Source organism: Pituophis catenifer, unplaced genomic scaffold (assembly GCF_029215685.1).
Source record: "Pituophis catenifer annectens isolate HBS135680 unplaced genomic scaffold, rPitCat1.0.hap2 SCAF_1, whole genome shotgun sequence".
NCBI classification, from domain to species: Eukaryota; Metazoa; Chordata; class Lepidosauria; order Squamata; family Colubridae; genus Pituophis; species Pituophis catenifer.
The window spans coordinates 275,450,537-275,684,051 of record NW_027256881.1 but is presented as its reverse complement, the minus strand read 5'-3'; the positions used below and the strand labels follow the sequence as shown (position 1 = coordinate 275,684,051).

Sequence of the window (233,515 nt, the reverse complement as noted above, 5' to 3'; positions counted from 1 at the left end):
TCTATAAATGGCTTGTCTGGAATGTGAGAATGACTAGGGTACTGGACAGATTGAGCACTGCTTGTCAATCTTAGACTGTTCCTTGATTCTTTGAGGAGCTTTGTGAGATGAAATGAGTGAATAGGTACATGAGAAATGGTTCTAACTAGACATATATAGAGCTTAAATTAGAGATTTTTATCTATATCTATGGTGGTAAAGGTGGCTCTGTGGGAATATTTTTCAGTCCTCATTGTATTTGCAGATAGTTAGCTTGATGTACTCATTAGTATGTTTCAAACCCTTCTTGGCTGGCAAACTCTATTGATATATGTTCTAATTGTCTGACCAAACATTGTATGGTTACAATAACTCATATTAATTCTGAATAAAAAGTTGGGTGCATAGAATCCAGAGAAGTGACAGAATGATGTTTGCAATGTTATTTGAAAGTTTTAGAGCCTGTAGATCTCAAAAAGTAAAAACATATGGGCTAAACTTCATCCCATCTAGTTAACTAAATTTTGAAATAGCTGACATAAAGGAACTAAACTTGGTACCCCATGAGCATCACAGCTTAATGGAGATTTGAATACTAGTCTTCCCAGTCCCAATTGAGTTGTCAAAGCTTGCTCTATTGTTTAAGTGTTGCAGATGTATAATATATCTCCAATGTCTTTTTCCTTCCTTCCTTCCTTCCCTCCCTTTCTGCAGACTTCACATATAATTTGTCTTCTCAGCCTGAACTGTTAAGGATGGCCAACTTCACCAATGGCAATTTCACCAAGGAAAACATCGCTAAGTATAAAATTGTGGAAATGATTTTCATAGCTACCGTAACTGGGTCACTTAGTCTTGTCACTGTGGTTGGAAATATCTTGGTCATGCTGTCCATCAAAGTGAACCGCCAACTTCAGACTGTCAACAACTATTTCCTCTTTAGCTTGGCCTGTGCTGACTTGATAATTGGCATCTTCTCAATGAATCTCTACACTGTGTATATAGTTAAGGGCTATTGGCCACTTGGGGCTGTAGTATGTGACCTCTGGCTGGCGCTGGACTATGTAGTGAGTAATGCCTCTGTCATGAACTTACTCATCATCAGTTTTGACCGCTATTTCTGCGTTACCAAACCACTGACCTACCCAGCTAGGCGGACAACCAAAATGGCAGGACTGATGATTGCAGTTGCTTGGATATTATCCTTTATCCTCTGGGCACCTGCCATATTGTTTTGGCAGTTCATTGTCGGAGAGAGGACAGTACCAGAAGGACAGTGTTACATTCAGTTCCTCTCCAATCCGGCTGTAACCTTTGGCACAGCCATTGCTGCTTTCTACCTCCCAGTGGTTATCATGACTGTGCTGTACATCCACATCTCATTGGCCAGCCGGAGCCGTGTGAGAAGGCACAAACCAGAGAGTAAGAAAGAGAAGCGGACTAAGCCACTCAGTTTTCTGAAAAGTCCTCTGGTCAAGCAGAATAACAACAATTCTCCCAAGAAAGTGGTGGAGGTGAAGGAGGAAGCAAAAAATGGGAAAGTAGAAGAGCAGCCGTTGCAACCATCTGAAACTACTGGCCACCAAGAGGAGAAAGAAACCTCTAATGAATCCAGCACAGTAAGTATCACCCAGACGAATAAAGAGAAACAGGGGCTGGAGATTGTACCAGCTGATACAGGTGAGAGCCCTGCCCATCCTCGGATCAACCCTGGCTCTAAGTGGTCCAAAATTAAGATAGTCACTAAACAAACTGGGACTGAATGTGTCACTGCCATTGAGATTGTCGCAGAGAAAGAAGCCCGTTCCACCCCAATTACCTTATCAAACAGCCGTCCAGCTAACGTTGCCAGGAAATTTGCCAGCATTGCCAGGAGTCAGGTTAGGAAGAAGCGACAAATGGCAGCTCGAGAGAAGAAAGTCACCAGAACCATTTTTGCCATCTTGTTGGCTTTCATTTTGACATGGACACCTTACAATGTGATGGTTCTCATTAATACTTTCTGTGATTATTGTGTTCCTGAAACAGTCTGGTCCATTGGGTACTGGTTGTGTTATGTCAACAGCACCATCAACCCAGCTTGTTATGCCCTTTGCAATGCTACCTTCAAGAAAACCTTTAAGCATCTTCTTATGTGTCAGTACAGGAATATTGGTACCGCAAGATAATCTGGATTTGGGGGAAGACTCAGCAATGGGGTCGTGTGTGGAGATTTGTTATTCTCCAACCAGATAACTCTATTATTCTTAGTCATACCATTCATTACTAGATGGAGCCTTTCACCAAATGCAGAATCAGAACTAGTGAAAACATATGATTTCAACATACTTGGCTCTTAAATATTCACCAAGAAATAGGCAGATCTTCCACCCAGATAATCCTCTTGACTGTGCTTCTTCAGAAAACAAAGAAGAAGAAGGAAGCTAGGGATTAGATGTGGTGAAGCCTCACAGTATCACCGACAGACAGACGTAACAGACCATGCTCTTTTGCCCTGCTGCTCTTGAAATAATATAAACTTTCATGATCTTCTAATTTCTGTCTGACTAAACTAGGATGCCTCTATTGGTGGCTAGGTGGTATATTAGAAAGAAATGCAACAAAAAAGATCCTTCTTTCCTTGGATGCATTGCTGGCTTTAAACTTGTGTGCACCTATGAGACAGAAAGAGTAGCAAGGGACAACAGGGTTAATTAATTAAACAGTGAAAATGAAAACAAAAATATATTGTTTCAGCACCAATCATCAAGCTGTATCAATTTCTATTTGTAGGCTCTAGGATTTTGTCTAGTTGAATTTCCAGTGTCCCAGATGCAAGGGACTTGTTCCTCTCAGGGAATATATCAGCTGCTGGATAGACCTGTCCGCTTCATAGGCTTCTCAAGGACCTTACCAAATCTGCCTCAACTTCATTTCTCCATGGCAGGCTGTTGGGCCAAACAGATTTCTTTCAGGAAGGGTTGAATGCCATCTCAGATTGTTTTGAAAAAACAAAAAACAGGAATATCACATGGATACTCAAAGTCAGTTCTACAACATTTTGGGTCATGTGCCAAAGTTGTCTAAAGTTATTAATCTCAAAGGTAAGCATGGTGTCCTTGAAGCAGTGGAAGCTCAATTGCAGCTCCAAGAAGAACAGCAAACCAGGCAACAATGATGGTGGAAGAAGAGCTCTACGCTGGCAAGTCTTTCTAAGAGTCTTTAAAGCCCTTCGTTTTTGTTCCTTTTAAAATTATGTCACCATGCATACCAAGTCCCCCTTGCTCTACACATATTTGCTTAAGTATCATTTCTTTTTATGTACTTATTTTTTATAAAAAAAATTGATACTAGGTTCTGAAGAAGGCTGTGGCGGAGAAAAACAATAAGTGGCTGCCCCACTTGTTTCTGCATTATGAATTTGAGGGCACACTAAGAAGATACTCATGAGCTTTGTAAATGAGCATTGCTTTCCTTCTAGTCAGTGTTGTCATAGATCCCTCAGCATGTGGGTTCCAGTGTACATATGCAGCCTAAATCCCAGAATACTCATGTTCCATGTAAACCCATTAAATTGCTCAGTGTCTCTGGCACCCTTAGGAACATATTAGAGCAGAGTATAATCAGTGATCCAATGTTTCCTGGGTTGGTCGGAGTGACCATGGCTATAGACCTCTCTATTTCATGGCTAAGGGCTCTCAGTTTAAGAGATGCCCTTACATTTGGCCAAAGGCTCCTGCTTCATGTGGCTGTAGAGGCAGCTAGGCTGCCACTGCCTTTCACATAATTTGCATAATGTTGCCCAAAATGCCTTGCAGTGTTTTTTAAAAATTAATTTATTAATTTATTTGTTACAACTACAGTGGGAACCACTTAAACAAATAAAAGAATTGAACTACATATAGAACACCTTTGGGTCAATCTTTTTTCAACGAGTTGCAAATATTCTTCTCCTCCACAGAGCATCATTTAAGATATTAGGGATTAAACTTGAAACTCTCTCAAGATTTTGTGAATTAAGAGGTCTCATGAAAAAATTCAAGATGAACTAGGGAGTGTTCCCCAATCTAGTGACCTCTGGATCTGTTGGCCAGAATTCCTAGCCAATTCAATGTATTCCAAGGGAATCAAATTGGAAAACTTCCAATTTAGAATATTTTAAATAACGGTTAGGATGATATAATAGATCTTTTGTAAATTTAATCAAGTTGTAAAGCTATATAACATGTAAAATAAAGTTATGGTAATCTAGAATAAGAAATAGTTATTGGTTAAGATGCTTAAAGATTACTTGCTCAGAATTAACTTATCCTAAAATACCATTTTGGAACTAGAATGACTTAATAGGAAATTAAGAGTGGACTGTCACATAGCCGTATTCCCACAATAAACTAAAATAATTTGACAGGCCTAGCACCTCATTGGAATCTGGATTATAGGTTAAATTGTGGTTAAGCAGTACATTAACAATTTTAACAATGTTTTGTTAACCTTCTTTCCTTGTGTTTTCTGGACCTATACATCAAGATTAACTGCTTGTAAACTTTGGTTCTGGACTCCACACTCTAAGAGGTGACTAGAATGGTTGCAAAATGGGACTGCACAAGTTGCATCCGCAATAGTTAAAGCAAACATTTCAACTGGTTAGACACTGTCCAGGTAATTATGATATCTTTTATAGCAATAGCACTTAGGCTTATATATTGCTACATAGATCTTTATAGTACTCTCTAAGTGGTTTACAAATGTCAGAGACTTCCCCAGACTCCAGGACTGGCCCATGTTCCTCCCCAACCTTCTCACAGTCCGAATCTGCTGCCAGCTCCACTGGCTGCTGGCGGGCCACAGGTTGATCTCCTTCTAATGCGTTTCCACCCATTGCTTCATGTCCTGCCCTCAGGTGCAACAGAGAATAAATGGATGCTGTCTTCCCTGTGACAGCCCTTCAAGTATTGGAATTCTGTATCATGTCTCCCCTAAGCCTTTTCTTCGTTAGACTAAACATACCTATTTCCCTTAGCTATTCACCATACAATTTAGCCTTCAAACCTCTTATCCCCTTTGGCTGTGCAGGTTTTTTCTGAAAACCACTTTTATTCCTTGATACCTGCTGCCATATGCTATGAAAATGTTCCAAAGCCCTTGAAAATGTAATTACTGGAATAAGTAAGTGGAATTATATAAAAACATGCATCCAATAGGACACAGAAGCTGAAACTTATATAGTGGAAAACCAGGAGGAAAAGCTTATTCCAGTTTGGATTATTATTATTATTATTATTATTATTATTATTATTATTGTTGCAATGTAGATGAGAAAAAGACTCATTTTACTGTAATTCCACATGATGACTACAAATGTGATGAGTTGCTGAGATTCATATTTTGAAGCAAGAAATTGCTTAAATGTGATAGCTGCCCTCAACCTTTGGAACTTCCTGCCAAGGGAGATCAGGCCAGCTCCTTTTAAAAAGGTAGGGGGAAAAAACATTTTTTTAAAAAAATACTCAAAACAAACCTTTGATGGTATTTTAGATTGCTGAGTTGAGTTTTGAACAACGTCTTGAAACAATTTTTTTTAGAATAGTATTTTCACTAAAATACAATTTAACAAGGGTTCTTACAAGAATTGGGTTTTTGTTTGATTTAAAAACTTTTTAAACTGGCTCAGATATCATTCTTTAAAGGAAAAGAACGTTATCATTCAAATAATTAAACAATCAGTCAAATGGGGTGAATCCTAAATGCTGAACAGAACCTATAAGGTATAATCACATGGTTAATTGTAAATTGCCATCTGGAACAAAAATTTCCCTTCTTGACCCCCATGTCAGTGGTGGCTTGCTATCGGTTCCCCCCAGATTGGGCAAACCAGTAGCGGCTGTGGCAGGAGGCGCCGCCCACCCGCCTGGATGCATGCGCAGAAGTGTCTCACACACGCACAAACTGGTAGCAAACTAAATTGAAACCCACTACTGCCCCAGGTGGCTGTCTTAAAAAGAAGCAATGAGCTTAAATAGATGCATCCCTTGAGGTTGTTTTTCTGTTATTTAAAAGTAAGGTAAATCTATAGCCCTGCAGACTTTTATTATTCTGATAACCAGGTCTGGGAGGTCAAATTGTTGCATCCTGGAAAGTCCCTGGAGGACTCAATTGAAAGGTAGCTTTAATCAGGAAGGGCTACAAGCATTGCTAAGCAGTGATAACTACAGAGCAAATGAATGAGTTTTCTTTCCTGGGCCAACAGGGACTTCTGATGGATGAAGCAATAAAGAACAGAGCAGCAGCAAGCTTTTGCAGTGTCCTGCAAAATCAAGCTCTGAAATTCTAGGTCTGAATGCTAAGCATAGAGGTAAAAAACGTAGAGCCTTGAAACAAGAAAGCTGCTTGCAGACAAAGAGACCTCAGTATATATCTTGGTTTAACGTGGGGATAGGTTGGAGGTGCCAGGTAAGTTAAGAAAAGTGTGTGACTCCATGGCATTCAAAATAGTTGTTTTCTTTTATTCAAGTTGGAATTATTACAAAAATAAAGCTTGATGACAGCACTGTACTTTCATTGGCATTAATTAACCTAATTAACATCAAGCATTCAAAGGTTCACTAAAATGTTTCCTGCAAGTTTAAAAGCAAAATGCCAGGCCTTGCACCAACAGAACTTAATTGAAAGCCACATTCCTGTTTCTTGCCTTAGTCATCTAAGAGGTGGTTTCCCACCCCCACCCCCACAACATTCATATGCTATATAACAAAGTTCTCAAGTTGATTTACAATTTAAAAGGGTCTCTGTTTATTGGATGAGGAATTGGAATGGGACTCCTCAAGACTCTAATATTCTGAGAAAGACATATGGAAGAAAATGATCTTTCTAATAACCTGGTTCAAAGCTATTTGTAGCTTTAAGGAACTTCAGATCAACCTTATTAAACAAGAACCAGAAGCAGATCAGGACCAAAGCAGCTGGGGAAGCACCAGCATAATAAGATTGAAATGTCCTGTTCTCAGTGTCATTGTGACCTCTGTTTTGGATTAACAGAATTGCATACAAAGGGAATTGTATCCACAATTCATTGTCACAGGACATGTTACTAAAGCATGCAAACATGGCCAAGCTATTTTTATTTGGATACGAGCAAATCAGCCAAAGGTATTAAAAGATTTATTTATTTCCCAGCTTATTATTTTTATAAATAACTTAAGGCAGCGAACACACACAATACTCCTATTTTCCTGACAACCACCACTCTGTGAGGTAAGTAGGATTTCCCACTAACCTGCTAAGAAAATTGTTAGCTCAATGACTAAAACCGGTATTTCAATGATATTGAACTCCAACCAAGACAAAATGGAAACATTTTCTTTGCTAGAGAAGCTGCCAATCAATAATATTTCCATCTTGTGTGGACTAACACAGGATCCTCAGCAGTAATATATATTCCAAATATTGCTGTCTTGAAATAAGAGTTCAGAGGATAGAATGTACATCGTGTTAATGATGACTGGGTAATTCTAGATGTTTTAAATCACAGATGGGATCTTGCATAAGTTTTAGGGCACATCTATGTAAAAGATATGTGCCATTTCTGATCCTCCTTGGAATTATCGGATTGCCTGATGTTGGCTGGCTTTCATTGTTAAATTAATTTGTTTTCCTAGTTCTTATAGTCAGGGGTGAGCTTCAAAAATTTTAGCAAGGGGTTCTCTGCTGGGTTGCTGGGTGGGCGTGGCCATGGTGGGCGTGGCCTAGTCGGCCTCCTGCACCATGGTGGGGAGGCGTTTTTGCCCTCCCCAGGCTCCGGAAGCTATCCTTGAGCCTCTGGGAGGGCGAAAATGGCCTCCCCAGGCTCCGGAGGCCCTCTGGAAGCCGAACGTCCAGTAGGCCTGTTTTTCACCCCCCCCCCACGAGCCTCCCAGAGCCTCTGCGCGCACCCTGCACTTACCTGCATCCAAAACGGGCTGCATGGGGACTCCTGGGAGAGGCGGGGCCAGCCAGGAGTGGGATGCAAAAAATATATATAATTTCAGAGGACAAAATATTGGGGATTCTAGAACCTTATTTAGTACAAAATGTAGCTTGAATGGATATTTAGCATATTTAATAAAGAAGTTCATAGCATTTGAAGACTACAATGCAGAGAGGCCCACCAGCACCTCAGAGGAAATTACCTCTTATTTTTGTTCTTATTGTATTAAATGTTCAACATAACCTGGAGGTTATCCACACTGTTGGGCTGAAGAAGAGATTTGATTTTTAAGAGATATAAGAGAGTTATAAAAGGTCTCTGAATACATAGTGCAAAGAAAACATTGATTTTCTATGTTTACACCCTGAGGAGGCAGGTCATCTTTTACAATCTATCAACAAAATGGGTGATGCTTAGGCTTTTGAAACAGACTTGCTATCACAAGCAGTTTTATCTTAATGGATTTTTATTTTATTATTATTTTTTTTAAAAAACACTATTCAATTAAAGATATGAAACTATGTAGAACCAAGGAAAGAAAAAATTTTACAGGAGAGAAAAGGGAGAAGAGCAGACTGCACATGATCCTGGCATTAGAGGACTATGTGTCTCATTTGGCATACTGAAGAATCTGGTATGGTGTTCTAATCTACTTTGGGTGCAAAGCCAGGTTTTGCTTGGCACTTGGCCTGCGACAGAGTTCCCGAAGGAAGGATTTTTTGGGGGGGCAGGAGGGGACCAGGATAATTAAGTATTGCCCCATTAGAAAATGTCCCCTGCCTTTGAGTCTGCTTCCAATCATCCTGTGACATTTCTAGTCCTGCTTTGGTTACGAAGATGACAGCTCAGTCAGACTTAGATAGGTGAAGAACATAAGAGGTTTCAGCTTGGACCATTGATCCAGCTCAGTCAGGATTCCCCAGCTTTACCAAAATAGGTTGTGGCAGCAACTCTCCCATCTTCTCTAGAAGGAAGATAAATTGCACAAACCCAGACTCTGCGGCTTCAAGTAAGGGTCTTACCCCTTCTTAACAACAGATGCCGGGACCTGAAACTTGATCAAAACAAGGGTTGCACTGAGTTATAGTCTTTTCTTTTTCAGCCATTAAAAAAATAGAAAATGGGCCAAAGCAGAAGCTGCCTAAGAGAAAACTAGGCCAGTTCCAAAGGCCAAAATAATTATAACAAAAGTATCTCAATATTTACATGATTGTAATCATGTGATTACAACGGTTACATGAACTGGGCATGGCTAGTCTAGTGAAGAGAAGGACCAGGGGAGACATGATAGCCATCTTCCAATATTTGAGGGGCTGCCACAGAGAAGGGGGTCAAGCTGTTTTCCAAAGCACCTGAAGGCCAGACAAGGAATAATGGATGGAAATTGACCAAGGAGAGATTCAACCTAGAAATGAGGAGGAACTTTCTGACAGTGAGAAGAACAATCAACCAATGGAACAGCCTGCCTTCAGAAGTTGTGGGAACTTCATCACTTGAGACTTTCAAGAAAAGATTGGACTGCCATTTGTCAGAAATGGTGTAGGGTCTCCTGCTTGAGCAGGGGGTTGGACTAGATGACCTATAAGGTCCCTTCCAACTCTGTTAATCTGTTATGTATGTTCTCTCATTATCCAACAGAATTTCAAACCCCCGGCTTCTTTTAAACTGCTGTCCTCCAGATAGATAGGGTTTCTAGAATTTAGATACACTGAGAATTCTTGAAATTGCCATCTCCACCTTTCTGGAGGTAGGAGAGGGCTCTTGGTAGGATAGATGGTCCTATGTACACAGACCCCAGTGTTTGCCAGGGATTTGATTCAGTGGGAGCAAAAAACAGCCCCTACCCTCCAGTCAAAGGGCAGAGGATTCAAGGTTTTGGCACTGGAGGGGGAAAATGCCTCTTCCAGCAACCTTCAGCAATACTACCATAAATTAATCAACACTTTGTTACCCCTTTGTTCCATTCAGCATCAGTGATCCTAAGGATAGCTGCTTCATCCCGTATTTAAACATTAAGTTCCCAATAATGAAAAGAGAACCCCTTTTGAAACAACATGAAGGAATTTGTTTTCCCCTCCTCTCTTCCATGTAGAACAACGCAGAAGTGGAGTCAAATATTTTCCCTAAATCTAGTTTTATTTTTGGCTTCCGTGCAAAAAGGAACAGAATACTATAAAGGCTACCAATGAGTCTATATGTGCATGCATGTGCAGAAACCCACATATGAAAGTATTTTTAGAAAAAAAGGCAGCAAAAACCTCATTAAGTGTTTGCCAACTTTCTCCTCTCCTTCTGACTGACAGTAAGAACAAGAAAATGTCAGGAATGGGCTGAAGGAATCCAAGGAGCAGCTGGTAGAATATTAGTGGCATTTTCACCATGGTTTTTCTAAAATGGTTGTGGTCCAGTGGTTGAGATTTAAGATATGCAATAATTAGCTCCAAATCCATCAGCACTGATCAACAGCAATGAATCTTATTGGAATGGGGAGAGGAGCTGGGTTTGTCCAATGATGCCCCCAATGTGGCAAATGGGCAAGGATATTGGAAGATGCATTTCAACCTCTCCATTCCTAAAGAATCATTAAAATAGGAACTTTGTTCTACCAGGAACAAGGCAAGGAAGACGTAAAACAGAAAAACAAAGTTTAGGGAAGGAGTGGAAATAAATAGGCAGGATAATAGAAGGGGTGATGGGAGGCTGTTGAAAAAGTAAAATGCTTTAACATCTTCATCTTTTGATCTCACTTCCCCTCCCCAAAAGGATGCCCCCTGTAAATGGGCCACATATACGTAACAAACAGGCTTACAAACTGAAACTGGGAGAATGTTGCACTGTTGAACACAATGGCAGAGATTAAAATGCCAGAGATTAACCATCCTGGATAATCAACACATAATTGATTTGTTGAAAGGTGATTCTGCCATGAGATGCGAGGCATGCTACAGAAATCCTATGTGCACAAGCTTCCAGTCTCTAAAAGTCCAAAGAAGTCATAATCACTGACCTGTCCAAAGATCCCTACTTTTCTGTAGTGGACCATTGTATCTGAAGCAATTAAATATCATCACCGGTTGCCTAGATCATTTTTTTTCCAGCCCATTTTTTAATAAATGTATTAGGGTTACAATTCCCGGAACCGTGAGGCATATTTAGAACTGTGGCTATACTATACATTCTCACTTCATTGTATTCTTAAAGGAATTTAATTAAGAAAAAATACCTGATCTAGCCAGGTAGAGAATAAACTATTAACAAATGAAGGTGATTCTAGATGAGCAAAGCTCGACATGGCTATACACAATGGCAGTAAAGGGAGATATAGTATGCATCATATTGCACAAATGTGAAATATTTTTCCAAACTGCCATTTTTTTGCTCTCAAGACTAGATCGGTTTCCAAACAGGAACACAGAGGAAGCAAAACCATGGCACACCTCCAGCCCTGTTTATAGAGCTAGGATCCTCTTCTTTCAATTCTCTTTATTATGCTTTGTCCCTACTCCAAGGACAAGTCTGAGGAGTTGTTGAAAGGTGCGAGACCTCTGCAGTCACCTGTTCCCTGACAGTGGCTCTGGAAAAGTGGCAACTATGTGGATCTCAACATCATCTTACTCTAGATGCTCATGACATACAAACCTTAAATTTATCCTTAACTTACCTAAAATGATATATTTTTGATACAAATAGTCCTTGGGTTATGGCCACTCATTTAACAACTGTCCTTTGATCAGTCTTTGAAGTTGCCCCCATTTCAGTATCCATGCCGTCATGTGATCACAATTCAGGTGCTTGGCAACCAGCTTGCAATTACAATTGTTGCAGCATCCTGGGATCATGTCAATGCCAGCTTCTCACAAGCAAAGTCAATGGGGAAGCCAACAGGAGGTTGCAAGTTGCTTCCATAAAACCCTCCAACTCCTATGGCTTTTTTGTCCCAAGGAGCCCCCAGGCACAGAGCTCAAAACTCTATAATTCCCACTGCCCATACTCCATGGCGACCCAGTGGCACCCACCCATTCACAACCTGTAGTGCCCGATACCTGCACATCCAGTTCTCTGTAGCACCTGCCCACACTCCATTGTGCCAGCCCACAGACAGCACCCATCCACCCACCAGCCTGTCTGATATGTGGTTTCAACACCCCTTCCCCCTTTACCATCATGTCCTTACTTAATGACCCACATAGTCCTTGATAACAGGGACTGCTGAAATTGTTATTGCTAATTGATGTCATGACAAAACCACACACTTTATGACTGAGCAACAAAAATTCTGGTCCCAATTGCCATCATAACCCAAGGACTACCTATGTTGATAAGTATACCTCACTCCATCTGCTTAAAAAACGCCCCAAAGAAATCTGCGTAGACAGCAAGGTCCTTCTGTCCCTCCAAACTGTCTGCCAGGCAGTTTCTGGGCTGTTCAGTGTTGTCAAATTTAGACAAGACATTCCTTCAGTGATACTGAACAATGCCTTTATATATGCACCTACACCAATTACATCCACCATTTTCTATCTGCTGCTACTTTTGTATACAGCCAGTCCTTCCTTTGTTCAAACTAGCAACTGTACAAACAGGACCCAAAGGGGAAACAGACTCTTTTTGTAAAAAGATCTTTATTGGAAAAAAAAAGTGGGGGGGGGACTGTGAAAAGCAGAGAGGGCTTACCCAGCACCAGTAGAGGAAGGAAAGGCCACAGCATCCCAGCAGGAGGACAGACAAAGGGGACTGAGATAGGGAACCAGCTTCATTGGCTCTGAGGGATCCTTTCCTGATGCCGAAAGGAAGGCAAAGCATGTCTTGTGGGCAGAGAGAGCAAGCAAGCACAGCTCAGTGAGGTTAACCAGCTGTGCTGCTCCTCAGATGGGAAGGCTGTCTATCAAGAAACATATGTGCATTAGAGATGGGGGAAGGGAAAGGTGTGCATATGCCAGGAAGTAGGCACTTCTTCCGTGGGAAAGGGAGTGCAAAGCGATACCAAAGAGGCCTGCATTTTCCTACAGTGCTTCTTTTAGGAAGGTAAGGCAGATAAGATTCCTCATCCCATTTCTACTGTAGTTTCTCTCACACCTTCTCTCATTCCCTGAAAGGGTTTCCTCGGGTGCCTTAAAGAAAGGTTTATGACTGGATGAAGCTACATGGACCAACCACAGGCAATGCTAAGATTGCGAGACGCTGCCAAAAAGTCATTTGGCTTGGACAAAGAACCCCAGAGGTGAAGAGCTTTAGCAAGAGCTTGTTGCAGCTGAGCCCATTTCCAAACATTGTGCTGCATTCAGGGAAGCAAACCAGAGCAAAGGATATTGGAACACACAGAGAGAGGAGAGGACACAAGAGGTAGAAGAGAAGAAGTTAAGGGAAAGGCAAGCAACACCTTCTTTAGGAAAAGGTGGGCTTGCTCGCTATAAAACTAATGATTAGAAATGGTATTGCAGTTAAAGATAAGGCTGTGCAGGCTGAAGAATAATGGGGTTTGGCAAAGTATTGCCAAGCTGGGAGAGGCCAAGCTGCAGCTTCAAGTGGCGTGTGTCCAAGTGGGTTCAGGCACCATGCCCTGAAGACGGTGGACTGTATCCATCATACTAGTCTTTCCCCTTTCCTTTTCTGGCTGTATGAAACAATTAAGGAGGAAGAACATTAAGCACAACATATTACATGAAGACTATATTCCTGCAACACACCAACCCATGATTTGCATAAAAATCAGATATTGAATAAAACACACTTTGCTGGATCTGTCCAACACAAGAAACCATAAATAATAATTTCAAGTTATCTTGACAGGGTTCACATAATCTACACCAAAACCAACGAAACCATAATTTATTTGTGTTGGCAGGTTTAATATTACTGCAACAGCTGCTTTCCCAAAGTTGCCAACTGATTACAAATCACCTGACCCATTCTGGCTATCCTGGCATGTAAACAAGGTCACACTTGTTTTTGGGCTCCTGTACTCCCAATCTCTGTGGGAGAAATTTAAGATGTTTGGATTCCTTTACAATTCCCCCCACTGATGCCCACTAAATATGGAGAATCTACAATTACCAGAATGCCAGTTGGGAATTCTGGGCATTGGAACAGGACTAGTGATGCTGCTTGCCTTATCTTTTCCCGCTCTCACTATGCCCCCAGGAGACCCTACAGAGAGAAGAAATGAGGATTGTGAGTATCCTCAAGCCCTTTGGGCACAATATGGGCTCATCCATATTTTTTTTTTAAACTTTTATTTGCCAAATAAAATATAATTGCAAAAGAACGTGGGGAAAGTAACATCATAAACAGTTGGCTACCAGAAGCCTTGGCTGAGAGGAATTACAGCCTTCTCCTCTAATAGTTACAGCTCTTAAAAAAAATTTAGAAACCTGAAAAGTAATGTGTGAGGAGCCATCCCTTAAACAATATAAGGTCAAATTACTAGTATTGGATCCAGAGATATCTGTTTCTAGGAGAGACAGTAATTTAGTCCTGCCTGCGTTATACATATACAGTATAAAAAAACATGCTCCACAGTTTCAACCTCAACTCTATCACAGGAGCATAACCGCTCACTTATCAGGAGCCTCTTAAATCGTCCGTCCACTAATGCTGAGGGCAAGACGTTGAAACGAGCAAGGGAGAAGACTCTTCTATACTTAGGGATGGTTAAAGTATAAAAATATGAGGCCATCCTCAGTCCAGAATTGTTAAATTGGCTGAAGATCAGAGGGGAGGAGGTTTTATTAGCTCTAGCTCTTAGATATTGCAAGTCTATGTCCACAAGCCGTTGGGCTCATCCATATTGCTTTCTTAGCAACAACGGTTGTAGTAGTTTGCCTACAACTGGTGTGCACTCTCTGCCACGGGCACTCTCCTCAGTATCCATAAATCCCTGGCCAAGTTTGTTTATAATGTACTTTGAAGAGCTATTTTGTAGCTCTTCAAAGTACATTGCAGCTCGTCAAAGTACATTATAAACAAACTTGGCCAGGGGCGTTTATGGACACTAAGGAGAGTGCAAAACAGACCAGAAGCTTTTTGGGCAGAAGGAACCCTAAGAAATTACAGGAATAACTATGCCTGGCAACCAGGATAGCCACCCGTGAATTCCTAGCCTTCTAAATGCTCCATTTCCATTTTTGTATCACTTGGCAGGCATGCAAAATAGGGCACCAAAATGGTCTTCTACAAATAAGACTGACCTTTGGATTTTGACTTGGTCTTGGGAGAGCAGGGCTTAGTCACTTGAATAGTTTCCTGGCACTCGGCATTGTAAAGAGCTTTCTTCAGAGTACCTGAACGGGCCTTCACGCCTGTTGCAGGGTCACAGCCACCCCAGTTCTCAAACTTGTACTTGCAATCAGCTAGGGGTGGGGGTGGGTGGAGAAGAGAGTAAGAACAGTTAGATACATGCAGGATCCACAAGAGCTTGACTTCCCCTCACCATCAGTTTTTCTAAAATAAGAAACAACCCAGATGCCCAGGAAATGAGCACACATTTCACAAACTCATATGAACCACTGCCATCCACCGCAGAGCTATCAGGACTGCTTGGCTAATGTGACAAAGGGAAGCTTCTTATATACTTAAATGGTAAAAGAACTGCAGCTGCCAGAAATTACAAATAATTTCTTTCCGAAAAGACCAGTTGGCCTCAGAAGCCAGAGAATATGATTAAAATGCTTTTAATATGAAAGCGTAACAAGAAGCAATGGAAGAAGCCAATTAACAGAGCCAACCAAGGCAAAAGAATACTGCATAGAAGTAAGCAATGGCTGACATACAATGCAGGTATTAATTGTTTGGGTTTATTCTCTCACATTTAAACTTGAAAGAGCCAAGGTGGCGCAGTCGTTAGAGTGCAGTACTGCAGCTATTTCAGCTGACTGCTAGTTCAGCAGATCAAATCTCACCGGCTCAAGGTTGACTCAGCCTTCCATCCTTCCGAGGTGGGTAAAATGAAGACCCAGATTGTTGGGGGCAATATGCTAATGCTAATGCAATATGCTAATATGCAATATGCTATATGCTAACTTTGTAAACCGCTTAGAGAAGGCTGTAAAGCACTATGGAGCGGTATAGAAGTCTAAATTAAAAAAAAAACCCTACTTGGCCGGCTTCCTGAGACTCTGATAAGTTTGTTGCATCATTTCCCGAGTCTTCCTCTAAACCAGATGAATGCTCACCTCCAAACTCCTTCTTCCAGTTGCATGGGATCTTGCATTTGAGCTTCTTTGTCTCATCATGACAAGTTCCCTCACGGAAGCCCACACCACAGTCCTTGCTGTTGGGGATACATGGGCCCCAGCGCCATTCCTCACAATCGGAACCATTTTTCTTGACCTTGTCTGCACAAAAAAACAGGCAGTCATTTCAGACTCACAAGAATTAGCCTTCTCTTTTCTTATAATCTATTCTGAACCATTAAAGCAGCCTGTCTTTCTTCACCTAAAATAGGATGGAGGGCTCTTTTGGGCCTTCAAGTTAGTACCAGCTCCACTGACTGCATGGCAGGTGTTTTTGGGGAACCCTTTGCAGTTGCCTTCTTGCTAGGACTGAGAGCGAATGAGCCCAAAGGCACCCAGCTGGCTTCTTGCCTATGGCAGAACTAGAACTTACCATCTCCTGGTTATTAGCCTAGTTCCCAGAAGCAAAATGTTGCTGTCTGTACTTTTTAGTCCACTTCTGAAAGCTCCACTGAAAGATATTTTCTGAAAATAGCCAACTGTAAATAGGAATTTACCAATCACAAATCTGACACTCACCCTTCTTATTCTTGCCTGCTTCTGAAGATACAGCCAGAAGGATAAAAACCAGAAGGAGAAAGAGTCCACGGGCCTGCATTCTGTAAGAGGAAAAACACTGAAATCACTGTTGGCATAAATATATATTCTAATCCCAAGAAAAGAGCTAGTAAGATGGAGGAATGTGACAAAGGGGAGGGAAATGATTTTCTGCTGACATGGTTCCTGAGTCTTGTGTAGCCTGGAATGTAAACATGCAACAGGTTAAGCTCCCTTCATCACTTCTTTGCCACAGCAGGAAACACATCAAATGCTACAAATCAGTAATTCAAGCAGTAATTAAATTCAGAGAAAAAAGACATTTTTAAAAAAACAAAAACAAAAAACCTGCCATTTCAAGTTCATCCAATTTCCTTAAGGCTCTGATTTGCTAGTGAATTCTTAGCATTTTAAACCTTGCACTGGGATAATCTGTTTAGCTTTTTTCATTCAAGGGAACACATGCAGATGCTTAAGATGAGAGAAGTTTCCTTCTCAAAATAAACAAAGAAAATACCTCTACTGAAACATCACTACTTCTTGCATAAATTTACATAATTCTAAAAACCAATTTAGGCAAATGAGTAATTATGTCCTCCCCTTTGATAAGTAGTGCGGATGATATTATTGGTAAATAATGGGGAATTTTAATTGCTATCTAATGAAAAATATTAGCTGTTGGTGACTCTATATATATTTCTTCAGGTTGTTGTTTTTTTTGCAACAATCTGTAAGAGGTTTTTTTTTAATTACACTCCTTTGTATTTGTTTTACTTTAATCTAGTTTAAAAGAGTAAAATGTCCTCCATTTGAGCTTGACCCTGGTGATTGTATCCATACAGTTTTCTTAGCAGTATTTGCCACTGTTTCCTCTGGAATATTTTTACCTTCCCAGTTCAGCTACAACTTGGATTTCCAAGTAGTCACCTATAATCCAAGTACTGCAGCCCTGGCTTAACTTTTTCAAGATCAGCCAAGGTCAATTAGATGCTGCCATCCGCTCTATAGATATTAATCTACATAGATTTCCTCAAAATCCTGTAGAATCATTTATCTGTTTATAATATGTGCCTCTGACTTTAGTAGACAAAGCAGAAGTCCATTAAGTACAGGAATTAAATCTATTCTTACTAATCATATTATCCTAGCATGTACCCAAACTAGTTCTTATTATAAGTTGCTGTCTATAGAACATCTTTACTAAGTCGCTGCAAAAAACAGTGGTAAATTACTTAGCACTATATAATGGTTCCTGGTTGAGCTATCTGCTTACATCACAATGCTATTAGTTATTAGTTTCTTTATCTCCTGCCCTTGCTCTGTTTTGCTCAGTTGGGCTTCCTTTTTGGTATGTGTTGTCCTAGGGAAGCCTCACAAGACACTACACCTTCACACACCACTCTTAGGGGGACACCCGTCAATGGAAACACCTTTCACTATGACAAATTGTGTCTTAAAAGATCCAGGTAAGGGGCCTTTCCAATGCCGCTTTCCAAGCAGAGGACAGAAACCAGATAAGGTTCATACCCCCAATTTCCAAATAGCACTCCCTCTCTGGCCCTCCTAGACTTTAAATATGGCTCAACCAAGTGGAAAACTGGGAAAAACAAACCTGCCAAAGGGATTTATACTGCCCCTACTTTTGGAAAGCTGGGTGGGGTCTGGTGGCTGGCCATAGCGAGGCCTTACTCCCCACTTCTCTCCATGGCTGCTACCGTCCCCCGATTTCCCCCAGTGTCTCTTTTATCTAGCGCTCAGCAGGCTACCTCGTCTCTGCCAAAGCTCCTGAGGCTGGGGAGATCTCTGCTGCCATGGAGCCTTTATGTATCTCAAAAAGAATCCAGAGTGGGAAAAGAAACCCTGACAGGCAGTTTTGAGAATTAAAACAGAAGATTAAAAATAAAAGCTCATCACAATCAGATCTCGTGGGGAGCTTTAGAAGGCAGGCTGCTCCCCCTGCTGGTTCACTTAATGTCAACCTATTACCATATCCCAACAAAGAGTCTATGGAAACAAGCGTCGCACCAAATTGTGTATGTGCACACACATCTCATGAAGAAGAGGAATGGCACACATGCACAAAGCTATGGTGCACAGGCTGTTTTTGCTCCATCACTGCTACTTTCCATTTTCCTCCCAACTCCTCCATTACTTATTTCAGCAAACAGGGTTTAGTCATTCTTCTTTTAACAGATTTAACTCCACAATGGTGATTCAATTTATGGGTGCAGATAGAATTCTTATTTACCCAGGACAGCCAACAGCAGATCGAAGAATAAAATATAAAAGGAAAAGTAAAATGTTTCGGTTGGGTCTCCCACACAAACAGAAAATGTGTGGATAAATGAGGAAATTAAACTCTTTGTTTAGTTGCACAGAAGTTGTAACAGCCACAGCATTCTTTCCCAAGGTTTCTCAGGGGCATGAAAATGACCAATATATGACGTGAAGCCTTTTAATTTGCTTCCTGAATGCAGAAACATGGCCATTAAGGTTTTGCTTGATTAAGCCAATTACAGTAACTCTGCCGTCCTTTGCTACAAATGGCTAATTTCAATTCCAGATTCAGAGGCTTCAATGTGGTAAAAAATAACTACTGAAAAAAGAGGGCAATACTCTGTCAAATAAAGTTTTCAAGTTCTCCACTTAGTATTCTAAAATACAAACTCCATGAATCAGCAAAAAGCAAAGTAGAAGTTTAATAAAATAATGAATAATATGCACAACTGCATCCTTTTGCTTAGTTGCTTTAAGCGCTATTAGAAAAAAAGGCTATTATGACAAACTGAGCGGATGCTTTCTGAGCTCAGCTTTTCCTGGGGCTTGTGTCCTCCAGCAATACAGCTGGAAGCTGAAGAGGGCAACCCAGGAACATCTGGAGAGCACCAGATGGAGGCTACAGCTCTAGCCCACGAGACCAAGAAGGGTGAATTGTGTTTTGTTTTTAAAATAACATACCCAATCCATTTGTTCACTTGGCATACACAACTACTAAATCCAGAGTGCTGGATAGATGCTAATTATGAAACTGATTTCAGGCAAGGGTTAAATGGTGGGCTTGGCCAAGAAGTCTGCTTGAAACTCTATCCAAACTTCTGGTAAAGTGCGGAGAAGGATGAGGGCTTTCTGGGCCCACTTGGCCAGGCCCACCATTTTTTTTTTGCATCAGGTTACTTCATATTTCCTTTCAAGGCTCCCAACTATTCTAGAGGTATCCAGTAAGCTGGAAAATCTAACCAGCGTATGTCTTTCATTATATGCACTCACAGGATATTTAATCGGTGTTCCTCCCCATCCCAAGCAATGAAGTGGAGAGGGTGGGGAAGGGTAGAGAAAGTAGGGGATAGTGGACCCTAAATGGCGTTTCAGACAAAGTAAGTTGGAAGTGTGTTCACAGCCATGCTGGAGAGTCTTTGGCCCCCGTTTCCACCATTGGTGAGACCGGGCTGAAGCCTGCTGTGCTCAGTGGAGGGGAAAGAGAGGTGGCTAAAAAGGAAAGAAAGACACAATCAGCACTTTTGCTCCCTCCTCAACAATACCCCCCCCCCAGGCAGGCCCTGCAGAGAGCAGGTCACCTCATTACTGAGGCTCCATTGGCTGCACCTGATGCTGAGAAGTTGTCAGATTCCCTCTGAATTGACCTGTCACAGAGAATTACACAGGCTGAAGGCAGACACCCCCCACCTCCCATTCAGCTTTCAGCTGAGAAACATCCCCTGAGGGAGAGCAAAGTGCCTGTTAGGACACAGCTCAGGCAAACTCTCTTCAAAGCCCCCTTCAAGCAAGGGCAGCAGATCAGCCTTAAGAGCAGCCCGAATCTGAACTCGGCTCTGATTGCAACATCCAACAATAGACACACTAGAGGCTGGGTCTGCTGACTTCTTTCTTAGATGCAATAAGCCATGAAAGGCTGCGATCCGGGGAGCTTACAAGGTACTGAACAAGCTGGCCTCATTGTTTCTTCTGGATACCAGCCCATCTTTAAAATAAAAGAGGGGTGACCTCTTAGCCCCAGGGCCACATGCAGCCAAACAAAGGCTTGGAACGCCCATGGCCTTTCCAAAGGTTGTTTTCAAATTGTGACTTTTATTCCTAAATACCACAGGGAGCAATTCAATCCACAAAAATCACATTTTGTTATTGCCCTCGATTTGCTCTAGCTCCATGAATTTTGTCACTTAATGCTTTGTGCCCCCAAACACCACATGCCCTACACAGAGTTTGTCTTCTGATATATATTTCTTTCAGGAGAAATGTTGAAATCTTGCAAAAAACAAACAAACAAACAACCTGGCGAACACAGTAAGTCTGGGTGAATGTATTATCCGGATTGTTTAATTGGAGGAACAGTCCCTTTTGACTAATTCTCACATTAGTTTTGCAATGCAGGTATGACAGTGCTTCTGAACTGGAGTATCGATGGGGGAGGGTGAGTGTTTGTTTAAAACAACAAGATGGTCCTTAGAGCTGCAGCCACCATCTTAATGTTTTTAACACTCCCTGAAGATGCCCTGATTCTGAGCATCATGTATGTACCCCACAAGAAGATATTAATCTTTCCATAGTTGTTTTTGTTTAAATAATTTTCACTATGAAAAATTATTGGAAAATTGCTTTTTCAGGTTCTCCAGATAAAGGAGTTTGATGCCCTCTGTGGGATTCTTCACAAACACACACACGGGGGGGGGGGGGGGAGGAGAAGGAGGAGGAGAAGGAGGTATGATGGCAACTAGACAAGGAAGGAGGAAAATAATAATCTAAAAAGGAAACTGTACCTATGTCCTTGATTTGGAATGTTTTAACTAGTTGTCACAAGATCAAACAAGAAAATTCATGAGATGCCATCCGATTTTCTTTAGCTTGTTAAAAACCATGCGCAGTTGATATATGCTCTTCCTCCTGCATAAAAAGCTTATTCTGATAATTTACCATAAGCAGGGAAACAGTTTATTTTCAGTTAATATTTCATCACTCAGATTTCTCCATACCAAACTTACAAAGAGAAGGAATAAAAAATGGAATTCTGGGTTTCCATTTTTGACACACCTACTTGGCATCACAATATCATCTTCCATTAAAGGCAAAATTTCTTAAAACCAAATTGAGGAAAATGGTTTAATGTCCATTAGGATGCCAGGGATTTAGCCTTGGATTAGAATAAATCTTGGCTTATTTTGCCATTTTTTTAATGGACATTCTACTCAAATTATTTGGTATGGATATAAGAAGGAACTTCTGAATACAAGTCATGCTTAATGTATTGAAAACTGATTAAGGAGCAGAGGGGAACATGAGTGATTAACGTTACATGTTCATAGTATCATGGTTTATGAAGATTTTTGATGAATGTCTGAACTTGGCTTGTATTTTAAATGATAATAAGCCCAGCACCATCAGGAGTATAACTAGTTTTATACCATCATCTTGATTTTTTCTCACCTTCCAATTACCACCTCACTCTTGTTTATTAAATGTTCCAATGGCGCTTCAGTGGCTTATGGTACTGTGCTTTCCTGAACTCTTTTTTCTGGAGACAGGCAAGAAATACTTCAACCTGAATCTTTCTTTGACCATGTCAAATTCCAGAAAAGAACCACTTTTCCTGCTCCCATACTCTCCATGAACATACTTATTTATTTATTTATTATATTTCTATACCGCCTTTCTCCCGTAGGACTCAAGGCGGTGTACAGTCAAGAAAAATACTTAATCTTACATGACTTTTATTTCTGCCTGCAAAAAAACCCCCTTCTCTTCAGATTCAGCAATGTGTCTCTTCTGCTTTCATTAATTATTTCGGAAACAAGATTGATCTCCCAGCTATATGAAAACAGGATGTAGGATTGTTTAATCATAAACAAAACAAATCTAAGTAATATGTAAATGTACATACTAGGTGGCAGGTGAAACCATGCAAGGAAAATACATTTTATTTTACTTATTTATGGGATTTGTTTACTGCCTGAAACCAGACTTAAGGCAAGACCAATTTATTTGAACTAAGTTATTTAACTGTAGAAGGTATGCTAAAGATAAGCATATTATGGGCAGAGAAGTACAAGAATTCAGTTATTTTGCAGAGAGGAATGATTGCCTAGGCAATCTTTAAAAGCACTGTTTTCATTCCAGAATGTTGAAATTCATCATGCATCCTTCAAATGCAGGCTATCAGGTCAAGGTTCATGTCTTCTGAACTTTGGGGGGATGTGACATCAGGTTCGCATTACCTTTACTGTTCTAATTGATCAAACTGGCAACAAATTCAAGATAACATTTTCTACATTATATTTCAATAATTTTAAATAAAGAATGGACTCAAGGTACTATGAATTCATCAGAAGTGAAGAGAAAGAGAAAAGAAACATCAATAATCAAGAACCATAAGAAATTAGTTTTTTTCTTAAAATATTACTGAGCTTACATTCACAAATTTCACCTTGTGTTCCGTGAAAGGAAAAAGGGTACAGATACAAAAAACAATCTTTATCCTCCTTTATAGTTTCACTTTTAAAGGCAAGGTTTTTTCTTCTTCATTTCTGTAATTATTACAATAAAATTATCCATTTTTACACCAGGAAAATAAAATATTGGCAGTTATTCTGATGCATTCTGAAATATAAACTATATATACAGATCAATACAGCCAAATAAAATCATTTGAAAGGATTAATATTAACAACAATCTAATGTATTGGCTATCACCCATTTTCTTTTCCTTCAAAGCTTACTATTTTTTAAATAAAAAGTGTCTTTGGGACTACCCTTTTCCAAATGACTCAATATTTTCCTTCATCAAACTTTTAGTATAATTACATCTTAGAGCATACTTAATTCCAACTAGCCTTTTCAGCTTTACTTGCCGAGATGAAGCCGAAAGTTGAGACATACTTTGGCAACATTTAGGATTGCTAAAGATGTGAGTAACCCTGGACTTCGTCCACAGAAAACCTTTGAGTGTTGTTGGAATGGGGTTACAGGTGCCAAGCACAATAACAAAGAGCTTAGCTTGGACTTTCTCTGCCCAGTCAAGTTTGGCAAGCAAGATCTGCTCCAGGTGCTACTTCAAACACAACTATAGTTGCTTCACCATTTCTTCTTAATCAGATGAATTCTTAGGCATGCAATGAATTCTTTCATATGGGCTCTATAGACTTTGGCTGCAACTCTTGTATTAAATTTAATAAATTCACTTCTGACTAAATCATCACAGATCTGGGCTGCAAAACTAGAGAGTAAAGTTAACAGCTTTTAAAGTCCTTTGAGCCAACAGACTTGTCTTCTTGACAAGTGTTTAATTGAGTGATTAATTTCTCCCAACGTATGGAGAGATCATCAGCAATGCCTTCTTGGAGAACATAAGTTCTTCACTGGTTGCAAAAATCATACAGCCTGAAGAAATCAATATCAGATTCAGAAATTGGTGGGAAGAAAAGACAACATCCTTCTTAATGGGACACCCATTGCTGATCTCAAAAAGAGAGAGAGAAAGAGACAGAGAGAGTGTGTGTGTGTGTGTGAGAGAGAGAGATTTGTAGAAGTTGAATCTAAATTTCCCAAAAATGGAATATTTTTTTCAATCAAGTTCCAATAAATCAATTGTTCTGAATGTTATTATTTATTTTCTCAGTACACTTGTTTACTACTGAACCTGGAGCAATGTGTGTTGACTCAGGCTTCCATCCTTCCAAGGTCGGTAAAATGAAGACTCAAATTGTTGGGGGCAATATGCTGACATTATAAACTGCTCAGAAGTGTTATAAAACACTGTGGAGGGGTATGTAACTCTAAGTGCTACTGATATTGTAGAATCACTTGTATACTTCGGTGAACCATTTTTCAGCCACTGATCCATTTTTCTGAATGGCTGACTGGTAGTATATATGAGGAAGCAGAGACTGAAACACAAACAAATTTTTGGTCTAGGCAGCTGGCTGGCAGGAAATGCAGGAAGGTTGCTGGAGACCATGGACCACAGTTTGGGAATCATTTAGACTATGTGTGTTTCTACTCCCAGAATTCGAATAGTTTGTCCAAAACAGCTAGGAATTTGGGGAGTCCCAACACATTCTGAAGATGGTAGATTGCAGAAGGTTGATCTACAAGCATGTAAAAATATAATCCTGAAAAGTAAGCTGTTAAATATGGACATGTTTTTACGTATGTTTTATTTATCATCAGTCTAGATTAAACATGGTGGCTTTTAAGGACTAGTATGAATATGAAGTGAAAGCTTTAACATCCCAAACTAACACATTAATCCTGCTTTTGAGACTCGTGCACATTTGAATTTTGGAAACATGATGTAAAGCTCCAACAAAATTGCTGCTGAACAAATTCATTTATTTCAGGAGCGTCTGCCATCAGGGGCAAATACAGCAAGATATAAATGCTGCTTTATTAGAATAAGATCTCTGTAATGCTTCTAGGACATTCTGTAGAACCTATCTAATTTAGCTCTTTTTGGACAGGTTCAGTTTAGTTGAACTTTGGGTAATATATAGTTTGTTACTGGAGCTCCAGATTTTTTTTCCGCTCTGCAACTAAGGAATTGACATATCCAACTGGAACTAGAGCCACTGTTATTGTGTCAACACCTGCAGCTATCATTTGATTACTTATTTATGCTATTGTTCTTTCCTAGTTCACTAACATCTCTGTGAAATTTTTGTGTTTTTACATAGAGTAAAACTATAAGGACAGTTTGATGATATGTATTTAATACAACTAGTTCTTAAAGAGTCTATGTTTTACCTAGTGTTCTATTTGGTAGAGCTTATATTTCTAGGTTTTTTTTTAAAAAAGGAAACTTGTAAGTGTAACATTTACCCTTTCCCCCAAATAATCCAATTTGCCATGGTGAATATATAGCAAAAATGGTAGGGAAGGGAAAAAAATCCAAATTCTGTTGATCCAGGGTGGGGAAAAAGAACAATTCATTTTCACAACTATATACCGGTATTTACCTTTTCTTGTATTCAGATATATTGACAGAATATTTTAGAATCAACAAATACTTTGGAGACTTTTCTAAATTAGGGGACATATTATATTTGTTCAGAATCTTTTAACAATTTGTAATAAAAATAGGCAAACTCCAGGACAATTTTCTTAAAATATATGGGCGCACACTTGGCAGCTACAGGAAATCTAAAGGATAGGTGTTTTCCCTAATTGTTCAGGCTTCTTTGGGATATTTTTTTCTCCTACTCCATTTTGAGAACAACTGCATCTTTTTCCCCAGTCCTGTCTTACCTGTTTCTCTTTGTGTGTCTCTCCTCCATCCTGGCCCCCACCCCCAATAATTAGCTACTCGTTCTCTTTAGTGAAACACATGCAAAATTGCCCATTTCCCCACTCTTTGCTTGCAGCCTTCTCAAATTTCTGGAGCCCAGAACAACTCAATAATGTGCAGTGTTCTTCCATTTTCCCACTCCTGATCTCCCTCTCCCCTGGAGGTCTCTTGAGATGTTTCAGTCTGCCTTTCCTACCACTTTCTCCTACCATTCTTCCTTCTCAGCCCTTTCCTTTTCTTCACTTCTGTTCTTTCAAAGATACACAATCATTCAAAATAAGGCCCTGTCGGACACCTCAAATCTCCTCTAGTCTGTGCAGTCACCAGGAATTAAGCTCCACTTGAGAGTTTCTCCTTTTTATATAATCGTTGGGTTGCAGTGATCTCACAAAGCTAAATCCTCATAAATTATTTCACTACCATCAAATGAATTTCCACTAGCCTGAAAAAGGAGAGAGCTGGAAATTTGAAAATGCATTCAATTGAAGTTAATGGGACTTACTTCTAAAGATGCACAATGTTGCATTTTTCTTAGGAAAAGCACTAAACTTTGCTGCATCTAGTTTCCATAACTAAACTTTCTACCATATGTGTTCATTCCCTCCAATTCCATGCCCACCACTTAGCACATAAAAAGTGGCATCCAACAGTTTTTGCATTTCTCTCTGATAAGCTGAACCAACACTCTTCACATGAATTCAGTAAATTAGCCATTGCCATTTCAACAACCCATAAGACAATCAAAACTCCAGACAGCAATGGGTTACGCAATGAAAATAATATAGGTAATACTCCATTTCTGATGCACAGATCTGAAGAAAAATAATTATTACTGCACAATGAGCCTTGGAAGTTAAGTGGGTTTGTTAGCAGGCCTCCTCAAGCTGGCTGAGAATACTGGGAACTGCTGTACCAAGCCAACACATCTGGGGTATACAGGATTGGAGAAGGCCTTGATAGCGTATTGTGATTGGACTGCTCAGACCCATCTTTTTGATCAGTGAGAATATTGCCTAGCCCTAGACACATTACCCAGGAAAATAATATGATGGAATATTTTCTGATGTATCGATTTATTAATCAAATTTGAAAAAAAGAGTAAAAAGTGACTCTGGGCGGCATACAACAATCAGATAAAACCACAGATACAATAACCACTGGTATAAAAATATAAAAATCTACGTTAAAAAAGAAACAACACAAAAAGCAAATATACAAACCCCTAGGCGAAGAGAAATGGAAGCGGCCACCACAATGGAGACGTCTAAGTATATCTCCAGTTCCCTGGGAGCCCTTGCCCTAGGCTCAACCAAGTCTTGAGGGCCTTCCAGAATGTCAAAAGGGATGGAGCTAATCTAATTTTGTACTTTTTGCTTCCTCCACACACAATCAAGAGGCAAGTGGAACCCTGAAACTGTGCATTATCAAAGAACAGTCTGGGGAAGTACATGAAAGCATATTATTAAGATATGATTTCAAAGATAGGTGAGGCAAAAGATAAACAACCAAACATCTCAATACTATCATGGTTTGTAAACAAATGGCATGCCTTCCCTTGCCCATGTTAATTAAACCTAAGCTTAGGTAAGGACCTGAAGTTAAGCAAACTGTGATTGGGTCTTCTACGGAATGATACAGCCACCCTCTTTCTTTTCCATAATAAGAACACTCCATTTGGGTATTCTTGTGGGACAAGGTGTGAGGATACTTTCTTCCTGGGACCTGCCATGGGGTGAAATACATCCAACTCACATGCTTCTCTGCATTGAAAATGATATACAAGAATTTGTAAATTTTTTAGCCCAGCTAAAAAGAAGGACTTTCTTCCAAAGTGTTTGGATTCTCAAATTCTAGCAGTCCCGTGGTGAGTCAGGGCTCCTTTTCTTTTGAGTTAAGCAACCAGATTTTAGGAGGCCTATCCTGGAGAAATGCCAGCAATCCTTGAAATTTCTCCTTGCTGCATAAAATATTTTGAGTTTGTCTAAGCGAAAGTTCATAGCTTAAATTGATTTAGAACTGCTAAATCTGGAAGGAATGTGAAATACAAATGTCCAAAGCAACTCAAAATTACACCAAAATGACAACATATTCATAGTAATGTTAATTACTATGTTAATTACCTAATTGCTTTATGATTGATGTAAGTATATGAATGAGATTTGTACCCTGATGTCACAAAACACATGTTGTTACTTGTCTCCCCTTGTTCTTCTGTGAGCATCCCACTTCTTGCAAATGCTTACACCCCAATATCTATGCTTATTACTGACTGGAAACCTTTATGGACTTTTCATGTAAAAAGTGATTTATGGTTTTGATAATTAATAGGAGAGATTATAAAAATAAAATAAGTATAACCATAGAATAAGAGGTAAACTTATGATTGTGCTTATAAACTGCTGTAAAAAAGATTAAAAGTTTTTTTACTTTTACTCCTTCCTTACACATTTGACTTTCTCTTTAATGTCTTTTTCTTATTTTATATTATGTTGTATTAGTTTTTATCTTCCTTTAAAAAAAATCTTAAATAAAAATTATTCTAAAAAAGTTACCAGGAGCACCCCCTCTCCCTCCCATATACACTCTCCACTCTTAAGTACCATTTACAGCATTAGCCCAAATAATTAGCAGTAACAAAAGCAGAAGAATTCAGATGTAGTACTTCAGAAGTGGATGTAAAAGGCACTTAACACAGATTTAAACACAAAAGCTTTAAAATCCATTCACAGTCATAGTTCTTAAGGACCAGGTCTGTCAAGAGCTATTCATCTTGAAGGCTCACTTTTATCGCTGAACTGGGGGTAGCAAGTACCAATTGTAGGGGAACAATGTTGGCAAAGGGTACATATTTATTTCTTGTTGGGGAGCTGACTGGCCACTGGAAAAAACAAAATGCTAGGGCTAAGGCCATGCTGCAAAAATGTTCTTATACAGTAGACTTTACCACCCTTGTGACAGTGGTGAATATTTGTAGCTCAAGTGTAGAAGGAGGGTGAAGAGGTTTGTCCTCCAAACTTGTGGGTTGGTTTTTGAACGTTTTCGTTACCGGCGAAATCTTCAGCGGAATTTAAAGGCTAAACTCCACTGAAGATGTTACCTAGCCTGGTAACGAAATGTTTGCAAACCAACCCACAAGTTCAGACAACGGAACCTCCAGCAGTGGTTCTCAACCTTCCTAATGCCGCGACCCTTTAATACAGTTCCTCATGTTGTACTGACCCCCAACCATAAAATTATTCCTAAAACCATTGAAAATATGTGTTTTCCGATGGTCTTAGGCAACCCGTGAAAGGGTCGTTTGACCCCCAAAGGGGTCGCGACCCACAGGTTGAGAACCACTGCTTTAGGGTATGTCCAGGCACATACCCCCCCGCCCTTTAGCCAAAGATCTTTCTGATTAACTAGTTGCAAAGGTCCAAGGAAACGAACGATGTTCCTTGTTGGCTCAAGTCAAGTTGGCACAGAGGAGAAAAGCGACCAGTAAGGAAAATACATCAGGACGCAGAGGTTGGGGAACAATGACTCAACTGGACCCAGCAAATGGATGTTTTTATTCCAACCCTTTTCTCACACACCCTCCCACACAGCCGATTTTTTATTTTTTTTTTAGAGGTAGTTGGGATGCTCAGTCTCCCGTTGGGGTGCTTTAGTTAGGCCGATTCGGGACATCCGGCAGAGCTCCTCAGATGGCTTCCTGAGAGAGTCTTCAAATACCCCACGCAAAGAAAGCTCTGCCTGGGAACAAGTTTTGGCCCGCAAAAAAAGTTGCCCACCCGCGCGCGCCACTACACCCCCCTACCATAAACGCTAACGGAAGGCCGAGAGGAACAAAACAAAAAACAAAACAACCCGAGGAGGACAGTGGGGGGGGCAAATCCCGAGGGGGGGATTCGGCGTCGAAATCCAACAGGTCGCTCCCAACTCCCCCTCCCCCCCGCCCTCCACCTTCGCTCCGAGGAAGGGACTTCCCGGCTAACGGAGCATCATGTGCCGCAGAGACTCTTGGCGGGTGCAGAGAAACTTAGGCGGGGGGGGCGGGGGAAGGCGCCCCCTCCCACCCCTCAACTTTGTGGCGCCTCCCGGACACCCCTTCCAACCCAGGTCATCCTCTTTGGAGAGCCTGCAATGGAAGCCGAGCTGGAAAGAGGAGTCCTAAGGCGGACGGACCTTCGTCCGGGGGGGGCTGCAGTTTCAAGGGACGCCCTTGAAACGTGGGCACCAACAGGACGAAAACGCAGCCCGGCCTGCCCTTTCGGGGGGGGGGGGTTTCCATTCAGAACAGAGTGGAACTATTCTCCTGCTTCCGACACTACATTTCTACTGCTGCAGCCGATAATTGCATTGGCTCTTTTTAGTAAGCCTATCGTGTACCTTTAGAAGCTGAGGGATAGTTGCCTCCATTCCCCCCCACCCCAAACTAGGAAAGTGAAAGATGTATCCTTTTAAAGATATCCAGGATGATAAAAGGCAATTTTATCATTATGAAAAGCATGTAGGCTAATCAAGTCCAACTCCCTACTAGGTATAGGTGTGGGGGGGGGGCGCTGCTCTTTTCACGGAGCGAAGGCTCGGAGGCGCCGCCTGCCTCCTTTTTTTCCCCCCTTTTGCCCCCTCCTCCCCTCCCCTCCCCGGCCAACCCGAAGTTTTGCGCGCGGGAACTCGCCCGCCGAACTTGCCTGGATGGATGGATGGATGGATGGATGGATGGATGGATGGACGAGATGCTTGAGGGCTGAAGTGGCGCGCGGTCCTGGGTCGGTCTCTCCCCGGAAGGCTGCCTCGTGCTTCCCGGCCGCTCGGCTGCCTCCGCTCCACCGCCTGCCCGGCTATCTTGCTCCCTTATCTCCCTCTCTTTTCCCTTTGTGTCTTCCAAACTAGTTTCAGCTGGTCACATGTGGACACCAACCTTGCCTGGCGCGGCGGCGGCCTCTGACGTCACGCCCAGCTGACAACAAAAGGTGCTTTGGGGAGGGGGGGCGGAGAGCCCAAAGTTACTGTGGAGGCTCCGCCTCCCTCGTGGAGAAGCTCCAGAGACAAAAGGGGCGAAGCGGCCGGAGGGCGAGGCGAAGCTGGGTCCGGTGGCTGAAGAGCCCCCCCCCTCCAAGCTATGACCCGACCTCAATTCCCGCCCTGCCTTCTCTTTCGTGTGGTAACAATTCCTGAGAGTCTGGAAATTGCCCCCCCCCCTCCCCGGGGCTTCTTCCGGCAGACCCCAAAAGTGCGATATTTTTTTCTCTCTCCCAAAGTGCGATGTATCGTTTTAGCTGTTGGGTATCTTTTGAACGCTTTTGTCTTCTTTACCGTCTGAAGAAGGCAGGAAGCTGCGAACATCGCACCGAGAAATGTTTTCCCTGGCTTCTTTTTTTTTCCCCCATTTTTTTTCAAATGACCTGCAGAAAAGTTTTGTACAACTTTCTTTTAAATTGAAAAAAAGAAGTTGATTGTTCCCTAAGGTTCCGGAACTGCGATTGTTAATTAATTTGCTTTAGGGATACTGTATCAAACGTTCCTCCTGTGCAAAACATTAATATATGTTTGATTTAAAATGCCTCTTCCCCGGTTTTCCCTGGCAGAAAAGTAGAAGTCAAATGTGGGAGACTGCTCTATGGTAGCTAAGAATTTTCAGTATCTTTTTGCTGCCATCTAAGAAATATCTGGATTTTTACACTCCAGATCTGGTAGTTCTAACAAAGCAACCTAGAGGAGCATAGGTACAAATAGTAGAAAAGTTGCCAACAAGCATCTTCACATCTGATTTACTAGCCCTCAGTTTTAGGAAGGAATTTGCATCTTACTCTGGCAGTTCATGGCAAATCTTCAAACGTATGAGAATTCTTGCATAGAATAACATAGAATAACCGGGTGGGGGGGGGTTAGGGTTGTAGGTCATCTAGTCCAACCCCCTGCTCAAGCAGAAGACCCTATACCATTTCTGACAGATGACTGTCCAGTCTCTTCTTGAAAGCTTCCAGTGATGAAGCTCCCACAACTTCTGAAGGCAAGCTGTTCCATTGGTTGATCGTTCTCTTTTTTGTAATTGAATTATAATTTAAGTGATCTTATTACTTGGTGGTGTTGTAAGCAAAACCTTGAGCCTGATGTGAACTACATTTCTCCATTATACTGTTCATATATGGATTATTCTTGAGATTATAAAACTGTACAACAATTTACATTCCTGCATCTACATGATTTGTATGCATCACTTATTCAGTTTAAATAGTTAAACTATCTTCTCTTTATGGCTTTCACTAGGTTTCCTGCAGAACTACATTTCCCCTCTAGAGTCGGCCCAAACAGTTTCAGTCACGCTGAGAGAAGCAACTGATTTTCCAAGGTTTTGATAGGTTGGAGGGGGTCAAAGCTGGAAAGTGTTATTTTTCTGTTATGGGACCAGCCCATTGGAATGTCTTCCCATTGAAAGGTCATTTGTCTCCGATTTTATCTGAAACAGATAAAATTGTTATATTACCCTTCTGGAAAAAGTTGAAAACATAGCCTTGGGATCTGATGCCCTGTATAAGTGATCCTCAATTAATGACTTCAGCGCTGTTCAGCGACTGTTCAAAATTCTAAAAAAAGTAACTTTATGACTTGAACTTGAACATATGACCATCACAATATCCCTGTGATCATGCAATCAGTATTTGGATGCTTCACAACTAATGTGATTTATGATCATTGTAGCATCCCCACAGTCATACGATCACCATTTGCAAACTTCACAACTGGCTTCCAACAAGCTAATGGAGAAATTGCTAGTAAAATTAGAGTCTGGTCATGTGCTGTCCCACTTAATGACTGGGTGATTCACTTAACAATTGCAGTGGCCCTGATGTAAGTTTCACATGGTTACATGATTTGTCACTTCAGTACCTCTCCTAACATTGGCATTGCTGTTTCCAATTGTGGTTAAGAGAGGACTACCTGTACTATGATCTTCTAATGTACTACATTGTGCTTCATAGTATTGCTCCTTTTTATATATTTATTAAATTTATATAGCTGCCCATCTCATAGTGACTCTGAGTGGCTTTCAGCATTAAAAAGCCACAATATAAAACTCCTAATCTCTCCTGCTCCCCCCCCCCAGCAACAAGCACAAACAAACCAGTCACTTGATTGGCTCCGAATCAATATGGGGTCCCCAGGATCACTAACAGAACCACATCTTCAGGGTGTTCCAGGAAAGTATCAAGGTGAGTGCCAATCTTATCTCCAGGGGAATGACATTCCATTGGGAGGGTGCCATCATAGGCCTTTGTTTTTAGTCCCAAAAGATCAGGAGTGTCAAAGTTGCGTCATCACATGACGCATCACAACTTTCCCCCCCTTTGCTAAACTGGGGGTGGGCATGGCCAGTGCGTGATGTGTTTGGCCTGTGGGCTGTGAGTTTGACACCTCTGCTTTAGAGAGTAGCTAAGACAGTTCCTTTCCAGGTGTTATTTGGCTTGCTGGGATAAATGTTTTTTTTAACTGATTTGTTTTTGCAGAAGGGTAACTATGTTATTCTGCTAAAGCAAAAACACTTCCAACAAGTGTTTACTCTCAGAGGTTTAGTCTTTCAAACTTTTGGATCGTACTGGAACCCTTCCTCAGAGAATTTCTCTCTACAGAATGTGACATATTCTGTATACATTAAGTGGATAGAAATTGCCTAAAAATAACAATAGTTATATTTAGTGATCTGAATTCATATTTTCCCAATCCTATACTGATAATCTACTCACTCTACAAACACCTTTTGTTTCTTTTCATCATAAAACTAAGGAAAATTGAGAGGAATTCAGGAAGATTGGCGCTTTGTGATTATTAATATTTTTTACATTTGATCTGATGATTACTGTCTTGCTTCTTTCCATCTTTTTTATTTCACTGACCTGAGAAAGATTTGGGGGAATGATCCATTTGTTTTTCTCTGGCCCTGAAGGAATCATGGCTCTCATTCGCCTGCTGAGCTTCCAGGAGAGTGCGGGAATCATGCCATACCACAGAAATGGCTTAATGGTGAGAAATGAGACCATTTTTTTCCACCATCTACTCTGGAAGGTTGTGCAGAAAAGGCTAAAACGATTAAGAAGTACGTGAGATGCTTCACACTGGAAATGTTTTGTCTAGCCATATCTGTTTTTAATTCTCATGGTACTATTTTCCCATCTCTTCAGCTCAGTGACTGGTTTGTGTCTGTGCATGTATACTCACTAGGTATGTCCATACACACATCAAAAGTCCTTTGATTCAGTTGTATATAAAGCTTCAGCTGATCCATTCTCTATCATTCTCTATCTAAAAACCCTCTATCATTCAATATAAGTGGGAATTGATAAAACGTTTAATGCTGCCAATTCAAATATCATATTCGACTATATTTTGTGCTAATTCAGTTTAGAACATAATCTTTCAGTTATAAAGACCAGCCATGGTTTAGGAGCTATTTATTTTTAGAGACTTAAAATGGGAAGTATTTAGAAGGCTGAATTTTGAACGTTTATCAATTCCCACTTATATTGAATGATAGAGGGTTTTTAGATAGAGAATGATAGAGAATGGATCAGCTGAAGCTTTATATACAACTGAATCAAAGGACTTTTGATGTGTGTATGGACATACCTAGTGAGTATACATGCACAGACACAAACCAGTCACTGAGCTGAAGAAATGGGAAAATTAGTACCATGAGAATTAAAAACAGATATGGCTTGACAAAACATTTCCAGTGTGAAGCATCTCACGTACTTCTTAATCATTTTAGCCTTTTCTGCACAACCTTCCAGAGTAGATGGTGGAAAAAAATGGTCTAATTTCTCACCATTAAGCCATTTCTATGGTATGGCATGATTTAGGTCACTGATAAAAATTATTACCTAGCTTTGGGTCTTTGGGCCATAAACAATATTACCAAGAGAAGAAGTTGATACTATACTATACCCAACTTGAGAATGACTCTTTCTCATTTTCCTCTCTCTATGCTTGTAAGATTGGCATCACCATCAAAACAGAAATAGCTTTTAGAATAGGACATACTAGATGACTGAAAAAGTTTTTATATAGAACACTTGGACAATGAGAGTGTCAAAACAGTATGATCATGTAGGAGTGGATAACTTCCAAGCTCAGCACAAGACCAAGGGAAAACAATTGTATGACAAAATGAGAGAATGGATAATGAGATTGTGATTTTTTTTGGGTGTGTGTCAGTGGTGGGTTCCTCCCGGTTTGGTCCGGTTCGGTCGAGCCGGTAGCGGTGACGATATGACATCATCAAATTGGTTCTCCCTCCCCGCCCTCCCACTCCCCCACCCCCCACGTTATTCTTACCTTTTATTTGGTCCCACCCCCAATCTATTGCTGTCTCCTGAGTCCCAGCTGATGACTAGAGGGAAAAAAACTATTTAAACTCTTGCCGCGGGGCTTCAAAGGGCCATCCTACAGCTGATCAGTGTTAAAAGCAAACAAATGAGTCGGGTCGTAAGTGCGAGGACCTTCCAGAAATGACTGACCAGCTAGCCACGCCCACCTAGTCACATGACCTCCAAGCCACACCCACAAAATAAGCCACACCCACAGAACCGGTAGTAAAAAAAATTTAGACCCCACCCCTGGTGTGTGTGTTTGTGAGAGAGAGAGAGCATTTTCACATCCTTTAAATCATTACTCTTGCAGTGAAAAATCAAACATCATAAACATTTAGCACAAAATTATCAAATCTCCTGGGGAATTCTGGAAGTTGAAGTCTACACAACTTAAAGTTCACAAGATACGCTAATAGACTCAGTATACTGTATACTGTGAGCTGAATAATTTAATGTTGGAAGGTGGGAGGGATTCCTAATCACTCTACAGTATAGCTAAGCTAGTTTTAACTAGGTTTCTGTGGAGCCCCTGGATCCAGTAAGATGTTGAGATGAATAAAACATGGTATTTTTTATCTTTGCACACCATATAATACTAGCACTTGCAGTTTTGCCATTGTTATAAACATTGTCAAATTGTTAGAAGTACATTGCACTGTAAATATTTTTTCCATTTCATGCAGAAATTTCCTTGATCTGAAAATGATTACAAAGGTTCTTCTAGGATAAAAAAAACTTGAAAAGGATTGATCTGAACCATGCACAATTTTATTGGCAGACATTTTGTTAGATTAGACCAAAGAACCTTAACAATAGAAGGGAGTACTTTGGCACTGAGACTGTTTACTTATGAATGAAATATGTAAAGGTTCTGATTTATGTAAGATCTTTTTTCTCATCTTCATGTTGAAAATTTACCTTTTGAACTTTTCAATTGTATATTTGGAAAGGAGCATGTAGGCTAATCAAGTCCAACTCCCTACTAGGTAGGGATAGGACTCCAAACAGCTAACTCGATTTGAATATGTCCAGTGAAGTGGATATGTTTATTTCTTATAGTACTTGGTTCTGCTTCCAAACTGCTTAACTAACATTCAACCTGAATCTGCCTTCCTAATGTTTCAATCATTTTTAAGGTCCTGAGCAAAAAACAGATGAAGTCTGTTTTTTTTATATGTGGATTTATTTTTTTTAAATATATCCTGTCTATTTTATACAACTCAAAGAGAGTATACATAATGATTCCACCTTCTATTTTTCCAACAACAACCTGTCTGTGAGGTGGTTTGGGCTGAGAGCAAGTGACTGGCCCAAAGTCACTATTGTCTTTAATGCCTAAAGGAAGGATGGAAGGATTAGAACTTGCAATTTTCTGATTTCCAACCCAGCACCATTCCCAGCTGCTGCATTAAACCAGCTCTTTAATCTTATCTTCACAGGACTTGAAAACTGCTCTGTTTTCCCTCAGTTGTCTTTCTGGAGGGTAAACATACCCTGTTGCATCACTCTTGATAAGTTTTTGTTTCTTGTCCCTCAAGCATTGTTGTTCCTCTGCTTTGCAGCTGTTCTAATTAAACTTTTCATAAATGTGCCCAGAATTGGACATAATAACCAAGGTGGAGTCTGAACCATTCAGAACAGAGTGGAACTATTCTCCTGATTCCGAAACTACATTTCTACTGCTGCAGCCGATAATTGCATTGGCTCTTTTTAGTAAGCCTATTGTGTACCTTTAGAAGCTGAGGGATAGTTGCCTCCATTCCCCCCACCCCAAACTAGGAAAGTGAAAGATATATCCTTTTAAAGATATCCAGGATGATAAAAGGCAATTTTATCATTATGAAAAAGAAACACTGGAAAGTGTTTCAAGACTTGGGAAAACCACCTTTATAGCTTCATTGTGTGAAAGAAGAGACATTCAGGACTGATGACAGGAATGTTGAAATAGGATACTTTTTGGCTCTGCTAGAATGGTAGATAGACCTAAGGAGAGGGGCTTTAAAAAAAAACCAATCTGGAGTTAAATCCTGCAAAGTTTAAAGAAAATAGGATACATACTAACAATATGTCTTACTTTTTAAATAACATCTGTACAGATGTGCTATTTGTTCAGTGCAATAATTATAGTGAGCTTTGGTTTCTGTATCCTGGATATGAAAAAGGAGAGCTCTGATCTCTGTTTCTCTCCCAAGCCTATTGTGCCATTCGTTTACGGTAACTTTTCCAGCCTTAATAAAGCCGCTGGCAAGCTGCCCTTCTGTGCTGATTAGCTTGGGTTGGGTGGTTCCATCTCTCTCCCTTCAATACTAATTTATTCACCATCCCCCTCCCTTTAGTTTTGCCCTAAACCTCAAAAGTCTCCCTGGCACAATTTCACAAACCCTGCGGTAAGCCTTAGAGACGCAATGTCATTTTTGAAGACTGATACAATTTTCCCTAGAGAATGTTTGCTATCATCCTATGAGAACAGAATTCCATCCTCCCAGTAAATTGACCACAGAGAAAATAGAAAACCTGATGGCAATTTGGACATCTTCACTTAGTTAAAGTGGTTTCCCCCTTAGTATTACAATATTTAGTTCACTCATAGCACACAATGCACTCTTCCTTTCTTTGCCTGTAGCTAAACAGTGGTTTAGAATTAGATTCCTTTATGATGATGTTGCTTGCAATAAATCTTGGGCTGCTGAGTTCCATGTATACTTGGTTACAAGAGATGGAGCAAAAAGGAACCTCTTCTGGCTAGATAGCAGGGATAGTAAGACTTCTTCCTGCTCCTTGCAGTATACCTGTTTATTCATTCTAATCAAAGTAATAATTTCCCACTGGGTTCATTTTGGGAACCAGGAAGGATGAGTCCCCTGAATCCTGTGCATAGATTGATTAGCATATCAGCAGGAGGCAGGAGCTTAGAGGCTTTGAGAGCAACCCAAGAAATGAAGGAAGAATCCAGTGACACCTGCAGAGGTGGTAGAGCTTGGAAAAACTTAAGTGACGGCACTGGCTTTGAACCCCTCCATAATGTAGCAGCATTGAAGTCCATTCAGAAACCCTCCCTCCTCAGTAGACTAGGCACGCAGTGCCAACTGCTGGGGTTCTCTGGCAATGTGAAAGAAGACCCTTCCCAATAGGAAGGAATGCTGGAAGACAGCCTGGAAAGCAAGTTCTCACAGTCACAGGCAAACAACCCAATACCAAATCGGCCTGTTATCCTAACTAGAAACAAATAGAAATGATTGATTTTTGCTCCATCCCCACCAAAATGGCTTCTAGCTGTTATGTTGGAGGAAAAGGCACAAGAATTCGAAGCTTGATTTCTGTTTAAAATAGGCTTGCATTTCAAATTCTTTCATAATGGCTTCCTTCGCTCTATTACGATAAATCTACTCATTAGAAGCCCCTGAAAGTTTGATGGAGCTGATTAGGGGGCCAGTTACTGTCAAAGCAAGCAAAGAATACAGGAAAAGGTAGTAAGATTGTTGGTTTCCAGAATCTTTCTCTCCCCATGACAGGCGAGACATTTTAGAACTGTATGATTTGGGGAGGGGGCACAAGAATGCTTCAGACACTGAAAGGGATGAGGTCAGGGGTGGGTTCTACTGACCTTTTATTACCGGTTCGCAGTGGGGTGCGTGCACGTGCTTGCTTTGCTCACTCTTCTGCGCATGCGCAGAAGCGTTTTGATGACGTCAGGGTCGGTGGGCAGAGCCTCCCACTGGTTTTACTGCCGGTTCTATAGAACCGGTGCGAACCAGGGGCAACCCCCCCACTGGATGAGGTACAGTAACCACACCACCCCTGGTTACTTTGGACACCCGGTGACATTACCTGAAGTACTGAGGTTGTAAGAGACATCCAAGAAATTCCTAGCACATGCATTTCCAGGGTTTAGGGAAGAACAAATCTAGTCGTGGGACAAGGAACAAGTTACATGGACTTTTCTGCCAGCCCTTACTAGTTAGTAAATGAGCACCAACTTCCATCTGTTCTTTAGGAGCCAATATTCTTTTTTCAAATATGATTGGTCCCTGACACCTACAGTGTTACACACATCGTAACATCAAACGGTAAAGGTTGAACAAAATATCAATGAAAAATATGTGCTGTCTTTCAGCTTCCCCAGATTGTTGAATGTGTATTGATACAATGGCACATTCTAAAATGTCTATTAAGCATATGTAACGTCAGTAGCATGTGCAAACTTTCTAGCACTTCAGAATCTCCCCCCCCCCCCGCCCCCCAATGCTAAACTGAGTGCAAGACTGGAGAAGGGGAAAGGGGGAGGGGTCAGGGTGGCAGATCTTTAAAGCCACAGCATCTGTATTTGATCAGACTTTTAAGATGGAATGTGCAGCTATGGAAAAGCAAGCCTTTTGATGAGATAGCCATGTCTAGCACGCTGCTTTAAAGGGACACCTCAAATTAACATCAGGAGTTTTTCTCAGACCAGTCATTTGCATATGGATTTCAGAGTATTTATCTGCCTACAAAGAGGAAAATCAAGAGGAAACAATGTATCACTCCCCTCCCTATTATGAGTCAGCAAGCAAATGGAATACTATGGAATTAAAAGCAGACCTCAACTTTGAAGTCACCAATTCTTTAGTAGATAGGAACAGGCGGTTTATGGACACTGTAGGGCAAATGCCCAAAAGGGTTGCTTTAGGGTTTCCAAAAGAAACATTGCTGATTAAAAATTCCAAGATATATTATGAACAAGTATGAAGTCTGTGATGAATGAAAAGGAAAGCCTGGTTTATAAATGCAAGGCTCTTTTTGAGGCCTGCACCCCTGCCAGAATAAAATTGATGTTATAGCCTTCTGGGAGTTTCTAGGCACAGAACTAATCACCTCAGTTAAAAAGAGACTGACCCCCTCTCTGTTTCGAGCATTGAACTGCAGTTGTAATCTGAAGTAAATTTATACGGAAATAAGTGCTACTGAACCACACATGATTTATTCAAGGAAAAAAAAATGGTTAGGACTTGTATGTATAGGATGCAAGTATTGGACGCAAGCAGATATATTCCAAGATGTCAACAAGATTGAAGATTTTAAAGATATTTTTAAAATGCAATCTTGATCGTAGAAAAACAAATCTTGGTGGAACTTTTTCCGTGCTGAAGGGAAAACATTTTAAATGTTTTAAAACGTTTGTTCTTTCTCTTTGTTAGATAACATCTAACAAAGGGAGGGCATTGCACAAGCCATTCTAGCACCCCAAATCAGGTGGCAAAAAAGTAATTGGCAGGGTAATTTGAGGCACAGCACAACTGATTTTGTTCATTTTACACCAGCTTTTATTAATTGTCCACAAAACTGGAAAAGAGGCTAGGAAATTCCAGTTTTCCTGCTGAATATACCACCACATTACTCAAACCAACCCCTGTAACCTTTAGAGAACGAAATAATAATAAAAAAATAATGTATTTCACTAATTAAAAAAAAGGAGTGGGGCGGTGTCTGTCTGACCCTGACCATATGCCAACACCTATCTGTGAGGATGGCAACACTGAAAAGGGAATGCTTTCAGGCTGATGGTCTGTTCCTAACAGCAACTGTATTTTTGCATAAATAGGAATCCAAACAGATTGCTGGGTCAGATGAGAGAGAGATGTGTGCATATATACCAGTTATTTAAAGAAAAACTGAAAATTTGATTTGAATAATTATACATGACTTTTATGTATATGAATGAAGTTTTTAGGGCAGAAAATGAGCAGAGGTTGTAAACCTGCATTTCTGAGTCTGGTTAAATAAATGGTGTTATAAAATCTCCCTTTATGACCGAGGGGGAGTTACTTCAACTGAAAAGGTTTTCCATTCCCAGTTCTTGAAATCCAGTTCAGTGTTTATATGACAGTTCTTCAGAATCCCAGGTCTACCTGAAGGTCACGAAATACCCCTGCCTCTGTTGAGTTAGTACAAAACTCCATGTCACAATATATTAGTTTTCAAAGATACACCAACACAGTTGCATTTCCTGAAACATCTGAAGATGACTCTTTTTCCTTCAGGAAGTCTTCTTGAAGTTCTACTATTCAGTATGTTAAATAACCAAGCACGCATACATTTTAATGTTGGATTATTTGTTGGAACAGCTAGCTACCAGCACCTGTAATTCAGCACTGGTGCTGGAATGGAAGCAAGCAAGCAAACAAACAAACAAACAAACAAACAAAGTCACTGTCATGTCACTTTGTTTTCTTTTTACACTAATTGAAACATTAGCAAAAAAAAAATACCTGCTAAGAGCCCATTTCATCCATCTTTTGTGAAGGCAAAAATTGAGTAGACAGGCAGCTAAGTTCGTTCTGTGGTTTTCATCTATGCTTAAAAGTCACTTCCAACACATAAGAATTGCAAAATGGGATTAGCTACTCCTTTTTAAGGGAATAAAGGATTTTTTTATTATAAACACCATGTATGAGAAAGGGATGTGCTTTGAAAAAAAAAATAAGAGAGGGGAAGTAAAATGTTCATCCTTCTATTTTAATGGCAAAACTCAACAAAACATTTAAACTGTCAAAGAGAAAGTCAGAAGCACAAGCTTCCAATGTAGTTACATTAAAAAAAAAACAAACCAAACCAAAAACAATCAAACCAAAAACAATCAAACCAAAAGTGTCCTACTAGTCTGAATCTAGGAAATGGGAATCAGGTATTGCACAGGGGGAAAAACACTCTCAAACACACTCCTTCCCCCTTGGAGTAGAACAAGCCAAGGTTTGAATTGCACAGCAACTCAGCTTAGGACACACACATGCACAAACAAACATTTAGAGATGAGGAAACAGTGTGCTTTTGAACTACCTGTACAAAGTTTAAGAAGACATATAAAAGGGAGGAAGAGAAGATAGCAGACCTATGGGGCTATAAAACACATTTAGGGAGCCAGCTTGTATATAGAGAGGAATGTTTACAATTTTAAAAATCCAGAGCATGAGTCCTCCTAGTTTAGAGCAAAGCAATGAGGCATTCTCTTCAGTTGACCTACAATATAGCCATGTCATGCAGGATGGGAAGTCGCCATTATTGGCACAGCAGTGGGCTGTACAAGGCCAAAGACCTAGCTGATCCAACCACTTGGACTTGATATGGTGCAGCTGTGAGTCAGCACCACCCTCAGATGCCCAAATGTTTTGGCTGTTCTACCACATCTGTGGAGAGGAAAGGAGGGGTGATGTCAAAGAGATGACAAGTGTTTCTGATTTAGAACAATTAACATCTTGCCTGGGACCTGTGCTCAGAGTGCAGTCTGCTTTGTGGTATTATCCTTTGCTTAGTGCCATGTTTAAAAGACAGGGACACAACCAGAGGAAAAAGCCAGCTCCCAGAGTGGGCTCAAATGGACACTTGGCCATTGTTTCAAGTCTCAGGCGCTATCAGAGATATTTAGCATCTCAATCTTAAAAGCATTAGATACAGAAGGCAGGCAAGCTCAGCCTTGAAAGAGGACAAGCTTCCAGTCAGATATAGTCTTACATTTCTGAGTGATATGTAAGAAATTCTTGACTCTAATCTCATTAAGCCTCCTAAAATTAGGAGAATCATGACTTTAAAGCCTGTTCTTTCTAAATACAAACTCTTGCATCTATGGAAGATAATCCCTGGTAAATTACTGCTGATTTCACCAGCAGTTTGCTTCTCCTGCTCTTTTAAGATGCCCGGTTTAAACATATTTTGTGCACAAAACTGTCTTCTATGGGTCCTTACATTTGTGATCCAGTGTCCTCAGAAAGCCATCTATTTTTCAACAGTTTCACAACAGAACCCATAGCCTCAATGAGATTTAAGAATTCTTGCCCACACTGGAGATGTAAATTATTAAAAAAAAAACCTTTGGTCCAGTTTCAGTCCACTCTTCTTGGCCAAGTAGAGCATTGAAATTATTTAATCTGAACTGTTCAGGTAGAATAGTATGTTTATATGCTTGTAAACTCATTTGCATGACAGCTAGATTTCATATAGTCCCTGTTTTAGCAAATCAGTTGGGTATCAATTCAATCTACATGCAGGTTGACTATATATCATATTCTCTGAACATTAAGTGCTGGGAAGTTTTGGGTTGCTTTGCTTTAGAAAACCCCCCAAAACGGGACAGGTAGTGATGGGAGACTTGGGTAAACAAAACATCTCAGGATGACAATTAGGATCTGCCTCCAATTGTGCCCATAGGACTTGCACATTGTTAAGTCTGTGCACCAAAATATTATAAATTGATGTGGGTAGCCTGTGTCTATGCATGAGTCTAGGAACCAATTCCAGGGACCATTCTTTTTTAGGCAAGAAATCAGATGACTGTACAGGAACTTTTCCATTCATTACTACTACTGTCAGTACAAGTCCCTGGGTAAAAATGTGCCATTAACGCTAGCTGATAGGAATAGTTCCCTTTATATTGATGCGTTTTATAGTTACTCCTATCTCCTTAAAATGAAAAGGTAATTTCCGTACTGATAATGCTTTGTCCTTAGGTATGGTAAGTGCCAATGGCCTTTTTGGATGAGATTTCTCTCCCCTTTTCAGCAAACTTCAAGCTTTCCAAACATATTTCGAATATGCTTACAACTGGCTGCTATTTCCTAAATCGGTGAATGCAAAAAGCAGAAAAAGGTAATATATGAGAACAGAAAGAGAGAGAAAAGATGGGGGGGAAAGAAACCTGGAGAGGAGGCACTTTGCTCAAAACATTTAGTGCGGCAGTCTCAAAACTCAGCTTGCAGCAGCTTAAATTGAAAGGAGTGGGATTTGACCTGGTGTTCCCCGTTTTTGCAAGATATATAAACACCCTCTACAGCATGGGGTTTGCAATACAGGGTCAACATAGTAAAGGGAATAAAAGAAAGGGAGGAAGAGGGATATATTGTGCTGAGAGAATGCAAACCAAGCCCATAGCTTGCTTTGGATACTTGGATTGCTTGCCAATGTGACTGTCACCCAGAGTTTACACAAGTAATTGAATACTACAGTGCCTGAATAACAAGAAAGGGCTATAGCAAATAAACACAGGTCTCTTCTGTATGCCTTCTCAAAAATTGTGCTAGTAAATTTCCAGTACAGAATATACCACGACAAATGGGCATTGCTACCGTATTGAGAAAGACAATACCCACTGCTGGGAAATCAGCAGAATCAGTGGAATGAAGCTTCAGAGGATCTAAAAGGGGTTGCAGATGCTGCCTTTAGGGAGATAACACAAAGTTGCACAATGGTGGCATGGGGATGGAGCAGATATCTGAAATGGAGCTCCACCAATAGCTAGAAGGGAGTATTTTTCCTGCTTTGAGAGCAGCAGCGACGAGGGTCAAAAAAAACTTAGAAGCAGATAGGAACGAAATATCAGGCAAAGGTATCCATCCATGGAATGTGATGGCGGTGAGGGATGTGGCAGTCAGCATTGTTCAATACCCACTACATAAATAAATAACAGCACCGTGGCCAAGCCTAAACAGAAAACTCTGGATCCTCTGTGTGGTGGACATTCAAGAAAAGGCTAGCCAGGTTCCCATGCTACTCGGCTTCTCTGCCCCCCAGGAAACGATGAAGGCATGCTGAGTGCTACACGGCTGTTTCCTGATCCTCCCGCTGGATCATCTGATAGTGCTGTCGATTTTCGAGGTAGGCAGCCAGGTCGGGATCGTTTGCCTTCTCAGCTCTGTGCTTGGGTGTGTCTCCCTGTGAGAAGATAAAACAAAAAGGGAGACTGGAGCCCAAAACTCTTTGATACCACAGAATTTCTCTCCCCTCTTCATTTTTGAATTCCTCAGCTATGTTGTGATCCATTAGATGTTTGGCCCCTCTAATGGTTGGCAATTTGAGGGGTTAACAGTCTCATCTAGGATTTTAAAACAAACACATTTGGGTACGAAAATGTATTCTTAAAAAACCATTGATTTGTAAATCGTATTTACATAGCTGTAGGCATTACATCATTTATAAACGTGTCCAAGAACCTTATAATTTAATTTTAATTTCGGGCTCCATGTAACTCCCACAGACAGAAATATCAGATCATTTGGCTGTTGCTAGGTCTTGCTTTGTCTCATAAACAAATAAATAGATAAGTGCACGCGCACACACACACACACGCACACACACACACACACTATTTGTACACTGGGGCAAGAGACAAATGAATGCAAAAAAGGTATATTTCTCCCCCTTTTTGTATTACAGATGTACATGTACAAGGACAAAAAATAATAATGCCTCTGTGACCTTCACATCAACTTTGAACTCTGTGAACTGTGCATACTATTTCCCATAAATAAGGCTATCTATATTAAATGCACCTACTAGTTATCCTAAGTAATCTGTATTCACATGCAGTCCTGGAAAGAAAAGGGCCCCAAATGTAGGGCTGTAGCTACATACACAGATTCCAGTCTTGCCTCAAGAGATGTGGGAAAAAGCCGTAAGACTGGAAGAGCTTGCCTGGATGGGAAGCTTTGGGGTTTCTGGAAGATTAGCAACTGACAGCTAAATAAGTCCTCAAGGGCCTGTTTGTATACCCACTCTGTTCCCCTTACTGGATATTAGGAGGGGGAGCCTGTGTTTCCATATTCTCACACTGCAAGAGTGTAAACAGGGAAAGTGAAAAATTTTGACATAAGCTTGTGTTTCTTAACTTCATTGCTTGTCTACTCATTCTGAGAAAGTAAGGAGTGTGGGGGTGCTGGCTGGGTGAGGTATATGCCTGGGGAGGGCCCTGAAATATCATCCTCACAGCCTTACTAGTTCTCCTGAATCCCCAAGGAAGCTCATATTTCACGAACGTACTGCAGCCATCTGGACTGTGTCCGCTAATGAACTCCTGCACTCCATAAAAACTAAATCTGTTAACAGTTTTCAGCCATGACTCCTCTTTCTTCCCCCATAGCACAAACTCTCCCTCCCTCTCATTCACAACCCCCACACTTCACCAGTACTGAACAAACACACTCCTGAGAAAGGCCAAGGAAAACTGGGTAGCTGCCGCCTGTACTGAAAGTGGGAGAGAATAAATCTCCCACTGTGGCCCTCACCTCCTAGCAGAAAGCAAGCAAGCAAGCAAGCAAGCAAGCAAGGAAGGGAGGAAGGAAGGAAGGAAGGAAGGAAGGAAGGAAGGAAGGAAGGAAGGAAGGAAGGAAGGAAGGAATCCAATTAATCAAAATTATTTTCAGAGATAATGGCTAGTTGCATCTCAGTGGAGTATACTGGGCTACAGATATGCAGGGCCTCCTTTACAAGCAGCCACAGATAGATATAGCTATATATAGATATAGATATAGATGAGATAAAGGATAAGGAATAATGGATGGAAACTGACCAAGGAGAGATTCAACCTAGAAATGAGGAGGAACTTTCTGACAGTGAGAACAATCAACCAATGGAACAGCTTGCCTTCGGAAGTTGTGGGAGCTTCATCACTTAAGACTTTCAAGACTGCCATTTGTCAGAGGTGGTGTAGGGTCTCCTGCTTGGGCGGGGGGTTGGACTGGATAACCTATAAGGTCCCTTCCAACTCTGTTAATCTGATCTGATTAATCTGATTAAGTTCTTAGCTTCACTTTTCTCCCCTTATTTGCAGAATAAGAGTTCGAAGGGACCTTGAAAGTCTTTTACAGGCAGTCTTCGACTACAACACCCAGCAGGAGACCCTATACCATTTCAGACAAATGGCTTTCCAATCTCTTCTTAGAAACCTCCAGAGCTCCAAGCAAGTCATTCCACTGATTAATTGTTCTGACTGTCAAGAAAGTACTCCCTATTTGTAGGTTGGATCTCTCCTTGATCAGTTGGCACCCATTGCTTCTTGTCCTGCCTTCAGGTGCTTTGGAGAATAGACTGACCCCTTGCAAATTCCTATCCAAGTGAAAGACAAAGCTAGAAGCAAAGCACACGCATGAAGTCATATACCCATGATGGCAAACCTGTGGCATACATAGCCATATCAGTGGGCATGCGAGCTCAACTCTGCTGTGCACTGATTTTCAGGCCTTTGGAGTAGGGAAACAGGCTGTGTCTTGCCTCCAGAGGGCTTGGGGGGGTGGTGGGGAAGGCCCATTTTTCTCTTCTCACCTGGCTCCAGAGCCTCTCTGGGGAGGGCAAAAACGGCCTTCCCCATTCCCCCAGGAGGCCCTCGGGAGACCAGAAACAGCGTTTCCCAACTTCTGGTTGGACAGGAAGTGATGTTTTTTGATGTCCCCAGCTTCCAGAGCCTCTCTAGGAGTCTCTGGAGGCTGGGGATAGCACAAAAATCACTTCCTGTCCAACCAGAAGTTGGGAAACGGGCCATTTCTGGCCTCCGGAGGGCTTCCGGGGGTGGGGAAGGCTGTTTTTGACCTCCCCAGACTCATAAGAGGCTCTGGAGCCAGGTGAGAGAGAAAAACGGGCCTACCAGGCCATTGCGTGCCAGGAGCGGGGGGGAAGGGGGGGTCGCACGCACATGCACGGGGTCGGGGCGCATAAAATTATGGGTGTGGGCATGTGCATGTGTGACACCCCCACTCCTGGCATGCGATGGCAAAAAGATTAGCCATCACTGTCATATAGTTTCCACACACAAGTACAACCCAGAGGCTGCTCCTTCACAATCGCATTATTTAGCATCTTTAATCACTACACATTTTGTTCCATTCAACTGCCTATTTTCTCTTGCAACAAGAATAGCAGCAGAGAGATCCCCCCCACCCTTAAATGCACAGAAACTGAACCTGAAATTAAGCTTCCAAGGCATCTTCCCCAGCTGCTGGAGATTGTGATTCAGAATGTTTCATCCAGTTCACTATTTTGTTTAAGGAACAGGGAACAAATTGTATTTGATGCATGCTGGCATTTAGTCAGAAAGAAGGTTTGTACACTCTCATAGCACAGTTTACTTTCTCCCTGCACGGGTAACATTAAACCATGTTACAGCATGAGCACTCAACAATTGGCAGAAAGTTAGGAAGACACATTGAAATGTATGGAACATTGGCTCTAGCTGTGTTGCCCTCAGGTCTTGTTCCAAATGCAGAAAGCTATATTAAGAAAATCACAGATTCAGTAGTGTCTCCTGTCAGGAACTCAAGCCCCCTTCAGTGCAGGCACCAAGGTAGGGCATTTACAACTGTGAGGAAGAAAAGGGACAATCTTACTTTGCAAACTTTTTTGCGTAGCGCAATCTTACATGGACCCTTTTTCATTTAAAATGGTTGCCCATTCCAACTCCAACTCCGGCAACTGTTGTTTGGTCACATTATAATGTCCATGTCACTGATGAAAGGTTAGAGCTGCCAGAACTGGCTACAAAAATCTACATGCAGTTGGCAAAATGTATTATTGCTTGTTTGAAATGCTCGGATGCTTTTATAGTCCACTAGGATCTATTCTAGCTAAATGAACTCATGGGTTCCGAGAAACTTTGCAAAAATGAGACACTTTGCGTTTTCATTGGGTACGACTACTATTCAGCTTCAAATCACAACTACCGTCGGTCATAAAGACAATTCATCAGAAAATACATATGATAGGTCAGCCACTAGGAGTTTCGGTGCCAAAGAATATCTTCAATTATTTCTTTAAGTCCCTCCCCTTAGGTATTAAAATAGAGCTATGACTGTGGATCTCTATATTTGAAGATTCTGCAGCTCTCTGATATTAAAAGTGATTACATTTTTTAGCAACAGCTTTACAATGCTGATGAGAGTCAGAAAAGGTTACAGTGAGGCAATTTTGCAACGAAGTTAGGAAAAGGAAAAGGGGGAATGAGGTGTTCTGGATTTACATTTAGAGAAAGAAACACCCTGCAACATTGGCAGCTTAAGAGATCAGACAAAACCATTTGCCAAGCAGCAAATGGAGCAGACCACTTCCAGATCTATCTTTATCTAATACACAGTCTACTTTTCCTACTGAGTATAATTCATTTCCTTCCTGGCCAGCACCTTTTCAAGATCCATTTGATCTATTCAATCTGGTATAACTCCCAAGTGGTCATGGGAATTACAGGTTCCAGAATTCTCATCTAACATGAATTCCAGTTCTGACTTTGGGTCTGGTTTATACATTTAATACAATTCTCAAGTGTTGGTAACAGTGTGTTAGCGGCACGCTTACAATTCCCCAGCCTGAAAAATTAATCAGCTAGCGGGATAGGAAATTACCTAGAGTCATCCTTCCTTGTGGATACACTACTCTGCCACATAAAAAGATTTGTTATTGATTCTGAACTCAGAAATGGAACACAGACATTTCACTCCCCTTCACGTATTCCCAATGCTCCATTGGGAAGAAGAAATTCTTACCTGCAAATCTGTTTTCATCAGTGAAGCTCCAGCCTCCACTATGTAATGGCAGATGGTCCGCTGATGAAGTGCTGCAGCCTGATGCAAACTCGTCTCGCCACTAACAGGAAGATCAAAATGGAGAACTGGGATCAAAAGTACATATCCTCCTCTGCTATGTTCCAAAAGGTAAACAATACATAAAGGTCCAACCCAGCCTTGGCTGGAACCAGGTTCTTGTATGTTAATGTTTGCATGGCCTTAGTAAGACATGGGGATCAGTTCTTACATCACCTAGGAAGAAAGGCTGAAGGACAGACAACAAAGAGGGAAAGTTCTCCCTAACAAGTCAGACTTTTTTTTTAAAAAAATGCTACTTGGAGAAAACAGCAACTTGAGGGTGAATGTGGCATCAAGAAAGAAAGTTATGCAGGAACAACTGACTCTGGAGATTTCTGGTCTACTGAAGTTCTTCTGTAATTCCCTTGCACCAGGATTCTCTGATGACCTGCAGGCTGCCCACCTTTTCTACAAGTGGAGCTGCTGGCAGGAAAATAAAGCTTCCACTGCCTCTGCAAATAGATCCACAGACACAAATCCTCTTTCAAAGTCAGTACTAAGCAGCAGAGAAAGCTGGAATTCTAGAGGACAGGGATGAGGAAAAAGAGTAACCTTCTACTTGTTTTTTTTTTTAAAGACGTAAGAATTTATGCTTACAGCACAATCTATTCAGTATGACAGCTCTCAAAGCCATGATCCCAAAGGACAGACTGCAAGGTTGAAGTATCCTTCCCCACATCCAAGACTGTCTAGAGTCAATTGTTGGGATGGGTGGCCGTACAAATTTGAATGAATGAATAAATGAACGAACACATGAATACATGAATACACATGCGCCTATATATAGAGAGTTGGGTCAACTGGGAAAAAAACCCCCAGTGTACAAGTTCCCTTGTGATTTTCTGCCACCGTAACTTAGAATGGACTTACTTCTCTTCTTCTGCCAAATCCAAAATTTCTGCAGGAGCTGGAATAGAGAAAGAGAGAGAGAGAGAAAATAAGATCAATCTGCATATGATCCACTGTGCTACTATTTTCCCCTTCTATTATAGATGGACAATGTATTTTCTTCCCACTATAGAGAAAGTGGGATAAGCATTTCTCATAAATACTGAAACCATTCTGTGAAATGCACAATATTCACCTTCCAATACTTAGTATTCTAAATCTGCTTTATACTGTATATTTTTATTTATTTAATTATATCCCACCTTTACTACTTTTGTAAGTAACCCAACGTACCTAATACACATTCTTCCTTCTATTTTCCTCCAAGCTGACTTGGGCTGAGAGAGAGTGACTGCTCCAAAGTCACCCATCTGGCTTTTGTGCCTAAGGCAGGACCAGACCTCGCTATGTCCTGCTTTCTAGCCTGATGCTTTAATCACTAGACTGGCTCTTTTCACAAAATCTATGGTTCTCATATTGCCATATTGATTTACACAGGTTGACTGATTCTCTCACAAAACAAAAATATCAGAAAGCTGCTTTGTTTGCCTATCTGCTCAGAGGAAAAGATAACAATCAACTGGAATAGTGAAGGGCACTGGATAAATCTACAGGTAACTGGGCAGTGACATTACTAGTTGGCTTTCTGATAGACAAGTGTTTTGTGACTGGGCAGGTAACCAGTTTCTAAGTGACATGCCTCAATTAATGTTTGAAAAGTATCTGTAATATGCTCTCAAGGCTGAAGTTAGGATAGCGTTACGCACAGCCATACAACACAGTAAGAATCCAAAATAAAAATAGTATGTTTAAATCTATTGCTCTTGTTAATTAGTGTCTTACACTGATGACTGATTAAAACAATCACAGCTAAGAAGGTCATCCATTTTTCTGACCTGACTTACCGTTTTCAATTATGTATTTCACAATCTCCTTACTCCCTGATTTGACAGCATGGTGAAGGACAGTTTGGCCTGTGGGATCACGCATCATCAAGTCTTTGCCAGCCCGGTGCAATTCTTTGAACTAGAGCAGACACAGAATCACTTGAAATCAGCCACAATACAGACATTATTGAGGTAAGCCTCAATCAAAGCAATTTACACAAAAGTTTAAAACAAGCAGCAACAAAAAGAGATTACTGGAAAAAGAAGTTAACAGTTAATCACTTGGATTGTGGTATGAGCCAGAAGCAATTAAAAAGGCCTTTCCAGCAAAAGGATGTTTCAGTCTCCCATTCAAAAGAGAGTATTACTGGATGTAATCAGAGGCAGCTGATCTGATATATTTAGAGAATCTGTGAGATCGTGTTCTTCTCTGCATTCACTGTTTCACATAAAAGAGTACATTTGCAGCCAAATCCTATTTCTGTGCTGGTAACAGTGAAGGACATCTGGCAGGTGGACTTAACCAGGTGCTACATCATCCATATCAAAGGCATTGCTTTATCATCCAAGAGAGTCAAACGGCCAGGTCTCTTCTGCACTATTCGCTGGTTGCTAAATCTGGGTTAACTAAAAACAATTTTCTTTCACATACTATGCTAGGACGAACAATATTATGGTGAAATGCCTTAGTTATACACCATGCTAAGATAATGGCTGCCATCCTGTAACACACTGAACCACCATCTAACTCACTTCACCCTGAAATAAGGTAGTATGCAAGCCCAATCATAATAATAGGATTGATCCTGATGCACCAGAACTACAAAGCCCTATTCTGAACAATAAAAAGAATATTACCAAAATGGAATGTGAAAAATATTGTTGCAGAGCATAAAAAGCACAGACGTTCATCCATGTGATGAACTGAACATCCTACTCATAAATTATAAGGGTCCAAAGAGTTAATGCTCTATAAATAGTAATTACTCAGTTTCATCACAATTCTTCCTGTCTTCTTATCCTCTATCTTCTTAGAGGATAAGAACACAATTAAGAGACATTAATGGAGTAATCTGATGGGCTTTTATGTCTCTTTGTTGTAGCAAGCACTGTCTTAACTTATAGTTGGCTCAAGGAACACATCCTAAATCTCCCTGTAATACAATGTAAGAAAGGCTGTATTATAACTACTTCTGACACTGAATATAAAACACTGTGCCAAATTGCCCTGAATTCTGAAAAAATAGATACAAAGAGGACATCCAACATATGATTTCTAGCAGAGATCATTATGGACAAGTAGCTGGAATTAGGATTTCTATCTGAATTCAGCAGGATTAGTTAGTACTGCTGAAGTAGCTTGGTCTAGTGGTTAAGGCAGCAGGCTAGAAAACAGGGGACTGTGAGTTCTAGTCTTGCCTTAAACATAAAACTAGCTGAATAACCTTGGATCAGTCACCCTTGCTTAGCCCTAGGAAGCAGGAAATGGCAAACCAGTTCCAAAATCTTGCCAAGAACATTGTAGGGACTTGTCCATGAAGTTGCCAGGAGTCAAAACTAACACGAAAGCATACCCATCCACACATGAAGTAGAAAATGCTGTGTTCTGACACTCTTAATTGTACTGTAAATGAATACTGGACAGGTATGATGGATCCATACAACTGGAATTCATTCGAGGTGTTAGAAGTCTGTCATCCTAACTGAAAGTTTTAAGTTGTAACTTGTCTAAATACCTTTACTGGAAAATTAATCGCAATTCTCTTCATACCTTCTAGGTGTCACAATACAGCTCTGACAGAAACAGGAGGCCCTCAGTGAGCCTATGAGGAATTCACTGGATGAAAGGGCCACCTGGCTTAAAGGAAATCTGCACTGCAGGTGAAGGATAACAAGCAAGCTGAAATCAACAAGTCAAGTGGCACCACTAAGAGATTGGGAAGAGATTGAGAAGTAACGCAAATAGAACTGTTACATACAACCCTAAATGAAACCACTATGGATGATCTTGCTGTGGCATAGGCACTATATTCTTTTCAACATTGCAGCTTGATTTTAGCCCATCAGAGCTGTTACCTTGGAGAAATCGTTATTCTTGGCAGCATCTATCAAAGCATCATCTGTAAAAGAAGAGACAGCAGAGTGCAAAATGAAGTAGTTAACAAAAAGATGGCAAGACATGTGAGGAAGACAAACGCCAAAGAAACAGCAACTGGAGGTGGGGAGGGGGCTGACAATAATTCTGCTTAGGGACAGAAATTGGCTAATGAACACAGAGATAATTACCCAGAGAACCTCATAAAATTGCTTGTGACTTTTGCGTACTGCTATGTTCATTAGGATAACTCTTACTTCCATCAATATCAGACAAGTTGCAACCCAAAACGTCTATAGAGTTTTTAATCAGGAGGGGGAAGCCTGCGATTGTTATTCTTATTCAGAAGTAAGAAGAGAATCCTAGTGTGAAAAGGGAGAGAAAAGGCACAGCTTTTTTCTTCTTGTGTGGATATTCTGAATTGGATCCCTCACTCTTCTTGCAATATATATATATATTTAATATACATACATATATATGTATGTGTGTGTGTAATATATATATATATATTACACACACACACCAATTAAGTGAGTGGGAGCTTCATTCCTATGGAAACTTATAGACAGAGGATTTGCTCACAGCAGGAAGAAGAAAGTGACGGGAATCCTTGTTTTAGGGTCCCCAATTTACATGTTAAAAATAATCAACAAAATTTGGTTTTATGCATGTAAACTTTTCTGACATGGAATGTAAGCTCCATCAGTGTGTCTGGAAGAGATAAGGCCCCCGAAACTTAGATGCAAAATATATGTTGCTGTGGAGGCAAGATAATTTATTCAAATTTACCATTTCCTGAGTAAATGTTCTATTGTTTACATTTCAATAGAAGATGATGGCTTGAACTGTAGAGTCCTTGGTGCTCTCTGAGCTTGTTTGTTTGCTTGCAGATCCTGTTTATTACACAACTACAGTGGTAATGACAGTTCCTTGACTAGGATATTGTTTTCTACTTGAAATAGTGGGGAGAAAACAGCACCCCCACCAACACTGGCAGGGTAAGTTACTGTATATAAACAGGGAGCAAACCCCACATTCACTAGCACTGATGATGTTACCTCCTCAGATAATGGAATGTCTGTAAACAAAACAACCAAGCTCAGAGAGCACCAAGGGCTTCACTGTTTACACTTCACTGCTCTTAACTACTCCTTTTTATAGACATAGATATAGTATACAGGATGATGCATGAAACTTGTGAAATTGGTTGATCTTCACAGGTTGCTGGTGTTCTGTTTTCTTTTTCCTGCAACTCCAAATCTCACACCTAATGTACGGCTCAGATGTAGAGACCTTAATCCTGCCGCTTTTCTTTGCATCCCATGCTGCTACAGGTGGAAGATTAACTTTGTGTCGCTGTGACATTTTCTCCCAAATGTTGTGAGTTGAGGAAGGCAGTTTGCAAAGCCAATGCTTCTTGCCTTGAAAACAATCATCCAAGCAGAATTCCCCAAGTAGGGTTCCACCCACTTTACATTCCTGTTGTAGCAGGGATGATTAAAACTTTAATTTTCCTGCATTAGGACACATTGCACAGTGCTCTACCCTGGCTCCTGCTTGTATCTTTGTAGTTCTGTATATCTAAATATCACCTACAGATGCTCAAAGTAAAACTCCACTGCAAGCTGCACTAAAACACTAAAACATTTTTCAAATCTGGACATGTCCCAATGTGAGATTTCACCTTCACGTGCAAGCACATTGGTGATCAAATTTCTTTTCCTAAGTGTGAATATTAAGTAAATATAACTGGACCAGTGGTGGGTTGCTACGGGTTCGCCCCAGTTCGGGCGAACTGGTAGCAGCAGCGGCAGGAGGCTCCACCCACCTGCCTGGACGTCATTAAATACGATCTGCGCATGCGCAGAAGCTTCTGCACAGAAGTGACACAGAAGCGGTGCTCGGGCAAGCGAAGCATACCAGTAGCAAAGGTAAGTGAAACCCACCCCTGAACTGAACACAGCACTGATGCTTCTCACTTCCGAAGTTTGTATCAGTTATGCTAAAAAAAGTTAGAAACAAATTATACTGCAAGGCCATAAAGTGAACCCAAGGTCTCACCTTTAAGGGTCTGGCTGCTGTCCACTGCTGAGCTGGAAGAATAAAACAAGAAAGATTCAAAGCTAAAAAACAAGTCCATCCTATTCAAATCCCTCCCTTCCATAAGAATTCCTAGTCTATTTGCCTAGAATCAAAGACACTGAATAGAAAGATCCTACAGATTAGTAATTCTGATTTTAGTGCTATCAAAAGAATACTTCATTTGAAGTATGAAGTAGCTGATCCAAGACGTTTTTAGGAATTCACATCCTCTCATCCTGGCTTTGTTCAGCCAGTTTGAACCACTGTGCCATTCTGTTAAAATTAAAATAGATTATCCAATATTCCAATTATTGAGGCTATGGGTATATGACATTGACACAGGTGTTGTTGCCCAGGCAAAAGGGACTAATGTACTTTTTAAAGTCCAGAACATTCAGATAACCTTTGGAAGTGGCTCAGGCTGATACTTCTGTTATTCACTGAACTACAAGAATGAGGAGGAGGAAGTACAGCACAACTAGACTTGCAAAATGTTGTTGGTACAGTCAATCTCAATAGAAGTTGTTGGAGCCATCCTGTGGAGTTGATTTCATGGCCTGGTATTTTTAATGGAGCTGACAAATAAATCCTCCTATCCCAATTCAAAGATTCATTCCCCATTTTGTATAAAACCTTAAGCTATTTTTCCTTGGGGTCCTTCCCTTAATCTAGCCTGGTCTTTCTTACCTCTAGTCCCCAAGCAGACAGCCTCACCTGGAGACTGGTGTAGATGGTGGTGAAATTGGGAGAGGAAGGTGTTGCTTTGTAGGTGTTGAGGGAACATCAACAAGATCAGGCATGGCAGATGTGCCCACTGTTTGAGTGCGCACCAGTTCTGGGTCTAACACAAACAACTCATCCTGGGAGATCTCTGTTACATAATTAAGATGTTCCTGGAAATATACATATAAATTATTTTAGGGACAGAATTAATTTTTCTACTGTTATTAATTAGTGAGGACCCCAATCAATATCATTCGATAATATGCAGCAAACCACTGCAATTGTTTCTTTCTATATAAATACATCAAAAATAAACAGAAAAACATCTAGCTGCAGATAATAACTTTCTGAAAAAGAATTCATTCAGTTAGTCCTGTAGTACTGAATATTTTAAAAACAAATAAAAATGAAGATGTATGCCAAAAATCATATGTTATTCCATAAAATGCATGAAAATATACTTTTTATTTTTTTATTTATTGGAGAAGCTCATTGTCCACTGTCTTTGAACAACAAAGTAAAGCTTACCTGGGCACGGTCTATTCTATAAAAACGATCTGCTGTGGTTGCTGTAAAAGAAATACATAAGTTACTTGGTATTTTATACAGAATCCCAGCAAGCTATTCAGTGATTTCATTCATTTTCTCAATAATTTAACTGACATTGTCTACCTATTTCCAGATATACCTGCATAGCTGCAAGCCCTGGAATTTGCCTTTCCAAAGAGACAATTGGAAGATGTTGAATTCTGAGCCGAAGACTGTATTCCATAATTAAATGCTGAACACAATAAGCCTGACATATAGCCTTGGCAATGTTAGTCACTTTGATAAAATATGATTTACTGCATTAAGGTAAACAGATTAAATCATTCTTTTATTTTTAGTCATGCTTGAGTACAAATAAAAAACCCAGCTTCATTAAAATGTGCTTTCTTTTTCCTTGATGCATGTTTGCGTATGCTGAATACAGTGAGTTTTGACAAAATCTCTCTCATTCATTTAAAAGTATACTCGGTGTGACACATGTGCGTGTCACGCTGAATATATTGTTAAAACTCACTTTCATATCTTGACATTTAAACTGATAGGTTATTAACGTCACTATCTGCTAATCAATGAAAGAATAATTAAAATTAAATGAAATCCATCAAGTGCCAGGGATTCATGTTAGCAGGAGGTACTCCCATCTTTGACAGCTTAAGTGACAAAAAAAATTCCATGAGGAATAAAGCAAGAACAGGCTGCTCCTAAATGCTTTATCATACTATGTTATTCTCCACCAAGATCAGCGGATGCATACCCCTCACCCAGTGGTGAAATCCAATTTTTTTTACTACACGTTCTGTGGGCGTGGCAGGGGAAGGATACTGCAAAATCTCCATTCCCACCCCACTCTGGGGCCAGCCAGAGGTGGAATATGCCGGTTGTCCGAACTGCTCAAAATTTCTGCTACTGGTTCTCCAGAACCTGTCAGAACCTGCTGGATTTCACCCCTGCCCCCACCCCCCGTTAGGATGATGTAAGGGAACTCAGGCAAGCATTTTGTGCTTTTTTGTATAGGCTTTCGGAATATGACTGCAACTAGGTAAATAATTTGCTGGAGTCTAATTTAAAAAGTCTATGATTTTCCAATTCTTTTCCAGAAGATTCCTGACTCATTTCACCTATTCCCAAAGGCTAAGGTAGATTAGCAAGTAGATAGGATACAAGCCATGATACTAAGACAATTCCTTTTCTGACAATGCTTCTGGGACATGTTAGAAAGCTTCTCTTCTGCCTTCCAACAACAGGGGAATTTGCTGTCTGCTACTCAAAAGGCATGGCTGAGTTATAAAGAAAATATAGAGATATCCAGTTTCCCAGTTTGGGGCCTTCTGATATATTGAACTTCCAATGCATCCAAAGACCAGAAGGAAGTGGCTGAGCTGTATGGAAGTGGAGGGGAAGCAGGGATGAAATTCACCCGGTTCTATTCGGCTTGGGCAAACCGGTAGCGGCAGCTGCGGGAGACTCCGCCCATCTGTGCGGTCATCATGACATCGCTTTTTTGCAACGATTTTAAGCCTCTGTACATTTGCGAAGCGGTAGGGAAGGTAAGTGAATTTCACTCCTGAGGAAGTGCTGACACCCAACAGATCAGAATCACTAATCCTCTTGTCTTGCACACATAGCTCTGTACCAAGGCTCCAGGCATAAGAGAGCGTTCAGCTAGGGAACTATAGCCCAAGTGACTAAATTTTGTGGACTTAAAGATCTTTCCTTACCACTTTTGGATTTTCAGAATTCTGTGGACAAGGGGAGGTTGCTATGGCTGGACCCTAGAAAGACTGGGGAATTCTCTTTGGGAATAGAGCAGAAGTGATGGGGAAGGGAGGGGAACTCATGACACAAGCCAAAGCAGATTAGAAGAGTGAAAGAGACTCGTTTATCCTGTCCTGGGGAGAGATTTACAGTCGCAGAGCTGTTGATGAAGGCCAGTAATTCAACCATTTTAATGAGCCTGTGTTGCCCCTGAATACCACTCCAGCTTTTTTTTTCCATTGACACATTTTCCTCTATTTGGAACATGCTGCTGGGAAACTGGCAGAAAAAGAGAAAACAATCTGCAGCAACAATATCTGGGAACAGGATCCTAATATAGGGGCACAAAAGAGATGGCCTTTTCTCACTGGGATCCCATAATCAAATGTGTCCATGTGCCTGTATGTTGCGCATCAGGGTTGGAGATTTCATTTCTTTATTTGGGAACAAGATTACACAATGATGTACATTTGGAAGAACTATTTTCTCTACTCCTTGTGAATAAGGGATGGATTGCAGTGAACAAGAGGCTAATAACTGAGCTACTGACACTGATAGGACATTAGTATCCTACAGTTCCTTGAGGGAGTAGAAATAGAGAAAAGATTTTAAAAACCCAGAGAAAAGGGATGGGAGGGAGATGGACAGTTAAGAAGTATGAAAAACACACAAACAAATAAATGGAATCAGGAGGAAAGCAGATGAACTCAGCGAAATGAATTACTCTCTCTTTCTCTCTTACACACCTTGATTAGAAGGAAGAATACAGAATAAAGTTCAATCTACCAGCATTATATAAAGAGAGAGGAGAGAAAAAGAGAGAAAGGAGAGGAGTAGGAGAAAGGGAAGGAGAGGAGAGGAGGAGAGAGGAGAGGAAAAGGGAGGAGGGGGAAGCAGAGAGGGAAGAGGAGAAGGAAAGAGGAAAGGAGAGGGAAGCGGAGGGGAGAAGAAGGAAAGACGGAATGAGGTGGACTGTTGTACAACTGAAAATGTGATGTATGTATTATAAAGGAAAATGTACAATAAAAACACTTTTTAAAAAAGAAAAGAACCTGCAGTGACATGAATCTCTCCCAGTGTCCTACTCAGTCTTGATTGTGGCCTGTCCGTTTTTACTTTCTGCACTCCCCACTATCTATCCTGGTTAAATCTCACTGACTCTCTCATGTTGTCCACATCTATTAGATCTCTTAAGAGCTTTGTTCAATTGCCTACTATAACCTTACTGAAGGGAGGCCCAGAGGGACCTGCTGCATCAACAGACTCCAAAGACCATGCAAGCTGCTCCCTGTGTGTTTGGGAACTTATTCCGGCTTTGCTACAGGGGGACAAAAGCTCCTATTGTCTGAGCCTGTGGGAGAGTCTCAGAGTCTTGCTTAAACTAAAACCTTAAAAAGAGCTGAAGCGTGCTACTAAAAGTGAAAAGTGCAGCTGAAAGCTTTAGGAAGGCCTTCAGGTAGGGGGCAAATTGCAGCTGGGAAAGAAGTTGGAACAAAACTGTGTTTGTAAACAAGTTTCTGCTGCCCTGCGGAGCACTTGGGAATTTTTGCAAAACACAGCTGGTTGGGTCACAGGCCCAGCAAGGGGGGAAAAAAATAATGAAAACAATTGTTATTACTTTGCCTTCTCTTGTTACTCCCCCCCCCCCGCCCCCCAAAAAGCTATAATTGAATTTGATGCACAAAAGGTAAATTTCAATGCAGCATATTCATTGGTATTCACTGTTTCTGGGAACCCTTAGATAAATTGTGGTGAGACTGCTTTATCTTCCTCAACCTTTTCCTGTAGAGCCATCTGCTGGCCAAGGAGAAAATCTAATTCAGGCATCATCATTCCGTCCAACAGGGACAAATGGCAACCGATGCCAATGGTATAAACTCCACCCTAAAATTCTGGATAAGTCAAAAAGGTTCTGTAATTGGATAAAAGTGAAGCTTGTTCAAGACATTTCCTTGAAGTCAAGGTTCTATTTTTCTGAAACACAAAAAGCCTTCTTATATATGCTCTTAATCCATCTAAATGGACCCCAATATTTATATTGTAAAATAACACTGTTGTATAATGACTGCTATTAATTCTTTCGTTCAGGCATAAGTGTGCTCTCTCTAATCTAGAGATGTCAAGAACTGAACCAAGAACATTCTACAAACAAAGCACAGGTTCTATTGCCTTTCCCTAACTTGGAGTTTAAATGAATGGCTTTATTCCAACCTAGTGATCTAGAACTCAAATGATTTAAGTGAATTGCAATGACAGAGTACAGTGAATTATGGCTTCTGTCTAATGACAGCAATGAGCTAGAAAACTTACGGGGCCAAACATAATAGTACCCTGTTTCCCTGAAAATAAGACCCAACTGGAAAATAAGTCCTAGCATGATTTTTCAGGATGCTCGTAATATAAACCCTACCCCCCAAATAAACCCCAAATAAATAAGATTGTCAGCCAGATGGGTGCATTTAGTACCGTATTTCCCCCCAAATTAGACCTAAACAGAAAATAAGCCCTAATGCGTCTTTTGGAGCAAAAATTAATATAAGATCCGGTCTTATTTTCAGGGAAACGCGGTTGATTATTTTATGTTTGTAGATATCTAAGTATTTTACAGAATACTTATAAAGAGATTTTGAAGCTGCCTCCTGCTTTGATGGTGCTACTTTACTGTCCATTGGAGGGAAAGAGAGGTGGGGAAAGGGTGAGTGGATCCAGAATATCTATTAAGCACCTGTTCATGTTTCATGTTGCTCTCTAATCAATTAAGCCAAATTCAGGGCTACCATATCTGAACTGCAAAAATCAAGAACACTTGATTGTTTCAGAGATAAAGTTTGCTGTATGTTCTTGTCACCACTATGGATTATTGCATAGTCCAAATGTAGGAGCTATGTTATCACTAAAAACAAACGTTAAATTTAACTACACTTATTCCTCCACCAGCATGGGAAGGGCTTAGAAGGAGAAACAAAATTAGGCAGGATACCTAATACCATAAAAAGACATAAATAAAATCTATAATCTCTTGCTAGTGAAAGAGGCTAAATTGAATTTAGCAGAGAAAAGTGAAACATTACTTGCTTAAAAGTATAAAAAGCACTATGAGTATACTGTAATTGTACTTTTGTTTTCTACTCATGCAAAAGAATTTGGAATAGTATTATGCTGCAAACCAAAGAAGAGTCAGCATGGTGATGTTTCTGCAAAAAAATAACCAAGGCAGTTTTAAGTTGATCAAACAGAAATGAATACCCAAGTCATGGGACATAATTATTCAGAGAGGATGATAAAGATGATCAGAAGACAAGAAACAGATTGAAAATGTGGTTCGATTTAACCTTAAAACCAGACAATGGAGGGATATATGATAGGACATCACATGGAAGTCAAAACCAGCTTTCTCTCCTGCCAGAGTTTAGGACATGGAATGAGAAATTTAAGTTACAGTAAGAAAGATTGAGTTATCAGGTTAAAAAAAAATCAGAAAGACTCCCCTTTAAAAATTCAGTTCCAGCAGAGGACAGTCAGCTGTTTGCCTCGGATGATTTATTTTTGATTCTTGCAGGAGTATTGCACTTAATACTCCTGCAAGAATCAAAAATTAAATTATCCCAGGCACTCAATAACTAACATGCCCCCCTCCAACTCAAATGTTTCAGTGATCCCTGCATTAAATTCTAAAGAGGTCCTTTTATCTTGTGTGTATTCAAGAATAGCAAAAAAAAAAAAAAAAAAGGACAGGAAAGGCAATGAAGAACAAAAGAAATTTCCAAAGGTGCAGCAGAATGCTATTATAATTTCCATGTGAAAGAAAATAAAATCCTATTATAGAAACATTTTCTACCACAGCACCAGTGTTAGCGGTAAGACTTTCCCAAGATGGTAACATGGGAAATCTTTGATGCAACAGTTCCCACATATCGATTCTAAAGTTTACGGACACTGAAATAACCACAGACATATATACTCACAGTCTAAGAAGCACCATTTGGGGGAGAGCTTCTGGCATGACAATGTCTTTGGTTTGGCTCCATCTCCCTCCTGGATCAAAATAAATGAACAATAAAAAAAATCAATTGCCCTGTGTTCCTATTTCATCTAGGCTTACTGTCTCTTCTGTTTTCTTTGTCTTATCTATCTAACCCAGGTAGACTCAGTGCATGTATGTTAACAAATAGTACTAGCATACATACTAGAGCATAAAGTTGTACAGCTCAATAAACTTGCCCCAAATATCACTGAACAGGTACTGATGCAAGCTAATCACACATTATGGAAGCAACAGAAGGAAAAAAAGGACTCACAGATAAGAAGAGAGAAAAAGATACACACCTGAGGAAATAGATTCTGAATAGTGGAAGTGCAAGAAGGGAAGTCCTGTGGAGAGGGAAGGAGCTGAGTTACCATGACAGTAATGAAGAACTTCATTAGATATCCAGTTTTGTGTAGTGGTTAAGGTACCAAATTAGAAACCGGGAGACTTTTGAGTTCTAGTCCCATCTTAGGCACAAAACCAGCTGGGTGACTTTGAACCAGTCACACCCTCTCAGCCCTAGGAAGGAGGCAATGACAAAACACTTCTGAAATGTTGACGGCACCCCCCAAATCCCCCCTCCCCATAGACTCTCACTGAGATTTGCAGGTGTATGTCATACCTATGATGAACCTCTGTGGATCGACTGCCTCAAATCATAAGGAGACTTTGAAGACAGGAACTGACAGTAGAACTCAAAGTGCTCAAAAATACCATCCCAGTAATTCAAGGACTACACTATCAGCCTCTATCATATGTTGCCACTAAATGAACCAATTTCATAACTCTTCCTTTCTATAATAGTCCCAACTATCTGAAGAAACTGAGAGATCTAAGGTTTCAGGACTCTTCTAATCTAAACATCTGCATTCTTCATTATCTGGTTGATACTCAAGTACTAGACAAAGAATGAATCCAGAATGTAAGAAAGAGAGAGCAGAAAGGAAAGGGGTTAGAAGTAAACAAATAGCCATTTTATTTTATATTAAATCTAGTTTCAGGAACAACCTTCCAGTGTCCCAGATGAATGGCAATTAGTTGAGGTAGATAGGAAAATTACTTGAAGCCACCAAGTAAGAGAAAGCTGCTCTTTCTAGAAAGGGAGGCTCTACCATATTTTCAAGCTGTAAACTAAAAGAGGAAAACAGCAGAATGATTCTGTTGAAAGAGAATTTGGAATATTGCTTATAAATATTTTCTGATTTTAAATTCAAGCTTCTCTTAGACATAAAGGCAGGTCTATGATGGATTTTGTAGATTAGGGCAGAATAAAGAAGACAAATTAACATTCTGAAATCTCTCCCAACTGAAGTTCTCTCTAGAGTTCAGAATTTACTCATTGTGGAAAGCATTTGACTCAAGTAGGATTACAACTTCATTTGGAATGTTTTTTGAGGATATTAAATGATATGAGAATAAATATACTTATTTTCCCCTATCCATCCTCTTGAGTAGTTAGCTCTCTAGATTATAATAGGATTATAATTTAGATTATCCCTAGATTATCTCTTTATTGATAATGGATATTTACATATCTCCTATCAATTAAGTTCTTTGGGTAGTTCAGATGGATTAAATTATTATGCTGCATGCCCTAGCTGGATTGCTTTCTTTCTTTTACATATAATTCTTATTAAGGATTTTGATCACGATAGTTAAAACTAATGCAAACTAAGCTTAAAGGAAGAAAATAATAACAAAGAATGAAAAGTACAAGGAAAAAATAAGGAGAAGAAAAATACAAAGAAGTGACTTCCACCCTTTACTACAATATAGACAACTTAACCCCCCTATAAGGTTACAGGTACTTATCTCTTCATCCCATATCTCATCCCTTACTTATAAGCAAATGCATATAAATATCAACTTTTCAATGTTGGTGATGGCAAAAAGTCTGTAAAGGGTTGCCAGAATTTTGCAAATAAATGTCTTATTTTAACTTTGAACAAATACACCAACTTTAAATCCCCCCATTTAATTCTAACAGTCTTATTCTTGAATTCATTCAAAGGATTCTATTTCTCTTTCTAATTCTTTATTCCATTGCACAGACTTCTTCAAGGATTTAACAAACTTCTTTTGTAGATCCAGTAAGAAAACATTTTCCAGGTATTTATCTTGGTTGTTATTTGTATTTTCCCTTTAATTAAAAAAAAAATTGCTGTTCTGTGGTCTCCTTGTAAGAAGCTGCCATCTGGAACACATGTGAGTGATCTCTTGTCCTCTCCTTGTCTGGGGAGGTTCTGAAAAACTGGTCTACTACCCTCATGAAGCCTTTCAATGGTTCTTTGATTTCTATCATGGTGTTCAGCTCTGTTATTCCAAAGGATTTTCAGTTTGCCATGCCTCTCCCAGAAATCAGTGACCTCATCTCTATTTGTTTTGTTTACATATTTCCTTTATACAAATGGTATTTTTACAGCTCAGTCTGAATTCTTTGCCAGAGCGTGTGAGGAAGAATTCTGAATTTAAACAAAAATAATGCTCTTCCTTTTTCCTCTATGTGCAGTGAACTGGCAACAAGAGTATCTCCTTATGTATTTTTTGCTTTTAACTTCAAAACAAGAAAATCATTATCATTATAGAAGTACAGATAACTACTGAAGTAAGTATATGACTGAGGTATGCTGTCTGACAAGTCATAAATGCAGCAAGATTGAACTTTTTTCTTAAAATAGTTTTTCTGGCAACTTACCTCTTGAAGCCTTTCAATGTGGGTCCGGCATAATTCCAAATCACTGTCTCCTGGAACCACGATAATTCCTAAAGGCACGGCTGTAAAATAAAAAAAAAATGCAATTACTTTTGCCTGCTAACCATATTTGTTATGATTGCTCAGTATGCCAAGTATTTTACTTTGGTTTATAAACCCCTGAGAAATTGCTAGCTCATCAGCACTTCTGAGGGGAAAAAACTTCTCTATGTGGGAAAATTTTCAGGGATTTACACTGTGGACTAAACGCTTTTTCTCAAAGTGTGCCATTCCTCACATTCTGATGCAAGGCCTTTTTAATATCTATCTTATTCAGTATTACAATGTATCACAAAGGCCAAAAGAGGTTTTATTTTAACATGAGTCACTTGCCAGATATTGAGAGAAAGTGGGTACAATAATAAATAAACAGCTGCAGATTCCAGATTTCCTGTAGGGTGCTTGGCCTTTCTATTTAAACAAATCCCCCAATTACTTACAAGCTTCTTTGAGTTTCTCCTTGTCATAATGAAGTGCCTCATAGTCATGCATGCCAATTCGGCTTACACGGATTCTTAACCGTTCTGGAACTGGTTGTTGACTGAAAAAAAGGAAGCATGTATGTTTGAAAAATTAGGGAGGATAACACTATTGTGTGCAAAAAAAGGAGGAGATGCTACTGACTGAGGTGACAGGCGATATTTTCTAACAATAGCACGTTTCCAACAATGTGTCATGTTTCTAACAAACTTCTCTTAGTTGTGAACAAGCATGCTCAACAGCTTCATGTTGCACATGTAGTTCCACCCCGAGAGAAATGTTCAATAGCTACTGAAGAAAAACTCATCTGGACAAGATAATCTCTACTGCCTATCTATTGCAGATAGGCAATAGAGCTGGGTACATTTGTATCTACTGGGATAAGGCTAAATAGGAAGAGTAATATTGACAATCTATTACTGTAATTTCAAACGGGGAGCAGGGGAATGAAAGGTATCACATGTTATACTCTGACAATAAAGGTTTGAATTGAATTGAAGTAGAGAATAGTTACTGAATATAATTCTCTTTGATTTCATAACGCCTTATACAGCCTTCACCTAATAATGTTTTCCAACTTGCCATAAGAACTTATTTAAAATAAAGTAATTTTTTAGATTGTGCTGAGATGGACAAATTAACAAAGGAAATTAAAGAAAAGGAAGATACAGAATAGTATGCAGTATGGAACAAATGGTACAACTGGCTGGACATTAGGAATAGTGGACAAAAATGATTGGGAAAAAATTTCAAATGGAAAATGTTTGTAGGATAATGTATAAAATTAATATTATGTGTGAAGGAAGTTACAGAGTACTAAGGGATAATGGGATAGGAAGGATATATATATTATAAGGAGAATTAGGGGGAAATGTAAACAATAGAAGATTACCATTACGAAACTGTTGTAAAAAGGGAATATATGTTTTGTGTTTGTCATTTTATGTTGTTTTATAAATAAATAAAATAGAAAAAATAATGAATACTCAAAATTAAATTTAAAATAATTGGCTAAAATTTCAGAGAGCTATAAAACTGTCTTATAGCTTTAGAACCTTCCTTGACATTGAGCCTTAGAGTTTGGGATATGATCGAAATCCAACAGAAACTGTAGCAAAGCTGAATACTGTGAACTTCTTTCTCGCTTGTACCAAAGCTTTGGAGATCCTCCCTATGGTACATACTCATTCAATAGAGGCATGGAGTTTCTCCTCTTGGTCTTCTGCACCATGTTTGCTTGGTTGCGCAGTGAAATGCGTATGCAGGAAGCTCCCAATTTACAAGGTTCCCCATCCACCTGCATGGGGATGGCTTTGGATGTGGTAAGTTCCACCTCCCGGCACTGGTGCAGCCGCTCTCCATGGCCACCCACTTGCAGTGCTGCCTAGAGAACAAAGAAGAAGGTGAAGTAAATGGATTATATATACTTCTTGCTAATAGGTAACATATAAACTACAGCTGGGTCTCAAAATGGGTTTCAGTTCAAACTATTCTGAAGAACCCTTGTATATGCATAGAGAGAGTAGCATGGTCCAATCTGTGGCCTGAGATACTCTTCCATAAAATGTAATGCAGGAGACATGAAATTTGTCATAGAGTTATACATAGAGTTTTACATTCCTTGGAAAAGAATGTAAAATGACATATAGCCTAATCCCCTTGCTCTTTTGGACATAACAAATCACCTGCTTTGAGACAATAATTTATTGGGGCTTAGCTCACTCCATCAGAAAGTTTCTCTGAAAGCTTCTCAGAGAGCTTGGCTTGCCTGCAGTTTCCACCCCATGATCCAAATTGCTGCAGCTGACTCCCAATGGTATATGGAGCAGTGGTGGGTTTCAAATTTTTTTACTACCGGTTCTGTGGGTGTGGCTTGGTGGGCGTCACATGGCTTGGTGGGCGTGGCTTGGTGGGCATGGGAGGGGAAGGATACTGTAAAATCTCCATTCCCTCTCCAATCCAGAGGAAGGATACTGCAAAATCCTCATTTCCTCCCGATCAGCTGGGACTCGAGAGGCAGATAATAGATGGGGGCGGGGCCAGTCAGAATTTTTACTACCGGTTCTCCGAACTACTCAAAATTTCCGCTACTGGTTCTCCAGAACTGGTCAGAACCTGCTGAAACCCACCTCTGATATGGAGTTGTAATATACTGTAACAGTGATGCTCAAAAGTCTTAGGTGCATTTCTTAGCCTTACATCCCCAGACATACCATTTGCAAACTCATACACTTAGGATCTAACTATAAAGGTGTTCTGCATCCTTATCAGGTTTATTAGGTTTTAACCCTTTGATCTTTGCTGAATTTTGATACAAATTAAGTCCTAGCATTCATATTTTGCACAATTGCAATGGCACATCTTCACACAACATAAATTGCTAGCACATGTGGTTAATATCGATTGAGCTTTAATCTAAGTGGATTCCATACATGTGGATCTAATTTGGTCTGGGCAGTCCTGACAATTTCCATTGCAAAATGAAGTACAGTTGAAATGAATGGAACCTGTTTTAGCCACTCAAAATGAAAGTGGTGAATGCCCAGTTCAGGTCTGGAATACAGCAAGGGACAAAAAGTTACAACCTTTTATGCCCCATAGAAATAGGTCCCAAATCAACAATTGCAGAAGCCAAATGTTCCATTGTTTACTCCTAAGCAGGATGTTGTCTGCTCAACAAATAAAGGGTTGATACTGCTTTTACCTATTAATTGTATTTTGTGATTACTTAATTCATCTCAGCTATTCTGGGTGCAATCTGAAATGTACAATACAATAAATTTCTATTGTGCCTGTCAGTAATGCTTTGATGCTCCCAAAGAGTACAAAGGAAATTTATTAATGAATGCACTTCAACAATATGGCTCCTTAGGCAGACGGGAGTGAAAATAGGATAGGATAGGATAGGATAGGATAGGATAGGATAGGATAGGATAGGATAGGATAGGATAGGATAGGATAGAAGTCAGAATAGCTGGGTTTACTCACCAGGGAGGTCATGGTGAAGGCAATGACTTCAAGGCAGCCGTCATCATGGCGCTGGGGTTCAAAGTCATGATGCTCTCCAGGGTTGCCCCAAGGCATAGTGCCTGCACAGTACCTATGTAGAGGAAGGGAGAAAAATGAACTGCTACAACTGAAAACACAGGGAAGGGTTTAGAAAATTGGGAATGCAGCATAAAAGCAACGACTTTTTTTTTTTTTTTTTGGCAGTGAATGTAACAGCCCACCTTGGAATGTTTAGGAAGACGAGGCATTGAGGCTTAAGATCTTGGATCTTGGGAGTCAGATCTGTTCCATCACACTGTTGTTGTTGTTGTTGTTGTTGTTGTTGTTGTGTTTTTTTTTAAAAAAAGAGAATGTTAGTATCAAAGACAAGAAGCAACAAGCCAAATCCTATCTGCTTTATGGGACAGCCAAATTTTTCTTGTCTGAGACTTGGCCTGGGAATAATTTATTCTCCCAATATTTTCCATAATAGCCAACTTCATCATCAGACCACACTTATTATTCAAGCCAATAACCTTGTTTTTCCAATAAACGGAAATAACCCATCCGTAACGCAATATACTCTGTGGCAGCACCTGCCCTCTGGAACGACTTGCCCCCGAAGATACGCATGATACCAGATCTCTGGGCTTTTCGACGTGCCCTAAAAACTTTTCTTTTCCACCAAGCAGGGCTGGCGTAAACCCCCGCCCCCCTTTCTGAGATGTTAGATTTTAATTGTCTATGGGTTTTAGTTGGGATGTTTTAAATTTTGGGCCAAAATGTGTAATTCTTTTAATAAATTTTAAATTTTGTATTGGGATGTTTTTTATTTTGGCTGTGCACCGCCCTGAGTCCAGCAGGAGAAGAGCGGTATACAAATTTAATAAAATAAAATAAAAAAATAAATAATACTCACCACCACTTTGATGTGTTTCGCTAAGTCTTTAGAGCTCCCCATGAGAAAATCAGAGAATGCTGTCTACAAATAGAAGAAAAATGGAAACAGTTCACAGAGTTGCCTACCTGGTTTTGAACAGAAAGGGAAGTTGAGGGGGCAAATTTCAGCAAATTACCTCATTTTATATCTCAGTGAAAATGGCAGGGTAGGATATCTGTTTAAGTAGGAATGTTGCACATTCAATTATCCAACACCACCATCTTTCATTCTGTTCTCTACTTCACAGATGGTACCTAGTCCCTATTATACATGATTTGGGTAAATTTCTAAGGGCATAATCAAGTCCCATCCCACTATCCTCCCTCCCTGGCTGAAGCTAGTACTGAGCTACATTGCACAATGTGTCCCACTTTCTCTTCTACTCAAATTCTGGTAATGTCAATCAAGTTGAACCAATACAGATTTTCCAATATAGATTAAGTATTTTTTCCTACATCCATTCCAAAGGAAACCAATAGTACCTTTTCCCAACTCAGAATGCCTTCACATGTATGAAGAGTGGGACTCCTGGTATTTCTAGGGAAATGAGATTCCAACACATCTGGAAGATGCCAACTTGGGAAAGGTTGCTATCAATAATAAGTATTTTGTGGGGGGCGGGGAATACATATCAAGAGAAAGTGCAGACTGGGGCATGCATCCTGATGAACTCACCCCAGCATAGAACATTTTATTCCGAAATCGACTGTTAAATTTCTCTGGCTTGGCCTCTGGAGAAAGAAGTTAGTTATCTGTTATTATGAGTCACTGGTTCTCAGGAAGCCGAGTCCCTCCCACTAACTTTACAAACAATATGTGTCTTTACTCCTGGAAAGGCATTAATTATTTTTCTGAGCCCATTGCTTCCAATTCTTAATCACTTTCTTTTCCCTCCCTCCCTGGTCTTATAAATTAAATTACAACCTTTCTGACTTTAGCTCCTCCATAGTCAAAGTTGTATGCATTACTCAAGCAATCAGCCCAGCCCTAACATAATCTGCAAAGCATAAACTTTGACATTTACCTCGAGATTCATGGAATTCCAGTGTCACTCGAGCATCAAAACCAAGGCTGAAATAATTGTTGAAGACATCAAGAGGGAGCTGAAATAGACAAACAGAACAGTTAACCCAGGACTGAAAGACAGAATGAGTTTTTTTATACTCATTTTTGGTATACAGATATATGTATGGAATAAAAAAAGCAGTTTAGAACTGTGAATATAAACCCTCACCTCCTTCATCTATTAAAGTCTCTTCTGATATTGATTGCATGAAAATGAAATTCTGAATGCAGAAACTTCTCTATGAGAATACCATATAGAGATAGTCCTCAATTTACAACAGTTTGTTTGGTGGCCATTCGAAGTTACAATGGTTCTGAAAAAAGTGACTTATGACCATTTTTCACACTTACGATCGGTGCAGCATCCCCATGGTCACATGATTTACATTCAGATGCTTGACAACTGGTTCATATTTATGACGGTTGCAGTGTCATGGGGTCTTGAGATCATCTTTTGTGACCTTCTGACAAGCAAAGTCAATGGGGAAGCCAGATTCACTTAACAACTGGATTACTAATTTAACAACTGTAGTGATTCACTTAACAAATATGGCAAGAAAGATTGTAAAATGGGGCAAAACTCACTTAACAAATGTTTCACTTAGCAACAAAAATTCTGGGCTCAATTGTGGTCATAAGTTGAGGACTACTTGTAATACCAAATCATGTGTTCCTGAGATTCTCACAAAAGCTGTTTTAGCTGAGACTCTGAGGCTCTTAAATCACAGTAATTCTAAACAATGAGAAGAAATTCTTAGGTAGGTAAGAAATTCTTGTAGGTATTCCCACATATTCATGTTTAAGTCATGCTTCGAAAGGAGAATAGTTTTGTTTTTTTACTCCAACCTACCTTTTTTCCCAAATTCTAAGGATGCGTTTGGAATCTGAAACTCCAGAGAATGGGAAGTTCTTTGCAAGGCCAAATTGGAGCAAAAGTAATGAAGAACTGGCAATAGCTTAAAGCATTTCCTCCTCTCACACACGTACGGTTTTTCACAATAGCATTCAGGAGAATGGGTGGAGCTTTAAACTGGGGAGAGGGCAGGGCATTCACAGTGACTCCAGCCCCTTCTCTCTCACATCAAACCTTCCGCCCAGGAATAGAAGGAAAGTTGTCCTTTTGTATACCTAGATGCAAGTACAGCTGCTGACTGTGAAATCTGGAAATCCACTTTATTAAGGCTCTATATTACATGGAGATCTTTATTTCAACAAAAGCATTCCTAGTATGCTGCCTTTCTGACTTTTCAATTTAGTCAGGGAGAGTGAGGGACAACCTTACTCTCTTCTTGATAAAAAGGTGCTACGATCTGTTATCCCAACCTTGAAAACCAGAAACATTTAGTTCCAGAAGCACACCAGATTGCATCGTAATGAATTTCTGTACTTTTTCTGACAACAGTTTCAATTTATTATCCTTTACCTACTCTATTTGTGTTAATAGCAGCTATTCAGTGGAGATATATTATTACCTGACACTGTTTCGCAGAAAAAGATTTGGGTATCATCAGTAATTCCCTGTAAGCCGCCTAGGGTGAAATGGGCGGCAAACAAGTTTGATAAATAAATGAATAAATAAACAAACAGGCAGCATCAAATAAAATTTATACATGGTAAATGTGTTATCATTTTGACTGCTTACACCTGATCTAACTAGGAAATGACAGTTAGCCTTCCTATAGCTGAACACAGAACTGAAAATTCTATTCTTCTATTGTACTTGTGATGAATTATGACAGTAAGCAACTCTGCTTAAGTGTAATCATTGCACATTAGATGCACAAAGGCAGATTTTAGAGAATATTATCTATTTTATTGGATTTAGATTATGTTTATTGATCCTTTTCCCACCCATTTTTAGAATTTATTTCTTCCTGTTGCCTCACTTACACAATTCATTAAACTTAGCTAGGGAGCAAGGTATATTTTCTATGATGTCACAGAATATTTCTCATTATATTTAACTCATATCTAATTATACTTGACCATTATGAAATAAATTATAAAGTACAACATGTTGGGTGTGAGAGTGAGCAGCTGATCTATCTGGATATGACATTACTATTAACTTAGTGATGATAGCTCTGGGGCTCACCTTATCTGTGGCTGTTTCATCCTTCTCTTCTGGATTTCCCTCAGGTTTGGGGTCTACCTGTAGATTCCAGCGATCAAGTTGCACAATTTCCCCCTCTTCTACATGAGACAGGATTTTTGACAATGGTTCATCAGTATATCCCTGTGGGTTGACATGTTCTCTGTGAGAACTGAGACAAGGTAATGGAAACAAATAACTTCCCTTCAATCTACTTAGCGCCGTTCATAGTGCTGACTTGGAATATAGACAAATACTAAACTTGTAATGAATTGGCAAATTCTTACCCCGCCCCAGTTCAGTGTTCTTGCTAGGTCATTTCCTGTCCCCAAAGGAAGAATGGCCACAGGAGGTGGAGGGTTCAGGCGTAACTGGTCCAAAATTGACAGGATCCATCCCACCTACTCAGCCAGGAAAGACATAACAGATTCAGACAGAATTTTGGCCGGAATTTCCTATATCTGCTCAGTTGCTTCAGCTATTTATTGCATTTTTTATATACTTCCACAGGAGCCAGCCCAGTAAGTATAAAAAGAAGAGTTACGAAAGATGGCAGGCTTTCTCAGGGGCTATGCTATTTACCAATTAACCCAACAACTAACCAAAATCAATTAAAAACAATATTTGTTACAATTGTTGGTTTACAATTTAGACAGGACTACAATTTAGACAGGCCTGCAGGGCCACAGCATATCGAAATAGTATATGCTCCAGAGGTAAAAAAGTAGTAGGCCAAGAACTAATATAAACCAACCAGACAGTGCTCATAGAAATGCCCTTCTCTAATACATTGCTGCATTAGTGCTTTAGGTAAAATGTAAACAGCTCTGTATCCTTGAACAGGTAGCCCTGAATGCATATGTCTGTATTAAGAAATTTGGTGGACAATTCTTCACACGTAACTCAATGCAACAGAACTATCTGGATACTGACCCAAGTTCTGCTACTGATGCATATGTACCTTATCACAGCTTATCACACAGGAAAGGGGACATAGCTACTTACTGTACCATCTCCTCCACATGCCAGAATCCGTAAGTTGTGTACTTTACGATACAACTCCAACCTGCACAAAACCCAGAGTGAGCATCACTTATTTTTATGTATTGAACCTCATTCCTCCTAAAAAAATAAATATCAGGGGGAAGTACACATTTCCATAGGCTATTTTTAGAAATGAAGTTTAGTTCAAGTAAAAAATAATTTTAAAAAATGTATCTTTAGAATAATTCTTCAGCTTTGTCTCCATAGCTGAAAGAAGCTGCATACCCAAGTTATGAAAAGTGAGTGACAGGGAGTAAAGGTTTGTGGTTTGAACTGTGCATGTTCTCTCTCTGGCTGTTAGCTTAATGGAATAAGATTTTCCTTCTTCCAAGGAGCAGAAAGGGGCATGGGTAGAAAATGTATTGAAGTAGCTTATTTCAGTACCGTGCTTAGTACTCCACTTCAGAGCACCATCTAGAGCAGGCAAGGGGGAAGCTCCAGTGCAAAAGCCAGATGTAATTTATAGAATAGCTGCTTCTAATCTTCAGAGACCCTGGTAAAAGTCTACCTTATTATTTTTTTTTACCAACCCTGCTCCTCTCTCCACAAGGGCATGTGCATGCAAGATATGACAGGAAACAATTGTTCCTTGTCTCTTCCTGTACATAATAGATTTCTTGGCAGCAGCAATGATAAGGAATGATTTATTCTTTATCTGTTCCTTTGCAGACTGTCTTTCTCATTGGAGCAGAAAGCAGTAATTCTACGCTTTCTCCTTTATATAATGAAGCAGCTCTTCCTCCTTACCTAAAGGAAAAAATGAGCCTCCTTTCCATGTAGCAATAGCAATAGCACTTAGACTTATATACCACTTCACTGTGCTTTTACAGCCCTCCCTAAGTGGTTTACAGAGCCAGCATATTGCCCCCAACGATCTGGGTCCTCATGATAACAGGGAATACAGGCTTGGTCCAAGAAGAAGGGATTCAGGGGTTTTCCTCCTTATTCACTGGACTAAGCCTATACATTCCCAAATTCTCTTGAAGAGATCAAATTCATTCCTACAATATTGTAGAATGGAAAACCTGGACAACTGAAAATTCAGCCACAATGCTTGTTTGTTCCCCTGGGAGAATTGAAACTCTTTTAGCTTAACTAAAAGTAACCCACAGGATTGGTTACTTCTTCTTCTCCCCTTTATACCAGCATTTCCCCTTTTATTGGGCACTCTTCAGTAGCTAGGAGATAGCATGAATGACAATGGATGAAAATCTCAATTTAAACAGTTGAAAATAACTTGTATGGGGATCTCAGCTGCATGGCCTTGAGATCTACATTTAGAAGTTCAACAATGTCACCTCATCAAGTACTCTTTAAGATCATTCACTCTTCTAATTCTAAAGTGCCACTCTGCCTATTTTAGAAGGCAAATATAAAAAATATTTTTCCAATGATTTCAGGTCTGTTTGTGTCAGTTGGAAATGAAGAATGTACTTGTGTGAGGTTCAGACTCTTAATTGTTACTCACGCTTCTTTGGGACCTCCCTGGCTGAGATCAAAAACTTGCCGAGGGTTGAGATACCACATAAAAGATTGGAATATCTTTGTTCCCTAAAAGAATGGAAGAAAACATGCTGAAGAAGGCTAACAGAGAGCCCATATGGCATTTGAGAAATAATATTGGATAAGTAATTTTACCTGATTCCCACCACTCTTGGGGTTCACAAACACAAGCAGCGGCTTCATGAGAGGTGCTGGGATGGGCTTGATAACAAAAGGTTTCCATCTTCCTTCCTAAAAAAGATGAATTACAGAATGACAAATGAAGAAATCAGGTTTTTCCCATGGGATTTACATTGCCCACATGATGTTATAGTCACTAAATTCCTTGTACTTTTTTGACAACCCAAAAATGGAACAAATGCAAGTGCTAGGTTTGACTAGGAATATGAACAATAATTGGGTTTTATTTTTGTAGAAAAGAAGACCTTTCTTGCCTTTTATGTCAAGGTCTATAAAAACAAGAACAAAAATCATGGAAGTGATGGAGATCTAACTACTGTAAAGCCAGCCAGGCATCTACATTTCATCAGAAAAACTGTTTTTAGCTTTTCTTCCCTTTTGGGCTTCAATTCTCATTTTTTCTAAGCAATAAACAATCTCCTTTTGGATTACCTGCTGTGAAAGAGCAAAATATCCATAGACCTTTATATCTGAGCGGAGCTAAAAATATTTAAAGAAATACAACAACTCTGCTGGATAAATTAGGTCTTACCCAGTTCAGCTTTCTATGTCTAATTAGTCAATTAGACATTGTAGGATGCCCATAAGTAAAACATAAGTGCAGTGATATCCCCCCGTTCTCCAGCAATCAGTATTCTGAAGTTCTGAGGGAACAACATCTAGCCTTTGTAATCAATAACTATAAGTAATCCTCGTTTCTATGAAAACATTTGGAATCAAGACACTATTAATCAGCTTCCTTTGTTGTTTTTAATACATATTTAATAAGGAATGACTATTTTTTATCACTATCTGTAAGCAGGATAATGCAGTTTTACTGCAAGTTTAGAGAAAGATATGTCCAAGGGTGAAATCCAGCAGGTTCTGACAGGTTCTGGAGAACTGGTAGCGGAAATTTTGAGTAATTTGGAGAACCGGCAAATGCCACCTCTGGCTGGCCCCAGAGTGGGGTGGGAATGGAGATTTTGCAATATCCTTCCCCTAGGAGTGGGGAGGGAATGGAGATTTTGCAGTATCCTTCCCCTGAAGTGGGGTGGGAATGGAGATTTTGCAGTATCCTTCCCCTGCCATGTCCACCAAGCCCAGCCCACAGAACCGGTAGAAAAAAAATTGAATTTCATCACTGGATATGTCCACTTTTAATATTTATATTTATCATAATAACCAAGGGGTGGTAACAGGACTCTGCTATGGCTCTCAGAAGTCTCATCCCAGCATGGCCACTGATAGAGGCTACTGGGATGATAGTCCAGTAATATCTGGAGAGCCACACATTATTCACCTCTATGCTAAATGGCATTGTCCAATTTGCTTCAGTTCTGTTGGACTATTTTTCCTTAGTCTTTAGGAAAAGTTACTGGTCTGCAAATATTTTATTAGGGTCTGGCTGGGAGAAAACAGAAGGCAGTTCTTTGCCTGAAGGGCTTCCAGACAGCCTCCTAGATGGACTTACGGCCCAGGAATACCAAAGAGGCAATTTTGTAAACTAAAATGAATGTAACACTTCAGTATTAAAAAAAGGGGCATTTTTCCCACTTCTGTCTAGCAAATTAATGCACAAACATACAAAAGCATTAGCCAATTTCCTAGGATTTTTTTTTATCCTATTGTTTCTTTGGGACTGCCCGCTCATCATTTTGTTCTTTGTATTCTTTCAACTTCTCAGTTTTAATCTCTGACCTCAGGTCCCTTCTTGCTGGATTTCCGTTTGAAGGAAGTCCTTTTTTTCTTCTTACTTGACTTCAGAGGGTTCTAGAGAGAGAAGAGGGAGGGGGACAGAAAGAGCAAACCATGTAAATCAGGAGTTAATTTAAAGTACCTCCTCCACATTCCAGAAGTGTTAGGACTACCATTCCCTGAATTCTGTTGGGAACTTTTGAGCATTGCTCTTAACACATATGGTAAGTAAGGATAAATGGATTTAGGGGAGAAATTTGCACAGGGATAAAGAAAACCTAAAACTGCAACATACTTGGGGATGACGGACACGCAAAATCCAGGTGGGAGGGATGACAACAGCAGCATGTGCCCCCAGTGAACAGGGCTCTTCAATGTGCTGCAGCATGAAGCATGAAACTTTACTGTGGTACTGAAAAGAAGCAAAAGAACACAACTGATTAAGAACAATCGCTGCCTCTATGAGCCTGTTCCCAATATTGGACTAGTGTACTCCTGTAAGCAGAAAGGTTTGGAAATCAGATTTAAGTGCTAGGTTTTATCATCCTAAATTCGGATTCTGGGGACTTCATGACTTAGCACAATTCCTGGGCCTGACTTGGATGAAAACTCTCAGATGTAGCTCAACTAGATTAGAATATTTAGAACAGACAGTAATAAAGCTATAACACAATAGTCTATTATCCATTGCTATGCAAAGGGGAAAAAAAATAGACTTCAGGAATTTTAACTTGAAGTTTCTTCCTCCTGCCCTACTGAATAACCAGAAACTTGGCTCAGTGCTTAATGGCCTTGAAGTTTTTGAAAGTCACTGTACATTTGTCCTGGTCTGAGAACTTATAGTTCCTGTTTTGTCTGCCTGAACCTTTACAGGAAGACTGCTGAGATGGTGGGAAAGATGATACTATTTCAGGATGTTAGGGAATTTCTTTTATATTTCCCTGTGCAGGAGTTCTGCATTCTGCATTTCTAAATACACTCCTATGTCAGAATATTAATATAGAAAAGAGCAATTAGCTTTGCATCTCTCTCTCTCCCTCCCTTCACACAAAAAAAATACTACATTCTTGTAATACTACATTCAGATTTTTTTTACTAGCAGTCAAGCCAACAATACTCTTGGGAAATATATAAGAAAGTAAAAAGTGAGTGACTAGTTTTTGCACCTCAGATACTATAGGTAATCCTCGCTTACTAACTATAGTATCTTAATTTAATAACTGTTCAAAGTTACAATGATTGAAAAAAAAAGCTTTGTGACCAATCTTCACATTTAGAACCATTACAACATCCCATGGTCATGTAATTGCCATTTGTGTGCTTCACAATCGACTTTCAAGAAGCAGAATTAAAAGAGAACGTAGAAGTGAAATTAGAAATTGCCATCATACGATATCCCAATTAATGACTGTGGTGATTTGCTTAACAATGGAAGCAGAAGTGAGTTTTTATCTTGTGCAGTCACACGATTTTTCACTTAGAAGCTGTGGTGCTTAGTGACCAGAGTAGCTGGTCCCAGGTGTCATTGGTAAGCAAGAATGACCTGTATTTTAATTCCTAATTTTCCCCATTCTGAACAGATCTGTTCTCAACATTATTTTCCCTCCACTTTTCTCCTTGAAGAAGAAATATTGCAGCCAAGAATTTACAATGATAAAACCATATACTTTTACATACACAAGTAAAATCATGATGCAAAAACTAATTTAAAAAACCTTCAATAAATAGCACATCATTTTCTGGGGCAAATGGAAGTAGAGAAAAAGAGAATAGTATCTTGGTAAACAAATGCACGCTGTACTCACTGCCTGCTTACACCAGGAACAGCTGATGGCTACAATTTCCTTGCTGTGGAAGGCAAATTTCTGCTGGAAACCCTGGACAGACGAAGGAAAAAAAAACATTATTAATGTTTCCTTTTTCATTTTGCATTACAGTGAAAAGTAGAAAGCCTACTAAATAATCATATTTTTGTATGTTGCAACAGATATACACTTATAAATTTAGTACACAAATGTCCTTCAATTACATGATTCTGGAACTTTCTGAAGGTTAACTTCTGGAAACCCAACAAATCACCAATGAATTAGCAGTACGATCCAGTTAAACGGTATGTGGAAAAAAACTTATCAAAGTCTGAAAGATAATAGTTCATAAAAATCAATCACACTGTATAGCATCTTTTTTATTTTTATTTGGTAGAATAAAGAATATTATGCGAAGATGCAAGTCCAATATAGTTTCTCACCAGTTCCACTCTAAGTTCGGCTCCTCTTAAACCCCGCCCCCCCTTTCTCTGTATAACTTGATAAGATCTTGATACATATATGGACTGTTTTCTTCACCTTTCCACATTGTCGACATTTCCCTTCCTGGCGTCTCCGGTGTACCCAATGATGCCGCACAACAGTAGGCTACAAAGAAAGAGGAGAGTGAGTTCAGGAAAAAAGAAACAAAGGAACAGGAAGGAACACAACAGCTTTCAGTGCTGCTACATATTAAGCTGTTGGGTGTTCCGGTAAGAGCTGGCAAATGAAGACATGCATTAGATACCATTCACAGTTTGTTCTTGTTGGGAGGTAGGGGAAATGTTACATAAGTGACCTTAGGAATTAGTTCAGGGAGATTACTTTTGTTCTTCATCCAAGTTTAAAGACAAGCACTGCCTTTCTTATCAATAATAGATGCGGCCTCGGGTTTTTCTATCTTGTACTTTCAAGACCGTTACTTATACTACACAGGCTGCACAAAATGCTGGTCACATTTCCCCAAATGGCATGTAGACCCATTTCTCTTCAAGAAGGAAGGTACAATATGGTTTCTGTAGGCTTTAAACACCATCCATCAAATACAGAACCATGCAAAGATTCTGTCAATATTGTTGATGAAACATATTATATAGCTTGGGAGCTAACACCCTGGAATAAGTTTAAGAAACAGAGTTAATGCAGATGAATAAACACTATCTAATGACTGGAAAAAGTCAACTGTTTTTGTAGCAAAGTTGGATTTACTTTCAGAGTCACTATTCTTATAAAAATTCACAGGTTACACTAGTAAAATTTCAAGTATAAGATTAATGAAATGTTATATTGATAAACAAGTTCATTAATACAGATTCAGTGTATGAGTACCATAAGTAATAGTTCTAAAAATGAACAATTGTAATGACTAACCAGATAGCATGCATTTATTCATTTATTCCTATAATAATATCTTATTATTTTCTTTAAGAAAATCTATCCATGACTACTACATATGCAATTTTTGAACCAGAGAGACTGCTTAGCGCAAAATTTATTACTTCTCACTATACGAATATATATACTGCTCAAAAAAATAAAGGGAACACAAGCAGAAGACATCCGAGATCTGAATGAATGAAATAGCCTTATTAAATACTTTGTTCTTTACATACAGTAGTTTATACACTGCTCAAACAACTAAAGGGAACACAAAACTACTGTATGTAACAAACAAAGTATTTAATAAGGCTATTTCATTCATTCAGATCTCGGATATCTTCTGCTTGTGTTCCCTTTATTTTTTTGAGCAGTGTAGATTCTCGAAGATAAAAAGGCATGCATCATAGTAGCCTTCTATTCCAAAAACATATTTATATTTTATGTTCATGGAAAAGTACAGCTTTAGACTTGGCTACAATTTTCTGCTACAAATTTACGCCAAATATTTTAAACGCATTGGGATGAAGCTGCATATTTTTAAAAATCCCCCACTTTTAACAAAATCCTAACTAGTTCATGCAGTTCTTACCTCCCGGATATTCCTTGATCCAGATTCCCTAAAGGAAGGCTTGCATCGGAAATTAATCTGAGGATTTAATAGGAGGAGGATTTAATTCTATGAATAACAGTCTATTTTGATATTTTTCTTCTGTCATTCCTCCCTCTAAATAGCTTCAATGAAAAAGTATAGAAGAAGAATATATGAAACTACAGGATATGCAATTTGAATTTGTCTAGCTCACTACAATCTTCTCTAAATAGCAGTAATACAGGATACCTCCCAGTTCTCCAACCAGGATTATTTAACTGGTAATGTCTGGATTGAAATAAATTTAGATTTAACTGAATCTAGGGCCTTCAGAATACTAAGCTAGGATCAAAGAATTAAAAACAAAAGAATTATGAATTTATCCTATTAGGTAAGTATTTTTCAGATTTTGGTTGTGGCAAGATGGAATCAAATACAGCAGAGCCTTTTTCATGATGGTCTACTCACTTTTTCTAATTGTTCTATGCAGGGTGTGTGGACTACAATTTTGCAGGCTGCACATTTGCGCTTGGACATAGGTTTTTGCTGCAACAAAGGAAACATAATATTTATACAATCAACCAGTGCCTGAGAAGATTGCAAATTATCCAGAAAAATGATTCGATGGAATAAATTCCAACATATAAAAAACCTTGCAGATCAAAGCCATTTTTTTTAGTCTGCATATTTCCATCCTTATATAAATGTCAGGCAAGGAAGGCATCTCAAGGTGACTTGAGATATGGAGCACAATGTCTTCCCCCATTGCTTGATCATAATGAATCAAGTAGAATTCAGAAGAGGCAACCAAATCTGAATTAGATTGTAATCCCCCAGGTTTAATAAAGAGATGTCTTAAAATATATTTTTATACATCTCCGCTGTGAATTGTCCAGAGATGTGTTTTAAGAGAGGTGGCCATAAAAGTCTTTTTGATAAATAAATACATTCATAATTCTGTTAACTTGGATGTCACTTTTCAAGCATCACGGAATAAATGAATAAATTGCAAACTAATTAAAACATTTAAATGCATCAAATGAAGACTGTCAGTCAAATATCAGGCTTCTAACTACTTTCTTTCATGTTTTTCTTTGTTAGGATATCTTTCTTTTCACGAATGTTCACTTTTTAAAAATTACAAATGCATAGTACATATTTATTTTGTTTTGTATATGAACATGCATACAATATTTAGAATAAATTATTTGATTGAGAGAGATTAAGATCAAGATTGTGCAATAGTAGGGAACTGCAAAAATTTGCTTCTGCTTTTGAAGAAAAATTCTGGGACAGAAAAAAATGTCTTCAAATATTCAACAGAAAGCACAGTGAGATTTTGAAAGGGAAATAAACACTCAGAATTATCAACAACATCTACAATTATCAACAATATAGGATTATCAACAATTTTACAGACTCATTCAGCAAATGTTGGATGCCACAAACAAAATTTTAGTTTGGTCTCCATTTCTAATAATGGATAGATTGTTGTTTTGATGCAGCTGGGACAACTGATGTAATTAGGCAGATAATGCAAAGTAGATCAATTGTCTAAATTCATATTTAATGGACATTTGTCTACAACAGGCACTATTTCTTGCAAATGATTTGTAAAATTGAGGTTTTACTGTACACATTTATATTGATTCAGACAGGTGGGCTGGTATATACCGTAGAAACTCATCTAATCTTTAATGGGCAGCAGTTCCACCTTTAATCTTATTTATTTATTCAAGCTTGTTATAGCTACTCAACTCCAAAAGACTCTGGATAGCATACAAAACAAAAACAAAAACAATCTATAAAAACAGATAAAACATAACAAAACAACTCAGACTGAAATCATCTCACAAGCAATACAAATCAAACAAAACAGGCTCCAGAAAATACAATAATACATTAACTCCAGGCCTGGGACCAAAGCCAGGTTTTAAGAGCTTTCTGTAACCCTAGCAGAGAGGGTGCTGTCCTTCCTAGAAGACTAATATATACTTCTTCCATATATAAGCAACTACTTTATACTGGAGTAGGCCTTTTTGGTTGCTATCTGGAGCTACATATCATTATTACAATCACCATCATTTAAAAAAACCAAGAATTTTTCAAGGGCTACAGAGATTTAGCATGACACTAGACAGGCAGATCTGAAATTTCTGGTCTGCTGTGAAGGAGAGCTGAGACTTGAAATAAATTCAGATCAGATCACATGCTATTCTGGATTCTGAGTTGTCTTTGGCATTGCTCAGACATAATTCACCATTCTCTTGGCTCCTAGCAAGCACACTCATGTTCCATCTCCCTGATGATATGCTGAAAAAGATCATTGGAGCATCTGTGACTCTATGGTCTGGGATCTTAGCCTGGCCTGCATATGCTACCTTTTACATTCCCTAAGCATATAAGATATTGTTTTTATTGTTAAAAAAAGGGGGGAAAGATTGCTAAAATTATAATTGGGCTGTCAATTTTGATTGGGGGGGGAAGAGTGCTACTTTGGGGGTAGGACAACATTCCCCATGAATCGACTTCTGGTTGGTGCTGTGGCAAATGGACGGGGAAATAGCGGCACTCCTTGGAGCCCCACGAAAACCCCGTCTACTAAGCCACCACCGGCAGGTCTACGGACCTACCCTATCCTGGAGGGACGAGGATTAGAGAGGGACCCCTCAGACGGCCGAGAGGAACAGGCAGGATCCTCGGGGCCGGAGGATTGCCCTCTACGTCGGCAGTGGCAAGAGCGGCAGCTTCGGCAACCGGGACAAGCAAAGTGCAGGAGGAGATGCAGGAGCAAGGTGTTTGAATGCTGGGTGAGTAATATTAGCCCAGGCGGAAACAGCCTTCAAATAATTGAGTACTAACAATGCCCTGGCCTTAACAGCGGCTAAGAACTACTTGGACAAAGGATTTAAAGCAATTAACAAAGAGAAGACCCATATTATTGACTGCTTTTAGAATTAATTTTCCTTTGGATGGATTTATAATTTGATATTTTTCTGATCTTTAATGAGAATGGATTATTTTTGAAGAGGGAGAAGGAGAAGAGAAAATAAGTAGAATGTCTTTTTAAAGCTATGAGAAATAACAAGCAGAGGAAGTGAAAATGGCTCCCTGCTGAGAAATGAAAGTGGAAACTGCAAACTGTGAACTGCTTGCTATTTAAAGAAGAAACTTTGTATCTTGTTTCCCAAATTGGATTACTTCGAGGAAAAACTAAGGAGACTTGATTTTAGATGTACTTAATCTGTTTTTGGACTACTTATGGATAGTTGGAAAGAAGAAATTAATTCAAACACTAAAAACTGCTGATTAATGGCATTCCAACAAAAGGGAAGGGCGGAGCAACAGAAGAAGACATGATGGTATCATATGTGGAATACAAAAGAACTAAATCCTTTAGTTTTTATAAACTTATTGATATTGGAGCTGAAAGGAAAAAGTACGGACAGATTGGAGAAAGGAAAAAACTGGAATATACTGGGTAGCAAGATGAGAAAAGTACTACAGTTTGATTAAAATGGATGTAATGTTTTCTATGTAATTGATGTCCAAACAATGTAAGGAGGAGACTTCTTCTTTCTTCTCTCCTCTCTCTCTTATTTTCTTTCTCCTTTCTTTATTATTCTCTTGTTTTATTCCTCTCTTTTTCTTTCTTTCTTTCTTTGAATCTTTCCTTTTGATTTCTTTTGCTATACTTTTATTCCTTTTTTCTTCTCCCTTTCTCTTTCCTTTTTTGACTTTTCATTATTATTATTGAGAGAAGTGATTTTCAAGGTGGAGAAAACATGATAATAGGAAAACTATAAGAAATATGAAGATTATGAATGAATTTTTGATTACTAATAAGAATTCTTGATGGATTTAACGAATACAGAAAATTGTTTCTTTAAAATGCTTTAAAATATTGTCCTTTATAGAAAATAAGAAAATGTGAATGAAGCTTTGAATATTAACAGGAATTGTTTATAGATTTTATGATTATTTTTAAAGCGGGAAATGTCACTATAGAAAAACTATAAAAATGTGAAGATTTTGAAAGAAATTTTTAAAATATTAATAAGAGTTCTAATGGTTACAGAAAATTGATTTGAAAGTGGTTTAAAATGTTGTTTTTTCATAGTAAATAAGAGAATGGAAATGAATTTTTGAATATTAATAAGATTTGTTTTTAGATTTTATAATTATGGTAAATTGGTGTTTCAAAATGGATTAAAATGTTGCTTTATATAGAAAAAACAAGAAACAAATACGAAATGGGAGAAACTTAAATAAAATTAATAGTTTAGGACAGAATGGGAGAGAAGATATACATTAAAATGCATTATTATTTTAAATTGGTAAGGAAGTATTATTTTGATGATCAGATGTTTAAAGCTAAATTGTGAATTAGTTAAATATTAGGAGTGGAGGAAAGCATCCCTGGAGAACAGCTGATTAGGCTGTGAACCAGCCAAAAATAAGCTTAGGAGGAGCAGAGGAGATAAATGCTGGAGAGCAGTTAGAGCCAAACTGTGAACCAGTTAAATATAAGGTAAGGAGTGGAGGAAAGCACCACTGGAAAACAGATAACTAAGCTGTGAACCGGCCAAAAATTAACCTAGGAGGAGTGGAGGAGACAATGCTGGGGACCAGTTAAAATCAACTGTGAACCAGTTAAATATAAGGTGAGGGGTGGAGGAAAGCATCCCTGGAAAACAGCTAAATATGCTGTGAACCAGCCAAAAATAAATTTAGGAGGAGAGGAGGAGACAATACTGGGGAGCAGTCAAAGCTAAACTGTGAACCAGCGAAATATAGGTTAGGAGAGGAGGGAAGCATCCCTGGAAAACAGCTGAAAAGTCGTTATCCAGCTAAAAATAAACCTTAGGAGGAGTGAAGGAGAAAATGTTGGAAAGCAGTTAAAACCAAACTGTGTCCAGCCAACAAATAAGGTTAGGAGTGGAGGAAAGCATCCCTGGAAACCAGCTAATTAAGCTGCAATCCAGCCAAAAATAAACCTTGGAGGAGTGAAGGAGATATCTTTGAAGAATAGTTATTGATTTTGAAATGTTTTTAAGAGAGAAATAAAATATTTTATGTTGATTATTAGATGTGATTTAAAAGAAACATTGACTTGATTTGGGTCTTTGAAGTAAGGAGAATATATGAAATACTGATAGTTAAAATGATAAATGAATATTATAAAGAGCTGTTTAGAGTTGAAGTTTAAGATTTAGGGTGATTACATAATAGAATGTTAAATATTAGAATAAGATGTTAGATTGAATGACAAAAATTGGGTTTAGATTTGTTCTGCTTTTTTTTCCCATTAAGATGTTAATTGATGAAATTTGGAATTTATACTTATTTTATACTGCTCTAAAAAGATGATGTTTTATGTTTTATGTCAAAAATAAGTTTAAAAAAATTCAAAAAAAACAACACATTCCCCATGAATCCATAATTAGACGTACTCCTAGATTTTGGCAAAATTCTCTCCATGCCATTTCCCACTGAGGTAAAACTCCTCTTCCCTTGAGAGTTTTGCAGAAAAGGCTGTGAAACTTCCTATGCAACTAAGATGGCTCAAAATAACATAAATTCACAACTCATATAGAAAAAGGGAATTAAAACTGAAGATTTTACCAAAACTGTTCTGCATGGGGCTTTTATAAAGAAGTATTAATACCGGTCAGTCCTAGAGGAGATCATCCCTGACTGCTCTTTAGAAGGCCAGATCCTGAAGATGAAACTCAAATACTTTGGCCACCTAATGAGAAGGAAGGACTCACTGGAGAAGAGCCTAATGCTGGGAATGATTGAGGGCAAAAGAAGGGGATGACAGAGAATGAGGTGGCTGGATGGAGTCACTGAAGCAGTAGGCGTGAGCTTAAATGGACTCCAGAGGATGGTAGAGGACAGGAAGGCATGGAGAAACGTTGTCCATGGGGTTGCAATGGGTCGGACACGACTTCGCAACTAACAACAACAATTAATACTAGCGTCACTGGAGGAATCCTTTACAGTTTAGAGCAAGATGTCCGCAATATGCTGGCAATTCTCAGTTTTATGTTTCCTTTCCTACTTATTATAAAGACTGCAAAAATAGGCTGCAGCGAAGTTCAGAAAAGATAGCTCATTCCATGGATTTACTTCAAGATTCAGAAGGATGCACGTTTCCTTAAGAAGCAGGCTTGCAAAATGAAAGACTTATTGGTCCCAGCACTGATCCTAAATGGCTGCATATCAGCCGGATGCATCTTACTTTACATGACTGAAGTCCAAGCTTCCTACAGAAACAAATATTCTATTCAGGCCTCTGTGCACTTTGCCACCCATTTGGCAAGTCTTGCCACAAGAACATTTGACACCAGTAAGGAATTTAGCTTTTTTTTTGGGATGGGGCTCACATTGTAGAACAAAGTGCTACTAGGGCTGAAGGGGGCTCTTCTTTGCTAGCACATAGGAAGCAGCTTAAAATTACTTATTCATCCAGAGTGTTTAATATTATTATTATAATTTTGGAATTTTTATTCATATGATATTTTAGTAACTGTTAAAATAATGTTTTGTTGAATTGTTATAAACCTTTCTAAGTCATGAGAGGTGTGTACAACATATAAAGCGTAAATCAATTCAGTAAAATAAGCATATTTCCTTTTTTTCATGCGTCAGTCTGAACGCACCAAACATATTTCTATGCTCTTTTAATAATTTCAGGTGTCTGATTTCTCCACTAGCTGGTGCTATAATCTCACATACTCTTGACGTTTATCAGACAGTGGCAATTTTCTTACAAAACTTACCAGCATTTTTGACACACAGTTTTGTTCCCCCACATAGCAGAAGTCCCCAGAGACATTGGTTTCAAACCAGATGTGCTCCCCATAAACTGCAGTTTCCTGAAAAACAGAGGCAATTTAGAACTCCAGGCAAAATTACGCTTAGTTTAGAATCTGCCCAGTTTTCCATCATGGTCTACTCTGGTTCAAAGACTTACTTATTTCTTAAGTTCAGCCTCATAATGAACTGGAAAGAGGCTCATTATCTTAGTCATACCAGGGATGCATCCTTCTGGTGATGCGTTATTGCAACAGGGAAATGGGAATACACATGAACCACATGATGGGACATCATCATGCTTCCACTTCTCTATGTTGCTTCCACTTTCATCAGGAGCCCTGGTGGCACAGTGGTTAGAATGCAGTATTTTCTATGGACTAACTTTGTTCACAGTCTGAAGTTCAATCCTGACAGGCTCAAGATTGACTCAGCCTTCCATCCTTCCAAGGCTTGTAAAATGAGGACCCAGATTGTTGGGGGCTATATGCTGACTCTGTAAATTGCTTAGAGAGGACTGTAAAGTACTATGAAGCGGTATATAAGTCTAAGTCCTTTCGTTATCCCAAGCAATCTGATTGTGACGCACACTGTGGTCAAAGATACTCTCTGCTTCTACCCTTAAAAGCCAACAGTGTGGGGACTTGATAGTTGCAGCCAAGCTAATGATAGAGAAACAACCTGTTCTTCTTTCTTTCACCCAAGACAGAAACTTACACTCCAATCAACAGAATTACGAATCTCCCTCTCTGAGTCACTTCTTAAGGCGAATGTGGGGGTTGGCTGGGCTACCATGTGCTGGAGTCCCGACTTGGCAATGGCTTTTCTGAAAGACAAGAAGAGTGGCTGTAAGGGCATTTTGTTCACACAAAATAGATCGTATAGTATTATATTTAAAACCTTGATGCTAAATAAGGGCTTTTTTAAAAAAAGAAGAGTGCTCCACAGTCATGTATACCCAAACTGTTTAATTCAGTCAACATACTTTTGCTACTGGTTCAAAAGTCAGTACTTGGGGGAACAGAGAGCCCCCCTCCTTCTTCTAATAAATGCCTAGCAATGTCATGCATTCTTGTGTCAGGAGAGTAACAGTGTGACTTTACTAGCCCCATTCTCACTGCCAGGCAAGCAGCTATTGGCTTCATTGGTGCTACAACCAACTAGTATTAGAAAGTTTTCATTGGGTGCTGCAGCCAATCCATACAAGAAAGGCTTGTTCTGTGGGTGCTAGGAACATCCATGGCTGGAGAACCTTGCTTTATCAGCTCCTTTTTCTTGAATGACTGACTAGGCAGTTTAAAAACTATTCCACATTTGTCTGAGTTACAGTATTTGCACAAGAATGGGTTGTTTGCGGTAAAAGCTAATTCTATTTCTCAACTGCTGTCTGAGCTATGGGGTTTCCACCATACACTTACTTTGTCCTTAATCAATTATAATAAGTGTGTTCTGTGAGCCCAATCCCAAGAAAAATTACTCCTGGGATAGAGGAAAATCTTTCTCAAAAGGCTAGAGGGGGAAAAAAAATCCTAATATATGCAATTACACAGGCTATAAGAACCTTGAGAAGATGAGCCAGAGTCCAATTTCCTATTGTTTCTCAAGCGCAATTATTTAAAGTTGTTGAGGGGGGATGAACATAGTTTAAAAGCTAAAAACAATAGTTAACATTGCATGTGACTTTTAATTTCTAATTTGATTTTTTTTTCTACCCTTGTAGTTTTTCTACCCTTGTCTAGTCTATAACACCCAGCTAGCAGTCAATACTCATGCAACTCTGGGAATTGCAGTCCCAAAACACCTGAAACTATTTACCAGAACAAGAAAATATTATGTAAAGCAAGGATAAAGGCAGCTAGTAAAATGCTAGTCTCAGGAATGTCAGATTCAGATACTTATTTTATTGTGATTGGTCAGTTTAGTCTCTCATTAATGCACTCAACTCAAATTCTTTGGAAACAGAATTCAGTCTCCAACAGTAATGAATCTGATTGAGCATTCCTGCTGCCACAGCTTCTCCTCCCTACTCCCCTCCCCACCCCCCTCATCACCTCCAGCCAAATGATTTTAAAACCACCTATAAGCCATACATACGTCAAAAGGGCATTGCAGCCTTCAGAGGAGTCACTGCCACAGCTGCTGAGGGCAGGATCCACTCCCAAGCATTTATGGGTACTCAGTGGCAGCCAACTGGTTCCGACAGGCACCTTCCACCTCCTGGCAGCCCTTTCAAAACTGCATGGCTGAAGTAAAGCACTTGGCTTGGGCGTTTCACCTGAGCATCGCCGCTGGTTGAAGTATCTGTAGCGGCCTTGAAGCCCGTAGGCTGCTCTGCTGTGCACAAATTCTGCAGGAAGGAGGTGGGAGGATCTGCGGCGCAGGTAATAAGGGTCTCGTAGGAAAGGTCTTAAATCGGGAACGTGTTGGATTGGGGGAATGGGATATAGTGAGCACTCAGTCTGCAGTTCCTTCTTTTCAAACTCTGCTCCTTCAGATCCTGAGGAGAGTGCTTCCTCACTCCAGTCACTGTCCACCATCCCATCTTTAGGGGACCCTGAGCTGGAGCTTTCAGTACAATGTGACTGTCTCCTTTCTTCTTCTTTGTACACTTGGATGAGACTGGCTAGCAGCAAAGAGGGCCCTATGAGATGAGTATCTATGGTGTGCACATGGCCCCCACGCTTCTTCTGGACAGAGAATCTAGGACTCATGCAAGGGGTGGTGGTACTAGATCGCCTCCGGGAACACAACCTACGCTTGTGTGAGGAGCCCAAGCAAGACATCTCTTGCAGCTGAGCACTGGATCTGCGCCGGCGTTCCACAAGTATGGTAGAGGGCTGACCTACCACAGAACGCCGCCTTGCTCTGCTCGCAGGCAAGGCCACCACACTGGTGCGTTGGGGCCCTGATGATGCAATCTTCCTCCTGAAGTGCTTTTTGAAAAAGGATTCCATGGAGATTAGGGGCTGTTAACAAAAAAGTATATGTTTTAAATGTGGGGTTCACTCTTTCCATCTAACTCCCTAAAGTACTCCTGAATGTCTAATAATAGACACTTCCAGGCCTTCGGCTACAGCTCTTTAATGGTTACAAGCATTAATCAAATGTTTAAAGCCATATACAGCTCTGTGTCAAAGAGCCAGTCACCTGGAGTTCTAAAACTCTCCGAACTGTGCAATACCAAGACACTGAGGCAACTAAACCATCCAGTTCACCATAAACACTAAGGGTGAAAGAAGCTGATTACCGAAAGAGCTCTGAGAAAAGGAAACTTAGTGGATACTGAAAATGAGAGAACTGTTCCATGCATGCTAATAACATTCAGATCATCTACATGTGGTTTTTTTTAGAATTTAGTGAGCAGATAAGCAGGAGGTTGAGGTGTCGGTAATTCTCATAGTGACAGATATGCTCATGTACCACAAATTTGGTCGTCCACTTTACACATAAAAAACAAAACAGATCCATATAAAATACAGTCTCTTGACCTTGCATCTAAACATATAACGAAAGCAGCAAAGTAACCTTCTCAACAGGAAAGCTGACTGGATTACATCCCTAACCCTAATTTCTAAAATTTCTACATTACCCATCTAAGTGACTCTAAGTGCTTTATAAACAACATCATAAAATAAAAACATGACTGAGCACAGTTGAAAAATAAAAGTCAAAGTTAAGAAGGCTAAAAAGTTAACAAGGCGGAAAGAGCACCTTCAACCATTCCCACGGTTGTGTGGCACTCTTAGACACACACCCCGCTACGCTATTTGGCAGAGCAAAGTCTTAATACTCTTCTGGAAGGCCAGGAGAGTGAGGGCTCACCTCACCCCTGGGAGTAAGATGATCCAAAGGGCAGAAGCAATGGCAGAGAGGCTTTCTTCCTAGATCCCATCAATCAAACCATCTAACTGGGTGTCTATGGAGATTTTCAGTCATCCAGATCATGGTTGTCCCAAAGACACTTTTTCAAGAGGCAACTGGACCTTCTGGTTTTTCTTTGAAGATGTTTTACTTCTCATCCAAGAGCTGAAGAAGCACCTTTGGGATGATCTGACGGGATGGGATGGATCAGTTTAACAGAGTTGGAAGGGATCTTGTAGATCATCTAGTCCAACCCCCTGCCCAAGCAGAAGACCCTACATCCTTTCTGACAAATGGCAGTCCAATATCTTCTTGAAAGCCTCCAGTGATGAAGCTCCCACAACTTCTGAAGGCAAGCTGTTCCATTGGTTGATTGTTCTGTCAATCAACAATAATAATTAATAATTTCTCCTTATTTCTAGGTTGAATCTCTCCTTGATCAGTTTCCATCCATTATTCCTTGTCTGATCTTCAGGTCCTTGGAAAATAGCTTGACTCCTTCCTCTCTGTGGTGGCCCCTCAAATATTAGAACACTACTATCATGTCTCCCCTGGTCCTTCTCTTCACTTGACTAGCCATGCTCAGTTCCCGTAACTGTTCTTCTTATGTTTTACTCTCCAGTCCCCTAATCATCCTGGTTGCTCTTCTCTGCACTTTTTCTAGAGTCTCAACATATTCTTTATTGTATGGTGACCAAAACTGGATGCAGTATTCTGGGTGTGGTCTTACTAGGGCTTTATAGAGTGGTATTAGTATCTCACTTAATCTTGATTGTATCCCTCTTAATGCAATTTCGGATTGCATTGGCTTTTTTGGCTGCCACCGCACACTGCTGGCTCATATTTAACTGGTTGTCTACTAAGACTCCAATTTATCTGTCGACATATTTAGGATGAGATGGTTCCTTAGGTAACCTGGTCCCATGCCACAAAGGGCTTTAAAGATGATCATCAATATTTTGAATTGGACCCAGAAGCAAACTGACACCCATTGCATTTGTGTAGTTTGTTTTTTTTTTAATTTCCCTTCTCTTTTTTATTTTTTAATACCTTGGGCGAAATGGACAGAAATATATCAGCTGAATCAGTTTTATGCCTTTCAGCTGTCCAAGGAAAACCCAAATGTTTTCTGTTTAATGAAAAATAAAGCTCATTTTACAATGTTGATATAACTGAAGTAATCTGAGACAAACTGGAAATGGGGCAAAGCTGTAGCATGGGAAATCCGAGAAGCAACTGCCAAGATCCCTTGACAGTAAGGAAAGGAATAACAAGAATTCCAAACATTCAGACATATTCAATTATATAAATAGCTATTCCACAATGTATTAGAACATCACATTGTGGTCAAAATGGATGATTGTTCCTTCAGATTTCATGCATTTCTAAGTTTGAAAAATAGTACAAGTAGCAATTGGAGAATTCTCCAAGTGTATAAGCTTCTATTTTCAGAGGAATGCCTGTATGGAAAAAGGCAATTACTTTTCCATACTCCATACTTTATATTCCAAGTTTAAAAAGTTGTTTACCCACCTTTTATGTGCGTTAAAACTGCCACTTACACATTTTGAACTGAAAATGTGGACTATACATGACTATTTAGTCATGGAAAAAAAAATTATTATCCTTTGTTATTTGTACAATAGTTAATGTATATAGAAAGTGTTCTTCTATCTACAGCTATGTTAGTAGACAATTTCTATTTCTGTTGTTCTCTGGTTTAAATCTAGTTGAGTATGTTTACCAGTAGTCCTTGTTTGGTGACTGCCTTATAGAGTAACCTTTCACAGTTATGATGGTGAAAAACCAATGGCATTTCACTCAATTCTAACTTTGTGATCAGTCCTCACATTTATGACCCTTATTTCAGCTTATGAAATAAGATCATAAGCATAGCTGTGGTTTCATTAATTACTACTTCACTTAATGACCGAGTTGCCAGTACCAGTTGTGGTTGCTCAACATGAACTATCTAGTGTTTGGAAATTTAGAATCACTGCATTTGAGAGCACCTGCTTTTATCTAAATTCTGGTAACTGTATACAAAACAAACTCCTAATATGTACAAAATGACACCTATATTTTCCTATTCTTGCTAATGATCAATACATGTGTTATGGAATAATAATGCTAGAATGCAATCTATCCAGCTTCAAAACAGACGATAATCCACAAAAGTTTAAACCACAATAAACATTCAGTCTTTCAGAAAGTACAATATTATTAATTGGTTTTATGGCAACACAGCTGTTTTCCTTGTTCACAAAACTGGTGATTAAAACTAACATTAAAAAAATATAAACTTGGAAGTAGAAATTTCCTTGTTGATTTTGTGCAAGTGTCCAGCTGATATTAACGAAACTGTAAAAAAATGATAATCAAAACTCAGTTTAAAAATAAGCAATTTTAATAGGAAAAATGTTATCTATTTACCTTAAAAATAAAATTGATGCCTGGAATGCATAAAAATAAAATAAAATTTCTGGGAATGCATAAAGCATGAGTTGAGATTGAGCATTAAAAAATAAAAATGAGTTTTAAAATGTCCAACGATAATTTCAGCAATCTCACTCTTGAGAACTGACAAAAGTTTGGCAATGTTCTGGAAGATATCAGGTATTAGACATTTTTATTAAAATTAAAAAATATATATTTTGTGGTTTTATGGAATTATGTAAGGGCATTTTGGGCAACTTAGTACCTTAGATACTAAATTGTCCACTCATGGTTTGGAGTGTTTGGTATACATTTTTTAAAAAATAATCAGTAAATTAGAATGGGCAAAACTTTGAAGTTTAATTAGTATCCCCACAGTCATGTGATCAAAATTTGGGCACTTGAAAACCAGCATGTATTTATGATTGCATCATATTTATAATGGGGTCACGTGATCCCCATTTGTGTTTCAATGGGATAAGTGGATTCAAGTAACAACCATGGCAACCAGGGTCATAAAATTGGGTACAATTCACTTAACAACTACTTTGCTTATGAGTGGAAATTCTGGCCTTAACTGCAGTTGTAAATAGAGGACTTCCTGTGCCAGAAAAGAAAATTGGTCATTTTTATCTTCAGTTTTAAAAGGCAAATCAACATAACGTAGAGCTATGAAATACTTTGCTGGCCAGCTATTAGTTCTAAAGGGCCGAAGAAAAAAACAACATGTTTCTGGCCTCCGAGGGTCTCCAGGGGGGACGACGACAATGACGGTGAAGGCTATTTTCACCCTCCCCAGGCTCCAAGAAAGCTTCTGGAGCCTGGGGAGGGAGAAAAATGGGCCTTCCGGGCCCACCGGAAGTCGGGAAATGGGCTGTTTGCAAAACTGTAAACACAAATATATACTAAATATCAGCAATATCCTTAACATACCAGACCTACACATCATAGAAAAGTGGAACATGAATGTGTCCATAAAATCAGCAACAATGGGCATGACTTGAACTACCTTATTTAATCTGCCTGCTGGTTTTAACAGCAACATTCCAGATTGCATGAAAAGTGGGATACAGATAATGTTTATGCATTATACAATCAATCAAAATATACACACACACTGGTCTTATTTTCTTTTGGGCTTGAAAATAAGCTTATTTTCAGGCTTATTTTCGGGAAGGTCTTTTTTTTTTTTTTTTGACGTGCTTCTCATTTACAAACTGTATACCCATTTCTCTTATAAATGAGAATAAGGATGATTTTAATAAAATAAAAACTAAGATCTAGATAGCTAACTTTTTATGTAGACAACAGAAAGCAAAGCTGGAATGTCAACTAAACATAGTAGTTCAAAGATAAAACCATACTCTCTCTTTACTCTGGAATATTTATAATGCATACAAATCCACATTCATACGTCAATGGCAAATATATGGCCTTATTTACATGACGAATAAACAAGTGAAAAGTTTTCAGTGTGGGTGCTGGAATTAATGAGTGAAAGCCTTACGAAAAACAAGCAAGTCTTCCGTGTCAGCTTCCCATGAACAAGAGTTAGAATTCTTACCAAATTTTGCTACATCTGGTTGGCACAAAAAGAAAACAAACAAAAGGGCAAAACCCAAGCGTATCTATAATTAACTTTCCATATGAAAAAGAGTTCTTGTTATGCTTTGCCTGTCTACAGAATTAATGTGACAGAATGATAACCTTCATATATCTGAAACTGCAGTTATCATGAATATTCGTTTGCATGAAAAGAAGCCATTATGTGGCAGCTGTCATTTCCTCACCAAAAATAGCCTCCTCTCACATATACTGATAATACAGCTAATCCGTAGGGCAAGTTTTTCAGCAGAAATAAGAATATTTTATCACATTCATTTTGGAACACCTGAATGAATCACATGTAAAAAATGCTTCCAGTCACAGACGCCTCTAAAGGCTCTTGTCTCTGTTTTCTAGTGTTGCATTTGAAACCAGAGAGCCTTTCATCTGCTAATCGTATGGTGATAAGCTTTATTAGTTGGACATGTTTTCTTGACAGAAGGATCTAGCACTGGTCAGTTCATTTTAAAAAAAAGTTCCTTCCTTTTAGGGCGTTCTAACAGGAAACGTTTCTGCAGCAATAGACTTCTTCAGATTCCAGTATCTGTTCCTTATTTATGGAAGGCTGAAGGAGGCCTGTCCCAACTGAGAAAGCTATAGTTCTGAAGCATATAAAGACCTGCAAACAAGAATATTCCACATTGAACAAGAGTTATAGCCAAAGCCCTGATCTATCCAATACTTTCCTGTGAATACACACTGGACTCTAGTAACCCCAACTCTGGAACTGGGTACAAGTCATCCAAGCAATTTTTGCAAAGGCTGCACCCAGAGATGCCTGCTGTGGTGCCAGGAAGAATCATGAAAAATATTGTACATACTGTAGGAGCTCCTCTTTATTGTTTAATCTACAGTAAAGCACACACTTCTATTTTTGGCTTAGATTAAGAGAGGCTAAAGGAGAGTCCATTCCTCACTCTTGCACATTTATTTCTCTGAAATGAGGCTTCATAGCACAGTGGTGCAAAGGAGGAGCCTAAAGTTTATTTTATTCTATAATATCAATTATAATATTCCCGGGATCCAGAAATTGCTAAAAGTACAGAACTATTAATAATTGCTACTGTTGACACAAGGGTATTACAGGCTTCCTTCACTATCACTGCCATCAGAATGCTAAAGAGGCCAACTCAGAGGCTTGGGAAGCGTATCCAGGGATTTCACTCCAAGTTTTACACTGTTCACATGCAGAACTTTTTCGTTAGCTCATGTTTTCACAAAAGTACTCACTCCTATACCCTTCTGACATCTCAATATGTCTTTTCTTATAGATGCAGCTGCATCTCTCTCCCTTCTCCATAAATACCTTTTTATTTTAACTCAGCTGATTTTAATGTTAATGGCAGCTTTTGATGTTATTCAGACAGTAAAGTATACTATATTTAACAATGTTCCATTAACCAAAAGCACTGGGAAAGCTGGAGGGCTCCCTTGCTACAACTGCTAGGTCTTATCAAATGCAGCACAACAGACTAAATAGACTGCTTATGTGATTACGGGTAGGTAAACCTGTATCACTCTGAGACATAGTGGCTTGGGAAGAAGTATATACACACTATTCACAGGGAATTTCCCTAAGTCTTAAAATAATTTGTCACCTACTTCCCCTATTATTTGATCTATGAGTCATAAACCACATGCATCTACCTGGCATGAGAACATGAAGCCATACATAATGCAACATAAAGACTCCTGAAGCATTGATAGGGGCATTTGACTATCATTCAGATTTGGAACTCTTAAGTAGCTAACCAAAAAACCTCCAGTTTGAGTGTGTGGTCAATCAACATGCATGTAACAGCCTTATGGGAAGTGATAAGAAAACTCTGCAGTGGCAGCCACCACTTTTTAAGGTACTGCTGAACTGAAAATGCATGAACATGAAAGTCAGCGTGAAATTCAGGCATATCTGTTCAAATTCAAATTTACTATCCAAGTAACCAAGAAGCAGGGTGGCTCAAATAGTTGGAACGCTGGGCAGGAGGTTAGCATGCCCGCATTTAAGACCCAAGAGCTGCCTTGAGGCAGGGTTGTGCTCTCGTCCTTCACTCCAGCTCCTGCTGGGGACATGAAAGGAACCCCCAACTGGGTGTCCTCGGGGCAATGGCGATGCCACTGGCTAATCCCTTCAACATGGAAGCGTTGTTGTATGTGTGTGTGTCCAAGTAACTCCCAAGAATTGCTGGGAGTCAGGCAGATGATTTAATTTAATTTAATTTAATTTAATTTAATTTAATTAATTCAATTTATATGCCGCCCCTCTCCGAAGTCTCAGGGCGGCTATGATGATGATGATGATGCGATCCATTCAGTTGTGTCCAACTCTCGGTGATTCTATGGCCCAGGTCTTTCCACATCTTCTGATCTTAGACTGCTTCTCTGAGTTTTTAGGCAGTATATACGTTTAATTAATTTTAATGCTGTTTGTAGATACACTGTTAATTATTTATACACACTCTTTCTGGATGCTATACTGTATTTCTACCTTTCAGCTAAGAGAAATTGATCCCAGTAGAGCAGCAATGAAAAAAACCTAAGAAATAATTCTATACCATGGATGAAATACCAAACAGTGCCAGTAAACGCATCCATTGGTGATTTACTGGTGGTCTGCTCCAGTGGCTTTTTCTGATAAAAAAAAACACCAATTATTTTATTTTTAAAAGATGAGCACCTGTTATTTTACCAAACAAAGCACTGGCTACAGCATACTCTTTATTTCCAATAATGTTCCTGCAACCTATATGTGTTCCATAAACTTTCTTATAAAATAAAAAGAATGACAGCTATTTTCAACTGCTTTGTTTGGTAGCGTGCCCACAAAGAGAAAAAAAACCCACACATACCAACACTGGCAGATCAAGCTACTCTACATAAGCGAGGAGCAAGCCCCACACTCACACATACTGACAATATTACCTAATTTGAGTAATGAAACATCTGCAAGCTAACAACCACACTCAGAGAGCACCAAAGTTACCACTTCTAACTATATCCCTAGCCAGAGTTTAAAAGAGTTAGTAAAACTAAGATGGCAACTGTAACCTAAGTATTTGAATGGATGAGGTGAAAAATAGATTTAATGACAACAGGGCAAAGAATTCGTTCATCTGAGAAGCAGATATTCAGAAGATGACTTAATTATCCTTTTAAACAGAAAAAACTATCTAGTCCCAATCTCTGCAATTAGGGATAACAGCTGATTAGATGCTGTTAGAAGAGGCAAACCAATGTTACTCTTCCAGGTCTATGTTAACATACACTTACATTCAATCAGTATGAAATTTGTTAAGGTGAGACTAGTACAAGTAGCTAGGCACATTGGGCAGTATATCATGGGATGGAAATGGTACAGCCTGGTACAGGTTGTGGTACTGTTAACAAGATGGTAGAAATACAGAGAGTTTCAAATGACACAATTAACTTTGTGGCCAAAATGTCCAATACTGTTGATCCGAATTTAAAATTGGACGACCTATTTCCCGGTTGTTATGTTGCCTGCATTTATGACAAAAAATGATGGGTAGGCAACGTTGTGGAAATTTCGATTGAACAAAATGATGCATTGGTAACATTTATGCATCCGCGAGCCCCTGCTCATTCATTTTATTGGCCTGAAAGACAAGATGTTTGTTGGGTTCCAGAATCACATCTTATTTGTGTGCTTCCAGTGCCTTCAGTTACATCGTCAGGTCGACAGTATCAATTCCCAGAAGCGATGCTAAAAAACGTGGCGTATAAATTCAATAATACATAAGCAATCATTAGAATTTGGCAGTTCATACGAACAGTATGGACTTCGGCTTGGAAACCATATAAAATACCCACTTTAGGCTTGGGAACCTAGGATAAGCTGCCCAACTGGCAGCTTGGGAACCAGACAGATACCCACACAAGGCTTTGGAACCTCAAGGAAGAAACCAAACTACAGGTTTGGGATCCTGAACCAAGAAACCCACCCATGGCTGGTATTGCATGGCTATCAGGTGTGCCCACTATGCCGATGGGGTTGTTGGGTAAAATGCCTGAACTGGTAGTGATAACATCACCATGGGTGACCATGGGTGACCACGCAATATGATAGTAGTAATGATGTCTATATAAAACAAACAAGACAAAACAATAATAGAATGGATGTGATGTTGTCATACAACGTCCTCCACTTTGTCCATATTTTAGGGCTTTATACGTCAGCGATGAAACACTAACTCTACTTTTTTAGGGGGTTTGAAACATGCTCTTTCTAATGAGAATTAGAAACAGAGTTTCCAGAAGATCTTTTTTTGTAAAAGCGGGCTGAAAATACCCTATTTTTGGCATTTTTACAAAAACCGTCAAATTTACACTCAATTTGTGAACTATTGAAAAGCAGTAGGAGAATGAAATTTTATATTCGACAACCTTGTGTTGCTAAGTTATTATGCACAGTTTCACGTTTCTCATAGCTTTCCTTCCAGAGGTATAAGAAGCCAAACTTTACCCTTTTTTCGCGCCACAATCATTTTCGGCCAACTTTGCTCCCAATTATCTAAATGGAGATCGCTCATGAGAAAGTTTTTATTATTTTGTTTAATAGAGCACAACAAGTTGTACAAGATGGCTAAGTTTTGTTTCTTTCAACAAAATATTGCCGGAGATATTATGTCTCAAAGTTGCTGAAATCTCAGTCTCATACTGTCGAAGGCTGCGGTATGGGGTCATACAAATGACTATATCTCCACAAGTATTGCATTGGCAAACATAACACTTTATCAATGTTAATTGGGGATGTGTGTGCATGTTCACACCAAATTTCATCAAAATCTGTGCTGGTCGACCTGGGCACTTTCCTGAAATCAGACCATTTGACATGGAATGACCCAACTTCTAAGCTTTTTGCATTCTCATATACAATCTCTATGTGCTCTGAATGTTGAAGCCATCAAATAATCTTCTCTCAAAATCTGGCAAACAGTTCTTAATATAATTCTTTGCTTCTTGCTCAATAATCATAGATTTCTTCAGTCTAACTATTTTACTGATGCTGATCTGCAACCACAGAATATTAATACACTTTTGTTCTGCATAGCTAGAGCATTGTGGGACTCACTGATGATCAGATTCAACTGTCAAAACAAAATGGAAAGTATGGAATAACTGCCAGTTCTGCAATTTCATTCCTTACTGATATACCATGAATATTATATTAGACTAGCACAAAGTCTTAACTTTGATACATATCGTTTGGCAGAACAGAAACATTCTTCACATTCATGCACATTCAAATATCTCATTGGGAACTATTTACAGTCCTCAAAACATGCTTTAAATGTATCCAGTGACGTATTTTAAACAATGCTATTTATATTGTCCCTCCACCAAATAAGCCCACGGTACTGCAAGAACTGATCAATTAAGCTATATTGCATAGAGTGGAAGATGCATGACTAAAAACGCAAATCTCTGGCATAGTGTTCAATAGCAGCACAGAATAATAATAGCAATAATAAAGGAGAATTCCTATCAACAGGGAGCATATCCATAAAGACAGCACAACTAGGAGATGGGCTCTGTTACACACCCAGGTCCTGGGCTTAGGCACGGACCCGGGTTTTCAAACTCTTCTGAAAAGTCAGAAGGTTGGGGCTGATCTGATTTCGAGAGGATCTATAATATAATAGATATAATTTCATTTTATATCTAGGTGCTCTAATAAAGAAGCCTTAGCTTAATTATGAAATTTTGTCACTGGTAGTACTAACACTAATTATTTTGGGGCTTGAGTAAGTTGTCAGAGTCAGGTACCCATATATCATCATGAGGATTAAAACTGTCAGATATTCAGGTTGAATCAAATGTTGGTCTATCACTGGGACACTTCATTTTGTTCTTTAGAAAACCTTTACATTTAAAACACGAATGGTCTTGTTGGGACAAAATACAGACCAAACACAGGTATTCTAGAGACTAAGCACATGATTATGGTTATAGAGGCCACTTAAGTGATTCTACATGCTGAAGTGCCACACCCATGTGGTAAACTGTAATCATCTTCAAATTCACTGTAATTTTGAGTTTCCTGGATCATGGAAAAAAGTTGCTTGATCCATGGCACGGAGAAAACTTCAGGATAAAACTTCATGATACAAAGAATAGTTAATGGCAGGACGTGTAGCTTGTCAGAACCTATGATTTAAACATTTAAATCATAATGTTTAAAACATTTAAACAGCTGTCAAAGACAATTCTGAGCTATCTTACTGGCAGAAAGTATCCAGGTTTTACCACAAAGCCAACCTCTTCTTAGTGTAACTTTGGAAAGACTGAAATATTTTTCAGATACTGTACCTAAAGTGGAACTTGAAAAATGTAAGACAGGTTAAAAAGAGGAGGCAGGCTGTCTAGAAATCGTGGCAGCAATCTCAAGCAGGCGCACAAAGAATTTAACCTGAAGTTTAAATATTAAAAACATTTCTGTATTTCTGGTTTCTGCCTTAGGAATATACACCTCATCTCACAGTAAAAATTAGACATTCTCTGTCTAATCTTTCTGATGTGTGGAATTTGATATGACAGAGGAAAAGATGTTTTTGAGGGTTCTTAAAGAATTCCGATCACAGAATCTAGAGAGCTTGCAGGAAAGAAATGCTAGGGTTGCAATCGCAGGTCAGCAAATTCACAGTACAAATTAAGAAAAAGATACAAACAAGTTTTGCTAACCTTGGGTTACCAAGGTTAAATTAGACTTTATCCTGAAAAACTGTTCCTGAGCCAAAGAGGATATTAATGCATTCTCTTCCTTACTGATATTATCTAAAGATTTAAAACCTAATCAGGATGCATAACAAGCCCTGTTGTCAGCATACTAGATTTTGCCTCACAAATAATTTTTCGGTTTGGTGAAGCATGCTAAAAATGCAGCAAGCATTTTAAAAAGCCACAATGAACTGGCTGATGATAAACTAAAGTCTTCCAATGTGGATATAGGTACAAACAAACCCCTTACAATGTATGTAACTTGAAAAGCAACCACAGTAATCTGTTATTAACTTTAGTCTCCCTACATCTTAGGACATTGTGACACGCTTAACAGGTTTGCTATATACAACAATAGTGACACCAGTTGCACACCACTTCACTGTCATGCTTCATCAGCACTGGAAAGTCTTTTCAGAAGGCCAGGTAAAGAACCAGACAAACAAAATACAGAATACTCTTTCCTTCCCAAATGCAACAAGCAGCAGACACCTCTAACCAATGGGCACAGGCACAGTACTACTCTTCAGTAGTTAACACACCCTTTCCTGAAACTTTGTTAAACCAGCATTGTTTACCCCTAAGGATAATCTCTTCCTTGCTCTCAGATCACGGCTAAATTCCCTTGCCCCAGGTTCCCCTGCAGGGAAGGAAGTGAAGCTGCTTATACTTCCTCACCCTTGAATGGCAAACCTAGCAAATAATTTTAAGCGGGGAAGGAGGAAGAAGGAAGGACCGGCAGAGCCTTTATGACCTGATCCGAAGCTGAAGGAGAAATCCTGCAGGTGAAGAGTGTGGGCCACTGGAAGAGGACAGGCTGCCAGCCTGTGGAGATTCAGTCCTAGTTTGGAAAGAGAGGTCTCTGTTTATCCAGCTGCCTCCTCCCCATGCTGCAAATCATGACAGCTCTTTTTTAAAACAACCAAGAGCACTTCCTCTTACAAGAGCTACTAGTGAGGGAGGCTACCGCTAGAAGGGGCGGGAATGGAAAGCCGGAGACGTGCAAGCTTACTGATCTTGGCTAAGCTGGGGCAAACTGTCTGCTGAATAAAGACTACATGCAAGAGCTATGCTAATGTAAGATCAGATTAGTGATATTTTGTCCGCTTCTGCTTAATACAGAAACGTAAACATAGAGGAAGGGAGAGAGGATAATGCCACATATACCCCCAGAAACATGTCATAATAAACTCTGCAGATACTGCACATTACATAGGAAAAACCTTCATTCCCAGGACTGCATATTGTAAGATTTTGCTTCCATGCTTTTGGGGTGCTTTCATCTTCCTGGTTTTGAAAGATTATACCGGAAAGCCAAAGGTGTGTGTGTGCATACAAGATATCTGGAAGTGAAAAAAAAAACTATCAAAAACTGTAAAGACAGAAATGAAGTCCCCCATAGCCAATTCTTCTGTTGAATATCCGCTTTTCCTCCTTGTAAATAGTGCTGTATCTTGACCTGATTTTGCTTCAGTAAAAGGTCATCCTCCTGCTTCATTTCCGCTCCTCTGTGAGCAATTCTTCCATTTAAACAGACCCTGTTCTCAATGACAGCAGCTACTAGCAAGCAAGGCTACTGCTATAAGAGGCAGGAATGGAAAGCTTATCAGTGATGCCTCTTTATCTTGAAAATGAGCAGGCTGATAAATTATTCTATTTGGGGAAAACAAACCCAAATAGCAACACACCCTAATACATTATTTCTTGGTTCTAAATACACTGCGCTAATATTTTATTTTCTATTATCAGAATAAGTGATAGAAATGAACTAAGTCTAAACCACTGCAGCAGCAACCCCTCCAATTCCAAAATGCCATGGAAGAACATAGATTTCCCTGAAGGCCTGGGGTATTTATCTCTTTCTTCTCTCGTCTGATGTTTCAACTCATTTTGCAGGTTATTTGGGGCATACTTTTCGCTCAACAATGAAAACAGTATGAGCCAGCATATTCTAGGTGGAAAAAGGTTAAAGGATAATTTGTAATAGATTTCTATAGAGAAACTCATCTTATTTGACAATGGTCACATTCTTAAAGATAGACATATTATCACAAAAGCTTTCTTGAATTATCATCCACTTCATCATTCAAATATTTATATGGTTGGATTTTTAAATATATGGATACATGCATATTCTTTAAACATATCAAAGACTGTCACAAATTAATTTTGTATGAGTTTTATTTAGTAAAATGTGCACAATAATGTTCTCAAATAAGGTTTATTTCCCCTTTTTTCCAACTTTTTGCTTCTTTCTTCTTCATCAATATGTTTATTTTATCAGTGTTCTTCTCAAGTTACCCTCTTTATTAAATAAATATAAAAACATTTGTATTCTTTGATAAGGAAAAAAAACTACATGGGCCTCTCCGCACATGTATTACTTTTTATGTACAGTGCTGAACAATCTTATATTTTTCAAAATCAGATGAATAATCTGTAGTGCAGTATCTAAATATTAAAGTGTCCTACTGATTACCCCATATAATTTTTTCAGCCTTGTAAGAGAAAACAATTGGAAACATTCTTCATGCTGTAAGTGTATTTGCTTTGCATGTTGCAGCATTACAGTAATATATCCTATTAACATATGCATGAAGTACAAGAGGGACTTGCAAGAAAATGCTAAAATGTATCTCCCCCCCCCCAAAAAAAAAGATTCTGAGTATGTTCTCTCTTCTCCCCATACTGCTTTCAGAAAGGCACAATTTTGCATCTGCTCTTAACTATTAAGTGTAAATCTGGGGTGTCACATGGCAACATTATTCATCTTACTATTTCTGTTCCGTTTCAAATCCAATCCACTGAATTTGCTAATGGAGGAGGCAGTGGTCACATGCATGTGAAAGTATCTTTACATGATGTGGGGGTGAAGCACTGGATGTTATCACAGATATGTGGTGTTAAATTCTGAGTAACCCTGAAGTATGTGCTGCAATCACATTTGTTCCAAGAAACATTCAACTGCCCTTTTGCAGAACAATCTAGCAAACAGAAGTTGAGTGGTTGGAGACAAATTATTACTCAGATTTTAAACATTTCATAATGCCAGAGACATTCATTTGGGAAAAAAGACTGCTATAAAGTAACAAAGGTTTATTCAATTTTGCTATTCATTTTAACAGACTAAGCACAGAATAATTTATACTAATGTAACTTACTATTTAAGAAAGGGGGGAAAGAGGGGGCGCTCATAAATAAGCTATGTTTAAAAAAAGCCACCATGCAATGTTAGCTAGATTAGTTAAGTAGATAATAATACCTGATAAACCTATCAAGACTGGACAGCGTAAATTCTCATTCTCCTCCTGCCCTACCAAATACAAGAGGGAGAAAATGTTAGCTACTCAAGCAATTACAATGGTCATGTTCCACTGGTGAGCCCGGTAAAGAGAATCATTAACCTAAGTAGAGAGATGGATCCAGCTCTAGAGCAGTTATCATTATACAGGAATAAACAATACCAGGTGAAGATATATGGTGCTACGGTAGTAAAAAGCCAAAAGCCATTTTCAAATCCTTTAATGAAGGCTGCCAGTGCAGGATGCAAACAATTTTTCATATCCCAGCTAACACAGTTTCAGGAACATAATATTTTTGCTTATTAAAAAAAGGAAGTGTAAAAAAGATATATTCTACAGATTTCTAAATTCCTCTATTCTATTTAAAAAAATTATATACTTTTTCTTATATTTCTTTCCCTGTTACACCTTTAATTCTTCTTCCTCTCCTGGTTTTTTTCAAGAAATGTTTTTTTTTTCCCCATTATTTTGTATTTTAAAAGTTTTTGAAAATTCGGTAAAGTTATGTTTAAAAAAGGAAGTATGCTACAAGCCAGAGAAACAGCAGACGGAAATGGTCTATTAATTTATTTAAATCATTTTATACTGCCTTTTATAGGTCAGTTCACAATGGGTCTTAAAAAAACAATAAACAATTCTTAGAGCTTAAAAAAATGTAAAATAATAAAAAGTTGTTGATAATATCAACACCAACACCAACAATAAGAACCATCATGGCAAAATTAAATAAGAATTAAAACTCTTGTAAGTAAACATATTGTCAGCTAGTATCATTTGTAGAGTATTTCAAATGACAATACCACAGTAAGAGTGCCCTTTCCTTGTAGCCAATCCATCTCATCTTAGATAGACTTCAAGAAAAAAAATGGACTTCTAAATGTAATACAGCAGGTTAATATGGGGATAGATTTAATTAAGATAGCAAATCTAAAATGATCCACATGAATCAGTTTAGTGAAAAGAAAATACATCAAGCGAAATGTTAGTTGGATACAGGTCCTTTCTTGATGTTCATAAAAAATTGGAGCAGTGTAATTATCTCATTCCCAATTCAGACAAAGCCATTTTTCAGATTCCTTTTTCAAATTCTGAGATAAGGAAATAAAATAGAAGATACTGGAATTCTGAGCAGACTTCTTATTGTCACTGGGACAGTTGTCTTGTGAGAAAAAAATGCAGTTCGAAAAAAATTATCCCTGCTTGCTGCAGACTCTTGTCCTGGGCACTGGTGACAATGAAGCTTTCCTGTGTAACCTACTTCAATCACAATTGAAATAACAGGAATAAAGATATATTAAAAATGGGACGTTATTTTCATTTTCTTTCTGTCTCCTTTCCCATCTGTGGCATGTCGTTTTAGACAGAAAGCCTGAGAACAGGAAATGCCTGTCTTTTATTATTAGATAACCTGCTATGGAATGTTTTTAAAGACATTTAAATATATCAAACAGATAAATTTTCTTAAATTTTCTAAGCCGATTCTGTAACTCATACTACTTTTGCTTAAGGTCTTGAGGAGCACAGAGGGGGGAAAAAAAAGAATCGGATAGGCGAAAGCAAATTACTATATCTCATCTTTCTTCATCTCAGTGTCCTCATGATGTGTTGGCTGTGCCAGCTGGGAATTCTGGGAACTGCAGCTCAAAACATCTGGAGAACTTTACAACAAGTCCTAACAACCCACAGAATTATAAAATGGACGGTTTCCATGCAGATTTCCCTGAGCATCTGGGAAGAAGAAAAGGTTTGTGGACCTGGTGAGCAACGTGACTCCCAAAGCTGGAATAAGCAAGCTTTCACTTGACCTTTTCAGAGCCTCCACCCTCCTTTCCCCAAATGAAAGATAATTTTGCTGGGTAAACAGATCTGTGGTTGACTCATCAACATGCAAATTTCAAAAAGAGGTTTCTTGAGTAAAATAAAAGAACAGGACTTTTTTTTTAAAAGGTCTAATAAAATTCAAAAAGTGATACTAGAATTTTTTTTTTCTGGTTAAAATGAATTGTAGCAAGGACAATAGAGGAGAGAATGTGCATCCCAGCCATCAAAATTTTTAACCCATAAAACACTAATTGAATTCATGATATCCATAACATTTTTAGTGTACTCGGAGAATACTGCTAGTTCTATTCCAGATCAGTGCAATAAAGCGAATATTGCAATAAAGTGAGTCATACTTTTGTTTGTTTCCCAGTTCATATAAAAATTATGTTTACTCTATATTGCAGTCTATCGAATGTGTAATAGCATTATTCTAAAAAACAATCTACATACCTTAATTAAAAATACTTTGTTGCTAAACATTGCAAATCACCATCTGAACCTTCACTGAGTTGTAATCTGTTTGCTGGTGGTGAACTATACTTTCAAAAATTCAATAAAGCAAAGCACAATAAAATAAGATAGGCCTTTACAGGAACGTCCTAAAGCAGTAGAATATGCAACTTTTTCAGTATCAAGAGGAGTACTTGGCCTTTAAGCACTGTAACTAAAGGAGCACACTCCAAAATTTGGAGGGATTAAGACAAAAACTATAATTTAATTTGATTTTATTATAATTAAACAGTTAGTAGAATTGCTCTCATATGTGGCATTTAATCATTTTCTTATGTCATGTTACAAATTACTGTAAAGAGCTTAGGAGTCCTTGGGGGCTTTTCCAAGACTTCTCCAGGCTCCATGTGACTCTGGGGCCTTAAGCTATGCACCTAAAGAAGGAACTGATAGATTACCACAAAATTAATTCATGAGTTTATAATTAACGTTTTTGAGAAATAATTAATGTTTAAATCCTTGTTAACAAACAGAAGCAAGAAATCGGACGTTGTCTTACCTGAACGTCCCTTTTCTGGGCGCTGCTCCTACAATTCATAGCTGGGTTGTTTCCTCATTTTCCTGATTCGACTGGGTGACATTTTTTTCCACCTTCTTCGTGCTGTGGCCACGCCCACAGATCCCATAATGCACCAGTCTTTCACGAAGGCGCGACCACCTACACCAACAATGTGTAACAATGGGAAAAAAATGGTAACAAGGCACAACAGAGTCAACAAAACTGGAGCAGGAAGCCCTAAGAAGGCAAAAACAGGGTGGGAATGGATTGTAGTCGCCCAGAAAAGGGACGTTCAGGTAAGACAATGTCCGTTTTCCAGTGCGCTGCTCCTACAATCCATAGCTGGGAAATACCCAAGCTTAAACCCCCAGGGTGGGAGGCTGACTACTCCCGGAGTCCTGGTCGACATGAACACTTTGAAGTACCCTTCGACCAAAGGAGGCCTCAGCCGAGGTGTAGGTGTCAATCCTATAGTGTCTAATGAAGGGTGTAACCGAAGACCAGGTGGCGGCCCTGCAAATGTCAGAGACTGATGCCTGTGTGGCCCAAGCGGCTGTGGTTGCAGCACTGCATGTCAAATGAGGCAGAATCCTGTCCGGGAGAGGCTGCGTTTTCTGTTCATAAGCTGTCGAAATACATGCCTTGATCCACCTGCCAACAGTAGAAGGTGATACCTTCTGACCCATGGATGCCGGATGGAACGAAACTAGAGGGCCTCCGTTCATCTGAAAGACGCTGTACGGCGATGATAATGATGGAGGGCCCTGTGAATGTCAGGTATGCCAGTCCTTCTCATGCCGATGTTGCGGGGAGGGACAAAAATCCAGCAATATAAGCTCCTGGGCCCGATGGAACCAGTTTACCTTCGGGAGGAACGGGGGGTCCGGACGGAGGACAACGGTGTTCGCATGAAAAATGCAGAGGTCCTTCCTAATAGATAAAACGGAAAGTTCAGAGATTCTCCTGGCGGAGGTGATCGCTAGAAGGAAGGCCACCTTGTAGGACAAGAATTTAAGCGGGACAGAACCCAGAGACTCGAACGGAGGGGACACGAGTGCCTGCAGGACAGGCGAAAGATCCGTCGGGTAGCGATGAGCCCCATGCAGAAACCCTCTGATCAGTGGATGGTGCGCCAACGAAACATATGGTGGACATCTAATCATTGTGGACAAAGCCGCTGTCTGACGTCGCAAAGTTGACGGAGACAAACCTTTGTCCAAGCCAGATTGAAGAAAGTCCAGAATGTCCAAAATCTGTGCCATTGTAGGGTCCACATGGCTGCTGGAACACCAAGCGCAGAAGGCCCTCCAAGAAGCTTCATAAATTCGTGACGTAGATGGCCGACGGAAAGCCTGAATCGTGCTAATGACAGCGTCGGAGAGACAGTCCTTTCTCAGGATGACCCTCTCAAATGCTAGGTGGCCAATTTGAGCCACTGAGGCTCTGGGTGGCTTATGGCCCCCTGGCATAAGGAGAGTCGCTGTGGAGGAATCACCCACGGCTGGGCGACGGACAGCACCACCAGATCAGTGTACCACGGGCGATGAGGCCAGTCCGGTGCCACCAATAAGATCTCGGCCCTCTCGTCTAAGAGTTTCCGAATTACTCGCAGAATCAGTGGGTTTGGAGGAAATGCGTACAAGAGCCTGGGGGGCCACTGGCACCAGAGCGCGTTGTGGGCCTCCAACGACGGGCACGGATATCGAGTCACATAGCGAGGGAGTTGGGCGTTCACGCGACTGGCGAAGAGATCTACAACCGGCATCCTGAACCGAAGCGTCGCCTCCCGGAACAGTCTGGGATGAAGCTGCCCTCCACTGGGTCGATCAGCTCCCTGCTGAGCCAATCCGCCCAAACATTGTCGACTCCGGAGATATGGTCTGCTGTCAACGAGAGGACATGCCGCTCTGCCCAGGACAAAAGATGCTCCGCCTCCAACATCAGGGCCCTGGACCTTGTGCCCCCTTCCTTGTTCATCTGGGCCTTGGCTGAGACATTGTCCGTGAGGACCAGGATGTGCTGACCTTCTAGATGGGACTGGAAGTGCCGTAGCGCAAGTCGAATGGTTCTCCGCTCCAGCAGGTTGATGCAGTGACGCTGTTCCGATGGAGACCAATGGCCTTGCACCACTAGGCTGCGGAAATGTGCCCCCCAACCTAGCACACTGGCATCCAACGTCAGAGTTAGGTGGACTGGTTCTAGAAAGAAGGAACTTCGTCCCAAGGCCGGACTCGTCCACCAGCACAGCGAGAGACGTATCTGGGGAGGCACAGACACCTTGTGGAGTGAGTTGCTGCGGCTGGCCCGTTGGAAGGGGAGGAGGAACCATTGCAACGGTCTTGAGTGACGCCGAGCCCAAGGTACAATCGAGAAGCATGAGACCATCTTCCCCAACAGTTGTGAGAGATGGAGAAGAGGTACGGACCGGTGGGCCAGGACCTGGTGGATCAAGCCGGAGATACTCTGGGCGCGGTCTGGTGACAAGAAGACCTGCCCCTGTACAGAATCTATTACTGCCCCGAGATGTTGAAGCCGGGTAGACAGAGTCAAGTGGCTCTTTGGAAAATTTATCGAGAACCTGTGATTCTGGAAGACCTTGATTACCAGATCCAGATCCCGCTGGGCTTGTTCTCTGGAAGACGACAGGACCAGGATGTCGTCCAGGTAACACACGACCCTCACCGGCACCGTCTTGAGAGTCGCTGCTACGACCGCTACCAGCTTGGTGAAAGGAAGCTGGTAGCCCAGGAAAGCCCAAAGGGCATGGCACAATACTGATAATGGTCGTCCCCATACTGGAACCGTAGATACCGCCGGTGTGCTGGATCCACCGGGACATGGAAGTACGCTTCCCTGAGGTTGACAGATTGAAGGAGGTCCCCCCGTCGTACACTCCCAAGAAAGGAATGGAGAGAGTGCATCTTGAATCTGTGGTAGCGTACCAACAGATTCAGATGCTTCAAGTTCAAAATGCCTCTCCAGCCCCCCAAATTCTTGGGAACCAAAAATCGGACTGAATAGAAGCCTGTGCCACGCTGGTCCAACGGCACCGGCTCTATCGCTTTGATGGATAGAGAATGACGGATCTCCTCTCTCAGGAACCGATCCTTCTCGAACGAAAAGGAAGCAGGGCAACACACATTGAGATGGTGGGTGGTCGACAAACTCGATGGTGAGGCCGGCGGTGATGGTATGGCGAACCCAAGCGTCCGTGGTCGACTGCTTCCATTGGCAGAATAGTTGCAGCTGGCCGCCAATGGGGCCTTGTGACCCGTAGTCACTTTCCCCTGCGAAAGGACTTGTAGCCTGCCACAGAAGGGACGTTTGGAGGCGGAAGGGTTCCTGCTCCTGTCATGAAAATGCTGCCGATCAGAGGAGCGGTCGGCCGTTTGGAAGAAAGGGTGCTGCGTATAGGACCCCCCAGGTCCTGAGGGGCCCCGAAAGGGCTGATGTTGCGAATAGGAGGTGTAGCGCCACTCCCGTCTGTGGAATGAAGTCGGAAGCACTTTCCGCTTATCTTTATCTTCCACAAGCACCAGATCGAGGGCGGATCCAAACAGATTCGGGGCCTTGTATGGGGCTGCAACCAGCTTCCATTTGGCCTTGGCATCGGCCCTCCAGTTCTTTAGCCAAAAAAGGCGACGTGAAGTCACAATGGTGGCCAAGCCTCATGAAGTGAATTTTACCGAATTGAGGGATGCATCCGCTGAGTATTCGGTGGCTGCCACAATTTTCTTTATATCCTGATGTAAGCATGTCTCCTCCGGAGGCAGCCTCTCCTGGAGTTGACGTAGCCAAATCAGCGACGCCCGATTGAAGGACGTTGCCGTTGCGGTCTTTATAGCCCAAGCCATGGCCTGGTGCGTTTTACGAAAGGTGAGCTCCGTCTTTCTGTCCTCAGACTTGAGAGCGTCCAAAGAATCAGTGGAAAGCACTGAAGAGGAAGAAAGACTCGCAACGGGCGAGTCAACTAACGGCAAGGTCAACAGTCCATCCAACTCTGGAGCTGCACAATACAATCTCTTGTCCAGACTACTGGGGGCCATTAGGGAGCCTGGCTGAGACCAAGGAGACTGTAGGACATCAGAGAAAAGTTGAGGGCACGGAATAAAGTCTTTGCCTGGTTTGGAAGACGAGAAGAGGGCATCGTGAGGCCCTGACGAAGTAGAAGGCTCAGTAGGCAATGCCTCCGGAATACCAATGTTAGTCATCTGGCGCGCTTTATGCAAGAGCGACTTGAACAAGGACGGTTGGAACAATCCGGAGAAAGCAGGGGCATCCGGCAGCAGGCCCTTGTCCTGAGAAAAGTCGATGTCCTCCGGAGCCGCCTCACCATGATCGGAATCATCCGAAGAGGCCGACTCCGCCTGGGCAGGAGACCTTGAACGATGGTGGCCTGCAGCACGAGAAACCGGCTGAGCCAACTGGCCCTGGGATGACTGAAGAGAGGTTTGTTGGGGGCCAGCTGACAGCAAGGAGGACAGCGCCGTAGACAATAATGTCTGAAAGTCAACCTGAGAAGCCGGAAGTTGAGCCTCAGGTGCGCGAAGGTCCGCAGCTGTTGGTGTAAAAGTTGCCTCTGGTTGGCACAGCTGAGATGGAGCAGGCTCCACCAAACCCACCGCCGAAACATCCGGCAAGGAGAGGGAAGCCCTCTTGGAGAGGCCCAGAGGCCAGCCGTAAGGACCGACAGCAGCAGATGATAAGTCACTAAGGGTCGTAGTCGGAAGGTGGGTGCCAGAAGCCTCTACAGGAACCTGACGGGAAGGCACAGAAGCAGAAGATGAAGCCTGCTTGGCCTTATCGCACTGATGCTCAAGCACCTTGTGGCGTCGTAGCGCATCCTTTTCCACTGCCATAGATGATTTGGGCTGGCGGGAGGCGTGGGAGGATCTTGAACGTGCTTGAGGCACGGCCTTATGCTTGGCCTGAGACCTTGGTGGGCTGACCTCCTGTTCAAGGTCGGAAGATGACAAAGAATCCGCTATCCGTAACGATTAATTAATTATTTTTTTAAAGGCAATGTACTATATACACGTGATTAGAGGTCCTAGCTATGTCAGCAGGCCGCAGGACCGTTGCGTGACCCTTCCAGATGAGACCTAAGGAAGGTCAACTATGGCCCAAGTCAGCAAAAAGGTGTCTCGCCTAGCGGTACACCGGAAACAGCCAGTCCTCCAAATAGTCAAAGGCTATGGGCCCAGGAATGGCCGGTATAAGCCACAAGTAGCTGGTAATGGCGGTTGGGCAGGCTAGTTGAAGGCCCTGATGGAAGCCAAGGAAGGAGTCTAAAAGCCCCAACAAATTGGCTGCCTTTGCCACCAAGCAAAATGGAGTCCGCAGCAGTATTGGGCCCAAACTAAAATGGCGGGCGCTGCCCACAGTAAGGATGGCGGCCTAAGCAGTCACGGGCCCCACCGAAGATGGCAGCTGTTGCCCTCGCAAATAAGGCGCCCACTGCAGTCCCGGGGCACCTAAAATGGCGGGCGGGCGAAACGTGGGAAAAGAAAATTTCAAAATGGCGGCCGGGTGGTTGAACCGCGGCAAATTAAGACGGCGGCTGCAATACCAGTGATGGTTTCTGAAGCTTCTCACCACTGAGTGGGGAAGAATCGGCAGCCTACGATCGATCCACGGCCCCAAAACCAATCCACTCGTTCCCGCTCGACTGCACCAGAAATAGCGCTCCGCAATAACGCTGCACAACTGACTCCAATAAGTGGCAGTGAGAGCCCCCACAGATCCACAGCGATGACAGGCACAACAATTCACCTCAGAGGCTGCAGGGCGAACCGTGCAGAGCACTCTGGAGCCGCCGCTAAGGAGAGCCAATCAAAAAAATAAATGTAGAGGTGTGGATGGATATGCCAGCAGACCAGGAACCCAACACGCACACCAGCGGCTAACAGCCTAAGAAGGGAACCGCTTTGAGGAGTCAGTATCCCCCAGCTGCCTTCCGATAACGAAGGAAGGATTGGGCGTGGGGCGGCCTGGAGCCCCAGACATGTCACACACACCCCGCAGCAGGCAATCCAACAGCTCTCACCGAAAAGAATCCTAATGAAAAATAAAGTAAAAAAGGCCTAATCGCTCTAAAACCTACAGCAAAAGGCACGAAGGCAGAAAAACACACCAGTCTTCTCAGCGACTGAGTGAAAGACTGGTGCGTTATGGGATCTGTGGGCGTGGCCACAGCACGAAGAAGGTGGAAAAAAATGTCACCCAGTCGAATCAGGAAAATGAGGAAACAACCCAGCTATGGATTGTAGGAGCAGCACACTGAAAAACAATATATATAATGCATACTGAAAAGGATTGAATTTTTCTTTAAAAATTTATAAATGTATTAACCAGTGGAAAATAGGTATATTGTCAACATTTTTATTAGCACATGTTTTATTCAACTTGCCCCAGATTTTCAATTAATTCAGATGAAATTCAGATGAAATCTGCAGTAATTATTCACAATTACATTTATTTGCATATTGACATTATTAGGATCATAGGGACTGTGCTTATCACAGTTTGCACAATAGTTTAATTGCAATAACCATAATTATATTCCAGTAGTAAAGTAATTCAGTGTTTCCTGACTTCCTATGCAGGGGTGGGTTCTAAATTTTTTTACTACCGGTTCTGTGGGCGTGGCTTATTTTGTGGGTGTGACTTGGGGGTTAATGTGACTGGGTGGGCATGGCCAGCTTTTTTTTTTTTTTTTTTTTACTTTTAAAAGCATTTTTTCTACTACCTTAAGAGGTTGCAGAAAAAAAGGCTTTTAGAAGCCTCTGACAATCAGGCAAGTCAGCTGGGATCGCCAGAGGCTCTTAAAGGAATTTTTTCTCTACAACCTCTTCGGCTGAAGAGGTTGTAGAAAAAATGCTTTTTAAAGCCTCTGAGATCCCAGCTGAGCCGCGCGATCATCAGAGGCTTTTTTTTTACTTTTAAAAGCATTTTTTCAGCCAAAGAGGTTGTAGAAAAAAATGCTTTTAAAAGTTAAAAAAAAAAAAAAAAGAGCCTCTGATGAGCTGGGCAGGGTAAGCAAGTGGCGACCGAGCCAGGGACTGGTTCAGGGGCGTGGCCAGCCAATGTTATTACCGGTTCGCCAAACTACTAAACATTTTTACAACCGGTTCTTGCGAACCGGTGCGAATCAGGAGCAACCCACCACTGTTCCTATGTATATGCTAGACTTCAAGAATTTATTATGGTCTTACAAACATGCTATTATTAATATCCAATACACCACAAATTAAGGAAGCATAGTTCATGCATACATATATTACTGTACTTTCAATTTAGCCCTGTAATAAATACTCCCGCTACTAGAGAAGGACAAAATAGAAATGATTTGCAAAGGTTGATGTATCAACCCACTTTCCTTTCAGAAAGAATTGTATTTGTTATATTTTTATCCCATCTTTCTCCAAAAAGCTCAAGGTGACATACATACAGTAACACCTCCTCCTCCAATTTCTTTCCACTAAAAGAAAAGATTCTCCCCAGGATTTACCTCCCAGGATTACTATTGTATATGCATTGAAAGGAAAGGAAGGAGAAAAAGGTGGGAAGAATAACAGTTCCACAGAATAAGAATTCCCAGATTACAGCATTGTGAAAAGAAAACAGTATAGTGGATATCTTTTTACTTGGTGCTACCATAGAGCGTATTCATTCAGCTCTGGAAGGCAAGTATCACAGCATAGCACCAAACCTGAGAGATAATAAATATTAAATATTAAAACAAGTGATTGTTTTTTTTTTTCTTATCTGAACACTTTCCCTTAAATATCCATTAATTCTTCAATTGCTCCTTAACCTTATTTAGACTGGAGGTAAATTTAAAGTTAGTTCTTTTCCTTAAAAAAACATTCATAGGTTGGATAGAGACTGACACTATATTTTCATCTCTTAAATCAGTTGTACATGTTGGAGAAGAAAAAAAAATTCCACAGGACTTAAGAAATCATTCCCTAAATAAATGCAAATTGGAAACAACTTCCCAGATATGAAGGCCAAGATGTCATTCTCAAAAAATGCATGGGTCCCACCCCAGAACAACCAGATATTGATAGAGTACAGTAACTACACTCTTTTAGACAAAGGTAAAACTGTCATATATTCATTTGCATCTGATCTCCTACAGTCAAAGATGCTGCAGTTATTTTTGCCACGGTCCACATGCAAGTAACTACACTGCTAATTTCATGAAAGAACTGGCCTTATTTTAGAGCATAAATAAGTGCAAGACAATAGCTTTAAACAAGGTTGGCTCAAAGGAATTGTACTTTTTATATAATATAGCTTTTAAAAAAGATTTAATATGCACATTCAACAAATATATTTTAATTATATGTAGCAGATGGAGAGGATTGTTCTGTGCTATTTTTATTAGCATACAGGATATGGCATAGCCAGTCACAGGCTGTCTCTTTTTAATCCTATCTCTTTAGTTTTTAAAAGCTGCCCTACAAACTGAATTTATTCTGAACATTTGGGATATGTTCAAAGACACATTTAAGCATTCAAGTTACACTGTGCAACATATTATCTGTTCCATTGAAAATTTTCTGTTTTGGAAATCATTACAAGTGATAATGCAAATAAGCAAATAAAAATCTAAGGCAGCAATTCCATGCATGCTGATTTGAGAGTTAAGACCAGTGGTGGGTTGCTCCCGGTTCGCAAGAACTGGTAGTAAAAATTTGTAGTAGTTCGGAGAACCGGTAATAACATTGGCTGGCTACGCCCCGGAACCGGTCCCCGGCCCGATCACTGCTCGCTTACCCTGCCCACCTCATCAGAGGCTTTTTTTTTTCTTTTAAAAGCATTTTTTCTACAACCTCTTCGGCCGAAAAAATGTTTTTAAAAGTTTTTTAAAAAGCCTCTGAAGATTGCATGTCTCAGCTGTGATCGTCAGAGGCTTTTAAAAGCATTTTTTTCTGCAACCTCTTAAGGTTGTAGGAAAAATGCTTTTAAAAGTAAAAAAAAAAAAAAAGTTGGCCACGCCCAGACATTACCCCACCACCACCAAGCCATGCCCACAAAATAAGCCACACCCACAAAACTGGTAGTAAAAAAATTTAGAACCCGCCCCTGGTTAAGACTGGTTCTTATTCCATTCTTTAATTCTCTGAACATTATTAAAATTAGACTTTAATAGTGTACATCCGAATCAAGTGATGATACTCAGTGTCCAAATATAAAGAAACCTGGTTGTTACAAACTCCTTTGAATGTTCCATGTCATGTTCTTTCCTTTGGTTCTAACAAGCAGCAAGAAAAAAAGAGTTCCAAACAGTTAACCTAAGTATAGATCAAATACAATACATTTAAATGATTTCATCACTTGAATTAAAGACTTCTGGCCTGATTAACAAGCAAATAAACCTTAAGACTATTTGAACAAGTTTTTATAGTATAAATACTTGGAAAACTTGTAATGGTTAAATATTTTAAACACCTTGAGAGTCATCTTCTGTTGGAGTGGGGGGAAATAGAGGCCCATATATACATTCTCTAAAAATCAAGTACCATTAAGTTTCTTGCTTTAGAATTACTATTGTTATTCATATGCAACTTTAGTCAACAGATGAAGACTCGTTCAACTAATCAGTTTAATCATTTATTTGAGAAATGTATGAATTGGTAATTCTTGCAAATTCATTTGGTTTGTATAAAACAACATATAGCTTTGAATAGAAAACAAAAGTTTTTGCTCACTCTTGGTCAAAGTGATCCCTCCAGATTTGTTGGACTACAACTTATTGTTTTCAGCTATCTTGAGTACCGTATTTTTCAGACTATAAGACGCATCGGACTATAAGACACCTAGATTTAGAGGAGGAAAACAAGGCCTCTGTGCATCCTGTTTTTGCCCTCCCCGCACCCCAGGGCACCTGAACCCTCAGCGTGTCCCGTTTTCACCAAAATCATGTCCATTTTTGGCCTGCAGAGTACTTCTGGGGGCCAGGGAGGGTGAAAACGCAACACGTGGATGGTTAGGGAGGCCAAAACAGGCCCTGTCTATTAGACGCACCAAAATTTTCACCCACTTTTTGTGGGGAGGGGGAAGTGCATTTTATACAGTGAAAAATACGGTAAGTTCATTCCATCTTTGCAATATAATGTCACCCCCATAAAATATATTTAAAACAAGTGAGAAACCTTTCCTCCTAAGACAAGCCTGGCTTGGTTCAACAGCACAACTGGATCATGTGCTGGTCTCTGAACTATTAAGCTAGATCAATGCTTTTCACTCTTGCACATCAAAGGCAGCTTTTCCTCAATACATTCATTTTTTGTCCAAGATGATGCTGCCAGTACTGCAATGAAGAGGAACCAAGCAAAGAAATAGGACCACATCACACCTATGTGCATTTGGTGTGTGTGTGTGTGTGTGTGTGTGTGTGTGTGTGTGTGTGTAAACCGAAGCAAAAATTCTCTGAGGGATTGTAGGAAGTTAGCACCTGCCCCTCTCCTAGAAGAATGAAATATTCTAGGAAATATTAAAAAGGCAGAAGATTAGATGATTAGATTAGATTAGATTAGATTAGATTAGATTAGATTAGATTAGATTAGATTAGATTAGATTATATATATAATCATCCAGGGAAATATTATATTTCCCTGGATGAGAAATGGAGAAACATGTTTTTTTTGGCAGGAAGCAGACTCACTCTTAATAGCCCCCACCCTCCTCAATAGCCCACAGCTGATGTCAGCACTTAAGAGATAGAGAGATGGCTAGGTCTATTCATAAGCAAATACCCTCACCCAAGATCCAACAAAGCAGTGGTAGGTTCTAACCGGTGTTACTACTGGTTCTCTTCGCGCACGCGCTTTGCATTAGGTTTCTGGCCAGCTGAGGTGCGGCAATCCACTCTCCTGCGCCTATCAGCTGGGCTAAAAACCAAAAAATAAAGGTAGGAATAAAGGGGGGCGGGCAGGAGGGCGCAGCTCCTAGTCACAGAGAACCGTTTTGGTGACGTCACATTGTCACCGCTACCGGCTCGGCCGAACCGGTACTCGGCCGAACCCACCACTGCAACAAAGGTAGGATTAGCCCTCAGCCATAATAGGAATTGCCCAAAGCCCCTTCATTGCATCACCCAGCACAGTTCAACCAAGCTTGACTCAGAAAACCTACAAGGTTAGCTATGACCCCTACAGTAGCCAATAGCTTGCCACAGGAACAGGAAGCTAAAATTCAAAGCCCAAGAAAGGGTATCAGGACCTCAAACCATGTGGTCCTGTCCACCATTAAGCCATCTTTCCAAACAGCTTCCATGTTTCCAGTGTCTTTCTCCTCACTTGGAACTGAACCCAGATGGACATTTCTTCCAACAGGATGATGAAGTATATTCCAGCAACAGAAAGAGAGTATAGACTCTCTCCCACTGATTGAAAAGAATTTCCCCCTTCCCCAAACCAAACTTGGAATATAATGTCTTTCTAGCTTCAGCAAAATCCTGACTAGCTAATAGCTGCCACTAGTGCAGGTGCTACAGGGTTAACTGTATTGACCCTAATAACAGGGAGCTCCCAGGAGGGAAGCAGGCAAGTTCTCATTAATGGCTTCCCTTTTTAAACGAACTTCCCCTGAGAGCAAGCAAGGCTGAGTGTCACCGTAGAGGCTAATGAATAAATGCTATAGAAGGTGCTGTGCTCTACAAAGGAATTCAACAGTATCCTCCTCTCTTCCCAGGGAGGCATCTGCAGGGATTTTCCCTCATAGGAATCATTCTGACAATGACCTGACTCTATTAAGTGAAGAAAGAACAAAGAAAGGTGTGATTAGCTATGAATACTTGAAAGGAAACAATGATTAATGAAGTGAAATTATGTAATGTAATGCGTATGATCTCTCTCTCTCTCTGTGTCTCTCTCTCTTCTATCTCATAGCCAAACTGGTTAGGTAAAAACACTGCTTACCAGAACACTATATTGTTGAAGACAATAACAACATCGCTTTTGATATTAAAAACTAACCTCTCAAAAAGATCCATATAGTTGAAAAGGATCATTCTCCCTCTAGTGTTTAAAATTCAGCATTACACCTCCCAACATTATTTCTCACGGCCCAAATAAGAGTTGATAACTCTTAAGTCTTTCACAACCTGATATCCTCCAGATGTATTGGGACTGCAAATTTCAACATCTCATTAGAGCTCTGTAGTATTGATTTTATTTTCTGTTCTACACGCTGATGAAATTGCAACTCAAGCTTTCCTATAAATTTTCCCCAGCAGCTTTGTAATACAATAAAGAGGTAGGGCATAGAACTAAAACAAGCAGCATCATATAATCCAAAGATCATTAAAACGGGGCCTCGATTGAGTTGCTACGGTCAGAAAGCACAGAATTATGTTATCAGAGAAAAGGTGTTCTAGAGAGATTTATGATTTATGGCATTAAAAAAAAATCCAACAAGATGCAGATGAAATACTCCCCCGTGTCCATTTCCTGGCATAAACACAGAGTTGTTTCCATCCTGGATCTTGTTTGGAAAGCAGATTGGAACAGATCTAAAGCACTGGTTTCCTTCGAGGCTGCCAGAAGCTGAGATACTAATTCTTTTTCCGTCATCATGCTCAAAGAAATGAACATTTGACATTGGCAGTAGATATCTTCACCATAAAGTGAAGATATCTTCACCAGTACAGATTTTAGCACTGGATTTTAAAACAGCAAGACTTACTGTTTTTATGAGCCAAGAAAGTTTTGAGAAATATACCCTGCATAATTTACACAAACTGAAAGATATCTAAAGCAATGTATCCACATCATGTTTAATCTGCATCCATTCTTTGGCTTGATTGCACAATGGCATATCCAAATGAATGTGATTTAACCTAAAAAATACAATGTACACTGGTTATAGCGGACTTTCTAAGATTCCGTCAATATATTACCTGAGCAACTATGAAAAGATCTTAATTGCTATCCTTGGTTATTAGCATTCTGCTGATACTAGGATAGCAAAAAAGGAAGATAGAGTTGCTACTGTCTTATCCACAGAAAAAAGTATTTTAATAATACTACACCACTGTTTGGTTTCGCTTATCACAAAATTTCTATCATACCCTAGAACTGTGACGGCGAACCTATGGCACGTGTGCCACAGGTGGCATGCAGCACCCTCTCTGTGGGCATGTGAGCTGGCGCCCCAGTTCAGCTCTGCCGCTCATGCGCGCACGCCTCCTGCCAGCCAGCTGGTCATCGGGTCTCTGACACACGTGTGGGTGTGGGGCGCATGCCGGGAGCCGCACATGCATGGCATTTTGGGGGTTCGGGCGCATACGCGCTTTGGGCACTCAGTCTGGAAAAGGTTAGTCAACACTGCCCTAGAAATTGACCTAGCTGTTTTACTGCCACACCTCTCCAAAATACTAGGGAATGTATGTGATTCCATAATGGGTTGAAAAATGTTTGGATTTATTTATTTATTCATCACATGTGACTCTGGGTTGACAACAAAATTATTGTAATATAAAACATAAATAAGAACAAAATTAAAATAGAATAAAAATATTGCAATAAAGACATTAAAATATCTTTTAATATTTATTAAAAGTTATTAAAAGTTAAAGAATGAAAAACGTAAAAAGGAAAACATCCCCATGACCCCAACCATCACCAGGGTTTTATAGCATTCTCCGAGCTCCCATGCCAATTGGCAGAACCAGGTCTTCATACTCTTTCTGAAGGCTAGAAGGCCGGGGGGGTGGGGGGGCTGCTTCCCCTCTGGGAGTAAGTTGTTCCAAAGGACACATCTTACAATGGCAGAGAAGGCTATCTTCCTGGACTCTGCCAGTCAAAATTCTATAACTGATGGGGGATCCATAACAAACTCCCCCTGCCTGACATGGTGGAATGAATTGATATAATTGGGACGAGACAAGTCTATCAAGTAACCTGGTACCATGCAATGAAGGGCTTTAAAGGTGATAACCATCACCATGAATTGGGCCCAGAAGCAAACTGACACCCAATGCAGCTTGACTAGCAGAGGTCTCAGATGTGCAACCCTAGAGGCACCCAAAACTGCTCAAGCCAATATATTCTGAACCAGTTGCAGTGTTTTGATATTCTTCAAGTGCAATGCACTCTACGTACAATGCATACATACATAGAGTGCATTGCAATAATCCATATGGGAGTTGAGCAGGGTATGAGAGACTGAAAGAAGGGCCTCTTGATCCAGGAAATGGTGTAACTACAGTAAAAGGTGACAATGAGCAAAAAGCCTCCTTGCCACAAATGCCACCTGCTGTTTGAGCAGGAATTGTGAATACAGGTGATGCACCAGATCTGTCTCACGGAGTGTAATCTCATCCAGAACCAAAGATGGTTAACCCCAGGTAGAGAGGATCCCCCTACCCAAAGCTCCTCTGTTTTATCTAGATGGAGAACAACAGGTTTAATTGAAGCCTATTGTTTGCCATTTAGACTCCCATAGTCTCCCTGTGACATTCTTTGGACTTCCACTGACAGGCAAGTCAATGGAAGGTTGAGATGGAAGGAATGAAACAATCCAGTCAAAACGTCTCCTTGACTAACTGAAGTCCTGAAACATGATCATTCTGGTTCAATTAAACCCTAGCCATTTTTCAGCATCATTAGCAGCATGAAAAACTTGCTCATCACAAGATACTGTGCCTCTTTGACCTCCTCTAAGTCACTCCAAGAAACATCAACTTGAATGTAAGAAAAAAGTCCTAAATAATAAAGCTCACTGTATTTCAGTAAAGCCAACATAAAACTTAATGACTATTAATTAACTTAATGAGGGGTGCTTTCTGAGCTTGGTTATTTTCTTGCAGATGTTTCATTACCCAAACTAGGTAACATCAAGCCCAGAGAGCACCAAGGAGCCCTCATTTCAACCCTGAACGACTAATTCTCCTTTATTGATTAAAGAATTTAATGAACAATATCCATTTAAACATTAACCGAATGAATTAAGCATCTTCCAATAAAATATCCTTAACAATCAATTAATCAGGAATGCAAACATAATTCCACAATAAAAAAAATGTACATACATAAAGCACACACACTTCAAATCTGCACGTTTAACTCTGGCGCCGAATACTGTGGTCTGACCCAAAAGCCAGCAAGACATGCAGAGTCCATAAAGCGTCTTTGGATCCAAGCCCCCAATTAGTGCAAGGTTCTAGAGGGGTGCAGAGCTTTGTTCAGCAGTAGTTGGAACTACAGATAGCAGCATTACAAAGCTTGGGCAAGCTAGTAAAAATACCACATACTTATATATTGCTGGCCTGTGCTTTATCCTGTGGACTCCCCAATGACCAGGTTGGTTGCCCTGAGGACAAGACAGGACATCCCTGTGAGACAGGTGGAGTCTGGGAATACAAAGAGATAAGTCAGCATAGCCAAGTCATGTCCCTTAATATGACACACTGTTTTCTTTCTTTGAGCACATGCATGTACACACACACACACACACAAAATACAGAAGGAGTACAAATCAGCAGACAATTCTCTTTTTCTGTTCTGAATTAAGAGTAGTTGTTCCCTACTCCAAATACTCCCAAATAAGCACTCCTAAACTAAAGGTGACCAACACCAGAAACGGTAGGACTACATCTTCAATTGCTAATTTTCTGAAGTGTTAAAAGAGGCCATCTGCTAACATAACATACATTCTTTTAATTTTGTTGCACTGAGACTTCAGGATGAGAAAGGGAGGAGGAAGGCCCATCTGGTAATTATCCTGGTATGTCAGAGGCCATCTGGTACATTATCTTGTGAGGCTAGGCCAGGGGGGTAGTGAGAAGCTACATGTGGCTGGGGGCTGCCAACTTTTTTGAAATTAGTTCAGATATTCAAAGGATAACAGAACCTCCACGCGGACTGAAGGCAAAGAAGAGCAGAATGGTTAAGGAAAACAAAGGAAAAAGGTGATTCATAGCTAGTTCTATCTCACCCACTGTTGACATCAGTCCCATACACCAGTAGTCCCCAAACTTTATGACATGGAGGCCCGGCTGGGGCAGGGGGAGGGAAACCAGGCTACATGAGCGGTGGGCCTGTGCGCATGTGTGTGTACTTACACTCAAGCAAGTGGTGGGATGGCACGCATTCAAATGTGCACCAACCTGCGACTCTTGCAAGAGGAGTTGCATGCACATGTGCATGCCGGCCCACCACTCATGGGATGCAGTTTCAGGGCCCAGGGGTTGGGGACCCCTCCCATACACAGCCTCCAATGGATTATTCCCACAAAGATATATGGCTGATATAAAAAGATTCCTCCTCCCTACTTTATCTAGTCAATGGTTTGTTTTATAGTGGCCAACCATGATATCTCTGAACCCACAACTGATAATCTTATCCTGCATGAATTTTAAAAATATGTAAGCTAATGGTAACCACTGGAAGCAGTTTTCCTATGCACTCTTAAGAAATGCTGCCTTTTATCTATATCAGTGTTTTGTTTTTGATTTATTTTTGTTTTTGCTACATGACCATACAGGCAAGACTCTAATGGAAGTATTCATAGCAAAACACTAATAAATATCCAGAACTACTATGCAATTCAATGGGATTGGTTTTAAATTTATATATAGTAGGATTACAAACTACCCATCGCAAATCTGGGGTTGAAGAAAACTTTAGATTAATTAATCATTCCCGAACATTTTATTCCCAATGATGTACTGAAACTTGTATTTTCAAAAACTGGACAAAAAGTACTTAATGAGAAATGGTATCTTCTCCTGCTACACAAAGAATATTTTCTTCTTCTAAACTGTTGTCCAAACCCAACACAGAATGCAGCAGCAGTTAATAAAGTCAATAGGAAGAAATGGAAAACGCTTTTCTCGCCACCAGATGGAGGCAGTTCCCCGCTGAACTGATCTTGCTGAAAAAGTAACATCTACCAGCGGCTCTGTTGACACATTTGAAACCTCTTTTAATCTGGGCATGTGACCTAGATAGAAAAGAGCCCACAGAGGAATCAGGTGGCCACTCTAATAGGAGATGGTAAACTCCACCCCCCCCACCCCCAATCATTACACCAGCTCCAACTTCTGCTGGTTATCATCCGTGCCATTGATATTGATTTGTACTGTAATTCGAATACACTGGGACAAGCTCTCAGACCTCCCACTGTATGAAGTGACCCTGAAACATTGCCTAACCAGAGCTTGTACAAACAAAACCAAACTAGTGAGACTGCTTTTGATCAACAAAAAAAGTTCCATCTCTAACATATATAGAATTCTAGTTAAGACAACAGATTTTAATCCCAATGTTGCACTAAAACTTCAATTTGACTGAACTATTTTAACTAAAGCCAGATGAAGACTAATAAATTAATAAAATTCTCTGTCATAACTATCTTTATTTCCTCAAAGGGGAGGAATATCATCTATTTACCAGGTAGAGAGTAAGAAAAGTGTCGGTGACAAAAAATTTGCAAGAATCATTACCACGACAAAAAGAGCTAAAGCATTTTTTAAACCCTGAGAATCAAGATAATATTTGGAGGCAGCTCAGGAAGGGACCTTCCTGATTCAGTGGAATATGAGAAAGAAAGGAGGTAAATGTGCAATCTGACTTTTCAAAATTCTGTTATAACCAAACTCAATAAAGTATAATTCTGCTGTTCCCATGGAGTTGATTTTCTGGTCTGATCTATCTAGTGGGGAACTGACAGTTCATGGTTCTTAAGAATAATTTTCATTTAGAGATTAAAAGGCAACCTTTGCAAATTAAGAACTGGGCTTATAGATAAGAGAAGGAAATGTATTGTTTTGCAAAATGTTGTGACTTACTAGCATCAGGTTGGCCAGTCATCAGTGGAAGAACCAGCTCTAAGGAACTTTATTGGTCTCTCCCAAATTCGCTGGATACTCTTGGTTGCCTAAAGGGAGAATGTTATGGCACTCACAGTTAACCAGTGCATAATGGATGCTACCAAAGCATTCTTCATAGAAAGTGGCATGAGATGGTAAATTCTTTTAGCTACCATCTCTTTTTATGGCTCTTACAGATGGTCTAATATTATGTTGCAATCCTACATTTTTCTGCTGATTAACTATCGTTATTGTCATTGTTATAAAATCCATAAGACCTTTGCATACAATCTGCATTACTTAAAGCAATAATACAGAGATGGTCAAATATGTAGTGTACCCACTTCTGTGATATTATGCTAGCACTACCCTGTCTCCCTGTAGTAAGTGATGATTTTATTTTTATGCGTAGCCTCCAGGACAAAAAGATTGCCTACCAAGGGGAGACTTATGTTTACTGTCATTTGCTCATTACTTCTGCAAAGAATAATCTCAAAATCCAATTAGCCAATTTTCAAAGATATTCAATTTCACGAAAGAAGACAAATTGCATATATATTCAATTTCCCTGAAAAACAAATCCTGGGCTGAGAATTTCTCCATGGAGGTGCCATCTGCACTGAAAGTAAACAGGTGGAACTCCAAAGTATTTCTCTCATTGAGCTAACAAATATATCACACTGCAACTACCAAGTTTCATTAAATCAAAAAGGAAAAAACAAACTTTAGCAAAAGAAAGATTCTAAGATAAGACAATCTTTAATGAGCTGAAAAATCGATAGATATAAAAAGGATTTGAGTGTCTGTAGTCTCCCCGGACTCTGGAGCAGAATTGAGCTATTTGAACTCTCAGGAAACAAAATCGATAAATGAATGAAACAAGAAGCATAATGAACTCTAAGTCTGTCAAATAGTTTCATCTATAATTTTAAAATAAGGTAATGGGGCAATGGTCTCAATAATAGCCAATTATGCTCTATACCAGGGGTGTCAAACTCATTTTCATCCAGGGCCACATCAGGATTGGGTTTGACCTTGGAGAGCCGGGTGGGGGTGGGTGGGGGCATGGCCATGGTGGGTGTAGCCATGGTGGGCATGACACAGGACCGCACCTCCGCAGACATGGTTTTATAAACTTATAAAAATAGGGAGGCATACATTTCTGTGATTTCGTTTTTTTAATACTTACTTGATCTACTTGATCACCTTATGAGAGACAGACCAGATCAAGAAACTGACATAGGCTAGTAGCAGAATCCTGCAAGCCTGAAAGGTAAAATATTACTTATTAATATTTACTTTTCCTCCCTTTTATAACCTTCTGATTCAAGGACGGCCTTGAATCACTCTAGAGGCCCCGTTTTGGCCTGGAAAGCCTCCTGGACCACTCCAGAGGCCCCATTTTGGGCCTGGAAGGCCTCCTGGACCAATTGGGAGGCCTCATTTTGGGCCTGGAAGGCCTCCTGGGCCACTCCAGAGGCCAAAAGTGGTTGCAGAGGGAGCGTGTGCGCCCTGCCTGTGCCCCATTTTCGCTAGCAGAGGCACCAGTCCTTTGCTAGTTCCAGACCGGCCCCGCAGGCCAGATCTAAGCACCCCATGGGTCAGATCCAGCCTGCGGGCCTTGAGTTTGACACCCCTGCTCCATACAGAACCATTCTGGATTAAGTTTCACACATACAGAATGGTTGTATTAACCAAATCAGTGATAACCTTGGCTGAGATTTTTTTAATGTGTATAGTTTTCTTTGTGTCTGTGGCTTAGCTTATAGTTAATATTTCAATGTACTGCACAAATTGGGAAAGTCTGTTAATCCAGAATCCAGAACAAGCTTGTTACATGAACACAGTCCCTATGGATTTCTTTATTTTTCTCATTTTGTGAGAAAGAAAGAAAATAATTTAGATGTCTTTCTTCAAAGTAACTCTCAAACAGAACTGCCCTAATAGTTTCCAGTACTTTAAACTACAATAATCTATCAACCTCAAAAGTATTTTCTGCCATATGTGAGAAAAGTAATTATTTCCAGTGCAGAACACAGCTATCAAACATCACACAAAAGACTAGTGTGGAGTGAGAGATCCCACCTGCGCCACACTTTCTTTTCAATAAATCTGAATACTTTAAAGTAATAAATACTCAAAGGTTCACAGAGATCTAAAAACACTAACTGTGTGAGGTCATTCTGTGCACTGAAAAGATACTATTTGATACAAGGCTGAGGAATAAATTTAATATTCTGACACGCTCATGTTGATTGTGCAGAGGAGAGCCAATGTATATTATTTTGTGGAGAGCAATAATTCTGAATTTAGTTTGTCTAACAGGGTGATGAAAAGGAAGGAGGAAAAATAGACACACTTAACACGCTTCAAAATCCTACCATTTGTGTTCCAGTGAAGGCCATAACCAATACTGGCTATTTCAAAACAGCTTTGTATTTTATCAGACAAATATTCTTTGAAAAGTTAAAATCCTGGACAATATTGCTACCTTTTAATTGAATCCTGGACCCTCTACTCATAACTAACAATAAATGTTCATTTTAGAGATGAACAACCAAGGCAAAACATGGTACACTGGGAAAAAAAGTTTTCTGTAGAGATCACCAATTACCCAGAAGTCTTTCTCTTTATGCAGTCTGCATTTGCTCTATGCTAGTAAAACATTATTAATTTAGTGCTCCTTGTTTTGCCTTGATTGTTCATCCCTAAAATGTGCATTTTGGCTTATGTTCCAAAAGGAAACATCGTGAGACATCATGGCGCAGTGGTTAAAGTACAGTACTGCTGGCTACTTCTGCTGACTACTGGTTGACTGCAATTTGGCAGTTGAAATCTCACCAGGCTCAAGATTGACTCAGCCTTCTATCCTTTTGAGGTGGGTAAAATGAGGACCCAGATTGTTGGGGGCAATAAACTGGCTCTGTAAACTGCTTAGAGAGGGCTGTAAAGCACTGTAAAGTAGTATATAAGTCTAAATGCTATTGCTATTGCTTAAAGTATTGGAAACCAAAGAAACCAACATTCAGGCCTACTCCAGCTATAAAAACTCACTGGGCCACCCTTTCTTTGTTCAACTCATATCACAGAATTGTTGTTATAGAGAAAAATAGGAAGAGATACTGTATGCTTAATACTCTAGAGCCGTGATGGCGAACCTATGGCACGTGTGCCACAGGTGGCACGTGGAGCCATATCTGTGGGCACATGAGCGTTGCCCTGTTCAGCTCCAGCGCACATGCACACGCTGATCAACTGATTTTCTAGCCTTCCAGGCCCACCGGAAATCGAGAAACTAGCCGTTTCTAGCCTCCAGAGGGCCTCCAAAGGGGTGGGGAAGGCTGTTTCCCACCCCTCTAGGCTCCAAGAAAGCCTCTGGAGCCTAGGGAGGGAGAAAAATGGGCCTACTGGGCCCACCATGCCATTGAATGCCAAAAGCAGGGGGAGTGTGGGGGATCACACTTGCGTGCGCAGGAGGCGAGGCACATTGAATTATGGGTGTGGGCACGTGCACGTGCGACCCCCGCACTTCCCCCGCTTTTGGCATGCGATGGCAAAAAAGTTAGCCATCACTGCTCTAGAGGTAATAATGAAGAATATTCGTAGCTCAGGGTTGACATGGGGTGCTCTCTGAGCTTGCTTGTGTTTTTGTAGACATTTCATTACCCAAACTAGGTAACATCATCAGAGGTAATCCTCTAGATGTAATCCTTGCTTAAAGGCCAGTCACTGGGCAACAATTTGAGCTTATGAAGTTATGAAGGACTTATGAAGTACCTAAAAGGTACTTAAAACTTCCCATGACTGCCCCATCATGTGATTACCTTTAGGGTGCTCGGCACCTAGCTGCATCAACAGAGGGATAGTATCAAGGTCACATGAAGTGTTAGTACCACATACTGCTTTGGTAAGCACACACTTGGAATACTGCATCCATTTTGGTTGCCACAATATAAAACATATGTTGAGACTCTAGAAAGAGTGCAGAGAGGAACAACAAAGATGATTAGGGAGCCGGAGGTTACAACATATGAAGAATGGTGGCAGGAATTGGGTATGTCTAGTCTGATGGAGAGAAGGACTAAGGGTGACATGAAAGATCCAATATTTGAGGGATCGTCACAGCGAGGAAGGGTTCAACCTATTCTCCAAAGTACTGGAGGGCAGGACAAGAAAAAACAACTTCTGGCTTGCCTCCAGAAGTTGTGGGTGCTCCATCACTGGAGGTTTTTAAGAAGAGACTGAACAGTCATTTATCTGTAATGACGTAGGGTCCCTTGCTTGAGCACAGGGTAGACTAGAAGATCTCCAAGCTTCCTTCTGACTCTGTTATTCTGCATTCACGGCCATTTGCAGAGTCCTGTAATCACATGACTTCACAATGTACAACTTTTCTTGCCAGAAAACAGCATTTACTTCCTGTTTCCCAAAAAAAAAAAAAAAAAAGGCTATTGCAAACAATGGAGTCATTTAATAACTGGCATTTGCTTAACAACCAGATGTTTGTTTAACAATTGACACAAAATTATATCGTCAAATCAGGCTAGTCATGTGCTGACCCACTTAACGACTGGCAGGATTTAGAACAGTAATTTCAGGCTAAATTAAAGTCATAAATCAGGGATTAACTGTACTTTGAGTTCTTGAACAAAGCTGGGATACACAACAATTAAAAAAAAAAAATCCCTTAAAAACAATTGTGCAATTTTATAGCCTTCAATTAAACAAATCATTTAATATTCTGCTAGACATATATTAAAACCTGCATTTATATCAGGGGTGAAATGCTACCGGTTCGAGCCGGTTCGCTCGAACCTGTAGTTAAAAAATGCCTAAAAAGTAAAAAAGAAAAGTTCTGATGATCAGCTGAGCGATGCGCAATCGTCAGAATTTTTTTTTTTACTATCGGTTCAGGTGAATAAGTAGTAAAAAATGCTTTAAAAAAGTAAAAAAAGAGGCTCCGATGATCACAGCTGTGCTGCGCGATTGCCGGAGCCTTTTTTTTTTACTTTTTAAAAGCATTTTTTACTACCTATTCGCCTGAGCCGGTAGTAAAAAATGCTTTTAAAAAGTTTTTAAAAAGGTTCCCATGCTTGCCACAGATGATCACACACACCCCCGCACTGTTCTATTTACCTTCCCAAGTCTCCTTTTGGCACGCACTGAGTGCGCAGCTTGCATTTGGTGTGCACTGTGCATGCGTGCGCACAGCACACTTTTGGCGCATGGGACACATGCGCGGCCAGCGAACCAGTGGTAAACCGGTTCAGATTTTACCATTGATTTATATAAAATCAGAATTGCTACAAATTTTAATATAAACATCAATCCATTGTACTATATATTCATTTATTCTGTTTTTTTAAAAATACACTCCCATAATTCTACGAATAATTCATTACAAGTACTTTTCCTAAGAATTCTTCTGCAAATTCACATAAGACCAATTTCTAGTAAAGGAATTTATGTAGGCTCTGTACCCTTGACAGGTTTTTCAGGGGGAAAAGGGGCATGTGAAATTATTGTTCCTCTAATGCAGGGGTGGGGAACCACTGCTCTTTTATGACTTGTGGACTTCAATTCCCAGAATTCCTGAGCCAAATATGCTGGCTCGGGAATTCTGGGAGTTGGAGTCCACAAGTCATAAAGGGGCCATGGTTCCCCACCTCTACTCTAGTGGAGGAAAAGCAGCATTTCATTCCCATGAGTCATCAAGGACAGTAGATTTTCTGGAAAAAAAAATTCTGAAAGTTTTATAGCCTCTTTCTGGAATGTGATTGCATGGAGCTGATTCACAACAGCTGAGATATACAAACAACTGGTGGCAGCAGCTTTTCTTTGGGAAAGACTCAATTATATTCCACCTGTTTTTCCAGGACAACTGGAATAATGTAGGTCCACAATAGATTTTGGATTGGAAAATACTGAGTATGTAGAAGATTATGTTAGCAGTAAAAGTTTAATGACAATAGGTAAATCAATAGCCCAAATAGTCACACTGTACTAAAGAAACTGTTTATTCACACTGACGTACATTAAATAAAGAGATGTTCCTTCTTCATATTTCATTTTATTTCCAATTTAGAATCTTGAGACAAAACATGAACAAGGTGAAGGAGATAAGAGTATGGACTTGAGTTATTCAGAGTACTAAACTCCAGTACTGTACTTTTAAATCTGTTTCACATTACCTCTGATTTTTGATGATTCACTAGACACTGCCTGTTTTATTTTGCAGCATATGGACTAGAACCATTACTGTAAAATGAAAGTTGACATCTTCAGCAGATGCATTCATTCTGAATCATTTTGCAGGTAGACAGCTCCAATTTTGTACAAATATATACACAAAGCCTGCATCTTTTGTCTTGGGAATTAATCCAATACAGTTAAAATTAAACTGTACCTAAGAGGAATGCATTCATCTTCCTTAGCTTAACTGCATTACAGAACATTTTACAACTAGAAATCCTTGAATAAGTTATTTGCTGAATAAAAGCCTTGGTAGTACAGTGGTCTAGGGCACCCTGTTATTAACACAGCTGCCTGCAATTACTGCAGGTTCGAATCTCGCCAAGGCTCAAGGTTGACTCAGCCTTCCATCCTTTCTAAGGTAGGTAAATTGAGGACCCAGTTGTGGGGGCAATAAGCTGACTTTGTATAAATATACAAAAAGGATGAAGGCTATTGCTGAGCACCTTGTAAGCCACCCTGAGTCTCCGGAGAAGGGCGGCATATAAATCAAATTAAAAAATAAATAAATAAATAAATAAATAAATAAATAAATAAATAAATAAATAAATAAATAAATAAATAAATAAATAAATAAATAAAACAAAACAGATTTTTCCCAGACTTTGATTTATGTATCTACACCTATGCAAATTGAGCCTCAAATATTCATCACAATATGAAATTAAAAAGGACAAAACTGAGCTAGATGTTTCTTGATAGCATGTTCTTAAAGAAAAAAAAACTGTATAAGAAGAAAAAATGAAAGCACAGGGGAAAACCGCATGTGTTGAAGAAAAGGGAATGGCTCTCACTTGCTTTAAATAAAATTATGAAAAGCAATTACGTTACCGGAATTTATACAATCAATCAAAAGATGCAAAAGAAATGCAAAATAACCCATGGCAAAATAAAAATACATTCAAATTGCATATGTTTTCCCTTTCTGTAAGTGCAGTCCTTGATTTAAAACAGTTCATTTATTGTCTGTTTCAAGTTACGACACTGAAAATAATGACTTATGACAGTTTTTCTGTCATAGCATTTCTGTCACAGCATCCCCATGGTCACATGATCAAAATTCAGATGCCTGGCTACTGTCTCATATTTATGACGGTTGCCATGTCCTGAGGTCATGTTATCACCTTTTGTGACCTTCTGACAAGCAAAGTCAATTTGGAAGCCAGATTACTTAACAACCATGTTACTAATTTAACAGCTGCAGTGATTCACATAACAACTGTGACAAGTAAGGTGGTAAAATGGGGGAAAACTCGCTTAACAAATGTCTCACTTAGCACAGAAATTTTGGGCTCAGTTGCGGTTGTAAGTTGAGGACTACCTGTAATAGCACAGAAAATGGAAGTCACATGTCTGGTGGCGCAGCAGACTAAAGCACTGTTATTAACATCAGCTGCCTGCAATTACTGCAAGTTCAAATCTCACCAGGCTCAAGCTTGACTCAGCCTTCCATCCTTTCTAAGGTAGGTAAAATGAGTACTCGGATTGTGGGGGCAATAAGCTGACTTTGCATAAATATACAAAAGTATGAAGACTATTGCTTAACGCATTGTAAGCCGCCCTGAGTCTCCGGAGAAGGGCAGCATATAAATCAAATAAAAATAAAAATAAAAATAAATATCCTCTTTGGCTAAAATGCTTACCAATGACAGGCAGACGTAATAGTTCAGACTATTTGAACCTCTGAACAATCTCACTGGAAGAAATTCTGGGGGGGAAAGGGGGGCTCTCTAGACTCGTGCTCTTTGTGCTCTGGTAAAGGCCTCAGCATATGATTTATCAGACTGCACTCGGCCAGGTTTGTGGCCATATTTATATTATGACTAAAGTTTGCCATTAGCTGGCACTGCCAGGAATAGCTTTAGAAGAAGTGCATTTACCGCTCATCAGTGACCATTAGCAATGGCAGCAGATAGCCCATAGGGCATATAGAAAGGATTTTAAAAAGTCTGCAGCAAGAGAGTGCAGATATGAATACAAATGGTCGGTTTTAAAAGTGGAATGCCCGATTATATGTGAATTTAACACACGTTTGCTTTAGCAACGGTCTTTGATCCTGATTATTACTATAGTTACTTTGGATGAAGCAGAGATTTGCCCCTACTGTTTAGGAAAACAGCTCCTAAAGGATATGGCAATGAAAGCCATTCAGTAAACAGGAAGGATCCCATAAAATAGATGCAGAATTTTTAAAAAGATATTCCACACCTGAAAATGAGGTATCTGTTCCAGAGCAAACTGGATAGTAAAATCACTGGAAATAGCATGTTCTGCAAGGTGATATTTTCCATATCAGCCAGAAAATACTGAAGATGGAGAAAACAAAAAAAATTACCTACTGAGTAATTCTAGGCACGCTAGAAAGACTCACCAAACTATATTAACAACAGGTGGTACTAATAGACTACATAACCAGTCTCTGCCTTTTACAGAAAATGGCAAACAGTACTGTCCTAACAGATTAATGAGGGGCAAATTAAGCAGCAGCAATTAGTGGATTTCCCTGAAATTTTAGGGAAATTTCATGAAATTGTTCTAAAGGCAAATTTTGATAGAGGTCTAAAACAGCAAGTCAGACCCTTTAAATCTAAACCTTTAAATTGCTCCAGCAATATTGGCACAACCTTCTTGTCAGAACCATGCAGGAAAATACCCAATGACACAAAAAGCTTCTACTACCTTCTCTAGTGATTGTGATACCACTTGCGTCACAGCAGGTAGACCAAGGCACTCTTTATAGTGACCTAACAACTAACACATTTGTAGTTACAAGGGTCTGACAGGCAGGTTGCAATGAAATTATCGTCCAATGATGATTGTTATAATTATGGCCACCCAAGCTATATAATGATCCTAGGCAGTTCATAACAACTGCTAAAACAAGAACCACCCTTCCCATTAGGCACCAGATCAACCAGACTATTAGCCTCCTGACTCAACCCCATCCTAGCCCAGCACTTGTGGGAAAAGCCAGGTTTTAATGGCCTTCTGGGAGGCCAAAAGGGTGGAGATTGAATCTCAAGCAGGAGCTATTCCAGTGAAGCACCAATATTGTCAGAGAAAGCAAAATACAAGCCACCTTTGAAAATATAATTTACTTTATAGTTTATTTTTAGTCTGGATGTACAACTTTCTGCAGCAAACTTGCTGCTGCTGCTGCTGCTGCTGCTCTGCTGCTTCTGATGCCATGTCAGTCTAACAACACAAACCAAATTGAAAATGAAGAGAAGTCATAGCAGTGAACTGGAGGGATAGGGCATGGGGAGATGCCTGTAATTGAAAGCAACCAATGAGTGCTGCAATGGGCTGATTCCAGTCCTTCCCATTCTATTACCCCAGTCATAAGCAGTGTCATGCAGACATATCCTTAGAAATGCTTTATGGTGCCTGTTAGCTGGTGTTTTGAAGGAACATATATATGTCCCTCAAAAACTTTTTCACTCAATTCTTTATGAGAGAACGAGAGTGCAACAATTTTGACCACACCACAATATACCAAAGAGATGAAATATCTTATTATTCACATCTTAACAGTGGCACGTATAGCGTATGCTCAAAACTGGAAATCTGAACTATTACCAACAGAAGAAAAAATAATTGTGAAAATAACAGAATGTGCAGAAATGGACAGACTTACAAAAGAATTGCAAGAGAAAGACGATACCGATTACTATTTAGTCTGGCAAAGATGGTACTCCTGGTTAGAGGGAAAGATAGGACCAACAAATCATACTTTTTGTGAATCCAACCAAGAAACACAGACAATTATGCAGGAGGCAGGATAGAATGGTTGTGTAGACAAACACTTAGAAGGATTTCTAGAAAGTTATATAAAAGTAATTGATATTTTCATAAAGAAGAAAACTTGGATATGTACAAATGTCTAAATAAGTAAATATGTAAAATAGACATGTATAGATAAAAATAGACGAAATAGAAAACAACCACCGATGCAACAGCTTTCAGAAGTCAGTCAGTGGACTGAGTTCGTGTTGGTTTGTTTTTTCTTTTGTATTGTCTTAATGTATTCATGTTTGTGTGTATTTTTGTTTTGTGTTCTTGTTTAACTTATAAAACCTTAATAAAAAAGAAGAAGAAGGAACATGTATATGTCCCTCAAAAACTTTTTCACTCAATTCTTTATGAGAGAACGAGAGTGCAACAATTTTAACAATATACTGTGGCTACAAATAAGAATTGTATGATGGTTCAGATTTCAAATACATGCACATACATATGAGAAAGATGAATAGAAAAAGTTATTTCTGTGCTGGGTATATATTTATTGCAGTGCTTTGGCAACTTTAGGTGTGTGGACTTCAACTCCCAGAATTCTCCAGTCAGCAAGGGATCTTTCTTTGCTTGTATTGCATGCTTAGGCAATGCAACCAAAATAATTGCAGTATTTTATTACTTTTACCAACCATAAGAGATAAAGGCTTGATGGAGCCCATTGACAGAATTCTGCCCAGGATGTCCATGAAGGATGTCCATTTCTCTACATTTAACATTTTCCACTGCTCTTAAGCCTAGGAAAGTTTTTTGCTTCACAGTACAAGTAATAAGATAAGAACATGTCACTGGCCAGTCTGAAAATATCACAGGAAGCAGAATGAGAACAAGTTAGCAGATATTAATGACCTTTTGGAAGGGGATACTTTATTCTATAATAAAAACAATGTTTGAATCCAATATAATGTAGAGAAGAAAAAAGCACCATCCTAGCACATCAACCTGCTTTACTATAAAATACATTTTATATTGTCCCATACAACTACGTAGGTAAAACCAGGATTTTGTTCTACTTCTATTTCTTTTAACACAAAAATACTTGCACTTCAACTAATGATTTACAATGGAGTTATTTTAAGTGACTTGAAAACATATACAAGATACGCCTTTGATATGTCTGTGCTTGTTTTGATAGGATAATTATGAATTTTGCATAACAAGTGTATTCAGACAAGCACTCTACAATGAGAGACACTTATCAATGAAACCTCCTCAAAAGTACACTGCAAAACCTAACCCTTCATTAAAACAAAAAAGAAAAATACACACCAAGAAATGGAAAAACATTCTTTGGGTAAGTAAACTACACAGCACCTTCTATTCCAAAAAACCATGGTTAGATTTACAGCAGCCATCCAGAATTTATAAGCAATTGTAGCTCTATTTGAAAGCAATTCGGTGAGTAGAAAAAGACAAAAGGATCACAAAACTACAGGGATTTATTTATAGCTCTCGCTATATGGTATTTATTTTCCTATAAATACAGGAAGAGCAGGGGTGAAATCCAGCAGGTTCTGGAGAACCAGTAGCGGAAATTTTGAGCAGTTCAGAGAACCGGCAAATACCACCTCTGGCTGGTCCCGGAGTGGGGTGGGAATGGAAATTTTGCAATATCCTTCCCCCAGGAGTGGGGAGGGAATGGGGATTTTGCAGTATCCTTCCCCTGGTGTGGGGTGGGAATGGAGATTTTGCAGTTTCCTTACCCTGCCACGCCCACCAAGCCATACCACGCCCACCAAGCCACGCCCACAGAACCAGTAGTAAAAAAAATTGGATTTCACCACTGAGGAAGAACCTTTTCTGTCATGGCATCCCACCCCTGGAATATCATTCCTCCAGAGATCAAACTGGCCTTATTCCTGTTGACCACCCTTGAAGACGTGGCTCTGTGCTCTGGGAGTGGAATGGAGCCCACTGCTTAGTTATGTTGAATGCTGGATTGTGGATTTGTACCTTTTTCCAGCTGCCATGGATTTTATACTTTTATATATTGTATATTTTTATTATTTTTTATATTAGGAGCTGCCAAGAATCACCTTTGTGGGATGGGTAGCCATATAAATCCAATAAGTAAATAAATATAGCAGGAATAACAACAGTTGAGAGACAATTGAGAGAACTAATGGGATTTACTCAGTGTTAGATAAAAACTTCTCATGTACACTGATACACAGACAGCATAAACAAGAATCTATTGATACTTTTCTATGTCAAAAATGGTTTAATATCCAATGAATACCAAAATGAACCTATTCCAATACATTTAATAATAGATCAAATTCATTACAATATAAGTTCAGCCAGAAAATATACCACAGGTCAGGAGTTATATCAGACATCCAGGAGAGGACTAGCAGAGTTAACAACAGTTCAGGAAATTGTTTACAAAAAAAGCATTTCCTTAAAAAAAAAACCCAGCTAACTTGTTCAAATGAAGAAAACAAAAAGGAACACAAAATTGAATTTAAAAATAATATACAAAATAAAAGATGCAATGAAGATTACCACCACCAACAAAATTGAATATATAAAAGCAGAGAATCAGCTAAGATGATGATTAGATAAAATAAAATCATAAAGCAAAATGGACAAGTTTTGCAGAAGAAAAATCCGCATGGCTTTTGCAAGGATTAAGTAACGATTCTTTCCTGAAAAGGTCAGCAAGCCTGCGTACAAGAACAATCCAATAATAATTTTACATGATCTTTCAGAAGATTTTTGACAATACCTCTCAGTGCTGCCAAAGATTCTGGAACTAGTTTAGCAATCTGTTATGAATTGATAACAGATTAAAAAACACAAATGCAAGTGGTATATTCTTGAAGGTTATAAACAATAGGTATCCAAGGATCTGAAATAAGGACTGCATTATTTCTTTATTTACAAATAATTTGGTTTTAGGGTTGAGCATTAAAGTGGATTGGATATGGTAATTTAATGAGATTAAAACAAAGGGATGGCAAAAAGCCCCAAAAGGATTATGTATTATAAAGCAAATAAAATTCCGTATAAGCAAATAATATAAAAGGATCTATTCCTCTTTCTATTTTTCCCTGTAACAACCAATTTGGGAACTTAGAAAATGGACAGAAACAGGCAGTCAAGTGATCAAGAACCTAAATTAATTATTTTATGATGAAATGTAAGTATGCTAGGAAGCATTAAGTATAAAAAGAGGTACAATACTAGAATCATGGATTGTTTAGTCTTTAGTGCAATAGTGGAACGTTTAGTATAGATACATAGAAATAACTTCACAGAGTACATAAGCAAAAAATAAAATTGCTATTAAGGGATATATAGTGCTAAGTATAATTTTATTTGACTTTAAAAGAGCTTACATTCATTTATGAATGTATAGTAAAGCTCTCAAGGAATATGTATCGTAATGGTTACAAATGATAATTAGTAAGTATATATTACATCTAGGAAGTAATGTATTACCTCTAAAAGAACAACATAATAGGCCAGCTAGAATGATCTGCTGAGATTTCTTCCTGGGTGCTTTTTGATAAATACAGGTAGTCCTCGATTTACAACCAAAATTGGGACCTGAAAATTCATTGTTAAGCAGGGCAATCATTAAGTGAGACATCATGACAGCACCTAATTTTACAACTTTTTTTTTGCCATGGCCATTAAGCAAGGCATCGTGTGACTTGACTTGCAATCTCCTGCTGGCTTCCGTATTGACTTGGCTTGTTGAAAACCAGCTGGGAAGGTTGCAAACAGCAATAATGTGACCATGAGATGTTGCAACCATCACAAATACCTGCTAGCTGCCAAGTGCCTGAATTGTGATCAGATGATCACCAGGGACACTGCAGTGATCAGTGAGAATCAATTTTTTAAGTCACTTTTTTCCCTGCCGTTCTGTAGCTTCAAACAGTTGCTAAAGGAAGTTGGAGATTATTTATAAATCTATGCAATCCGAAGGATACTGTAAGATTAATTGTTGTTCAAGAAAAGGTACTTTCTACAGAGCAATTTTACACTAAGGAAAATGTTGTTGTTCATTCCTCGAAGTCTGAGAGTCAAATGACAAAAATGGTTTTGTCCTGTTTCCAAATCATTATCAGATTTCCTACATCTCCCCAAACAGTGGTTATTTACATATACTGTGTAAAAGACAGCAGTATTGGGACCACCACTTTATTTTTAACTACAGTTCATATAATCACTGACCTTGCTTGCTGGAACATAGAAGAAGTGGCGCAGGCTTTCATGAAATAAATGGCCATTCACACATAATAGACAGGGCAAAATCAAAGACCCAAACCATCAAATTTTAGTTGAGCAACTGGGGCAGATAAAGCATGCATGATGCTGCCTGAGACAATGACTTTCACCCAAAGCTAATCTGATAATATTCAAAGCAGCAACCTTTAGGAAGGGCAGAACTCCAGCTTCGCTTACAGCCCAAGCGAAGGCGCACAAATTTGAGTTTAGTAATAGATCATACAGTCACCTGGGAACACAAACAAAAAGAAATTGGAGCTCCAGAAGAGGATAGCTGAAAGCTAAATATAGAACTCTCCTTAGAAACTGTGCTCCTGTACATGAGACCCAGTGAATTAAAAAAAGGAAGCCCATACATGGTATTTCTCCTCTAAGATTGTACCTGCTGCTAATGATTTCTTTTGGCTCAACCTTCCCAGCAAGGGCATGCTGAGCAATCTTCATATTCTGCAGAAAATATATTACCATGTGCAAAATTTAGTATAACAATCCCCAACTGTATGCACCCACAAACACACTTTTGCATTTTTAATGTGTCAAATAATATACTGGCTGACAAATGTTAGTTGATATTGTGCCCTAATAGCTAACATTCACATACAGCTCAATTACTTATCTGGATAACATAAATCACACTTTCTCTTGTATATCCGTAACACTTTGTAAACATGATTACTGCACATTTGAATTAAATTGTGTACAATATGTCACCTTCTGCACCCCCTTATGTTTGTTTTGCCCAATATTTTTATTTCTGTCCCAGCTACAAAAACTTATTAAATTCCTTTTAAGCCCAACGTTGGGATTAAAAGTAAAAGATGAGGATTAAGATGAAGATGATGTGCTGTGATAAATAATTAAAGATGATTATGTTGTGACTACTTGTAACAAGGATGACTTGCTGTGAGTGATAGTTAAGATATTGTTTATGATAATAGTAATGATTTATATTTTTAAGATACACTCATCTAAATAAAAAAAAAGATAATGAAATGATATTGAGTTAGGGTTTAAAGATTTAAGTAACGGGTTCTTGGATAATGGTATTATAAAATAGAATTTAGGGAAACTATTGTGTAAAACATTAAGTTATGTTATTTGGAAATTAAGATTTGAGGTGAAATAATAGAAAGATAATTGTTTTGAGCGAGTTATTGTGTTTTTTTTTCTGTTTTTTTTTTTAATTATTTTTATAAGATGATGATTAGTGGAGATGAGTCATTGTTAAAGATGAATTTGTGATTGTACCAATTTATGACCGGATCAATGCTTCATTCTAAAAAGATGTATTTTATGTTTATGTTTCAAAAAATAAAAAAAAACTTTTTACAAAGAAAAACTTATTAAATTCCTGTTCTGAATGCAGGATTCTCAGAATACAAAGTTTTTAAAAACTTATTTTTCATTCTTAAACAACATTTTATGTATGCCATGACTGTCACAGAAACTTGAATCTCTATTTTATTAGGAAATTTAGCACTTCCACCCATCAAAAAGTAAAGATTTCCCCTGACCAGTCATGTCTGCTCATCTCTGTTTCCTAGCCGAGGGAGTCAGCTTTATGCAAAGACATTTCGGTGGTCATGTAGCTGATAAGACAATACGCTAAGGCTCACAGAATGCTGCTACCTTCTCACTAAAGTGGTACCTATTTATCTATTTGCATTTGCATGATTTCGAAGCCCTAGGTTGGCAGGAGCTGGGGCAAAAATGGGAGCTCACCCCATCACACGGAGCTTGGGTTTCAAACTGCCAACAAGTCCAGTGTCTTACCCATAGTCCTCCCTCAATAAATATTCTAACTATAGCAGGTTCTACATACTTTGTCCACACCCAAGACTAAACTGCACCAAAGCTCATCCTAGAATCTGCTTTTAAAGATCAAAAAGTCCCTTTTTGTTTTTTGCATGTCCAAAAATAAAGGTCATTTCAGGCACCTCACAAACTTTTCCCTCTTTTCCACCTTTCTCCTCCAACATGACTTCTCTATATACTGTCGCTAGCAAGGACAAACCACTACAAATTCATTTTAAGAAGATATATGTTTTTGATGCATTACTCTTGGAAAACAAATTAGGCTTCTTGGATTCACAAGCTTAAAACTTCTATCAATGAGGTCTAGAGGATTCACAAAAAAAATATAAGCTTTAGATAGTATAGTGTAGTGTAGTGTAGCTTAGCGTAGTATAGCATAGTATAGTAACAAATTACACAAAATAAACAGATGAATTAAGAAATTACATTGAGGAATTCTGTAGAATTTAGCTTGATATACAATTTCATTTAAAAAAACTACAAAATACAATCATGTACATGCTCTGCTTCCCAGAGTTATCCAGTCTAGAGCATGAGTGTTGTTCAAGTGAATAAATGTCCAAATGACTCATAGGTCGTGTGAATTCAGATGCTGCACTATTTATAAACATCATATTGTGAAGTCCTTGGCGCTTTATGAATTTCATAATGTTTTCTCCTTGTCAATATGGCCTATCAGTTGCAACATATAATACAGTAGAGATGTGGATAGATGTCTCCTGACAGTTAACACTCAAATAGTTTGAATGCTAGTTCAGAAGGAAACTAAGCTATATTTACTTGTGGTACTTTTCAGACTCTGCAGAAAGTATAAGCAATATTAAATCACGGACAATATAGATGCCAATATAATCCTGCTAGAAAAATCTAAATGTGGGGTTTTAGACTGAAATATATCACAACACAGAGAAACCTGTTAATCAGCTCTGAACACAAAAAGCAGTTCTCAGTCCATCAATTTAATCATGTTGTTTTTCGTAAGCATAATGCATCAATTAGAAGATTCCTAAAAGAAGTTTTTTAAAAAAACTTTAAAAAAAATGTTTCAGGTGTCATTAAAGCATTCTACACCTCCTCTTCAACTATTCTCCACCCCCATGTAACTACATTTTAGAACAAGCAGGAATTACTGGAATTTCCCTTTTTTCGCAAGTCTGCACAGTTAACTCCAGTTTCATTTGATCATTGATGAACAATATCTATAAACTTCAGTTCAGTTCATAGATCACTACAAGAGTCTGATGGCATTTGGCATCTTCTAATGGGTGTTGAGAACGGAAACTTCTTTGGGAGGGTCTCTTTTTTTTAACCACCATTGATTTCTCACAGCTCTTATTTATTTCCCTTGCAAGAGTCTTAATTTGTAACAACCGATGTCATACAAAGCTAATTCAGAACTTAGAAACTATAATAAGATGAGGGCAAGAAAGAAAAGTCCAGGTGTTTTGATTTATTTCATTTTTATTCTTGTCCTGTTCTCAAAGCCAGATAATAAGCTTGCAGATTAGGCTGAGAGTTTAATTTATTCAAGGCTGCTTAAGAGTTTTATGGCAGAGAGCTGCACTAGGGCTCCCTATATCTTACAATACCATCTGCTTTGAAGACATGAGGACAGATATATCATATCTTAGCCTCCCTTAACCTATATGCTAACCATATCTGGAGGTTAACTCCCAATATTTTCAATTAGTATGGCCACTATTGAGAAACCCAGGATTTGCATGTGAAGACTCTTCAGGTCAGAAAAGACTGCTATATTCTATTTTTTTTTTATTTCATACAAAAGATAAAATCTTGAGATGGAATACTGTTGAAAACACAACAGCTTGATCTGATTTCTAGTGTGTTTCACCTGTATTAAGAATCTGAGAGATGTTCTTAGATCTGCAGAAGCATCGTCTATCCTGTCATTAATGGTTGTAAAAGTTTCATAGTTTTATATCTTCATTGCCTTTCAATGCAAATGAAAAATCAGTCCCTGAATTTCTCTTTTGGAAACTAATTTCCTTTTTTCCTCACCTCCAGTATAACTGCAAAACTCGAAAGGCAATTTTATCCTCACTACTTGCAACTGCACAATTAGAAGCATTACTAAGTAATAACCCAGAGAGACATGTACTATGCATTTCCTTCAATCAGCACTGCAGCCAATTATTCTAACTTCCCTTCAGATAATTATAAGGTACAAAAATAGGCTTGTTGTCAAAATGATGGAATCCAACTTACAGCAGCTCTGACTTCAGAGGAAGCTGCCTTTTCCTTTTTCCCATCTCCGTCTCTAGGGCAGAAAAAGAACAAATGATTTCCTGAACACTACATTGTAGAAGGCTTGTTTTTTGTTGGTACCCTAGCTCTGGAAACTCATTGGAAGCTCTCTGTATTGGAGCAAAATGTTCTTGTGGCAATAAACTATATATGACTGGTCAGGGATTAAAAGGCTTCTGGTTTAAAAACAGTCAAAATCCTTTCCCTTCAATGTTTCTGTGTCTACCCTCTGTCCTTGTATCCATTCTGTACTGGCAATATTCTATGCATACTCCAGAATCTCATCTAGACAACATATATGTATTATTTATTATTATTTATTTATTTATTTATTTATTTATTAAATTTATATACCGCCCTATTCCCGAGGGACTCAGGGCGGTGAAAAGCGAAAGATAAAAATACATGTAATACAAACGTTAAAAAACCAATTAAAATATACTAAACACTCTGGTCCTAGATAATTCAAGACATCCCAGTTTAAAACAAAATCAGAAGCAATATAAAGGGAAAGTTAGGCCAGGCCGGCCTGCTGAAACAGGAATGTTTTGAGGGCACGGCGGAAAGTGCGCAGATCCGGGATCTTCTGTATCTCTGGGGGGAGCTCGTTCCAGATGGTGGGTGCCCTCACAGAAAAGGCTCTCCCCCTGGGGGCCGCCAATCGACACTGTTTGGCTGACGGCACCCTGAGAAGCCCCTCTCTATGGGAGCGTACTGGGCAGTGAGAGGCTATTGGTGGCAGAAGGCGGTCTCGTAAGTACCCTGGTCCTAAGCCATGGAGCGCTCTAAAGGTGGTAACCAAGACCTTGAAGCGCACCCGGAAGACCACCGGGAGCCAGTGCAGCTCGCACAGGAGGGGAGCCACATGGGAGCGCCATGCTGCTCCCATAACTACCCGCGTGGCCGCATTCTGGACCAGCTGGAGCCTCCGGGTGCTCCTCAAGGGGAGCCCCATGTAGAGAGTATTACAGTAGTCCAGGCGTGAACTGATGAGGGCATGAGTGACCGTATTTAACGAGTCCCGATCCAGAAAGGGACGCAACTGGCGAATCAGGCGAACCTGATAAAAAAACCTCCCGGCCACAGCCGTCAAGTGCTCTTCTAAAGACAGCCGTGAGTCCAAGAGGACGCCTAAGTTGCGAACCTTCTCCGTGGGGGGCAATGACTCATCCCCAATAGTCAGTGATGGCACCAACTGACTATATCGGGACGTCGGAAACCACAGCCACTCAGTCTTGGATGGGTTGAGCCTGAGTCTGTTTCTCCCCATCCAGATCCGTACAGCCTCCAGGCACCGGGACATCACTTTAAGGGCATCATTGGGGTGGTCCGGGGTGGGGATGTATAGCTGAGTATCATCAGCATACTGATGATACTTCACCCCAAAACCACGGATGATCTCACCCAGCGGCTTCACATAAATGTTGAACAGAAGGGGCGAGAGAACCGATCCCTGTGGCACCCCACATACAAGGGGCCTCGGGGTCGACCTCTGCCCCCATCAACACGGACTGCGACTGATCAGAGAGAAAGGAGGAGAACCACCGCAACACGGTGCCCCCCACCCCTAGCTCTTCCAACCCGTGCAGCATGATACCATGGTCGATGGTATCAAAAGCCGCTGAGAGGTCTAATAGGACCAGGATAGAGGAGCAACCCCTGTCCCGGGCCCTCCAGAGATCATCTACCAATGTGACCAATGCCGTTTCCGTGCTGTATCCAGGCCTGAAGCCCGACTGGAACGGATCTAGATAAGCCAATTCATCCAAGTACTGAGAAAGCTGTCGCGCTACCACACTCTCAACAACCTTCGCAACGAAGCGAAGGTTGGAGACTGGACGGTAATTAGCCAACACTGCTGGGTCCAGGGAAGGCTTCTTGAGGAGAGGCTTCACCACCGCCTCTTTCAAGGCGGCGGGGAAGGCACCCTCCCTCAAGGAAGCATTTATAATCCCCTGGAGCCAGCCTCGTGTAACCTCCCGAGAGGCCAGCACCAGCCAGGAGGGACACGGGTCCAATAAACAAGTGGCCGCGCTCAGTCTGCCCAGTATCTTGTCCACGTTTTCCGGAGTCACAGAATCAAATTCTTCCCAGGTAATATTCTCAAGACTTGCCTCCATCCTCCATCCTGAATCTACCCAGTCAGAGTCCAAATTTTCCCAAATCTGAGCGATTTTATCATACAGATATTGTACAAAATCCTCGGCTCTACCCTCCAAGGGGGTCCTCCCGCGCTTCCTGGTGGAGCAGGGAGCGGGTCACCCTAAACAGGGCGGCCGGGCGATTATCTGATGATGCAATAAGAGCGGAAAAATAGTTACATTTTGCCGCTTTTATTGCCACCAGGTAGGTCTTAATATGAGACCTTACCAGTGTTCGGTCAGATTCAGAATATTAGAATTACCTGAGGTTTAAATAATGTTTCAGTCTGCCCAGTAACAGACTGTTCTTAATATAGCAATAAAACCTATTATATTACTTACTTTAGACTTATAAATAGATATATGGACTCATCTTCTAATTTGATACTCTGTATGGGGGTTAATAAAATCAAATATTAAAAAGTATTCTGGTAAAAGTTTTTTTTAGTTATCACAGAGAAAACCTCTATTGGTGTATTTATACTCGTATCTTTATCTTGATTAAAAGAAAAAAGGAATAGTTCTCAGGTAAACCCACACAATTCCTGTGCATCAAAACCAATGCAATGTTTTCTCCAGCCACGTTCACTGAGTTTAGTATGCAATACACACCATAGTAGCTCACACAGAATTGATACACATTGAGAATTGTGTAACAAGGTAAAATTATGTTTTAACTACCAGTAATACAAACACACAGTTCAGGATATAGGAACTTATTTTGTCGGTTAGCAAGCAACAACAGTTTTTTTGGTAAGAACTGAATGGGATAAATGTTTCTTTAACATTAAATGTTATAAAAAATAATTATAAGAAGAACTGGAACATTACAAACCTGTGTAGTTAAGTAAGCCCTTGTAGACTTCCTGTCACAGACAAAGAGGTTTTGTAATTTTTACAAGCCTATGGCAAACAAGGTTTTTCCCCACAAGAAAGACCAAACGAAAGATACAAAAGAGACATGAGAAGGCAAAGGATTTCATGCCCATAAGTCACTTAAAAAACATAGTAGGCAAAGTAGATTACAAGACCTGGTACAGTATAAGAGCATGAAAATTGAAGAAAGACATAGAGGGGTTAACTTTGACTGCACAAGACCAAGCCTTAAGAAAAAATGCATAGGAAGACTGAATGGAAAAGACAGCAACAGATAATAAATGCCACATCTGCAAAGAAGCTGAAGAAACACCTAGTTAGCCGCTGCAAGAAAATTGTGCAGACTGACTACAAACAACAGCACGACAAAGTAGCAACAAAGATGCATTGGAAGATCTGCAAGAAATAGCATTTGCCTGCCAGCAAGAAGTGATGGGACTAATATACAAATAAACAAAGCAACTGAAAATTAAGAAGCTAAAATACTCTGGGACTCTAGAATTCAAAATGACAAGCACCTGCCACATAACACCCCAGACTTAACAACTGTTGATAATAAAAACAAAATGTCTGGGTAGTGAATGTGGCAGAACCTGGAGACAGCAGAATAGAAGAGAAAGAACTGGAGAAAATAACAAATACAAAGACCTGCAAATAGATTATGATTATGACAAAAGAAAGCAAAGATACTCGACTTACAACAGTTCATTTAGTGACTGTTCAAAGTTACAACAGCACTGAAAAAAGTGACTTTATGACTGTTTTTCACACTTACAACCGTTGAAGCATCCCTGTGGCAACGTGATCAAAATTCAGACACTTTGGCAATTGACTCATATTTATGATGGTTGCAGTGCCTTGGGGGGGGTCATGTGATCTGCTTCTGACAAGCAAAGTCAATAGGGGAACCAGATTCACTTAACAACCGTTTTCCTAACTTAACAACTGCAGTGATTCACTTAACAACTGTGGCAAGAAAAGTCATAAAATGGGGCAAAACTCACTTAACAAAGGTCTCACTTAACAACAGAAATTCTGGGCTCAATTGTGGTCGTAAGTCGAGGACCACCTGTAGTAGCAACAGTAATAGATGCCTTGGATGCAATCCCAAAATAACTGGAGCACCACTTGAACACCATCAGCATTGACAAAATTACCATCAGTCAATTGCGAAAGGCAACTTTACTTGGAACAACTTGCAACAACACCTTTAATACCAGAAAACAACATTTGCCTATGCCATTATGCCACCCAACTCTCAGCGACTCTAGGCATTACATCCGCTATTTGCAGATGCAGCAGCTCTAACTATCTACAGCACTTATTAGTTGGAAAAAAGACACTGTTAATAGGAAAAGACTCCTAAATCTCTACTTTGGAGATGCCTCAGAGTTCTACTCCCTGTGCCTTTGCAGAGTGTCTCAGGGAACTACTCTGCTCCTGATTTTGCTTAATATCTATTCGAAACCAGTAGGTAAAGTCATTAACCAGCACAGGGTGAAATGATCATATACAGAGTTATGTATCTCTGTCCCAAGCCAACCAGGTAATGTGGTCAAGATTCTTTCCTAGTGTCTGCAGGCCTGAATGGGGAAGAACAGGCTTACAAATCAATTTTAGCAAGACTTAATGGCTGGGGGTTTGATGCACTGCTGAAACTGGAACTGTAGATATTCCACAACTGGTTTTGAAGATGATTGCAAACCCACACCTTCAGAACTGGTGAACAATTTGGTGGGGGGATGTCTCTTGCTCTCAGTTACTGCTTGAGGAGCAGATGGTAGCTGTGGCCAGAAGGGCCTTTGCACAATCCATCCCAGGATTAGGAGATCATTTATGAATAGCCCTTAGACTTATATACTGTCCCACAGTGCTTACCACACTCTCAGTGTGGTTTACAATAATGTCAGCATATTGTCCCCAACTATGTGGGTCCTCATTTTACCACCTCGGAAGGATAGAAGGCTGAGCCAGACTTGAGCCCCATCAGGATTAAACTCCATGCTGTGGGCAGAGTTTTCCTGCAATACTTTCTAACAACTGCGCCACCAGGACGCTTCACTTGCACCATAGTCATCCTCTAATTAGACTACTACAACATAAGGTTGTCCTTGAAGACCATCTGGAAACTGCAACTGGTCCAGAATGCTATGGATTAGATAATTATAGGAGCACCTTATAACACCATCACTTCTGACTGGCTCCCAATAGGCTTCTGTGTGTAATTCTAGGTATAGATTACCATCTACATATTATTTGTGGCACAATCTGTCTCCATCCCACACTTTCTCACAAGATCCTCTCTGAGGTTATCTCATCTGATTGGACCTAGGAAGTATGCCTTTTCGGTTGTTGAACTTGGGTCATTGGAAGAATCCCCACCCCTACCCTACCCAAATATTTCGGTGAGCCCTGACCCTGTTAGAGTTCAAGAAAGCTTTACAAACCTGTCTTTTCCTCTGGGCAAATTGGGTTAAGATGATACAAATAGTGACTGCTGGCTGCATGTTCCTAAATATGTCAGTTTATAATTTTTTTTGTTAATATTGAATGGTTTTTAAAATTTCCATATTGTTGATGGGGGGAAGTTATTTAATGTACACTATCCAAATTTGTGATTATGTCAGTTGGGTGGCAGATTTAGCTGAAAGCATAAATCAGGCAAGGTAAAATCTAAACCTAACTAAATTCCCACACAGACTTAAACTTCAGTAGATAACACTAAAATAATCTGCTTTTATTACTAGCTTGCCTACTTACTGTTAATGCTTTTCTCCAATCATAATTAAACCTATGACATGAAAGTAGTAATTGTTACTGTTGTTATTATTATTAGCTTAAATCAATCCACTGCAAGATGAAGGATTCTTCAGGTTGAAGGTTATGGACCATAACCTACCATGCTGGTCCAGAGCAGATTGGTAGATAGATTTATTTTCCAACTTTCCAGTCTAGGGCTAAGATAGAATGACTGGTCCAAAGAATTGGCTTCCGTGATGAAGGGAGGACTACAACCTGTATCTCCTCATCTCTAGTCCGGCATTTTAGCACTAGAATACACTGGTTGTCTTATGACTAAAAGGATACAGTTGTAATTCCAGATCAGTTTCTAAATCAAATTTAAGAATTTTGGCTGGGTATCATTCTTATACTGCCACAAAATTGTCCTATAACCAAAGCCTGTCACTTTCACATATCAGTTAAACGTTGCCTAATCAAGGCTGGCCACAGCTAATTCCATACATATACTAAGGTGGACTCACAGTCATCTGTGGGAGGTTGAGGTGCAGCCTGTGCTTTGAATGGCGAATGACTATAAAGGCTTCTTTAGATAACCACTGGAAATCAAGTGAACTTGCATATCATTGCTTAGAAAGGGTGAAGCTCATAAAGATAAGAAAGTTAGAAGAATGTAGAAGTGTACAAAATAGAAGAGGAGTAGTTACATTTCCCAACTGTGGATATTGGAGATATTTGCTGACAAGCAAACAGGTTTGTTGCATATTCTATTTTAGTGATTCAATCCAACTCAATCTGAAAAGTGGAATTACTGAATTGACAGATAGTTCCACTGGAAATTCCCCAAGTCTGCCTTGTAAGATGCAGTAGTGCCTACCAACCCAGTTGCCCATGTACAATAAATGAACATGAAAATGAACGAGATCAATTTTGTTATTTTAAATACAGCTCCCACATTTGCATACCCTGCCTACACACACTTATTCTTTTCTCTTCTTTTTTTCTTCTTCCTCTTCTCCCACCCCCCTTTTTTTCTTTTTCTTTTTCTTTTTGCCTTTGAGCCAATGTTTCAATACCTGGGGACTGCCTGTAGAAACCCTTGCAGTTTTCTTGGCAAGACTTCAGAAGTGGTTTGCCACTGCCTGCTTCCTAGGGCTCAGAGAAAAGAGAATGTCCCAAGATCATACAGCTGGTTTTGGGCCTAAGGTGGAACTAGAATTCATTGTCTCCTGGTTTCTAGCCTGATGCCTTAACCACTACTGCAAACTAGCTATCCTTTATTCTTGGCATTTAATTCTGGATATTGGTTTAAATAAAAGTACATCAATCCTCAAGTGAACATCCATCATCATTACAATTATTTTCTATCATTTCTTCTTTCTATCCTTTACTAAATGATATTAGTGTTTAGGATATTACTAAAAACTCAGTAATAACCAATAATTAAGAAGTAAAAGCAATTTATAAAATAGTACTTAGGCCAGAATAAGACACAATTGGGCCTTAAAACAGAAAAAACAAAATAAAATAATACAGGGAAGTGAAAGACAATGAATGTTCAAGCGTTACTAGTGACAATACAATAAAAACATGGGAAATGTAACTCCTACATATCTAATCTTTGAACAGCAACTCTGAAATGCAGATGTAAGCTATTTGCATATGAACAACTGTCTAACACTCTCCTTTTATGGCATTTACTCACAGCTTCTACCATTCTCACCCCCGTATATGAAACAGCATAATTAATTTTTTCCTTATACATCAAATCATAGTATTTGTAGCAAGTACACCTAGATACGGTAGCTGCTAGGTTTACCACATCAATGAAGCCTCCAGATGCTACATCTAGACTGCTCATCTCAAGTAAGAACAGCCATCGTCCAGACAATAGTGATCCTGATGAAAAGATTACAATCCAGAAACACAGAAGGCATGGCACACAGCCCTGCAATAAAACTCCTGAAATTGGTTCCAGAGATTTGCAGGAGGAAGGATGTTCAATGACCGATCTGTTAGAAGAAAGGCAAGCAACATTTCTGGCTTAGGAACACAGCCCCTCCGAAGAAACGGTTGGGGTCATTTTGTGTGTAAGGCTGTATCTAGTCACTGGAGGGGTTGGAAGCTTGGTTTGTTATTTGTTCTGTATTGCAAAGATATGTTCTTATATTTAAGATTAAAATGAAGTTGTTGTTTTTTGAGTGACTACAGAATGCAAGTTGTCTCTTTTTCTCATTCTCGAAGAATATGTCTAGAACTACAAAAAGAAACCATACCTTAACCATCTTTGCTTAAATTAGATTTATTGTAAAACAACTAAAATCGATGGCACAGTCATAAGAATTAATTTAATACTTGTTAATTCCAATGGGGCCTCCAAGGAATTTAATCTGAATGCTACTTAATCCGAATGCTACCTATCTATTCTAAAAGCAAATTTGCTGTAAGGCATTTATTAAATAAATAAATGGAACACAGTGCAGCATATTCTAACAAATTTCTGATATGGATCATGTTATTAACATTTACAACAGTTTCTTATTTTGGAACTCTTTAGATAGCAAACCAAGTGGGAGGACTGGCATCTCTTCTCTCTCACACATCCTGTTCTCATCTCACCAGAGAGCTGAACTCATCTCTTGCAGAGTTTGAAATTAGACTGAAGATCACAAGGGACTCACCCCTACATTAAAGAATCTTAATTGATCAATTGCATTTTACTCAAATAAATCTTCTGAGAACCATATATAACTTGCTGAGACAAGTTACTTCACATTTGTCTGATTTATTAGAGCAAATGTTCACTTTATAAGAAATAAAATAAAATAAAATGCAATATAGTACATTGCTCTTCTCTAAACGTTCCTTTTCTGAAAGGACTCAAATATTTATAAGGACATTACTGTATTTCCAGCATTGCATTCTATTGGAAGCAACATTTCAAGAGAAGGAAGTGATGAATGATGACTCCCACTGTGTACATCAGGGAAACAGAAACAGAAACCATTGGCTTCCATTTTCTAGCTCAGATCCTGACAAACAGTCACAAAGTAGGTTGAAATGACTTTGATTTTCCTTCGACTCAAGAGATCAAAATGAAATAAAAGAGCAAATACGGATTACTCTGAATGCAGCTTGTGCTTCTCTGAGTTACTATCAGGGTGTGAAAATTAATAATTATCCTGACAGGTATATAGCTTCTCAAAGGGGGTGGGGGTGAGGAGAGATGATGCATGGAACTCTTAGTAAATTTACAGTAATGCAGAAAAAAGAGCCAGTTTGGTGTCCTGGTTAAGGCATCAGACTAGAAATCAGGAGACCATGAGTTCTAGTCCCACATCCCACATAAATTTAAATGTAAGGTCCCCTCTCACCAAATTATGGTAAGTTGCTAATAAATTCATTAGACAGCAACATGCAGCTAGTACAATAAGTCTGGATGAAGGTTCAGGTAGGTTATTCTAAAGTAAAATGGGAAGTAAAGAGGCTAAACCATCCTTCCTCTAATTCAAACGCAAGGCCACAACAAAAAAGTTACATGGCATAATGCAAAAGTAAATCTTCCAAATGCAGCTTTTAATAGTTCCTGGCAGTATTTTATTCATTCGAGTTGGGGTTGCACCAAACCCAACATTTCCTAGGAATAAAATATGACAAGATTGAATCACCCACAGGGGTTTGATTAAAGAATCACTATTCCTTCTTTAAAGGTAAACCCTTATTATGCTTTTTCTTACTACTAATTATTTTTATGAACTTTAATCATATAATCTACAGCAATACAGAATAAAGACAATGCGCACATGTACCCTTTCAGGACATCACACATACGTCCGCATCTTTCACAAGCACCTTTGGATTTTTTAGGGCCTACTATATATGTAACCAAGGGAACTCTAGGACCAATGAAAAGGCAAATTAACCAAATACCACAATCCACTGAAGACTCCTGGCTTCAGCCACCCACAAATATATTTATACAACTGCATTTTTAATGTTTTCATATGTCACAATGGCAAGTTCACCACAGCCTTTCTTTAAATACCTGCTAATATGGTTACATATCAAAGTTGGCCAACAGCCATCATGACTTTTATTCAAGCCCAGTCGTTTGCCATAATATATCGTTGACAGGCTAATCAGATACCAGAGCACTGTTTTCTGGGTTCTAATTACAACCCTCAAGGCTGAAATTACAGCTCACTTCTAATCTACAGCAATAACTTCCCACACTGAGGTCTTCCGTCAGTGTAGTGAAATGGTACTGAAATTAAAGAAGCAACACCACAATAATCTTAGAATACCTTATGTCTGCTTTCCATGTGCATTGCCACAAACATCCTAGCTGAATATTACTTGCTGAAGAATTTTAAGATGCATCGAATTTTGCAAATAGAAAATACATTCACAGTATCTGCTGGAATGAATAATACAAAGGTTCTTTTTTACATGAATGCAAGATTGGAAAGTATAAGATGAAAAGGATAGTCACAGGAAACAATATCCATCTTTTCATTAGGATATCACTTATCCTATTCTTAGCTAAAAGGCCAAAAAGATAGATTTTTGTCTTTACTGGTTGATTAGCCATTGTCCTTTTCACCTAGAATTCTTATTTTTCCACATGTTTCTCTCAAGCCATTTACACTCTTATTTTGTATTCTCATTTTGTCACCTATGCAGATGAAGTGAGAAACAAAAGTGTTGTCTCCAAATTCATAGTGGATATGGGAGCTACATATGAATCTGGTTTGTCCATTTTGAGATGCTGAAATACTGTATCTTCAGTCTTCAGTTCTCTGTTTTGTCACCACCTCAGGTGTCAGGGTGTAAAGCATGAGTTCTCTTTTTAGTCCTTAGGGCTAACACCGTCTCAAAACTTTGCAATCCACAGTCTTCAGCTTTCCAAATAGCCTATCTCAGCTGCAGAAATGTTTATCAAGGAGAACAGAAGTGACCTTGGGATCAGTCTCACAATCCTAGTCATTGTGAAATAGAATGTGCACTAAGATCTTCCAAGGCCTGTGAGATTGAAGGATAAAACCAGAAACAAATGATTAAAACAGCCTGCTCCACATTTGTCTTAACCCCCAGTTTATCAAATATATTTTCAGGGTATCTTTTAAAGAAGCTGCAATGGATTTCCACAATATCTTAGGATAAGAGCATTTCTCATAGTCTTTTAGGACAATTTGTTATAACCATTGCAGCATCCCTTTGATCACATGATCACACTTGGCAGCCCACCCACACTTATGACCAGGGTGGATAAAAATCAATGATTTTTTTTAAAAAAATTGTAAAAAAAGGATTTTTAAAATTTAAATCGTTTTTTATTTTTTATTTTTATCAATTTTATTTTAATAAAATGCTTTTGGAGTAAAAATCTATCTAAATATAGTTTTCTATTTAAGATACATTAATAATTTAATTTATTCAGCATGAAATGGAGCTTAGTTATGTAGCATGAGGCTGTATATTCTGCAATATTGAGACTGTCGGTAAGTCGACAGCGGGTTAGAGGAGGAGCTGCTGCGGGACAGAGATGACACTTGCTCTTTAAAAATTATGATTTAAATTGAGTTGATTTAAATCAAGCCTTTTTACTAGTGATAGAAATCGTGATTTAAATGGACTTGACTTACATAAAATCCACTCTGCTTATGACCACAGGAACATTTCAGTCCTCCTACCTGCCTATCTCTCCCCATCTCTGCCTTTTTGGCCACTCTGCACTAAGCTCCCCTCAGTCCAAATTGAGGTGAGGCCTTCTCATGAGGCTTTGGAAGGCATTGTTTAGATAAGGGCACATGTGGCCTGAGGAAAAAAGTCTAGGATGGCCAACTTCGTGAAGGGCCATGCTGGGCGTGCCTTGTCAGCAATGGGAGGAAAACAATGGCAAAGCTGGGGGACAGGGCTGGTAGGGATAGTGGAGGTGATAGAATGCAGGATGACCAGAAGGGCAAAGATGGGTGGGGGTGGGGGGAAGAAAGATAGATGGGTGGGAGGAACTGAAGAGAAAGCAGCCCCTTACCTTACCATAACTCAAAACTGGGAACAGGGAATGGTTTGGATTAGGATGGGCCAGGATGGCATGGCTTGGATCGGGGTGGGCCCTCATCTAACAACTAGGTGGGATCCAGTTTATGATGGCAACTGGGATTACTGTTGCTGACTAATATGGCCATGAGCTTTTACAGCCGCACTGCTTACCAAAGGAAGTTCCAGTCCAAATTACCATTGTTAACCAAGGAATACATGTATTTATTTCATGTAGTATTAATTTGGGGATCTCATTAGATGCCCCTCTATTAGCTGGTTATTTTCAACTGTCATACATTGTGGAGTATGGCAGAGTGAGGATGGGAAAGGAAGGGAAAAAGGACAAAGACTTATAATTCTGTTAGACAGGCATCTCCTAGAAGCAAAAGGATGAGAGACTTTCTTGTATGAACAAAGTAACTTATATTCAGTTAATAGATAGTGAGTCAAAAATTGATTGCTAGTTGATTCTGGCAACAGTTGGAGTCTGCACCTATTCACATCCTAACTCTTACACAGTGTTCATATATTCTCCTATCTTTTATTAATAGGTGAAACATTGAGGCAAGAACCAGCCATCTGGTCCTAGAAACAGTTGGGTGTGGCTACAGGCTGTGCAGACTCTGGTGTGAATTTGACATGCAAGGGATGTATGCAAGATGGGCATCCAGACCCTTGTTCGGCTACAGAAAACAGCAACCAGTCAACCTTCTATCCCAATCTCTCCACTTTTACACTAAACCAAAACTAATGTTTTCTGTTGCATTTAATAAAAGTTGTAACAGTCTTCAATATCAAAGTTCTCTTTATCAAGTACCAGCTTTCTCAAATAAGAAAGCATAATTGGCTTTAAGCCTTGGCACAATTCAAGCTTTAGGAACAGAAGACCTAATTAGCCTTGTTCTAATTATACCAGAAAGGATCATAAAGGAAACATCTCTGTTCATTATCTTAACAGGCAATACTCCTAACTAGGACATACAGGGTATAACACCAGAACAGCAGCAGTCCCAGTCAGAAATAATTCATCAAGGACTCTTTTTGTATCTGAGTCAATACGGGTGCCCTGGTTATTTTCAGTCCCTACACAACTAGCAAAGCAATTACTGGGATAGGAAGGAAAAGTCTCATTCTTTAAGAATTAGAGGTGGGACATGAAAGACCTGTTAGGAATTTAAATTCTCCTAACTATTCTCCACCGATCCATCAGTATAGGACTGGTTTTACTAGATTTGACAAATTATGCTTACTATGTTTCTCAGGTCATCTACTCAGTCTTTACCTACCCAAACGCCTAATCTTCAATCCATTTCCACAAGTAAAGCTATTTCCTAAATTTCCTAAATGGGCTCTGGATGAGAATGAACAGTGAGCTCAGGGTCAGATGAACCAGATTCACTCCCTCAGAATGTTTCTAAAGTTTAGACTAAGCAAGTTTTGTAACAGTATTTAATACAAAAATAGCTGTTTATCATTGTCACATATTTCTATTTGAATAGAAATGCCTTTAGTATAAGCCAAAGAATCAAGCCTGCCATGCTTTTCTTATTTCAAAAACAACATGCTCTTTTTAAAAAATGGCTGGAACAAATAGCATTTAGCGCCTAGGTTTGAACAATTGATTACCTAGCAAAGCTCTCAGAAATTACAAAACAATGGCTTCTTTTGGAAGGAAAAACTGTAATTCATGCATCATTTCCTTTTTAAAAGATCATTGATGGGAGAACATGGCTAGCACCATATTCTATCCATCTGAGATCTACTTTGACAGTTGGGAACAATATGAGCCTTTACTTCGCTTCTATCTAGTGCTGATTTATTTTGCACGAATGTGCCTTCAGTGGGCATGGGCACCCAGGTAATACTGGGCAAGGGAACTTCTATAAATGTGTACATATATGCATTCCAATGATTTACATGCACAAGAAAAGAGAAAGAGAATTTGAGTGAGATCAGTCCAGATCGTCAATTCTAACAGAGACAGCAAAACTTTCCTGCCTGCACTCATCTGTTAAGGCTTTGAGACTAGGATGTTTGGTGAGCCCTGTTAGCTAATTTGTTTAGTTCCAGTCTCTGGATTGGAAATGAAATTATTTTTAGACATCCTATACATTACCTATGTTTGGAGTTGTAGATGGAAGCCCTAAACTTAATGGTAATTTTTGCCAAATGATAGCAGCCTCTAAAAGAGCGGGGACCAAGTTGTAATGCCAACTCCTCCACATTTTCATGCTTCTGTGCATGTGTTGCTGGGTGTTATGTCAGACCTGCATAAAAAACTTGACTTTTTAAAATAGTAAATTTATAACCACTGCCACTCCAAAATACACACTGTCAAGCACCTCCAAGCCTTGCTGCCATGCTCAGTTCTAGTGCTTCCTCTACTCTGCTAGCTGCTGATCGGCCCTCCAGGTATTTCTTTGCTGCTCACAAGGATTTTCAATTTTTCCATATGGCCTCTTCCCCTCAACAAATTGTGCAGGCCTGGTGTATGTGACACATAAATAAATTCTTGTACCCTTCTCACTGTCTTTGCTTGAATTTTATATTGGTTCCCATCTGTATATTCTGTCCTAACAAGCTTGGCTCAATTTCTTAATCAGTGTAGCCGGTATGTGTTCTGAGTTCACCAAATGTTCTAAGCTTCAGGAATCCCCTTCTGTAAAATGGAAAGCCACTTCCTACTGTGACTTCTTCCATAATTCCAAATACATATGCACTGTGTGATAGAATACGCAGATTAATTATACTATATAAATTATAACAATAATTACAATATAAACTTTGGTTACACACATTTCTATTACATTAAGTACTGGTTCTTTATATAAATAAAAAATGTCATTTCCATAACATTTGGATTAGTACAGCTGATCTTTCATAAAACGTCCTATCATATTCAGCTAACACTGTACTTGTCTGTATTTGCAAAAATGCTATCAATGAAAGAGTGCTTTAGTTCCCTTCTCTGACAAAGTTTATATAATTACTGTAGCTAACAAACCACAATGTTTTGGTTTTAAAAAAATTCAAAAGCCTATCACTTTTGGCCGAAAAGCCAAAAAAAATTCAACTTTATTTATTTTGAACCAAGACCAACATAATATTTCAAACTAAAGAATTATGAATTCCTTCAAACATTACTCTCCCTGTATAAAGCAAAATAATTTTGATATTAAATGCCACACATTAATATTAAATGTGTAGCACAGAACTCCAAGAAGCTACCAAAAGATTACATACCAAATGCCTGATTGCCGGAAAGGTGGTTATAATGTTTAAAGATATACAACAGCATGGTCAAAGGACAGCGCAAACAAAATGCAAATGCCTCAGTAATATATCTGGACACTGCTATATTTCCTTGTGCTACAGAGAAACAGACACAAACCTAATTCACCATTTCCAAATTAAGCACTAACAAAACATTTTGTTCTAGAATTTATACCTAACTTTTGTTATTGGATTATTCAGTCATCTCCAATTTATATTTTCCATGATGAATGTAAATGATGGGAGCTGCTGATCAATCTGTCAAAGGGCCCTCAGGTTGGGGAACACCTGTATTTATAAACACATCTTAATTCAACAATAAATTGGGTAAAGAGGAAGATGAGTAAATGAGGTAGGGGAAAGGAAAGGCAGATCCTAATCCCACTGAAAGCTATTAACTAATTACAAAAATACCCAGCCCATGTTCTTACCAAAAGAAAAATAGCATTATTTGTTGAGATCAGAGACTAAACCTCAGTCCAATGAGGCAAAATGAATTGGGAGGGGAAGGGTGAAAAGGAAGAATGACATTCTCATCACTACAGCTGACAATCAAAATTTTACATTCCTGAATAACACAGGATTAAGGGTTTTTTGTTTTTACACCAAAGATAAAAGTGCTGTTTCTCTCAAACTGAACCATTACCTTCTTTACTGGTGATACCTATTAATTACATTCAAAAACGTAGCAGGGACAAGAATCTCTATTTCATATCTAAGCAAATATAGGCGGGTCTCTGTATGCGTGTTTTGGGGTACATCGAAGTAACCCATGCCTTGTCAACTGAGCTTCATCACCTGCCTCAGATTGGAAACCTCCGCGCGCGTCACAACAACCTCTACTCCCACTACTCAAAGACAGCAACTTTTGCACAACACACTGAGCCACAAACTAGCCAAAGCATTTTATTCCACTACCTGAACGTATTTTTTTGTGATTTGCTGTGTGGTTGAAGAACCATGAGTTAGTGTGCCATGCTATCCCATTACTCTTTCATACTGGGTCGCGCCTCTCGCTCACCTGCGCCCAAAGATCTTGAGCCCAAACCTCTTTTTGCTGTGCCTTCGTCCCAGAGTGGAGATCTTGTCCGACTCCGGGCACACGGACGTCTCCGAACTAGCCGTGGAAGGCGAACTGGAGCCAACGGAGGAGGAGGCGGCAGCAGCAGCGGCGCCCCCGCCATTCGAGCCCTTTTCGTTGACCTCGTGCAGCTCCATAACCCCGCTGGTCGTGCTTCTCCCCTCACCTGCTCGGGAGAGGGCCAGTCATATTCGCGCGGGCGAGTAGCCAGCGATTAAGCCCCGAAGACAGTGTCGGTCTCTCGCTCAAGCGCGGGAGTCATTGCTCTGCCAAGGCAGGCGGGCGGAAGAAGGGAAAGTGCTGCCCTCGCTCCTTCTGCCAGGGGCTTATCCGGGACGCCTCCCCTCAAAGCAGCCGCAGAAACGAGAGTGCCAAAGACTAGCGTAGCCCCGAGACGGGTGGTGCATGCTCGGCTTCCAGCTACTCGCTCCCCAGCGCGCCTCGCCGAGAAATTAGAGCCGTGCAGGAAGTATCAATACAAAGCAAGGTAAAGCGCCTAAGGACCCCAGATAGCTGCCCGGGAAGCTGCCTCCTTGTTGCTCTGAGGGAAAAGGCGTGATAGTGGCTCCATCTGCCGCTTCCTCGAACGCATTGCAATACTCGGGCCCGGCCGCCTTCGTGCAACCGTTGGCTGAGGCGACCAGATAAATAGAGCCACAGAAGACGTGCCAGAGAAATGGAGCGTTAGCAACAGTTTTCCAGATTTCCCTTGAGAGGCTTAGGAGCGAATTGACATCAAGAGTTGGAAGAGATGCCAGGCAAACATAACCTTGACTGACCCTGCAGCCAATTCCTATCCTTTGCTTTGGTTGGTGCTGTCCTAAATTATGGTGTGCCACTCTGATAGGTAAGGAGATAGCATGCTTCTATTGCTGCCCTCCTTTAAAATGTGGAGGAACATTAATCGGTTGTCGCAAAGCCAGGGGATTGGGGATCTTGATGACTTCAGGTTATCTGGCTCCCATAAACTGGCTTGTCTGTCTTTCTGCCCATTTTCCAAGTTCAAACAAGATGAAATGCAGTGAAATGGGAAGGTGCCATAGCTAGAATAGGTCCAGAGAAAAGCAGGGCAGATTGTGCCATAATTTTGCAACTAGAGTAGGAGAACAAGTACCCACTATCTTATTGAAAGAAGAAATAGTCTGGTAGCACCTTTTCAAACTAATACAGGTTATTACTGTAAAAGGCAATAAGCTTCATCAAATGCATTGGAGTGACTGGACTGATGTAGGATTTAAATTGGGTTGGGAGAAATGTTCCTATTTCAGATTACTAATTCCTACCTAATAGGGTCTGGGGCTACCAGACTCCTCCTCGTTTTTGATGACTATAGATTAATATGCTTTTGTTTGTAGTCACTAGCTGCCGAGTAACCATTCCTTTACTTGAAGTGTAAGTAATAAACCATGAAATACCAGTTCAACATCCCTCCTGATTTTTCAATACTGCAGTGAGAGAAAAATGGGGCTGTTATACTGTATCTTGTAGTACAGATATATTTTAAAATACTGTTAACGTGGATCAGCATAAACATATACACCATTTTTCCTCGAATGAAAATATAGAGACCTGCTCTCCTCTCTTTGCTCTTATTGGAAGAGAGAGAAGCTGGTATCAAAAAGAGAGAACAAGAGGAAGCACAGATATGAAAGGGACTCAGGAAATAAAGTGCTAATGGAAAGTGCAAACAGAAAGAAATAATTGCAACAGAGGATAGGTGATAACCACAAAAGAAGAGTCAGGCCATATTTCCCAACACACCTTGGAACATATCTATATGTAACATGTATAATAGGTAGCAAATGAAATACGTTTTACACATCCTGAGTCAGTGTTAGAATAAAGGCATTGGGGAATACTTTTATATTAATATAGTTTATAAATTATATAGTAGTTGAGAAGGTAAGATAAGACCAACTTTGTGAAGTAAGAAGGAAAAATTGGTATTGTTAAAGCTGATTGTGCCATTGTTAGATGAGCACACAAGTCTATATCACAGGAAAGGAAACAGTATCGAGCATTTTGAGTGTCTGCAGACCAGTGCTGTCAGATTAGAGGTATAAGCCTCTAATCTGGTCACTGCAACAGGGTACATTAAATGGATTTGTCATATAGTGGGAGTGGATGCCTGGCTGTTGAATAATTTTTATGGATTATATTGTACATTCTGGTTTCTACATTTCTCAACAAGTAGAATGTTGAAAATGGTCTGCTATAGCAGAGAATCACTGCCTGCAGAGAATAAATAAAAGGAAATTAAAAAGGAATTCTGTGTAACCACAAAGCTTTTCAAAAACATCTAGATATTACGTAAATGTAGACGCATTCTCAGCATATCAAGCAATATCACTTGAAATTACAACACCCTCTCAAAGAAGTTATTTTAAGATTCCACAGCTAGAATCAGATGTGTTTCATTTTAAAGTAGAACATTATGTAATTCTTAACACTATTATGCAAGATGTCATTGACATACTCTAAATTTCAGAATGAACATAGATTCCAGACAGAAATCCTTGTTAGAGATTTTGCTTATCACCATACTTTCATTCTGGATATTTTACTTTTTCAAAATAGATTAAACAAAATGTCACACTGTAATCCTGATTTCTCAACAAGAATGCTGTTTTAATGACCAACCAGGGTATCAGAGATTTTCTATTTTTTAAAAAAATAACACTTGAGCTGGATAGTAGCATTAGGAGTGTGCAGCTTGGAAACAGATGTAACTGCAGTAATGGGTCACAGGTACTCCATTTAAGCTTTTAACACCTCTTCCAAATCACTGCAGTCCTATAGAATATGTTTAAAACTCACCAGATTGTTTTGAGTAGTTGTTCCCTTATTTTGATTTCGATTTATTTTGGTTTATTTTACTATTATTTCTGCAAACCTTAAGAATCTTGATCTAATTGTGTTGGTATTTCCCTCTGGGTTTTTGTTTGTTTGTTTAGATTTTTATTTCACCTTTTTTTTCATATAAAGTAGTCCTCTACTACAGTTGAGCCCAACATTTCTGTTGCTATGTAAGATGTTTGTTAAGTCAATTTTGCCCCATTTTATGACCTTGCTTGCTACAGTGGTTAAATGAATCACTGCAGTTGCTAAGTTAGTAACATGGTTGTTAAGTGAATCTAGATTTCCCCATTGACTTTACTTGTCAGGAAGTCTCAAAAGGGGATCACATAACTCCAGGACACTGCAACCATCATAAATATGAGTCAGTTGCCCAGCATCTGAATTTTGATTATATAACCATGGGCATGTGGCAATGGTCGTAAGTGTTGAAAAATGGTTATAAGTCACTTATTTCAATGGCGTTGTAACTTTGAACAATCACTAAATGAACTGTTGTAAATTGAGGACTACCTTTACAACTCAAAGTGGCAAGCCTACTTAATTCTCCTTTCTCTTCCTATTTTCCTCACAACAACCATCTTGTGAAGTGAGTTGGGTTGAGAGAAAATGGCTGTCCCAAGTCACCCAGTTGGTTTTTTATGCCTAAAATGGGACTAGAATTCAGTCTCCTGGTTTCTAGGCCAGCACCTTAACCACTATACCAAACTGGTTCTAGTTTGTTGAGGTCTCACTTTTAGATCCATTTTTACAAGGCGTTACCAGTTGATTTTAATATTTGAAGAATATTTGTTTTTATTGCTTTAATCAATAGGTCAGTGGGAAAAAAATATATAGTAGAACTGAGGGCTACTTTCCCTATTCCTGCAGTATAATGCCTCCTGATAATAATCAGAAAGGAATACATGTTGTTTATAATGTTCTGCTGTTATCATTTTTTGTTTTATTATTACATTTTAGAATACCATTATTTTGACCATCCATTCCAGTAATGACTAATGAGTGTTCATTACACATAGTCTGCCAAGGCATTTCTCTTTTTAGACGTAATTCTTCCATCTCAATTGATAAATATTTATATCAATGCTTCCAGATTATTTGACAGATTTGATCAGACCAATGTGTTCAAGGTAATCCTGATGGTCATACAATAAAAATACAATACTCTTTTAACCTGACCAAGGTCATTCTGTAGGCTTTGAAATATGCATCATTCATAACTGCTTCTAGATTTTTGACTGCATGCAAGATAATAGTTATGACTGAATTATTAGCAAAATGCCTTCCATAAATAATATAGAGAATATTAAATAGCATAAAGCAGTGGTCTGACTTGATATAAGGCAGATCTTTACATCTCTTTACATCTCTAAAGCTGGCAATCAGCAGGAATATCTTCAGTACCCAGTTCTTTCTCTGGGCTATGAAGGCTGAGCCTGATTAGTACTTGGATGACAGATCATTGGGGAATTCCATGTCTAGATTTAGGCTAGAATAAGAAGTAAAAAAAAACCCAAAGATGAAGATAATAGGATTACACTTCTGTTCTATTGACAAAAATACCCCTAGCATGAATATTGAGGTAATAACCAGGAATCATTTCGAGGGAATCTTTATCTTTTATTATTGGACTCATATCTTTTCAAATTACGATTCACAAAGAATGAGTGGATATTACTTTCCAAAAGGCACTCATCTCAATGTGATAAAACTGGAAGGAACAAATCTCTACAGTCCATTCTCTTGAAAAATGTCCATGTTGGGAAATCAATTTAAGAGTACAGATACCACATCTGTGTTACTTTGTCTTAGTGGAAGTGAAGAATCTTGCTGTTTTCTGCAAACAATAATTGGCTATCAAGCCCAACCAGCAGTTATAAATAAGATATAGAATATTGAAAGTTTCTGCCATCTAGTGGGGAAAGTATAAGTTTACTAAAATAAGAAAAATGCTGCAAACGGTATTATATTTAAAAACCACAAATTTTATCTTAAATTTAGATGAGCGTGAGCATGTATGAAATGGGCATTACCTTACATTTCAGTTAAGCAGTCATTAATAACTGGTGAAGTAGTACCATTCTGTTTACCTCTCTATGATTTTGAAAACATAAGAGGCTAATCCATGTACAGTAAGTACTGTATGCTGCTTGAGAGATTTTAAGACACATGAGACATAGCTGAAGTTGCGAAAATAATGTGGTTGATTTAGGAGAATAGAACATAATGTGTCTCATCAGACTATTGTACAAACATTCATGGCTGGCACCAGCTTCAGATTATGATTTTTAAAAACCCTCTAATCACTGACTTCAAGTATACAGGTAGTCCTCAACTTAAGACCGTAATTGTGCCTGGAAATTACTGTCATAAATTATGATAATCGTAAAATAGACTTGTAAGCAGCTGGACCTATTTTTACAACTTTTGTAGCAGTCATTAGGGGAACATGGCAATCGTAAAGCAAATGCCATGGTTATTAAGCGAATGCCATGAATTAAATGAACACCATGGTCATTAAGCAAATCCGTTGTTCGCTACAAGATGTTTTTTTCTGGAAACCAAAAGTAGATGCTGGTTTATGGCAAAATATTGTATATTACAATTACCTGACCATTGGACATTGCAAATAGCTGTAAATGTGGGCTGCTGGCTAAGCGCCTAAAATGTGGTCGCATCACAGGGCAGCCGTCGGAACTTTAGAATTGGATTGTAAGTACTTTTTTGGGGGGGGGTTGTTGTTGTAATTTCAAATGCTTGCTAAGCTGCCAGGTGTACTGTAAGTCGAGGACAACCCATACTCTGGCTCTAAAATGAGAACATTACAAAATCTCCTTGTCAAACCCTTAGGTACTCCAAAGACAAATACTCCAAATTTATTTACTCAGGACAAAACATTGCACATAGGAAGAAAGAGGAGTACAAAAAAGTACAAAATCTTTCTATGTCTCCTTCATATGGCTTTGCTCCTTGGGAATAGAGTGGTTGGGTTCACACATTGTGCCAATCATTAACGGTGGGTAAAAAAACCCCATACTAGCTAGGATCATACAATGTGCTAAGTCAGAACCAAACAAACCATATGATAGCTTAGGACTTCTATCCTGCTATTACTGTAATAACATTTCCTCTACAACAAATTAAGTTTCCCAAATGCCTATATGTATGTATAGGCAAATACATACATACAGGTAAACTATCTATCAGAAAACACCAGACACTTTCTCCTAATCATTGGTGATGTTGATTGAGCATTCATGACTGCAGGATCCTAATCTAAATGTACAGTGCAGAAATTATTGCCATATTTAAATAAATTCTGCAACAACATCCAAGGGGGAAATAGGTTCACAGCCAAAGTGGTCTCCTACTTCCACCATAAAAGGAAAGGGTAGATAATAAACAAAATAAGAGCACTCAGAAACAGCATGTACCCTATTCTTAAGGTAAGGAAATTACCATGACAGAAAGATGCAACCTAAGCAAAAGGGACTGAAACATTTTTTTAAGTCCTCAGAAAAGAAGTAATATTTGGAAGTAGTTCTACCTCCCTGATTCACTGGAATATGAGAAAGAGGAGAAGGGCGCAAAGTCAGACTTGCAAGTTTCTATTATTGTAGTAATAACCAATCTCAACAGCGGTAGTTCTAGTCTTTCTGTGAAGTTGATTTCCTGATCTGATCCACCTAGTGGTGCTGACAATACCTGTATTTGTGCTGCTAATCATCCCCTCATGACCAAAGGCTGCTTCCCCACGGGACTCATCCTATTTTTTGTTTCACTGAAACCATAATAGAAGTGTAGCCCATGTGGGTTACTAAAAGTAGTCCTCGACTTACAATTATTCATTTAGAGTGACTGTTTGAGGTTACAGTGGCGCTGGGAAAAAAACTTTTGACCATTTTTCATTCTTGCAACATCCCCATGGTCAGGTGATCAAAATGTGGATGCTTGGCAACTGGCGTGTATTTATGATCATTGCAGTAACCCGGAGTCATGTGATTACCTTTTGCGACCTTCTGACGAGCAAAATCAATGGGGAAGCCAGATTCACTTAACAAGCCATGTTAGTAACTTAACAACTGCAGGGATTCACTTAACTGTGGCAAGAAAGGTTGTAAAATGGGGCAAAATTCCTTAACAAATGTCTCACTTAGCAATGGAAATTTTGGGCTCATTAGTCATAAATTGAGGACTACCTGTATAGAATATCATTTAAAAAATGAATGTTTTTCAGCCATCTGGTCATGAACTGGATTTTGCAGTCCTCTTGAAGAATAGTTTGTCCCACAAGGAAAGGATAATTCCCATTCTGAAAGCTCATAAAACCTGACTATTTCAGATGATCTTTGGGACTTGAGTTGCATAGATTTCCTAGTGCCAAAAATGATACAATGTTTTTTTCTGTGATTAATTAAAATTATCAACTGTAATTACATAGCACATTTGTTTTGTTGCATGCTATTGTTACTGTTGCATTAGTTATAGCTTTTATTCACCACTTAGAGTCAGATGACTTAAAGTGGTCTAGAAGCTCATTCATTCAATAATGTATGTTGAGAATTAGATTCAAAGGCAGGTACATAAGAGAGACACCTGAAAGAGAAAGAACAAGAAGGTATACTAGAGTATGGTTAGACAAAATAGCAGGAAGAAACTTATGTAAACCACCGGGAATAGATAAACGAAAAGGATTTATTGGCCCTTGCAGAAATTAACCTCTGATGATTGATTCAAATACTCCTACATGTATCTCCTTAATCTCCTTAAAAAAGAGCAACAAAGAGGAAGTTCCAGAACAGAAAGTCTTCCTTCACGTTTCATTTAGTGTGGTCATCTAATACCAGAATGAGGAAATGCGTCTCCTGAGGACAAATTTGCAAAGTTATTTGAATATGCTGTTTTATAATTGTAGTTCACCTCTTAAGGCTCTTGGCCTACAATATACTAAGATACAATATCCTTGAAAAATTCAAAATCAAACTGTAAAAATCCAATCAAATTAGAATTAGGGCTGAATTAATGCCTTGTATAGTACTTTGCAGTTTACTTAACAGTGGATTTATCTCTATTTAAGTATTTATACAGATGTTTAAAATATGGAGTGAAATTGAATGAAAACTACAGCCTGATATAACTGAAAAAACGGCTTTGTTTTCTCCTATTAAGCTTTTGTTATTTCAATCCTAAAATATTTCATTAGGCTCAACTAAATGACTTATTCTTATTGTACTTGTACTTGCCCAGACTATCTGGGATTCTCTCAAAGCCCTCCACCAATTCATAACTATTTTTGGATCATGTTAAGAGAGAAATGAGACTACTGTATTTGTGGTTGGCAATTGAAAAACGCTGAACATTTTGCTATTTTTGAAGTGGGAGACTGTTTTATTTTTCTTTTCTTTTTTTTTTTTTCATTGGAGTCCAGGACTATGTATCGGTTTGTGGTTTTCAAAAATGGAAACTATACGCACATCACTTTGTCCTCTTATTCAACATCCCCACTATCTTCACTCTCCAAGAGCACCTAGGAAACTCAACACCTGTTTCTTGGAGATGACAGCAGTTTCTGCAAAGCAAAAGTGTTTGAGAACTGGCTCCTTCCCCTTCATTACCCCGCAGAGGACACAGAGAAGGGAAATTTGCTTCGTGAGGAAGAAGGCTGGTGCCCACAGTACCATTCTCTACAGATAGTGTATAAGGATGCTCTTTTGTCACTTCAGCCTGGAAGGAATCCTTAAGAAGGACAATACTCCAGACTTTCCTGTCTTCCCTCCCTCGGAGAGAGTTTCTCCCACTTCTCCCAACACTCCACATTCCCACTATGCTTCCATGTGCTAAAGCCCTTCCTGTCTCCAGAGGAACAGATTGCCTGCTTGCCAGCCTGGCCACCCACTCTATGTGTCCCGGCTGAACAGGCCTACCTTCCTACACGCAGCCGGCGAACGGCCCCAAAGGAAGAGGAAGGGAGGTGGGAGGGGGGGGGGATATGGCAAGGCAAAGGGCCTTACAATAGCAGGATGTAAACAACAGCCCTCCCGTGCGAGAGCAGACCAGGGCGTCAGCCCAGACGGCAAAAGGAAACCAGCCGAGGCCATTCCCCGCTTAAAAGTACCTGGCAGCGGCGCTTTTCCCTGGGGGGCTCCGCGGAACATCCCAAGACCGATGCCACCACATCTGCCCTCTTCGGCAGGTCCTCTTCAGAAGGACGAGGCCCCCCTGGTCCCTCTCGCGTTCCTCTTCTTCCCGCCCCAGCGGATGGGCTCCGGAGTCATCGCCGGCCGTGCAGAGCCTCGCCAACACCCGGCCATCGGTCCTGCAGTTCGGGCCAGCGGCTTTGTTCCCACTCTCTCCCCGCCCGGTTCCTCTTTTTATGCGCTTCCTGAAAGGTAGCAGCTACTATAGTAAGTAGCCCAAAAAGACGGCCGCGGCCCCACGCCGTGGAAAATATAGGCGCGCGCGCACACCCCGCACAATTACAGCCCCGAGACTCTCGGAGGGAAGCCTCTGCACAAGCCCGGGCGAGTGAGAACAAGTTCCCGCCGTTACGAAGGCTCCGGGATGAGGGACGGAATCCTCGCCGCAGGACAGTCAAGCCCCGTCCGTCAGAGGCTCCCTCGCCCTCAGAGAGAGGAAGGCAGGAAGGAAAGGCCAGTTGGGAGAGGGGCTTTGGTCCTGCGCTCTCGCCACACTATAGAACTAAGCGAAGTCTTGTCCAACCTGGCGCCCTCCCAAGGCACGGCCAGCCCACAGGTCCCATGATCCACAGTTGGTGGGGCTGGTCACGATGCTACTCTGTTTTGTTTTGTTGTTTAAATCCCAGCTTTCTTCCTGGAGCTCAAGGCGGTATAGACCATCATTTTCATTTTCTCGCCAGTCCTAAACCAACAATTTAAACAATTTCCTATTGGGAAGGCAAGCTTTCCTCCATCTGGGTCACTCCAGACCTTCTTGTTTACACGTGTCTCTAGTGCAGTGTTTCTCAATCTTGGAAGCTTGAAGAGGGGTGGACTTCAACTCCCAGAATCCCCCAGCCAGCAGCGCTGGCTGGGGGATTCTAGGAGTTGAAGTCCACCCCTCTTCAAGCTTCCAAGGTTGAGAAACACTGTTCTAGTGGATTAACAATTTGGGATGAACACCCTTTGAATGGTGTGGGAGTAGGAATGGATTTCCAGAAGGACAAAATTGCAGACTATAGGAACTCAGGTGATCCTGAGGACACAGATAAACCTCCAAGTGCTTCAACTACCCTAAAGGATGAAGATTACCAGCTGTCTGCAAGGAATATAAATCCCATTCCCCACCATCCGATCAGAGCTTCTTGGATGAGAAGTCAACCGCCTTCAAAAGAAAAAACAAGGAAGTCCAGTTGCCTCCTGAAAAAAAGCACCTTTGTGACAACTATGACCATTGATGACAGTATCGCTACAGACTTTTAGTGGGCTAACACTTTTATTTACTTACCCCGCAGTTTGAATCTATAAGTCAAATTACAGACTTCCTTGCAATAGTTTCTAAAGGAACAGAACTGTCTAGCAATTGCAGGGAAACTGCAATTCTTAGAGACCAACAGAACAAATGTTTGTTCTGTGAGCAGCAATCATTTTGTGAATGGCTATACTGTTAATACTGTGACTGTCATTGTCTATGCATACAGTACTACTTTTGAAGTTTTCTTTGACGTCAGTCACTGTTTGCCATTTCCCACCCCCACCCACATTCTTCATTACATTTTTGCATTTCAGCAAAAGAAAGTTTCCCATAAAGACCTGAGTCGTAAAAACTTTTTTGTGATAATTAAGGGTGTTTGCTCTCTTAAGAGCATGGAAGGCGGACCTCTTATTCTACCAATTTTATAAATAGGGAAACTGAATTGAAGAGATGGCCAACTCAAACTCATTCAATAATTGTGGCTGTCTCCCCATCTTCCAATATCAACATCAGCCAAAAACAATAGCCAAAACCAACCCACTCAAATGCTATTATTCCCTCAGAGCTACTGTATATTTTCTAACTTCAGAAGAAGAAGTAACCAACCCACTCAAAATGCTATTATTCCCTCAGAGCTACTGTACATTTTCTAACCAGAAAAAAGATGTGGAAAAGCTAAAGGATAAATTTAGCTGTGTATTTTTAAATTAATACATAACTTCAGGGAAGGGAGAACTGGATGATGATATGCAGAAGCTGAAAAGGCATTCACCCTTTATTCACATGGTACAAAACCAATTTTGAGGAAACCACCACAGTAATACAACATCTATGCTAGAACACTTATCCTCTGTGCAAGTTATTTCTGGAAAATGGCCAAACAAATTTCAATGGTTGCAAAATGCAGCAATTAGAATTCAGCTAGGAACTAGTTCTACTTATCACATCAATTTCACAATATAGCACTTTGGTTAGCTCACAATTTCTTTCTGAATTAAATGTTACTTGCTCTTTTTTCCCCTCTTCGAATGCTTTATTCCCCCCCCCCCATCCACTTTATTAATGTTAGGGACCTGGATATTTGAAAGGTTGCCTTCATTCAATTAAATTGATGAAATAAATAAATAATATGTAGACTGCTTGTACATTTCATTTTCCAGTGCTCAGATGGGCCCTTGTTCTATGTCTTAATAACAATTATTCAGAGTAATATCAGGTTATGGAATTTTTGTCTCCAAACAATTCCTTATTTAGAAGAAGCAGTTCATTTCTATGCTTTTCTGTTTGTCACAATTGCTACCCATTGGTTTGGTTTCTGGTTATTTTATGATTTTATTACTGTTTTGTTGATTTTTATTGCCTTTGGAATATGCCATTCTTTGAGAGCTCTGTACTCGACTCAAAAATGGGAAATATACATGAAGGTAAAGCTTAAAAGCTTCCGCTGATTTTATTTTGCAACCTTCACATAATGAAAATAAATTAAAGTGACATATGTAGTAGGTTGTGACCCCTATAGTGAGTGCATCTCCAAGATTTCATTGGATGTTAGGTATACAGAAGAAAAATAGCATGTGCGGGAATCGTGATATGCCAAAAATTCCAGGAGGAATTGAAAACCATACAGGAAAGAGATCAGGAAAAGCACAAGGAGAAGTAATGGGAGGAAAAAATACACTGGCTGCTTCCAGATAACATAAGCTGAATGTCAAACCACAGAATTTTATAACCTGCATGTTCTTTCATTGGCAATGGGAAAATAGTAACAGCTATTTTCATGCCCAGAAAATGTTCAGGCCTTTTACAGCCCTTCTTCAGACTTCATCAGCATAAACAAAATGGTCAGCAATAAATACCTGCTGATAGTCAGGCAATCTTTTGAGAAGATGATACTTATTTTTATCTCTGGAATCCCCAGACATAAGATTCACATACCGGTATATAAAACTTGAAAAGCTATTGTTTTTTTTTTTATGTTCCTGGATGTTATATACAAAAGACCTGTTATGTATGTATCCATTTTGTGTGGGAGATTTGAATGGTAGAATGATTGGTTAACGGTTATTTCAGAACTGTATATAAGGAGGGCTGTTGCCTGGGTTCTTTCGCTGAAGTCTCACCCTGAATTAAAGAGCTGTTGTCACTAGCTTGCTTGTGCTTCTCGTTATTCCCGCGCTACAACATTGGCAACAAGGGTGAGATAGAGGCCACAAGAAGCAAAGCAAAAAGAGCTTGGAGTTTCAGCCAGGGTGACGAGCGGACTACGGAGACATACTGCAATGTCTGCCTACGTTCCGCCAAAACTCTTCGACCTGACCCAAGAAAAATGGGGGTCGTAGCTAACCAGGTTCGAGTGTTCCCTGGAAGCAAGTGAGATGCAAGGTCTCTCGGCAAATTGGAAAAGAGCTCTCTTCCTGAGCCACTGTGGGCCAGACGTTTTCGAGATGGCCGAATCCCTCTGCGAACCTACACCGGTTCAGATCGTCCCCTGGGATGTCCTGCAAGCAAATCTGAGAGCCCACTACGCTCCCGTTCCTTCAAAGTTTGTACAACGCTATGAACTCCGGCAATGAGTACAAAAAGAAGGAGAACCAGTCAGCGCATACGTGGCTGCCCTTCAAAAAATCGCCACGCATTGCAACTACTGGGATCTTGAAGACGCACTCCTTGAACAACTGATTTCTGGCGTTAGAGACACTCGTTTACAGAGGCATCTGCTCGCAAAGTCAGACTTGACATTAGCTGGCACGCTTGATGAAGCAAGAGCGCACGAAGCGTCCACTAAGGCTTCTGAAGCGCTACGACGTCCACAGTCGGGTAAAGACGCCCCAAAGTCAACATCTGTTCATCGAGAGGAGGCGTGGACCAGTACGGAAGAAGAGTCAGACGAGGACGTTTTCCACACTGACAAAAAGAAAGGTGAGCAAAATCATCGCCAAGAAAACTGCTCGAGTTGCGGTGGAGCTCACGAGAGACAGTCCTGCAAATATCGAGACGCCGTTTGCAGGCAATGTGAAAAAGAAAGGCCATTTGGCTAGAGTCTGTAGAGCTCAATTTCTGAGAAATAACAAGTCACGTGACTACAACGACCAATCAGAACCGACACGTTCAAATCAGCCAACCAAAGATGGCAGCGCAAGAAAACGGCGCGAGAATCAAAAGCGAGACACCTACAGCACGAGAATCGGCCAAGCCAGCACATCTGTAGAGGAAAAGGACTACACCAGAATAGAGATTGAAGGGAGACCATGCGACATGGAGATCGATACCAGGTCTGCCCGGTCAATCATGTCCAGGGCAATGCTTAAGTCACTTCTACCGAAGTTCCAGAGGAACCAGCTTTCACAGCAATGAGTTCGCCTCCTCGATTACCAAGGAAACCGAGTTCCTGTGGAAGGCGTGGGCACTTTCCGGGTCACCTACGGTGATTTCCAAAAGGAGCTTCCCTTGACGATCGTCAGCAAGTCGCTACCAAGCCTCCTGGGCTAGGTTGGTTTCGAGCCCTCAGCATGGGTTTCACGGGAGTCCGCAGCCTCGGCGGACCGTCTCTAAAGGACAGCCTCCGGCACGAGTTCCAGGACATTTTTGGAGAGATGCTAGCTATCTCAAGCCCAAGTAAGCCGGATTACTTATCAGGTAAGCCTGGGCTCCAGCGCCGCCCCAGCGAGTCGACACTCCCAGCCGGGGATGACCATGCCTCTGGAGAAATCCAGGAGGTTCCATTGGCGGAGCCAGGAGAGACGGGAGGTCCCTCTGACCAGCTCGACGCCTCACCAACAACTGAACTGCGCAGGTCTACCAGAGTGAAGTCACGCCCTGGTCACCTGCGTGATTTTGTATGTAAAAATGTAAATAGATAGAATAAGTGCCTTCTGGGAATGGAGGGGTGTTATGTATGTATCCATTTTGTGCGGGAGATTTGAATGGTAGAATGTTTGTGATTGGTTAACGGTTATTTCAGAACTGTATATAAGGAGGGCTGTTGCCTGGGTTCTTTCGCTGAAGTCTCACCCTGAATTGTTGTCACTAGCTTGCTTGTGCCTCTCGTTATTCCCGCGCTACAACAAGACCCTTGTCAAAATTTTCTGTCAAATGAATCTCCATACCCCCACAAAAATAAATCCAAGCTCTCTAGGTTTCTGGTAGGTACAGAATAGGATATAAAGAAGCAATGTTTTTCTGATCTTTCCACCATAATATACAGCCATCACATCAACAATATCCCAAATAAGAATGAATAATCTGGGTGTTTACCCAAAGCTAAATTATAATTACACCAAATCTTCCATTCAAAACCCTCATGAGTATCAGCAGGAAAAATAGTGGGGAATAAATTACAAAATGTTGTTGGAGATGTGATCAGATAAATGTGATGATTTACAGGTAATTCTCAACTTCCGACCATAATGGACTCTGCCCATCACAGTTGCAAGCCATGATGATTGTTGAACAAGGTGCCCATGTGATCGGCTCACTTAAGAACCTTCATTTCCCCAATGTGGTCATTAAGCAACCATGTGGGTCATTAAGCAGAGCATGGGGTGTGTCTGGAATGGGGGAGACCCTGATAGGCCTCAAGTCCATACTGTAACAGCTGTCCAGTTCTCACATAACCTGTGGGAGACATGGCATCAGGCAGCCTCTGGGGCTCCAGAGATCATTTGGAGAAAGAGAGCAGACCATTCTGCCCCTCATCTTCCCTATACAGTGGAGGCTGCATTCCAGATGTGGACACAATTTAGGAAGTGGCCCAAATTAACTGTGGCTGTTCTGAAATGGCATCTGCTTCAGTGATGAGGCTGTACAGTTTCCTTTGTGTCAGAAGGTTGTGCAGCAAAACACCTGCTTCCAGAAGGAATTCTATAATATTGAAAAGGTAAGTGACCAATTGGTGACGGGATGGGGAGGAGGGGGTAGGATTCTTTTTTTTTTTATTGCAAAAGTTTTACAATTACATTTTCACCCCTTTCCCCCCCCAACCCACCCCAAACTTCCCAACCTCCCTAACCCTCCCTAACCCTCCCCACCCCCCGGACTTCCACACAATATACTCATATCAGGTAAAAAACCCCCCTTAGTATAAAACTTATATAAAACTTGAACCCCTCCCTCCCCCTTATAATTTTTTATCTTCATTACATTGAAATATTTCTATCTTGATATATCATTTTCAAATAAAAGAGTGGGGGGTAGGATTCTTGGGCATGGGAGGCAAATCAGGACTTACAGGGTGCTGCAGCAGTCATAACATAGGGTACAAGTCAGGAGTGGGTTCTACTTACCTTTACTGCCAGTTCACAACAGAGCCCTGCGTGCGCTCTTCTGTGCAAGTGCAGAAGCATTTTGATGACATCAGTGTAGATGGGTGGAGCCTCCCGCTGGTTTTACTACTGGTTCTATAGAACTGGTGAGAACCAGGGGCAACCCACCACTGGTATAAGTTCTAAGTTCATTCAGCTATCACAATTTCAAACAAGCAGTCATTAAGTCATGAATTACCTTCATATACTTGCATCAGACATATAGCAACATACTTGTCATGATGTCACCATATACGTGTTATTTTTACAGCAGCATAGCAGTTTTCTAAGGATATCACTGATCAGAAACAGAACTTCTGTAATATTCTGCAATGGCTACTGGCGTACAAGACTGTTTCAGGCTTGGTATCTCATGTCAGTTATATCTAATGATTTTTTAAAAAGCTATTGACAGTATGTAGTGAAACAGAATTTGAGATTCTTACACCTAACTCTCCAGAGAAGTGATAATTACAAAACATCATGGTATCACACTGTCCCATTTTAAAAAATTTGACATATTCAAATATTGTTCCTTCTTTCAATTATATTAAGCGGTCTGTGGTTGTATCCTTGAGAGACAGGAGGAGGAAAAGCAGCAGCTAAGGCAATGGTCAGATAAGAGGTATTTCAGCTCACAGAAGGAATGGTGGTATGAAAAGCATCTCAGAGGGACCTTCCTAGCTCCCTGGAAAGTAAAGGCAAGTGGAGAGAGATGCTTTTTCAGGTTTGCAAGATTATTGTTGTAACATTACAATTAAGATAGTATTAGGTTAGTATTCACGGTATCAGTTCACTACTTTGAAGGGCTGGGCTGGTATACATACATACATAGAAAGAGAGTGTGTGTAAATGGCTGGGTGTCCAAAACATTATAGTTTAAGATTAAATAGAATTGTGTAATTTTGAAGTTTAATGCATTTGGGGAACTCTTTGTACCTTGTAGGAACCAAACAAGCCTATGTGGGGGGTTTTTCGTACAAACCAAGCCATCATGTGGTCTTGGTTTGATTGGATATAGCATATTATATGAGTCCAGTAATTATGCTTTGTTAATCTGGTTTAAATGTTCTATGAATCCAGTTGTTTTGTATTAAAAATGGTAAGTCTACCTTGCAGCCAAAGCTTTGAGCATAATATAGCTAACATATACTGGTATATCAATAATATATAATAATATATCTAACAGCATTACAGCATTATTCCTAGGTCAGAGGGATGGAGTGAAAGATTCTGTAATTATGACATCTCATGCTAATCATATCCTTGATTAAAAGATAATAAGGGAGTACATATACTCCAAACTAAGCTTTGGATCACTCTAGTGAACCTGGAAAAATGTGTTCTCTGTATGATGTGACAGTTTTGCTTCTAATCCAGCCAGGTGTCAGCAACCTGCTGCTCTGGAGCCGCATGTGGCTCTTTCACCCCTCTGCTGCGGCTCCCTGTCACTCAAAATATGCATCACAACTGCCAATGTGCGACACCTGCTGGCACACAATTTATTGAGCTTTTCAACCCTCAGTAGGCTAACCATAGATAAATCTTCTTAAAGAAAAGTTTCAGAAGAAAACAGAATGTTTAATTCAACTACATATGCTAGTTTTGTGGCCGCTCAAGAAATAGTCAGGCACGGGAAGGGTTTTGTGGCTCCTGGTGTTTTCTTTTCTGTAGGAAATGGGTCCAAATGGCTCTTTGAGTGTTTAAGGTTGCAGACCCCTGTTTTAGCCCAATGCTTTATTTGTAAGACACGTCATTTTTAGACTTCAAGGGAAGTAAAAGTGGACTGAAGATGAATCCGTAAGAGTGGAGCTGAGGACTGCAGAGGAATGAGGAGCTGGGAAATGGATCAGCACCTTGGAATTCCTTTCTAGTGTAAGGAGAGGACCATGATTACCTATAAGTGCTCCATACAACAGCTCTCCATTAGGATACCATAAGACAATGATCTCTGGTGGATTTTAGAGTGCTGTCAGCCAAGAGATCATTTTCGTTACCAATGCTGCAGTTCAGAGCCATTAGGGGCACAGGTTCACATGTTTTCTTTTTTAATCTCTTCTGGAAATTTTTTGTTAATGACTTTTTGGATATTAAGAAAGGCAAATTTTGTTATAGCAGGTAGGTTTCCTTCTATCTTTGACAAAAGAAGTCTAAGAACTTGAAAAAATATTTTTTCAAAAAATAAACAGCAAAACTATAACATTGGTTATGAAAAGTTATAAATGGATTCAAGAAACAGACAAGCTTAAATATTATAATAGGAAGGAAAAAAGACTCATTAATACAGAATGAAATAAAAATATCTGACTTTGGAAGAATGCAAGGATATTTGGAAACAATGTGCTCAGAAATTACTCTTCAGATTATCTGCTATTATAAAAATGGATTTAGAGGAGGTTATAGAAGAGGAACAGATTTTACCAAACAAAACAGAGGCTGATTTGAATATGAATCTAAAAGTGTATTTAAAAATGTTAAGTTGCAAGAATGATATGGAAAAAGATGCTACATGGATTTACAAATGAAACTGATTGATCTTTATAGAGGACACAGAAATAATACATAAGAAGACTGACTTGGATATCTTAGTTTGGATTTACAAAAGAGATATGCTAAATTTATGAAGGACTTTCTGAGAAGAGATAAAGAGAATAGTTTTTTGCTCTATTTTTAAACAAAGTGATAAATTACTATGTTAAAATTAAAATAAAGGAATAAAAATTGAATTATTTGATTAAGATTAAAATATATGTGTTATTTCTGGTAACTCTTAATGGACTTTTGCTGATTAGAATTGAATGATGAGGCTTTACAATGTGTTTATTGATAAGAGATATATGTGAAGAAGAGAGCTATTGTTAAAATATCAAGGAAGTAAATAAATGATTGAAGTCTTGATGGAAGGGGAAATCACAAGTGTGTGCGTGCATGAGTGTATTCTTTACTATTTTTCTCTATGTCAATTTTATCAAAAGGCAAACAGAAAAATATCAGACATTTTGGGCTATCCCGAACCATTCACACAAGCTATATTGATGTGTTCTAGTAATGTGTCAGCTTTAGCATTTCATTTGGGCATAAGCTGATTTTAACTATGAAGGAATAAGTTATGATCTCACTCTTTGTACAGTAAGTATTAAACTGTGTTCTTATAAGTGAATTAAAGGGCAGGATTTCCATTTCTAACTATAACAACCAATAGTTAAAAGACTGTAGCACTCTGAAATGTTTTGAAGTACCCCATGTTATCCCAGCAATTACTGATATGAAAACTGCAACTCCAGGTTTTCCTTAGAGAATAGGAAAAAGTTGAACATTGACGCATCCTGGAAGAACTTTGGCTGATGAGACCATATGGTCGTCCATATGGTCATCCATTCATCAAGGAATGAATGCAAAATGCCAATGCCTGAATCAACACTGCTAAGATTATTAAAACAGAAGGTTTCTGCCTTTATTAAAACTGGCATGTTCCATTTTTGATTTATTAAACAATAATAAAATTATTGTTTATCTGTATTTTTTTTAAAGACTGGATATTCATATCAGCCTAAAATCTTTGAACTTGGAGTCTTAAAGCTGGATCATTTCAACACAGGACTAAAAGCAGGCATCCTAGCAATTTATTTTTTGGAAATGCATGCTGTAGGACACTTTGGAGATTTCAGTTTTTTCTGTAGCCATCATACACAGTGATCATTTCTGAGAAAATAAATTCTTTTCTAATCCAGCCCTCTCTCAAGCCATCTTTCAAACAAACTCATTTAGGCTTCATGGGATTTGCAAATAGCCAGGCGGCAGTTACCTTATTCAAATAATTTAACAACCGGTTCTCTCCCCTAATGATCTCTTCCAACAGCCAGTTCACCAAACTGCTCAGAAAGTTAACAACCGGTTCTCCTGAAGTGGTGCGAACTGGCTGAATCCCACCACTTCTTATTACAGGTTATGTGATGTGACCGTGTACATCACAGAATCCAAGTCATCTAGTCCAGACAGCCAAGTGAGCAGGCACATACTTCAGAATGTGTCATATCATTTCACCCAGGCAATCTTGTAGATATTTGTACCAAGCCTCCCTGATCAACACAGCATCAAGTTACAGCCAGTGGTTAAAATGTAATAGCCAGATTGTTCCTTTGTTCAGTTATATACCTTCAAATGCTGCGTGGAAGAAGCCGTGCCCACCAGCTTGGAGGAGGAAGCACAGCCATATGCAGGGTAAGAGAGCATACTAATAAGCAAAGGGCAACTAGCTGAATGAAGAGGTGGAATTGGCAGGAAGAGAGCAGAACAGAGATGTGCACCATGTGTTGGTCCCTGCATGTGTTCAGTCTCTTCAAAAAGTCTCATCCAGCCAAAGGAAGAAGGAAGCATTAGCAAGTGAAAACCATCTGTCAGAGGAGAAGATGAAAAACATGGGGGCGACTACCTCAAATTATTCAGCAAACAAAAGTGTCTGCAAGTGGGCTTAGGAAAGCTTCCTGGCAGAACTGCGTTGGCCCTACCGTGAAGAAGGGTGAGAGAGTTGCCTCACACAACAGATGAAGGCAAGTGTAGATGGGGCAGCAGAAGCTGCCACCTGGCCTTTCAGCTCTCTTGAAGGTCAGAACTACGTGTTCCATGTGGGCTGCTCTGCATCTGGTTTAAATAGCCTGGCTCTCTCCGTTTTCAAGTAAGAGAACACCGTCTTGTGCTTTGTGTCAGGCAGTGTGATATACTAGGGCGGTTCTCCTGCATATACTGTACACATGGGGTGGGCAACACTTTGGAATCATGTGCTAAAAGATGCTTCAAGTGTGCAGGATCATGACTCTAGTACAGTCTGAAACTTATTAAAGAGATTCTGTGTAATCCCAGGAAAAGATGCATTTTGTTTAAGGAGTTGTAGACAAGCACTAAATATGTGATCTCACACCCTACAAAAAATGGTTTGATTTCAAATCCAAAGTGTTACACTGTAAGGTAAAGATAAAGGTTTCCTTTGCACATATGTGCTAGTTGTTCCCGACTCTAGGGGGTGGTGCTCATCTCCGTTTCAAAGTCAAAGAGCCAGTGCTGTCCGAAGACGTCTCCGTGGTCATGTGGCTGGCATGACTAAACGCCAAAGGCACATGGAAAGCTGTTACCTTCCCACCAAAGATGAGCTCTATTTTTCTACTTGCATTTCTTACGTGCTTTCGAACTGCTAGGTTGGCAGAAGCTGGGACAAGTAACGGGAGCTTACTCTGTTATGCGGCACTAGGGATTCGAACCACTGAACTGCTGACCTTTCAATCGACAAGCTCAGCATCTTAGCCACTGATCTCCTTGGATCATACTTACTTTTCACCTCCCACCAAAAGTAAATCTCACTGTTTGGAAAGCACCAATAAGTACCAGCTAGGATGGGAATGCCCCCCCCCCATTGGAAACATTTTAATTAAACAGTATTTGGTTTGTTTGTTTGTCTGCTGTTTTATGTTCTCTTTACAGGTATGTACAGCAAAACCAATCTCTACTACCACATCCATTCCATTGAGCCTGGTGATCAAATGTACCTTAAATCCTGGAACAATGACCCCCTGCAACCTAAGTTGGGGGGCTCCTACCAAGTGTTGCTCATTACCCACACAATGTTGCAACTTGATGGGACCAAGCCATGGATCCACTATACCCAAGGTGAAGAAAACTACTACCCCAGAAGAATTCCACCCACCATCCACCCACCACAGGGTGTTATCCAGGACTGGACTATTCTATAGAAGGTATGATGTTTTTATTTAAACAAACAAAAACAAAAAAAGATCAAAATATAAAGGTTCTACGGAAAGCCTCTGGATAAAGTTGGCAATATTAACAACCATAGGGACTTCAATGTAGACTTTAAATTTAGGAGCCTGGAGGGAAACAATTACTTCAGAACTGTTGAGGAAATGGCAAAGGTGACTAACAATACTGATTTTGGATATGTGTACATCTTTCATCAGAATCCAGAAAAGGCATGGTTTTAGAAGGTATATCCCTTGATAAAGAATGGGAAAACATTCACTTAACGATTAGGAATGGCTCATATTTATACAGGATTACCAAAGAACTATACCCAAAACGCCACTTGCATAGAAAAGCTGCCCTGAGGCAACTATTACAACCAAGTTGTATTAGCTCTGGGGACTCGTTGGGTAACTAAAGCAGGATTATGCTTTTCTCACCCAAAAAAGTGATTTAGCAACCAAAAGGCCCACCTATGTTGGAATTTATTCAAGGTGTTCCTTAACAGGTAACATCACCTTAAAAGAAATATAACATTGTTCATGTTTCTTGCCCCATGTGGAATAAACTGTACTAAACTGACTTATGCAGCATATATCATGTTTTTACATTGTGAATTAGCCCATCAAGCAGTCCAAACTGACATCATTTAAAAGCCAGAGCCCCTTTTCTGGGACTTGGTTATCCAGGACTGTGGTTCTTGGGTAGGTGACAAGCCTTAAAAATTCTACCTCCCGATTGGTATGGCAAATGCACTTGGGGTTTTGTGGTACCAAGTGTCACACTGATACCTGATATTATCATAATACCTCCAGGAAGTATAGGGATCAAAGACTGATTTCAGAAGAAACAGCCCCAAAGAAACCCCAAGAAATTCCAGATGCCTTTTGGAAAATCACCTTGGGGACAATCATGACCTCGATGATTGAGAATCTCCATAGACATTTTTCCCTAATAAACTCATCTCATTGTATCGAAATAGGAAAAACCATTGGCCGAGGACTAATACCCTCTATGGATGTCACATTAAATTACAGAAATATTTTAGCATTAGGAAACATATTTAACACGTTCAACAGAACCATCACAGCACTAATGGATCTAAATGAGGAGCAGGCACGAATTTATCAGATGGTACTTCCGAATAGGCAAGCTTTAGACATTGTTTTCGCTGCTAAGGGGCAGTATGTGCCATTCTGGATACTCACTATTGCACATATATTAATAACTCTCTGGCTGACATCAACAGAACCATATATGAAATGGAGGAGTTGATGAAAAATAACTCAGTATCTGGGACATCTGGCTCATCAGATGTTTACTTTTAGAATTGACTGACATCTTGGCTTCCTAGCTTTGACTGGCTAAAATCCTTATTTTCCTTTCTAGTTTTCATTGTATGCTTTGGGATAGCTAGCTGCTGTGGTATTTAATATTCATCTTTGATAACCACCAGCTTGAAGTCCTGTCTGCTTCAGAAGACAGAAGCTAGAGTAATGGTACTGAACTCTTTCACTACTAAACATGATCCAAACTACTTTCTGGCCTTATCATCTGGACAATCATTACCAGGGGTTGCCACAAAAAAGAGGGAGTCAACTTATTTTCCAAAGCATCTGAAGGCAGGACAAGAAGCATTGGATGGAAACTAATCAAGAAGAGAAGCTACCCAAAACTAAGGAGAAATTTCCTGACAGTTAGAACAATTCATCAGTGGAACAACTTGCCTCCAGAAGTTGTGGATGCTCCAACACTGAAGGTTTTTAAAAAGAGATTGGACAAACCATTTGTCTGAAATGGTATATAGGGTATCCTATAGAGGCAAAGTTAAAGGTACAGGCCTGCCTTGACTGCACTGATTGGAAAGTATCTCTTCAGACTTAGATGAACTCACAGATACTGTAACATCATATGTCAGTTTCTGTGAAGACCTATGTGTACCAGCCAGGAACTTGCAAATATACAGTAACAACAAACCTTGGTTCACAGCTAAACTTAAGCAGCTACATCGTTCCAAAGAGGAAGCCTACAGAAAAGGTGATAAAATGCTGTACAATCAGGCCAGAAATGTATTAACAAGGGAGATCAGAGCAGCAAAAAGAAGCTACTCTGAAAACCTAAAGAATCAATTCTCAACAAATGAACCAGCAAACATGTGGAAAACTCTTAAAAATATCACTGGTTATGGCAAACCTCCTTCCCAGGCTGAAGGAAATCAACAACTGGCAGATGACCTGAACATGTTTTACTGCAGGTTTGAAAGGAAACAACAGCCACCTATCTCCACAACGCCCATCTCAGACACACCAACTACAGCCAAACCTCCTACAACTGACCCCATCCCATTGGGTTCACAACTCCTAGTGATCACAGAAAAGGAAGTGCAAGACCTATTTCACAGATAAAAGCCAGGAAAAGCTCCAGGCCCAGACAAGATAACTCCTTCTTGCTAAAAGTCTGTGCTGACCAATTGGCCCCCATCTTCATCCAAATCTTCAATAAATCGCTAGAGATGTGCTATGTTCCTTCTTGCTTCAAATGCTCTACTATGATCCCAGTGCCGAAGAAGCCCACCATCAAGGAACTGAATGACTACAGACCAGTTACTCTGACATCTGTAGTTATGAAAACCTTTGAAAGGCTAGTGCTGTCTCACTTGAAAACCATCATGGATCTGCTGTTAGACCCCCTGCAATTTGCATACCGAGCAAATAGATCAACAGGTGATGCTGTTAATTTGGCTCTGCACTACATCCTACAACATCTTGAATCCAGTGGTGGGTTTCAACATTTTTTACTACCGGTTCTGTGGGTGTGGCTTGGTGGGCATGGCTTGGTAGGTGTGGCAGGGGAAGGATACTATAAAATCTCCATTCCCACCCCACTCCGGGGGAAGGATACTGCAAAATCTCCATTTCCTCCCAATCAGCTGGGACCTGGGAGGCAGAGAATAGATGAGGGTGGGGCCAATCAGAATTTTTACTACCGGTTCTCCGAACTACTCAAAATTTCCACTACCGGTTCTCCAGAACTGGTCAGAACCTGCTGAAACCCACCTCTGCTTGAATCTCCAAAGACCTACGCAAGGGTCCTCTTCGTAGACTTTAGTTCAGCATTCAACACCATCATTGCAGATATTCTTCTAACTAAGCTAAACCAGCTAGCAGTACCTGAACACACTTGTAAATGGATCATAAGCTTCCTAACAGACAGGAAGCAGCAGATGAAGCTAAGCAGAATCACATCAGATATCTGTACAATTAGCACAGGGCCCCCACATGGCTGTGTGCTCTCTCCACTTCTCTCTCTATACCAATCACTGCATCTCAAACGATCCATCTGTTAAACTACTGAAGTTCGCAGATGACACAACAGTGATCGGTCTCATTCGAGACAATGATGAATCCTCATACAGAGGGGAGGTTGGCCTCGTGGTGTGACCAGAACAATCTGGAACTGAACACACTCAAAACCGTAGAAATGGTGGTGGACTTTAGGAGAAATCCTCCCATATTACCACCACTTACAATACTAGACAACACCGTATCAACAGTAGAGACCTTCAAATTTCTAGGTTCTACCATATCTCAAGACCTAAAATGGACACCTAACATCAAAAACATCATCAAAAAAGCATAACAGAGTATGTTCTTTCTGCACCAACTCAGAAAGCTCAAACTGCCCAAGGAGCTGCTGATTACAGTTCTACAGAGGAATTATTGAGTCTATCATCTGCACCTCTATAACTGTCTGGTTTGATTCTGCAACCCAACAAGACAGACACAGACTTCAGAGTATATTTAGAACTGCAGAAAAAACAATTACTATCAACCTGCCTTCCATTGAGGCCCTGTATACTGCATGAATCAAAAAGAGGGCTGTGAAAATATTTACAGACCACTCACATCCTGGACATAAACTGTTTTAACTCCTACCCTCAAAACGATGCTATAGAGCACTGCACACCAGAACAACTAGACACAAGAACAGTTTTTTCTCGAACGCCATCACTCTGCTAAACAAATAATTCCCTCAACACTGTCAAACTAGTTACTACGTCTGCATTACTAATAATCTTCTCATTGTTCCTATCATTCTTTCCACTTATGACTGTATATCTGTAACCTTGTTGCTGGTATCCTTAAGATTTATATTGACTGTTTCCTTATGACTATCATTAAGTGTTGTACCTTATGATTCTTGATGCATGTATCTCTTCTTTTATGTACACCAAGAGCGTATGCACCAAGACAAATTCCTTGTGTGTCCAATCACACTTGGCCAATAAAGAATTCTATTCTATTCTGCCCGAGCAGGTGGTTGGACTACAAGACCTCCAAGGTCCTTCCAACTCTGTTATTCTGTTTTGTTATCACCTGAGATGTATGACTCCATGGCCAATGATAAGATAGCCTATTTGCCTACATTTAAGACAGGATATTTCCTCAAGTTTGATACAGCCAGCTTGCCAGAAAGAAAGGAAGGGGAGAGCACACAAATCTCAGGGTAACAACAACAAATTGTAGATTAGTTATAAAATGTGGGGTTTTTTTTCTTTTTATGACCCTGTGATCCTTGTATCGTGATGGAGTCAGAAGAGAGACTGAACAGAGCTGAGTGTTTACTGGCTGGATGCCCTTCCTGTCAGCTACACAGAGTTCACCGCAGATATTTTCTCTTTGCGCCCTGATAGAGAAACATCTGTCTGCTGCTTTGGACTGAACTCTCAACCTTCCGAGTGGGAGGTGAGCATCTTCCCTCAGAGTTATAAAAGGTGATAAGTAGTAAAAAATAAATGAAAATAAAAATTGCAAGGAAACTGTTAAACCAACAGGACATGAAACCTGAGAAAACTGTCAGGATAATGGGACATTTTCCATGGATCGAAGTAAACAGAAAACAAGGTAATTGCAGATCCCTATCAACTACTATGGTGGGAGTGGAAAGGCAGTAAGAGATCTAATGATTTATGACTGTATGTTCCTTTAAGGGAATTTCTTCTGTATTGTATAAAAGGAACTCAGATTTTAGCGGGCAACATGCTTGATTTGGAATGTATTCCCAAGTATCAATTATTCTGTACAGAATAAAGCTTCACAAAGATTTTTATGTTTGGTGTAACTCAGTTGGGCAGAGCACACCAGGCTAAGAACTTCCAGCATTCCTGGGACAGCACTAGGAAGCCTGATTAAAATGATTTAAAGGGCTGATAGATTCAGAAGAAAGGATGAGCTAGAAAAACTATTTATCAACTTATACCCATAAAGCATCTACTATGCTCTGCTAGGCTACCCATCTGGGACCCAGACAATGTGCTTTTGCAGCTCATCTCTCAATCCATAAATAAAATGCCATAAATTTCACTGTGATCAAAATGGGACTCCGGAAGGACACAAAGAGCGCCTATGGGGTAGCAGCAAAGTTTGGTCCCAGCAGAAGCACCACATCCTGGTCATACCTATACAAAAAATATGCTGAACCAATCAATAACAGAAAAGTACAGATACATATAACAGCATCAACACAGCCTAAGAACTAATAAGCACAACAATAAAAAGAAAATGCTTCCTTGTAGTCTCTCCATCTTATCTCTTTGTCATACATAGGTTATTGTTAGCATACCATCCTCGGAGAATTTAAAAATCTGTAAGCCATTGAATATGAAAGAGAGCACAATGTGATAGCAAACAATGTCCAAAATGAGAAAGGAAACAGAAGTACATTGTGGTTTGTAAATATAGTTACTTCCCATTTAATACAGTTGGCAGAGTTTTCTGAGTTTGAAGTAAGAGTTTTATTTTGATTTGGTTTTGGAGCGTGGAAGATTTTTTTTTGCCCAGTTTTCAGAAATTTTATCTGGCTAAACCTGTGGTCTTTCTTGTAAATTAGGACAGCATTTTCCCATTCTCAAAAAAGAAGAAATGCACTGGCAAAACAAAAAAAGTGATCAAAAGAAACCATATATTTTGATATACACAATATGCATGTGTTAATTTATACCTAGCTGAAATAGGGGGATCTTCACAGCAAATTATTGACAGATAAATTGAATGTGTAAGATTAGATCTGGGTTTGTCAACCTTGGCAACTTTAAGCTGTGTGAATTTCAACTTCCAGAATTCCCCAGCCAGCATGTCCACACACCTTAAAGCAGTCTAAGTTGAAAAACACTGGATTGGAATGTGAGTAATATCTCATTTCATCACATAGTATTCCCTTCTATTCCTTAATAAATGTTTCTTCGTTGTTTTGCTTTTTCCATGTCATCAAGATTGCAGTCCTAAATAAGATTTTTTTTTCACTGAATTCAAGAAAATGTATTCAGGATCATATTGTAACAGAGATGCATAGCTAACAGATGCTAAAATGAAGTAGCAAGCTGTCTGCACTGGAAAAACACCAGCTTTGGATAATAACTGAATCCTAAACATTTCCATAAGTCTGGAAAAGGAATTGGACTCAGTAAGAATGGATTCCAGATGGTTCAGGGAGGGCTTGTTGCCAGTTTGAGAGAAACTGAGGCAGCGTTGGTGGTAGAGTTGCTGGAGTCCAAAAAACACAAATGGGATTCTGTGGCTATGCAGGTTTTGGGGAACTAAGGAGCTGCTCTGGTTGCACAAGTGAACTTTCTAGTATATAAATAAGATTAATATAGGGATGTGTCAGGGATGAAATCTACTTACCTTCCTTACCGGTTTGGAAGCACCCTAACCTGCGCATGTGCAAAACCTTCTGCGCATGCACAGAAGGTAAAAAAACATCACTTCCTCTCATCCAGGAAGTGATGAGACCCAGGTGGTGATTGCTACTGGATTGCCGAACCACAGGGAAAAACACTACCGGATCAGGCGATCTGGTGTGATCTGGGAGCATTTCACCCCTGGGATTTATTGAGAGCAGTGGTGGGTTTCAAATTTTTTTTATTACCAGTTCTGTGGCCATGGCTTGGTAGGCATGGCATGGCTTGGTGGGTGTGGCTTGGTGGGCATGGCAGGGGAAGGATACTGTAAAATCTCCATTCCCTCCCCTATCCAGGGGAAGGTTACTGCAAAATCCCCATTTCCTCCCGATCAGCTGGGTCTCAGGAGGCAGAGAATAGATGGGGGCGGGGCCAGTCAGAATTTTTACTACCGGTTCTCCAAACTACTCAAAATTTCTGCTACCGGTTCTCCAGAACTGGTCAGAACCTGCTGAAACCCAACACTGGTTGAGAGGGGCGAGTATTATCTTTATGATCTTTCAGGAAGGAAACAAGGACTCCAAATAATTCCTAACAGTCAAAGTGTTGGAGAGAGTTTTACAAATCACATAAAGACCAGCCCACTGTAGGAAATATAGAGACAAAGCAGTGCTTGCAACAGATAGCTATTCCATCTTTGCTTGAAAATTTCTAGCCAGGGAGAACTCACTCTACCTCTAAGAAATTGGTTCTCTTATTCTATGGTTGTAACATGAATTTGATTGGTCAAATGATTGATTGAATGATTGAGCTGCTCTTGCCATCTATATGTATAGCCTCTTATAGATGTAATCCTGTCTTGCAGAACTGCAGTAAATAAGTCATTGCCTTCTTTTACATGATGGATTTGGAGTTATATTAAGTGCTGAAAATGTAGTTGAAATGAGAAGAGAAAAATCTTCTTACTGTTTCCTGACCGGTTGCTAAATATAACAACAACAACAACACCCAGATATCACGGTTGTCGAGGGCCAAAGCATACAATTTATTGATATCGCTGTACCAGGAGACGCCAAAGTTGAAGAAAAAGAACTGGAAAAAATCATGAAATATCGTGACCTGGCCATTGAAACTACACGGTTATAGATGAAACATATAACAGTGATACCCATTGTCATTGGGGCACTTGGTACCATATACATCAATTGCAGCTACCTGTTCCCATTGGAACTGCAAAAAACTGCACTATTTGGAACATTGTATATTTTAAGAAGATACTTGGTTGATACGTAGGACGCTGGCAGCAATCCATATCAACCAGTGGCACCAGTCAATGTATTTATGATACATTTTTAAATGTTCAGTGAGACTGAGTTACATGTTTAATGAATAAAAGAGATAATAATAATAATAATAATAATAATAATAATAATAATAATAATAATAATAATAAGTAAATAAAGGAGACTTTTTAAAGACAACTAAAACAAAAGCAGAATATAAGAAAGAAGTAATTGAGCAGCGAGCTGAAAATTGGAAAAGCAAAGCTCTGCATGGCAAATATTTAAAAAGTATTGAAGGCAAAGCTGACCAGAAACTAACTTGGAACTGGTTAAGATCAGGAGTACTGAAAAAAGAAACAGAAAGCTTTATTTTGGCAGCTCAAGAACAAGCCCTAGCCACAAACTGCATGAAGGCAAAAATTCAACATGTTACCACCAACAGCAAATGCCGCCTCTGAAATGAGAAAGATGAGACAGTCGGTGATCAGTGGGTGCAACAAAATTTCACAAACTGACTACCTACAATGCCATGACCGTGTTGCTAAGATCATTCACTGGAAATTGTGCCAGAAGTTTGGATTTGAGTACAGCAAAAACCACTGGGAACATCAGGTTGAGAAAGTTTTAGAGAATGAGAAACTTAAGATCTTGTGGGACTTTAGGATTCAGACTGACAGGCGCTTGGTCCACAACACACCTGACATAACAATAGTTGAAAAGAAAAAAGTATGGTTCATTGACATTGCAATACCTGGTGATGCACAGATTGAAGATAAGCAGCAAGAAAAAATCACAAAGTACCGGGACTTGCAAATTGAAGTTGAGCGACTGTGGAAAAAGAAATTGTGTGTTGTCCCGATTGTAATTGGAGCCCTTGGAGCAATACCCAAAGAGCTACCCCGCTATTTAGAAATTCTAAATTTGCCAGACTTGAACATTTTGACTCTACAAAAAACCACCTTACTCGGAACAGCTTACATCCTCCAACGATACCTTAACAGTTCCTAGGTCCTTGGTTAGGACTTGAGCTGCTGAGCTATTAACCAGCCTCAAAGGCTGTGAATCTCACTAAAGATTAACTAATAATAATAATAATAGTAATAATAATAATAATAATAATAATAATTTTTCAATGTTCAGTTGATTGAGCTTCATGTTTAATGAATAAAAGAGATAATAATAATAATAATAATAATAATAATAATAATAATAATAATAATAATAATAAATGATATTTTGAAGGATGCTTCCAAGCACACAATTACACTTTATATTGTCCATTCTGCCCATAGAACACTAAAGTTTAAGAAGAATGATTGCTCCTGGCTATGATTATTCGGTGATCTGGAAAAGGCACCATACATTGGCTTACAATGTATTCTTCTGTTTATTTCTACTTCATGTTCTTCAGAGCTAAGGGCCAAACCACGTTTTACATCTAGCGATTTTCCCTGCTGTTTTTGTTTTTTTATTTTAAATGAAAGCAGTCTTCTGAGACTACAAATTTAACACTTTTTCTCCCAGGCTATTAAACTTCTTTTCTATGCACAGAAAAGTAGAAGGGGAGATTTTGAGAAGACCAAAGTGCAGAAAATATTCTCTCTTGTCACCATTATTTCACCTTGTGAATGGTAGGCATGTGTGTGTTTAACTCAAAAGTGAGTTTCAAGCAACTGATGTTCAGGAGCATTTAGTTTTGAAGATGGTATATAGAGTGATGATCTGGAAACCATTGATTCAAGAGAAAGGGAGATGGAGAATAAGGCAAGGCAAGGCAAGGCAAGGCAAGGCAGGAAGAAAGGAAAGAAGGAAAGAGAAGGGAAGAAAAAGAAAAGAAATAGGGTAGGGTAAAAAGAGAAAGGAAAAGGAAAGAAAAGGAAGATGGATAGGAAAAGGAAAACAACTCAAAGAAATGGAGAATAAAATGATGAGTATAAATGACAAGGAACAAGGAATAAAAAGTAAAAAGTTTTTTTCTAAAAAAACCTTGTGTTAAAAAAGAAGAAAACTGCAGAAAAATTAAGGAAAGATGAAGAATGAGTTGGAAAAGAATAACATTAGGCACAGTAAGACAGTTGGTTTTGCATGTCACAGAATAAATAATTTATTATGAATTATTGCTATTATTATTGAGATATTCTCTTATACTGTAATAAAAATTTCATTAGCATGGAACACTGTGTCTTGACTGATGGGAAAGAATGCCTACCTTAGACAGCAAAATGTCTTATGTGACCGACCCTAAATATAAACGAAGTTTACAAAAGGATAAGGAAAGGGTTTTAGTTTTACATCTTGGAGATGTAGATGCAACGTACATATGATGAAAGGGAGAAATCTGTTCATTTGGGACGTTTGTGGGTTCAGCTTACATACTGCCAGGGGAGGTTTGTAACTTATTTACACAGAATATCTCCTTTTACAAGATTATTCCTTTATTTCAGTTTTTAGCTGCCAAGCCCTTATAAGACAGCTTTCACTGTAGGAACATAAAATTACAAAAAATAACAAATCAGCAAAAAGCATAAAAATGTATGATAGGCAGGGTAAACATAGCTGTAAAATTTATTAAAGGATAATAAAATAATAAAGTGGGAGCAGAACAGCAAGTATCCTACTCCAACAATGTCATAAAACAGAAAAAAATAACACAAGTTAACAGCACAGTCCTATGATTTTTATTAAAAGGTAAAATCATATTATTCAGTTGGTCTTTAGGTGTAGAAGTGTAGCTTGTTTTGAGGTTATGCACTTTGACTCTGATACATGGCATTTCAAAATTGTTGGACCAGCTCCAACCTGATAGCCACTAGATATGTTGAACTATTTCATATAATTCTCAGTTCAAGGTCTTTTAGGAATACAATTTTAGGAATTGTAAACTGAGACAGCTGGAAAGTTTGCAGTTGCAAAAGACAATTATGTGACATTATTGTCTTTCCTGGATACTATTGATGTGCTGCCCACCATTATATGGAGAAAATCTTACCAAATGAATTAAGAAGAGGAAAACAAGAGAATATCTCAATTAAATCTGTTTTTGCTCCCTAATATATCTAATTTTAGATCAATCTTTGAGCTGGCATAATAAAAAAAATAAGAGGTCAGGCCTTGCCATAATTGAATCTCAGTTCAACTTTTTGTAGTTTTATGAAATCCATCCACTGCAACCCCTACTCTATGCTTCTAATTTTGTAATGTGCAGATAAATGACAATCCTGTAATTTGTCATTTATCTGCACATTACAAAGAGGCCTTGAGAAAGCTTTGTTTCAAAAGAATGGCAAATATTTTTTAAAAGTGTACTATAAAGGAACACGGCATTGGACTGAGAAGCCTTAGTCCGGATTTATTTTTGAACTACCTTCCACAAGATAGTTCTGGAACTTCTGGAACCAGGAACACAAACATGAAACTTTCTTCATTCCAAACACAGCAGTTTCTGCAAAGGTTGATGCCAATAAACCTTGTAAATCCACTCTTACTAAGAGCTTTGGCTCTGGAAGTGCTAAATATAACCTGGTGCATTCAACCCACACTCCACCCGCCTGAGACACCTCCACACACCACAGTCTGTCTATTTCTGGAAGAAACATTTAATTCCACCAACTTTATGTATCAAAGGTGTTCTTTTTAAAGCCTTTATGTAAAAAGCTTATGCCATCCACCCCTTTTTGCTAGCTGCTGATGCAGAACAGGAATACATGAAGGTGAAACAGACAGAGGCTCAACAAGTATCGTCCTTTCTTCTAAATAAAGCTCTTCTTAAATTGTTCTCTCTCAGTCATAGCATTTGATAGGAAACCCAAAGGCACAGTGGAGTGGAGTGCAGTGCAGTGGAGGTGTAGGGGGCAATGCAAGGTGATGGGATGGCAGGGGTGGCAGAGGGCAGAGATGGGGAAGATAGCACCCTACATTGACATGTATCCTGGAGTTGTCAATATGGATGGGTTGCCCAAATATTGACATCATGCAACAGCTGTAACTTCAGGTACTTTACCTAAATACCATTCATTCAGTGGACTCTCTAAATGAATGGTCATTAAAGAAGCATTACTTGTTAACTTGTAGATAACTATATCTATAGTTATAGTTGTGCCTGTGAACATATTAATGAACGCCACAGACATTAAGTGAACCAATGGTTTGCTATGGGGGTGATTTTGCCGAAAATCAGAAATAAATGCCAGCTTTTGGCCATCGTAAAATGTGGTAATGTGACCATAGAACACTGCAAAACGCTATAATTGTTGCCAGGCACCCAACGTGTGATGATGTAATGTTGGGGGCAATAATCAGAACTTCAAATCCAGGTCATAAGTACTCCCCAGGTAGGTCTGTTGGAACTTCAAATGGCCATTAAGCAACCAGTCATAAGTCAAGGACTACCTGTAATGTTTGTAAGAAATCCATTCCTTGATCTAAACATTTCAAAATACATTGAACTAATCATAGAATAATCCAACCCAGAATAGTTTAACCCAGGGAGAGTAAAGTCGAGTGCATATCCTTTCAACTTTTACAAAGAACAATCTAACTAAAAAGTTATCTGGTCCAATCCTTGCTTAATTATATAGTGAGGGGCCTTGGAGTCGCTCATTAAGATGTATCAACTGTATTGCAAAAAGAGCAAGTGTACGATCAGTTGGCGAGAGGCATTGTTGTAGCAGCCTGATAATTGAATCTTATTGCTACATTTCTGTTTGGAGTAATTATTTCTAAATTTGTATCTCTTAATGTATGTTTGTAAAATGTGTATATATGTGAGCTTGTGAGGTAATCCAGACAGAAAGCATGCCCAGATGATCTAATCAGAAAAGTTTGCCATGCCTACATTTCTTCTCTAAGCTAAGATGCCTCATATCCTACCTTTCCCTGGCTGTGGCTCTTTTCCCGACTCCAAGGTCATTCCTACATTTCATTATAGAATATATACAGTAAATGTTCAGCTGATGAGTAAATAACTATTGAACAGGGAGGACTGAGGGCGTCCTAATAAGAACCAGTCAAGAATCCGATGATGGTTGTATTCAGGGATGGGACCACAGCAATATACTTAGGTTCAGGTGTGGGTTGTTTCTGAATAATAAGAGTTGTTGAACTTGAAGTTTATTAATCTTTACTTTTCCTGTGCTCAACATTAAGTCTAGAGAGGCTACATGAAAAATGAAGCTGTGTTGTTTTTTTCACTTCCTTTAGCCATATGAGAAGGAGGGTAAAATGTGAACAGAAATTAGTCTGAATTGGCCAAAATCCCTCTCACCCCATCCCACCCGACCCCCAATTTGCCCATGATATGGTAGCCAATTGTCCTTCTATGAATGTTTTCTGGACTGGATTGGAATAATAATAATAATATGGATCAGGAAGTGATAGCCTGCCTGGAGTGGCCTGGAGAACTCTAAATATGGTCTCCTACTATGCAGAGTAATGTGTGTGTCTACTCAATGGAACTCAAATGAAGATTCCAGCATATTGTAATTTGTCGCCATTCTGCATATATTTTTGATGGAACCTGATTTTTCTGACAGCTGCACAGAGGAAGTACACCAAAAGTCTAGCTCACAGACAGCTGTTCAACATCTTGTCTTTTGTCTCTGTTTCATTGTCCTCATCTGATTGTAGGTCAGATGTTGACAAAAATGCTAAGCTTTCCTATATTCTGATTTGAAAGGTGATTGTTTCCCATGTATTAACATGTGTTAATAATAGATACCCCACCATGGACCAACGCATTGTATTCTTAGAGTATTATAAATGGGGCTTAGCGCCCCCAGATATTGTGCGTCTTTTTTGCATTATAGAAAAAAACTGTTTGTATCTATTCTTAATTGCTTAAGAAACAAAGTTTGAACATTTTGTCCTGACTGACAACTCAGTGAGTCACTCTCAACAGCTATCGCTGCATTAATTATAACTAGGAATGGCAAGGCATGGAGGATATCAGCGTGTTAGATGTTTTCTGGGTTAGAAGCAGACACACATAAAGTCTGTTACCGATCCAGATCAGAGCAAACCAAGGGTGCAATGTTGTGGGCAGAGGAACTTTAAAAAAATCTTTGGCCATAGAAGAAAAAAAGAAGAGGAAGCCAGTGTCCAACAATACAAATAAGAGTCAGGAACCAATCCTATAGTTTGTATTGCACTGCACCTCTCTTCCAGAGAATTTTGAATCATAATCATCAGCTGATGTACTCAGAATATGACAATGCTATGAAAAATAAGCCTACTCTCTTTTCGTATTAATCCTTGATCATCTATTATTCTGCATAATAGTCAGGCTAGAATGCCTTTACAGCTTTAGAGTCTCAGTGAGCAATTTTCTTATGGGCAGGATTTTATGGCATTTCATCTCTCCCTGGTTTTAAAATATTTCCCTCTGTGCAACTGCATATTCCAAAAAGGTTGTTTCAGGCTGATTAATGAGGGTTAATGACCAGGGAATCTGTCCCAGATTTCTACGAACTATCACAGCTCTCTTCTTCTTTTGCTTCTTTTAATCTTAGCCTCTTAAACCAGCGCTTAGGATAGCAATTCTTTTAGGGGCCCCAATACAGACACGGGGAGCCTGGCTGAAGCTTCTCAACACTCTTTGCACAACTGGCATGTTTCTGAGTGTAACATGGCTCAAATGTATTTATTGATAGAATATAAATTCATGTTGTCTTGTATTTTCTGTTATGGATTGCATCAGTAAAGGTTAAACCAATTTCGTTGTATACATGATGTACAATGACAATAAAGGCTATTATTATTATTAAATCTTAGCTGGACAGCAACATTCAAAGCAAAGTAATCAGTGTTTAAACAATCTAAACAATTAAAAACCATTCCCTCCCCCCCCAACTGAAACAGGGCAGCAGATAATTAAAATAGCAAGTTAATAAAAAGCCCGGCTGAACAAATGGCTTTTGCTTAACATCCTGAAAATCAGAAAGCAGTTTTCAAGAATGCCTGATCAAACGCCTCAGTTACCTTAGCATTCATCCTACCTATAGAAAAGGCTCAGGCTGGTCTCGGGTCTAAGTGCAGCTCTGCAGAAAATCAGATCCGAATTCAAAATGCATGTGCATTTTGCTAAATGAAGGAAATAAGGAAAATCTGGTCCGCAGGAGATTCCAATGTCAGTATAGCAACCTTATTTTCTGTGTAAAACGTACAACCAGACCAGATTTTCAGAACAGAGAATCGCTCTCTCTGTATCAATCTCCCCAGCCGAATTGGAAGTTATTAATAGCTAAAATAGCTATATGATAATAACCACAGAGAGTTGGTAGCGCAATGCAAGATGAAAAAAAAATACTGTACCACTCTTTCTGAAGTAGATTTAAGTTGTTTAAATATAAGTATGTGTGGATATTTTTTTTTAATCACATTAAAGCAAAGAAGCTTGGCGTTCTTTTTAGCTTTTCTGATGTGGAATACAGAGACACTCAAAAAGTGTTTACATTTTCACCTGCAGAAACTCAAGATGCAGCTTTGTAAGTCACATGAAAAGATTGCTTCATATCAGGAGAAATGAGGCTGTTTCATTTCTCCAGACTTCACACTTTGGGCTCTTCTCACCTGATCACTCCAATTCACTATGCTGGTATAAAATGTGCAGGTGGGTTTTCTACAGTATGTGCTTCCTTGTCCTTCATACAATATAAGTGCATATTAGTATTGTCAACGTTTTACATAAAAAGTGTAAACGCATAAAGAGTTCCCTATCCTGAGCGCCAAGAAATAAAGTGCTTTGCTGGAGATGAGACAAATATGAGCGCACGGCAATCCCTGGCTCAGACACAAATCAGTGCCAGCAGCCTTATCACAGCAGACTCTATCATAGAGTCAAAAACTCTATGTAATAGAGCTATTTTACACACATATATATCAGCTGTATGTAAATCCAGATTGGACACGAATGGCTGCAGGTAGTTTTTGCTTGTTCAGTCAACATCCCTCCTCCCTACCTCATTGTATTCCCCCCCTTTCCTATTTACTAAACTCCAGAAGTTTTACTATCCTTTTTTATGACTTAAGTGTGGAAGAGATGCTTGACACCAAACTAAGGAACAGATTGTATGGCTGGAGGCTATTATCTTGGATTTAGCCAACCAGTAGAATTTATGAGCTACTCTTAAATCTAGTGTATTCACCAAGCCCTGTTATGATAGAAGGTTCTCACTTAACCTGTGTGTGTGTGTGTGCCTGTGTGTGTAAGATTAAATGGCAGCGGAGCTATATGAGGTCAGCGGGATATATTTCAGGAAAAGCCCAAGAGTATTGAGATGTAAACCCTTCAAAGGAAGGAAGGAAAGGAAGGAAGGAAAGGAAGGAAGGAAGGAAGGAAGGAAGGAAGGAAGGAAGGAAGGAGGGTCTGTTTTAAAGTTAGGACTGACCCAGTTCATTGTGTAGCAGCTTACCTGTAGGAGACCTGCTTCCTGATAGCTAAATGGAGGAATTGGTCGTCCATCCCCGAGGCCGGACCTGCTGCAGCTTCGGAAGGTTTCAAGGTGGGCCCCAGACTTGACGGCAGAGATTTCCCTGCTCCCAGGACCCTCCATTCGTCTCTGGCTAGCCTGCGCAGGGGTGTTTTTATCTCTCTGGCCGCCGCCGCTGCACCGGCTTCAGAAACATCCCAGCTGCTCCGATTCCGGGGCGCTTCAGCCATTCTCTGCCAGCGGCTCTTTTTGCGCTGGTTTCTACCGCCCCCCGACGACTCGCTCGGGGGCTCCGGTTGATCTCGGACGCTTTGGGGCAGGTGGATGGGATTTTTTTTTTCCCTTCAGGAGGGAAGCAAGCAGCCTTTCTGGGGAGGGGGGAGCTCAGAACCTCGTCTTCGGCTCCACTCGACGCTGAGCTTGTCGATCAGAAAAGCAGTTCGGCAGTTCGGCGGTTCGAATCCCTAGTACAGGTCTCCTGCGTGAGCAGGGGGTTGGACTAGATGACCTCCAAGGTCCCTTCCAACTCTGTTACTGTTACTGTTTACTTTGGGGAATCCAAGCTGCGGGGGTGAAATCCCAAAAACTTAGTTAAGATGGAATAAGCGCCCAGGTAGGGCGTCTCTGGCGCTCTGGAAGAAGGAACGTAAACGAGCCCTTTAGGGAAGGCTGAAGTTTTAGTCCGGGAAGGATTCGGGATGGGAGGCGCGGAGAAGAAGACCCGATCTTCCGAAGCGGGAAAAGCGGTTGCGTCTCCTCTGCCGGCGGTGGGGCAAGAGGCGAATGCAGGTGGCTTGGCGGCTCCGGTCCAAACGCTCGGCTCCCAAATCCGGAGCTTCCAGGTAATTACCCTCAGCAAGAAGAGCCAAAGCGGAATAAGCGAAGCGCCGGATCCTGCAGCTCCGGAGACCAGAAGAGGCAGGCGAGAGAGAGAGAGAGAGAGAGGTGGGGGGGGGGGGCGTCGCTGTGTTCACGCTACCCAAGATTGCAGTGTCACCTTAGAGACACGCGGAAACGGGTTCTTAACCCTTGCCCGACTAGCAATAGGAGAAGGGAAGCCTGGAAGAAAGAAAGTTTGGGGCTCAAGAGATAACCCCCCCCCCACCCGATCCAGGACAAAATCAGAACAGGTCGGGCAACGGTTTTGCCGGCTGCAGTCTATGGAAGTCTGTAGAGATTCTCAGTCATCCAGGAGATGGTTGTCCCAAAGGGGCTTCTTCAGAAGGTAAGTGGACTTCCTTTTGAAGACGTTTCGCTTTTTATCCGAGAGGTTTCTTCAGCTCCGAAGAAGCTTCTTGCTGAAGACGAGCTGAAGAAGCTTCTGGGATGAGAAGCGAAACGTCTTCAAAAGAAAAAAACCCAAGAAAGTCCAGTTGCCTCCTGAAAAAAGCACCTTTGGGACACTCTATGGAAGCAAAAGTTTGTCTGTTTGTTTGTTGGTTGGTTGGTTGGTTGGTTGGTTTATCCATTCATTCATTCATTCATTTATTCAATTTATATACCACCTTTCTCCAGAGACTCAGGGCAGCTTACAATGCATAAAAAAAACCATTATAAAAACATTTTAAAATTAAAACATTAAAACCCATTCACACCATTCATGGCCGGATCTCACAAGATCGCAACAGCGAGATCAACAGCCCCAGGCCTGCTGGAAAATCCAGGTCTTCACTGCTTTTCAGAAGGCCAATAGGGTGGGGATGGTCCGAACATCAGGAGGTAACTGGTTCCAGAGAGCTGGGGCAGCCACAGAGAAGGCCCTCCCCCACGGCATTGTTTAGCTGACGGGACCCAGAGGAGACCAACTCTGTGGGATCTTACCGGTCGTTGGGAACTATGTGGTAGTTGGACTTGGAAGAAGCAGGACAGAAAGAGTATGGGCTCTTTTGAATGTTGAAGACCTCTGAAAATACCACGCCCAGCCAAGGAAGCCAAATGATGGATCGTGGAGCAAATCAAGCCATAGTTTTCACTTGAGGCACAAATAACCAAGCGGAAATTAATGTACTTTGGACATCCCAAAGGTGCTTTTTTCAAGAGGCAACTGGACTTTCCGGTTTTTCTTTGAAGACATTTTGCTTCTCATCCAAGAAGCTTCTTCAGCTCTGACTGGATGGTGGGGAATGGAAGGATTTATACTCCTTGAAGGCAGCTGGTCATTTGCATTCTTTTAGAGAGTGGAGTGGTTAAGAGGCCATCCATGTCAAAATTGAACAGCCCTCTCTCAACAGGGGAGGAGGAATACAACAACATCTATCTCCAGTCTATAACACAGTCCTTTCAGCAGTTCCAAGAAGACTATACACCCATTTACAACACTCTGGTGACCCTTATGACACAGATAAACCTCCTTAATGACTCACTAAAAGAATGCAAATGATCAGCTGTTTGCAAGGAGTATAAATCCTTCTATTCCCCATCATCCAGTCAGAGCTGAAGAAGCTTCTTGGATGAGAACTGAAACATCCTCAAATAAGAAAAACCAGAAAGTCCAGTTGCCTCTTGAAAAAGCACTTTTGGGACAACCATGACCTGGATGATTGAGAATCTCCATAGACATCAACTTTGGACATATTATGTGAGCACCTAACTCTCTGGAGAAGGTTGTAATGCTAGAAAGCGTATAAGGAAAGAGAAGAGGATAATTAGCTGCAAGGCGAATGAACTAAATTACAATAGCAATAGATGCACCATTGGAAATCTCTGACGAGCCAGGCTGGGGACAAATTGTCTTGGGGAAAATCTGTCTACATGGTCCCTAAAAGTCACTAAACACCTGATGGCACATCAGCCAGTCAGACACGAAATCCAGTTGCCCAGCAACATGGTGCAAAACACAGCTGTTGAATGTATTGGATCTAAGAAGAGGAATTGCTTGGAGGACCAGGACTAATGGCTGAGAGTGGGTGGTCATTTGATTTTCATAATTGCTACCAAACAGAGACTTCCAAAACTTTGTCTTGTTCTTCTCCCACGGAATTACCAGCAGACATTTTATTTCTACTATTGTCACATCTTTGACAGATGTTATATCTTTCACATTAATCTCCCAATCTGGAAAGGTGGAGAAGACAAAAATGACAGTTCCACTATTGATCTGGAATGGTTTGCCCCCCCCCCCCCATTTGCTCATTCTCAAGGGAGGACATTCAACACTCCCATTTATTCTACCAGAAGGTTAAATCTACAAACCAAACTTTAAGAGCCATACAGCTCATGTCTCAACTGTTAATACACAAACCCTCCTGTTCCACTTGCGCCTCCTGGAAGTGGAGAAGAATATCTAAGCTAGAATATCTGACCTGAGTTCCACATCTTGGGAAATTGTCATTAGCGTAATCATGGTCTATGAACAAGCCACAATTGGTTGGAGTCACACAAATGGCTAAGGATAAACAAACAAAACACATCATGGCATAGTGTTAAATATGAACATAGCAACTCTCTGAAATACCAGAGAAAATGAGTTACAAAGGAATTTCAGTTATTCTCCAGCCATAGGTAAATCACTATCAGCCCTACAAGGTAGACCAGATCAGGGAACCAACTCCATAGAAAGATTAGAGCTATACTTTATTATGACATGCTATAGTAATGAAATCTTGCAAGCCTGATTGTTCTTTACCTCCCCTCCCCCTATGAATTGGAGAGGAGTGTGTTTGAACTCTTCTGAATGCTATCTTGTTTCTCAGACTTAAGAAATGTTTCAGCCCTCTTTGCCTATTTCCCTCAAGGGCCTTTTCCGGACTCTCTTCAAATACTATAATGTAATCTCAAATCTTCATCTGTAAGACTGGAATAATATTAAGTCTATTTGGACAAGGACATTCAAAGAAATTAAAAAAAGAATCCAAAGGTTCTTTCATTCAAAAGAAGAAATAGACCTTGGTAGGATATTGTTGATAATGAAATTTCAAATAGCACACTGCTATTATCAAAATAAGGAAAAAGGAAAGCTGGGATTTGCAAGGCTTCTTCTTCTGCAAAACAAATGATCTTCCTTCCTTCCTTCCTTCCTTCCTTCCTTCCTTCCTTCCTTCCTTCCTTCCTTCCTTCCTTCCTTCCTCCCCTCCCCTCCCCTCCCCTCCCCTCCCCTCCCCTCCCCTCCCCTCCCCTCCCCTCCCTTCCCCTCCTTGGAAAAATATATTTTTCTTGATCGTCTTGCTCTGAAATCCAATTTTTCCTTGACTGCAAGAGCAATTCAGTATTGCTTGCTAAATGTAATTCTCTCCAGAGCTAATAACCCAGTTTTTTCTGAGATTGCAGTGTGTAATATAGCAGTGTGTCAGGGGTACTTATTGTCATGAAGATGGTGCCCATGGAGTCACTGATAATCACCCATAGTTTTTTTTTTAAAAAAGCCACATATCAACCCCATACGCAAACACACTTCTGAGTAATTTCAGTCCTAATTTGTTCTTGTCTCTTCCACCTCCTTGTCCATGTACTTTCATTTTCTAACACCAAGGAGCAAATGTTCAATTATTTTGCTTGATTATTTGAGGGAGCAAACAGATTTAAAAAAAAAAATAACTCACTACAATTTAATGTGTCCTGTAAGAAAGCTATTTACCTCCATTCTTTTTACAAAGCTGCAATTACTCTGTTATAGGACAGGGATTAGTTTAAGTGTAATTGCTCAAAAATCTTTCATATAAACCCTCTGATTTTGGATCAAAGGAATTATGGAGTACTATATAATTTATCTTAAACCCAGTAGAGGTTTGCTGCATAACCTTCTCTATCATTACTCTGTTTCCTTTCTCATGGAGTCTTTCCACACTGGTGAGATGAAATCTTCCCCACCCATTTTTGAATTCACAGAAAATATGACATTGCCGCATGACATTGCCAAATCCTACCAATCAATTACTGCCTCTGTTCCCAGTTACTGTCATCACCTCACTTCCTTCAAATGACCAAACCTAACGGATTTATGCACCTGTCTAAGGCTGCCTTAGACAGTCAGAAGAAAGGGGAAATAGTTACATAATGATGTATGTCTTGCCATCCATATAGTATTAACTCTTTGGCTGAGGTAAAATATTTTCCACAAGGGAGGCATAGTCTTTACTGTCAATATAACCAATGTGATCATGGTACCTTTTTTTTTAAAGCACAGATTCGTATTTATGCAACCCAGGGTTGTTGTTTTTTTTACATCTTAAATTACCTTAAATTATTGAGTTATATTTATCTGAATTCAGCATTAATCAAATTCACATTTTGGGCTGAAACTGAGCCACGTTGAACAAACCACATTTGACTAGGTTCACATCAGTGGTGGGTTTCAAAATTTTTTACTACCGGTTTTGTGGGTGTGGCTTGATGGGCATGGCATGGCTTGGTGGATGTGGCTTGGTGGGCATGGCAGAGGAAGGATACTGCAAAATCCCCATTCCCACCCCACTCCAGAGGAAGGATACTGTAAAATCTCCATTCCCACCCCACTCCCGGAGAAGGATATTGCAAAATCCCCATTTCCTCCCAATCAGCTGGGACTTGGGAGGCAGAAAATAGATGGGGGTGGGGCCAGTCAGAATTTTTACTATCGGTTCTCCGAACTATTCAAAATTTCCACCATCGGTTTTCCAGAATTGGTCAGAACCTGCTGAAACCCACCTCTGGTTCACATGCTGCACTAAGTTCTAAACTATGATTTATAAAGCACAGTGACTGGAGGTGCTCAGTATTACCTGGTTAATACTTAGGTGGAAAAAAATAGCAGGAAATCCACTCATACCAAGGTTAAAGGCCAGACTGAAAAGTTTAAAGAAAAAACCGAGGAGAAGATAATGGTAAATCATGATTACAAATGACCTCTGGCATGGTATGATTGTCCCTTCTTTGCATTTGGGGGAGTGGGGCTCCTGGCAGGCCTGCAGTTTATGATACATAGTGTAATTCATTGGGTATCACTTAATTAGAACTGCATAGAGCAGGGGTGTCAAACTCAATTTCGTTGAGGGCTGCATCAGTGTTGTGTTTGACCTCGGGGGACCAGGGTGGGTGTGGCCAGGGTGGATTTGGCCAGCTTGACATCACTCGTGTCAGGGGTGCCTGTGGTGGCCTGAGTACTCTGCCAGTGAAAACAGGCTCCCAATCGGCTGGGACAGCCTCCTGCAACCCTCTGCCAGCAAAAATGGAGCTCAGGAGGATCGCATATGGCCCTCCCAATCTCTGTTTTCGCTGGCAGAAGGTTACAGGAGGCCATCCCAGCCGAAAACGGAGATTGGGAGCCCAATTTTGCTGGCAGAGGCACCGCGGGCCACTCCTTCGCTATTTCCAGGGCAGCCCCACGGGCCAGATCTAAGCACCCGCAGGCCAAATCTGGCCCACTGGCCTTGAGTTTGACACCCCTGGCATAGACAATTCTTGACCACTAAGTTCTCCTATGACTTAGTAGTACTGTGACTTTCGTTCCTAGCATTCCTTCTCATCTAAATTAATTTCACTTCTGCTTGTAAGCTTCTCTTTACTGCGGAAATGCAGCAAATTTTCTTCTGCCAGCTTTCACTTTCTTTATTCTTCTCATGAAGCTCAGTTGCCCATCTCTATAAGGGAGTTAGTTACTCTGTGCCTCCTGCAGCAGACACGCACAGATTTCTCTTACCATATGTTCAGAGTTTTGCAAAAGAGGGCCTTTTTTGTACAGTCCCTCAAGGAAATCTTGCAAAGAAGAGCAAGGATTTCATATAAAAATAACTTCTTTTTTATATTTAAATAAAACTCTGTCTTGTGATAGTTCATTGCTTTTTCTGATTTTCTCCAGGGTTTTGCCCATCATTCACCTGATATTTCTAACCCCACACACAATCTTCCCACGTCTCCCTCCTGTCTTGTCGTGACTTATCATTCAGCCAAATTCTAAGCTTTCAATTCCTCCCATGACTCAGTCCCACCAACCCCCAGATAACATTAATATATTGCCAGGTCTGGGTTGCAAAAATCCATACACCCACTAGATGGCAACAAAGTGATACAGAACATTCTATTGGTGTGTTCATTTTCCCTGTTTTTATGCCCCTCCAATGAGAGTTGACCCTGAGCAGTGTAGGTATCTAATACAGCCCAGTAATCAGATTAAAAGCAAAATACTTTAGAAAAATGTAATCTAATGCACTAGGCCCATTAGAAAAAACACAGGAAGAACTAAAAACACTGTCTCAGTTCCCAAAGGCCAGTTGCTGTTCAAGCATTCAGGTAACGGGCTGATATGAGATCTGGGAGAATTTATTTATTTGTTTATATCCTGCCTTTATTATTTTTTTTACAAATAACTCAAAGTAGCAAATATATACAACACACCTTCCTCCTCCTATTTTCTCCACAACAAAACACCTGTAAGATGGGTTGGGCTGAGAGAGAGCAACTGTCCCAGGGTCACCCAACTGGCTTTCATGGCAAAAGTAGGCCTTGAATTCATGGTCTTCTGTTTTCTAGCTTGGTGTCTTAAAGCACTAGACCAAACTGACTATTCCAGAGGAGGCCATACTAAAGAAGACCCTGCTTCATGGCCATGCAAATAACACTCCCCAAGGAAGGCTCCAGCAGGGAACCTTCTTTTCCAGATATTAATGGATAGGGAGAAACTCCCTGGAGAAGATGGACCCAAAGATATCCAGGTCCTGAGCAGCGGTGAAATGCACTTACTTTCGCTACTGGTTTGGGAATGTAAGAGAGAGTGCAAGCGCGAGCGTAGCGCATGCACAGAGCCTTCTGCGCATGCACAGAGCCTTCTGCACATGCGCAGAGGGTAAAAAATGGGATGTAATGACGTCCCGGCAAGTGGGCGGAGCCTCCTGCTGCCGCCGCTACCGGTTCATGCGAGCCGGATAGATCCGGCCGGATTTCACCACTGATCCTGAGTCATGAAGGGTTTACAACCAACACCTTGATGTACACCCAGATGTACAACCAGTGCTACTCACACAGTTTATTTAATTCATTCATCAGTGGCAGGTTGGGTGTGCGCTTGCACAGCTGGCGCATGGAACAGGATGGTGATGGCAGTGGTACATTCAAGAAGGGGAGCGGCTCTGGTAACTTTCGCTTGCAAGAAGCCTGCAGCCGCTGCATCTTTTGGCGCTTGCCTTCCCTGGCAGCCAGCCGTGGGAGGAAGGTAAGGACATGCCGCGTGGCAAAGGGAGAGCAGGCGGCGGCTCTGGGGCAAGGCCGGAGTCGGGGAATGGTGCATTCCCTGACCCGGTCGAAGTGGGCAGCAAGCGGGTGGTGGCTCCAGGGCCCCAGGGAATGGCATGTTCCTGGGCCCCAGTCCCGACCCAAAGCGAAGGGAGAGCGGGTGGTGAGCGGGCGGCGGCTCCGGGGAAAGGCCACATTGAAGAAGGGGAGCAGCTCCGGTAACTTTTGCTTGCAAGAAGCCTGCAGCTGCTGCATCTTTCAGTCTTCCCTGCTGCCTTGAAAGAGGCGGTGGTGAGGCCTCTCCTCAAGAAGCCTTCCCTGGACCCGGCAGTGTTGGCAAATTATCGTCCAGTCTCCAACCTTCGCTTCGTTGTGAAGGTTGTTGAGAGTGTGGTAGCACGACAGCTCCCCCAGTACCTGGATGAATCGTCGTATCTGGATCCGTTCCAGTCGGGCTTCAGGCCTGGGTACAGCACGGAAACGGCATTGGTCGCGTTGGTTGATGATCTGTGGAGGGCTCGGGACAGGGGTTGTTCCTCTGTCCTGGTCCTATTAGACCTCTCAGCGGCTTTTGATACCATCAACCATGGTATCATGCTGCACCGGCTAGAGGAGTTAGGGGTGGGGGGCAACGTCCTACGGTGGTTCTCCTCCTTTCTCTCTAACCGGTCGCAGTCCGTGTTGACGGGGGCAGAGGTCGACCCCGAGGCCCCTTGTATGTGGGGTGCCACAAGGGTCGGTCCTCTCGCCCCTTCTGTTCAACATTTATGTGAAGCCGCTGGGTGAGATCATCCGTGGTTTCGGGGTGAAGTACCATCAGTACGCTGATGATACTCAGCTGTACATCTCCACCCCGGACCACTCCAACGATGCCCTTGAAGTGATGTCCCGGTGCCTGGAGGCCGTGCGGATCTGGATGCGTAGAAACAGACTCAGGCTCAACCCATCCAAGACCGATTGGCTGTGGTTTCCGACATCCCGATATAGTCAGTTGGTGCCATCACTGACTATTGGGGGCGTGTCATTGGCCCCCATGGAGAGGGTTCGCAACTTGGGTGTCCTCCTGGACTCACGGCTGTCTTTAGAAGAGCACATGACGGCCGTGGCCAGGGGGACTTTTTATCAGGTCCGCCTGATTCGCCAGTTGCGTCCCTTTCTGGATCGGGACTCATTAAATACGGTCACTCATGCTCTTGTTACTTCCCGCTTGGACTACTGCAATGCTCTCTACATGGGGCTCCCCTTGAGAAGCACCCGGAGGCTCCAGCTGGTCCAGAATGCTGCCGCGCGGGTGGTTATGGGAGCGACGTGGCGCTCCCATGTGACCCCCCTCCTGCGCGAGCTGCACTGGCTCCAGGTGGTCTTCCGGGTGCACTTCAAGGTTTTGGTTACCACCTTTAGAGCGCTCCATGGCATCGGACCGGGGTATTTACGAGACCGCCTTCTGCTACCAATAGCCTCTCACCGACCAGTACGCTCCCATAGAGAGGGGCTCCTCAGGGTGCCATCGGCCAAACAGTGTCGACTGGCGGCCCCCAGGGGGAGAGCCTTCTCTGTGGGGGCACCTACCATCTGGAACGAGCTCCCCTCAGAGATACGGAGGATCCCGTACCTGCGCACGTTTCGCCGTGCTCTCAAAACTTTTCTATTTCAGCAGGCTGGCCTGGCCTAACTCTCCTCTTTTAAATTTTTTAATTCGTGATTTTATAAATTGGGTGTTTTAATTTGTGTTTTGGCCAAAATATTTAATAATTTTAAGGGACTTTTTAATATTTGTATTATCTGTATTTTATCTTGGCTGTTCACCGCCCTGAGTCCTTCGGGAGTAGGGCGGTATAGAAATTTGATTAATAAATAATAAATAAATAAATAAATCCAGGCACACCGAAAAAAAGAGAGGCTGCAGCTGCAGGCATCTCGCAAAAAGGGAAAAGGCAGAATAGAAATTTAAAAAGCTTTCCTACCAGGTTCTGTAAATTTTTAGATTTCACCCCTGCTTATGACCATTGCAGCATCGCCATGGTTACATGAGTTACATTCAGATGCGTGACAATTAGTTCATAGTTATGATGCTTGCAGTGTCCCGGGATCATGTGATCATATTTTGCGATCTTCTGACAAGCAAAGTCAATGGGGAAGACAGATTCACTTAACAACCATGTTACTAATTTAACAACAGCAGTGATTCACCTAACAAATGTAGCAAGAAAAATCGTAAAATGGGGCAAAACTCACTGTTGCAATATTTTCAGGATCAGACTCAATAAAGATAATAGAAGTTATAGGTTTAAATATAATTCTCTTTAATCATAATAGGCATTCTATATTCGCTGAATATTCAAGATAGAAGCAAGGAAAATGGGGAGGATGGCTCCTTTTATATACAAGGGGCGGAGCCAGGAATGGGAGTGGTAAAATATGAATACATTAAAGCTCAAGTAATAAGTTAACCCCTGGTGTTCCATATATACATTATTTACACATTAGAGAATAAGGCATTTACATCTGACAAATCCCCCTCTAAATGCCGGTTCGTTATACAACACCAGTTACATTCAGATTCAGGACAATATAATACATATAATTTAGAAGTTAAATATTTGTGTTGTTTAGAAGGTAAGGGTTTTGTTAATATGTCAGCTAATTGTTCAGAAGTATCACAATGTATTGCTTTGATGAATCCGTCTTGAGATAGTTGTCTCACGTGCTTAAATTTTATATCAATATGCCTGGACCTTTGTCCAATTGCATCGGATCTAGAAATTTCAATGGCCGCTTTATTATCTTCATGCATAATAAATGGTAAAGTAGGTTTCTTCCAAACATCTGTGATCAAATCATTGAACCATACAAGGTTATTTGCAGCTTTAGACAAGCAAACATATTCTGCTTCTGTGGTAGAGGTGGCTACCAGTTCTTGTTTACCAGTATACCAGTAAACTGGACAATCGTTCAATAGAAAAACATAACCAGAGGTACTCTTTCTGCATGATGTATCACCAGCCCAATCTGCATCAGCATAACAAGTAATTTTTGGTTCTTTGTCATTATTGGGTTCCAATATTAAACAAAAATCTAATGTACTTTTCAGATATCTTAAAATTCTTTTGACAGCTTCCCAATGATACAAGGTTGGTTTGCTAACATATCTTGACAATAAATTGAGAGGTAATGCAATATCTGGTCTAGTCCAATTAGATATATAAAGGAGTGAACCTATAACTGATCTGTAAAATGTGTTGTCTTTAAACTCAGGGGAAGATTCATCATTGTTTCTAAGAAAATCAGTTTGCATAGGTGTGTCACATGTTTTGGCATTATTTAAGTTACATTTGTTTAGGAGTTCAATGATTTTATCTTTTTGAGTAAGTTTGAATCCCCTTTTTGTTTTGTTAATTTGTACACCAAGGTATTTATTCACTCTACCTAGTGATTTCAATGAGAAGTGTTCGTTTAACTTATTTACAAAGATTTCCCTGCTCTCTTTATGCTTTCCAATATATAAAATATCATCCACATAAATTAATACAAATTCAATATGATCATTACTCTTTTTTACAAAGAAACAGTTATCAGCAGTGGTGGCGTTGAAATCCATGGTCTTTAGTACTTTTACCAAACAATCGTACCATCTTTTGCCAGATTGCTTCAATCCGTACAGACTCTTATTTAGTAACCAAATTTCGTTCTTATTAGTGTATTGACTGTGTGGTGCTCTTACATATATTTCCTTATCTAATTTTGCATGTAAGTATGCAGTCTGTATGTCATATTGAAACACGTCTAGATTGAGTGCAGATGCTACTACAAGAGCTGTTTTGACACTCTCTGTTCTCACTGTGGGTGAATATGTGTCAGTATAGTCTTCTGGATATTTTTGTGCATAACCTTGTGCAACTAGTCTGGCCTTGTATAAGGTATTACCTCCTTCTAAATTCTTAATTTTATAAATCCACCTGGTACCTATAATTGTTTTATCCTTAGGTGCGATCGCAGGTGTGAATACATTTAATCCTTGTAAACTTTTCATTTCTTTTTCCATAGCTAGTTCCCATTTTTCTCTTTCTTCACGGGGAAGTTTCAATACTTCCTCATATGTATTAGGTGTTATTTGTTCTCCATCCATATGCATAATATAATCTTTGTATTTATTTGGTATTTGGTTTCTATTATTTCTAATATTTCTTTCAGGTTTGCTATGGTTGTCATGCAAATATCTGGCTTCCTTTTTTGTTAATGTGTCTGTCTTTATTTTATGCTGACTATTTGTCCAAGTTTTGGTTTTGTTCTTACTTTTGTTAATATTTTGATTTTCTGTTGTTCCTTCCTCGCAAGATATATTATCTTTGCTTTTATTAGGAAAAATTTCATTAAGGTGCAACTTAGACCAATTGGCCTGCTCATGAAACACAGCTGTTCTGGATACTATAAATTTGTTATTATTATCGATGAATCTGTACCCTTTGGTTCCAGTTTCGTATCCCATGAATCTTAATCTCCTGGATACGTTTTCTCCCTTTCTCCTCAATTGTTTAGGTATGTGCACGTCTGCAGTAACTCCAAATATGTGCATGTGTGCTAATTTAGGTTTTCTATTGTACATCACCTCATATGGTGTCTTATTCACAATACTGGACCATGTTCTATTTTGAGTGTAATTTGAATAATGTAAGGCTTCTGACCAAAATTGTTTGCCTAAACCAGCATCCTCTAATGTGCATCTAATCATGGTTTGTAGTGTGGAGTTCTTTCTCTCTGCAATCCCATTTTGAAAGGCAGAAAATGGATTGGACGTGAAATGTAGCATCCCTCTATCCTTTAACCATTGGGAGAATTCTTTAGACATGAATTCACATCCCCTATCTGTCATAATTTGTTTTATTCTGATATTATGTTGTGTTTCTATGCGTTTGTAGAATTCCTTAAATTTCTGAAAGGTTTCATCCTTGTGCTTTAATGTGTAAACAAAACCATAGCGACTGTAATCATCCACTATTGTTAGGAAGTAACGTTTTCTATAGGTAATTGATGGAGTTAATGGACCAACTAAGTCCATATGTACCAAATCAAAAATATTGTTAGTTGATCTGTTAGATTTTTTTGGTCTAGGACTGGTTTTTAGTTTGGTAGATTTACATACTGAGCATTCTAAATAATTTTCACAATTTTTTATTTTTACACCTTCTGCGTGTTCAGTCATTTTTTGTACTACAGGAAAGCTTGCATGTCCTAACTTCCTATGTAAGATATGAGCACACTCATCATGAATTGGTTTACCTATTTTTGGTTTCTTCTCATTGTGTGTATTTTTGTTATCATGAGTTATTTTACATTCATCATTGTCACTGTTACTGACATTTTCATCATCTGCTTCAATACAATCTTCCATATTTGAATCAATGTTATGTAACCATCTTTCTTTGGTTATCAGATAGGGTAGACCCCCTTTTATCATCACAGTGCCTACATTTGTTTTGTTCTTTTCTATAGTTGCTTTCCCCTTTGAGAAAACTATATTGATGTCAGATTCTCTGCTTAGTTTTATAGCACTTAGTATGTTGTGAGGTATTTCTGGGATTAATAATACCCCCTCTATTTTCCCTAAACCAGGCAAGGTCACATTTCCTCTGCCTAATACTTGAACCTTTTCTTGATTAGCTACCTTTATCACAAACTTATCTTCTGTAAATGAAGATAATATACTTTTGTTATTAGTGGTGTGATTTGTTGCACCAGAATCAATAAGCCAATTATTGTTCTCATCTTGTTGTGTTTTGGTGCTGTCTTGTTTATTTAGCCCATTTAGTGACCCAGATTTTCTCTCTTTTGAATTTTCTCTACCCCCTCTACTTTCTCTGTAGTTTGGTGGACTTCTATATTTGTGTCTATCTGTGGAAGATTGTCTGTAATTGTATTTGCTCCTATATTCTGGCCTATGTCTCTCCCTTGGGACTTTGGGACAGTCTCTTCTACTGTGTTCCCTGGATCCACAATTGTGGCATCTAAAGGCTTCATTATATTTATCTTGAAAGACTACTTTCCTAAAAGATTTGTGTTCTGTTTGGTTACTGGAACGATTTTTTCTTGAATTGTCTTCTGCTATCAATTTGTTAGATAGACTTTCTATTGATAAATATCCCAAATTAATGGTATCTAAGTGTGACATAAAGCTATCCCATGATGGATCAAGTGAATTGATAATAACACTTTTCATAGTTTGATCTGAAATCACTTCCCCCCTCAATTGCAGCTCAGCTCTTATTTTGTTTAGATTTATCAAATGTTCACTTATAGAAACCCCTGGTTTCACTCTAGAAGAAAAGAAATCCTTAGACATTCTTGTGGTTGTGGCTACGCTATCGCTGTGAAATAGATTAAACATGCATTGAATTATTTCTGATACAGTTAGGTTTGGTTTGATGCTATGATACATTGCAGGAGACACGCTAGAAATTATTATGAAAAATGCTCTATGATGTAAACAGTCTATTTTTAAAGTCCAAGGTCTTCTTGGAGGACTAGTTATAAAGAATAGTAAATTTTCTTTCATAAAAATAACCTGAAGCTGTTGGTACCACTCTTGTAAATTAATGCCATCAACTCTAAGTTTTGGGAAGTCACTGGGTAAGTTCCCCACATTATTTTGTCCATTACTTACAACCTGAGGCAGTCCGTGGTCTCTCAAGTGCAGGAAATTACAGAACGGCATTGGGATGCTTGTAACGAGTCTGCGCGGTTCTCTGGCCAGTTCAAGTCTTTCGGGGCCGTCTACGTAGTTTTGCACATGCGCGTTGCTCATTTCTTCTTTGGCGCCGTTGTGGAAGGTTCTCTCCATTTCAGCTCTCTCGATCCGCTCCTCTTCAGATGAGTCGGTCTCTGGCTCGGTTTTTGGGGCTTTGGTGATGACGGCGGTTCTTCTCTTTCTCTTGTGTGTGCTGGCACTCGATTCTGTCTGCGGTGTAGGACGGAATCGGCATGGCTCTCTGGGCTCGGGTGTTGTCGTTTTCGAAGTCAGGATGGGAGCGTGCAGGTCTTGAGTTGTCGGTTTGATTGCTTGCTTCTTCGTTGATGTCTTAGAAATTTTCAATCTTGGCCCAAAAGCAGCAAAAAGTGTTTTCATTGCTGACTCTACTTGAGACTTTGTTAAATCGTCTTCACTTTCTGATTTTGGTTCATCTGAAGAGTTTGAGACTTCTTTTTCACTTTCTTCGTCTGATAGCGTTTTTCGCGCCAGAAATTTTGAACTGAGCGTTTTGATTGGCTCTGCTTCACTCTCTTTTGAAGTTCGTTGAAACCAAGATGGCTGCCGTTCAAAATTTCGCGCGGGGTCACATCTTTTCTTTTTTACAACTATTTTCTCAGTAGTCATTTCACTCACAGTTTTTTGATCTTTGGGTTTTTCTTTAATGATGTTTTTCTCTCTCGCTGCTCCGCTGTTCCTCAGCATCTCCTGGAGGTCCGCGATGAGGCTTTCATCATTCTTTTGGCTTTTTAGTATTTTTAATATTTCTGACCTGAGTTCGTTATTTTCTATCTCGATTTCTTCCTGGTCATTATTTTCACTCATCAGTTCTTCTTCTTCAGTGGTGTATTCTTCGGATTCTCTCGAAATCGCATTAGTGGATTCGTTGATCATCTCTTGATCAGTTTCTATTTCTTTGCTGTAGGCCCTGGTGTTGGGCCTATCTTTCTTGGACATTTTTAATTACTTATTGAGTCAATTAACCATCCTCTGCTACCAGCTTGTTGCAATATTTTCAGGATCAGACTCAATAAAGATAATAGAAGTTATAGGTTTAAATATAATTCTCTTTAATCATAATAGGCATTCTATATTCGCTGAATATTCAAGATAGAAGCAAGGAAAATGGGGAGGATGGCTCCTTTTATATACAAGGGGCGGAGCCAGGAATGGGAGTGGTAAAATATGAATACATTAAAGCTCAAGTAATAAGTTAACCCCTGGTGTTCCATATATACATTATTTACACATTAGAGAATAAGGCATTTACATCTGACACTCACTTAACAAATTTTTCACTTAGCAACATAAATGTTGGGCTCCGTTGTGGTCGTAAGTCGAGGACTACCTCTATAGCTATATTATTTAGCAGCAAGTTGATGGATGATATCCCTCTGTGTCCAAAAACTACATCAACTTTCACCAAAGTAGAAAGATACAAAGATAGACAATGGTTGGATCCACATATTATATGCTAAGCCAGGGGAGCCATTTTGGCTGGTGATTTCACATTTTGATTTTGTACTTTTATTTCCTCCTAAGGCTTAATGCGTTTTTATTACAGGCTCATTGGAAGTCCCCTAGAACATATTCACCAAAGCAAATAGTGATTCCTTCCCCCATCTGTTCATTCCTCCCTGTGCTTTAGAGTTGGAAAAGGATGGTGACTAGGCAACCACACTACACTTATGCCAGGCTTGCTTAAGCAAGTTTTAGGAATCACAATTGGTTCTATCAATCTAAGCTGTAATCTAGGACTGTTGAAACATAATGGCTGAAATTCACTCAGCGTACTAAACAAAGGCTTCTAAATACAGGCTGCAAAAAACGGGATGAGGACTAGAGCATAGCAAAGTCTTACTTGCAGTTCAGATCCGGTAGCCATGGTTAAGTCAGAACAAACTAAATCATATTGTGGCTTAGCATGGTATGGAAACTCAGCCAATAGCATTACACATTTGTAAGTAGTCCTTGGCTTATAATAGTTTGTTTAGTGACTATTCAAAGTTACAATGGCACTGAAAAAAAGTGACTTATGACTGTTTTTCACGGTTATCACCTTTCCAGCATCCCCATGATCATATGATCAAAATTCAGATGCATGGCAACTGGTTCATACTTATGACTGTTGCTGTGTCCCAAGGTGATGTGACCGTCTGACAAGCCAGGTCAATGGGGAAGCCAGATTCACTTAAGAACCGGGTTACTAACTTATCAACTGCAGTGATTCACTTAATAACTGAGGCAAGAAAGATCATAAAATGGGGCAAAATTCACTTAACAAATGTGTCACTTAACAAAAGAAATTTTGGGCTCCATTGTGGTCGTACATTGAGGACTACCTGTCCTGTATTTCAGAAGTTGTTAATCAAGGTTTCCATATTTCCAATGTAAACTTGGTATAAAAATTGAGTTTTTTACCAGTAGGTTTTACTCTGTTGCTTTGCAACCAGCAGGGTTGCAAATGTCTTCTGCAGTTACATTGAATGATTTTTACTTAATCGCCTGCTCAGTGGAAAAGCTGCAAAAATAGTTCTGAAGCAGCAGGGTAAGCTATTTCCCTTGGGTGGAAATTCCCATCCCATCCCGTCTATTGTCTCTACAGGGTTTCCCCTCCTGCCTAAAACCAAATCACAGCATTGCTTTGTCACCATCCTTCTTGTTTCTGGCTGCTCTGAGGCAGGGCTTGGGTGATTCCCCAAGAAAATATTTTCCTTTCCATGAAAAGCACATGGCTCAGGGGAGATGGAGAATTGGGTTGAGGCACTGGTTGGCTGGCTGCCATTTTTGTGCTTTTCCTAAGAGTCTTCTAGAAGGAGGATTGATGGGAGCATAGAAAGTGGGACTGTGGAGCAAAAAGCCTGAAAAAGGTGCAGGGGCAATTTGGGTGAGGCAAAGCCAATGGGATTCTTAATAGACTAAACCAGGGGTGTCAAACTCAAGGCCCAGGGGCCAGATCCAGTCCATGGGGCCACCCAGGAAAGAGCGAAGGATTGCCCCGTGGTGTCTCTCCAAGAGAAAACGAGCTCCCAAGCTCCATTTTCACTGGCAGAGGGTTGCAGGAGGCTGCCCCAGCCGAAAACGGAGCCTGTTTTCTCTGGCAGAGGCACCACGGACCACCACAGGCGCCCCTGACCCAAGTGACATCAAGCTGGCCATACCTACTCTGGGCACGCTCATCCTGGCCCCCCGAGGCCAAACACAACCCTGATGCAGCCCTCAATGAAATTGAGTTTGGCACCCCTGGACTAAACTGGTTAGAAAAGAGAGACAAAATGGTCTTCAGCCCTTTCTTAGCCATGAAACGTAAGGGTGACCTTCAGATGTTCATTATGGCTCATCTTACGTGGGAGATGGAGATGAATAATCTTGCATGTTACTTTTAAGTTCTTGATGGAAAGATTGCATTAAATGTCATACCACAAATAGCCTCCATTATTATAATCTGCTGACTATAATCAATAGAAGCCTGCAAAATTAATCAAGGAAGAATTGCTGGGTGGTGAAAACTACTGTCTAAAAACTTTATTTTTTTGTTTGGAGATGGAGCGAGGCATCTTAAAAAGCTAGTGTCCTTATTATCTTTGCTGTTGCCCAGAAGGACAATCTCATTCGGTGAACACCTGCCACAATTAGAAATCCAGTTAAAAACTCCTATACTCTGGAAAGCAGTTATTCAATTTCTACTAGGATGGACTTTTGTGCTATTGATGGCACAGTTCCCCTTGGCTGAGAGAGCCATTCAGTGCTCAGAAATTTATTTCCAGGAAAAAGATTCCTGTCTAAACTAATATGTCTATGGGGATATATGTATCTGAAAGCCTCCTTAGTCACAATATCTTCCCAATAAGGAGTTGAAGAATCTATTAAGGAAGGTGATTGAATTTGTCAAGCATAGCTTGTTCCCTATAAACTTCATTATGATGATTTCTCCTGGTGCCATTTCTCTCCAAATGGCCCTCTGCCCACCAGTGCATGCCTTGTGATATGTTACAGCAGCAGCAGGTCAAGAAAAAAACAACAACCCCAGAGTTACTATTCTTCTTTAGTGAGTTTCACCGGTTTGAATTAACTGTTTATTAGATTTCTATTCTACCTTTCTCTAAGAGTTCAAGGTAGAAAGTTATTTCCTCAAATTTTATCCTTACATAACAATCCCATAAGTGTGGGCTAAAAAATAAAGACTGACCCTAAGCAACTGAAGGAGTTTGACGTTGGATTTCCCAAGTACTAATTTAGTATCCCCTGAGAGACAGTCTGGCATACTTGTTAAAGCAGTAGGCTAGAAACCCACGAATTCTAGCCCTATTTTTAGATACAAAGTGGGTGATTTTAGCCCAATAATTCTCTTTCAGCTCTAGGAAGAAAGCAATGGCAAACCACTTCTGAAATCTTGTCAAGAAAACTGCAGGATTTTGCCCATGAAGTTGTCAAGAATCAATCTAATACCATAACCAATATACTATATACCAATGGTCCTCAACCTTTTCTTCACCATGGACCCCCTTTAAAAAGCTTTTGTGGCCACGGACCACCAAGACTTAACTCAAGATTTAAATCATAACATTTCTTCACATTTTCATGGGCCCCCTTTGACATCTCGCTTCCCTAGCAGTCCGCGGACCACAGGTTGAGAACCACTGCCATATGCAGTAGTTGCAGAAGTATCCTTTTTAAAGAATACTTCCTTTTTCATTAATTCAAATGAAAATAGTTTAGGAATCAAATTAGGGCTTTTCTTTATGTGCACAAGCACATTCCAGCAAGCATGTTCTTTTCCTACCCATTGGCCTCATGACATTGTCTACATGTCATCCTCAATCCATATCTAGGCCTTTTAAAATTTGACTTTTGCTGTTCTAGGTTAAATAGGATTCTACATTTTAAACATATACCAAACAATGGTACCTACACTGTGGTTATGATTTTACAGGTATCAACCATTAGGATGGCTGGTAAGGTAAACTCTCAGGTGGCATCTCCTGGCCATTTTAAGCTGGCACAGCTACTCTCCCTCCATCCTTCTCTCCAAACCCTGTGATTTGTCTTTTAGGGTCATTCTGCTTTAGGTTGCAGTCTAAAGTCTGGTTCTTTCAAATTGGATTCTGCCTCTCTCCAGGTGACCAAGTTGATTATTGGCTCAGAGAAGAGCTGCTGCTGATCAAGAGGGAAGGGGGATTACCCAGGAAAATGGAAGAAAGAAAGAACCGACTGTTTATGGCTTCAAAATAAATGAAGAAATGCTGTTCTTCCCTGCTGTCAAGTGTTGTTCCAAGCTGCTTTTGAACATGGCTCTACCTCTTTTATAATATAGCATTAAACCTGTGTCATAAAGGAGTCCAATAATCAGCTGTGCTTTAGCCTAACTGCTATTGTGAGGATGCATTTAAAGAGAGCTTGACACTTACCCAACATCAGGAAACCCTTGTTGATGCTTCTGGTTTAACTTTGTTAAAACTTGCTACCTCCTCACAGCCCCAATCCTTCCCATCATACCAAGGAGTGCAGTTGATGGATATTTTCCCCAGAGCTGATCACAGAAGAAAACAAAGCCAAGAGAACCGATTAGTCGTCGCCTTTAATGTGCCTTTGGCATCATAAAGACAGCACCATTCACTCACCTTGTGCCTGAGAGGCAGCAAATATTATCCTGATAGATATTTTTCTGCCAGCACAAGAACTGGGTAATAGGATATTAAGGCAACTCGGAGAAAAAGCTGTAGATGAACAGCAAATACTTACTTCATTCTTTCCTAAAAGCTGTCTATGGGAGTTCTGTCTTTTATTTCTTTTGATCGTTTTAATACAATTTTGGTGCTTATTCCAAATGAAAGTGATCAATTTTTCATTTCTTATATACAGAATATACCCTTCTTGTTTTAAGAGATTACAATAGATGAGCTTTAAGCTTTAATGAGCCGCAGTGGTGCAGTGGTTAGAGTGCAATACTGCAGGCTACTTCTGCTGATCACCGTCTACCAGCAGTTTGGCAGATCGAATCTCACCAGGCTTAAGGTTGACTCAGCCTTCCATCCTTCCGAGGTGGGTAAAATGAGGACCCAGATTGTTGGGGGCAATAAGCTGACTCTGTAAACCACTTATAGAGAGCTGTAAAGCGCTCTTTAAAGCGCTGTGAAGCGGTATATAAGTCTAAGTGCTATTGCTATTTTAAAAAAAGAAAAATATTTATTTCAGTAAGATTCAAAAAAGAACTATACTTATTTCAGTTATAAGTATGTAGATTCAATTACAACAACCATGAAGCTCAAAGCGCAGTTCCTTATTTCCTTTTATTGCAGTTATGAGTTTGCTAACACCACTAATATTGTGATTCATTATTCACTTGCCTTTTATTTAATTACCTGATGCAATATAATTTGCCTTATCTGGTTGTTAGGGCTGTGATTGTTTATGCAGCATTGTTATATATTAACAATGTTTAAACTGTTTTCATACTCATTTTAAATCATACTGAATATTTAATTTCTATGGGCATTTAAGCTGCTGTTCTTTTGATTTTATCTGCTGATTGCAGAATAGAGTGAACTATATACATTTCAAATACTTATATTTAATTCAATTTGCATTTTGTCTTGTTTAAAAATGGACATTTAAATATTTGAGCTTGAACCAAGTTCAACAAATAAGAATCAAACTATTGTTGAAGGAAAGTTGATGTATACATTTTTTTTTCTTTTCAGAACTTAATTAGGGATATAATAAAATCAGAATACAATTAAACATGCTCAAACATGTTCTGAAAACAATCCCCTACAGATACACTTCAGCATAAAGCTGCCTAAGATTGCTTGACTAGTTGATTTATCAGTCAAGACAACCAATAACGCAACCTTATCCATATTGGCTTACAAGTAAGTCTTAATGAATTAAAGGGGAATTTGCTCATGGCAAGCTTGAAATCAGATTTCAGTCTGAATCTTGCAGCTGCAGCTTTGTTTCTAGCTCTCATTTTAGCACTAATTTATTTGGCTTAAATTTCACTTTCTTAATGTCTGCTTGTCAGGCTGCTCTTCATAAACCCAGGAAGAGAGCCAATTAAAAAAAAAAAGACAGCAGCAGTGCTGTCTGCCTTCTTTGATGCTGAGCAATTTGCATCTGCTCTCAAGCCTCTAGTAGAAGGTTTTAAGAAGATTTGGACAAGAGGACCCATCAATATAAATAGTCCTTGACTTACAACAGTTCATTTAGTGTCAGTTCAAAGTTACAATGCCACTGAAAAAAGTGACTTAGGACCGTTTTTTCAGAATTGCACCATCTCCATGATCATGTGCTCAAAATTCAGATGGTTGGCAACTTTTTGATACTTCAGACCAGTAGTGGGTTTCAATTTTCTTCGCTACCGGTTTGCTATTGGGAGCGCGCAAGTGCGCACACTCACTTTGTGACCGCGTGGTGCTTCTGCACATGCGCAGAGCATTTTTGATGATGTCTGGGCAGGTGGGGCGGAGCCTCCCGCCACTGCTACCGGTTCACCCACACCGGGGTGAACCGGTAGCAACCCACTACTGCTTCAGACTTTTGCTATGTCCCAAGGTCATGTGATCAATTTTTGCGACCTTCTGACAAGCAAACTCAATAGGGAAGCCAGATTCACTTTACAACCATGTTACTAGCTTAACAACTGCAGTGATTCAATTAACAACTGTGGCAGGAAAGGTCGTAAAATGGGGCAAAACCCACTTAACAAATGTCTCACTTAACAAAAGAAATTTTGGGCTCTATTGTGGTCGTACATCAAGGACTATATGGGATGTGAGAAGAGCATTCCAGAAACTCCAATCATCCCATAAGCTAATTTTATTTCATTATCTTTTAAATAAATCCATTTTATTGTTTAAGTGAATCTTTAAGAAACTACTGTTATGCAAAACTTTTCAACAGAAGAAAAGTATAGACACATACAATATTAACAAAATAATATACGTTCAGAATTAATAATTGTAACCGGAAAAATGAATTATGGACGCTGATGTTACAAACAACTTCAAAAAAAAATAACCATATTGGTTGAAACTCTTATTCTTTGCCCTTTTGTTTTAAAAAGAATCTAATTAAATATTTATTAAAAAAACAAATTAGATGTAAATTTTTCCATCTAAGAATGTTGGATAATTCAATTGGCCTTATAGCCCCAAATGCCACAATGCTTGATGTTTTATTAGAGTCTTAATTCTTAATTTGCAGCCAAGAGAAACATGTGCATCTTATCACAATGTGATTGATGTAGTTATATTAATCCTGTTGAGGTTTACCCAAAATGTGACAATAGGACAAAAACAAATCATATGAATTAATGTTCCAGCTTCTGAGGTGCATCTCCAAGAGCAAGATAGCTGCAACATATTACTACATTCTTGTCTGATATATATGCAGCAATTTTATTTGTACTGAGTCCATTTTAAATCATAGCTACTAAATGGTAAATTGTGTAAAGCAAGTAGCCATTGATTTATCATGTGAGGACATTCAAATCCGTTATTCCAGGATCACACAAATAATTAATGTTGATTCCATCAATTTCCCATTAAAATTATTTTGCAAACCTTTTAGAAACAGTCTTCTCATAATTAAGTTAATCCAAAGTCACCATGTAAGAGTCTAATTTATCTCCGCTGCAAAGCAAGCGGAGATGTTATTTTTAACTTGGGATGGTTATTCCACAATGTAAATATTTCATAGATAAAGAGATCCAAATTATATCTCTGATTCAAAGCTCCGATTTATCCACACTGGAGGAGGAAAGCTCTATGGGAGCTCAGGATAATCTCTTGTTTTTTTCCTCAGGAAGAGAGCCTGTATGTGAAGTTCAAGAGTTTCTCTGGGCTAATCCATAATCCATTATTTCATTAGTGTCTTTGATCTTGTGACATTTCCTCTGACACCTGCATAGTACACCCAAGAGCTAATTAGTAAAGCAACCAACAGAGAGAGCAAGGCATGATTTCCAGTCACCTGGAGGTGACATTTTCTTCTCTTGATGCTTGTGCTGCAGTTGATAAAGGCTGCAGTGTTGATCTTAGAACAAGAGCTTTTGAAATGGTACAAAAAAAAAAAAAACTTAGCAGACAAATCTGCCTTCGGTCAGGTCAGAGAAGTAAATGTTTCAGGTGGAAACTAAGGATACCTGGGAATGGGGGAATCCCATCACTCAGCCGTGGATTGGGTTGCTAGCCATCCTTGGCAAGTGAGTGTGAGATCTGTTCCGAAAAGAGTTGGCCATTTGCAGGGTCCCTTTAAAACCTGGACTCGAAGATAACAAATGAAAATATAGATAGTCCTTAGACTTATCACCATTCATTTAGCAACCTTTTATAGTTATGACAGGTCTGAAAAAAGTTCCCTCCAACTGGTCCTTGCACTTTGGATCATAGCATCCCCAGAGCTACGTGATCAAAATTTGTACGCTTGGCTTGTGGTGAATACAGTGTCCCAAGGTTATGTGATCGCCATTTGCAATCTTCCCACTGACTTTTGACAAACTCAATGGAGGAAGCTGGATTCACTTAACAACCATGTGATTCACCTAACAACAGTGGCAAAATAGGTAGTAAAATTGGGCACACTTCACTTAACAATGCCTCCCTTAGGAACAGGAGTTCCAGTCTCAATTGTGGTGGTAAGTCAAGGACTATCTGACCATGTGGGAATTACACAGAGACTGCTGAGGCTTAAAGTAGAATGTGTTAGATCAAACTTCCTTGACTTGGATGTGTTATGATTATAATTTTCAGATTTCCCAGCCAGGGGTAGAAGTTGTGACCTGGGTATTTGGTGATTTGAATGCTGAAAATTGCAGTAATACTTTGTGCATTAAGAAAAATAGTGCAGCTGGATTCATGCCTATTCTTAGTCACTTTGGGTTTTATTTAGTTTTGCCTTACAATGTTGTCTGAGTCTTTGCTAATAATAATCCATTATTAATCATATCTTAAAATCCAAGCCCGGCCATTGGCACTTATTAAACAAACCACAGACAAAATGCAACTTGCTGCAGTTTCATAAACAGGTTAAAGTTTTTTTTTTATTTCAATGTCCTTTTAGATTCAGTTAAGTGATTGGAGGTACCAATCTTAGGTTTTATTTGGATCTCATCTTAGTTTTTGTGGTCATTGTTTCATATTTTTCTCAATTTAGCTATTTATTATAGATTGTTTTCTTTTTGTTTGATATTATATGTCACCGAGAATCCTTTGGGGTTCAGATGAATTCTAAGTACTGTCAAACATAAATTTATATACATAAACCAGGGGTGGGTTCTACTTACCTTTGCTACCGGTTTGCAACGGGATCACGTGCACGCTCTTGCTTCGCTTGCACATGCGCTGAGCTTCTGCACATGCGCAGATTGCCTATGACGACATCCGGGTGGTGGGCAGAGCCTCCCGCCGGTTTTACTACCGGTTCCTGCGAACCAGTCTGAACTGGGGGCAACCCACCACTGACATAAACCAATGAGCAAAATACAGGTTCTACATTAATAAGCATAAGGTCTGGTTTCTTATAATATTTTAGGAGTGACTGTTGATTACAAAATCAAAATATTACTAGATTTAACCAATGAAATAACAGCAAATAGGACAGGAATTTCCTGAACTTCAAAAGACATTGATTGGCTTGAAGCTTTAATGTTGCCATTCGTAGTTTGGATTGAATATGCCATTTTCAGTGGCCTTTGGAACAATCCCTCTTTGCTGAGAAGTCAAGTTCACTTCTCTCCAATCTGCCCTCTAACTTCTAGATCTAAACTAAGTGGAAGGAGGAAGCAGAGCTATACTGCCTGGCAACCAGGACTCCATCACCATTTCAACTGGCATGTAAGTGGGAGGGAAATTGTTCTAGTGCTCCATCACAGTCACATTGCTTTTGAAAGAGGAAAATGAGTTAAAAATTAGAGGATTAGTCAAAAAAGATCTGAAATGGAATTGTTAGGAGGATTCTTTTCTCTTCAACTGCAACAAAGATTTATACACTAGGGTTATAAATACATTCTGAGTTAAAAGCTAAGGAAAGCAATTGCTTGAAGAGTGGAAAATTTACTTCTTTGGTTTCCCATTTGCTTTTTTAAAAATTAGAAGAATAAAATACATGAATTGGGGTGGGGAGTTTGCTGGATGCCAGGAATCCAGCGATATACCAAATTATGTAGCCTGCCTCTGGCCTACAATGTTGAACAGCTGAGAGAAACACCAAAAAGGGCTAATTCATCCTTTAAGCACCTCTCTCTCTTCTAATCTATCCTTCATTCTGCTGGTTGGGTACCAACATAACCCTTTTCTTCTCTGTCCCTTTTACTTATTGTATTATTCCAAAACATTAAATAGCATTTGGAAGTCCACCTGTTCCAAACATGCCCCTTCAAACATTAAGCACACATTTCAGAAAGTTCAATGAGGTAGAATGATGGTGCCAAATAATCTTAGTTCTCCCACCCACCTTTATGGTCAAACACAACCTTTTGCTAAGTTTTGAAATGGAAGCTAAATTGCACAATCAATTCATCAGGGGTAAAGTGGGTTGACTGTGCCCACAATGCACAATAACATTTGAACTGTATTCAACATCTAAGAGCTGGGAGGTAAAGGATATGATTATCTGTTTCCAGCTTTCAGCATTCTGCAGCATATAGGAAGTCAGATGGAATAGGACTGTCAACCACCTTTCCAAAAGACTTAGGAAGCTAAGAATAAAAATGCCTTAATGCGTCAAATGAACAGTGCAAAGTGAAGGCGACAAGCAGAGTTATTGTGGAGCTAAGCAAGCACACAGAAAATTACTGCAGCTAAGTGATGTTCATTACTAATTTTTGTTAAAAATTGCCAACTGATCAGAAGAAAATCACCTGGCTTGCTTCTATGTCTTTAAGAGCAATATCATTTCTTTCTAGGATGTGAAAATTTATCTGTGCTGATCCTTGAACTTTAAACTGCTGCGAAAGATACTGGAGCCAAATTCTTTTCAGTCAGTTGGTAATTCTTCTGCAGGAATCTAGCTGGAGTTGGAGGAGCAGCAAAAAGGTAAGTAAGGTTACGGTGTGTTTTCATCCAGCAACGTTTATATTTCTCAGGAATGAGGAAGACAAAGTGGTGTCATGACATCCCCTTGTGAATAAAGAAGTTAAGCGTTGAGAGGGAAGTGAAATAAAACTGCCCTTCCATCTGGTTCCACCAGACAATGTAAGCACAAATCTTTGGCACAATGACAAGCTTGGCTCAGAATGTAAAACTCCCAGCTGGCAGGACAGTCACGGGACAACCGTTTGAGCCCCGCCCTCGTGACATTTGAAATCCTAACTGGGGAAATAACCACCAGATGTGAGCACACATCATTCACAGGTGTGGGAGTTTGGCTTTGAACGAGAAAGGCAAAAAGGTCTTCCAAATGGTACTTAAAATCACATGACTGCTGAAAATGGTTCCCCAAAAGGCCAGCTAATGTTTGCCCCATGACTTTTCCACCAGAAACCATATCCGTAAACAGGATGGGTTCTCTTTTTACCACGTTAAATATGGCAAGTATGAGGCATGTACTTCATACCTAGTAGGTGGTGCTAGAAACTTAATGATCAGTGATCATGTATTTCTGGGCAGCAGCTGATACTAGGCTGTTGTGGCTTTTCTTAGCCAGTTTTCGATTTGTGAATCAGGTGTCAGCTAATTTTGTTCTTCTCCAGTATATTAGGTGAAGGTTGAAACCCCCAAAACAGTTCTGTTCAGAAAATTAAGGTTTAGGTCAGGGATGAAATGCTCCTTGTTCAGACCAGATCGCCTGATCCGGTAGCGATGGAGGCGGATGGTTCAGAGAACCGGTAGCAAAAATCCCTGCCCACCCCCCCTGCCCAGTTTAGCCACGCGATCATCAGAGGCTTTTTTTTTATTTTTAAAAGCATTTTTTCTACAACCTCTTTGGCAGAAAAATGCTTTTAAAAGTAAAAAAAAAAGCCTCTGATGATCGCGTGGCTCAGCTGGGATCGTCAGAGGCTTTTAAAAGCATTTTTTCTACAACCTCTAAAGAGGTTATAAAAGAAAAAAAAAAGAAAAAGGTTTTAAAAGAAAAAAAAGCCTCTGCCGATCAGGCAACTCAGCTGGGATCGTCAGAGCCTTTTAAAAGCATTTTTTAACAACCTCTTTGCCAAAGAGGTTTTAAAACTAAAAAAAAAAAAAAGGTTGGCCATGCCCACCCAGTCACAAAAGTTGGCCCTGCCCACAGAACTGATAATAACAAATTTTACACTGGTTTAGGTCCCCTTCCTGCTATTTTTTTCTTGCCACTTTTTATTTTTATTTTTGTGATCTATTTTTACCTTTTTACCTACAGAATAGAGGTCCTCGACTTACAACAGTTCACTAGTGACCGTTCAAAGTTACAATGGCACTGAAAATAGTGACTTATGACCATTTTTCACACTTATGACCGTTGCAGCATCCCCATAGTCACGTGATTTACATTCGGATGCTTGACAACTGACTCATATTTACGACGGTTGCATGCAGGGTTCAGGAGTCATGGGACCCCCTTTTGCGACCTTCTGACAAGCAAAGTCAATGGAGAAACCAGTTTCACTTAACAACCCTGTTACCAATTTAACAACTGCAGCGATTCACTTAACAACTGTGGCAAGAAAAGTCGTAAAATGGGGTAAAAAAATCTCACAACATAAATTTTGGGCTAAATTGTAGTCGTAAGTTGAGGATTACCTGTACTCAAGGGGCTGAACAATATAATAATATATAAACATTTAAACTCCAATATAAAGTTCATGTTAAAACAGATGACTCTTTAGCTATTCTGACATAAAATCTTTTTGCATGCTACAGTTTAAAGCCATAAAAATATTATGTTCAATAAAAAATTGGCAATAAGTGTAGGCTTTTCAACCTGGATACAGCATATTCCTAGTATCAAGCTTTGTTTGTTTTCTGGTGAACTTCATAAATCAACCTGATCCACAAACCAGCTTCCTCTAGTAAATTTTGATGTATCTGTAGAAACAACCCAACTTTGCCTAGTGTGGAATTTTCCCTTAGCAGCACCCATAAATAAATGTGAGAATATATTGCATCTCCAAAATTCATTGTCTATGTTTGCATGACATAAATTGGCCAGTCACAATTTGCATTGTGAAAACACAACTTATGGAAATAATGTTCAGTATGTCACATAAGCTTGAAGAATTGAGTTCATAAAACCACAGTTACTGTAGGTACATCATTCAACCACAGCCACTCTATGTGCAGCAGCACATGGAAATTGTAATGGCTCAAACAAAAAGAAACTCTGGGTGAGGTATTTTTTTTAACAAAAAAAAAAAATAGCAGTTGAATAGTGAATTGGAACATTTGGCTGTGAATTCTAAGAATGAAAACTATTCAGATCTATCAGTTGGGTGCAGGTAGTAAGGGAATTGTAATGTGGTTTAGTATTGACATTTCCCTCTGTATTACCTGAATTACAGGAGACTTAGTTTAAACAATTAATATGATAGCAGTTAAGGCAACAGACTAAAAGGGGATAGGATAGGAGACGTTTCTGTGGGGCAAGGCTGAGGGAGAGAAGGGGAGAAGCTTCTATGGGGCCAAGCCTGAGGGAGAGAAGGAGGATAGGAGAGGATCTATGGGGCCAGCCTGAGGGAGAGAAGGGGGATAGGAGAGGCTTTTGTGGGGCCAGCCTGAGGGAGAGAAGGGGATAGGAGAGGATCTATGGGGCCAGCCTGAGGGAGAGAAGGGGGATAGGAGATGATCTATGGGGCCAACCTGAGGGAGAGAAGGGGAGAGGAGAGGAGAGGAGAGGAGAGGCTTCTGTGGGGCCAGCCTGAGGAAGAGAAGGGGATAGAGAGGAGAGGCTTCTGTGAGGCAAACCTGAGGGAGAGAAGGGGAGAGGAGAGGCCGATCATAACTACTCATTAATTTTCAAACTCTAAGTGTTGATTTATCAAGCCCGATAACATAGTTTCATAGTGGAGCATGGGTATTCAGCTAGCATTATATATGTTCACCATCTTGAGTTGTTTATAAAAATAATAAGGGATTAAGTTGGCGCAATGATTAGAATGCAGTATTGCAGGCTAATTCTGCTGACTGTCGACTGCCAGGAGTTGGATCCTGACCGGCTCAAGGTTGACTCAACTTTCCATCCTTCTGAGGTCGGTAAAATGAGGAGGCAGATTGTTGGGGGCCATATGCTGACTTTGTAAATTTGTTATCGCCCGTCAGCGGCCTGTGCGGATTGTAGCTGACTCTGACAGCGAGGAGGCTGGTGTGGTGTTGCGCCGGCAGCCTGTGCAGCTGGCACCCGAGTCAGACAATGAGGAGGCTGGAGAAGATGTGGTGCCAGAGGCAGGGATTCAGCCAGGGCCTTCAGAACCTCCAGAAGCTTGTTTAAGTGAAGAGAACGAAAAGGAGGAGCCTCTTCTCGATGCATAGGCGCGCAAAGCTGCCAAAAGGCAGGAGTGGCTCCTCAGGAGGATGTCTCCTCGAGAGTAAGGCTTGGGGCTAATTGGCCACTCCCTTAGCCTATTTAAGGAGGAACACCAACTGAAGCAAGTTGTAGGGAACAATTTTAGTTCACTCTACTTCGCATCTGGATTCTCTGCACATTGCTTCTGGGCTTTCTGCCAACCTTCGTAAGATTGTGATTATTTTATCTCTGGTTTCTTGTAAGCTGTTAAGGAAGTTTATTAACAGCCTTTGTTTTGAAAAAGACTGAGTTATTTTAGTAAATTAAGTTTTGTACAAACTTTGTGTGTGCTGTGTTCTTTGGGATCCGTAGCTGGGGCAGAACAATACTGCTTAGAGAGGGCTATAAAGTATTATGAAGCATTATATAAGTCTAAGTGCTATTGCTATATAAATTAAATAAAATAAATTTCTAGCAACCATCCTAGGTAAACAAGTAAGATGCAACTAAATGATAAGTGGAGGACAATTATACTTTAAAAATACAGGTACAATGGAAATGCTGATAAATATCAAAGTCTATGTTTAATTGTGGATTGCCACTGATGGGTCTTACAGTTTACACTAAACCATGGTTTGTCAAAGCCTGGTACTATTCATCCATTGCATTAAAATATAAATTTTATTTACAATTATAAGGGCTGAGTTAAAACTTATCTATTGCCAAGTAGTTTGGGACCTGAACTTGTGTTAACATGGGTTTTTTAAGGGATAGATTAACTGGTTGGCATAGTGATTTGATTCATTGCTAAGTCATATTATAGTTTGATTTTGTATTAATATATTGAGTGAACCTAGCCAATCATGGCTTATTGTCATGTATGGCCCCTGCCAATATATTATTATAATGAAAACTGTAATAAAGGTAGTCCTCTACGTATAACCACAACTGAGCCCAACATTTATGTTGCTAAGTAAAACATTTGTTAAGTGAGTTTTGCCCCCATTTTATAACATTTCTTGCCACAGTTGTTAAGTGAGTCATTGTAGTTGTTGAGTTAGTAACATAGTTGCTAAGTGACTCTGGCTTCCCCATTGACTTTCTTTATTAGAAGGTTACCAAAACTGATCACATGACCTTAGGGCATTCAACCATCATAAATATGAACCAGTTGCCAAACATCTGAATTTTGATCACGTAATCAAGGGTATGCTGCAATAGCTTTAAGTGTGAAAAATGGTCATAAGTCATTTTTTCCAGTGCTGTTGTAACTATGAATGGTCACTAAACGAACTGTTGTAAATCGAAGACTACCTGTACAGCAAAACAAGACTAGAGCATATTTACAGCAAATTGAGCAACGAGACTTCATATTATAGTAACAGTGGCCTTTATCAACTCTTTCTTCTTGACAAAAACCTTCCCAAATAACTGTGTTATATTGCACAGAAATATGAATTATCATGTCCCTTTCAGTGGTGGGTTTCTACTGGTTCGCCCTGGATTGGGCGAGCCGGTAGCAGCGATGGTGAACTGGGAGTGAACTGGTTTGCTCCGACTGTCAGCTGTGCCCTCCCGCTCGCCCCTGCGCTATACCTACCTATATTTGTTCTTTTTTAGCCCTGCTGATAGGCACGGCAAAGCGGATTATTGCCACGCCTCAGCTGTTCTGAAATGCAATGCAATGCAATGTGCTTGCGCAAAGCGCACGCAAAGTATGTGCACGAAGTGAACCAGTTGTTACATTGGTTGAAACCCACATCCCTTTGACAATATACCAATACATACCACCAGTCCACCCTGTTTTCTGTGAGGCATACTCTGAATGAGACACCCCCACAAAGATTTTGCCTGCAGAGGTGTCAATGATATAGAGCTAAAAAAGAAAAGGGACTCATCAGAAGGACAATTCTTCCTGCAGTGCCTCCTGGTTTATACCTATTGCGGTAACTCTTCTGCTAGTTAGATGAAAGTTCCTGATAATCAAGCATTTATGAAGCCAAATGAAAAATGCAGAACAGCTGTTATCATATGGAAGCATATTGTTTAAAAAAAGAAAGTGTCTTCAGTTTCCATGGCATGAGCAAAGTTGATCTAAAAATATAAGAAAAAGATTACATTGGCCATGGGAATAGTGTACTGCTGAAGCCAACATGCTAAGTTCTTTCCCCAGTTTACACTTGACATTTGAAATATGAAGAACATTTTCTATTTTAAGAGTAAAAATTCAAAATATTTCTGCTGGACCAGACTGAGGGCATCTTGGACTAGATCTGGAATTCAGTGGGCTTTCAAATTAATGTTTCTAATTAATTGTGGATCTTAATCCTACGAGTTTTCATATCCCCCAAGACAAAGGGCTCTGACGTGTATGGCTGTGTGCAGTTCTGTGAACATTGTTCATGTTAAAATTTATAAAGAGGAAGAGTGCCATTAAAAAAAATGAGTATTCATTATCATTACCATAGCTTCCTTTTTCACTTGAGCTTGAAATGCAGGAAATTAAAAATATGACCACCCAGTTATCATGCAACTTGCGAAAACAGTCTTCATGTGTTCTCTGATTGCAAGGATTTGCTCACATTTTATGATGGAAAAAGCTGGCAGCATCCTCCAGGCTGTGATATTTTTAGATTGGTGGGCGTTTCGTGCTGACAGATTATTTGAATATTTTGAAGCAGGATCTGCAAGTCTTTATTTGCAGGCCGAGCTTCTTAATTTAATATTCCCAAGATTACTGTGGTGTTGTACCTTTGGAGAACAGCTCAAAAGAGTTTGTAGTCTATTTTTCCACCCTGAGCTTTTTATAACTCTTAGACACATTTAATTTCTTGAGAGATAATCTGTTGTTAGTTATACGCCCACTTCTTCCTCCTAGGTCATGCTACTATAAGGTGACCAGACGTCCCGCTTTTGGCGGGACAGTCCCGCTTTTGAGCAATTTGTCCCACGTCCCGCGGCGTTTCAAAAAAGTCCCGATTTTTCTTGAGCCCCAGCTGATGGCTAGAAGAAAAAAAAACTGTTTAAACTCTTGCCCGGGGCTTCAAAGGGCCGCCCTACAGGCAATCAGTGTAAAGCAGTTTTTTTTTCCCCTAGCTAAGCTTCAGAAACGAAACCGAAACCAGGGTCTTTGGTGCAGCGTGACAAAATGAGGCAGAGAGAGATTTATTTTTATTTTTATTTTTCCTCCCCAAAAAAGGTAGGTGAAAAACTGCAAACAATGGGAAATTTAGGAGGAGAGTTCAAGATTTTAAAACACAAAGGAAAAAAAGCTGTATTTAACTAGGGAATTGTAATAATTGAGATACTATTAATTGTATATTGTGTTGAAAGCAGAAATGGTTAAGTTGTGGTTCGGAGGAATATATGGGAGAAATTATTTGGTTTATTATTATTGATAAATATAATTAATTGATTTGTAAGAAATTGGATTGCATGGAAATAATTGGAATATTCATGTTCATATTGATTAATATACAAAAAAGATAGTTTTATAACTAATTGATTTATATTAAAATGTTGAATTTGTATTAAACAACTGTATTACATAATTACATAATTAAACAATGTGAGGATGGATATAAAAATAGATGACAATGGGAAGGGGTATAATATAGAATAGAAGGGAAAAATTGAATTTGATTAAGATTAGAGATGAGGATGAAGGGTAATATTGGTTTTTTTAAAAAATAGATGAGGAATAAATATGGCAAAAAGGAAATATAGAAATTGTAAATTTAATTGAAATGACTAAACGCTGTTTAAATTTGTGAACCAGCCAAATATTCTGTTCAAAGAAAATACATTGTATGTTTGTATGTGTGTTTCTAATTATTGCTATTTATTCATATTTGTTCTCTTTTATTCTTTAAAGTTTAACAATTCATTCTTTATCTTAATATCTTTATATTTGCTTGGGGTTGGCTTTCTTCCCTTTCATCTTTTTTATTGTACAGCAATCTTTCTCCTCAAACCTACCACCTCTCTCTTTTCTTTCCTTCTTACTTTCTCTTCCCCCCACCCTCTTTTTCTCCTCCCTACTTCCTCTTTCTTTCTCCTTCTCCTCCTCTCTTCCTCCCTCTCTTACCCTCACTCCTACTCTAATTTCCATTCCTTCATCCCTCTCTATTGCTGTAATCCTTTAATGCATATGGACTACTCAGAGGGCTGAAAAAGTTATTTTTGACTGGTCCTCACACTTTTGACCAGTCCTCGAACTTATGACTGTCCTCACATTTTACATTTTTGCCCTATCTTGTCATCATGGTGAAGAGAAGCAGTTGTGAAATGAGTGACATGGTTGTTAAGAATGCTGCATGGGCATAAATGTGAGGATGGTCATAAGTGTGAGGACCAG

The 233,515-nt window shown here is 39.9% G+C and overlaps 3 protein-coding genes across 6 annotated transcripts; 1 reads left to right on the top strand and 2 right to left on the bottom strand.

Annotated features, from left to right (window-relative positions):
- The first annotated feature begins 701 nt into the window (after nucleotides 1–701).
- Nucleotides 702–2,147, top strand: CHRM4 (cholinergic receptor muscarinic 4). Its single transcript, XM_070931235.1, has one exon. The coding sequence runs from the start codon at nucleotides 735–737 to the stop codon at nucleotides 2,145–2,147; it is 1,413 nt and encodes a 470-aa protein (XP_070787336.1). The 5' UTR covers nucleotides 702–734.
- A 10,377-nt stretch (nucleotides 2,148–12,524) lies between these two features.
- Nucleotides 12,525–30,888, bottom strand: MDK (midkine). Its single transcript, XM_070931234.1, has 5 exons — nucleotides 30,658–30,888; nucleotides 16,672–16,751; nucleotides 16,093–16,254; nucleotides 15,109–15,270; nucleotides 12,525–13,535 (listed from the first exon to the last, which is right to left on the bottom strand). Exons 2-5 carry the CDS (start codon nucleotides 16,748–16,750, stop codon nucleotides 13,510–13,512), a joined length of 429 nt encoding a protein of 142 aa, XP_070787335.1. The 5' UTR covers nucleotide 16,751; nucleotides 30,658–30,888; the 3' UTR covers nucleotides 12,525–13,509.
- A 10,917-nt stretch (nucleotides 30,889–41,805) lies between these two features.
- On the bottom strand, nucleotides 41,806–161,147 carry DGKZ (diacylglycerol kinase zeta). 4 transcript variants are annotated; one of them, XM_070936227.1, is made up of 32 exons: nucleotides 161,075–161,147; nucleotides 88,741–88,849; nucleotides 87,990–88,085; nucleotides 81,673–81,750; nucleotides 81,205–81,261; nucleotides 79,776–79,844; nucleotides 79,236–79,307; nucleotides 77,726–77,842; nucleotides 77,434–77,505; nucleotides 75,709–75,804; nucleotides 75,539–75,621; nucleotides 74,032–74,092; nucleotides 73,314–73,427; nucleotides 73,030–73,170; nucleotides 70,894–70,972; nucleotides 70,545–70,600; nucleotides 69,849–69,911; nucleotides 69,172–69,245; nucleotides 68,930–69,041; nucleotides 67,126–67,325; nucleotides 65,902–66,002; nucleotides 65,405–65,484; nucleotides 63,009–63,053; nucleotides 62,648–62,717; nucleotides 56,907–56,947; nucleotides 56,370–56,548; nucleotides 55,635–55,666; nucleotides 53,555–53,598; nucleotides 51,497–51,617; nucleotides 50,574–50,610; nucleotides 49,605–49,704; nucleotides 41,806–45,012 (listed from the first exon to the last, which is right to left on the bottom strand). In XM_070936227.1, exons 2-32 carry the CDS (start codon nucleotides 88,816–88,818, stop codon nucleotides 44,896–44,898), a joined length of 2,685 nt encoding a protein of 894 aa, XP_070792328.1. In that variant the 5' UTR covers nucleotides 88,819–88,849; nucleotides 161,075–161,147; the 3' UTR covers nucleotides 41,806–44,895. The 4 variants fall into 4 exon arrangements, 3 of the variants coding, with proteins under 3 accessions (XP_070792328.1, XP_070792334.1, XP_070792316.1); XM_070936233.1 differs by lacking the exon at nucleotides 161,075–161,147 and adding an exon at nucleotides 124,061–124,140; XM_070936215.1 differs by lacking the exon at nucleotides 161,075–161,147 and adding an exon at nucleotides 90,118–90,977.
- Between the last annotated feature and the right edge of the window lie 72,368 nt (nucleotides 161,148–233,515).

Coding starts and splice junctions, on each gene's coding strand:
- CHRM4 (XM_070931235.1), top strand. CDS start 735: ATGGCCAACTTCACCAATGGCAATTTCACCAAGGAAAACATCGCTAAG.
- MDK (XM_070931234.1), bottom strand. CDS start 16,750: ATGCAGGCCCGTGGACTCTTTCTCCTTCTGGTTTTTATCCTTCTGGCT. Junction 16,255..16,671: donor AGCAGGCAAGAATAAGAAGG/GTGAGTGTCAGA, acceptor TTTTTTGTGCAG/ACAAGGTCAAGAAAAATGGT. Junction 15,271..16,092: donor CTGGAAGAAGGAGTTTGGAG/GTGAGCATTCAT, acceptor CCCCACCCCTAG/CTGATTGCAAGTACAAGTTT.
- DGKZ (XM_070936215.1), bottom strand. CDS start 90,977: ATGGAATCCTTTTTCAAAAAGCACTTCAGGAGGAAGATTGCATCATCA. Junction 88,086..88,740: donor GTAATTCTGTTGATTGGAGT/GTAAGTTTCTGT, acceptor TCTGTTTTTCAG/GAAACTGCAGTTTATGGGGA. Junction 56,948..62,647: donor CAAATGGTGCTTCTTAGACT/GTGAGTATATAT, acceptor TTTCTTTTACAG/CAACCACAGCAGATCGTTTT.